The sequence below is a fragment of the Rissa tridactyla genome, chromosome 1, assembly GCF_028500815.1.
Source record: "Rissa tridactyla isolate bRisTri1 chromosome 1, bRisTri1.patW.cur.20221130, whole genome shotgun sequence".
In the NCBI taxonomy this organism is placed as follows: Eukaryota; Metazoa; Chordata; class Aves; order Charadriiformes; family Laridae; genus Rissa; species Rissa tridactyla.
In genome coordinates, this window is record NC_071466.1 from 87,689,991 (window position 1) to 87,929,993 (window position 240,003).

A 240,003-nucleotide genomic window follows, 5' to 3' on the forward strand; every position below is an offset into this window, starting at 1 on the left:
TTTAGACTTCAGATGGGATAAAAATAAAGCAGGCCCCCATCCAGAAAGACCTCCCTCAGACCCTGAAATTTCTGACCCCCCACTAATACGACTGATGCTTGAGAAAACCTCAAGAAAACCTGGGGAAAGAGAAAACTTTCAACTTAGGAGGATGGAATCCTCAGCGGACTGTCTCTATTGTTCTCATTTTTAGTATTCAAGTACTAGATATTAATACTTTAACAATATCAGCCCTATATTTCTGCACTCGTACGGCATCTTGACATGAGGAATATTTTCTCTTTTGCAGTCCTAAACCTAACAGGCTGCTCCTTGCGTTAGGTCTCTCTCCAATTCATCAGGTCCTGGGGGTGAGAAATAGACATTTCCTTGAGGAATCAGAAGCAACTTCAAGAGATCTGGTTTAAAATGTTTGCATGGGCAGAAGATTAAATATTCTTACTGGGCCTGATTTCAGCTTGATCAAAGTATCTTTGACTTCCTTATGTGTCATGGCTCTGTGCTTTCATCACAGTTGTTCTTACACACTGTTTTAAGGCAAGACAAGATTCTCACTTTTAGCCTTTCTCAAGTTATTTCTCACTGAAGAAATATTCATGATAAAGGCCACCTGAGTATTCACTTTTATTCCAGTTAAACAGGCTTGTTCTGTCTACTGATTGACAAAAGCCCAGCAAAATTGTGACTGTGGCAGGGAACACAACGTGGTTATGCACACATACTGTATAAACAGTGGAGAGGACTAGAATATGTGGTTCATTTTTATTCAATTTAGGCAATTTTTATATTGCTGTAGATGCCAGATGCATGAGGCTACATGGCGTTTAGTAGCATTTTAAATATCTGTAATCACAACGGGTTTGGTATTATCAGTTGGGACTGTGAAAAGTAAAGGAATCCTGAAGAGGCAAGAATTGCTTTGAAGTGACAAAAAAAAAAAAATCTCAACTGTTATGTCGACACTTGTTTTTATAATAGGTACTAATGAAAACTTTATATATTAAAGCAAATACGGAAGTCTAGTACAACTTCAGTAAGAATCCTTAAATTGCACCCACATATTCTTCTTGTTAAGGCAGCCAAGAAGTTGCAACATTTATTGAATACAAGCTCGATACATGAAGAAAGAAATCTACTAATGCCCAAAGTAAGGGCTTTTTTTTTTTTTTTTTTTAAATCAATAAGTAATTCACATTCATGAATTAGCAGTGTGAAAACTCATGGGAGAAGCAGGCACTAATTGGTAGGGGCACAGCTAAGGCTCCTAGTAAGGCGGAGCAACATTAGCCTTTCTCAGCTCTGTCAACTATTTTCTCTTCTTGCAGATGCCCTTGCTTTGTTAGTGTGAGCTTATTAGCGTCAGGTCTGATTTGAATATTTGGGCTTGGCTAGGTGCAGTTCTCAGTACTTTTAGTGATGGGACCTGAATGTACATAATATTTGCCGTGCACCAGTCTACAACTGGTCCTGAAGCTCTCCTGGTTACACAGTGGGACAAGGTGCGATGCCAGATGCTTCATCTTCTCTGCTTTGTCAACTTCTATTACATTTATTCTTTGCTACAGCAGTGTCACATGCTTGAGGCTATTAAAGCCACTGCCAAGTAACACATCATTCTTGTACAGCTAGAAAATTTCATGGCCAGATACATTGTCACTCAAATGCGGTCCCTTTTCAGACATCTATCTGCCAGTATGATAGGAATCATTCCAGGAAAGTTTTATAATGCTATAAGTGAGACCTTCAGCCCATCACTGTGTCAAACCACATTTCTGTCAAAGTACCGAAGAGTTTCTCCCTGTACTTTGCAGTGAAAAACAAGTTAAATAATAACTCACTTCCTGTTGTAATCCAAGACAGCTAGAAAGCACAGAGCATTCCTGACCTTTTCACAGGAACCGGTACATGCTTTGCTAATAGCCTTGTAATAGAAACATCTATCTCTTCTTTTGACCTGGTGAATTCCAAATAACAGCTATCTGAAAAAAAAGTTGGGCTGATGATAGCAGTAAGATTTCCAGAAGCACTAGTAAAAGGCAATCCTTTTTTTTTAACTTACAGCCTTGTTTACTCCAGAAGTTTAAAACCAGTTGTAAAACCGTGAATGATTTCAGCATTGCTCTGGAGTGTTCTTAGTTATTCACACAGAGTAAAGTGTGAAGTAAAGAATAAAGAAGTAAAATATAAGGTTATTACTTTGGCACACACAGACATGTAGGACAAACATCAGATACTCTTTCTTACATCCTCGAATAAGAAGATCAACAAGATGCAGATTTCCGTATGACATGCACGCACCACTGCAGCATGACACCAGCTTGTGGAGCATCCCATTTGCTTCGTGCTTAAGAGAGTCACAGCAACATCTCAAGTCCAGCCTGCAAAGACACACCAGCCAGAGCCTGCAGAAGGCAACTAGCTTACCTGAGCTGCAGCATCAGCACCTTCACATGGGCAGAGGTGGTGGGCTGCATCCTTGGGTGGGCAGCTCCCCCCCCGTGTGCCACCGGGGCGCTAGGACATATGTCTCTAGAGCAGGGAGCTGTCAGATTCAAGACAAGAGGATGTTTAGAGTCTGAAATTGCTGCCATTTATAATTATACAGGAGAAGGCTGAGGAAGCATGAGACCTGTGTCAGGGGACCTGGAAGGTGAGTGAAAATGTGAGCGGAAGAACTCGGGCTAACGCCAGACTTGCACCCAGCTGGAGAGAGAGAGAGAGGTGCTGCTCCAGCTAGTGCATTGGTGACAGGCACCTGCTGCACTAGTGACATTTGGGAGCTATGAATTCAACACTTTGACTGAATCAGCCTCATTAACTTATCTCCCTTAGCCCAAGTCCAATACTGGAGCTCATAGCCATTGCAGTGACGCGGCATCCTTCTTGTGTTAGAGCTCCCCAAGCACAGGTTACTGAGCTGCGTTTCCGAGGTGAGCAGGCGCTTCAGGTCAGAGCATCAGAAATTTTCCACTCCCCTGAGATCAGTGACACACGCCAGGCACAACTGCGTAATCCCAGCACAAACATCCTGAACCTCCGGTGAGAGACTTGCCATCCATTAATGAATTAGCTTCCTCCAGCCAATGCTGCTTTTGCTGGAGTCTCAACACGTATGTCATGTTTCCCACTGCTTTGTGCTTTTATTTGCCAAATGGCTGCATCTGTGCTTCCAGCAGGGCTCAGTAAATTTGGCTCTTTGAATCCAGAGTAGCCAAATTGTCTAGCAGCAGCAATTTCCATGCAGGTGCACCTACTTTTCTACTTATCCTTTCTTAGCTGTCATTCTGCTTTTTGGTGCTTTGTGTGAGGAGAAAGAGCACAGTGTGAATCGTGCCATCTCCTGCGCTTGTTGTGCCCTTTGCCACAAAAACCATCCCCAGAAGGGGGTAAGCCCAGGTGACGGGTCATCCTGTAGCAGGGACAGCTGCCCAGCTTAATTTTCACTATATCTAAGAAGAGCTCCAAAAGTGCTCTCACAAAATCCCAGCCTCTTCATTGCTGTTACCCAAGGAGGAGAACAGCAGCCTGATGCTTCCCTCTTTCCTTTGGGGAAGCACATTTGCCGTTCACTAGCTGCGATGAAGCACGCAGGGAAGAGCCTGTCATATTGAGGAAAATGATCTCCCACAACAAATGAAAATGCCAGGCCTGGGTGCAGTGAAGTGAAGGGGTTTTACCAGAGAAAGTTTTGAAATCAGATACTTCTTTAATGTTCTGATATTCAAAATTGCTTGTGAAGCCTGGTCATTCTTATCTAATTTGCTTTGTCCTTGTAATTTTCAAGTTTTCTCCTCCAAGAGAAATTAATATTACAACTTTTACGATCGTACTAATAAAAGCCAATTATGTTTTCCTCTGACTATCATAATCTACATTCTCCAGTTGCTTTTCCTACATAAAAAAGAAAGATAAGAGAGTCTGAAACCTACTTATCTGAGGGGCTGAGAGAGATTGGTAGGCCCTGCCTCCCTATTGCAACTTTTACTATGTGCAAGAACAATTATTCTCATGGTTCTAGAGATTTGTCTGGAATTATAGTTAATTAACTTGCTAAAATACAGTGAGATAGTGCTCCAGTTTGTAGGGAGTTTAATTCAACAAAATTAATTTAAATCTTAAATTTTTTCAGCCTATAGTCTAACACATTTAAAAATAGGATTAAATTTCTGATACTTAAAAAAAATAACGCACTAGAGCATTAAGCCATTTTGTTAGTTTAGCTGTTTGCATTCCAGATCCCCACACTGTCTAATAGTGGAACTGTGAGCACTGAAAGGGGAAACTCAGATGCGTTGCTGGGTCAAGAAAAGCCTGACTGTGGCAGCACAAAGAAAGTCTCTCAAGTATCTGTTCCTGAGGCGGCCAGTGGTTTACACTCGCTACCTGTAAAAGTTTGTGCCTGCACGGGATTGGCAATCATCTCGATTAAAAGAGCTAACACCAAACAATGGTGTGTTGAGTGGGATCAGATAACCTTCATTACCTGAGTAGAAAGGGGAGGGGAGGGCGGCCCAGAGCTCCAGGCTGGTGGGTGCCGAGACCCCTGGTCCCCCAGCAGCGCACACACACAGCACCACAGCTTCCTGTGGACGTTTAAAACGTTTCTTTTCTTTCCTCAGCTGCTCTCTTGCAGGCTGGGAAGTCCCGGCACCCCCTCAGCTTCAGGGCTGATGATGACCTAAGGAAGTTGGTTATTTTCCAAAGGCAGAGAAGAGCGGGAGCAGAGGGGCAGGAGGAGGGAAACAGCTGCAGGAAGCAGGGAGTGAATGGGCCAGGGCGCAGGCAACCAGCTGCTGCTGCCTAGGCCAGCTTGAGAGTCAGCTGAGGCCAAAAGTGCCAAGTGAAATCTAATTTTTGGCTGAAGGGTATTAATAACCATGGACCCGATGTTTAGTGTGGGGAGTTCAGCTCCACACCCTCTGGCTCTGTTTACCCTAAGGATTGCCCTGAACAGAAGTCAATGCTTGGAGGACTCTCCTCACTGCAGCCTATGGGAACCGCAGTTGCCCAGCAGCGCTGCCACCCGCGATGGTCAAAAACCACCTCAATGCACACATAGCAGAGTGGCTAGTTGTTCCTACTTTTAAACACTATTCTTGCCTGCCTTTCCAATGACAGCCCGCCTGCTTGAGAGGCATCTTCTCTCTAACCAGCCTTCATGTTTTCCTCATCAATGTGCCTCTGTCCTGCCTCCAGCCCCAGGCTCCTTTCAGCAGAGGAGAAGCAGACACCAGAGACCTCACACCTCTTCCCGGCCTCGCACTGCAGCAGAGGCTGCTGAGAGGCCGTTGCTGCAGGCGGGAGCGCTGCACGTCACCCACCCCGGCCGCACTCTCTCTGTGCCGTCTGGCGCTTGGCTATTTGTGGGACCCATGAACTGCAGCCCCCTGACCACAGCCAGCTCCCGAGGCAGGCCCACAGGAGCAAAGCAGTCCCAAACCGAGGTGAAAAGTATGGAGCTGCCAGCATAGTTATGACTGCAATGTGACGTGGACAAGGAATTCATAGGAACACTGGATTTGTGCCGGCACAGCCCTCACACACCAAGGAGCTGGTAACGCTGGGGACCAGGGCAAGCTGGTGTGGAGGGTGGGCAGGGGGAGTGCGGGGCCAACTGTGAGTCAACTCCACAAGAAGATGAGTGAAACGACTTTGTAGCTTCGGCAGAACACGAATTTCTGAGGGTGTTTTATGGTGCGCTCTCACCTTGCTTGCACAGGTGCAAATTTCAGCCCTGGCTGTCTGTCACAGAGTATGGCACTCCCATGGACATCTCATCCAGAGCAGCTCACAGAATTCACTGGGCGGCTGGCTATCATACACCTAGAAACAAAAATTTACTGCCTATAGTTGTGTTCAATCCTTTGGCCTGTTAGCATAACAACAGATTCAACGGATTCATCTAACCCTTTTGGCTCGTTTACAAATGGATTATTAATAAGAAAAACACAGAAGATGAAATTTAAGTGACAGAACTTAATAAACACACTGAGTATTTACCATCTTATTTCCAGGTAGAACTGTTTTAAGTGCTAAGTAAGTGCCATGATCTCACATTAAGAAATACTTGCTCCTTTTAGAGTTGAAAAAAGAACAGAAAGAGAACTTAAAACTGTTTTCTTAATAACCTAAAAATTTTCCAAATCAAAAATTTGAAAATTGTCATCCAAAGGCATGAGCCTGATGTTTCACACCTGACTTTACTACATGTAAACAGAAGTCTGCCACAAGACTGGTGTGTGCATATTAATGAAAAGTCATTTTACACCACTCTTCAAACAACAATATTTAATCATTTTCACATCAAAATCACTTGTAGCTCACCAGCATTTTTCTGTTTTACTTTAAATATAAACCCAAACATTTTTAAAAGCAGCAGTTTATATCTACAGGTTTAATGCATAATTGATCCTCTTTAAAAAGAGGAAAATCCATGTGTTATGTGAAATACTTTCTGTTATTATAATGAAATGCAGTAAGAAGAGCTTATATTTCTACAAACTCTCTTCTCCCAGAATAATCAACTTTCGAAACAAAGCGTTTTCACAAAACCTTCTTTAACCTTCTTTTACGAGGCATGGTATGTTGGACTTCTAACTTGGATTTAGAAAATGACAAGTTATCATCTCAACAGGAGAAAAAAAAAGAATGCAATCCGATATAAGGAAACTGTGCCAAATTTAGACTTTCATTTCCAAAAAACGGAACATTTCTGTGATGTCTCATATTTCTGAGGTACAACTCGGGAATCAATACTTTATTTCCCACAGATACAATAGTTAATCTGTTTCCAGGGATGCAATTGGGAGGACAGAGCTGTTCATTTCTGGATACATGTTGCAAAGGTATGACTACAAACCTAAAGAGATTCTTATTCCTTATCCCTCATTTCCTCCTGTTCTCCTAACTCTTCCACTAACTTCACAAAAAACATGGAAGTAATCTAGAAATCTTTATTGCTGGCAAGCTATGGTGGTACTATCATTCTTTGTACAAAAATATTTCAATGCAGTTACTTAGAAATGTTAAATAAGAGCATTTCAGTGATAAAATATTTTATTAGTGCTTCTGTTTGAGTACATTGAGCAGTGTATCGGGACTTTTAAAAAAATTCTCAAGTTTCACTATCCGATCTTTCAATCTCAGACACGGCTGTTACAATAGAAGCAGATGCTTTGGTAGAGGAAACCATCCCAACAGTGAGGTTCTGTATTGCCAGTTGAGACCCATAAAGCAAGACTCGGGTATGGTGGAGTGTGTATTTTATATATCTGTGCATATCAAAAAAGATTATGTGAACTCTGCCAACCATGTGTGAACGTGACAAGCCAAGTGAACGCTACGTCTCATCCAGCTCCTGGCAGGCAGGGTGGTTAGCTGTGATACGGGATATGCTGGCTGGAGCCAGCTCTAGCATTTGATGAGATGACAAATAGATCCTTTGTGTGGGTTTTTTTTGACACTCTGAAGCAACACCAATATCACGCACCCACTCACTCCACGCTGTGCAAATATCCATCATTTAAATGCTTTAACAGAGATTGCTGACAAGGTATGAGATACTCTGCGGCTAGTAAAGAACACACTAAACTACAACCAGAAAAACGAGAGACCTTATTTTGAAAGGATGAAAGAAAACAGAGAAACCAGAGAAAATGAAGTAAGCATCAGTTCAATAAAATTATGAAAAGAAAGTCCTGCTGCAAAAACAGGACTATAAGGTGTATCAGTCTATGAGCATACAAGATAATGTAGCAAACAATACCACAGAAACAGCAAACGAAACAACGTCACACGATAGAAAACCTTGTGCATGAAATAATACAACTTTTTATTCACGTTTTATAGATTACTTTTATTTATTTTTGCTTTAATAATGCATATTCTGTTCACTCTGTGCAAAATCGGGGACAGAGGCGGGCGTTTAAATCATCTAATGAAAATCAAGCGGAGATGAACATTCAAGTTGAGGGAGAGGCCTATCAAAACCAGGAAAGCTAAAAAGCCACAGCTGCTCAAGACAAAGCTGCTCTCAGCTGCGCCCTTTTGTCCTGCCACCCCGCACAAACCTGGCTCTAATGACTGAGCAGCTGGACACTGAGAAGGTGACCTCCGCCGGACACCGGGGACAGGAGTCGTCGTGGTAGCTACATTAGGGAGACCTGGCTTGCAACCGGCTCCAGTCAGTGTGTGGCAAAGAAAGGCACAAATCATTGCAAGGACCAGATTTCTGTCTGTTGGTTTGTTTCCTTCTTGTAAATATGTTACTGTACACAAAGTAAGTTTAAATTGTAAGGGGTTTGGGGACATAAAATTGCATATTTAACAAAACTTGAAACCATAACAAAAAGTAGGCTGTTCTATCTTGAAGCAAAAATAATCCCTCCAGCCCCAACGTTAACATTCATTCCTGGCTATATGCAGTACAAACATTTTAAAATCTGTGACAAAAGACAATTAAAAACCAAAAGTCAAAATCATAAAGCTTGTAAACAGATAATCTGAAATACACTTTATTTATGGAAAAATATCATCAAAATAGTACCACTATGGACTAAACTGCCTGAGTTTTCATTTCACCTAGGATCTTGAAGTAGAGAGCCTTTAGCACAAGAAGATCAATTTCAGTCACAACTAGTGCCGCACAGCACTGCTTCAGGTGGAAATTTTGTCCTCGTTGGTATTTCGTTGTGCTATCAGAAACTGTTGTGCTAATCCTTCAAATAAAGGGATGTTGAGGCAATTCTTAAATCATTTGGCACAAAGTTGTTTTGGCTGGGGCGTAAATTTGAGTCTCAGTCATGAAGAATAATGCGACATTCCACCTATCAAGTATTCACTTTGATTGAAGAGCTTTCTTTATGTCATTAACTTCCATCTGAAAAGAAAAGAAAAACATTTGTGATAAAATTAGATGCTTTAACAAACTGAGGTACAGTTGGTGCTGCTTGAAAAGCACATGTTCCATCCTGTCCACAGGTGTCAAGTATGGGCTTTATACTACTCTTATTTCCACAGATTTCACAAATTGAGGTGACCTTCTCAGCTGCATAAGATGACCACTCACTGCTTCCTCCCCTCAGAGCTTGACAAGTATAGTCATTGAATGTACCTCAAGACCTTTCAAACTCTTTAAATTACAACTTTTACAAGCCGCGCAGCTTGCTGCCGGAAATTACTTGCAGAATGAGCTCTGTGTCCATGCACCAGCTGCTGCACTTACACCCGGCACAAGTAAACTGAATGGCTGACCATGCCCACAGGTAGCTGAGAAGCAAAACCTATTGTCTTTTCTGTAGGGATGGCTCTTGCTATAGGGATGGCGATTGCCTTCTGCACCCATCAAGCCTCTGTCCAGGCACCTTAAGGGCACTGATGGATGTACAGCCGTACGGTAAAAGGATGTGGCTGAAACAGTCATCAGCCCTAGTTGTACACTTGGCCCCATGACAGATGCTGGAAACCTTGAGGCAGGGATATTAGATTTATTCAAACCACACCCGCAGTGCTCAACTGTGCCGTATCATCAAGGCAGTCGCCTCTAATACATGGACTGAGAGCTGTGCTACTTTGCAGGTGCTCTGATAGTCATAAACTTATGCAACTTTTGTGTGTTGAACTCTCATCTTCACATGAAGCTAATAATGCCACCTCGGTTAGCATCTGAACATTAACCAGTATAAGCAACATTTGAACTGGAGTAAAAGAATTCAGCTATAAGATCATAACTTTAAAATCATCCATGCAGGTCTCTGTATAAAGACGTAAAGCCATCCTTGAATAGTCTGGCTTGTTAGACTAAATCAATAACCACTATTAAAAATGTTCATTGATTTTATCCAAATAAATTTAAATTCTAGCTGAACATTAGTTGTGTGTTCCTAGAAGCCATACTCCTACGTGGCTGCATGCATAAAGTCCTTTAGGCAGCCCCGGACCGCAGATTGATGGTCCCCAGTTCTGCCACCCTTTGCCATGTTCCCAAGTGCTTTACCGAGCAGGAACAGCCCGGTAATACTACAGTTCGATTTTCTATCCCTAGTACAAAGAAAAAGTATACAGTTGATCTATTCCATGCAAATAGAAAATATAATCAATACTAAACCACTTTTGAAGTACATAGAACAGAACAGACTAGACTAGACTATTTGAGTTGGAAGGGACGTACAACAATCATCTAGCTCAACTGCCTGACCAATCCAGACCTGACCAAGTTAAAGCATGTTATTAAAGGCACTGTCCGAATAGCTCTCCAAAACCCAGAGACTCAGTTTCAACATTATTCCATATCAAAGCAGCCCAGTCAACGATCCCAGCAAAGGCCCAGCTCCATGACTCTCCCACAAGCAGGGCAGTGTGCTACCTGGCAAGTGACTAAGCCAGCACCACGACATCTAGAGCTAAGGTACTACACAAACTATGGAAGCAGTAACTGGGCTCTTAGTCAGAGCACCCTCTTTTATATTGTTTAGGATGCTTTGGTAAAAGACAACCTGAGTCCAGTCTGTAAAGGAGACATAAAAATCTTGCTATATGAAATCATATTCCAAGCATATCAACACTATGACAAGTCTACTGCAAAATATAGAGCTTTGGGAGAGAGCAAGTAATTTAAAAAGACATGGTTTCATTTGTGACAATATCAAACCATTAAAACTGAGACTAAAAAATATCACAGTTTGAATCCTATATTGTGTGGTTTTGTTTTCTTTTTAATTAGTCTACTTGTGCTGATAAATTTGTAGACAATGATCAGGCTTTTCAGTAAGAACCCAGTATATATGACCCAGAGTGGCAGCACTATGAAGGGAACAGGTACATCCCTTTCAGAAATGTTGGTAGTTTTTGATTCGCTGGAATCCAAGTATCTTGGCGGAGTTTTATGTCCCGTACCTGAGGCTAAATCAAACCTGCTAATACTTCCATAACATTATAAATAATTTAAATACCTGCAATCGTAGACGGATCTTCTTTTCTTCATCCAACTCAGACAGCAACTGTTTAATCTCTTTTCTGTTAAAAGAATGCAAAAAAAAGCTTGTGACGGAAACGATTAAACTAGTAAAATACAAAAGATCGCCTCCTGGAGACACATTTTCCCTGCTTCCCTAGTTACCTTTCTTCCTCTGAACCAGTGATTGAAGTCAGTACACTCTTGAATGCTATATGCTGTACTACAGAGAAGTAAGATTCTCTCTAAAAGCACAGTGCCCACGCACACCCCATATTAGTGGTTAATACATTTCCTCCTAACAGCCCCGCATCCACAGACTTTGCTCTGGACTAGCTGTATCAACACTGTATCAGCACCCAGCTGCCTTTTTTTTTTTCCATTCAAAATGTAGACGGATTGGCTGTTGGTGGGTTATAGGAACTGGTAACAGAAATCCTGCCCAAGCTATCCACATACTCCAGCCACTTAAAAGCTGGTTATGCCAGCAACAAAATGTAACCTTCAACTTCATTTATAAGACTTAATGATCCCAAATATGGATTTGCTACCTTCCTTATTTGTTGGGAAGGGGAACATAGCTATAAGGAGCACACACCTTCTCATGTTCCCACTGAGTGATCTCACCTTAAGACAGAAACCAGTAGGTGGAAGCAGCCCCTGCAAGAAGGGCCAAGGAGAGCAGAGGAGGGGGGGTCAGCCTAAGAGGCAAAGCCATGGGGCTCACTGGCTAGATCCAGCTTGAACCATGCCCATCTTTTCCCAAATTCCCTGCACACCTCCGTTCTGACACAGTCTCTGCACGCTGCTTTCCCTTTTATTTTTCCTGCACGGGCTACATACAACTGACAATGTAAGTGAAGGTTTAGCTTTCAAAACATTAAATATTCTCAGGAATAGCAAAATCTACACGCCAGCCCCAGTTTCTCCTAAGAAATGGGCAGCTTAAAAAAAATGAAGATGCTCAACACCAAAATAGGAAGATTCAGGGTCATAAACACAAAAGTCTCCAAATGTCCTAATCACAATTCCATTACTTCTTCTGTGATGTGACTTCCTGGGAAGATGTGCTAACAGTCAAACAACAAATTGATTTAATAATTTTAGGAATTTGTAGTAATTTGTACTACAACTAGAACAAATGCACCCCTTATTACGATCAATGCATGCAAGTTCCCAAATTGTTATTGGCAAACAAGACGACATAAGAACCTTATTCACTAGTTACAGCTCAGTTACTTGACTTTTTCAACACCTTATAAACTTCCGCTTATGTCATAACACAGCAAAAAAAAGCTGTTACAGGTGGATAGTGAGAGTCTTTTTTACTCAGCTTCTCACCCCTGATTGTGTTCTGTCAGGAAAGCAGACAAAAATCACTCACAAAGGCAAACTGTGCAGAGTAACATGCGTCAAGGCAAGCTTAAGAAGAAACTGCCACCACCATGTATGAACAGATGCATCCCACCTACAGTTGTGATCTGCAGTACTTACTTTTGCTGGTCTTTCATGGTTTCAATTATGGTTCTTAGCTCCTTAATTTGTGTTCTCAGCTCTTCCAGGGCAGTCTGACCTTGGCTCAAGTGCTCAGTCTTTGGCTTTCCTTCAGTACCAAACAGGGATGGGGAATTTGACCTGTGGCCTGTTGTTCCCATAGCAATTGAGTGAAATCCAGGTGATGGTGAAGGGGATAGTGATGGTTGTACATTGCTGCCACTAGCCAAACCTCCTGGTTTTGGAGGCAAGGAAGTTTTATTATCAGACACCTGCAACAGAAAGAACAACATTTAATGTCTGGAGAAAGCTTTATGAAAATCAGACGTCTAACAAATATTAAGTATTTTGCTGCTCTTCAGTCATGTTGAAAGTCCATGGCAACATGGACAGTTTTGGCCAAAGCATGATAAAAATAACAATTAGTCGTTATCTTTGGACATGTACATCAGAAGGGCTCTAGTTGGGACACAGAAGTTCAGACAGCTTCAATAAGACTTTCCACAGTTGCTACAACCAGTCAGCAACAAGCGTTTCCAAGCTCTCAGACCTAGCTGTGAAATGAACCGGGGAAAGATGCTCAGTGTTTCTCTCAGAAGTTTGTGAGAACAAACCTACATTCATGGACATCTCCTGCAGGGAACAAAACTGCATGGCCAAGAATCCAAGTTGTATTTTTTTGCAGATTAAATTTACAATTGTCAACTAACCATTGAAGGAATCTTCAACACCCCATTTTTTTTTTTCTAAATAAAAGAATGTGTTACATGTTACCCTTAGCATTATGAAAACAGCAAAATATTTCTTAAGTTGGCTTGTTGGTATGATATAAGAACAAAATCCCATGACTTCAAAATGATAATATATTAATTAGAAACTGTCCTCTGTTAACTGAAGCTTCTGTGAATCCCCCACAACTACCGATAGCTCTTTATTCCGCCAGGAACTTAGAAAACCACAGCATTAACCTAGTTACCCTGGAACCATGGGGCTAGCTCAGAAGCATGCCATGCTTCTTCAACTGCAATCCAGTGCTCTGCTTATCAGACAAGGTATAGAAAAACTGAAGTCCACCATACATGTCCATACATGACCAGCTACTTCACTGCATACACAGAGCAGTGTACAAGTACAGTTATCACAATGGCATGTGGAGTGAGCCTTAATTATTTATCATATTGTTATTTGGCAATGCTAATGTGTACATTATATGACAGCTACCGTGAGTATCTGAAAATCTGATTTGGCCAAGAGTAAGAAAAAGCACTAGGCAGCTCTCCAACTCTATCTTTGGAAAAGAGATAATGAAGTTGAATGGCAAATACGGTAAGATATTGAGAAAAAATGGTAAGCGAGGACGTGAGGACTGGTGCGGTGGCATTAGCTGGACAAAGTTATTACAGAAAAGTTAATGTTCAGATGAAAATTAGGAGAAAGTGTGATGGGGATGGAAGAGAGCAGGATCCACCGAGTGCTGCAAAAAACAGTCTTCCCCACCACATGAGCATGATTGAACGCAGAACCTGTCCTGAGCAAGCACCACATTAAAAAAGTTCTGCAGGAAAACAGTGTGAAGGTAGAAATAAAAATGGTGTTATAGTCACAAGAAAGCTAGATCACTCCAGTGGCTTGAATGCTTGACTTCATGACCTTAACAATATTCTTTTAACATTTTATATACATATGTGTGCATGCGTGAGTAATGTGTGCCTATAATCTTTCATGGGTAACAATCCTTATATCAGTAGATGCTAGTTTCCTTTGGACTGATAAGAGACATCAGGCTGAGTTCAAACCTGGAGACACTGAGCAAGGCATAACTGGAGTCATCCACACTGAACACCTTATTCCAGATCTTAACTGGATATCAACATTAAAGCCTCAAGCAGCTACTTTCTCATAGTGGTCATCTTGTTTTACAGGAACAATATCTACATCCTTGGCATATCAGCATATAATTTACAAATGTTGGCCCAAGAGCATTCCTTAATGCAAACTCTCCCAGAAGAGGGAGCTATATATCAAAATATTGTCCTTATAACTTGATCACAGAAGTGCACGACTTCATCTTTCAAATACTTTTGTTAGACTATTAGAATGTAATATTTGTATTACTAAACATAACCTTATGTATACACTAAAGCATAGCTCCAACCTCTAAAGCCAACCTACATACTCCTTCTGTAACATCTGATTATCCTATAGTTTTCTACCTATATACAGTAAGAATAGCACAAGCCTCTAAAATGAATGCAATTATACCACTATAAAAAGTGATTATACTTGCAAATTCGAATTCACATACTATTACAGTGGGTCAAAGAGTTGTATTTTCTCTGCTCACAGACTCTTCTAACACCAACTCAATTCACAGCTGCAAGAAAGGGCGCCTTTGTTTCTAAAATGTATTTCCCTAGCTTCTCCGATTCTGTGAAATGTATTTACACTAAAGGGATTTTTTTCACAGTATGGTTATGGAGACATTTTAACTGTGCAATTCACTTCAGACTTGTACTTCAAACACAGAACAATCTTTAGTAACTCTTACCATTTTAAGCTTCTTTAAATGGCCAGTTACCAGGTGACTGCTGTATTAAAATTTTAAAATAAATATTTGAATACTGATTTAAAAAACAAAAATGCATGTGATAAGGTTAGGCAGAGATATTTCAGTTAACTTACTTGTGATATTGTAACAGTTCTCGATTTCCTTGACACGTCAATAGTTTTGTGGGTAATGGAAACATGTTCTTCCTTCTCTTCTTCAGGACTTGGTGAGTCAAAGAAATCAGGGCTTGAAAGGGACGACTATGTAGACAAACACACACACCCCAAGAGAGGAAAAAAAAGCAGGTGTTTTCATTGTACAAGAATTTAACAAAGGAAGAAGAAAAGCATTTATGTGATGACTTTTTTATTTTTAGTTATCATTTACAAAATAACAATACTTAAAATCAGGACTCTCCCTCCTCTCCTCCATTTTTATTTTTTTTTACGTCTTATTTTCAAGGCTAGAATGCTTTCAAAGCATTCCTGAAATGGGATATACTTAAGAGTCGGATTCAACATAAATTTATGTCTTTGCATTGCATTATATTATAAGGTGACAGCACCCTCCTGTTTGCAAGAAGAGCTGTACCTTACTTGGCTAGGATGCTGAGCACTGTGCTGTGGGGATGCCAGCTCTGCCACCTGGGCAGCTCTGCCATGGCTCTGCTCAGCACGGGGCTCATTTTGCTGCTCCTTAGCAGACTCGTGCTGCTGCCCGTGCACACTGCTGGCATTGCAGGGCTGCCTTGTGCACGGCCTCTTTGTAAAGCTGCAAACAGGGAAGGTTCTTTCCACCCCTGTTCCTTTCGCCATAGATCTGACAGGGGAAGAAAGAACTTTGAACTTGCCTTTTATGTTTCTATATTTATGTATGTAGTCAATTTCGAAAACTTTCTTTTTTGTATTCTATTAGTTTCACAATAATCCCTTTTGTTTCCCTCCACTTTGTTTTTTTCTTCAGCAACGTGAACATGGGTAACCATCAGTAGTTGCTCTCATTCTGATATTCCAGAATGCAAAAAGCATAGAAATGAACAAAGGCCAAACCTCAAAGGAAAGGACACTAAAAAACTAAGCAGTGGTTTCCAAAGTATGGTTTATGAGACCAACTTGTCTAAAGATAAAGGATGACATTTAAATCACCCTTATATTTACAATTGTGAGCTTAATGAGAAGAAGCACGTGGTAGCTCAAGGAGAGCTGTTGAAAGCTGACAATGGTCTGTTTGCCCTAAAAATCTGGTAGGATGTCCTAGAGAAACCAAGGGAAATGCTTCTTTTGGGAAAGATTTTGAAAATCCTTAACACTTAGCACAAACAGGCTTATTCCAAAGATTTTTATAAAGAATTCTTCTGGCCTCAGTCATGGTTGGCAAGAAATATCTGGCAGCACCCAAACAAGGGGGTACAAATCTTGCAAGGGAGGGAATGTTTTTAACATCAGTATACAAAACACTGGCAGCCTTTTGACACTAATTTTCCTGAGCTGCATCTCTCTACCTCACTGTACGTGTGAAGGAATGGCTGTGTAAATGTAGTAAGAACATGAGGGAACAAAAATAGCAGGAGGTAAAAAAAAAATCAGAAAAAAATAATTAAAATAAAAGGAAAATGAACTTACAGACGTGAGAGACTGGGAGGGTGGTCGCCTGCCAGTAGCTTTTGGTCTGGTTGTAGTTGGATGATTAAGCTTCTCAGCAATTGGTATTACAGAGTCAAAACCTTCCAAGTCTTAAAAATAAAACAGAGTTGATTTGGTTTTCTGGCAATTGTCCTCAAAGGGAAAGAATCACAATTTTTTTCTCATTTCAAAGAAATCAAATCCCATTTTCCCCATTGTGTCATAGTGTTCTCCACACGTTTAGCCACCATGATGGCACTAAAAAAACCTGTAAGTCAAAGGCAGCTGTAATCCAGTCACCCTTGCCAAGCACAATTACTCTTCCATCTCAAACACAATAAAGCAGAGGAGGAACACGTAAAGGAGCTTTTGGCTTTGTTTTCAGCATAGTGAAAGCTAAATAACAACATGGCTCCTATGGCATGGAACAAACAGCTTCAAAATTTCCATCTTGTTATTAAAGGGGTCGGTAATTTTTCTTCATGAATAATTGGAGACATAAGACAGCGTATGCGTTGTCTCAAGAACCGCACTCACAGCGCTGCACCTGCAGTAATTGCTTAGGGGAGCACAGAATGAGAATGATCGAGCTGGAAGTGGTTTGCAGGTTCCTGGACACCTGCAGCTGGAGGCAGCACAGCTTCCAGCTGCAGGTGAAAGGAATATCTCCAGTAGTCCAGAGGTTATGGTAAGTAAAAACTCCAACAGGCTCCTGAAGCTGTACAGAGCCCAGGAAAAAGAGGTCTGCTAGAATGCAGTATCGACTGCCTTCATGGCTACTGGAATGCACTGGGGAAGTGTTTACTGAACCCAGCCACGTGGGAGCATGTTCACGTGAAAGAACGATGTGAAGGCTGAAGGAATACTGCAGCTTGTGATTACGTGCCTGAACCAAATAGCTTAACACCATTAATCTATTTTTATGGGTTATATCAGTTTCACTCACCTCCATTTCAAAATGCCCTACTGCATATGTTAAGCAGAAATGAGTCAGAAAACATACAAGAGGTACTTCAGACAAGATAAATCAAAATTCTGTAAAATTACTTTCAGACATGAATCAAATACTGGAATGATATTCATTATTCAGAGACTATTTTTCATCACACATATGTAGGAAGGAATAGCTTTTAAGTTAATAGTTATATATACCGGGCACTTAATTTTTGTAACTGTTACAGAACAATGAATCTCTAAAGATCCAGCTTTGTTGCTGTATTACAACCATTGTACAAAATTACACAACGGAAAAACAAATGAATTAATGGGCTTGTGCAATAAACTATATGCACTGAACGACACTTAAGCTGATTCCAAGTATTCACGATTTGGCAGCTAGGAAGTAAATGGGATCAGACATTCTTTATTCAGCAATATTCTTCCATATCCGGGAGATAAAAAAAGAAGAAAAAAAGAGACCTCTTTCAATAGCCCTGAAATAGTCTAAGGTTATTCTCCTCCAAATACTACTCTATTTCTGGAGCAATGCTTCCTATATATAACCAGTGACCTCACTGTCCTCTACCAGGTATTTATCTCATTGCTTTTTTATTGACTGTTGCAACCTACATCCAAAGGTAGATCACCCAGTCCATCAATGGGAATTTGGCAATCCAAAGCCTCAACTGTACCCAACATATCAGATGAGGCTACAGCACTTTTAAAGTAAAAATGAGCTAACATTAGCAGACTGCACAAAACCTATCTGGAGTCCTGCAGAGCTTCAGGGTTTCAGGAGAGGAAAAATGGAAGTAAAAATTTATTTACCAGGGAAAAAAAAACAACAAATGTAAGAGCTGGTTTCCAGTAATATCCAGTTTGAAGCTGACACATGAGATAGCTAAATAACTTGCTTAAGATCACACAGCAAATCAGTGCTGTATTTTAGTACATTGTCTTTGTTTTCACCACTGTGCTACTTTGTTAAGTTGCACAGCAAGAATATATTGCCATCAGAAATACACACTCCTCTAAAAACCTGTGACGCTCACACACAACGGAGGCTGAAGCAATGCTTCCATTTGTCCCAGCCACTCCTTCCCGACTAAGTAACTAACCCCCACCATGCCAGGGAGGTTAGAACTAGACGATCTTTAAGGTCCCTTCTAACCCGAACCATTCTATGATTCTATAACTGTTTTTCCTAATTATTTTCCTGAGCTAGTTTTAATTCAGCTAATTTTCCAACATCATGTGCCCAGACACACAAATTCCCATGCTGAAAGAAGGATCAGTATCAGTATCAGAGGACTGATACAAGCTGCTAAAACTGGGAGGAAGAGGGAACTACTGCTTTGGGGGGTAGTTGGCAGGTAGCAAAGTGGCTGAAGTTATCTCAAAGCCCAGGAAGGCTCCAGTGCATCACATTCCTCTCTCTTGTGTTGCCACTTCTATGGTAAGCACCACTGTCCCTTCCTCCGTTCTTTCAAAAGATATCTACACTAATATGGAAAACAATCAATGAAGAAAATACTGAAGGCATTAATTCAATGTGTTTCTTTGGCTTAAATAAACTAATAATTACCTAGTTTTATGTTGGATCAGAATACAATACTCACGTTTAAATTGTAAAATGTATTGATATACTAAGAACGTATGACTTTGTGTCCTTGAGACTCATGAGCACTTGCAGATAAAATCTGCTATGCACATTTTATGAATACCATGCAAGATGAAGATTTCTGTGCAAAGCTTCTATTATCAAGAAATACCAGGAATCTTCAATTTTTTCCACTTCTGAATACATTTCTGATACGTAAAAAAATAAATTAAAGCAGCCTATACCTGCACCGAATTTTTAAAAAAGAGCAGAGCAGAGCAGAGGCTGGAAAGTCTCCACAGGTAGAATCTGATGCCAAACTAGTGAAATCACAACCATTCAGCTGATACTATAAATGAAATTCTATTTAAGTGTAAGGGACAACACTTGGTACAATGCTAAAATAGTAAATCCATTTCCAGTACTTTCATGTGCCCTTTATTCCCTCCCTGCCTGTTCTGCTTATTTAGATGTGGTTCTCGCTTCCAAATCTGTTCTTCATCTAAGGTTATCACCACCTTCCACAGTCATCACATACGAGATACTCATTCAGGAAAATTCCCATATAGTAAACTGGTAAAGAAAATGAGAAACACAACCACTCAAGAGACCTCTGCCTTGCCTCTATACTGTAGATTCAGTAATGAATTCACTTATACTTCTTTTTTAATTATATTTTGCTAATGGAAAGCAAGGTTATATGGGTGTGACTGTATTATACTCACGGAGATCATTAAATGCAGAGAGATTTGATTTTAGTTTGTATTTCTGTAGCTATCAGAATTTGGGAACTTAAATTTACTTAATAAGCAAAATGTAAAACCTTCCTAAGCTGGACCAAATGGGGCATCATTAAAAATAAAGTATTCGCAGCCATAAGGCGTAATTGCCCATAAGGCAGCGTCAGTATCCAACAGACCTGAACTCTGCACTGGTCTAGCTTTCTCTATGTCTGTTGTAATAACAAACAGCAAGGAAGGTTCTATTGAACACACAGAACATCAAGGGCACCCTTCAATTAACAGTGGCACGCCCTAACTAAAAAAAAAATAGTTGATACTTGTTCTACAACTAAACAGACACATTCATCATTCTTACTGTCTTGCTGATCAAGCTGGTAATTCATGAAGTAATTCATGAGATGGGGAGAAAGACATCAGAGTAATTCTAGTACACTAGTGTAGTACACACCATCAAATGCCCGGCTTACTTAGCAAACATATTTAATGAATATAAAAAATGTCAGCCGTGCAAGAATTATCCCCTGGTATCCTTCCGAGCCATTTAAGAATAGGATATTTTTCCCCATTGCTATGTTCATTTGGAGACATGGTTATTTTTAAAACATGCTGATAGTCTTTTTTTAAAAAAGTTGAGATCCAGGAAAACAATTATTTAAGGAAAAAGTTCTCAGCTCATTAGACTTGTACATTCCTGGAAAACAACCTTCAATGCCTCAAAAAAAAAATCGCAGGAGGAAAAAGTTAAATGGTTATGCGTCCTTCCTTACCCCTTTTCCCCCTTACATTTACTATTCTGGCATAAAATGTGCCTAGGCCTCAACTTTATCTTAAGGTTAGGTTTTTTAGACTTTGGGCAAAACAATTTATACATAATGAAGACAGAAAGCTCTTTGAATTACCAAAGAGATTTCACCTTGAGAAAACTGAAATAGAAAGTGATGGGTAATAGCAGAATCAGCACATTCAGAATGCTAACGGTGAGGTTTCATAGAACAGAAATACAAGCAGGGCTGGAGGAAATGAGGCAAAGGTGGCTTTCAATTCATTTGAAGAAGATGTCATAAAAGCCACAGAAGTAGATTTCATTCCATAATCATTTTCAATACATTTAAAATATTGACAACAGGCTTGTGAAATGGTATATACACTGTCTTCAAATACAATAATCCTGAAAGCTATCAAATGAGACAGAGACACTGCAGACAAAATCTTCTACATTAATGTCCATTCAATATATAGCACTAATTTAAAAACAACTCAAACAATAATCCAAATATTACTGGGGATTTTCAGAAGACCACAATTATTTTAAATACTTAAGTGCCCAGATTCTGCTACTCCCTCCATGCTGAACAGCACTGTACCCTTCAAGGAACGCAACTGTGCTCCCAGCCAGGTTGAGGGCAGCAGAATCTCACCCATAGTGAACTGCAGACTCTTTTTTAAGATTTGGGTAAGGCACTTTTAGCAGGAGGGCTCCCTGGCTGCAGGGTGTTCAGGAGTATCACAGCGATGTGCTGGGGAGGCCTGCCCGCATGGTTCTTTGCTTTGGAGGGAAACAGCTTAGCTCACTGGGCTTCCCAGGACAGTCACTGGCCAGCTACCTTTCCTAAAATACACAATTATCTTTTCCCATTTCAATCCTGACTTCTATCACTTTAATAGCTGAATGTAGAAAGCTGCCATAATGAGCTTTGCTAACCACTTGCCAGTGCCCTCATAAGGATTTTATTTTTAACGATTCAGAAGATGCCAAGAAAGAACTGAAAGGTCAAGAAAACTGAGCTAGAAGAAATGGATATGCTGTTTTCAGGCACCTCAACTTGACACACATGGAGAACGATTTAAATTTCTGGTTTACTGCCTTTTTCTGGACCCTCCAGGGCAAGAGGCCTAATTTACGTAATGAACCATTAACATATCCCTGATTACAATATTTAAAATTCACAACTATGTTTACGGGTGATTTTGATTCACTGACATAAATATTACAACTTAACCCAGTTGGGTAATTCTGCTCCTTTGCTTCGCTCTATTAAAATGAGCACGAACAGCAGGATAAAAAGAAATAACCGGTTTAGGCAGATTTCAGTCTTCGTTATATGAGTCACATTTTGTCCTCCAACCCTTATATTTACCAGTATTTTCTTTTTTCCAACTTTTACTCTGTGTCTTCAGGCAAAATAATTATAATGTCTCACAGTATAACAGCCTGTGATTTAAAGACAAACTCACTCCATTCTACAGCCTTTCACTGGAAAGATTCTCTGTCTTTTTCCCTAGTGTGGGCCAAATCTTATTAGGTCACTTTTTCTTCCAGTCAGAGGCACGGCAATCGCCTCTCCTAACAAATATGAGCACAGAACAGCTCTAGAACAACTGCAAATGCAACTCAAGGAAGCACGACATACTGAAGATTTTTGTTTGTTTGTTTGTTTATTCGATATTTTCAAGTAGGGTATTTTTAACTACCTTTCCAGGCAAGTTAGCAGCAGGCTTGGGGGGAGAGAGAGAAAAACAGTATGGCTAATAATGTGAGTTCAGCCAGTACTTCATGATCCTCCACAGCAAATGCTCTGAAGATTAAAGTCTGAGGAAATGCTGAAAAATGGACTCACATTAACCAGCTTTCAGGGAATCTCCTAAGAAAATTCACACCAACGCTATATGTTTAAGCAGGAATCAATAGAAGACATATGTGCTTTACATTAGTGCTGATGAAGATTATTAACTGCTTTCATAAATACTATGCAAAATGTGTAAAGAGCCAGGAAAAACATGGGAAAGATGCATCCGCTTGGCTCTGTGTGCGAAGCGCCTGTGCAGCGCAGTCTTTTTGCAAAGCACAGAAACTGCTTCTTGTGTGGATTAACTGAGCATTTCCACAGTAGATATATTATTTTTATTTCTTTGTGGCTTATTCTTCAAATCGCTTAAATCTGTATGATTTTAAGTGCTAAATGATTTCAAAGTGAGTTTATTTTGCATAGACAAGTCTTGTTTCAGGATTGCAGGATTCCAAAGTCTGTGTGTATATATTGTTAAAAGGTTTAGGATTAATCCTGACTTGCAGAAATAACTCAATACCAATAATTAATTGGAATAATTCAGTAATTTCTGTAAGCATTAGTTTTTGATCGAGTAAGCTATTATATGTGCTAGATGTTTCTATCATTGCATTGGCCCTCAGATATAACAATTCTTTATGAAATTAAAAAGAAACACATAACCTAAAAAAAAGTCAAGTTATGCAATAAGGCATTAATTTAAGCTGTTGAAATCAATGTAATTCTACATAAGGACTACTCTTCTGTTGGTAGAACAGGGCTTACTTTCAGGGTGGCTTATGTTGCTTTAGAAGCATTTTAAGCTAAGCTCAAGACCCATTCTCAATCCAGAACAGTTATTGGTATGTGAGACTTTATAAAAGATGTAACTACTTTGATTTAACCACAGCAATATTGGAGACAAAGTCTTGGGTGATGTAACCGTGACGTAAACTGCTCCACTGAGAGCCAGTGAGCTCTTCTCAAATTTCTGTCTTTTGTTCTGTTGGGATTTTTTTCCTCTTTCAGACTAGAGAACCACCCTAGCATGCTGCTAAATATTTTCATTTTCTAACATGTAAGGACATCACAATGAAATACATGCATTAAACTCTGCGATGACGCCATCTGTCTGTAAGAACCACAGCATGGACAAACTGCACATGCAAACTCTATATGTCACTTGTGTCACTAAAATTTCTTACAGTACAATAAAATAAACTATAGTGATTTCTTTTTTCAGTGCTATTGTGCAAGATTTTCTGTCACAGTACACTCAATTTCAACTTCTAATTAAAAAAAAAAATCTGTAATAGCCATTTATACATTAGGTGTTCTACAAAATACTTCTTTTTGTATTTGTTATGCATTGTCAACTAAAGCAAAGACAGGACAGAGAAGAAATGGAAAAAACCAAAAGCCTTACCCTCATGAAATGAAGAAGAGTTACCCATGGCAAAGAGATGTAAATGGGAAAAGCTGGATGAAAGATGTGTGGAAAGGAAAGTAAAGGCATCACTGAAAACAGGGAAAAAGAAAACAAAAGAAGAAGTGAGGAGGAATGGGGAATGGTTCCTCTTAAATATTATATTCTGAAGGCTAGTTTTCCAATGGTTTTTGTAAGGATTGTGGAAAGAAGCAAAGGCATGAACAACAGTAGTAATAGCTGCCATTGTATCTACAGTCAGCAGTGATGTTGCTGAACAGGACTTGCTCTTGTCAGTACAGATTGCAAAATTGTAATCAGTGCTGTATTATCATCAAGTAATTTAAGTGCCAAGTCACAACTCTGCAGAACATGCTAGTGAAATCAAGCCATGCGCTAACATCTACATAAAAATAACTTTTTTATATATGCAACTGACAGAATGTTATGCACTGTACTACACATCACTTCAGCCTTGCTCAAGCATTTGTGAATTCCTGATCGGGAAAGCCGACTGAACGTTTTTAAAGGTGTTTTTAAAGTTATGAGGTTTTCTGGCTAGACAACACTGATCCACGGGTGGAATATTACTTTAGAAAATAAACAGAAAAATGCCATTTCTGAAACAAGCGATGTTTAACACACTGTTCTAGAATAGGGGACCTGGACAGAATACAAGTTTTGAACATGGATGTCCCAATTCCCCTCTGCATATTGCTTCTCAACTGTTGATGGAATTACTGATTTTGTTTTGCTGATAATTTGTTTGGGTTTTTTGTGAGATGGCATATGGAAGGACCCTGTACCTTCTCCTCCCTCGTTGTAAAGATTTTGGTCTTATCATGACAAAGAAAAGCAACCAGTTTAGAAATCCTTAAAAAGGTTTCACAGAATGGAAAACTGCTCTCCATCCAGCTTTAGTATGCTTTGCTTTTATAACCAAAACTGTCTCTCCAGTGCTTTTCTACATCTCTCTGCTTTGAAAGAAAGACCGAGAGCTTTAGATTGGCTATAGGGCTGAGAACGCAACAGCCACTATCCAGGTTAACGCGGCTAGTGCAGAAAAAGCCAGAAGAGTGCTGTATTATTCATTTTCAGTCCATGATTGATCATCAGTACTTCACATAAGCAAGAAGAGGGTGAGGCAACTTGCAACTGACTGCTGCTCTTCCCTCTGTCCTCTCCGAGAGCTTGAATGGCACTGGGGCTAATGGAAGAGTAAAGAGGAGCCCAGTAACCAATAACCAGAATGATCATAAACCCGAGCTTCTGCGATTTAACTTCCATTTTCTTTCAAAGGCTACTGCTAAGCCCCACCTTGTCTGTCACATAGGTCCACTCTAATTTATTGTGTAAATCTGGATTACTGAAAAGACATCAAATGGTAGATCTAATCAGATCCATTTTGACTGGAAGGATGAACCTCAGAGAAGCTGAGGCTGTCCTCCCCACAGAGTACATGACACCGGGGTAACATTGGGAACACACATCACAGCTAAATATTAGCTGGATTCACACTGCCTGATCCATCATTGTTTTGGAATACACTGGACAACTCCACTCACTCATACATCATCTTTACTAACAACTCATTTAGCCACAAGATTTCTCCAACCCATTGTTCTCCTTGTAAATAAATAAAAAAATCTAACACATTTATCATAAATCTTTCCAATTACACTGCTCATAAACTGTCCTGAACTCCAAACCTCTCCTCATAGTGAAAGACGTTAATCCACAGTGAATTGTTTTGGCTTATTAAGTTGTAATTTATTACTCTAACCTCTCTTAAAAGGCTGTTTATTTCTTTAACAATATTTTACATGAGCCGTCAGAAGTCCCCTGAAAATTTGTAACAGTTATGATCTTTGGGTCCACTTTCATTCCAAAATCATAATTTATTTCTTTTTTTTTTTTTCATGAGTTGTCTAACAGGCTAGAATGACATGATTTGCCCTTGTAAATGCCATCCTGGTTTGACCCTATCAAGTTATACTTATCTAAGTATTCACACTATTTTATCCTTGGGCTCAATAGGTTCCCCTTGTTAATGGTAACAGGAGGGCATTAGCTAAACCCTTTGCAACATGTGTGTGGTTTAGTTTATGGACTCTTGTTGGCTCCTATTATACATTAAAAAAAACCAAAACAACAACACAAAAAAACCAACATCTAAGTTCCGGAAATGAATAAAAATTACTAGAAATCATATTTCCTACCTAACCTTTTACAGGTTGTTAAAAAACAAAACAAAACAAAAAACAGAAAACAAACCCAGAAAAAAATACAAAACACTGTAAGCTTTTATCCTGATAATGATTCCAAGGAAATTAGCACAAGGATTAAAAAATGTTTACTTCCATCACACCACTACATGTTATTTGCACTCACAGCTTTCTCTTTTAAGTGAGCAAAGGCTTACATATTTTGAAGCAAATTTGTAAACATGGGTAACAGCACTAAATGGTAAAATTTGACTGCATTCCCATACCATCCCTTATTATTAATCTCTACAATAAAAATATTCATGCAACTTATCACAAGCTTCAATTTTTCCATGTTTATCCCAAATGAAAATCTGTGAAAAACATACTACTTGCTTCTCCATAAGAATGTTACTATCATAAACCATAGCAACAGCAGAAGGTTAAAAAAAAGCAGACATATGGATGCTGAAAAGCTCATAAACCTACGTGAAATTGATTTAGCATTTTATTGTTACACTGCAATTAAAATCCATCTATAACTTAGGGCTCTGCTTCCAAGTCCAAAGAAAAGGCAGGTTTGGCTGTTGAAAGTATATATTTCACAGAAATGTTTTACTAATAAAGCAGTCTGGGTAGAAACCACCTCACCAAAATAACATTTAATGCCGCCAGCAAAAGGTAGTTTTTACACATTCAGGGTACCCTGGTTCTGCCTTTTATAAAAACAGGTCTCTCGCGGCACAGCTGCGACTGGGGAGGAGAGCGACGGCAGCAGCTGTCGCTGGCGTATTTCTAAGTAGAGGTAGAAGATGGCTGTCGCGGCTTTTGCTTACAGCCCTGGGACAAGAGTCAGGGCACCTTGCTTTCCAACGCCACTTACTGCAGCAGTCACCCCAGCAAACATCTCTCCTGCACTGCCAACTTGAGAAGGAAGGAGGGCGAGAGAAGACAGAAAAATAACCTACTGTTACTCCTTTCCAGGTGATTTCCCGATTAAACTGTTTGGAACACAAATTTATTACTTTCAAGAGAAATGTAGACTACTTTTAATTGGTGTTTGCAGTAAAATTTATTCAGATTGACCTCAATTGGGTCTCTATCCCTTTGTATTGGAAAGTGTAAAGATTACTAACTGCACCAAAACCACAATCTTTTGCAGCATTAAAAATATGGCAGCACTAATATTACATCTGTTAAACAAGCATGACTTATTATTGTTGGCCTTCTCACTTGTTTCAAACTTTTAAACAGAAATAACAAAAGCCCTTCTATTCAAAATAGATCACCATTCCATATTTCCTTTTAAAATTCTTTTTAAACAGAAAACCCCAACAAACCTTTTTTAAGTAAAGCAGAAATGATCCTTTAATCCTGCAGTTAAAATCTGATATAAATGCACACACATTCATTGCCAAATCCTCAATCTGCCTTTTGGATCATAACAAAGTCACTAAAAAGCAGAGTTTTACACTATACGTTTCTTAGGCAAACTATAAAAAGCACTATAACTTACCGATGTCATTGCTTCTTTCAGAGGAGTCTTTCTCTAGAGTGCCGGACACTGTACTGCCCACTAATTCCACTTTTGGACTATCACTCCTACATTTGGATCAAGAAGAGGAGATATTTTATTGGAGTTTTTGTGTGGGTTACAGTAAATTGATAGACAAGTTGCAATTAATAATGAGAGAGGGAAATATTCTTCCTTTGTAGCACCAGAGTAATAGCAATGTGTCAGAGAGAGCAATCACCAGTAAGAAGACATGCTGTATGGATTAACCTTATCTCATTTCTCCTTAACACCTGTCAAAAAAGCCTATTTTAGACACCGTAGCGTCCTGAGTAATTCTTCAGATGTTCACAGCATCTCAACATGAAGGAAATCTAAGGGCAAAGGGACATCTTTATTCATAACTGTTTCTAATTAATTGGCTTGCATAAACTATAGCAATGGGAGATCTAGAATGCTGCAGAAAGGGAGAGAACCTCAAGCTAGCATTGTGCATTTCAGCAAAGGGACATCCTTATTCATAATTGTTTCTAATTAATTGGCTTGCATAAACTATAGCAATGGGAGATCTAGAATGCTGCAGAAAGGGAGAGAACCTCAAGCCAGCATTGTGCATTTCAGCGGTTCCTAGTATTTACTCATAAACGCAGCTCTTCCACCAAAAGAACATCTTTATTTAGAGGATTTATTTATGCATGCTGCTTATGAGATTAGACTATGAATATTGTTTCCACAGGTCTAAAGAAACAAGATCACCTAGTCTGTCTGAAAATGTCTTTGGAATAGGCAAGTGTCAAGAGTTGTGATACTTTATACAGAGGAACTATTTTTAAATCAAACAGGAGCTCAAACATAAGCAACATGATTATTCTCTCTTTGTAGAACTTTATATCCCACAACTACTCAAGTTTACTAAAATAATCTGGCTATTGAAACAATTAATTAAAAAAGATCCAGTGGTAGGCAAATAGCTTGGCATTGCATAGGTCACACAGACAAATCCCTGTGACATTTACTGTGATAACAACTGTCCAATTAATGCAATAATTACCATCATTATCAGGTCAACTAATGAATATCATAGTTTTTCCACAATGACTATTCCCAGCGTAGCGCTGTAACATTTATGATATACCTCAGGTACCCAAATTATGGGTAAAAATATAGATCTTGTCCCTGATACAACCCAGGCAGATGTGCATTTCTACAAACAGCAGTAATTAGCCATTGACAGTAAAATACATTGCAAGCTCCTGAATCTCGTTGATTTTTTTCATTTGTCTCTGCTTTTGATGCCATAAGCTGACGACAGATGGCCTGAACCTCAACTCATGGCAGCAGTTTATGAGTAATACACAAAGTGGTTGGAAACCCTGTTTCAGACTTCAGGAAGACTGTGATAAAGAGCCTGAAAATTTGTGTTAAAAACCAGAGGAAGTCACAGATTAAGTGAACATACATCCCGTTAAACACTGTGGTAGGGTGACAAGTATTCTATGAACTAAGAAAGACAGGCAACCAGTTTACGACCTGAAAAACAAACCAGTCCTACACAGCTATCAATAGGGCAGGCAGTCTGCGCCATGAAGAAAAGAAAAGAAATTTAACACATTCCTAGAAAAAATGTAGTAATTGGCAAGATGATTAATAAGGATATTCTCCAAGTGATCTACCTGATCAATTAGTTTTCTTATCTTTTGGCCTTTAACTTTCTTTAAAAAATTGCTTATATATTTGTAAATCTATAAGTTTCTTGGCTGACGGGGCAATGAGCATCTGACTGCATACTCTGTTTTGCACACATATATTTCCCAGCAAACTGAGAGCACCATGTGAGTTGGAAGTGCTCTAGGAAATGTGTGAGTATGGTTTTGGAGAAGATTCTTAGGATGGTGTGATTCAGGGCTGAAAGTCACAACATTTACCATTTGACTATAAAAGATACCAAGATGTGTGACATCAACCCCACAAAAAACCCAGTTCCGCTGTAAACCTGGCTCCGCCATCAAAAGAATCAGTGGGCTTATTATGCAAATCTACATCCATACTGTCGCGAAAGGAGCGGAGCCATGCCTTCTTGGTCACAGCATCTCCCTCCCTCTGCTCGTGCCCATGCAGATAGGCTGACAGCTTGACCAGACAAATTATCAGCCTGAAAGAAAGCCCACACTAATAGAAATCCCCCTGCAAACTGATTAATTGCCATCTGGAGCAGCTCCCTGACCCATATGGCTGGATGGCTGCACAATGCTGGTGCTAACATAAGGGAGGCTGCGGGAACGGGCTGCCAGGAGAGGGAACCTGCTCCTGTTAGCAGCAGCATGGACACAGATTGGTTTAGACTGATTGTAAAAATGCCCTTTCTGTAGGTCTTTATGGCTTGCCTACTCCAGAGAATTGACTCATCAGTAAATGGTATAATCACAGGTATGTCTAAATAAGCTGTGAAGCCTTTGGAGCAAATTGACAGCTATTCTCTGTCCCGCATGGTTTTTTGTCTCTCCTATTACCCTTGAAGCCCTAACCTGCCTCCAAGGAAGGAGGATTATATTTAAATGGAAAAACATTCATTGCCACAAGAAGTCAGTGAGATGCATAAGATGCAGGCCACTTATTCAGAACAGAAAAATACCCTCTTCTGCTCAGCAGCTGCCATGGAAATCTCATGAGGCTCACGTTGTAACTACAGCAATTTTTTCCTCAGGATGAGGTACTAGTTTTGTCTGGGATAGAGTTAATTTTCTTTATAGCAGCCTGCATGGTGCTATGTTTTGGATTTGTGATGAAAACAGTGTTGATTACAAAGGGGTGTTTTGGTTATTGCTGACCAGTGCTTACACAGTGTCAAGGTATTCTCTGTTTCTCACGCTGCCCCAGCAGTGAGCAGGCTGGGGGGGCACAAGAAGCTGGGAAGGGACACAGGCAGGACAGCTGACCCCAACTGACCAAAGCGATATCCCATGTCATACAAGGCCATGTTCAGCAATAAAAGCTGGGGGAAGAAGGAGGAAGAAGGGGAAGTTCAGAGTTACGGCATTTGTCTTCCCAAGTCACCACTACCTGTGATGAAGCCCTGCCTTCCTTGGGATGGCGGAACACCTGCCAACAGATAAAGCGTTTGCTTTATCTGTTTAACTGTCTTTAACTCAACCCACGAGTTTTCTCACTTTTGCCCTTCCGATTCTCACCTCCGTCCCACTGTGGGGGAGTGAGTGAGCGGCTGGGTGGGGCTGAGCTGCCCATCGGGGTTAAACCACGACAGGTCAGCAAAAATTCTGCTGGTTCAATTTTTATTCAAATTGCTTTAGGTTTTTCAGATTCTGGAAATGGACACCAGCAGGTCTTAAAAAATATTTACTATCTTATTAAACTGAACCAATTGAAAAACAAACCACCTTTATTGAAGTGACTGCTTCCATTTCAAGTTTCACATTTCTTAATTATTCAAGTAATTAAAAGTCTATTCCATGGATTATTTCATTATGTGAACTTTCCGCCCTCTTCCTACAAGACACCCTTACAAGTTAGACCTTACCAGGCAGAACAGCTATATGAAATAACTCCATTAATTTGAATTAGCTGATAAAGAAATTCATAGGGAAACTGCTAGCACTGTGATCATCAATGTGCATCATCATCTTAAAAAAACATCTTTCTAATTTGTAACCTAACTACTGTTACAAGTAAAATTCTTTCAAATATAATGGTATTAGATAAAAAGAAAGAACCATTTTTTCTCTGTGCTAGACATAGCAGAGTTTGGACAATTAAAAACATAACAGGGTTACTGTTTAGATCTGCTTTTTCACTTTGTTAACATGAAAACTGAAGTACTTTAAAAATGCATGGTTCATTTATGCAATTTTTTACTTAGAAAAAAGGAAAACAGAAGAGAAATAAAACATCCCTCCACAATTCTAAATGTTTAAAATATTTATAATATGTTTAAAATATTCCAGGCAAAGGATGGAACAAAAGAATAGCTACCCCGTTGCATGCCTAGCCAGTGAACAGAACACTGGGGTATGTATTGCCAAGACGACATCACTTAGCTAAATCTAAAGGTCGTAGCAAATGCTTGCTTTTCCAAGCACGCCCAAGTGACCAGCAGGTGTGGACTATATTTTGGAACAACAGGGCAAGCGTGTTTAAAGCCAAGAAGTCCACAAGAAGTTGTGGCAATAGCACCTGGATAGACGACTAAGTTCTCAGAGATGCACAGCCAAAGCACTTCAGTAAGATGAAACTGTCAGCACAAGGCAGGCACCGTTTTTTTATTTTATGTGTCTCAGACTTCACACTGAGAGCATTTAATGAAACATATGTGGAGGAATGAGGGGAATCAATGTCTAGGATTTCTATTTTATTCCACTCTACCCTATACACCAATTCTGGTATTTAATTCACCATTAGCATACTTGAACTCCAGTAGTTCAATGGCAGATAATTTTTCTATCAGTACAATAGTAAAATTATTTCTATGCCTGTATTCTAGCTGCAAGATGTGCAGCCTGCCCATTTTAGGTAACTGCTTCTTTCTGGTTTTCACCTATTTCTATCCACTATGCGTAAAGGAAGCCTACAGTGCACAACCCAGATGCCGATGACTAATACAACCATCTAGACTTGATGAAGACTACAGGCTTTAATTTCTGCAACCTCTGCTTTTCCAAGCTCTGGCAGAGATTAAATGGAGTTGTGTTGTCATGTCCAATTCCGCAGTGCTCCTCAAAGGCTGTAACCACCTCTGATAAAGAGCATCATCTAACTATAGAATAACAACCAACATTAGAGCATGAACACTTGACAGCAGTATTCTGCAGTGGCACCAGCTTAAAGAACATTCTGTGAAGACACATACACATGTATTTTGCTAAAAATTGATGTAAAATGATCAAAGAAAACAGACCGAAACCAAGATGACAGTACTTGAAACATGCATTGTCTAATGCTGTTCCTCAGTACAATCCAAGCTTTTGCTAAGCTAGAGTAATTAGAGTTAAACTCAGAAAGTCAATATCAGCGCAACATTCTGATGCAGATATTTCCCACGTATTCTGCACTGGAAACTATGATGTTGCAGTTAATGGTGTGTTCATCAGTAGAAATTAATTAGTAACGAACAGTCTCAGACTATTAATCTCGAGAAGATAGTTATGACCCAGCCAGATGACTAGAAGGCTTTTCTTTTTTCTTTTTTTTTTTTGTTCTTTAAATACAGTTTACCGTGAAATAAATTGTGACATTAACTGTTAAATCTAAGTTCTTTAAATGTGTGTTTTTTCCACTAATCCCAAAAGCACTGGACAGAGGAAAAACAATACCTTGTATGAGTCACAGGCACAACTGGTCTTTCTGGTCGTCTCGGGGGCAAGGTACCAGGTCTATTCACAGAATTTGCTTTGGGTGGCCGAGGTTTCTTCGGAGGTATAGCAGGAACTGAAGGCTTCTGCAAGTCTAACTGTTTTTGCTCTCTCTCTGATCTTTCTTTAAATCAATTATTTCCCGAAAAAAAGAACACGGATATTATTAAGTGGAATTCATTTGCACTCACAAGTCTACAATTAAACAAGAAATCTTCAACTGTAGATACACTGTGTACAAAGAAAAAGCTTATCTCCTTTCCACTTTGGTCCTATATCATTCTTTATTTGAAATAACATGCTTACCACAAATCAGTTGTTTGCTCTGCCTGACTGCTCTGCCTGTAATTCCTCATGGCTGAAATGTGCGTGCAGTGTCTGAATGGGAATGCTATTTCTAATTTTAGTAACTCGCCAATTTCTGAGTGTAAAAAATAAGAATGGCAAAAAATTACCTATCACATGGAACAATTTCCCATGAGCACAACTTATATCAAATTCTAATATAAAACAATATTAAGTTAGAAGGTCACAAAAATAATTATGCTGGATATTCTTAACATCTCTTGAACAAACAGAGAATTATCGATTCTGGGGGAAAAAAAAAGTGTATTTCAAGTGAACTACAATTAAATGAAAATACAAGCATTAAAATTTAGTGGTTTGGCAGGATGTAAACCCCTTGGAAAAATCAGACCTTTCATTCAGGTTTTTAAGCACAGACTTATATACTGAATTTTTCAGCTTGACAATGAAAAACTGGATCATTTGCAGAACTGATTATGCATAGTTAGGAAGTGTCACCATACCAATATTCAATGCCAAATATGCAGTGCTTGTGAGTATGTAAAGTACAATACACATGAATAACTCTTGTAAATAATATGCTCTAAATTCATACTACAAAACAAACCTGTAAGCACTTGCCACACCATAGGAAATCTGATTCTTCTTAAAGAAAGGACAAAACTCTCAAAGGAATCAAAGTTTTGCTCTCTGTATCCTACTATGTCAACACTCCCCTTGACAACAGTGTCTATGATACATCATGAATATAACACCTCTGTATATGCATAAGAGGTATTGGGAATGTTACAGGGTATTGCTTAACGGGTTCTAGGTTTCAGTCTGAGAGGATCATGGAATAAATCACCAGAAACACAACCCACATTATATTCGGAATAGTCTAGTATGCAACCGTTGTTCACAGGCATATACCCTTTTTCAGTAAACTTTCAGTTGATGCAATCATTGGGTCCTCTGTAGGATTGACTCTTTTCCAGCATATTCTGTAGATTTTTCACGCTTACTCCTATGACAATTTATACTGCATCAGTGTCCAAGAATCTAAACTATGTATGAGGGACGGGCCAGGCAGTACCAACACACAGGATAAAGAACGTTCCTGTGCCACCCCTGCTGCCACACCACACTGAACAATTCCTGCCACTCCCCAGTACTCCAGAAATGTAGGCATGGCTCCTATGGCCTCTTTTCAACATTTAGAAAAGTTGCAGATATTTATACGATGGGACAGTAACACATTTAAACTTCCTCCACCGTTTTAACAGTTGGCTTTGTAAATCCAAAATTGTAAAGGAAAGGGTTTTATTGCTAAGATAAGCATGAGAAGTAGCGCACATAACCAGAAGTAAACTTATGTAGATGAACGTGCTAAAACACCTGGCAGATTGCTAAGATGTATATCCAGAAACAGATCTTGGTGCAAAGTCTGAATGATCTGGCACTAAACTATAACTACATATTATACATTTAGTCACGTGCACACACATGCCTTTTAAAAGATTGCAAGTTCGGATACTTAAAAGTTAAGAAATCCCATAAACAAACTTGTCTCTATAACCTAATGGTCCACTTAAACATATGAAACTCGACCCCATCTTCAATTATAGAATCAATGTAACTATTTTCCCCCAACTGTTCAGAATGCACAATGAAACCATTAAAGGTTTAATTTGCTTGTCACTGCTCTGTGTAGTACTGTGCCCCATTTCTTGCAATGTTCAAACCTGGCTTTGAAGACAGAATTTTTTCATTTCTTCACAGGCTTGCCTATGACTTTTGTGACTATAATAATGGGGTGATTCATAAGCATTAATGACTATATCTTCACAAACCCCCTCTGTGATGCAGGAAAACCACCAACCCTGCTTTTAACTAGAGAACCAAGGCATAGAGATGTTAAGAAAAAAGTACGTGCTAACCTGTAGTATCTTACTTGATCAAGGACCTGGGTTTTACTGAGCACAGAGCTTCAGACAGCATTTTATGTATTGAGAGCATATCTCCCCTTGACTTCGGTTGAGGCTGCGGGTACTTAACAGCTCTGCATTGGTACAATTGAATACCCTGAATTTAGCCCAAAAGCAACAATGAGATCCTTTCCAAAATCCATATCATCACAGATCAATCAGAGGGGGAAATACACATCTAAACAATATACTTAATGAAAACAGGGACTGGGAAATGAGGATGTGCATCGGTTCCATTTCCCCTATCTCTCTGCAAAGAGCAGGCAGGAAAGCACATTTCATACCTTTTTCTTCTGTTCGATTAGGAAGACATTCTGGCCTTTCAGGAGGCACCTTTTTGATTTCAAGCTTTCGATCTGTGGTACCTGTCAAAAAAAGGAAAATTTGGAATTTTGAACAAGTCAACAAATCAGCACATATGGCCACCTAAGATTTAATTCTGCACTTTCTTAGGCTTTTTACATTCTCCAATTTGAAAATGTCTTGCTAAAACTGAACATAAATCTAGTTTCAAGGAAGTTGTGGAAGGCCCATCGCTAGAAGAGTTCAAGGCCAGGCTGGATGGGGCTTTGAGCAGCCTGGTCTAGTGGAAGGTGTCCCTGCCCATGGCAGGGGGGTTGGAATTAAGTGGTCTTTAAGGTTCCTTCCAACCCTAACCATTCTATGATTCTATGATTTGCTTATACCATAATGACAAAAAAGCAATTGAATGTTTATGTTTTCACAGCCAAGTTCACAGCTTCCAAAGCGTGCACCTCAAAAGAATAGGCACTTTCAGACCATTCTGTGAAAAAAAAATAATTCAGTAACTACAGATTCTTAAATGGGGACACACCCTTTACCATTGTAGACATACTTAAGTGAAGACCAATTTAACAGCGTGGAGAATCATTAGGAATAAATCAATTAATTGGGCATTTCTGCCAACAGAAATATAGATGAATATACAGGGCTTATTTTACGTTAAGATACTCCCCGCTCTTTTTCACCTCTAGTACTAGCTGTTCACTTCCACAAATTAGAAGGATAAGAACAGTAGTACTGACAGTATTCTGCACGACTATTTTAATTGACAGCTTTTGGCCTGGAGGTGTAAGCCTCTGCCACCTTCTGCCTCTGTACCAGAGACCCTGACATACTGACTTCTGTTGCTACAAGGGATATGGGAACTCGTGGCACCAACAACGGGAAGATTTTGCAAAAATTTCCTGGCACACGCACAATGCAATCCCCGTATTATAAGAAATGCTTTACTGGATGTTGGCTTCACTGCATTGGCTAACTACTAGGTGCTAATGCCATTTCAACGTAGTCGTGTTGAAAACCGCTTTAGGTAACACTATTAGTATTTCAATAAAAATTATAGTAGATGACATCCAAGAAAAGCAGAGGAGGCAGGGCAGGGAACACAAGGCAATTTTTTGCTCCAATCTGTTCTATTATATGCAGTTCTCAAGTACATTTACATTTTCTAAATATGCTGTTGCAACTCTCTACTGCAGCTGGTTCCTAGAAATCAGTATTCATCAGTGCAAATTGCTCATCGGTAGTGATCACTGGCCATTGTTTCTTTATATAACTGTGCTGTTGGACAGGCAACACTTGTATCACTTATCATGTCAATAAATAATACTGAATTGCCATTTTACAGTTGGATTCGATGATCTTAAGGGTCTTTTCCACCCTAATTGATTCTATGAAAAATACTTCACCCCTGAGAGGAGAAACTGTTGCTAGAAACAGCCTTTCTAAACACAAGTTATGTAAAGCACAAGTCAACATATTGATAATCTTGCACATACCAGTGTGTTCAAAAAAAGAGAGACACAAGTCTATATACTAATTACAGTAAGATTAACAGTCATCATTAACACACAGAAGGACACTCTCAGGCCATGTCTCAAACAACGAGCCTACAAACACTTAGGAGCTCTCGGGCTCAGGTGTGCTCCCTACTTGGGTTGTGACCCCCAAACTAACCATGATCCTGCCTTAGCTGCCAACAGAAGGTCACCTGCATGTAAGCTCTGGTGAACTCCATACTAGCTCCCAGAGGGACTCAACAGAGCATTCCCACCCACCAGTGTGGGCACAGTTGGATTACCTATCCCAGCTACCCAGTGAAATGCCTACTGCTTTTCAATGACTATGTAAGGGACTTGTGCTCCTAACTTTGGTTCTCCAGTTTTCACCTTAATTTGTGAAGTTGCCCAGCACAGATGGCCCTGGCAGTCTACTGCTGTGCATAATTTGGAAATACAGCCAAACTTCTGGCTATACTGTAATACAAACTAGCCATCTCCTTTACATATGCACTGCTTGTACTACAAAGACCAATTCTAATTCTCTGCTATGATTTTACACTCTGCATCAGAACAGAAGATACTGGTATTTAATTATTTAGGCTGCAACTGACAGTTCTCAATTTATTCATCACGCTATGACTGGTTAAATATGCAGAAACATTACTGGAAATTGTTACCTACTATCGACACTAAGGCCTGGCATAGGGATGTGGTAAAATACAGTGTTATCTCGGTAAAGTGATAATTGGACAAAGTAGAGGATGTCAGGATGAAAACAAACATAGGATGATTTTCACCTCTAAATAGATATCAGAAGAAACTCTTGTGCATAATCACCCAGGACTTGTCAAAGACCAGGTATGAAGACAAAGAACAGCAATAGCCTTGGCTTTGCCACAGACTTAGATGGCCTTTATCAAATTGTCCGCATACTTTATGCATCCATTCTCCCTCTGAAAATGGGCACGTTATCCTGCTGTGGTGACACGGCTAATGCGTTGGATGCAAACAGGTACAAACATATTAAAAGTATTATTCTCTAACTAGTAAAAATTGAAAGAAACATTTTATAGAGTTTTTCCAAAAAACGTGTCAGGCAGTCATTAAGACATCTTTACTGTGTAACCACCACTAGATGGCAAAGTTATACTGTTCTCTCTGGACACTTAGTCACTGATCTTAAAATCAAATCTATGTTTTTAGGAGTCTCAAGACAGAGTGAAGAATAAACCATGGGTGTCAATAAGCAAACCAAATATTTATAGTCATGATTCTGCAGTCAAAGAACTGCTTAACAAATTCAAACTAGTTAAATTATAGCCTATTGATTCACAGTAAATTGTACACTGGTGTAACTTGTTCTTCTATTAATAGATCAAGACTGTTGGAGAGGGAAATTTACTTTTTAAAGCACTGAAAGCTGGAACAGACCACAGCAACAAGAAAAATAATCTGGCTAGATTGGACGTGTTCATTTTGTTTTTTTAAAGCAGTGGGGGAAGTGGCAGTGCTGCTGCAGAATTTTAACAAACCAAGTGGAGTTAAGCGATTAAAGAATTCCTGCCATAGTTATGTTTCCACCACAACTGCAATACAAATGAAAACTGAGAGAATCCCATGCCTCGTGATTTGTGATTTTACATGAATAGAACAGGAATTTGGTTTCTGAGGTCAGAACTGTCAAGTGCATGGACACCTTAACTGCTTCTAAGTAAGTTTAATGGAAAAAATAAATCATGCAGGCACTTCTGAAAATTTTGAGAGTTCATTTTAAAACTACAAATAAAAGTGGTTTCAGCTCTCAGTATTTATATACAATTCAGTCTAACATATTCCAAAATCAGCTTTGCTAGTACTCGCCTGTTTGGAAAACATAATCAGCCACTTCATATGCTTGCAATACTATTATCTACATAACCAGATGCAGGATAGCTCCTTTTAGTTTTATACTTATAGCTATGAAGTATTGAAAACCAAGAAACCTAACTACGGCATAGAACCTGGAGACAGCCAGCCAGCTCCAGCATTCATGCAGATCTGTAAGATCTAGATTGCAACCCAGATGGGGCCACTGTATTACAGCCAATTTAGCTGATGCTACCTTACAGATAAGCAAAAAAGCTCTTTATCTCTACAATAAATCAGATCTGCAGGTGTAAAGTGACTGCAGTTTCATCCTGCAGGTATTATTAGACTCCAACATATTGGTTCTAATCTGCAAAGACATGTGCACGATTAACTTCAGTGAAGGAATGGAACAGGAGAACTTTTAAAAACTGAAGTATTACACTAATTCCAAATTGACATGTTTAAGGGGCAAAATATATTATTTTAAAATGGTGCAGATGGTTGCCTGCAATACATTTAAAGAGCACACCACAGTCTTTCAGGGTTATCATCTTTTTGCAATTTGATTCTGATTTATTAGTTGTTGTCTAGACATCTCCTGCTTATCAATTTTGATAGAGATGAGTTCTACGTAAATTTGAACACACTTAATTTAGACTGACACGTGTTGTACAAAATCAGCTGAACCTTACCTGATCCTTGTTTGATGACAGGAGCTGATGGAGGTGGTGGTTTCTTGGGTCTCTAAAATTTAATAACAGAAGAAAACAAATTGCTTCAAAATGCCTGTAAATCTCATTCATACAAAGGCTGGAGTTAATTATACATTGCTTAACATTAATAATTACAAGACTTAAGATACAGATCTGTCATGTATTTCCCCTGAAATAACTTCATTAAAATGAATTTGAAGAGAGAAAATAGCATTGACAAATAAAATGACATTTTTCTGCTTTTGAAATGAAATGTCCTGCTGGGGAAAATAAAAGACCAGTTTATGTGTCTCGAGATTAGAGACATACATAATCCTTGGTTTACTGAAGAAACCTATTTATTTAAAATTTAATCTTGTAAATTTTCCAACCCATTTTGGAAAAAACAAACACAAAAAGCTAGATAGATGTGGAAAAACCTGAAGTGTTTGGGTTTTTTTAGACTCATAAGTGGGGTAAAAATGCAGAACACAGGAAATACTGCAAAGGTTACATTTTATTCACTCATTTCATTTACAGCTCCAATTGTGAAAGACAGTTATCAGAGTTTTAGATGTTTGGTGAAATGAGAAAAATTATTCCCACCAATCTGTACTTTTTACTTTTACCTTTTCTGTTATGACCATTTTTCTAATAGATCTGTAATGGTATGGCTGAGAAACATGACTACCAAATCAGTGACAGAACCATTTCTCTTCTATGGCTACGGGAGAAGTGGCTGTTCTTCTGTGTTGGCATTCTGCCATTCACCATATACAGCTTGGAATGAATACAAAAATAAATGGAGCACCATGCCAGATCAAATGACATGCCTTAACTCTCACTCTTAAAAAAAAAAATAAAAAAATCAAAATTATTGAGAATAAAGCCAAAGTAAAAATTAATAATTGTTTTCTTCATATGTCCACCCTTTTTTCTGAGAAAGATCTTAACTGATCACAATAAGTCACTACATTGCTGGCTGTGCAACACTATATATTGTCATGTGGAACTACCTACAAGATGATGTTTCCAGATATGCATAACTTTGCCAAACTTCAGTCAACCATTTAAGTTGATATTTTCTATCAAACTCATATTGATTTTCCCCCCTATTATTTTCTATGTATCTGCCAAATGGCTCACCTACTTTCAAGAAAGAGCGTTTTGGTCACTCGCAGTAATTAGTTCAGCCTCTGCCCTAGAACTCTCAAGTCTTAGTCTGAATGTTGACAAGGGAGCAGGTTTTCCATGAAGGCTGAGCCCTTGCCACTCACCCTTCCTGGGGATCTCTCTCAAATCTAGCAAATGTATTCATCTCTGGAAAAAAAAAATAAATACCAGTTTTGCACAAACTGGGTAAGCCTAACAGCTTAAAACTTTGAAGTTGCCATCTTGCAAGCCTCAGGTTTCTCCTACCACCTTATCCTAACCAGTTCACCTCTTGTCATCAACCTGAGACAGCTGTTGCCAAGAAGTCAGGAGCTCAGAATGATCTTCTCTAGCCTGACTGCAGCCGGCCATTGACCAAAACAGTGGGTCCCTTATACCCTCAGAGACACTTCTGCAAGGATTTAGGCAACATGGTTCAAAGTCTAAATACAGAAAAGTGCAGAAAATGTAGAAAGGAAAGAAGACAGGGACAATGAATGTCTTGTGATAGCAATTGGGGGTGTGGTTGATAATGGCCGCAGAGTGAAATAGTTGGTGCTGAGGATCCAACAGCACGATATAAACATTTTGGGTTTTATTCTGGAGTGGTGTAAGCCTGATCCCATTGACTGTCCAGCAGCTGGAATATATGAGGTGCACCCCTTTAGCACATCTTTTGGCTTAGTTCTCATCTGGAAGGAGTCTAGTTCATGTCCCCTGAGACTTAACTTTGAGGCAAACCAAAGGACACTAAGAGCAGATGGACAAGTGAGAGATTCACTACAAATTCAACTTTTAAAATTAAAACTAAAACACTAATGTAGGTAAACACAAAGGAGAAACAATCCTATGGTTCATTAGATAAAGTGGCTTTAACTGGAAGCTGATGAAGGAAATATATTGTTTCAAAAAGGCAGACAAAGATCAGAAAGGAGGTAGAGTGAAAGAGCCTTAATATTGCTGAGGGAAACATGGAAAAGCAAGGAGGAATTAAAAGGGTCTGTGGCTGGATGAGATAACCGAGAAGGTGATGGAGACAGAGTAGAAGTGAAGTCAACAGAAAGCAAAACAGGATTGGCTGGACAAGAAGAGAATAAAACTACAGAGCAGGGACAAAGAGTGAGGGGGGAGAGGAAAACAAGCTGGATAAAGAAATTGGGTGTAGTGATAGAAAATAAATCCAGATGGTGATTTAGACTCAGGTAGTGAGCTCAGGGCAAAATCCTGTAATTGAGATCACTTGAGAGGTAGAGACTGGGACAAGGTAGTGAATAGAAAAGTCCTGGGACAAATAGCCGTGTGTGGAGAAGAATCAGGACTGGAAAAATTGGGGACTGAAAAAGAAGACAGGAAAAGATCCCAAGCTTTTGTTCAACAAGCAGAAGAACTACTGCAACAAATACTTTCAGACCATGGGATGGAATCCAAGGCTTCTGGATCACATTAGAAAATACCTGACAGAACCACTGAAAAAGTATCCATTTCCTTCCCTTTTAGCACTAATTCAAGCAAAGAGAGACAGTGCATAGTCCTAACAGTTACTTACTCATGTGGCCAGATCTGTGCCATTTTAAAAATTAATAAAATTTTATTCTCCACATTCACGGCAAGCTAGCTGCAATTTCTAAATGTCTGAATATTTAATTTATTCTACAAGTTATATTCATCATACTCTAAAGAAAAAAAACACCTAAAGATATATAATTTATAAGTTCAAAAAGAATGAATAAATTTCACCACAAAAAAGTGGATAAGAGTAAAGATTTTTTTTCTTCTATAATAGGCTCTCTATGTCTTAAGGTTTATGATTTCTGCCTCTTCTGGAAATTACCTTCTTTTATTACTAGGCCTAAAGCCAGGATATCCAGTCTGCTATGGAATTGCATTTTCATCTCCCACAGTTTTTGCTGTTCTTCCACCTTCATTTTCAATAATTATCATGTTAGTTTCTGTCAGTGGTTTAATAGTTCTTTTATTAAGCTTTCCAAGTTATTTAATTTTTGCCTCCGGCATCCAATTTTATTACCAAAGATTGAAGCTCAGTGTCAGTAAGTCTCGGTTTTATCACAGAAGGCTTACACTGTCACTGTGAAATACTCATCAAAAGCCTGATTGCAAGCTCGTAATATCCCACTGATGACTGAAAAGGTTACTAAAAATGGAATGGACTTTTGGGGGAAGTAATCCATTACTTTCTTCCAGGAAGCTGCAGGATTTCTAAATACTGTTTGGCAAGTCACAATGTCATCTCTTTCAAATAAACAGAAGCTGAAAAAGCTTCTGCATAGATTTTATACCTTCTCTTTTAATAATTCTGAGAGCAGTAAAGAAATATGTCTCTGAGATACCAAAAGCTCACTATTGTCTTTCAAATCTCACGGTTAAAATTTCAACCTTTTCATTCTGGAAGAGTGCTTGACTGCTGGCAATCAGTATGCAGGTGGTACACTAACTTTTTTATAATTTCACCACAAAAACGATGGAGAAAAGCTAACAATTCTGGTCATCATTGCATCACCTGACTCAGTAAATAACTCTGGGACCTCCAGTTCCTCCCTCTAACTCAGGATGCAGGACAGAGGGCTTTCAGGGCAACATAGTGGAGGTGGACTGACCGGATAGGCCAATCAAACCCTTCAGAGAAACTCCATAATATGGCTTTGAGTGCCACGTGTTCTCTTTGTAGATGCTTTGTAACCCAGAAATTTGTTTTCTTTAATTGTTTTTTTGTTTGTTATTAAGTTAGAAGTAAAACCTTGTCAAAATAACATATCTGAAAGAAGATTTCTTTCAACTCCGCTTTCATTCTGTATTCTAAAGTGAAAATGAAAGAATACATTACTTACCTCTTTTTCAAAATCAGAAGGAAGAAGCTTGACAAAATTATCAGGAAACACACCTCGTCTGCCATTGAGTTCTCCTTCCCACCAACCCACATCAATGCAATCCTACAAAATAGTAAAATAAAATGAAAACCACAACGTGCTTGTGTGCTGAACAGATAGGTGTGCTGAAGTGCTCTTTTCATAATGTCCTGCCTTTTTGCTAGGACATTACAATTTATTGGAGTGCCAGGTTAACAGGATAATCTACCAGATAAAAACTTCAGTAATCACCCCGCATTACATTATTACATGGAGCAGCTAGGAAAGAACACTAAACATGCTGTAAGAGCTCAAGAGCTTGTCTGCAGCTAAAGCAAAACACTATTTCACCATTTGATCTATTAAACCCGTAAGCATTTTGAGCACTTATGATATTACTTCTTTCTGACTTCATTTTCCAGAAAGACAATAACTTAATTAAAGATCATATATCCCAGGAGGTAAAAAAGCTCCTTTATTTCCCATACTTTCAAGAAAATCTTGACACATTAGAATTACTTCTGAGATTATTAAATTTCATCACAGTCGAATTAAGAAGGCATTATACATCTGAACAATATCAAGCATCACCTTTTTCTGCAGTATTTTTGAGCAGCATAATGCAGTGTGCATAGCAAAACAATGTACAGCTAAATGCTTGCAATAAGTGAACTACTGTATCAGTGAGTCTAAATAATGAAAAAATTAGTACAGCTATTTCAGTAATGAGTAATACTAGTAACTGAAGCCACAACCATTTTAGACAAGGTTAAATTTGTTCCTTGAGTCCTGGATGGTAAGCTCCACATTTACTTATTTTTGTGTTTGCTAAGGAAAACACTTCCAGTTGAGATTTTCCACATTCTTCTTCTCTGAAATCTGCAGCTGAACCAATTCAGCTGTTTTCCAAAGCACAACTGTAGGAAAGTCACCCATCACACGCTCAATCTTAACACCATTTCAGCCAATTTTATCAGTTGGCTTAGCACCAGGCTGGCCAACCTTTCTATGCTCTTGAGCAGTAGCCCAAAATCTTCACGTGGCTCAGAGCCATGCAATAAATATGATACACCTGAGACATGAGGAAAGGGGGAATCCCACAAACAGTGCATGGGCTGGACATGAGAAAAAACTCACCAAGGATCCCCCCCATTCTATGAGACCCATGGCTAAACAGAGTTGGATTTACAGCTGGGATCCCACATCATCTGGCAACATCAGCCTTAAGCAATCAGTGTGGCATCACAGCTTCCACAGCTACAGATCTGGACTGGCCAAACCATCTGCATCTGCCAGGTATATCCAGCTGTCCAGGTAGCAGAGCTGCACTGGAAATGATCAAGAGTTCAACTGAGTGGTTCTTTCCCTGCAATGACTTTATCTGGGCTGTGGGAAAAAGCATGATCATGTACAAAGCTCACTCATTACAATCACCCCTCTCTTCTTGCTTTTCAGTAAAGTGAGAGAGAAAAAACTGTGCATCTGGAACACTAGAACACAGTGACAAGCAGAAACCAAGGGGTATGGATTTAATAAAAGTAGGCAAGAACAGGCAGGCAGTTTAGGAAAAAGTAAGAGGCAACAACACACACCAAATAATTATATAGGTTTTCACAGAGAACAAAGCTAAAAATATTGGACAGAAGCAAATGAAACAGGCCAAATTCTACAAGCCTAATACATGCTATGAGGCAACATCCCTCCAGAAACAGCACTGGATCAAGGGATCTAGAATCTTAACGTCCCTGTGGTGTGAGAAAATAGCTTGAAAAACACCAAGTGGAAGTGCGTGTCTTAACATTGTTCATCTACACAATTTGGTTGTGAAGTCATACCTGTTGTGCAGTGTATCTAAAAGCTCTAGGGTTAAAAATGTCACATGCTCAAATCAGTCACTGTTGTGGCCATGTGTATAGGGGAACAGAATGCTAAATACTCATTAAAGGACAGATCTGATTTTTTTTCAAGGTGATCATACAACATGAGCAAAGACTTTAAAATATAGCCACTCTGATCATCGGTTCATCACCTGCCTAGGAACAATCATGGCATGCCCTCACAATTTAGAAAAGTTTTGAAGATAAATGTTTACAAATCATGCACACATTACAAAAGCACACAGGGGAAAAAGTAAGAGAAAATGAGTATTTCTTTGTCTAGACGAAGTAAACAGCAGTTTAAATAGGGAAGAGGACACAATGAAAAAAATCTGAATGTGAATGGGCAATAAAAGATTACATGATAATACATGTATGCAAAATGGCCTTGTTAGATTTCCACAAAATCATTTGTTTCAGCTGCTACAGGGATGACAGAAGAAGGCAAGTTAACTTAATGTGGTGTACTTAATATGAAGAGAAGTCTTAAAAATATCATTCACAATGACTATGCTTGCTGGTATTTTTCTGTAAGTTATAATGCAAAAACATTGCATGATATTTGAGAGAAAACAGACTAGCATTAAAGAACATCATTGCTTTTATGGTATTTTGGGGGGGGGGGGGGGGGGGAGATAATTATTTTGCTGTGCTAGGCTTTTTATTTAGCTTATTTAGTCCACCTCATCTCCTGAGACAGCATATGTGCTAACTAAATATGCAAGCTAAATAGTCTGATTTCTTGCATCATGTCTGTTTCGGGTACGTATTCCTTCATATCTCAATACTCTGATGTAATGTGTTCCTGAGCTACAAATTCAGGCAGTGAACAATCCTTTCATTCTTTTTCTGGTCATTTTCTCTCATGATCATTCTGTATTTTTCTCCGACATTCTCCCTTCCCTTTAGCAGGGCGGCCTTCACCAAGGACATTTACCTTTTCTAGACCTTCCTTGGAGTTATTTAGGAGATATTTTCCAGCTCTGTTAGACTGTCAAGCCTTTGTTAGTGAGCAGGGCTGATCCTTGACTAGTTTCAAAATATCTGCTGAGGGAATACAGGGCTCCATGAAGGACTGAGATAATCAGCTAGTCATGCATGGCACGAGCAGGCACTGTGCAGGATTTTGCATTTACCGCAGAGCCAGAACCCCTCATTCCTGATGTGAAGGCGCCCTCCCACTTGGCTCTATCTACTTGTGCAGCCTAGTAATCAGTGCACTCAACTGTTCTATCACATGGCGTGTTTTATAATGCCCTCCACCCCCTACGCAGCTAATCTGAAATTGCCAAAACATTTATGACCCAATTTAGATTTTGAAGAATATTAAGAATAATTCAAGCTTCCAGAGATGAAAAGCTTGTGCTTCAACTGACAGCACAGCTTATTGCTAGCTAATAATCCTGACTAAACAACACACAACATGACATATACTCTTTTTAGGTTGAATGCTTTTTTATGCTCTTAGGAAACACAAATCTTACCCCTGCTTCTTCATTTTACTAACACGTATGAATTTTGTATTCAATGCTTTTTTAAAAGCTCATTTGTTTTCATGGAGACACTGTTTGTGTTACATGTTCATTAATCACAAACAGCTGCAGGTTTGCTTTTTTCTCCTCTCCAGCTTATCGCTCAGGCTTACGCAGCCAATCACCAGACAGGATTTTCATACAGTAAATAAAGCTTTAGGCAGTTTCTCTTTAATATTCTCATTTACTTTTTTTGCCAGAGGAGGCTTCTGTCTCACTGAGCAAAAGGATAGAAAGAGATCTCAAAAATTAAAAGCTACAGATGAGATCTGGTGAAGAATGTCGATGGTGGTGCCCTCCTGCTGCCCCCCACTGCAGGCTTGCTGTGTCTCATCAGCCTCCGGAGCCCATGTACGATGGTGGCAGCAGGTACGTCTTCATCACAAGACAGACCACTGTACAAGGATACCTGAGTTACAGCTGCACAAGCTGCCTCAAGTACTAACAAATGACATAACTACAAAGTGCAATCAGAGCAATATGATTAAAACCTTGTGGCTGCCTGGCAACACTGAGCAAAAGCTACTGCAATACCTCTAGATCCCCATCAACCACAAAATCCTAACTACATTACTTTTTCAATATATCTTCACGAGTTCAAGGTTGGCAGATTTCATACAAAAGCTCCGTGTTATCCTGCCAGACTCATAACAATGTAAACAGACAAAAATAATAAGCCGAAATATCCCAAAAGTCCTGAAAAAAATAAATTATTTACATTACTAAAAACGCATCTTAGTTTAAATTAAGAAAAAAAAGAAAAACAAAAGATTTAAAAAACTGAAAAGCAAGACATGGCAAAAAAGTGGAAACTCTGTTTGACAGATACTAGGCTTCATGCAAGTTAGGTGGTAGCTGGGCCAACATTTAGCTGCTGTAAAAATCAGCTCCTACCAAAGCTTGACTCAGAGACTATACTCATGTACTCATTGCAGTGACAGTGCAATCAAATACCTTAGAGAAATCCACTGCTGGTTCACATTGCCAGGCCTCTTTTCATTGTTCAGGCAGAGGCAGATTCATGAAATAAAACAAAAATCTAGAGGGAAATTTTAGCATTTTCTCATTGAAACACAAATCTTGGTTTTATCCTCATTTCTAGTGAAGTAGTTTTGTTCCAAAATCTTGTCTCTGATGAATTTTAATTCCAATGACTTTTTAGAGAATGAAGTAAAGGGAGGGAGGAGAGGCAAAATGTAAAAAGGATTGAAAAGCTCTTCTAAGGCAGAATCAGCATCCATTCTAATTCCAAGCTCAACAGATCCCAAAATAAGTGATAATAAACTTAATACATTGGATTTATTAGCAACATTCATTGATAAGTATTAAGGTAAAGAATTGGATCAAATATAGCAATGAGAAAGCCAGAGGTGTTGAGGAATTTTTAAGGAGGAATTTAAACTTTATAGGAAATAAATATTACACAAAATATAAGGTAGTAAAACATCAAGCTCAGCTGGAATTCTTATGAATATTGTAAGAGGAAAGGGTAAACATGGGAGAAATGGCAACTACCAGAAAACCAGAATACAACTAGCTTTTGTTAATATGTTGCCAACAATTTTAAAGATATACACGGATTAACTAAAAACCACTAGTCCTCTTCTTGACATGAAGAGTAAGAGGGGAAAATATCCTTCACGTAATTAGAAGTGAGACATGCAAGCTGTGAAGAAAGTTGTAAGAAGGAATCATCTGGAGAAAAGAGACTTTCTTTTGCAGAAGGGAATCTTAAAACAACAGAAAAGAAGAAAACAAAATACAAACCCAAACCCAATGATAAGATAAGGAAGACAAGAACACAGCTCCACTCTGAAAAGTATGTCTGTGGTGACTAGAAGAGTAGGGGCGGAGGAGGGGGAAGAGAGATATGCATGACTAGAGAGACTAGACAAAAGCCGTGCAAAGATATTTTAATATACAGGCAAAGAAAGTTTCCATTTGGAGCAACAGATTTTTCATACTGTTACTGAATGCAAGTGAAATACAGTGAAATACCTAAGTAGGGTTGAAAGCATAAGATCATGGCCTAGTCTCCTTTTAGCAACTGCAGTGATCCTGCCTGCAGCAACTCTCATATTGTCTCTGAAAAGCCATAAAACACTAGAGTCGTGCTTCCTCCTCTTTTGGGTTCAAGAATTGTGACATTGCCTGGTCTCTTACACACACGGTATCCTATATTAACAGTTTTGCTTAGCAGCAAAACTACTGCTCTTGTATTAGAACAAACACTGTGCTGTTCCTTCCCTCGGTCCTCTCAATCCAACCGTAAAAAAGCAGAAGCCAGTGGAGATTGAACAAAAACCCCCAGCATAAGGTGCCTTATATTACGTAGTCTTACAAATACTCCACTCGCTGCACAGAAGCAGCTGTACCCAGACACTACTGACAAGACACTAGCCCTAGTCATCTGCCCAACCGAGGAGTACAGCTGGTTGCAAGACAAAAACACAAACTTCCCTTCAGTCAAAACACCAGTGTTGGTTTTCTTTGGTGGTAAAAGAGATGACAACGGAGGTTGATAAGGCAGAGCTGTCAGTCCCCCACTAACACAATCTTTGCTTTACTAGCTGATACTACACTCAAGACCATGAAATTAAAAGACCTAAGTTCATACCTGGCAGGTTACACAACTCTCTCACACCGAGCTGTGTCCCAGCTATGAGCCTGACAGTGACAGATTGTCCTGTCACGCAAACATGACTGAACTCTCCCTCCTGGAATCGCTCACAGCTTCACAGCCTCTGCCTCTGCTCCAAGTGGGCAGGAGTTTCACATATCCTAAAGACAGAGGGTGTTTTATTTTAGACAAAGCCCTCTTCTCCTAAAAACCAGGCTTGGTGTATTGCATTTACATGTCAAGATTTTGGTACTGGGGGAGGGTACTTCCCCAAGTTGAGTCTGTTTTGCCTGTGACAGTAGTTGTTGAATGACCTCTCCCTGTCCTTATCTCAACCCGTGAGCCTTTCATTATATTTTCTCTCCCCTGTCCAGCTGAGGAGGAGAGGAGTAACAGAGTGGCCTGGTGGGCACCTGGTGTCCAGCCAAGGTCAACCCACCACACTTGGTTATTACAGAGTGGCTTATTCCTAGCCCATGCTGCTACTACCCTTGAACTACAGGCCCAAGCTGGATGAAAAGATCATGAAGGCAACCAGCACTTTCTCTCAAAATGGGAAGCAGCAGTTCTGGTTGTGAATATGTTCATAATAAAAACTCATGATGTGGATTTTTTTCATTATTTTTCTAGGGGTCAACAAAACATACACGGTTACTATAATTTAAATGTCAGGCATATGCCAAACTATGTTTTCTTCCAACTACTATGCTTTATTTTACTGTTTTTTTTTCTTTAAGCCACTTACAGGAGAGTTAGCATGTGCTAAAAAACTGTTCTTAACCACTTAAATAAAAAACAGTAGCTACATGGCTCTCTGTTCAGTTATAACTGTAATTTTCTCTTGCCTTTGTTCAGAAACCCCCTGGACTTGTATCCAGGTCATCGCTGAAGCCGGCTGCAAATGCTTGGAGATTGCTCTCTCTAGCATGAACAGCTGTCTCATACTCACTGGGAACCTACCCACAGCTGAGCAACTTCTACAGCTTTACCAACATACATGGAAACCTGACAGAGTCAGAGCAAGGCTGGTAAGGGCTGCCCAAATAATCTGGGCTGCCACTCCACGAAGTCCAGCACTGCCACAGCTGGCAGCGCACAAGGGGCATAATAAAATGGTGCAAGAGATGCAGAAGCAATTTTACTGCCATGCAGGTATCCCCAGCTTCAGCCACATTTTCCATTTATTTTAGGGGCAAGGATGTTTCCTGCCTTTTCCTCCAAAGCAACCAGGCCTTGAAGGCAGCACCCGCTCCCTCATCTCTTGCTACCTTCGGAAGGACTGACCATTTCAGGGAGTGCCACGGCCCCAGGTTCATCTCCTCCCTTCCCCGACTTATCTTCCAAGCCGCCCCTAGCAAAGCAGGAAGATTTTGTAGGTAAAAGCAAATGTGAGGTCTTTCCTATTACCCAAGCTCCCAAAACAAAGTAACAAGCTATATATTCATTTTCTCTCCAATGCACGACTGTAACTGCAGCTGTGTAAACCCTTGAAGAAATAAATCTGAAAAAAGATGATCTTTTCATCTGTAAATAGGACTTCTGTTTTTCTGAGGGAGCAGATCACTGCACAGGCTGGGTCTCTGAATGGGCTGCTACTTTGCAATACTACTAAAATATGAAGCCATAGCTTCATTTTTCAGCTTTTCTGATTGAAATTTTTGATAAAGAAACATTTAATCATAGCTAGAAACATATCGTTATAGCTAGGATAAAAAGCAATGCCAAAAACAAGAACAAGCAGGTCCTCAGAAAAGGTAGCTGCAAAGCATATACTGTGGTATGCGTACTCTTGGAATGCTCAAATAAATTTTCTACTTGGGCAAGTAGATGTACAGAGACCTTCTAAAAAATGGCCTATGAAAATTATCTTTTTAATTCAGGATTTATAGACTACTAAGCTTAAGATATACAATTGTCAAGCTAAATATACAAAGTAAAAGTTCAGACTATTCAGAGTATTGAGAGACACTATAACAGTGCAGGGTTTGAAAAAATGAAATTTTTGTGGTAGGATACCACAGTTTCACAGAAATTTCCACTAGAATACATAGTTCTTTGCATAATTGGAAAAAAACAAAAAGGCCAGCAGTTGGCAGTTGTATTCATCAAATGTCTGTTTTCCTTCTGCCCTTGTAAAGTTGGTTCTCATCAAGAAGAATGTTGAGCTGGTAAACTCGCATATTCAGAAAGCCATGAATACCTCTTACACTTGGCCTGAGAGCTTTCATGTGTCAGCTCTCCTATGCTGGCAGCTGCACATTACGTTATTGCTACCCTCATTGTAAGCATCTCTCTAGCAGTCTTTCCACAACTGATAACCAACCTTGTAATATAAAGAAAAACAAACCATCTTTAACGTGAACAAATATGTCTATAGCACTTACCAAGACATCATCCATACACACAGAGATACATGTAATATATAAGGGCTACTGAATTTGAGGATTAAAGGCCTCAAAAAAACAAATCTGAAGGACAAGCCATTCAGCCCACCCGCGCAGGGGACCTGTGGGGCAGCACCGCTGCCTGACTTCAGGCCCAACTGCAGCGCTGGGGCCAAGGGGCCCCAACTCTCACAAATGCTGGAGAAGGCCACAGGCCGGGCCCTGTGTTTTTTAAAGCTGGGGTGTGACATCACTGGGAAAACCCAATAATGCATGGGGAAACGTCTACTTTTTTTTTTTTTTACCCTGTTAATGAATATATATAATATATAAATATATAAGGAAAAGTTTCAGTGAAACCAAGTGTCAAAGATCAGCATTATTTTGGTAATTTTGAAATTAACAAAATAAATAAATAAATAAATTGAAATAAACAAAACCTGACCTCACATCACATCAGATCTTCATTAATACAAACTTGTTATTGAGGCGAAATGGCAAAATCATGTTAAAACTGGGTGAAAAAAGCAATGTAATAATATTCAAGAATGTTTCTTTAAAATTTCTTACTACATTCAATATCACGATGCTGAAACCAAGACATATCATTCTCAAAATCCAACTTTATTTTAAAAGTTAGCAAAGAATTTATTTTAGAGTCTTCATAAATTCTCACAAAACTTGGTAAAATACAGAATCACAGAATGGTTGGGGTTGGAAGGGACCTTAAAGATCACCTAGTTCCAACCCCCCTGCCATGGGCAGGGACACCTCCCACTAGACCAGGCTGCTCAAAGCCCCATCCAGCCTGGCCTTGAACCCTTCCAGGGATGGGGCATCCACAACTTCCCTGGGCAACATGTTCCAGTGTCTCACCACCCCCACAGTAAAGAATTTCTTCCTGAAATCCAATCTAAATCTACCGTCTCTCAAACTGAGGCCGTTACCCCGTGTCCTATCATAACAATCCCTGATGACGAGTCGCTCCCCATCCTTCCTGTAGGCCCCCTTTAGGTACTGGAAGGCCGCTATGAGGTCTCCCTGGAGCCTCCTCTTCTCCAGGCTGAACAACCCCAACTCTCTCAGTCTGTCCTCATAGCAGAGGTACTCCAGCCCTCTCATCATCTTCGTGGCCCTCCGCTGGACCTGTTCCAACAGGTCCATGTCCTTCTTGTGCTGAGGACTCCAGAGCTGGACGCAGTACTCCAGGTGGGGTCTCACCAGAGCAGAGGGGCAGAATCACCTCCCTCAACCTGTTGGTCACATTTCTTTTAATGCAGCCCAGGATGCGGTTGGCTTTCTGGGCTGCAAGTGGGCATTGCCAGCTCATGTTGAGCTTCTCATCCACCAGGTTCTTCAGATGGTCCCAAACCTGATCTTCTCTTACAGTGGGCAGTTCCTTCATTCTCATAGACTCTGCCTTTACATCCTGCAACTTGGGTGGTGAGGTTGGAGCCCAAAGGATCTTGAATTCAACCATTTCATGATCACTGCAGCCAAGGCTACCCTTGAGCTTGACACTCACCTATGACTGAAGGAAAGCATCTCACCAGAGGCTTACACTTCACCCACCTTGTGCTACGTAAGACTGTATTCAAAATGATCAAGGTTTATTAAGCTCAGTTATTGGGATTGAGACCTTAAAGTATAGTGCAAAATTCGTTAAACACTTTTGAAGAAACTTAATTTTAAAATCTGGCAAAAAGGCAGAATGAATCTCTCAACAACTACCTAATCCAAGATCATTTAGATAAAAGAGAAGTCCAATAGATAATTAGTCTTCTGAGGCAGTCCCAGAGAACACCCATTTTATGAAAAAAATACTGGAAGAAAAGCATGAGAGGAAACCTCCCAGTCTGGGTCTCTGTTTGGCCCCTAACCTGGGGATTGATCCTGCTCAGGTCCTCAGCCTGTGTCCCAAAAGCCCCAAATCCTGCACGGATCCCTGCCCAGCTCCTGGCAGCTCTCATGCCCAAGCCATAGGGAACCCTACATCTGATAACACCAGTAGCATCTTTTAAAGCTTAGAAAGTCAAACAGATAAATTTTTCTTTATCCATAAACTCCAATGCTCTACTAAGAATTGCTATCATTGTATGGAAGGAAATGGGAGAGACCATCAGAAATTAGACATTATTTCAGCTGTCGTTACACTACTCTTCCCAGAAAATGTTTTTTACTGGAAGGCACAAGAAGGTACCTCTCCAGAAGACACAGTGTTCAAGAATTGGCCCAAATTACTGGGCCCTGCAAAAAAAGAAACTGGCTGAGAATAATGAATAACCTGCAATGCCCAGGACATGAGATTAGAGCAGACCAATATCCTTTGTTTGTTAAATCTGTTTCAGGCTAAATCTAAGCTTTTGACTTTAAACTCTGTGAGTAAATAGTTTAATCAGTAATGAAGCTGAAATGCTTTCATGAAATATTTGTATAAACAGGAGAAATTACATTGCTCATAGAACAAAACAATCTCTTCTGGGGATTCACTTCACTTGCAGTGTTCAGTCAGCAGAATATCATGGAGAAATAAATATGTTCCATGTCATAAAACCCTAGTACTCCAATACTTAAATTAAAACTAAATTAGCCAACACAAACATGAAAGGTGGTGCTAGTAACAGATATAATTTATGCCTCTGATAAGCCAAGATATAATATTTACATAATTACTTTTTTTGTACTTAGAAAGATTATAAAAACATAAACCAAAACATTTGAAGGATTATTTAATGCTATTGCTACTTACATGACAGACATCTTAGGACCGGGGTCCTAATTACAATTATTAATTACTTGGCAGTATATGTGCATTTTTACTTTCCCTTTAAATAGCTCTCCCTAGTCTGAAAAGGTTGGACTTCAGATAATACCATCAAACCAGCAGGTGAACCAGCATTCAGGATAAAAGAAAGGATGAAGCTAAGCAGTGAGTCTGAAGCCCACATTGTGAGCAATAATCACAGTTTTCCAGATGCCTCAGCATTTCAGTGATATCTTTTGTAAGCACAGGGCAGAGAAAAATTTCTTTCCTTCTTTATCTTAAAATATGTCACCTTTTTAGATTAGCTTGGCTGTATTGAACATACTTACAAATAAACCTAACTCTTTTCAAATGATGCAAATCTTCAAGCATTGCATGCATGGGGGATCCTGCCACTTTACCTACATAGCTTGGCATGAACTTCCATTCATCAAAATTCAAATTTGTGACTTCCCAGGAACAACAGAATCCTTTCCTCTGAAGGCACTGCTGTAGCACTGCAATCAGTGGTAACAAGAACAGGAAAAGAGAACGTCAGTTCTCTTACTTAAAAAAAAAATTAAAAATAATAATTTTTATAAATGTACTAACAAGAAGAAAATCCAAGTGCTGGCTGCTGCCCTCTCCCTTGTACTAATCTCAGGCTTCACCGTTTATTTAAGTGCTCAGCTCAAACATTAGTGTCCCAGTAATGTTCCTAAAGATACCAGTGAAATGTAAGATGCACCTAGTACCTTATTAAACATATTGTCGGGCTTTATCTCTACATGGACCTTACTTAATGCCACATTGCTAACCACAGCAGCCAAGAAATGCTGCAAGATACAAATAAGTGTTAAAGAATTATTTATAAACATTTAAAAGGCTTGGCCAAGGACAAGCTTCAGGCAAGACAAAAAATAGGAGGACAACTGCTCACAGTCTGTTTTCTCTGTAACTTACTAAGTATATAAAATCATTTTAGAAAATGCACATATTTATTTGATCATCAGTGTCCTCACAAGTTTTGTATAAGTGCTTTATATAACTCATATGAGGAAATACTCACGCTTCTACGCAATGACACAAGTTTTACCCCATGCACTTGCCACAGACATTAGCAGCATGTCAAAAGGGTCTCCTTCTGCAGGACCTCTCGTTCTCCAGTTGACATCCTGCAGCACCATGGCTCGAAACACAGCAAAAATCCAAACCTTCTATTCCCATTAGGTCAAAACCTTCAGAGGGAAGTTTCAGGTCAGGGAAAAGACACTGCTAAGTGAGTCCCTCAGCAGGTTGCTGACCGCCGGGGCAATCCTGCTCCTCCTAGCACCCTTTCCTACTCGCATGTCCCTGCATGTCCTGTGGCTAAGGCTGCCAGATCAAGGCAAGAGGGAAGGAGCAGAACCATTCCTTTCAGCAGCCACTTACCATCAATCATGTAAAAGTGCACCCCCAGCATGAACCCTTTGCAAAATAATTTCTTGTATAAAATCAGCAGCTTCGGTACGAGCAGGTTTCTTAATCAGCTAAGGAGGCAGGAGGTCTTGGGGGAAAAACTGGTGCTGAGCACAGTGTAGGGGGCAAGGAACACAGAAAGCAAATTAAGTACGGCTATTAGGTACAGCGAAAGATGTGCTGAATAATTCATGGTTATCTCAGGAGAGAAAAGGGCATGCACTGAGACACTTTATGGTATTGTTGTCTCTGAGGGAAATACCTGTTTGTTTCCGAAGGCAAGCAGTTAGCGCCTTTATTGCTTATGTGCTATTCTTTAAACACAAAACATGATAAAAGATTTCTTAAAGCTATCATAAAAGCTTTTTAAAGCTGGACATTCTTTGATGTTTACTTACTGTATTCCTTTCAGTTTCTGTATGCACAATTGTTGCAGAAGTTAGTTACAAATGATCAAAATATCATGTATTAAAACCCCAAATAGGGGCATCTGTGCGACCAAATATTTAGTATCAACAAAAATTCACTGTGTTGCTCTGACAGAAAACCATTTTTTATGTTTTATTAAAATAGATTGTATTTTCCCCTGCATAACCTAATTTTCTTTGTATTGTTATATTAATAGACTCATTTCTGAAAACGTGATAAAAGCTTTTATCTGTCAATCAAGGAAAACCAAAATTACTTGAATGACTAACGTGAAACATGACTAACTTCTTCCATTCTTTCAAAAGAGACAACCTTAAGCCACCATACTTCTGCTTTAAAAATTTCTGTTTTCTTGGCCAATAAGCTTTATTTTTAATGACCTCAAATCCTCACATATTATGATGCTTTTTTTTTTTCACCTATAGAGTGGAAAATACCAAAAATTTCATCTTAATATAGAAAAATGAGTGATATTATCTGCCTACTTGCTCATACTGAAAGAGAAACTGAAAGTCTTCTAATTCCCCCACATATTTCTATAACCAAGGGTTGTAAAGTATGTGTGTGTTGTTTGTAATTAAAAGCGTACAGAAAAACTCAGCAATGAACCCCCCTCCATAGAAATAAATGCAGAAACAGACAGGTTTCTACTCTAGAGACACCACAAGCTAGCAAAATGGTCAATTAAGCATCAGCTAGCGTCCTCCTCTATCACACCGCCCAGTTCCTACTCCTTCCCCTTCTCATGGCCTCAACTCACTGGCAAGACTCTTGTACATAGCACTTACTAATTTCATCCCTTTAGGAGCCTCCTGCGTCCGTTAGAGCAGCTGTTTTCCTTCACAGCCCTACCCAGCCGAGTTCTCCTTGGCAATCGCTCAGCTAAAGAAAGTGCTCTGGACAATTACCTCCTGCACCAGGATGAGCATTTAAAGATGCTGTAAGAGAGAAAACTGGGCGAATTGTTTTGGCAAAAGGTCCACACTTGGGTAACTGTCTATAAATAGAGTGAGGATGAAATTAAGCACCTAATGACTACCCTAAAAATTGGAAAATATTAAGCGCTCCGCATATGGACAGATTCCATACTCTTAACACGGACAAACACACAGAGTAGTCACTGCAACAGTGAAAATGTGACATTATGAAAGAGAGTATCCAGACCGAACCTCATTTCATTGTTTCCTTATACCCTTCTATTCACTTGTACTTACTTTTCTGTCTTACCGCTTGATTGCATGTGCTTCAGGGCAGGGACTTACTAAATATACCGCATGCATTTTGAAAACGACAAATCTCAACAAATCTCACAGTAAAGTAAATTATTAACAATAACAGCAAAAGCAAATACTATCTTTGCAAAAACTCATTGCCATTATGCTTATTTTTAGGAACTAAATTTATGGCTCTTTTTTCCCCCAATACAGAATTAAGCACTACAAATTGGATTGCCACTAAATATCTGGATTGTCATTAAATATCTAGAGCAGATAATTTGTCAAGTAAGTTCTTCCACTAGTGACTGGCATTAGTCTGTGGTGTCTTTCATGATATCAATGCCTCAACTTGCCCAGCACTATTTGAAAAGCATCAGCGAGATTTTGGGAGGCTGTACGCCGCTGTTGCTTTCTTTTTCACCTCATTAATCCTTCAGACAGTTTTGATGAATCCCCAAGGAGGCTGGACGCCCTCTGTTAAACTCGCCTCCTCACGAAAGCTCCTTTGCAAAATCAGAAAGGACCCCCTATTATGTTCATCCATCACATCAGTGCAATGCATTCCTACCACTAATGCCACGTATTCAGCTATTAGCCTCCAGCGGGAGAAGAAAAGCTCTGCAATCCAGGTAGATGGAGGGTGAGGGACAGCTGGGTTGGACATGCAGAGTAAGGCACAAGATTATTACTCCAGCTAATACATTGACATCTATTAACTTCAACATCTTATAAACTCAGAATTAGCAGAATTGCCGCTGATATTGCCCTCCACAACTCCTACTCTGATAATAAGGGTTCAGGTGAGGATACCCTTCTATTACTGTCAGCTTTTCAAATTTGCAATGATTTGTGAAGTATTTAATTTTATTTATCCAGACCATTTTCATTCCTGGCAACAAAGTGGTCTTTACTGCCTAGAGCTCACGTATATTGATGCAGTGCAATGAAATCTTTCACAGTCTTGCATTTGCTTTCAAACGAGTGCACAGTTGCCAGTGTGTGCTTGATGTATTTGCTTTGAAATTATTTAGCTATTACTATCGACTCCTCTCACAGGTCATTTTCTGTATGCCAGTGAAATCTCAAGAATCCTTTACATTTTGTCAGAATTTATTAAAGCTGCTAAGAAATTTGTAGTGTTTGCATAAAGAATCTTTATTAGCACTGGAAAGTAGCCTACACTAGCTATGTCTAAAATGAAAAATCCTAAAAGATTTCCAAGATGACAGTTGAAAACGTCACATGAATCTTCTGTTGCTTAAAAGTGACTCTATTTATTACAAATACAATCTCCAAGATCAATATTTGAGCATGATAAAACCCTGTTTGCCACTCTCCTTCAGATGCACAGTGCAGTCACTACCAGTGTTCTTGTCCTTATCCAAATGCTGTCAGGAACATTTTGAAGACACTAAAAAAATTACCTAAGGAACACAAATGTCTGATGTTACAAAGAACAACCTATAGGGTCAATCTCATGGCTCTTGTAATTCATATCTTTTCTGTTTATGAATGTATCTTATCATCAAATTGCCCAACAATCACCTTAACTGTACAAGTAAAATTACTGTATTTTGGCTTTTGGTCTCTTTCTTCCAAAGATGTATTTTTCTTAGACCCCTTTTTGCAAAGCAAAGGTACCAGGTCTACTCTTTTATTGCCTGGAAGATGACGTTTTTACCTTCCTTTACAATTCTGAGCAATATTTTCTGGTCTTTTATCTTTAAATATTTTGCATGAAGGAATTACAGGACTACCATTTCTCCACTTTAATTTCCAGTAATTAATAAATAAATTCTTTTCTATGTATCTGCAAGATATCTATCTACCTATTGCTTCACCAGGGAAAAGGAGGAGAGAAAAAAATCTTTTCCAGAAATTTTTGTAATACATTTCTGTGAAGTTAGTTTCTGCTTTTCTTGTAGTCTTTTAGGTAAATTTTAACCAATGAGAAAACAACTCTTATTACCATATGTTTGGACTCTATCTCATTGTGTACCTTTCCCATGATTTAGGCCTATGCAGTTCATCAAAAAAATTATTCAATATGCTGTTTAAGCAGCAATTATTTTTGGCTATCATTCTTGCCTAATGCCATCCTTCCCTATATATTTCCCAAAATACATACTGTACATACATTCTGACCAGTAAACGACCAGCCTCTACTGAATCACTTCAGTTTTTAAACAAAACTTATCAGCACGCTCTACAATGACTAGCAAATTCACTTGTGATTCAGCAAATCCCTTCAAAGTACTTTTTAGCTATTTCATAAAAAAACTCAGATATTCAAATTCCCTTATCATACATAGAGGCCCACAGGAAAGGTCTGATCAGTTTTTGATTCAAGATCTCAACATCCATCAAAACAGAGTGAGAACTTGAAACAGATTCCGCAAAAAATATTGGTTTGTTCTTTGTATTAGGTAGATATTTCATGATCTTGACAAAGGGACTTTTACAACTAATTTAGCTGAAGAAGAGAGAGAAATCTGATATAATCTTATCTCTTTTATCTGCAGGGGAATTGTTAGAATGGTGATTTCGAATTCTGCATTTACTGATACCACTCCTTCGCAATTCTTTCCACAAAATAAAGTTTTAGCATTTTAAGATGAATACCAGACTAACAGCTTCCTCACGCACATATTCTCAGATGTGCGTGCAGGCTCTCCTAGTAATTTACCATTTTGCTCATTTAAATCACTCCCCTTCCTCTTCGCACCCATCAGGTGCTATCTCATCTTCACACTTCTAAGATTCTTGTAATGCATTTTGCGTTATTTTCATGAGCTTTCTCTCCCATTCTTGTGTCACTCACTCCTTATTACTTCAGCCACTTCCACACATTCTCGTGAATGTCACTGTTTTCAATTAAATGCAAATTCAGTATGCGTTAAAATGGTGAGTCTTCAACATTCTTATAGATCTGACAGTGAAAACAGATTAGCCTAGTGAGGGATTTTTTATACTGAGAATTTGTATAACTTTCTGGTTTTAGTGATTTCAACAAAATACATTATTTTATAATAATGCATCTGTGATTGTACAAAGTACTATGACACCTATCTCTTTCTTTAAAAGTAACAATCTTCTCTCCTTGGTCTAGGCAATTGGGAAGAATAAATTTTGTCTAATGCTATACAGCACAGAAAGCAAACCCTGCAAAGCAATGTCTTGCAAATAGATTAAAAGAAACTCTGTAATCTGATAGGCAAAGCAAAACCATTGTAACAGTTTCTGAAGTACTTAATATATTTCTATTTAATTCCTCTTAGTCAGTATGGATCACTAACTGGTTATGGAAAGGACTCTCTAAGCACGGTGATTTGAATTCCAGGTAAAAGGCAACTCTCTAGCAGAAATCATTAGTGCGCAGAAAGGTGAGGCTGACTTTGTCATTCCTGACTAAAAGAAAAATTACAACAGACACATGCTTCAGAAGATTTGGACTAAAATAAAGTTACTATATTGCATGGTAGAGCATGGAGGAGACCCCACTGTTTTCAGAACTCTACAGCAAGGGCCCTGACTGCATATCACTTGAATTTTATTTTTTAAACTATGTGTTAAAAACAGATGAAAAACCCCCATAAGCCCGACTGCAATGAGGTCTGCAACCCAGAAAAGGATCGACAAAGTGACTGCTTGTTAAGCACTGTTTCTTCAGTATCTTAGATTAGTTCAGACACAGCATAAAAAAGCACCCATGGAGAAATGCCAAGTCTTTTTGCATTGAGATCCCCCGCTCTCTAGAGGCATGGTTTTATGTAGCTGTTCATAGACATATGACATACCACAGAAAAAAGAAGAAAACTGAATAAAATGTCTGCAGTGGCTTGATACCATCAGGCTGGAGAGCAGAAGGACAGGGGCATATACTAGAGAACACACTGACAAACTTCTCACTGCATGGTTGGGAAATCTGACCAATTCAGTCAAATCATCAGCTCGGTTATTATAGAAGACAAATATCCTTCCATTGTGGGGGCAGAGGCAGCAGGAAGAAGAAAACAGGAAAAAGCAAGCAAATGAAATCTCATATTGAAACCTCAGTAAAGTAACTGTCTCTTTATCTATGTATACTGAAGAACACAGCTGCACCTGAGACCAGCCCTCCCAGAGAATTAAGTCAACCTGGTCAATAAAGCGTAAAGTGGACAGGAACAACATCTTAAAAGCCATTTCCATGATCAGAGACGCTGTTAAATACTCACACAATAACATTCCAAATCAGGCAAAGCCAAAGAGCTTCCAAGACAAGCTAAACAAAACAGTCACCGAGGGCAAGTCATTTAAAGGATATTCAATGTACACAACTTATTTTTTAAATTTGAAGTTTCTCTTCCTACCAAACCTCAGATTATTTTTCTTCAGTTACATCTATATTCTTCAGGACAAAGAACGTCCTCTAGGATTGCAAATGGCTTAGTATGTTGCAAACACTGCCCCAGATGTATTTCTCAAGGTTCTTGGGGTTTTCCCCAAGGTGCCAAATTGCTCAGTCAAGTAACAATTTCTGATTAAACTTATCAATTATAAAATTCAATCTTTTACTTTCATATAAGCAAAACCAACAGCACTATTGTGCACATCATTACAATTATTCTTCATCATGCAAAATCCACAGCCTTTTCTAGTTTGCAGCTTTCTTTTCCCAAATACTTATGGTCCATCAGTCAAAAACATTTAAACAAACTGTAAAATCTTTAGACAAGAGCAGGAAATTTAAGTGCACCTAAACTATAATCTGTTCTTTGTAACACGGTGCACAGCTCTTTTAAAAGAAAACCAACTGTTTACTCACCATCTTATGGTATAGTTTTTTGGAGATTTAGTATAAACCCTGGCAATGGTTTTTCTTTCCTAATCTTGAATAATTTCAAAGAAAAGAACACAGATCTAAAATTATTTAATTTAATTTTTGTTTTATAATTTTTTTACACTTTACCATAGTTTTAAGGGTTTCTACATTTTAAATAAGTGTTTAGTTCATTAATCTCATTTAGGCACATTATCTCCATCTAACTCAAAAAATCTAATTCACAATTCCTACAAGAAAGATAACTCACATGCCTAATAGAGATGTTCAAAGGTGCTGCTTTCTTGAGTCTTCCAGTTTATTTTCTAGGCTTTTATTTCTGTTACAGGGATCAATTTACAATTTAGGTAGATCTGCCAGCACATCCAAATTAAAATTAATTGTTGAAACTTGTGAACTCAAGAGTGCACATCTGCTGTTCTTCACTTAGCATTATCAAGGTAAGGGTCTGAAGCTCCAGAGGAAGAGAGGTGAAGAGTGCTCTGAAGTCTATGTAATGTTTCATTGTCAAACTAGCGTTGTTTTAGGAAGGACACTGCCAAAGGCACAAATAGGGGTTTTACTGCAATTGAAAGATTTTAAAAACTGGATCCCTAGTTATAGGAGAAAAATATTGCTTTTACCTTACTGATAAGTGTGACGACATCACCTTCTCGGATTGTGAGTTCATCATCATTCTGTGCTTCATACGGGAAGATCACTTTGCAGTACTCCTTGGCTGAAAGGAAGAACATTCAATGTGATAAATTATCACTTTATAACAACTGCTTGTCCAAGGGTGAAAATCTTCATAAAATGTTCCACAAGCATCTCTTTGTGCTGCTTTATTTTCTTGCCATCTTTCTCTTTTAGACCTTCATAAACAGTATGAAATATTTTAAAAACTGCACACTGATGAGCATTCCTGCACACGTCATCCAGGGAGTCAGTGCTGAAGCCCCTAGAACCCTTATCTCAAATGAAATTGCTCCAGACAGCAATCTGCCACAAATCATTTTCCTTAGAGTAAGCCTGTATCTGACACATGCTTCGATAGTTCCACTGGTATGGCCTTCCACCAGATCACATAAATTGGAAGCATAAAGAATGCAGTAAGTCGACATAGCTTATCTATCTCCTGGTGTGCAAGAAAACAGGTATTTCTGAATCTATAAAGATGATAAAATAATAAATAATACATTAATAAATGTAAAGGCATTCATAAGTAAACCTTCTGTACACCCAGCATAAAAGAAGAGTTTTGAATGTTAGTCTAAGTTTCCTCTCCCCTTTTCCCTCTACCATCTATAATAAGGGCATCATCTCAACTTTCATCTGGAAAATACAGCAGCCAGCACTCCTACTCAGAAATCATAAAAGGCAGTTGTCATGAAAAGCAGTTACTTACAACATGTTGCTGTGCAACAGACAAGTATGTCAATGTGTCTTACAAATAAAAAGGGAATATGTATTCCAGCTGTTAAATAATGTATAAAAATATGTGATACTCTAAGACAGCAGGCTTAAAAAGACCCAAGAAACACACACAGAAATTACCAGACCCATTGTAGAAAGGCAGGTAACTTTGTAAAAGTATTCACCTCACTTTAAATGTCTCAATTTTGATGACCTCTACCTCTAGTCAACTGTCATGCTTGACGCAGAGAAACAGGTACTTGCAGGCCACGGAAATCTAAATTAATTTGAGAAAAGAGGACTTATTTCTTTATATTTACTGTTAAGAGAAACAGCATTATCACACTTGTGGGGATTTGAGGCTCCACCGGGGTGGTCAGTTCAGCTGCCCAGACACTAGGTGCCATTTCAGGCACTGGTAAGTAAGTAAGGCACCTGCGTGGTTGGCAGATACGATGCATAACCTATGAAAGAGCGAGGTCCCTCTGGCCTGGCAGCTGGAAGCAAGCCAAAATATCCTGGGATATCTCAAACAACTCCAGATGCAAGCTACTGATTTCAGCCCCGGGGCTGAGCCTACTATCTGGATTTAGATTCGGGCACCTGATGTTAGAAACTGACAATATCAGTGCCTACACTTGCGCTACAGTCGATGGAGAGCAAGTCACTAAAGGGAGCAAAGCCTTGAGAGCTGCTCTTCACCCCAAGAGCAGACACCTACATTCCATTTGCTGAATCATGCTCTGAACTGCCTGGACAGCAGTGACAGATCTCCACTGGGATCTACTGGAGCCCAGGCACCAAACTCACATGGCTATACCAAAATTTAGGCCTCTGACTCAGAAGCTGCATCCCAACTGCTAAAGCTTAGTGACAGGAACACCAACCTTAAGTAGGCAGTCAACACATGTGCATGTGAAGGGTTGCTGGCTGTAAGCACAATCAGCCTGAGAAATGAAACAGGAAAGGTCTTCTCCAGCTCTCACACTGCCACTCAGAAATGGCATGAGTTTTATGTGGCGCTACTTCAATGAACTTTCTTAGGCCTTACAGATTTATTTTCCTGAACACAAAAATTTAAACTTATCCACGATCATTAGCAGTTGGTTTTCTGGACCCACCCTGTACTGGGTCTGGCTGGGATGGAGTTAATTTTGTTCACAGCAGCCCACACGGTACTGTATTTTCGATTTGTGACTAAACCAGCCTTGATAACACACCAGTGTTTTGGCTATCGCTGAGAAGTACCTGCACAGAGCCAAGGTTTTCTCTTTTTTTTCCCCACTCTGCCCCTCAGCAGGTAGCCCAGGGGTAGGCAAGAAGCGGGGAGGGGACACAGCTGGGACAGCTGACCCAAGCTGAGCAAAGGTGATATTCTGTGCCAAATAACCTCCTGCTCAGCAATAAAAAAAGGGTGGGCTTTGGGGGATGTTTGTCTGGAAGGTAGCCCTTGCTTAAGAGACTGGCTGGGCGCTCATCTACTTCTGGTAGATGGTGAATGATTGCCTTTGCATCACCTCTTTTTTTCCTCTTTCATTCACCTATTAAACTGTCTTTATCCATGAGTTTTTACTTTTGCTCCCCCTGTTCTCTCCTGTATGGGGGAGAAAGTGGCTGATAAGTGGAACTTAGCTGCTGGCTAGGGTCAACCCACCATACCCCCCCTCTGATGTCTCTGAAGAAACAAGAGTCAGATGAAGACAATGAACATGACCTTTGAAAAAAATATCAGCAAGGGAAAAATAAGCCTCTTTTGCTGTTTCTGAGAGCAGGGAACACTGTCAAATAAATATTTGGTAACATTGACAAATGACTGGACATGTGAGAACCACCACGTCACAACTCAGGTTTCAGGCAGTGAAAGGCATGTCAAACTGCTAGTTTGCTGCATTCTGGAGAAAGGGTTTGGATTTCTCTTCATGGACCAGCTAGGATGTTTTACCTACTCACTATCTTGTCTTCAAGACAGTATAATAACATTTTATGTAAAAGCTGGTAGAAAGTTGACACTTAAGTCAGGTAGATGTAGAGCAGCATGTAAGAGAAACATGAGATTCAGCACATTTTAACACTTCAGTGTGTATGCTCCCTTAAATAATCATGGTTGGTCTTTTTCCTATTCTAAGAGCATTCACATCCTGAAAAACAGCTCTGTTAAATAACAGGTTCAGTGAATTAGTACAAAGGTGATGTAGATAGAATACTGTACTAAAAAAGCTAAGTGCTGCACACTCAGGGAAGTCTCTGGTTACTGGAAACAAGCTTAGCACCTCTTCTTTTGGGATACAGAACAGAAGTCAGGCTGGGTTCCTAGAGGCAAACACCACCTGAGCACAAGGAATATCCTGAGTATCCATTCTCCAGTACATAAAATTGTTCCTCCATTCACGATATAATCTATACACTGTATAATCTCAAGATTAGATGGGAAGCTAAGCTCAACGCACAGCTAATCAACAGAGAACAGCCACTATACCACAGTAACGGTACTATTCTGAAAGGGTGCCAGTGGTGCAGCTCTTGCCCAAGGCGTGGATGAATCCCATCTGTTTCAGGTTAAAGAATGCTTTGAACAGCAAGTGTCTCCAGGGGTCTTGTGTCTCCCAGGTCCTATAACGCAATCCTCCCTCAGCTCCCCCTTGCTGTTTGAAGACTGTAAATTTGAATCATCCTTCAAGATGAAGACCTTGACAGACAAGAGTAAAGAGAAGGTTGTGGTTTCAGCATCTGAAAAAGTCAGTTGAAAATCACTGAAGTGCTCTTTTTTTTCTGTTTTTTTTTAAGCTTTTCCTCTAAAAGTATGCGTCAGTGTGGATCTCGCAGTAAGTGGCTGTCAAAAGCAGCATGACTTCAACCAAAGAACTCCTAGTCTTTCACACATAACAAATGGCTACACATTTTTGCCTTATAGTTTTGATGTCAAGAATTCTGTCCTCCCATGACCTATCTGCCCTCCCCACCAAGATCTTAGCTTTTTTTTTTTAATATACAGATAGCAGAGAAACAAGGAATTAAAGAAGAGAAAAATATCAAAACCCAGATCTTAAGCTCAGGCAAATGCTGATGCAGTTCATGAAGAGCCACGTGTGAGAGATACAAGAGAGAGCTGCGGGAGGCTCACAGCCTCCCTGTACTCTGAAAGCTGGCACAAGAACACAGGGTAAAGGTACAGCCATAGAAAAAATTCATGGTTTATGTACAGTATAAGACTGGACTCCCCGAGTGCAATTTACACTGACATACACTAAATCAGTGTATTCCTCTGCCTAACAAGGGCCCTGTGGATCATGCGGCAACAGAGTAGGTCTCAACAGTACGGATGAGTTTGGAACAATGTAAGTGACCAAAGTCAGCTTTCAAACTTCTCCTAAGGGAATGGTAGACTAACAAGATTTAAGTAAGTAAAAACAAAGCCAACAGGACTCAAAATAATATGAATCTTTAAAATCAGACTAACAGAAGCAGAGAAGAATCTAATAGGTTATGTCACTTTGGTACTAAATTTGTCCTTACTCAGCAGAGCACAATACCGCAAGAGGATGTAGAAACACTTAATTTCAATAGTTATGTTTAGATAGGAAGGAAGAAAAGATAAAAGGAAATACTAATTTCAGACACGGCACTGTAGAGACCAACTGGAACTTGCTGAATTTGGGTGTTTTCCAAGTGAAAAAAACCCACCAAAAACCTAAAGGTCAAAATAATATATCCTATTACAGGCCTGGTAAACAGACTTAAGCCAAATTAAAGCTTCAAACTAAGATACCAATATTAAGCATCCCTCAACTGTAGATGATAAATTTCATTTTTACATTTGACATCCAAGGCTGGGTTTATACACCACAGATGGTTCTTCCAGAAGCCTCTCTTTCTTCCACTGACCTGAAGACATTTTAAAAACATATCTGCTAATAAACCCCCAATAGCAGAAATCTTGGCAACGGCAAGGGAGTAGAAAAGATGATATTCATGAGCTTTTCAGTCCTCATTTATTAATTCAACAATAATTTACTCTGTCAGACCACAGAGTGTCTACCTGCAAACTCACAGCTCCTCCCAAGCAAAGGAGAACAACCTGCTGTAGGCATTGCACAGGGAACCGAGTGAGCAGATAAATCTTACAGCATATCCTACATCTCAAACAGGCTGGATCTAACCCAGGATGTTCAGCTTCTGGCCTGACATATTCTGAACTGAAGAGGGTTTGGGCCAGGTACAATCCTATTTGGAAATATGTACCCTTGGCTACCTCCTGTGATTTTTGAATTGTACTGTTCCAAGTAGACTAGGTACAATGATGACACAACAATAAGTACTTCTCTGCCCACATTCATCCTAGTCCTGTCCTTCGTAAGGAAGGACAAAGCTGTTGCTAGCTTCTCTGACAGACTCCAGGGGCCCAGGGTGACATGCAATTCCCCTTCCCAGCATTGTCCTCGTAGCTCAGAAGTTGGAAGAAAAAGCAGCAGCAAAGAACTAGATATTTGTCACAAGTAGTCTGTCACTGCCCACACTTCATTGAGAAAAATGTCTCGGGACCATCCTAACTACTATAAAGGGGCCATCCTCTAAAAAGAACTGGGTATTTTATGGGGGTACTTGACATGCATCTCTGTTCAGCACCTTATGTGCCACAGTCTGTCCTGAGTTCAAAATGCAGCCTATTTGATACAGTCTCAGGCCCTGCAAAAAATCATTGCCACAAAGAAGGAGAACAATAGCAAGAGACAGCATTCCTGCAAAATACAGCTGCTTCATTACCTAGGCTGTTGCAAGCACTGTATTTGGCCCACAGAATTCAGTGGCTCAATATGTATTTACAATTGCAGTGTAAAGCACTGATATAAATGTATAGACCTTCTATAGGGCTTGGGGTCCAGCAGTACTGTATCAGGTAAATTAATTTGTTTGTATTTTGAGAGAATGGTTAAATACTATACTGTTCAAACCAGAACTGAGCAAACTCCCATTTACTGTATCAGTGGACCCTGTTCACTTTAGAAGCATGTCTCTTCTATTGGTTCTTCTGCCACACTCTTAGGTTGAGCTGTGATGTTCAAGAAAGCAGTCCACAGACAAACATACCTTCAAGCTTAAATTTCACAGGGGACGGTGACTCTTTCCTCTTAGGCCAGGATGACACAATTTCCTCCTCTTACCTCTGCTCTATGTCAGGCAAGAACAGTTCCACCCCACGGCAAAATTTCCTCCATCTCAGATAACCTAACCACTGAGCTGGATTCACCCTTCTAACTTTTCAGAAATTGGTTATTTATTTATTTTTAGTAAAACAAACAACAAACCTGTATAGTTGATTTTTGAGGCTTAAATATTTCCCCCTTGATACGGACACAAACTAAGTAAGAAAACAAGCAGCATTAAAGTAGTATTCCTTGAGCTTAAGCTTCCCCTCTTTAACTATCACTCACAGAATGTTTGTGAAATGACATAAAATGTATAAAATCTAGTGAAAAATTACATCGTTACCAAAACCAAAAACCAGATGAAAAAAATCCAAACACTACATTCAGCAGAATTTGGTTTTACAATTAATTGCTACACTCAAGATTCATAAATGGATTGCACTAATAAATATTTTCACTGAACTTCACAAACTGTCAAAACAGCACCTCATCAAACAAAAAATAGAAACAGAACTAATTAGGGCCCCATTAATCTAGATTCAGCTACTCCTTATACCTTCTACCATCATGCAAAAAGATTAGTCGCTTGATAGAATTTTGGTATTCCTATTAGGCAATAGGTTAACACAAACAGTAAATAGTCAGTGAGTGGAGCAATCAAATTAAGTGCTGTGATCAATGCATTCTGCGACTTACTGCCTTTGCTGTTGTGTTATCTGTTTATTTATACTCCATTTTTGCAATCTCAGTAATTCGCAGTAGCGCTCTCAGTCATCGTGGATGTTTTTGCTTTGCTAAATTTTAGAACCCAGAGCTACTTAAAAATGCATATGAATTTTCTACAATATAGCTTTTTCACCGCAAGCCACTTGAACTAAAAGCAAGCTAATTCATAGAAAAAAAATAAATCTCACCTCAGAGATAGAATTATGAACACACACGTATGCATGTGCCATCCCAGCTACCTAAGAGAGATGGAAATTCAACAGCAGAATAATTCCCCTGTAAGTCTAGGGCTCCCAAAAAAACTAAACCACACAGCTCTCCCCTCTTCTCTTCAAAGATGCATTCTTTCATTCCTGAAAGGTTAGCGATGTTTTCCAAGGGAACACTCAAGCTATGTAAGGATTTGTGCTTCACTGTGCTCTCCCTTCGAGCAAAAAGTCCTCTTTGGCCCTGAAGAGTCATCTGTTTATTCCCCAAAATCTTAAGCCCAATTTTGAGAGAGATTTACATAGCATATTGTTGGGAGATGCAGAACATACTGCTCTGTCTCTTGTTCTGACCAACTCATCCCATTGCAGAACTTAGGCCATCTCGCATGTACTAAGAGCAAATGGTAAGCACATCAAGTGCCTTGCTGCAAATCACTGCCCTGTTGCATCAGAAAACTATAGGAAAAAAGCAGACTCAAATCAAGATGTGAAAAGAGTCAGCAACAATCACTCCATGCTGAAGCCCCTGTGGGCACAGACGGAAGATGATATTGCTCCCCTTTTCCTCTCTCAGCGGGCTCTTTCACAGTACAACTGCATTTTTTATCCAGTTGAGACTACGGAATAACAGCATCAGTCATGGAAAGAAATATGTGAAAGATGAAAAACTGTATTATTCTTCTACGAATGTAATTTCTCTCTTGCTCGCAGCAGACATCTCCAGCAGTAATCCCAAGGGAATCTAAATCACATATCCAAAAGCCCCCTCTGCATACTGAGCTCAATCTACGGATCTTCTACTTCTTGCTACTTCTTTGGAGAAGGGCACAGTATCTGTTTTGTTCAGCAGTTACAGACTCCAAGGAAGACTGGGACCCTACCATCCGAGGCAAAAGTGAAAGTAGCTGAGGTCCAAGGTGTAATGATACTTTTATGCTGAACACTGTAATTAGGACATTCATCAGTTTTCTGAGACTGCAAACTTCCCTGCATTCAATGCTTTTTCAAGCTCGTTTTCGGTAAGTTTTTAGGAGAAAACAAAAATTAGATTTTGGAGAAATGACCAATACTAGATAGATCATAGTTCTATGCCAGACTCTGATCATACTGCTCATGTCTGGCTATCAGACATTAACTGTATTACGAAAAAATTATTCCTCTGCCTATATCAAAAACCAAACTAGAATAAAGTATGTTTAATTTTCACTGAAAGGTTTTTCAATTTAAATGAAGGACAACTTCAACTGATTGAAAAGTAGCTCCTGTGATGCCATTTGAGGCTCAGACAACTACGTGTAATTACATTATATCAGACCTTCCTATACATGTGTTTCTCTTTCCCAAGCAAGAACAGAGATGTCTAAAATTCTACTGAGGCACCCGAGATTCCAGGAAAGATAAAACATCCCAAATAATAAAGTTGAGGTAAAATTCACAGAACATGCAAATACATTGTACAAATAAGTAGCTCATCCTCCTCACTAGTTCTGGCGAAAGGGATGTTGAACGTTTGCACACAATCATGGTGAAAACAGATGGCAACAAAAGAAGGATTTTCTAACCAAAAAGGCGTATCCAAGGGAAGTGACAAATAGGTGAAAGAAGAACCAACCAGACCCTGAAAGTGTTGATGGAGAAGTGCGTCTGTGTCAACCAGAGCTCAGTGTGTCACTGTAGAATGTACAGTTCTCTAACCACTGTTCAGAAGGTTTCCACATTTGTTTATAAGTGGGAAAAGTATGAAAGGCCAGTACCCTGGGATGTGATTTAGTGAGCAGTTTTATGTCAGAAGTATAAGCTGATGTGGACAGAGGCAGCTGTTTCCCAGCCTGGCTTACCACACAAGGGTTAGTGTTGCAGGTGGGAAAGCCCATGGGATCACCCCTTTTGATGGCACCTACCCTCAGGTCAGCTTAGCCTGCTCCAGCTGCAGGTTAGGAAAGGTAATTCCAAAACACTTTCATTCAGGAGCCTGTCATTACCATTTTGCACATCTTTTGGTATTTCAAGTTCTCACTTACTCAGGGCAATTGAGTTCTTGCAGTACTTCCCATTAACAGCCTTGTGTCACAAGGGGAACAAGGTAAGAGGATGTAGCAAGTCAATTAGTGTGGTGTAGCTAATGGACAGTGACTCGCTAAAAGTTGTTTTAGGCTCTTTTGCAACTCTCAACTGAAAACGTGGTAAAGCAGGTCAAAATCACACACTTCTCTCAGACCGCCCCTATTTTGCTGCTCCAGATGCTTGCCTTCCTATGTCTGTATGTGTTTCAGTACTGAGACAAAACATTACCTGCTAACTATTTAAAAGGAAGGAGGAAGGACTGTGCAAGACTTAAAAACTCAACACTTTATATTATACTCGATTTTTTTTCTAAGGTATGGCTATGTTCTTTTTCTTTGTATTCTTTTCTACCAGAATCCATAACATTTAGTTGTAACTTTATAGAAATAAAATCAAAAGATAGGGAATATGTATGTAAGGTATTTGGTAAGGTAGCTACGTATGCCTCCCTAGCACTGAGACATGCCTAAAATATTTATTTATTGTCTTTTGTTTACAAAGTATTGAAAAAACAGAACTGAAGTTCTTGGATGCTGTTAATTCCCCATAAAACTATACCACCCACACAGATTATTTCTGCTACATAAAGAAAGAAAAAAGAGGAAAAAGTAAGGGCACTCACAACCAGGAATATTTTCCTATGACCCACCTACAAGTTACAGCCTGAAGCTGGATCTTACTCAACTCTGACTAATTCTGAAGTAACCTCAAGGCTGAAAGCTGATCATGCAATTTAATTTGATTTTTGGTGGCAGAAAACTTGAGGTAGGATTATCAGAGCAAAAACAATTCAGAGGATTCTGAGAATCAAAGCATTCTGTCTACGTACCGCCTACTTAAAAGTTTATCCTAAATATATCTGCATCATCGCTTTTCATATATACAGGACACGCTTTTAGCCAAAACCAGAGAAAAGTGTTCAGCTTGCTTTTAAGAGGCTTAATAGCACAAAGTGCAAAGAAGAAAAAACTATGAAACCTACTTTTTGTTCTGCTGTCCACTTCTATTTTTGTTGGCTCCTGAGTTGCTGTGGCTGGAGGTAATTTCTTCCCAACACTCTGAAAAAAAATAATTATTCTCCTTTAAAATTTGCAGGTTCAATTAAAATTTGAAGTTGGACAACATAAAAAACTGTAATGGAAATACAAAATATAGGAATTGAAAAAAGACAGTAAAGAAACAGAGGCAAATTAAAGTATACTTAGGTTTGTCTGTGGGGGGGTTTGTCAGTTTTTTTTTTTTTAAATTATAAAGAATTCATAAAAATGTCATCTCAAATTTTCCCTGTAAAAAATGTTTACTAACATTTTTAAACATTAACTCCTTAACACCGTTTCGGGGAATACTCACAGAAGTTTCATTGGTGGACTGAATATGTGATGAAATTACTTAAAGAACGGTGCTATTCAGTACCAAAAGTAAAACTGAAAGAAGACTGGGGGGAAAAAACCCTTGATTTCTGTCCATACAAAGAGTATTCATTTCAGTCATTATGTATCAAGTGTGATTTTTAAGTTGACAACATCTCTTTAAATGCTTCACATTTTTGTTTATTTTGAGCAAAAATAACTAATTTACAGAGGAGCACTACAATAAGCAATAATCAGCCTCAAACAGGTAAGCTGAAAGAACAGTAAACAAAAATTATCTGTCCCCAACAAAATAAAAATCCAATTGGTGATATTCACCTTTATGTATCTTCATCAGTAACTATATGTATGCTATCTCCTCTCTCGGCTTTTCTCCCTGTCAAGAAAGCTGTCAAGCTTTAAAATCCCATCCACGTGTAGTTGAGGACTTAAGTGTAATTCTTACTTGTTTATATAGATATGAGTACGCAAAAGCCCTAGCTGTAGCTCAACATTCTTTGCTGGTAAGGTATGCATAAACACCACAAAACCTCCTCCATATTCCAGTGGTCTTCTGAGTAAAAGCTAAGAGGCAAGAAAGCTACGATTTAGTCTTGAAGGCACTGAGAACCTCTTGGGGACCATGAGGAAAACACTGGTCAATATGAGAAGCAAGAGGACTACAGCACTTGAAGTGGTTGAAAAATTTCAAGGTGTATAAATACGAAGAGCTCCATATTAGCAATTCTGTACACTGAATGTGTCAAAACTTATCTATGAAAAGGAGTAAAATACACACACTAGGATCTTAGGCTGGCAAAAAGAGCACCTCTGGAAGAGAGGTGGTTTTGAGAGTTGTGCACAAGACAGTCATAGAATTTGTGTTGACAAGTAAGACAAACCATGAATTGCAATACCCCAAAGTGTCCAATTTAACTTGCAGAGGGCAGCAGAAACAACTGATCTTCTGATGACCTTAAAACTCTACTTACAATCTGCAGTTCATGCACTGCTGGGGAAGAGAGATCAACAACAAAACTCTACAGAACTTCCCAACTTCTTTGATGAGGTAGGAATGAGAGACAAGGAGCATTATCCAAAGCAGCAATTAGGCAGAAAAATAGAAGACAGATTCCCGCAAAGCAGAAGAGGGCAAAACTAAGGAAAGAGCATGACCTGGCTGTGCTGAAGAAGCTTAAAGTCAAGAAGGATGACGGTGAAGAGCTGGCCCTGAGATGTAGCTGGAAAGCAGTGAAAATTGGACTGGAAAAGATATGATGACGATTGTGAAGCTAATGTCCATTCACACAGATAAAAGCACAGAATGCCTTCAGATGAAAGCAAGACTGGGAAGACAGCTTTTGGTTCCGAGGCAAACAGAGCAGTTCAAGATAGCTGCACATCTCAGTACATGCTCATTCATGATCAAACCTTTATTCACAGTTCTGCTTCATAAATTTGTTTGGAAAATTATGAAAGCACATACTCTAGATTGCACTGCTATTTAACTCAGAAAGGAATGCTTACTAAAGGAATATCCAGAAACTTTATTTTAGGGGAGTTTTTCCTTTTTTAAAATGGAATTGTTATTCAAGAATTATTAATTAAAAGGAAAGCATTTGGTAATTGCTTTATCATACATGAATCATTGGTCTTATGCCATGGAACCAAAACCCAGATAAACCCACAAGCTAAAATTTAACAAGCTAAAAGTCACAGCAAAAGAATCATGGGCAAAGTGGAAGGAACTAGTGTATCCCAGTGGGAAGGGCATGCTGCAATGTAATTTCTTAATTTACAGAAGCAGATGCAAGTGCCATGATTGAAAACATTCATTCATCTGCTCATTCAGAAAGAATGCCTGCAGGGGCGATAAATCAGCATGGGGAAGCTTTTCTGTTCCTTAGGAATAGAAAAGAGGATACCATCCATGTACTTCTGTTGGGAGCTAGAAGACAGGTTGGGAAGCAGTGTTTGCAAGAGTTGCAATTCATTCACGAGAGAAGGTAAAAAGCACAAGGAGCAAAGCGGCTGAAGACATGACTCTTTTTGCACATATAGAAATACCCTGAGCAAAAAAACCGAGAAACTGGACTCCTGACAGGTCTACTGATAGATGAAGAACAGTGCAAAATGATGTAGCACATGGAGTGTACTGAAAGATCACCGTGACCTGCAAGATTCAAAGATCATTTATTGTGGAACGAGCAAAGTTGTCCCAGAATTCCGTGATAAGGAGAGGAAGAAATATTTATATCCCAGATCAAGTAATATTATCACAGTTACCAATTTTTCTGACAAGAAAAGAGAAATGGAAGATAAGACACATCTCCTCCCGTATGAGCCAAGAACTTTCCTTTTGACTCTCCAACAGTTTTACACCACTTGTACTCCCCTACAGGTCTAAATATCTGCCAAATTTACTAGCTAGGAGAATGAAGCGAGCCCAATTTAAATTCTTGCTGATCCAACACACATCTTTGTAGCATAGACTTTTCTTCTCAGAGACTAGTTACTATAGGGTATTTCTGTCTCTTTTCCAGTTGAAGGCCCGGCATACTTTATCAAAACCTCCTTCACTTCTAAAAAAGGAAACATGGGAGCAAAGAATACTTTAATTGGGCTGAACTGAAGATTTCCATATAATCCTTCCTCCTCCTCTGTTCTTCCTTTATATAAGAAGATGGTATATAAGAATTCTATTTCAGAGAAAATATGCTCTCCAAGCCCTTTTAGACACATTGATCTATGCTGAAAAATACTGATATACAACTCCAGCTCCCACATTATTTAGTCTTTTACCCAATTCATTCCTACGTATCAGGTTCAATGTTGCCAAGAAGCAAGGCAATCTTACCCCTTTGGGACACAGCCACAAAACAAGATTTAGAACATGAAGGACTTTTTGGGACTTTACACATTCCAAATCCAAGAGCAGGATCCTCGAGCCTGCCAGCACCCCCTGACATCTCCCAGCATGAACTTTCTCTCTCCATTTGCCTAACTCTGTCATTTTGTCAACAATGTTTGCAATAAAAAGTCACATGCAGCATGAACCAGAAGGCCTATAATGACCCCCTCTCAGCAGTATCTTAATCGCCAGGCGGCAAAGACAAGTGAAGGTCTGCGTTTTCTCTCTAGCCCAATATATCTTGACTTCTTGGCTGCAGAATGGTTTCAGCATCAGAAAAAAGGGTAGCATACTGCCCTCTGCCTTTCTATCTCTAGCCTGGTGGTTCAGAGACACTCCCGAAGAGTACCGTTTCATTTTCCCACTATCCTCCTCCAGCATGCTGATTACCATAAATCTCATTTCTAGATGGTGGCAGCCAGCCTTGTTCCACTTACATATTTCTGTAGATACCACTCTGACTTGCTTAGTCCTGTCACACAAGAAACACGTGGTGGAAACAGAGTTCAGATTTCCTGACTCCGAGCCTAGGTTGACTCCCAACACATAACAGAACATATCAACAAAGCACACAGAATCTTGAACCCACTATTTCTGCAAGGCAAATATAATTAGATTACTTAGCTGTCAGACACAAATCCCCCTAATCGCCTGACAGGTGAATCCTAAAGATGAAAGGGGATGAAGTGCCCTCTTGCTGCAGAAACAGCTGATTAAAGCATGAATAATGACCATGATTTGGTGTACAGATATTCAGAAGGATGAGACAGATTTAGCAGCAACCTGCCAGTCTTAATGCTTGGTTTTATGAAGCCAACAGAAGGACAGTCTAGCATCAAATAACAGGTTCTTTTAGCAGAAGAGGCCTTGATGGCAGTTTGGTACCCTGCAAATCCCTATCACTGCAGACCAGTTTCCTCTTATACTGAATTAACAGTGATTCCAAAAGTGGTTGAGGTGGCACATAGTCATGTGAATGAGGTCACAGTACAATCTAAACAGTCTCATTTCCTTTCATTTATGTATTTTGGCTCAACTGCAATCCCTGTTACAGCAGAGAACAACACAAGAGAAGCAGAGCACGTAGTGGGCAGCATACAAGTGAGTTTTTTCTCACTTGAGGGCACTACGGCCCTTCCCTACAGCTATTAAACACTGACCAGAGGAAGAAAAGTAAACCTGTGATCAAGTTTTCTTCTTCAGGATATTTTAAAATTGTATTTCAGGGTTAAAATACAGTTGAAAGCCAACTTGTTTGTTTACTTCTGTTATTCAGGTCTTCTGTCCCTAGAACATTTTGTCTGAAAATTCAAATTGAATTGTCACTTGTGCACCAGCTAGGTCCATACAGATTTTGTAATCTTTCTTTGCACTAAAGGACCATACTTATCCTTTGACTCTTGTTTAACAAATTTAGCCTTCTCCAAACAACAGCTTATTTACTTAGGAATAAGCAAAAAAAAACAACCAAAAAACAAAGAATTACTCAGCATCAGTATTTTTTCTGGAAAATACATTGAGATCTTCACCCTAGATAAAGTATTTTGGAACTGCTACTTGAAATGTTGAAATGTAACTCCATTAAGATATGCTTAAGGAATATATCAGGCATTAAAGAATTCATTAAAATGGGCTGTATGAGCTGGAAACACTGATGTTTTTAAGCTTAACATCATCTGTCACTTTGAATAGTGACAATACAACAATATGCACTGATACTTATACAGGGGAGGAAAAGGCAGTTAACGTTTCTTGAGAACTTTCAGAATTTCAAAAAACCTCAGTGATTATGTCACGGGAAAAAATGTGCTGTTTCTTTGACCACGATACTGCCTTTTATCTTTCAGCTACTACTTATGAATGTTGTTTATACGTATGAGAATTTTTTGATCTATAGGTTTGCAAGCAAATCCAAGGCCAGGCCACTATTAGTTACAATATAAAAGCTGTATTCTTTAATGTATTTTTGACAGTCCATTTTGTAACTGAGAACATTTTTTCACAAAGAAGCAGAAATGGTCACTAGATTCTTCCAGCTCTGGATGAACAGAAGCATAAACAATCTTCTCACTGACTATGTATAATGCTAGTGTTGTGAGGGGGGAGGCAAATTAATTTCTTTTTTCTAATATGTTCCAACTGCCTAATTAACATCATCAAGTCCTTTATCCATCCTACCTTGTCTACCTTAAATTAAAAAAAATTGAAAGAGCCCAAATATAAAAACCCCAAAGGCTTTCAGATGTCAAAATGCCCTTACTCTGTCAGAGACAAAATAAGAGAAACGCCCAGGATTTCAGTTTTTCCCATGATATCAACATTCAACTCCATATAAAGTGCTTTCTGTGACAGCATGATCCAGTATTGCTACCCTGGGGTTTCTCAAAAGGACAGAGTTAACAGTTTTCCTAAAGGGTCACCACATGGCATATCAAAGAGGGTAACGGGAATTTTAAGAAACCTTTATTGAGAAAACAAAAATTCTATAGGGAAAGTGTGATTAAGCACCTACCTCCACATTTGATAGCCTCAGTCATCTAAAATAGCTTCTTCCTCTGTACCTACTTTCTACTCAGCCGTGTTTTGTTGGAAATACCATCCATGTGCTCCTGAACTACAATTATTAGTATTTTTAAATACCAACTAGATAGGTAGATCTGTCCAATGCACACCCAAGCTGCACGCATTTCTACTGACATCACCTGTGAAGACATTCCAGCCACAACACAGGGTAATTTCCTTAAAACTAGGTTAGGTGAATGGAATGGGACAGGAAACAAGTGTTCATCAAGTCCTCAATTACAACCAGACTGTTGCAAGGACAGGCAAGCAAAATCCTTTTTATTCTCCTGCTCCTAGTTTAAGTAGGAGCAGAGAGACCGAATGTCTCATAATTGGTGTCTCACAGGTATCTCATAATTCTCTTGCTCTGAGCAAGAGAGAGGGAACAGCCCAGCCGCTGCCCAAGCCCACCCACCAAAGGCGGCCATGTCCCTGGGGAGCCACCCTTGGCTGGGGATTCCTGCTACCACTCCTCCCCTCTCCTGTGGCATTAGCATATCTGCAAAGGGAGAGGAGGAAATTGATCCACGTTAAAAAGTATTGCGGAGGGCAAGGAAGAACAAGAGAGAGTTTTAATGTTATCTGCTTCATTAAACAGCTGCACAAACATTTGGGTAGAACTGTGGCAGGAAAATTTATGGTCATAGGGATAAGGTGCAACTCTCAGTTGCAGCGCTCATTTATACCAGCTTAAACTCATTGGGAAAGCATGGTGAGCATCTCACAGTGTGTTTTAATAACTCCTGCGGCCAGCACATGACATTTTGACCATGCTCAGGGCAACCCAAGAAAAGGTTGCAGTAGTGCTGGCCTTTACATCATTCAAAAGATGAAATACAAACAACATTCAGGTACTTAGCTCTACATACCAGATGATACTTCCATGAAGAATGGGTGCCCTGACCACAGGATCAGACGTGGCACACACCCACAGAACACTTTTAGCGGGATGTTTGTCAAACATTTCATAGAATGCAAACAATGAAGCAATTAAAGTACTTTTAAATTTCATATTTTAATTTCTTTGCACATAGTCAAGCTATATTACCTTCTACTGGACAATCTTAAGCACAGTTTTTCCAACTGATACCTATACTAGATGACTTTTGGATTTGGACAAATACAGGTGTTCTGAATTACAGCATATCTTTGTAAATAAATAAATCTTTTTTTTCTTTTGAAAGAGATTTTACCTGTGAAAGGTTTTACCCTTCTATAGCAAGGTTGCAAACCCCTGTATTTAGGTGCTGCAAAAGGCACGTGAACCAGTGGCACCTTAATTCTGTCTAGACAAAATCAACAAATGTCTAAATAAAAGATGTCCCTTCAAATAAAATCCTGGTGTTATAAAGTAAGACAGCAAAGCCTTTATCCCACTGGAGCTCTCTGAAAATTAACACCATTCCAGCCAACAGCATGACTCTTACCACAGTTAAGAAGTTTGGACAAAGCAGACAAGTTGTCTGAAATCAACAGTGAAGCGGTGGAGGCCCTGTAACTGCTCGTGAACATCAGTCCTCTGGGAACTGGCTACTATGCCAGCACTGCCTTAGAGGAAAGCAACATTCAAGTAGTTAGCAAGTATATCCTGCTTGAATGTTAAGGCCTTTTGAGACTAGGATGCACATGCAGAAAAGCTAAAGATATCTGGGGCAAAAAATGTTTTCTAGCGTTCACAGAAACTAATACATTTTTACCAAATATAAAAATTACTGAGTGCAAAAGAAAAAAAGGCGGGGGACAAAAATAGCATGTCAGTCTAAGTCCTACTACAATACTCTAATTCTCATTCCAGAGAATGGTAAACAGGTTGTGATCACATTACACCACTCTCAGTTCACTCGGTGCCCTAGAAATAAGTACTGAATGTCAGAGCATCTTACAATTGCTGTACCTGTCATCCACTGTCATGGCACTGGGATCCAAGCAGACAAGCAAGTAAACAAAGCAAAGTAAACAGTACAGAGGTCCCCAAACAAGGGAAAATTTAGGACAAAACATGGTTTTGCTGGGGCTTTGTTTTCTGATTCATCACTGATGCTTATTCTTCAGATGTACTACTTTTTTATGGTTGAAAAAAAAGAAGCAAAATTACCATTTCTCACCAGTTAAACTGCTCAAACTACACCAAGCTTAAGAACACATGCTTCGAATACTTAAGGAATAGTCACATTTGTTTTGATAAAAAACTACTTTATTTTTCAAAATAACTGCAACTTCTGAAATATTTAATAAAAGAAGTTACTGGTGCTTTACTTAACTAGGTCAAAAAAGTATTTGGAAATCACATACAGAGAAGACCTATAGAATCACCAGGATAGACAAAGGATGATTTATGTGGTTCTGAATGTTCAAGGCAAAATAAAGACAAAATAGCAAGCCGTACTACCTTTGGCATATCACTGTGAAGGATTACGTACAGCAGAAAACAGAGGAAGAAAGGAAGACCAGGGTGATTTAATCAATGTATATCCACATTCCTTGATGGCTCAGAGTTTGTTACTCCTTCACATTTTATTTGATAACAACAATTAAATGTCTGGTTTTTTCAGGAAAAAATTCTTTAAAAGCAAAAGGGAGAATGAATAAGAAACAAAGATCAGAGTACTAAGTTCTTTGGGAGATCTCCCAGGTGTGTATTTTTTTAGGAGGAATCACTAGGTGCTGCAATTAAACTTATCCTGTATTATTATTTTTTATATTATTATTATCTGTTTATTATTATTATCTGTTTGTGTTATAACTACATATGAGTCTATCACATTTTACATGTAATCTGATTATACTTCTCAGTACAATGGCATTCAGCTGGTTTGTCACTGAGACGTACAACAATATGTTTTCGTTCTGAAGTAGCTATTCAAGATGGAGCTCATTTCACTTAAACATCATTTATGAACCAGATGTGTACACATAGGCGAGTCGCTGCAGGCTTCCCTTCTGCCACTGGAGGTAAACAGCCCTTTTAGCACGTAATACATCTGGACTTCTCCTTTGGGATAAGAAAGGTCATGTCCTAATAATGCCTTTTAGTCTACAGACTGTGAAGAAACCTTGAGTACTAGCAACATCACAGACATCTAAATTCAGTCAGTAGAATCCCATGATAGTTGCTATTTTTAAATATGTTGGTTGTATAGTCCATGTATATTATCTGCCAGGCCAACAGACCAGCTAATCTATCTATAGATCTATCTTTTATCTGTCTACACGTATCTATCCATATGTGTCTATCTACCTATATGTATGTATCTATCTATAGATAGATATATCTATAGATATACCAATAAATCTATAAACCCAGCTATCTAATCAATAAATACTGGTGTTACAGCAATACAGTGCCATCTTTATGCAAGTCCAGTACGATCTTTTCTACTTTGCATGGCCAAATCACAGCAATTTTCATTAAAACACACAAATACAAAAGTTGATGGTCCTGGCTCCTGCAGAAGATTAAAATTGTGACTTAAAAAGTGCACGCTAAAAACTAAAACTGAGATGCAGATTAAAAGAAGTTTACTGTTCATCCTTTTTAAAAAATATTAACTTGGATAAGTAACTAATTAAAAGACAGAAGACAAAAGGCAGGATTTCTTCATGTTGACCAGAAGAGTCCCTCAGGGATCTAGCTTAAGGCTCTCGTTTTCCACATCCACAGATGGTCCAGAAATGAGGAAAGACAGAAATTCGGTTCAGAGACAAGTAAAATTACACATTTGGAGGAAAAACTTTATCTTTAGACAGAAATTATGGGCTTCGAAACACATTGCTGTTAATACTTTGGAAAGAAATAAAGAGCAATGGACAGTGCTATCAAAATGCTGTATAAGTCCATCCAAGACCACTGTGTGTGGTTCTTACCTCCGTTCCCCCTCACACATAACCCACCTCAGTCCCTAAAGGAACTGGAAAACACAGAAAGACACCAAGAATGATCAAACCTATGGAACAGATTCCTCATCCTGAAGAAAAAAGATACACACAGGTGATTTAACTCAAGTCTATAAAAAACAGGAGGAGCACTGAGAAGGTAGTTAGGGAGGACTCACTCATTAATTAGCAGGTACCACATTCAAAACAAACAAAGGGAGGTAACTCCTCCTCACAATGTGTGATCCATTTGAGTGGAACTCTTTCACAGGAGTTACAGAGGCTAGCATGTTGTGTGCAATGGAAACGTGACTACCCAATTTGATGAGGAAAAAAATCCATCAGGGTTATTAAACACAAAGTTCAAAATTACTTAGAGGCTGTGAAGACTCACTGCAGGAATTTATCTGTATTTTTCACTCTGTTCTCACACTCTTCCCTAGGCTTCCAGAATCGGCTGTGTTTGGAGGCACAATACCAGCCCAGGCACAATTCTGATCCCAACTACACATGTCTCAGGATCTGCCAATTCCCTGGAAAACTCATTCTTTAACATATGGAAATGGAATAAAGAATGCGGTATGCTTTGGAAAGCACATCTAAATAAAGCAAGGTGACATAAAACCAAAGTGATAACACAAGGGAAACTTCAAAGGATTACTTCAACTTCTCTCTCCCCCCAAACATTATCAAACAAAGTTTTTCAGTTAAAAAGAAAAACAAACATAGGGAGAACAAAGATATATGGAGAAAATAATTTTTAAAGTTTTCAAAATTATGAAGCAGTAACTACTACAGGTTAATTTAAATCCTCTGATTTGTAAGCCACTACAGAAATTTTCAACGGAGGAAAAGATTTATGGCATATGTAAAGCTGCTTTTCTGGGCCATCTTTTCTAGTTCCCACAAAAGCAGAGAAACCCACTAAAAGACTATAAAAAGCAAACGCTGGATTGACAGTAAACTGCCATAATGAAAAGACAAATCCACAGTACAGAAACATACATTTGCACTTCCGTTTTGGCCATCGGCCTTTTTCTGACCTGTAAGATGGACTACGTCTATCAAACACTATCAGTGAAGTGCTCGTAACAACCTACCAACTTCCTGAATAATTCGACTTTGTCAAGTTGTCTGAAAAGGCTTTAAGTGTCTCAGATTTTCTCTGAGAAAATGCTACAGTGTTAAGATGTCTTCAGACACACACTATTTCCATGTTTCAGTGTATGAATACACACTGCTCCCTCAGCGATGGTATTGATGTTTATGCTGAGCTGTAACTGTTTATATCCTCCACATTCATGTAATTTATGTTTTTGCATTAAAAGGAGAGTCTCAAATTTTCACAGTGGGGAAGACATCTAATTAGACTGTTTCACAGATTCCTAACCACCCATTTAAAACTACAAAACAACTCTTCGGCTATTTCAGATCTGCTTAAACTGAAAATTACTTTAGCTCTTGTTTCCAGCTGTTGAGCTCCATTAAGAAATGACCTGAGCCAGCACCAAACGTCCCATCCAGCTATCCGTGCACTAAAAGTACCAGGTGTTTAGCAGACCACCAGCAGTCTACAAGCCACAGATGAGGAATATCTTCATTAGCGTTATGCAAGTCACCAGAGAAATATGTGCCATCTCAAATAACAGTCAAAGAAATAAGCAGGCAAAATATGCAATGCAAAATTTTTGTTGTAACTTCATGGATGGAAAAGAGGGTAGGAACAAAAACATGAATGAATATGAACAGGGAAACATAATTTTCATTAAAACTCTGGGTAGCTTGGAGAGCAGAAGAGTGCACATTTTGCTTTTTACATCACTATTCTCCACAGTTAAAGCTGTTCTACCAGCACATGAGTTCAGATTCTAAAGCTTGGCAACTTGGTATCTTGACAAGTTCTTAAAATTTCAAATTATGGGCAGGGATGGCAGTGGATAGGCTTTTTCCTACTGATATGCTTGATGTGCTGCTGTTCAGGAGAGAAAGCTATGTGTCTTAACTCGCATGCTTTATAACTGTAAAATTTTTGTATTTCTGTAAAATTTTGAATCCTTGTGTTTGATGTTGTCGGGCTGTCAGTTTCAAACCACTAATGAACTAAAAATCTGCCTTCCTAAAAGGTTAATGGTGAGAATGTAAGAGTCCGGATTAGGTAGATGCTGCTGAAACAAATGGAGCAAGACATATAAGAATCACTGATGAGTAAAACCACTTTTTTTTTTTTTTTTAAAACAGTTAAAAATTGTTTTTTTAAAATAATTTTTTTTTAAAAAGGCAAATACACAATGAAACCCACACAGCATGCTCCCAGCTGCCTCATCTCAAACCACTGAAAGCATGTGTATCAAAATACGCTGTATGAACAAAATCATTTTCTTTCTTCCTCAAGCTGCAGATTTGCAATGCTAGAAGGTGTTTTTGTAACAGAAGTATTTTTTTTTGAGCAGATATGTCTTCTTTCTTCCCTGCTTTATTTATTTTTCATTTTCCCCTTTTACTGACTGTGCCTCACACAAATGTCCCCTTGCACCCCTCGCCAGGAATTTTACCATTTGCAGGTTGCAGTTCACAATTAATTTCTATCTCCTCTAGGAAGAATCCTTTAGTCAGTTTGCACTGAGTGAATGAAATTCCTTCCTCCTCTCCCAGGAGAACTGTGCCTGTCTAGATTGCAGTTGGTAACTAGCATGATCCAGATTGTACCATCCAGCTTAAAAACCACTGTTATGAAACCTCCCTCTTTTACAAAAATTAATGAAGCTTACAAGTGCTGCACGGATCTCCACTTCCTTTTACAGCAGTAAGGAAAGCAGTGCGGCTACTTTCATCTCTCAAAAAAAAAATAGTCTAGGAAAACAATAAGCAGGGAATGGCTCTTCTTTAATATCCTCCTATTTGAAGTGGCAACAATATTACTTTGCTCTTTTGTGAAATTTGTGATGCTGACAACAAACCATCAAGTATCTGTTCCATTATATTTTTCAAATGCAATGATTTTTAAAAAAGGACTAAACCCATACCGTCATGCAGATAGTCCCAGCAGACTTAGTGCTAACAGCAAATATTTCTTCCATTTTGGCATTATATTTTTTCTTTTCTCTTCACATTATCTTTAACTTTCATTTTTTAGGGTTTTCCCCCCCAACACCTTGCATCACTGAAATCAGGACAGAAGTTACTGAGGCAAAATAGGGAGATATTTTGATTTTAAACTTTTACAGGGCAAACTCCAGAGCAACAAGTGACAAAACATAATGCTCTTTTCCTTCGAATGAAGCTCCAAAACTCAGAACAAATGGAAAACGACTTTTGTCATGTGTTTTGGCTTTTCTTTTCAGCAACTGCTTTAGGTACAGAGACTGCTGCAGAAGAAACTGTCAGCTGTACATATGGAGGTCAACTGCTCTTTGGGTGGCCAGTGTGTGGCAAGTAGCCCAGCACCCAGCAGAAAGCAGGCACCAGCAGCCCCTACTTGGCTACCAGTTGCTGTTGCATCAGGACTTCCTCCCAGGAGCCTAGTCCTCTCTCCCCCTCCTTGGTTTTTATTGGGAAGTTTTTACAAAGCGCTTAGTCAACTAACTGTAATAATATAAGCTCACGTCCATGGTATTCAAAACTATTTTAGAAACACAAAATGCCACTGACCTCCTATAGAAACACGTGCAACAAGGAGTTAAAAAGGCATCTTAGAAACTGGCCTACAGACGTTTTATCCCACTGAGTGCCTGGCTGGTCTATGATCCTTTTGCATTACTGCTTTCCTCCTTCCACTTTTCTATTTTTAAGGCAGAAAAAAAGAAAGACACATGGCACATTTTAAGAGAAAAAAGCAACTCAGAAAAATTGTAGCTTCATTTCTCCACACACTATACTGACTTCAGCTGTGAAGAGCCAAAGTTGAGAGAAATTTACATTTTTCTACTAAGAGTCCCCATAGTATCTGTAAATCATTAAACAGTTTACTTGGTATCTCTCCATTCAGCTTTCTATAAAATTTTACAAGCATCAGTTGACTCCAGTTTTCCTTGCTGTTTCTTGAAGGAAAGGATAATTTCCATTCAGATTTTATTATCCCAATATAATTTTCTCCAAAAATAATTTGTATCAGTTTTCCTCATTTGTACGAAAGACTCCAAATGTCACCTCACAGAGAAGAGGAATTAGTAAAGCTCCTCCTCTATTTTCTGCCAAAAAGAAGAAGTTTTATTAGTGCATTTGGGAAGGAAAAGAAGGGGGTGTGTGTGTGAATTTTTGTTTACTAAGCAAACATTTGAAAGAGCAACACATCCGAAAGACTGTGCAACCAGTCTTGCTTAACTGTAAAGTTACATTATTCTTTAGAGTAAAAAAATTGAAACCAAATCATATAGAAATAAAAAACATCTGTGCAAGTTTAATGGCCAAAGAGTCCGAGAGGAAAAAACCTTAAGCTAAACAGAGCCAGGACAGAATATGTTTTCACACAAAAGTAACCCCCTATTCTAATACAGTCCTCTGTAGCAGAAATGGACTTCAGGATCCCCAGCACTCTTTTTCCTTCTTTTCCTTTTACCTACCCAGCATCTACAAAGTGTGCAGAAGAAGCAAAGAACCCTGCAGTTGAATCCCATGCTCTGCAGAATATACATATTACGATACAGTTTTAAACAGCCACAGAAAAAAAAAAAAAAAACAAAACACAAAACCAACTAATTGTAAAAGAAATACCTCCTCTCCCATTGTGAAGCCAAGCCGCCTTTCAGCAGCTCGAAGTGTCCAAGAAGAACCCTGGAGTCCTGCCCCTTCCTTGCATGAGCTCAGCTCAGCGAGAGCGGGAGCCCAGCCCTGACACTGACTCACTCTCCGGGCCATCCCAGGGAAACAAAGGTTCCACTTGTTTATTTCACAGGAAATCTGGAGCTTTTCCTACCTCTGCTCACTCACAGAGAGAAATTTCCTCTCCTTTCCCAAGCCAGCCTAGTCTCTCCTGGTTTCTTGAGGCTGACAGCTAGGAAAGGCAATGTGAGCAAAGATGTACAGACTTTTTGTGAACAGCCCAGGCAGAAAGTTTTGCAAATAACTCTACAGGGAAATGAGCTTATGACAAATTCTGAGTGTATTGGTCTTTGTTAAAAAAAAAAAAAATAAATTATGAAATTTCATGTCATTTATGCGTTTGTTTCGGCCTTTGTTTTTTAAAGAAATATGAAAAATATTTCTTTTAAATCAAGAAACTGAAGCATCACTAAAGATGATCCTCTGTTCCACGAAAATCTTATAAATTCTTAATAATGCTTCTTCACAAACATTCAATTTTAAAATGACTGAAAAAGGGCAGGGGAGGGAAACACACAATGGGCTTCTCAGATAATTTGGAAGAAATTAAAGATTTATATTTAAGCAAGCCACAAGATACTATACACTCTCACTCCCATTTGACCTTATATATATTAAGGAAGCATTTACACACAAACACATCTATTATGGACATACCTAGGCACAGTCAACCCATTCCCTATACACACACAGTCCATTCTCCACAGACGCATTCTCATGGGAGTGCCAACACAATTATGAGACAAGGAGAAAGCCTCTGAACTCATGCATTAAAAAGATAAAACCAAAAAAAAAGGTTCTCTCTGGTTTTGAGAACCAACGTAAGGAAGGACATGATAGACAGAACGTAGATTTTAGAGAGGAGGACAATAAATTCTTCACATGGTTACTGCAAAAAAGAACAAGAAAAAGCTTAATTTGCAGAGCCAGGGTATTACAATATATTTTCTGCTACAACAGTGAAATATGAGAACATAGGGAGAATACACAAATTTATTACTGGATGCTTTTTTTAAAAACCAGCCATCCCCTGGGAATTATTTATATATATTTGTTCCTAATCCAGTTGAGATGTGTGTATTAGATGATCTCTGAGACCACCTTTGGCCTTATACTGAAAGCAAATCACAACTGATCTGAGTAGGACTATCTCTGCAAGTACAAATCTCCAGAAAAAATATCAGGATATTTTAAAGAACGGAAATGAGCAAGTTACGATGGCTCACAGAAAAGGCAACATCTCTTGCAGCAACAGTCCCTGTGCCTGCGCCACGTTGCAGAACAGGTTTGGGAGTGATTCAGAGCAAAGCCTGAAGACCGACTGAGCCTGCAACCCCCTTCCTGAAGATTTCTACTTTCCGATCACAAATTATTTTAACGTTATATTAGAGTACATAATAACTATCACTCCCAGAAAACACACAACTATTGGTATTTGAGAAAGAAGAATAATCTGTAAAACATTTATAATTTATACAATTTATGAGTATATAAAAATATAAGTACTACAATCAGGCATGACTTTTTAAAAAAAATCCTCAGCTAGGAAAAATTTAAAAAAGGAAACCCATTCAGAAAAATTCCACGAACTAATGAAGCTAAATAGACAGAAAAAGCTGAATTTATAAATTTTACTTTACAGGTTATATTCAGTTTGGTTTACATTCTTCAGTCTTTTTAATACCTCAGCAAGCATGACAGTCATTTATGTGATTTCCAAAGTCAGACGGGTTATTTTATTTTTTTGCATAACTGTATTTGGTTTTTTAATTTTCAAAGTTCATGTGTGCTAAGAATATCAAAATATAACTTCATTAGAATTTTTATAATCTTTTCAAAGTTTAAAAAACTTAACAACTCAGATGTAGCAATTAAAGATCAGTTAAACTATCCAACAAAATCCAAGTGGGGCAAGGAAAAAATAATTCATTTTACTTAGAAACACTACAACACAGTTTACTAAACTGTTTATTCCTAAAGCCTTGATTATACCCATTTAAATCTTCCTATATCAATTTATATCAATTAAATTTTACTTAGGTAGATTTTACTGTTATTATTAGACATGCTATGTTGTAGTAAATCCTGAATCAGTTCTCTTGAAGCTTAACAGACAGCAAAAAAAGCCAGCTTGCATGTCAGTACTGTTACTTTCTGAAGCATTTTCTCCATACCGAAGTTGAAACATGAGACAAATCTTTCCTAGAAATTCAGTTTATGTCTCCATCAAGTGTCTCTGGAACTCAGGAAATCAGCTTTATTTTCACAGAATAGTTTGGGTTGGAAGGGACCTTTGAAGGTCATCTAGTCCAACCCCTCTGCAATGGGCCAGGGCATCTTCAATTAGATCAGGCTGCCCAGAGCCCCGTCCAACCTGACCTGGAATGTTTCCAGGGATGGGGCCTCTACCACCACTCTGGGCAACCTGGGCCAGTGTTTCACCACCCTCATTGTAAAATATTTCTTCTTATCTTTAATCTAAATCTACCCTCTTTCAGTTTAAAGACATTACCCCTTGTCCTATCAAAACAGACTCTGCTAAAAAGTTTGTCCCCATCTTTCCTGTAGGCCCACTTTAAGTACTGAAAAGCTGCAGTAAGGTCTCCCTGGAGCCTTCTCTTCTCCAGGTTGAACAACCCCAACTCTCTCAGCCTGTCTTCGTAGGAGAGGTACTCCAGCCCTTTGATGATCTTCATGGCCCTCTGCTGGACCTGCTCCAACAGGCCCATGTCCTTCTTGTGCTGAGGGCTCCAGAGCTGGACACAGTACTCCAGGTGGGGTCTCACCAGAGTAGAGTAGAGGGGCAGAATCACCTTTCTTGACCTGCTGGTCACACTTCTTTGGATGAAGGATATGGGATAAATTTTAAACTATTAAAGCTTTAAACTATAAAGCTTCCATTTTAAACTATTAAAGCACAGCATTTTGAGGTTTTTAATGATTCTTCTTTTAAAACGCTTGTCGGGGGGGTATAAGACTTGGAAACAGTACAGATTCAACTGAAATTCAGAGATTTATAGTGGTTAGCAAGCTATTGACCATCAGCTGATCCAGAGCAACTTGCAACATATATACTTTTATTGTCTCCCTATTATGAAGATAAATTGCATTAGCTCAAACATACACATCCTGTTTTTCAGACTGAAGCATCCTAAGATTTCCTAATCAAAACCATGACTGAAAAAACAAGAGTATTCCCTCCCAAAGAACTCTCCTCCCAGAGAACTCATTCTGGCAGAAGACAGGTGCTGTGCCCCAGGAGAAAGACCAGATTTTCCACATTGCTTTTAGGAATAACTTCTGGTACTATCAATACTTTTTACACTACTCTGCTTCCATTTTCAGGTATTCTTCAAGTAGCTCAGCTCAGGAATGTGTTTCTTTCCTATGGACAAATCTTTTCTGAATAAAGACCAATGATGTGCATGTAAAGTCTCGTGGCATGGGCAACCAGCTTGCATTTATTTGGAGTCCAATAGCTGCTTTATTAAGAACAAGAGCCTAAAAAATGTCACAAGCAGCACAAACCATTGTGTGGGTAACCGCCTCAGCCAAAAACTGCTAGTGCAGACTGACGTGAAAGCTGAACCACATCACCAATACCTGGACAACTGTTCAGGCAGCTTCAACATTTTACAAACCAAAGTGAGAAAACACAAAACCATCGAGATCTAATGGGATAGCAGGAAGCATACAGGAGCTCAGGAGTCACTCTTCACTCATGCAGCACAGTTCAATGACTCAGAAGAGACTCACTGCCAGCCAAGGTTATCAAATTTGTTCCTCTCTTTAAACTTAATTTTCCATTTCCTGTTCTATTCCCTTGGCACCGAGTCCTGCTTTGAGTCAGGCTCCCCAAAAGGGGCATGTTGCCTTTTGACTGTCCTTTATTTTATGAGTCGACCATATTTTCCCTACCCTTCCTTATTATTGCTGTGAATTAGTTACTCCAGAAAGGGTAATAATCTCCTAAAGAATTTATTTATAATGTCCACAGTGCCTCATGAACATCATCCACCATTTGCAAATGTGTGCTATTTTTTGCATGATGAAAGAAACACATAAATCCTGTTTCCACACTGAACCGGAGGAATGGAAAGTTACAGCAGCGAAGGAGCGAGCCCCCTGCTGCAGGCAGCCTGGCTCTCATGACAAGTGCAGAAGGGGTCAGGGTCCTTCTTCCCCTGTACCTTTCCTCACAAGATGGCACTAGAATAAATGGCTAGGGCAGCAATGCCAGACTACGGCAGACAGCAACCTGAAAGCAAAACACAAATGCTGCTTGAACAGCTGAGTGCTCCCCCTTGTTCCTACACAGAGTTTGACACACTGCTGATGCTTGCCACGACCACTGCTGCCACCACCACTGATGGCTGTCTCTGAATAAACGAATGCCAGAAACCTGTGCTTTCAAGTGCAAAGTGCTACACACGCTTGATACGTCACACACTCTCTGCCTCAGCAGGCGTTTTGAAGAGCGTTCAAATTCACTACCAGGTGGCTTCGCTCACATCCATTTTTTCATTATCTCAGCATCTTCAACATTGGCTTCAACGTTTCTGTTAGGGGAGCAAGCACCTCTCCAAAGGCACCAGAGGGGAAAAGTAAGTAGCAACGAGCGGTGCCATATGGAGGCAAGCGCAGACCGATGCGTGCAGCACCCACAGCCAGTGCTGGCTACACACCATGGGTGCCACTGGGCAGCGCTGGCAGAGCTCGGGCACATCATTAGCCAGTTTAGAAACACCAGGAGGAGCCTCCAACTTGAATCGCTCAAAGACTTCTTTTTAAATGACAACTGAAAATTAAGGGGAAAAAAAATGTTTTCTGCAAGCAACCAGGCAGGAACTGACAGAACAGGTGTGGCCAAGATGTGACAGTCAGCGCAACACATTCACCCCAGGTTCTGGGTCCCTAGCTCACTGGCTCAAAATAGAAACTCAGACCTTGCAGGCACTCAGTCTCAGAGTTTACAAATTTCTGTCTTATTACAGAGGACAGGTAGACTTAATAATTGACATGAGCTCCTAGCCCTTATAGCTCTCGTGTCTACTTCCATTATTTCTTCTCCATTTCTTCTTTCCCAAGCATACTAAATATACACAGAAATAAAAATTTCTATATAAGTTCAGTGTTTTGCAGTGAGAAGGATCCCTAAACATCAGTTAACTAGAAACTAGATCTTACAAGTTGCTGGATCTAGAGCCATGACTGCCTCCCCCCTTATATTAAATCATTACAGTGGCTGCACTATCCCCCAGTTTGATAGTGGAGTATATAATTTACATTAAGTTCTGGCATACACTAACGTGACCTCATCAAAGGCTGTTAATGAAATCTAGCTCTGCTCAAATTCACCACTGCTAGCCAACTATGAAAGTCTTGCCTGAAGAAAACTACAAATATATCTCAAATGGAAAATGTAAAAAATACGCTCAGTAGTCTCTTCTGAAGTAAGGGCAGTTTTTGAAAAGATACAATAGGCTTTTCAAGAGGTTTTATTTTCTATTCACCTATTATGGCCTTTAGTATTGTCAGCTGAAGCCTCAACTCGTGGACCAACCTGACATATTTAACTCAGACTAAGGAATGTATTGGTTGAATTAATTTTCCTATACTTTCAGAGGTTTATTTTCAGATACAGGAGAAGAAAAAGTGATAGCTTGTTAGAACAATGGAAGCACATATAGATTATATTGGAAGGAAGTGCAACCTAGAAACAGCAGTTTTAGATAAGCTACTACAAAATGAAAAAGGAAAAAAAGAAATAAGTATAAACACTTGTTTAAATGTCATGAAGATGCATGAGCAGGAGGAGGACATGTGAAACAGACATTTCAATTTGACCCTAAAACTTGTGCTACTTTAATAGTGTTACACTGAATTTTCTCAGGAGATACAACATGCCTGTATGCCTACTGTATTTCTTCTAAAAATCCATCTGTCAGCAAGATATGTCTTCAGTCACATGTAGCATTGTAAATTAGTTCACGTACACCTATCACTAATGGCAATTTGACAGAGCCAAGCCTCAGGAATCTGATTCTAGTTATACATGGCCAGTGGTCAATTCATCAACGCAAACGGGCAAAGAAAAGGACCACAAAGCGTAAGTATTTGATTCTTCTATTTTTTTAAAAAAGCACAGCTCTGAAGGCACTGCTCAAATTAAACTCCCACAACGGCATCATTAATTTCCCTAGGATAATCTGCTTCTGTGATTTTTAGAACAAAGAACAGAAAAGCAATGAATTCTGCACACCAATAAAGCCAATGGGGTTTCGCACAATTCCTCAGTTTTACCTTTAGTTAGAGAGTTTAGTCTTAAAAGACAAGGGCCACTGCATCCCACATTGTAACCACTGGGCTAACACCAGCAGCACATCAAACTGCCTGGTGATTTACAGGGCGGCCTAATGACATCTGCTTCTGCTCAACTGGCAGCAATCCCTTCTGCCCTCATACTCCTGCCAACATTTGTGTAAAAGCCTTCTTAACTTAACACCTCAATAATTCATATCACCTCTGCGTGAAATATGATCTAAACTTATGATTCATAAAATTGAAAACACATTAGAACACAAAGTGATAACGCCAACAAAATGGGACACTTGATTCTTCTGTAAATGGGACTGACATTTTCCATGAGAATTTTCTTGTTCTAAATAACCTTACATTATAAAATCCTCACAGTAATTTATTGATGCTTAAAAAAAAAAATCAGTAGTTGTTAAGAAATATTTTAAATTGAAAAGGTTACAGTAGCATTACAGCGATATATAAAATGTTTCACCAATAACTGTATCAAAAAGAAGCAACAGAAAGAGTTTTAGGGTCTCCAAACTTCAGAAAGCATAAAAAAAAAAAAAAGAATTGAGGAAAGCATTGATTCTGCCTCTTCAGAAAATTACAAGTTACTGAAAAACTGAGGCTACTTGTAAATGAGCAAGGCACATACCAGGGCAAAGTTCCCTTTAAAATCTACATTGCCAGAGAAAAATTTGTACGGATTTGGCACTCTGCATCATACATTGCAACACTTTTGATCCAGTATTCAACGCTCTCAAGCTAAATACGACCTTGCTTGGAATGACAAACTTAATGCAGGATTCTCTCTCTCAGCCAGCATTAAAAGAACACAACGATGGTGAGGGAGGAATTTCTTGCAGCGAGGAGACCAGTAATGCAACCAAATGTTGCGTCAGTGAATCACGTTCTGGTGCTGTAAGTAGGTGAAGACCGCAGTGCTGAAGCCTCTGACTGGCACAGTTCAAAGTTTAACCATCCTGACCCCTGATCACAAAAAAAGCAACAGCAGCAAAGAAGCACTGCTTTTAGTTATCTACACACTTGAAACACAAATATTGGATTGTTTTTACAAAATTGAAGCCATTATTTTCCACTAATCATACCAACTTTAGGAGAAATCTGAAGACATAGGAAGGAAGGTCTGTGAGTAGGATGGAAAATTTTAGAAATTTTCTGAAAATTCTATATTTAATTTTTGGCTGGGTAACCAACCTATAGACTTATGCTGCACAAATATTTGTTCTTTGTGGGGGAAAAAAAAAAAAGTAAGACTTCTCATTATTATAAACTGGAGTAAGACCTCCCTACAGGGAATGAAGGCCATTTTACAAGCACTTTGCAAACACTTCACATTAAAACAAGGGACTCCAGAGTTCAAGAGATATGTAATTTATTTTAATCAGTTCCCATTTACAATCACTACTGTAGAGATAGCTACAATCATAGTAAACTCCAGACACAAGAAATCCTCATGGGGTGTTAAGAGGGCCTTATAATTTGTAAATTTTAATCTGCCTATATCAGACTCGGGAAAATTGAATTTTGTGCAACACTTGAATTCTGGTCAGTGCCTACATATGCATCGCCCTTACAAGTGAATGCTTATGTTACACATCAATTATAAATACTATTATAATGTAAATTATAATAGTGTGTTTATCTTAAGAGATTTTCTTCCTGCACTGCATATTTCTTTTACATGCCTAGATGCGGGAAATTAATAATTTAAAACTCACCTCTTGCACAACTGCATTATTAAAATACACACTTCCTGATGCTACAGGGCTTTTTATGCCCTGAGTCAAAAAAAAAAAAAAATTTAAGTACAGCCACACATGAGTTTAAGTCTGCATGCTACCAGGTGTTTCCTATATACAAAGTAATTTTCCTTATGTGGGACTTGTACGAAAAAGATCACAGGCAGCCATCAAATTATAAAAACCAACATCCTCTAAAATGGGGTAAAAAAAAAAAAAAAAAAAAGAAACCTTTTATTTTCATGTGCTGGTAAAATTGTTGTCAACATACTTACAAAGCCCAGCCGCACCTTAAACACTATCAGGGTCACAAATATACTACACTGTAGATAGACACCATGATGGCTCCATGCAAAGCTGACTTCACTGCTTTCTACCCTACTCCCTGAATCTGGCAGGAGGGAGGATCATTAGCTAGCGCTTGGTCCTGTCCCTATCTTGTATCCCATGGCGGCTTCTTTGATGAGGTGCCACTGGAACAGAGCTCAGCTGCTCCCAGTCTTGCAGATTAACAAAGCCCAGCACATGAGTTAATGAGCCCACCCAGAAAGAGAAGGGAAGCAGGCTACCGTGCAGGCTTTGAAGAAGTCAGCAATAGCCAAGGAGTAACACAATCTAGGTTTTTCCTTCACTTAGATTATCACAGCTCTTCACCACCCACCTTATACAGAATACAAATTGCAGTCTTCTGTAAACTATTAACCAATTCTCCCTTAGCATAACTAACTTAAGAAGTTTCCACCATGCTTCTGCAGGATCTCCCCTTCTGTTGTACCACTATAACTCAGCGCAGATGTGGGGGTAGGTGCTGTGCTATATATCAGGTCACTGAAATGATCTAGGTTAAGAAACAAAAGCTTTATGGGCCAAAAAGATGTAATTCTTGAAGTGCCTGGTTCTACAGACAACTGGACAAGCACATCTCAAAAGGTGAGAAGGTGCAGCACCAGGGAACAAGAGCAGCTGCCCAGGAGCTTCTTAAAATCACCATGGAGCCAAAGAAAATGCATCATGTAACTATGCGCATAGCAGAACTCACGGCTGTGGAAGCCTCCTAACACTTCTCAGCGTATCAGTAACTCTGCAAATCTAATTGTTCACCAAAAGGAAGGATTTAACAGATTCTTCTTTGGTTATTACTTCATTAGGAAACAATACATTTATTTGTTTGTTCCTCTAAAGAACATACCTTAGAGTAATCAATCGGTTTTTGGGTTTTTTTTAAAGTTTGCCTCCTCCAGTTTATTAGACACATCTAATTTTGCTTTCTAGTTTTTCTTTTTTTCTAATTTATGTAGTGATAGTTTTGGAGGCTTTAGAACAAAGAGTGCTCTCTAAAAAGATGGTCTGTTTCAATTTGTCAGAAAGTAAAACTTTTCCCCAAGTGTTAATCTTAGGACTTCCTTTTTATGTCATGTAAAACAATCCCACAAAAAATACGCTTTCTCTTTTACTAATACCTTTAAACAAAGCTAGGTGATTTTTGAAAGCATCCTTTAACAAATCCAGTACTAAGTTGAGGTATTCATGTTCTTGCCAAAGCTCCCTTTTTTTTTTTTAAGCAAATCGATGGCACAACGACAGTATCTCCCTCTTAGTTTACATAAGAATTAGCAATTTCTTTTTACCGTAACGTGAGCAACTGAAAACCTGAAAATCCTCTCCTGTCTTGTTCTTTTATTCCTAAGTAATATTTTCTTAGGAAAAAGAAGCTGATTAAACAGACAGAGGTACGAACAGAGCAGTAAGCCTTTAAGTAAAGTAGCAGTTCTTGCAGGCAGCTAACCTCATTGGAATTCACTTTCTGGTGTGCAGCAAAAGAAAAAAAAGCAGAATCTCATCCACAGAAAGATTAGGAAATAATGACCATAAAGCTTCAAGTTTTAGGCAGTGACAAAATTTAGAACTTTAGGATGAAAAGTTCTTTAAACCAACACTGAGAGAAATAAGAAATTACACGTACCTTATCTACTGGGAGAAAGTCATTTTCAACTTCTATTGACCTTGGTCGTAGCTTTATAGGTTTGTCTTTGAAGATATCTCCAAAGCCTACACCCTTGACCTTTTTGGGTTGGATTGTCGTGCCTCCGTTGGCTCCTTCCGATTTTGTGCTGCAAGAGTCACCACCATCACTCTCAGAGCCTGTAGCATCTTTTAGGCCTGTGAAACGAAGAGATGAAAGAAGAAATCTTAGGCGTGAAGCTCACTATTTTCAAAACAGATTGTGACTGGAAAATGATCCCTCCCACCATCCTCTAAAGGAAAACAAAACCACAAGAAACAGGTAGAGAAGATGCTCTCTGCCATGTGCTCATTTTTGAGTTTTAAAAATCACTGTATTTCATCACATTGGTGTACCAGTTAGAACTTAGACCAACCCACAAAACATGCATACTCCAGCATCAAAACTTCATGAATGAAGATAGCCATTCCTTGAGTATCAAATCCTTCTTCCCCAGACAAAAATTATTTGGACGTGAACTCAGTAAATGAAAGAGTTAAATTCAGTTGTAGGGCAGCTATTGTGTAAAGCCACTTAAAGCTAACAAGCAGTAAGACCAGGCAGGATGTACCTTAAATCTGTGTGACTCATATCAAGCCAATTTTGCAATTAGTATCTAAAGCTACATTACCTAACTGGGAAATTTAAAGCTGAAAGCTGTTTAAACAAATTTGCAATCAAATAAGCTGCATAATATGTTCCCTGCTGAAAATTAAATCTCTCTGCAGCATAGACAGCCTCATAAGAAAAGCACCCATGCACACTATCCTCTAGGAATATAATAAATCAAAACTGACATTCTGATTTGCATTACTTCTCTCAGTGAATAGGAAAATTTATCTGCGCTTATCTGAAAATATCTGCTGTTTGAATAGGAGAGGCCACAGATGCAATATGGTGATGCTTCAGCCAATTTGCAGAATGGTGCAGAATCAGGCCAAATAATCACTGGCAGCAGAAGTGACCCACTGAAGTTTCCTCCAATTGAAACTGTCCCCTGAATCGTTTAAATATTCCTTCCTACATTACAGATTGACTTAACTATGTTTCCAGGAAAACCACAGCAATTGCTGCTACTACAGCATTAATTCTACCTCATAATAACAAACTCAAATCCTTACGTTCCCCTCACAAGCACGCATGATGCTATGGATGTAGGTCTTCAAAGTCAAGGAAAGAAATACTTCAAGTAGGCTTATCTTCTTAGTTATTTTTATATCAAGATCCACAAAGTGATTGCAATGGATTTTCAACATAAGAATCTGCCAGTACAGAAGAAAGATTCTGCTTTAAAATCTAGACACCTAAAATCAGGTAGAGATTATATACAAATCTCTTTCCCTCTTCCCTTTGGCAAGCAAGCAACGTTACCAAAAAATTATCTGTATTTCTGCCAAAAGGAAAGAAATGGCAATAAGATTGGGCAAAGTCTACCGGATCCCTATAAAAGGGCTGCAAATTGTGGAGCATGTGGGAAGTTTTGTAAAATCTTCGTAATGCTTCAGTTTCCACAATTCTCTGATGTGTATAAGCAACAGAAACAAAATGAAGCCGTGCTCCTGAGCTGACAGCATCTGAATATCATTTCCAGCCTACAACAGAACAACCCTTGAAAACCAAATAGAGGAATTACCTAAAGAAAAAATATTTTTATTAAGTCAGTGAAAATCTTTACGAATAACATTAGTATTAACAATTTAATCCTTCGCTTTTGTCTCCCTGATTCAGGTGATGGCTTTGGTTTTAACAAGTAGACTCCATCCAACAACCTTCTGCCACGCTGGTGAGCAGCAATTTTTTTTGTGGGGAGACTTCTTGTCTTCCCAATAATTCACTGTTTAGGAACATAACTACCCAGTAAAACATAGCATCTTCTTCAAGGGCTACTTGAAGTTTCTCTGATGAACCACAGAAAACACTGGAAGTCCTAAGGCCTACAGTTACAACCTCACGATCAAGGACACAAGGGGGTCACCTGTTAAATTACTTTCAACACCAGAGTACTGCTAGAAAATCAAATCAGGAATTATGTGTCAGGCCATGACTTTTAGCAAAACTGTTAAGCAGAGAAGTCATCATGTGGTGCTCTGAATTTTTCTGTATCCGAAACACGAAAGGAGTATGAACACAGAATTCGAGAAAGTTCCCAATTAGAACCAAACAAAAGACTAAACACTAAGCAAAATGCTTAGGCTCTCTGGCTTCCCGAGTGGATGCTAGATCTACCTGTTGAATGTAAGTAACGTTTCTGTTTCTTCAAGTGTTCAATTTAGATAGCACTGAACAAGTTATTTGTTCCATAAACTGGGCAGGATTGTAATTTTAAGGAATTCCAAATAACATTAAAATTCTTTTCTTAAATATGATGTGTCTTGATCTCTTTACTTGGACCTTTTTATTTTCCCAAGAAGGGACTGGGGGAAAACTTCAAATCTAGTTTCAGTGGTTTATTATGGTAGTTAGAATGGCAGTATTCCTACCTTCAGTAAAGTAATTTCTATGCACTCCTTCTCTTCCAGAGCTCATGAAAGCAATAAGCTTCGTGAAAGCAGGGAATTCAAGCATTCACAGCAATCCTGCTCTGTGCTGCGGTTGGTGGGAGGGAAGTGGCTACTCATAGCAGAGCTATTCCTCAATGCAGAGGCACTCAGAGATGCAAGGGTAAATTAATTAAGCCAGAAAGGTAAAAAACTCTTCAAGCAACACGGCAAAGTCACTGCCTCTGTCTTAGTCTCACACCTTGTTGTGATTTGCACAGTAACAGAAGAAGCTGTAAGTTCTGCTAGCTGGACCTTCCCCAGCTTTGCAAAATATAGGGCCCTGTCTGAGACAGAGGCTAGAACCAACCTTATTTACTACTTCTAAATGCAAAGAGAATGGTCACCAATTGACTATACTGAGTTACAAATAATATTTCTGAGTATAAAACACCCACAACTCAAAAAAATCAAACAGATCACAGTGATCATCATCTCTTTGCTAAACAAAAGATCTTCTTAATATGGGATGGGAAAATTACCCTTTGGCAAAGGTTCCTTCTTTCATCCTTGCCAAAATCTCCTTGAACTACTCTGTGATGGAAGAAAGGAGCAGTGCAGAGACCTCCCTCCACAAGTAAGTGGATTTTGACTGATAGAATCCATGACCACTCTTAGCCACTCCCCAAAATGAACAGAAAAACTACCTTTAAAATAAATAATTAAAATAGGTTTTCTGCATCACTAATTGTGGGAGAAGAGGACCTGGATGTTGGCCAGTGGGTGGAAGTAAAATATGGAAGTAATTATGGGAATTACTCAACAGGTCTCACATGGACTTTCAGATCTTTGAAGCCTGCATGAAAGAGAGATCAGAACCTCAAGGGGCTCCAATAAGAATTATGCTTTTATTTCTGGGTCATCACTTGTTTTTCATTATGGCATCTTCACCGTTTATGACCATTCTTCTATGATGAGACATCACACCTTGTAACAGGAACCTCACCTCGGGCTTACAACAGATTTCCCTAGCATCACTTATCTCTGCTTGATGATAATCCAAGAGTCATTTCATTCTCCATGCTGCCACAGAGCTTTGCCTCAGTATACAGCCCTGAAATAACAGCTTTTTTTTTCCTTTTTTTGTTTTGGTTTTTTTTTTTTTTTTTTTTTTTTAATGAGGTCAGAATGGACTGAAGTGATGCCTATCCAAACTAAACTGCATCTGAGTGGCTGGATACAGAGGCCAGTCTTACAAAACTCCTTCAAAGGGAAAAGAATTCTTCCTGACCAACTGGAAAAATTACATCATTTATTATTTTTTGATTGATACAAACTGAGGAGCCCTCTGGACTTAAATAAATAAATAAATAGATAAATAAGCTTTTCCAAGAACTAGTCTGCTCTTGCTCTTATCAATTCAGGGCTGAGGGCAAGCAAGAGGCACAGGTAATGGAAGAGGAGGACCACATGCAGTAGAAACTGCGAGCAAATTAAGACAAAATGAAGATCCGCAGTAACATTAAGAAAAAATAATGCAGCGCTTAAGTACAAAATGGTCCTGCAGAAAATATTCTAACATGCTTTTACTCTTAAAAACATGCTAAGGACACTCTCTCTTACCTTCCTCCCAAGGTACATGAGATATACACCTCTGATTTGTACAGATAAAGAACTTGCAAGCAAGGATTTAGAACATTATGCCCACTCTTGCCTGACAAATTCTCTCCTCTCATTTATTCTTTCATTGGGTTGTTCCCTGATATCTCTCTCTCTCTCTCTATATATATATATATCAATCATCATATATATACCAGCATATATATGTCATCAATTTTCTCAGAGCAATCCTGCCAAGTGCAGCTGCACTGGGTTCCCTAGCCCTGCCTATACAAGGAAGGGATAGCTCATGGCTGAGGTGATCCCTCCTCTTAAAAATGGAAAAGTGTCCCTCTTCCAACCACCCTCCTTTTTCTTATTTTTTTCCAGCTTTTTATGGCCTTTTTCACCACTACTGCAAACAGCTTGGTAGGAGAACAGAGCTGGGTGTGACAGTAGCCCATGGACACAGCTGGGAACCAAGCAGGAACCTGAGTGACCTAGACTGTCAGATTATGAATTTTAAACCTGAAATTTTCTGCAAGAAGAGCTACAGTTAGCAGGGAGGTCAGCTTGCTAAATGGGCATTAAAAACTGGAGAGCATTTCAGCTGGCAGAGTCATCTGCTGCTGCTGACCAATACGCCCACGCACTCCCAAACAGCTGCGGCAGAGCTATGAACTTAAGCACTAAGGTAAGGCCAGCAGCTCAGCAAACTGCTGTCCTCAAAAGCACTGAGCACATCTTTTGCTTTTCTTTTAAGTCTAGCTATTAAATGCTTCAAATATAGCTAGGACAGGATAAAGGCTACAGTAGTCAGGCCTCTCAATTTCATTATTTTTTTAAATTTTTAACAGTAACTTTTCAAGAATCTGTCAGCATTTGGAGAGCTGACAAACCAAGTACGTAACACCAACAAGGTGTTCAATGTTGCCTACAATCACACCAGTCCTCATAGTATGAAAATTTTTCAGATCTTTACCATTTCTCAGGAAGGAGATAAGTCCTTTGGGGGTGTCACTGTCCATTTCTGGCTCTATAAGCAAAGACACTACTCTTTTACTTGGCTTTATTGTTGCTGAATCATCTGCACCACAAGGTAGAGCTCAAATCTGAGTGTTGGGTGCACTTTTATAGTAAGCTCCTTGAAGTCTGTCTGCACAAGGGCAGAATCGCTAGCAGCAAGATGTTAAAATTCCCAGAAGCCAACCGTTCCTAATTTTTGGCTGGGACAAGATAAGGGACTACCAACACACGGCTATTTAAAAACACTCAGAGCTCTAAGATTCTCTGTTGCTTCGTGCTCCTTACAAACGGAAGATAATTTAGTATTCATGAAGATTAAATTCTCACAACGCTGTCTGGAGGAATTTCACACTTTACGCACACTTTTTCCTTTATGGGTATATAAGAGAGATTAGTTTTCTCAAGACATTTGAAACACACCACACTCCCGCTATGCCAGTTACAGGTCTTTTGAGAGCAACATTCTGAAATGTACCAAAACAGATTAGCTCAAATAGGGATTAAAAAGAGACCACAACATCAAACTTAATTCACCCATGGCCCCAGAGCTGTGCTGGCATCAAACCAAGATTCTAAATCAGAAAGATATTTACGGATGATAAAGGGCTGTGTAAACTAAAGCTGTTAAAAAAACAATAAACAGTTGCGATAAAATTAACTCCATTCAAAGCAGGAAATGAATTGTTTCTAAATAACTTAAAATGGCAGGAAAAAAGGAGAATACATTGTGAGCTTTACAGAGCTTTCTATTTCGAGCTGTTATTTAGCAATTTAATTTCTGTTCTTTATTCTGGATTGTTCTCTCTGCAGACAATTTATGGCACTGGGCAAAAGACAGACCACTTTGGCAATGTATAAGCCAATGATGCTCTGGCCCTCTAAGCGCTTCTCAGGCTGGCTCTGTTAAGCAACGTAAAGGTCAGCTGTTCAGAGGCACACACCTGAGAGGATGCAAAGGATCTCCTGATTTGGTCTGGCAGCCAGAGAGAAACACTGTCAACTGTGTTTAATAGAACAAAGAACTGTGTAAATGGAGCTTATTGAGATTTTTGCCTTTTGCAGAAGGGAAGGAAGGCGAGGGGAAATATGTCCTTTCCTTCTATTTAGAGAATGACAGTGTGGAACGCCCGAGTGACTGATCTGAATGACAAAGAAGGTGAAGTTATACAAGGCAATTGCAGTAGATGAGACAGGAACTGCCCTTCTTCCTTTTCCTCACATACTGGCAAAGAGAGAAAAAATACCCACTGACTAAGAGGTATTTATCTTGAGCTGTATTTTATGGAAGCCATCCCCAATAACATTTCATAGAATCAGAAAAAAATCAAAACCAGAACAGGAGGTTTGATTTTAAACATTACTGTAGAACAAAGCCATGTTGATCCTTCATAGTTTAAAGGTTAATAAATTCACGCTTTCAAAAAACAAATTTATGCTTCTTTACCACTAGTGCTTACATATGTACAAACGGCTGAGGCAGACTATCTCAATATCAGCCATTATTTGTTATTCTCAGTTAAATTCCTTGAAGAAATGTAACTGTGTAATCTAAACACTTTGCCATTTCCTTTCAGCATGTTTGTTTTCCTTAGTACAACAGTTCTTGCCACGTAAGAAACAGCCCCAAGATTTTTATGTTTGCACAAGAAATCATGCAGGGAAAAGGGGAGCGGTGTCCAGCACCACGAAGCAGCATGCATTAAGGGCAGCGCAAGCATCTTCTGCAGCATGAACACAGAGCCATCAATATGGAAGTTGGTGGCTTCACCTCATCCCCAGCCATTTCCCTGAGTACTGTAAGAGCGAATAGAAACAATCATTCATTCAGGAGCTCTACAACTGTACCATCGTCGCCTTCATTTTGGAACTATTTTTTCACCATCCTTGTTCTCACCAAGTAAAGGAACATGTTATTACACGTGAAAGGACAGACAAGCAACCATAACCAAAAGGATTCTTTAACTGCCACTAACCAAAAACTGGTCTTTTGTGAGACTCATGGAAAACCACCTGGTAGTGGGAATCCGAATCAACAGAAGGATTTAATGTGTTTCACCCCAGTCAACATAATTCTTCCACCCACCACCCCCAATCGCTCGCCATCTGTACATTCCTTCTCCAGAAAAAAAAAATGCTTATTTTTAATCATAAAAATTTCCTTCACCCAGTTTTAGCATTGTTTTTTCTCAGATGTTATTTTTCATTGTAGCAGATGCATATTTAATATATGTTCTTCTTTGTAAGCAAGTTACAAGAAGTTGAGGTGAAATAAAGAATTGCAACTGTCTTCTCTTCAGAACTGATAAAATCCACATTTAGGTTTCTCATTTAACATCGTTCATATTCAGACACTCTTAAATGGGGTTAACAACGTCACAAATACATCAACCATACTGATTTCTTTGAAAACTCTGACCAGGCATAGCTCCTCAAGGATTAGAGGAAGGAAGGAAAAAAAAAAAAGAAAAAGTGATGGAGCAATAGAAAACACAATTAAGGTTACTCACGAATATTTCTGTTTCAACGATCCTGTCTCATCTTCTTCCATTATATCTAATATCTATTACTGACAGCATTGTGGATCCACATATAAAGAAAGAGAGGCAAATATTTGTCAAATCAAGCGTTGTATCTGCCCTGTTCCTCAGTTATAGCATCTTCGAAGAAAAAGAAAGTGAAGGAAGAGAAATTAAACCAGTAAAAATAAAAAAAATCCAAGAAGCATTTTTCGTGGAGGTGCAGGAAAGTTGCAGGATGAGAGAAAAGAGGGCTGTGATCAACAAAACAAGTAAGTAATTTTTTGTTGCGTGTGTCCCTCTTCACCCAGCATACGCAGTAGCAAAAATCTTCTGACAGCAGGTTAATGAGCAGAATGACAAAGGAGCTGGAATTATTGCTGAGTGGAGCCTGGCATACCTAATGACCAAAAAAGCCATGTCAGCACATGAAGGCAAGGCCGAGTGCTTATGCAGGAGATAATCTTGCATATCTCGGTGAAAGGTATCTCTAGAAGCAGCTACACACTAATTCAACAGCATTTAGCTGTTATAGGTCTTGGTTACGTAAGAAAATTTCTCTTAAACAAAGCAGTTGCGAAATGGCTTCCAAAACAAAAGTATTCTAGCACTAAGCATATGTTTGTAAAGTAAAAGCTCTAAGCTTGCTTCATAAGTTGAGCAACGCTTCATGCAATGTGATACAGGTGAATCCAAGCACCCCGTGGGCATAACTAATCTAAAGCTATGAATGGACTCGAGCTTAACTCATGGAGAAATCAGAAAGCTGAAATTAGAGCAGCTGTGTGTTTAAAACAACTTTAAAACAGACATCCCTAAACAAAAACTATTTTGTGGAATGCCTCCAAATGATTTTCACTGGAGACATAAGCACATGGGTATTTGTCTGAAAATAAAGACCACAGATCAGATATGAAATGGAGGGAGCTGGCCACACCTTCAGTAGGCCTGCTCTGGAAGAACATGAGGATGCAGGAAGCGAGCTGCCAATAGATGTAGCAGGAAGAATAATGAAACCTCCTTTTTGCACGTTAGTTTAGGAGATAACAACTCTGATAGTATCAACAATGCCAAGCCTCATTTTGTTTAAAACTTTCCCAGATGACCTGATTTTGCGTACTACCCATTTCAGTCCAGATTCCAATCCAGTAAGCAACAAGCAGGCCACGAATGGAGCTGGACATCTGGCCTTCTGAGATGCAGTTTTACAGAGAAAGCAAAATACCTCTTCAGCATGAAAAAAATGTGCAAGTCCCAACCAAATGCCAAGGAAGGTAGTATTAAACAGGACATCTTTGGTCAGCTTTAAAAACAACATTTAGATGGGTATTTGCTCAGAGCAATGTGAGACAATTTACTGTGGGTTAAGCTGTCTTCTTGCAGCTGGTTATCAAGCATACTTGTAGATACCCATCCAGTCCTGCACTCTGTGAAATCAGTCCGATGAAATTGATTTTCTGCGGTGTGGCACGACTGTGGGCCAGTATTATTAACAAGGAGAACTAAATGCTCTAGCACAACTAGAAAGGTGACTGAATTCTTCCTGACTTCACTTAGGCTCACCTTAAACGGCACGAGAAAAGAGGAAGGACCGTTTGACACTTAACGGAACATGGGCTGGGCACAGAGAGCAGGTTTCTGGAAAACTCTGAAAGGTAATGTTAAGGCAAAACTGCCCAGAAAGATTAATGTTGTGAAATTAAAGGTGCCAAAGGCAGACCTTGCATCTGATTTGAAGCTAGAAGTCAGAAATCAAGCATACTGGAGATTTACTTCATAAATCCTTATTATGCTCATCATATCGGTGGATTTGAGGACATGATGGTCTAAGAACTCTGCAAGAAGCATGCAATTTGAGTGATGCATAAGCACCTATGAAGACTATAAGGTGAGAAGCAGCAGAGAAATGTGAAGACCACCAGCCACATGGTCTGCTCCAGTCAAAACAAGAGCTTGAATGGAAGCTTGAGTAGAGCTGCAGAAGAGAGATGAATTCTGGTAGATAGGAAGATAATTCTCTATGAGGAAATACTCAGAGTTGCACACGTCCATAAAGATTTTTGTTTAAAAAAAGCAGGTGTAAGTGCAAGTTATCAGAATAGATGACTACCACTTCAACTACTTCATCCTTTGCTGTGAACATGCGTAAGACAGAAGTCCTCAGAGGTAGGAGAGCAAACACCCCCAACTCAGAAAGGAGGAAGAAGGGCAGCACAGCTTGGATCTTCTGATGAGAAAACTGTCTGGGATGAAAGCAGATGCCAGTTAGCACAACATCTTGTTCACCGGAGGACAGGACTGAACACTTTGTACTTAGTCACACTTAATGTGACTCAGTAGGATCTCTTTCTGCTAGATTTCTTGATGAGGAAGCAGGTGGAAGGACAGATTTCTGTCTTCCTTGCTTCCTCTGTCTTGCATCTGATGTCACCATCCTCTATTCTGTATTAACAGGGTAGTAAAAGCATATGAAAAGCAGTATGTTCCCTGCTTCCAAAACGCAGAAGGCAAAAACCTGAACATGAAATGAAAGTAGCTTTATATCTTTTACTTTCCTTGGCAGAAAAAAAAAAATCTATCAACCAAAATGCTGTGAGTAATAGCTGTCAAAGACAGAATGCCAAATGAAGAGCATGCATTAAATTTTAGAGGGAAAACAAAAAAAACCAAAACACAAAAAAACCCCAAACCTCACAATGTTCTTTAAGAAAAGCAAAGCATATTTTATGAATTCAGCAATCACAATAGGTACTTTATTTTTAGAGCGGAAGGACTTTTAATTCAAAGATTTGTGGTTATTATCAATAGTCTTCATGTTTCACGTGGTAAAAATTATGGGAGTAAATGGTCTTAATTTCAAACCGTAGCTGAGACCAAAACATTCAATATAATTCACAATTTATTGTGGGCTTGCACACATACATTATATGGACATATAACATACACATGCACAGAAGGAACAAGTGCATTCTCATTGCATTAAGGCTAGGCAGTTCATCAGCAGCAAACTGATTTTAGCTTACAGACAGATATATGCATGTAGAGTAGCCATAAGTGAGTAGCAGTGGCACATTTTACAAGTGTAGATAAATCAAACAAGTACTGAGGACTAAAGCTATTGCTTGTTGATTTTGAAACACACTCACTGTTATAGCGTCTGTAGCTGTCAATCTTTGCCGGTGCCACTCTGTACAGAATTGTCCCTTCAAAGGCAGATTTTCCTGACAGCAGGCAAGAGAAGGAAAGAGGAAAAAACAAGAGAAGGGGCAGGGTGGGGGTTGGAGGTGAAGAGATCAAATGATGGTAAAAAGAAGGGAGAGGAAGAAGTTTTAATCTGTATTTTCAATCACTAACATTTTTAAAGCCTCATTAGCAAAACAACGAGAATATTAACAGTATCTGATTGTACATGAAGTTAAAATATTCTTACTGCATGTATGTCAGATAAAAGAATCTCATGATTTTGCTAAAGCTGTTCTTTACAATGTCCAACAGAATGCATTTTTTCTTAGGTTTTTGTCTGTTGTCCATTAAGTTGCAAGACTTGCAAATGAAATTATTTGTCTGTCTTATTCAACCTCCTCATGGAGCACAGGGGAAGCCTGAAAAAAGTTATTACTGCAATGATGTACTCACAGTGGCTCAACACTCCTTATGCAGATGTAGTGCACTCGAACAAGCACAGCTGACATCCAAACAGGGCACTGAAATACTCACATTTCTTTAATATACCAGGATCCTGTGAGCATCAGAAATACTGCATCTTTCCAAGATGACTTACTAGAAATGTTTTGGGCATGGAAACTGGTCTCAAACAATGCTTAGTTGAAGAGATAGGACACTAATACCTGAATAAATCAGTTTTTTCAGCCAATAGCCTAATCAGGTGTTTTGAGTCGGCATACATTAACAAACGCAAAATACTAAAATTAAAAAAGAAAGCAACAAAACAAAACCAAAAAGCCCACAAACAAATCCCACTTCCCATCTTAGATCTTTAAGATAACATTTTTATTATCAAACCCATTAATTTCTTGGGTTTTTTTCCTCTGATAGCAAGATAACTCATGCTATGCTCTGACATTTATGATATGAAATTCAAGTGAAGGCAAAGGCATAAGCAGCTGAGATGTTTTGTGTTAGTATTTTTTGAAACCTGAGGTACCCAGGCAAGCCCAAGAATATACCAATGCCAGTTTGTTGCCAATCTCACCTAGGTATACCAACATAAAAATTAATGCCTTCAGTAAAATATTAACGCAAAATAGCCACTACATGTGAATTGTCTCAACATAGCATCACACCCATTTTGGTAATAAAAATGTGTATTTTTTCCCCCCGCATATCATTCTGTTGGACTTTCAGAAAATAAAAGGCTATACTCATTTATGTGTTGTAAAAAGCCCTTTCATTGTTTTCTTCTTGCAGTTTAAGTAACAACAAAAGTTTCTCCTTGCCTTATTTGTACAGAATGAGGAAGCAAAAAAGCCACAAATCCATCTTTCAACCTTGTTTTTAAAAATACCATTGACAGAATGTTATTAAATCTGTCAAACAACAATTAAGACATCGCTAAGAGAAAGGTATGTTAAACTTCATGACATTGATGAGAGCCAGAGAGACAATAATGGACATCTAAAGTTTTAAGAACTCAAAATACAGGAGGTTGCCTGCCTGAACCATCAGCTGATGAGTCTATCATCAGTTTTAACTCCAGCAGTCATGACTTCTCAGTGGCCATCACTAACAAGTTCTAAAAATATTTTATATATACCATGAGGCCAGTTCCTGAACAGACACATACAAGACACAGCAAGGTATAAAAGGCCACTTTTAAATATTGTCATGACATTGCCATGAACATACTAAAATGCTTTTGAAATCACCTCCTTAATATTAAGTTGTGATTCTCTCAGGTATGATTTATTTGACTCCATGACAGCTTTTTGCTTCTCAACAGGGTGTAATAGCAAGATGTGGTATTGAAAATACTCTTAAAATTAATACTAAATATCTGAGAAATACAGAAAATAATCTTATAATTCAGGTATCCATCTAATATGGATCCATTTAATAATTAAATTATAATGCATACTTCCTGTTCATGCTGTAATAGTCGGTCAAAGAATTTAATTCAAGAGAATGCTTTAAAGAACAAGGAACTGTTGTTTACTCTAAGGGTACCTGATGCTGTCCATAATTACATTCTGAAATGTGCCTTTGAGGGCAAAAAATGTTGTAGTCACAGTACAGCTGGGACAAATATTTTATAAACAGACAAACAAATCATCAAACCCACAATCTTTTGATCTAGTAAGTCTCACTTCCAAATCTGCTGAGCACCCACCATCTGAGGGGAAGCACAGGTCAGTATTCAGAAATATTTAGGCACTTCCAAAACTAACCCCAGACATTTTCATAAAAGGGGCTTTTTGTTCTGAAGAAACTTCTGAGGTTATGCTATGGCACAGTGTGAAAAGAAACCACGGTAATTCCTTCTGGCCGTTTACTCTGATCTGCCGTAACATTTACATGGACACAACAAAACCAATAAAATCAGACAAAACCTTTCTCCCCATTGGGCCTGCGCAGGTCATAACAGAAGGACAGAGAAATAAACATTTTTATTCACCTTATTCCTAACAAGCCAAGTTGCATAATTTTTCTTTTCTGTATTTCTTCCACTTTGAGTTCACCAAAAATTGCATTTGCTCTTCCAAAAGGTCAGTAAAATGTGATTAAAAGATCAAGTTTAACTATGTTTAACCAAAGCATTAAATTTAACTATTAACTAAAAAATACTCTTGTATTTGCACAGTGCCCCTTCTCCAAAGATCCCATGCTACCTTCCCAAGTCTCCCAGTAAACCTGACAAGTGTTATCTTATCCATTGTACAAACTGGGTTGAAGCATTCAAGGTTGTTGCTGAAAATTACAGAGCTGTACCCCAACCCTGTCTAGGCCCCTCTAGAAGCTGCGTAGAACCTCAGTGACCATCTAAGGTTCTGGTTCAACGCGCAGGTACAGCCCCTTCACACTGACTTGTCTAGAATTCATTTTCAAGGTTTCTGCCTTAAAAAGTCCTGTGATACAGACATATTCAAACAACGTCTCCAGCAAAACAAAAGGGAGTCACTGCAGAGCTGAACTGCTGTCATGTCTTGTCATTCACAAAGAAAAGAGCTGATCTAGAGGCATAAATGTACACCCTTTTGAGATGTTACCCAGAGCATTTCAACAGTAATGCTAGCCTGATGGCTAAATCTTGTTTGGGTTTTATCTTGCTGTTTTAAGACTAAGCACAGATACTTGGAATGAGATTATCACTCGTAGTCAGTTTGTATAAACTTGCTGAAATTTCTGCCGTGTCATTATGGAGATTTTCAAATCCAGATAGTCAGTGTACCTGAATAGAGCCTCATAAAGCACCATGTGTTAGAGAGCAACACTTGTAACAATTACATAAACCACATAGAAAGAACTGAGTTCATGCATATTTCCCATAACTCTGCTAGGAAATGCAGTTCTTAAATCAATAGTTTTACTTTAAGAAAAAGAAATAAAAAAAGCATTATAACCCTCATAAGAATCTCAAAATTCCTTGAGTCCCTGTCGCTCTCTGAGGAGGTTTAAAGTATTATGCTGTTTTATAGGTATTTTGCTATTTAGAAAATAACTCCTAATAGCATATCATTTCAGCTAGCCACAAAGCACCTCCAAAGAGTTAAATTACATAAAAGAAAGAAGAAAATCCATCTCTCAGCTATAGTTATCTTCAATTTAGTTAGAGACAAAACCGATATCTGTGTTACTGATATCTTCTCAATGTAAGTATCACAGCTTTTAGATTCCACTGACAGTCAGAACCAGCACACAAAACTGAACTTGAACTAAGCATGTGCCATTATGGACGTCGATGAAACAAGCCAATGCTTTGTGGCTGCTTTTACACACTCCAATGTATGTTTTTGTTAAAAGACATTTTTAGGATGCTCATTATAAAGTAAATATTACCCGATTAACCAGGGAAGGAATATTAATTCATTCATTCTGACAGATAAAATTGGGGTATTCCATCCTGAACAGTATCACTTACCTTGTCCATTTATAGAGTACCAAACACTACAGAATCCAGAGCTGAAACTACATCTACACAGTTTGTTCTTCCAAGACTCACTGTGTTTATAATGAAGGAAATTCACGATCACACATACAGGTTATAGAAAGGAGTTTGCAATCTCACTGAAATGGGCAACTTACTTCACTTAATGCCCTTTTTCCCTTTCCATCACACTAAAATTTTTAACTTCCTTAAAATATTTTAATTCCAGTCTGTAGGAATGTTACCTGGAAATACCTTTAGCAGCACTGACCACAAGAGTAGGTCACCAGTGCCAGTACACACGAATAAGTACTCCATTACAAAAACAATATAAAAAATTTTCAGCGTTGCAAAGGTCATTTTTTTTAGGACCTTATTTCTGTAGGATGGAATAAAGATGGTAAATTTGCCTTAAATGGAAAAATGAGAGGGGGAAAAAAAAGGAAGCGGTTTAACTTTCTACCTCTCACTGACAGAATGAACTACAAAGGTTTTGGTATTTTTCAGCTGAAATAAGCTTACAAAGATCTTGGAAGTCCTTTCACTTTTGCTTGTTCAGAGATCTCGGAAGAACACTACATAACAATGAATATCTGCAGGGCTGAAAATAGGAAGACCTTGGCAGGTGTTGTGGAATTAGCCTGAATACATAAATACAATTGACTTTTTTTCCTTTTCACTAAGGATTCAGAATTGACCACCAAATTAGTAAATTAACAAGAATATCTGTTTGAAGAACAGAAAAAACATGAAGACCAACAAGTGTCCATTTCATATAACAACATACTTTTGGTTCAGGTTATTCTCCAAGGGAAGTTATAAATAGGACAACCCGCTACCATGCTTATACTATTGCAAACTTAGTTACCAAACATGCTTTTCACCTGCAGCAGTACTGGCCCACTGTTAAGTGAGAGAACAAAGTCCATGTCCCAGTTCTGGCCCTTTTCCCTTTGGCTGCTGGGGCAGTGGGTGACGGAGGTGATAGTAACATGCTCAGCACCTGGAGGGAAAAAGTGCCGCATGTCCCACACCAATAATTATGAATCCTTAAATCTACTGGAGTCATTATAGAAGGCATGGCACTTTAATCCCTCGTTTAAATAAGCACAGCCACTTTGTAGATGTTTGGTTACTTTGCTCAATTTCCACATCTAAAGACACAAAAAAAAAAATAATTGTAATTCGTTTTGAAATACAAATCCAATAATGATCATTGTCTTCTCTGTTCTTGGTCTGTTGCAGCTCGGCAAGTCTTAACACAGCTCAGGAAGCAAAGCTAATATTAAAACTCAGGTAGCATGGTGTACACACTTATCATCATCATCTGACCCTTTCACAGCACAAATTAAGAACATGGCATTCAAAACCACTTCCAAGCAAGACATACAAACGCGGTACCCTAACAATGTGTTAGCGGGTAAAGACACAGACGTATATACAGAACACCAATAATATTTTTTTCCTTACTTGGCTTTACTTGCTCTTCCTGTGCTATTCCAACATCATCAGAATCAGACAATTCTTTTATGAAGTTGGAAGGAAACATGCCAGTCTTTCCATTGAGTATACCTTCCCACCAGCCCTCTTCTACCTGCACCAAGACAAAAACATAAAAAAGGGGGTTTAACATAAGCAACACTTTACAGAGTTACATTATATAAATGATTTTCAGTAACAATGATAGTAATGATTTTGAGCAGTTTGCATTAATTTCAGGTATAAGGAGCACATGGCATAGGCTCAAAACAGAACATTGTTGGTGTGGGGTTTTTTTATGAAGTAAATACAAGAAAGATGCATGCACCCATCTGTAAATGTCAGCAGTGCTGACAGCAATCAGAAGCATGGATGAGCATTAAATAAAAGGATAAAAGAACAACTAGAGAGCACACAGTGTCTTCACATTTCAATTTTTACGGATATCAATTCAATCACTACATTTTCAGTGCACACCATACTCCCATTCATTACCATTTTCTTAATGCATGTGATTTATAGATTATAAGAGTTTAAATTCCCTAATTTATCAATGGTGAAAGAGAAATGCCTGCAAAGGGCTATTCAGAGAATCTAAACTTTGTATGTTAATATAAATGATATGAATACTCCTGCCTTCCCCATCAAAATCAGAAATTCTCCATTTTAAAAATTAAGAATGTTGCTACATCATTAATGTGTTAACGTAAGAACTCTACGGAGAACAAAGAACAGTACTAATGCATATTTGACTCTAGATTTACAAAGAGCTACTGAAATACATAATAATGATACAGTCAGAAGGAGGAAAGACCTTCTTCCTAGCCCAATCCCAAGAGAAAATATCACTTAAAAATTACAAAACTGTCTCCTCTATAACCCATTGAAGATTGAATGGCAGTGTCAGGCAGTGAAATGACAGCCCTTAGAAACCAGATGCCTTCAGGTTATAATGGGACAGCAAGAAATGACTTATTATATGCATCAGCTAAACACACCCTTGACAGATAAATATTGTCTGTCAGACACTGTCCATTCACCAAAAAAATGACAAGGGAGGACAGTATCAGTCTGTGACGCATCAGTCTCCAGTAATGTTTGACCCATTTCCTTCCTGTCCCCCAACAAAAATTATGAAAATAGAAAGTTCACATTAGGTGTTCACATTACTGTTTAAAAAACAACCTCACATCTTAAATTGTACTTGTTAATTATTATAGGAAAAAAGTCTGTTTTGTATCACTTACTCAGGAAAATCTCAAGTTCTTAGAAAACAAATCTCTTAATAATACAAGCAAATACTTCCTCAAACTATAGAGGTTGAATTTTTTTCAACCTAGCTACATGTACAATTTTACTACAAAGCGAATTGTTGTTACTTCAGGAGTGTTTCCTGTGCTTTCTCTCCATCTTCAGCCTTTTTAGCACATTTCTTGTCCTCCTGGGTTGATTTTTTTCTTTTGATTTGAAAACAGTTTAGACCAGCACAGCTACTTGCATTTAATCTCAGTACTGGCCCATGACAAAACTTTTTTTATTTTTTTTTTGCCAAATGCATCAGTATTACTGAGGTCAAGCACAACTCGGGGAATAATGGCTACTATTTTGCTACTACTTCAGAGAACAGAATACAATACACTTGATCACTTCAGTGGGGTGCAGGTTTTTTGCATGATAGTACCAAAGTCTCTAAAAGGTAATATTTGCTTTTCTTCTCTCCAGACAAATTAAAAACCGTGTGGAAAACTGAAACTGCATGACACACAACACTTAGTAGACTCTACAAATTATATCTCTAAATACATATATATATATATATGATATATCTTTTTATAGAAAGTACACAACATAGCTAAGGCTCTTTGAGCTATAAAATATTTCAATTTTTCTAATGCACTGTTCCCAGATGGCTCTATTGATTAGAGCTAAACATTAAACCATAACTGCATTAGCTGATTGACCAGATCAATCACAGGTGAATTACACAGTTCCCAAGATCCCTGCTTTGCAAGATGCTGAGATTACTTGACAGAAATAAAGTGACCAATATCAGTCAGTTCCATCTTTCCCTCAAGTAATTTTCTCCTGCTTACTTCCTCTGGTGCAACACTTCACAGTTTTATTACAAGTTAACATAAACACTCTTTATGGGGTGTGTTTATGTATGGATCTCTGTGTATATATATATAGAAATACACACATACAAAGATCCTTACACAGGTAAATCTAAATTGGATGTGAATATACTCACTGCATTCATTATAGTTATTATAATCAAATTTATTATCAAAACATATATAGTAAAAACTTATTATAAGTTTTCCAACTGATACAAGAATGAGTTATCTGAAAGTACCGTGTCATATTCAATAATTTTACAAATTCAGAAAAATCTAATGCAAAACACAGATTTATTTTTTTTTCCCCACAAGAAAATGCAGAATCATGTTAGCAAGACATCAGATGTTCGGGTCAAACTGGGCCTCCCAAAGATTTATTACGTAATTTTCATCAGAAGCATCAAAAGCTTGAAGTATTTTACAACACTATAGCTACATGCTACATACTTTTATAAGCCTCAAAACACACCAGCTAGAGATTAATCCATACAATAAAGAAGACACTAAAATACCCCCATGATTTAGTTATCCCAAATTGGGGCAATCCATTGCTACATGGTTTGGAATGTCACAATAATTCCCAGCCAATAAAACCTTACAAATGAAAATACATTATTCATGGAGGTAATCCATCTGGAGGTACGAGCACTCAATAAAATTTGTTACTATAGTATTATAACAAAGTGCTTTCAAGATTTATACATTTAGGTCCTGATTTATGCCCAGCATTCATGTGCTGAACCAAACAATCTAAAGAGAGAAGGATTTCATTCAGTAGTCTGTGTCCCTACACCAGAAAAGAAGTTTTACTATTCATAATATCCTACACACTAAATGCAAGTTCAGCCTGAATATGAAGGTTTTGTTTTTAATTAGAAAAAGAATCTTTCCAATTTGCTAAATGTAAGCAGCTACAGATAGAGGTATTTTCAAGACGTGTTTTCAATGTGTTCACCGCCTTTCGGAAGACGTGGCATGTCCTCATCTTGCCAAGCCCCTGGGCTGCCAATACTGCTGTCACACCACATTTGAGAAGCAGCAACATACAGGGAAATGACTGAAGATGTTTCCTTCCTAAGTGGGGTAATGAAGTAACAAACGCACCCAACTGCAACTCAGTCAATGCCACGCGTGGGGCAGGGACAGATGCAATAGCAGACAGAAGACAGTAATATGCAGTCCAACGCCTGCATGTGACTGAATGAGATACAAACTACAGTATCATCAGAGAATGGTCCATCGCTTCTAGAGAAACATATCCCATCAAGAAGCCCTGCCTTTGGGATTTAAAGGGAAATTTAATTTACATAACAGTTATGCAACATTCAAACATTCTTTCAGCATCCTTGGGGTTTGGGGTGTTTTTACATTTTCAACGAGGAAGGAATACTTGTACCATGTTTTTAATTGATTTAATCAGTAGAGCCTTGTTTGATGTAAATTAGGTTTTTGAAAACGAAATAATTCAAAATACACTCTTTTACTTTGTTAGATAGTGAGTATTTAATCAAATTGTGATATTCCAACACACAATAACAACCCAGACCGGAAAGACAGTAAGAGGTTGTAATAGTTACTTACAAATAATAACATAAATAAGAAATAATAATGAAGTGCTCAAAATAGATACCATGGAAGTGGACAGACAGGAAAATAACACAGAGAATTATATGGGTGAGACATTTAGACACGCAAACAAGAAGTTATCAAGGACTAGGACATTAAAAGCTCTTTAGAAATCAACAAAAAAAATATTGAAACAGCCTATTTCCATGTTTAAAGTACACAAAAAATAAAAAAGAAAATAATATGACAGCACTTGAAGCCTTCAGGCAAACACAACAGTTATATTTCAGACTGGGAATGCAGTTTTATTCTGTAACTGTAAAACAACCAAAGAAAACAAAAGCACTTCAGTAGGTCACTAGGACTATAAGGAAACATTACTTTTTATTTTCTTTAGATTTTCTCTTCATGGCCAATACAATCTGCAACATCACCCTTTAAAGAGAGAAGTGTCAGAGGGAGCATCAGCCTGACCTGCAGCGCAATAAACCTTGTTGTTACAAGCCTAGAAGCAGCTTCCCTTGAGGGAACTGGGTGGCCATCCCTGTAACTCCAGGACGGGATACCCAAAAAGCAGGAAACACTGAGGGTAACTATCAGCAGTTGCTTGCCAGAAGATCTAGGACTGCCACAGTTGCTTGCTTACACCTTGCTATATAATTAACAGACTAAAGCTGTTAAATGATTAAAATGTTCAGGTCTTTGGAATGACTGACCTAAAGTGTATTTCTGATAAACTCCTGTTCCACAAGCTTTTCTACAACCTGCATGTTTGCCTCTTTGGCTGACAGACTACTTACAGCTCAGCAAGGGCAAACAAGAGAGGCTTTGAGTCAGGAAAGGTTTCAGGTGGATCACAACAGAGTCCTTCTGGAGTGTTAAAACCAAAACACAGTCCCAGGAATAAAAGCAATGCCAGAGGCAGGCAACAGGAAGGAGAAAAGCCCAAGGTCAATAAATTTTCTTTTGCTTAGAGAGAACTAGAGCACAAAAATCAAAGGAAAAAACCTTCCTTATTTTATAAATTCTGAAGGAAGATCTTGAGCTTGAAGGACAACAGCAATTGTATGTTGAAAGGAAATTAAAAACAGATTCCCAAGAGGCGAAATAAATAAATCATATTCAATGCCAATGGCAAAAGAAATTTTGGAAACAGAAGATGGTGCCTACAGTGCCACTTGATGGCTTATTCTGGAAGTGCATTCAGAGGAAGCCATACCCATGAGACGTCAACCAGCCTTTGGGCTTCTGCTACAGCACATCTGGAAGCTGATTTGATAACTCTGGTGGAGAAGGGAAGAATTAAAAACTGCAAAAGTACCTTGTATTAGGGGATCTTTTCAGCTTCAGAGTTCCTTATTTTACAATGTCAACATGCGCTTTGTTTTTCAGTTTGGGTTTTTTTTTTGGGTTTTTTTTTTTTTTGTGGTTTGGGTTTTTGTTGGGTTTTTTAAACATCATCTTCCAGGTAAGAAACTGAGAGACCAAGAAAGCAATCACATAGAATTGGAATGACCCTATAAAAAGTCAGATGTACTTGCACACTTATTTCCACAAAGAGGCCTCCTTCCACATGAACTAACCATACAAGCAGTAGTCATAGAAGTCCTTGTGAACCACCTCTTGGATCAGGAAAAACACCTATGACAGGATTTCACAGAAAAGTAACTGAGGGATGTGGAACCTCAGCATTCATTCACAGCTGTTTTCCTGCAGTATTATACAGTTCTGTACTTGTGGCACAGATCATCCCCTTGCCACTATTAAATATTCCTCTTTCAACTCTACAGCTGTTAAAATAAGTTACTGTAGGGAAAGTCCAGCTCCATCCCCAGTGTTTATCCTGTTCTTGGAAATGGGCTGAACCACTTTATCTCATAACAACAAAAAAAACCCAGCAGCCTTGCCCCAAAGAAGCAACAGATTTGTAAAAAATCAGTCTGCATTTTTATAATTTCAAATTAGTTACTTACAGGATTTGATCGTGTAATATATGGCAATGTTAACTAAAAGTCAAAGAATAAGATCAGTGGTATTACAGCATGTCTCAGTAGAAGACTTAGTTGTGAGCTTAACTCCATGCACTACACATTGCCAAAAAGCTGACTTCTCAGCAGGATGAGGCCACAAAGTATATAGCAGCACGACAACAGATTAATCCCAAATGAAAGCAGGAACTGTTGAATGACATGCCAAATGTCCTTATTCTGACGGTATAGGTTAATCATCTGGCATCCCATGAAAGTCTAAGAATGACATAATTGGAATTCAGGTATCTGCATTTAATACGACAATTAGTTACAGCTGTATTTTGGGGACAAGTGTAATTAGAGTTATAGCTAATGAGCTAAGAAAGTGACAAGCAAGAAGCTATCAATCACATATTAAACGTGAACGTAAACAATGATGAAAATGCTTCTCTTGTTAGTTTCAAATGCACTTTTAATTTAAGTCTGTTAATTAATGTCTCATGGGTATCCGTGTCTGTGTAGTTACGGAAACCTCTAGTTTAACAACAAGCATTTTTATCTATTGTGATGAATGTTTGATCTTATTATAATTAATTTCTAACTATTTAGAACAAATAGGAAGGAACTGTGAGTTCAGAACATATACAGCCTCCAAGGATATCTGTCTGGTGACAAACCTAGCATCTCAAAACTCACACTTCTGTTGTTTCAATCCACTTAGCCCCAAACCCCTTTGTCACAGCAGGAATTTCCAATAGTACCTACCACTACCACAGACATAAAAAATCCTTTCAAAAAGTATCTTATCCAATCTGTTGGCACCAGGAAGAAGGATCTAGGGCAGCTTTAGATGCTACTACACCTCAGGTGTTAGTCAGCACCCTGAAGCAGAGGTGGGAGAAGGGAAGACATCCTCATCCTCAGCACATCACCATGTGATATCAGCGTAACCCATTTTCACTGGGGGTCTGGGGAAACACACTTGGGCACTGATGGAGGCAGCTGAGGAGAAGACTTGCGTTCCCCCTTCTGCCAACCCTTTGCTGGAGGCAGTGACCTTCAAGGGGTTCAAGGAGGAGCAGAACCCGTTTCATTAAGGATGAAGTCAAATTAGCACAGTACAACAGGAACCAGCTTTTCTTTGCAAGAGGAACAGTTTAATGAGTTGTCAACCATAAGTGACATTTTAAACACGTTTTTTGCTAAATACCCACATAAAGACATATGGACAGTATTTTGATCTAAACAATACCCGTTTTAGTTTGCTGTAAGTCAGTTAGGAATCAATTTATTTCCAACTAAACAGAAATCCACAGAGATTTGAACATATTAATCTAAGCCAATTTAAAACCAATTAATTCAACTGATGCAACTTTCTTAGTAGCATACAATAAAATACTACCTATGGGAATCTGAGACCTTCTACTCATGGTAAAAAGATGGGGTAAGAGAAAGGAGCAACTGGAAATGGAAAGTGAGTGACCGTTAATGTTTCAGTTACCCACTGAGCCACTGTAAATAATGATGAAGACGCAATCATCCAGTTTTTCATCTGGAGTAATGACAAACAAACTTGCAAAATTTATATTTTGCAAGAATTGCCTCCAATTGTCACCTAAGTGGGAATGGTTTTTTTTGATGTTGTTTTGGGGTTTTTTGTACAATAACACAGCATGATTTTGGCCCTTGCAAAAAAAAAAAATCTCCTTTTTCGCAAGTGTGGAAGCTGTATTTTTTAAATAATATATCCCTCTCATCGAACATTTATCATTTGACATAAGGAACATCATATAAGGACATAAATACTGTGAATCCTATTTCAATGCAATGACTCTTTATGCAGCATTACCTAAAAGCAGAAACGTAAAGAATGAAATCAGTACATTGGTTGCTGCAGCTTTCTACATCAAATAAAAGTTCCTGTTTCAGAAGAAAATTTCTGCCCTACTTTTTCGCGGAATTAACGCTACTATGATAAGGGCAGAAGAGGAAGTAATAACAGGAAGTATTCAACATCAACTGCTTGGTATCAACTGTGATGGAAAGTAACACAACAACTCCTGAGGTGCTGAGAATTTTTTCTCAAAATTCCTTTATTTTTCTTCTTCCACCAGCTGATCTAGTTCCACCCAGAAGAGCCAGACAATGTCCTGGATTGCATGAATGCACCAGATGATGCCTGAGGCAGAGCTTATGTTTCAGTAGCTGACAGAACAGGGCATTTCATAAGGTCAAAGTGGGCACAGCCTCACCTGTGTCAGCTGTCCTTCTTTGCCGTTAACTTATGGCCAGCAGTTCAAGTCAGCCCTGAGCAATCCTCTTCCACAGTACAGTAAAACTAACTCCAGCATGACATTCTTTAGGAGTGCCAATCAAAAAAGCAGCCCAGGACAATATATTTTCTTAAATATTAAAACCAGCAAGTTGTCAATGCTTTCTTCAACGGTAGTCACTCAAGGTACAATTATGAGTTTAAGACGACCAAGTGGGTTTCAAAAAACATGCCCTTAACTACAATCACACACATGCAAGTACAGGAATGTTTCGCTTTCATAGTTCTACATCTTTCAATTTTAATGAGAACGTTTTTGGTGTCATTTGGATTCAAATAAATCTGTTATTTAAAATAAAGTTGTCTGAATTTATAAGACGACAAGAAATGCATTTCTTAAGAGAAGTCTAGTGTCTCATCTAAATTATTTAATCATACAATTCATTCAGTAGAGTTAATTTGTTGGCTGGATACTAGGAAGGGGTTTTATTCCATCACTTTACTCTTGAAAGACAGACACTTAGAAGTTTTAAGTAGGGCAACTGACGGAAGATATTTGTATGGCCATGTGAGGTCAAGTATGCTTCAAACTGCACAATGAAAACAGCTCATGTGCTGCCATGAAACTCATTATAATATTGGGTTTACATTGTCTTCAAAATATGCTCTTAAATATCTTAAAACCTTGACATCCCCCATTACAATTCTGCTTACGGACAGAATAAGGTTAGTTAAGTGACACATCATGTCTGATTCCAGGAACTATGTGCAGAGATGGTGTGCGCAGCTAGGTTAAAGGAAAACCTGTGATCACTAAGCTTCTTACATTCAGATGTGAGAATTTAATCTCTCATAAGAAAATGCTGGATGTCATGCAGATTGCAGCAGAATTTATCCTCTTTTAGAACTGATTTCTTAAGTAACAGATGCAGGAAAAAGAAAACCAACCATACTTCCTTGATAAGAAAAAAAAAAAAGTTGACTTATTAGCTGCTGAGTCACAGGGAAAAAAAATCCTGCAAATAAATGATACAAGCTGAAATACACCTTTTATTGGCTGCTCAAGCAGACTAAGCTCTTACATCTTTTTAAAGTTAAGTAAATAAAGACTAAACGAGTTTGAATGCATTCTACTTAAAGGTTTCAATGTTAGCATTTTGACTTTTAATGCTCATGCTATTAAGCTCAAGAAGATATTTCTAAAATATCCAATGGAACAAACCTGAAGATATTGGGAGTGAACAGCATTCCTTGGTCCTGCAACCAGATTCACCCATGCAAAGTAAATGTCCGTATCTCTGTTCAAGCTTTCATAATTTGTTCCCAGTCCTAAGAGATGTGCATTCATTTTCCACATCCTTTTCCACCCAAAATAAGTGCATCTTGAGTCTCTAAAGAATGTGTTGGGCTTTTTTTTCATTTGCTTCATTTGTTTTTTTGACTTTTTTTTTTTTTAAACAGATTAGACTAAAATGAAATTGTTAAAATTTGTAGGCAAAGATGACAAAAGGTGAATGCCATGGCTGAACTCCAGAGGGTTTCAAGTGAATTTCTTAAATGTGTTTAACTCCACAAAGATAATTCTTCCCTGTGGCTGGCTTAATAAAATTGGGAAGAACTTTTTCTGCTATAATCGTGGTTCATCAGAGATTTAAACTCAACAGCCCTGTAGCACAAACTTCGAGCTTTTTCCCTGAACGGAACTCAGAAGCGTCAACTGATCAAGTAAAACCAGCAGAAGTGCTACAGGGGAAAAAACCCACATGAAATCCATAAGCAAACAACCACATCCTCTCACCCCCAACAGTAACCCAAACCAGACATGTCAGTATACCAGAGAAGAAAAATGTCTGGTTTAAATTTTGTCTTAAAACACACTGTATCTAAGAGCTCAGCATGCACAAAATATGTCAGAACTGCATGTGTCTATGTTCCATTAAAGATCTGCTCACCTCTCCCACAACTTCAATGATGTCACCAACTTTTAATTCCAGTTCATCTTCATTTTGAGGCATATAACTGAAAGCCACCTGACATCTTCTTCTTCTGTTTCTCTCTCCTGGTGGAAATGAAGAAAATAGGAAAATTGTAAAATGAAAAACAAATTCCATGCCAAACACAGGTCAGGGGAAATCACAGAATCATAGAATCATTTAGGTTGGAAAAGACCTTTGGGATCATTGAGTTCAACCATCAACTCCACTCTACAAAGTTCTCCCTTACACCATATTCCTTAACACCACATCTAAACGAGTCTTAAACACGTTCAGGGATGGTGACTCCACCACCTCCCTGGGCAGCCTATTCCAGTGTCTGACCACTCTTTCTGTGAAGATTTTTTTCCTAATGTCCAGCCTAAACCTGCCCTGCTGCAGCTTGAGGCCATTCCCTCTTGTTCTATCGCTAATTACCTGTGAGAAGAGACCAGCACCAACCTCTCTACAGTGTCCTTTCAAGTAGTTGTAGAGAGTGAGGAGGTCTCCCCTCAGCCTCCTCTTCCTCAAACTAAACAGTCCCAGCTCCTTCAATATTATTCTTTGAGCACTATTAAAAGAATCTGAATGTGTGCAATGCTTAGTATATCTGCCTAAAATTAATTTAAAAGAAGAAGGTGAGGAAAAGATTTCTGGTGCATATTATTCCTTTCAACAATTTTTATAATTCAATGTAATTAAAAAATGAAAATAGATTGTGGAGATTTTTTCCTTTCTGTAATATTATTCAAGCGCCAAAATTTAACTAATACATTGTGCTTCCTAGTGACAGGATGGACAAACTTTACCCAGAGGATCTTTCCAGGTCTATTTGCTATTTCTTACGCTGTTTCTCTTAACTGTTAAACATGCTCAAGACACACCAAAATCAGTTGTGTAAACACTGTCCAAGAAATGCCTTAATCTGACATTAAATTAAAAATATTCATCTTATGGTCAGTCTATTATTTTCCCTGAAACAATTCTTGATAATCCTGCTCTAGGGCAAACAGTAATAAAAAGTTACAGAACTTTTTTTTCCAAATCTATTAATTGAAACTAGAGAAAGAAGGGAGAAGGGAAGCCATTGAATTCGGCTTTCTGACAGTATTTTTCACAGCCACTGCAATCCTGCGTGTGGCAGCTTTTTGAATGTTAAAATTAATACCTTAATGCAATGTAACCAAACTCACTCTAATGGGTTCTTTTTTCCACCTACAGATGACTGTTTGTTCTTCACCATCTAAACTAAAATGGTCCTAAATTGACAATTTTACACAGCTGCATTCAAAATAACTTAAATATAATGAATACCTTCCCTATTGAGTGCTTCTTTGATTGTGCAAAAGAGCTGGCTATTTTCCTGAAAGGTAACATTCCCACTCTTATTTCTAACACCAAGTAGCAACTGATGTGCTGATGTTGCCTGATATGACAGATGTCAGATGCCACCCTATTTAGTAATCAATATTGTGTGACTCTTGGAGAATATTTTTGAGATTGCTAAAAGAGAAAGAAATAAATACAATTATGATGTTACTAACAGGACTGTGTGAATCCTTCCCCCTCCCACGCCATAAAGTTTTTTTTATTACTGTATAGAAAATCTAGCGGAAGTCTGCATTTATCTCCATTAGTCTCATGGTTGTCTCACTGCTCTCCCTCTCCTCCTAGATCTTTCTCTAGAGAAATACCTAAGTTGAGAGTAGCAAGCCAACAAGAGGCATGTACCAACTAGTTCCTCTCTGTGGTCTAATGCAAAACAACTGATCCAGCAGTGAATCCCTTTGGTTTTAAGGGGAAGGTGCTGCTGGACCCCATGTGCATGCTAATGTTTGGAGCACTTGAGCAGAGCATGAGTTGCATGAAGAGCTCTACAGCCAAGGGGTATCTGATTTTTCTTACACTACAGCAACCTGGGTAATACAGCAGTATGAGTTGACAGCAAAAGAAGTCAGAGTAACCAAGCTGTATGTATATAAAAAATGTTAGCAAAGAAAAAACTCTGGTTTTGCAAACACAGTATTCCCACTCCAAGTCTCCAAAGGCAGCGTGGTCAGGAACCAGAAACACCAACTAGGACAACTAACAAGCAGTTTAGACAGATGGCAGAGAGACAGAAGTCTTGTCTTCTCTCGCCATTTCCCTTTTTGCTAATATTGCCACCTATTGCAGAGTATTACTACAGTCTATGCTTTAACTGTGAGCCATCTGAGATCTAAATGGCACACTGTGACTTTAAAATGTAAGTAATTTCACCAATTGACGTAAATTTAATTTTAAACCATACAGGGCAGCAATTCCGCAATGAAGACTGCAGATACTTTCTAATCTGATCCATTTTTTTCTTACTTGTAAATTGATGAAGGAAATATTTTCTAGGAGGTTTTTTGTGCATTTTTCTTCACACTTGAGCATAAACTGAGTTACTTTCAAGTGAAAAGTTCCTGAGTGGTGAAAAGGCAGGTAATAAACCCAGCATTTTAAAATCAGAAAAGGTGTGCTGCAAAGTCCTCACTGTGTTTTGAAAGGCTTAAAAGAAGAAAAAAAAGGGATCAGTGAACTTTTACTGGCCCACGTGTAATAATTTGTAGCAAGTAACCTGCTGCAGGCAGCACCACCGCACTCTGCCTGCTGGTTGCAGTTCTAGGCTTTTTCATTTCCCATAGCTGTGGCGCAACATCAGAAGTGTTTTGAAGGCAAAACACCTATGAGCTGCAGGTTGGGAACTAACCGAGCTACATTTTATTTGGAACAAGCTATCATACAGAAATAACATCACTCACCTTGTAAAAAACACTGGCTCCCATTTACATAGTTATAATAAACCTCAAAGGAAAGAAAATCACATGCCTAGTTTGTGCATTCTGTTCTTAAAACAAATGAGGCAGCTACAGAGAATTTGCTGCACATGTACAAGGGAGCTAACAAACCAGTGACCGCAAAGCATATTGCATCTGAAGCGATGGCACCAAGACCTCAACAACGGTGCCGCAGAGCATGCCTGCCTGCTCCGCTCCCTGTAAGGGCTGTGTTGAAGGCACTGAATCCTTACAAAGTGTCTGCAGATCTGGCAAGGGAGGAAAGAAAATGGACCTTGCGTGCACTGTGAAAGGTGTCACATCGCAATGCACCTTAAGAGCAATGCTGGCTGCCTCCTCGTTTGCAGCTGTGGATTGCCAACTCCCACTCACCCCACCTGAGGCCACCGTTCCCTCTGCCCTGAGAGGAGAACTGCTTTTCCAATCATTCCCCAAACACTTTTGCTCAGAGCAAAGCTTGGTAGCTTAGCAGTGTAAACAACAGGCTTTGCTAAATCAGATCCTTTTTGTCTTTATCCATAGAGTCACCTATCTCATTGTAGGTGTCCCCGAGTTGAATGTCTACATCTGAGCCTATCACTCAAGAGCAGAGAGAACCTAATACCTCCTGAGGGTATTTAGTGTCACTGTAAAATAGACAGCTAAAATACATCAGATGAATGACTCTCTGGAGGTGCTTTTTTTTACTGGTGTGGCTCTATCGGACCTCAACATCTAATTTTAAAAGGTCTAAAGTTAGGTCAAATGGAAAAAGGTATGGACATATATTTAGAAATTTGAAACAAACAACTCTTTGGGAGCACAAATCTAATTCGTTTCAAAGTGGTGTCTGATCAGATTTTAAAAGTGGTGTGGTTGTCTGTAACAGCAGGAGACCATAAAGGGGCTTCCTCCAGCTGTACACGTGCAAGAGAGAGAACGATTTCTAGACATTTAAACACCCCTCTGGCATTAGCAGTGAAGATAAAAAGCGGCAAAAACACCACATCATCATTCAATGCTTACCTTTGTAAGGAGCACCAAAAGCTGAGGCAATGCTACACAAGAAGTCACACTGGTCCTTACATGCTGCCATCGGACCCAGGAAAGGTCACAAACTGACAACATGAGATTCAATGAAAAGTACATCAGCAGCAGAGCAGATGGGAATTAAACTATTTCAAAATGGACTGGATTTTTCAAATCCAAACTACTTTTTTTAAGCTTAAAACCTCTGTCATGAAACAGATGTTTATATAAACATGTGCTTGTGTGAATATGGTGGTTTCTATAAACCTAGAGCCTACTTTTCACTGATGACAATGTATTTGTAGCCTGTCCTATCAGTGAAAACCACACGGTTAACTTCACTAACAGAAGGTCCATCAAATCTACATACTAATCCACTTTTTTTCCCCACCGCAAGAGAACAAGTACAGCAATCCATTTCATAACACGGTACAACTATTTTACAGAGTCAAAAAACTATATTCAATACAAACCTTCAGAGTCTCCCTGCTGACAAAAGGTATACCTAAATGGCTGACAATCTCTTCAAAACTAGGCCCTGTAGTTTTGTAATTGGATCCATTTTAAAGAGAGATGTATATGTATCATTGCAGCTCAAACAATTCTACCCAATTGTTCCTGAATTTCTTTTATTGTTGTTTTTTGGTAAGGGAGTGTTGCTATGGAAATTGCATGGGTTAGGCTGGGGACTAAGTCAAGGTTTGCAGCGTGAGGAGCCTAAAGACATTTCTCCCACATCTAAAAAATTTCAAACACACTAAAGCAGACAGCAGCTCCTCAAGACCCACGGACTTCCCTTCCCTCTACTGTGGGCTTGCTGGGCAGGCTCCGGTGAACCATGGAAGGAAACTGAGATCCACTGGGCCACCCTTCAGGTAGATTCAAAGTGACTGAACTCAGTAAAACTGTTTGGCAAAGAAGCCCCTGTCAGGCAAGCCTATTAGAAGGAAAATGACAAGTTGGAGGAAAAGTTTCCTTTCTTCTATTTCAGACTTCCCTGCATGCAGCATCATCTGCCCATCAGCCTCAGTTGCACTTCCCATTCTTCCAGCTTTCAAAGCTATATCTGCAGCTGGGGGGAACTGGTTCAGTGCACAGTGTCTCCTGGTTAGACAAGCTGGGCTGTGATATGACTCAGCTAGAAACCAGTTCTAAATTTAATGTGCAAAAAGACAAAAGGCAACTATTGTACAACTAAGAGATGACATATATGCTTTAAGTTGCGTGCTACTTATTTTAATGGTACTGATGGAGTTCTGGTACAGCTGATTTGGAGCGCTAGCCTAGATAGTTACTGTATCACCTTTTTTTGGTTACAAATCACTGAATTCTGTATACTAAAATGCAAATGTTAAGAAAAAGGTTGAGTTACAAGCTTACTTCTGAGAAAAATTCTTCTTAACGCTACTACCCTCGGTAGATGCTTTTGAGAAACGGAAGTTACCTAATTAAGAACAAACAGATAGCATTAAAAATTTTAACTGTTTAAATTGCTTTTGCTAGAAGTATATTGAAGATAGTATCAGGAGACTTCAGATAAAGTCTTGGTCATACTCAGTTCTAATGTGGATTCTGTCACTACCTTTCACAACACAAGGACTCCACCTTCTTATGTCTACCCACAAGTAGAAATACAATTCTTATTTTAAAAGGCACCAGAATTGTCAAGTTACAACTTCCTCCTTCTCCTGGAGAATTTTGGCAGTTCTTTTCTGACCTGGGATGTGACGTGTCAATTCCAACTCTCTCATCACCCACATGCTGTTAGAAGGGTGAATGCTTTTGGATAGATGACAAAAAAGCCCTGCTGAGGTCTGTTTGTTCCCTGCCTAGCAGAAAACAGAATTAAGCTAGGTGTGAATATTTGGGGGGGGTGGTGGTGGTTTAGTTTGATTTTTTGTTTGTTTGGTTGGGTTTTTTAATTGTGACATTAATATACCAGAGAAGAGAAAGATAAACTGCAAGGAGGGGTGAGGGGAGAGGGAATATCTGAGGTGCTTCCAGTACTCTACCAAATGGGTTATGTAAAGCTGCTGTGTTTTTCTACAAGCAGATGAACTGGGATGTGCCCTGCTTTGACGTGTGTAGCTGAATCATGGAGACTGCAGGACTCCATTAAGCACAATTAAGCCACAATGCATTATGCCATCACTGCGAGTAATATATTACTCCGAGCGTGTTAATGTTCTACTGTTACTGAGGAGTAGGTTTTCTCTTGCTAGACTCCACAGCAACACTTCCAGGTTTCAGCCATCTGGCTGCTGCTCTGAATTTTATGACCAAGATTTGTCTGTGAGGAACCTGAAAGCCTGGAAGACATATTTTTCTTACACCCTCACGTTTTAACACATATGCACCGTCAGAATAACAGCAAACCTCATATTGTTCAATGAATTCATTCTTTTGTTAAAACCATGCAGCAATATTAAGGCCTTTTATCGTGTATGAGTCTTTTGCATAACAGCAGTAATTACTGGAAGCAACTTACAGCAACAACGTAGTACCAGTGATCACATGCTTTTAGGAAAAAAACATTAATTAACTGAGAAGTGGAGCACTTCTGTATGCCACAGCAGGATGTTTGTGCATCCGACAGAAAGAACTGAAATACTAGCGAAGCTGAGATCATTAGTTAAGCCTAACCCAAAGCAGAAGGAAATGCTAGAAAAGTAACTGTAAACAAACTCAAAAGACACTTGCACAGTTTAACCATACACCACCAAAATGATTTTCTTTCTGAGTCTGAAAGTTTTAAAATGCATATAGAAGGGGTAGAAAATTCTGCAAGTGCAACATCAAGAATGCAGTCAAATCATCACCAGCAAATTAGACATAGCAAGTCCAAACTCCAACAGGAACACTTGGCCTTGCCATACAGGCTACATATTTTATTCTCTGTTTTTTAGGAGGAATGTATAAAACACAGTATTAAGCTACACAGTAACTCAATCACATGCAGAGCTGAAAATGTGTATGTTCACCAAAGCTACTAGTTCTAGTACCTGTATCTTTTTTAAACTTCATAGTGTAAATGATTATTAGTTGATAAGTGAGAAATAGGTGAAACTCCATCACAAATTGGAAAAATGGAACTCGGTGACAGGGTTTCAAATAGGCTTTTTAAACTGTACTTTAAAAGCAGTTACACAGACCTGGTAAAGACTGGACAAGCTCACTCGGCTTCTCACTTGCTTCTACAGATTCAAAACTATTCCTCAGCAGCAAGTGGTGCCTTTACACCAGCTTTTGACAAATGCCCATTCTCAACAATAACCATTTGTTGCTCTCATCTAGTGCCTTTCACAAGCAGTACATTCCAAGGAGCAGCAAATGCTTCTGTCCTTGTTGTAATGCTGGGTAAGCCAAGGCATATTTCAACAGGGTGGCTTGCCCTGGTCATCTGTAACTTTGGGACTTAGTTTGCTGCCACATGCACTAGGTCCCACTGTTTGGCACTGGAGTTCCCCACCACCCCTTATGCAATTAGCACCTGTTGACACGAAGGGGCCCATTACCCAACACAAGATCTTGCACTTGCCTGTATATTTGGTTTCTCATACTTGGAAGATGACTTGCAAGGATACATTACAAGAAGACTTTGTTATACTGGCTAGCATACAATTCATACAAAATGACTGTACAAAGAGCTTTAGCAGGCAATAGATATCTGTGGGAATAAATCTGCTTTTCTAAAGAACAAGAAGAGATACACAAACTTGAAATACTCCTTGGACAGCAGATGAAGTTTCAAAATGCAAGAACAGAAACACAACAAGATTTGCAAATGGCCCATAAAAGGCCTTTGCTCTTTCTATTCTCATTGCATACATCTCATGTTGTCATAGGATAATCCCAAAATATTATCCCGTTAGCCAGGTTTTGACATAGTGGTTGACTACTTTGCTGCTTTTTTGTATTAATCTCTAAAGAAAGCATTTGAATAAACCAAAAGCAAACATGAATTGCTGTTGCATCTTTCCCACTTCTCGCATGTTCCATCACATAATTCACACCACTTAAATTACCTATGCACAGTAGCACTTCACAACATACAGTAAATGAAAGCTAATAGCTCTGATTTATGGAACCACTGTGCAGATTCAGGTTACTTTGTGTTCTCCCCTCTATAAATAAAGGCATTTAGATCAAACCACATGGACACCTACACAGTAATCTCCAAAAATATTAGCTTTGTACTAACAGTTTGCTGTCTTGAAGCTTACTTCTGTCCAACTTAACTAAAAAACCTCCAATATTCTAGAACATCATTAAAAAGTGTGCCTTTTTCTTAAAGAATGCCAACAACCGTGGTACTTCATTTTTAGCTACCAGAGTATCAGTGCTTTTTGACAGGTTCTCAATCTCTGTAATTAAATTGCAGGTCTTACTCTGACCTCTGCTACATCAGTTTCAAGTAAGATTCTCTTATCAGGGGAAAAAAAAAAACAACAAAAAAAACCATTGTCAAGATTTTATTTTCACTCCAACAGGTAACAACATATATTAAACAAATGCCTCAAGAAATGCTGGAAAGATGCAAAAAAATACAGCAACCAATTTTCTGGTTGCTGCACTCATGAGAGCTATTACACAATGAATGCATGCAATAAATCAACAACACTTAACAAAATCCAAAACTCTCTTTCATACTGAGTACTTAGAACATCAGTCAGATTTTTAACCTAGAATCCTGTTTTCCTCTAGAATACCTATACAATTTAAATATTCAATTTGAAGCCATTAAAGGCAAAAAGTTAAATAAAAAATATTAACACATCCACATATAGAGCAGACGCTTCACTCTTCTGTCCAGCAGTGTTCCTAAAATCTAGGAAACTACATTAAATTTGCCTTGGAACAGAACCCCAGACAAATCCTAAATTATAGGAAGCTAATGCATGAAGCCAGGAGATGCTCTGGTAAACTGGGAAAACGACTCACCCAGTCTGGTGTAATGGGTCTGATTCTGCAACACTTACACCAAGATGAGTAGTCACTTGGGCAGAAACACTCAGACATGTGTCTCCCATGGCAATTAAGCCATGACATTTTCAAAACCTTGCAGACAACAGAGCTGTGGCAGGGCTGCTCACCGGGCTGCTGACACGCACCAGCTCAGCGTGCGAGGTTATACAACTTACCTGCCCTTCAGATCTGCTAAAAGGAAAACACACCAGGAGGGGGCCCTCAATTGCACTCTTTGTGTTAAGATTTGTTATTATTTCTCAGCTACCATCGTGAAAACGCTATAATCCAAAATAACCTGCCATTTTAAAGGGCATGTTATGCTATACTTTGTTATTTGAGGGTTGCAGAAGTGCCCAGGAATTCATGTTCAGAAGAGCAATAAATAAATATGATAAATTGAAATAAATCAATTATTCTTGCTGCTGCTGGCCCTCTGAAGCCCCAGGCACCGTTAGCTCTATGACAGCTGAGCAGAAGGTAGGTTTCCCAAAAGGTATCTCAGTACTGGAAGTGAAAATTAACATTCACTGTTCCACAACATCCTCAAAAATGGACAGTGCCACAGTACCCACAGGGGACAGTTCATTCCACGAGCACAGGACGAGTATTTCTGTATCAGGCAGATCAGATATGTATCACCATCCTCCAAAACTGAGGAACAAATGGCAAAAAAAGAAATAAAACAAAAGACTATCTGTTTTGGCGAGTCCCCAGCCTACACATACAGTGCAGAGGCAGAATGAGTTACCCCAAGCAATGCTGGAGAAGAAGGGGAGGCAAACCCCTATGCAGTAGCTGCATCTAGCCAGCTCTGTAGCATCTTTAGCTTTTGGTGGTGAGAATCTCTGAATGTCACAGAAATTTTCGCATATTTTCTTGATTTTTCTAATCAGTCAAAAAAGTCTCTGTGGTATTTATAAGTATTTATTTTTACTAACCTAAACTGACGAATGAACCATTAAGAGTGACGGCTCATAGTAAGAAGGCTGCCACCAATTTCGTTCTTTAATATAGTGTCACTTTCAAAAGATGCCACACACAGATCATGTTCATTTGGTCTTCTTCCTTTTACCTTTTTCACAATATTCTAACATATTCAAAAAGCTGTAATTTACCAAGAGGGTGTTTAATCAAAAGAGTCAAAAGGTATAATGTTCAATTCCCTCATTACTGCCTTGTGTATTTAGTTCTCATGGAAAGCAGGCCTTATACCTCAAAATCCTTTGCTACTAAGCATATCCAGAGATTTACAGCCCTGAGCGTAAGGGATTTGCTTGACTGCAAACATTGATGCCAAACCAAGAACACACACCGACAGTAACAAATCAAAGAGCCCTTGGTGAGCAACGCATTTTCTTCAGTGCTGGAGAAAGAGGAGCATGGCACTTGGCTTTGCAAACCACAGAACAAGATTCCACTTCCTAAAGTTAGTTTCAGCACTGAACATTATATTGGTGATATTATGCTGCATCCCAGTTACTTCATGTCAAACTCAAGAGCCTTAAGATTTTCTTTCTTGCTTCCAAGGCATACCCAGCTTAATTGCCCCACCCTGACTTTCAGAGCTTGTATTTGGTACATCACCTCTTACAAGAAATACTTCTTCAGGACAATTTAGCTCCTTAGTTGCACCTCCACAACTCCTCTACGTTTCAGTGACTCCAATAAGAGTTCCTACACAGGTCTGTAGATAGGTCCCAAGCAGAAGCTGAGAAGCAAATTAGAGAAGTCTTACCACATCTCAGTCTCTCAAAGTATTGTTTACTCTTGTGCAAGTCCATCTGTTAACTACTGTTTTGCCTTGCTGAAGAGCATTTATCCAAACACAAATATATTCCTAAAGGTCTGTAGAACTCTCCAGATAAGACTTTTATCAAAAAAAATTAACTATCGTTGAATAATTACTATGCCACTCCACAATAGGACATTACCAATAAAGCAAGTGGTGAGGAAATTCAAAAAAGTTGTGTCATTAGCATATCTGATTGCACTTTCTAGCTCTCAGGCAATCTCCGGCATCTAAACTTCATCACACAGTCCAGGCGGACAGAAGCCATACTGCCATTTCATTTAAAGTATAAGTTTTATTACAAGAAACTTATTAGGCACTACAGGCAGAACTTCTAAATTACACCATGTCCATTGACTTACGTTCCAGATGCTGGCATGTAGGTAGTGTTTTTCTCCCTTATGACTATGCCTTCAGTTCATTCAACTTTTATATGCATTTGCATGTCATTTCACTGCTGAAGAACACCTGGAATTGGGCATGATTGTTGGCAGAATAATTAAGATGATCAAAAAGCTTGTTGCAAAAAGATAAGTGTATTTTTATACACAGAACACCCAGAGCACTTAAATAATAGTTATGATCTCTTCCAACAGCTTGTCAGCCACTACTCGATCTCCCTTGCTGCATTTATCACAAATGACTAACCTCTGGTTCCATCACTGAGGTTCCCATTTGTCTGACCCAGAAGCCTAATTTTGTCATAACGACCAACGTAATTAAATGGTAGTAACATGGGAAAGTTCTGCAAGTATACTTAGATATTTAGGCCTAAAAGGTTAAGTTAGCTCTAAAAGACCCCTGCTTCTACGTTTTTCAAGCACTTTGTAAAATCTCTTCCGCAGTTATTTTAACACAGCACTGGTTGTTACTGCAAATAAGTATCCAAGGCTTACAGCAACAAACTACATGATGGAATATGTTCTAATCCTGAGCCTCATTAAAAAAAAAGAAAAGACAGAAAAAAAAGAGATTGCTCAACATTAAGAAAGAGATGAAAAGGGCCTCTAAACACTTGCCTTCTGAGAAGAAAGAAGGGGAAGTCCCCCAAAGTTAAAGCAGATTCAGTCAGGAAAGCAGGGTGCAGCAGCTGTTCCAGCATAAATGGAAAACTGTAAACATGGAGCATCTTACAACCTCAAGAAAAGATACCAGTACAAAGTGATACAATAATTTGCCTCTATGTGCTCAATCCAAACATCATTGCTCACAATTATCCAATACTCTACTTCTACAGCTTTTTCTCGCTGCTCCCTTATTATTCGGTTTCCCTGCATGATCAAAAAAACCCACTCTGAAATCCTGCAGGGATGCATTTTTCACTTTACAGTGATGAAATAAAGAAATAAAAAAAACCTAAGGACACTTGGATATGTTTTGCAGATATGGTCTATGTTTATGAGGGCAGAAAAATTATGGAAGTGAGCCTGTGTGATTTAATGTATCAATCATGCTGCTTAAAAACGTCAATACAATAAAACATTCTTCTGTAACTTCTTCCCCATAACTAAAGGCAACCACTATTAAAGCATGAAAACATGAATACACACAACTTTTTGTAATATACTCCTGGCACTTCACTACCCACAAGATTTACAGTTACTAAATAATTTTCCAGCAACATATTCCCTGTTCTGTATTCCTTGATATTATTCAATATACAGATTAAGAGAGTAGGATTACATAGTCATAGGTTTAAGCTTATATTCCAGCTCTGTATATGGTCACAGGTATGCATAACTGGTCTACAATTCTATCAGTTTGGAAGAACCTGTATAAAAATGCTTCTCATTTAAGTCCTGTGCACACGTAAGCCTCTGAAAACCTTGCTGCCATCTCAACACACTGATTATTCATGACTTCACTTTTACTTTCACATATACTACACAAAATGCAATAGTCAAATGTTTTAATTGCTTCACCAGCCACTGGAAGCACTGCTATGTCTCAATCTGGCACTCACATTGTTTAGAGAGGCCCAAGTACATAGTCCAGTGCCATCACACACCTCTTCAAATGTTGAAGGTATGATTTTGGAAGTCAGTCTTACCCAAGGGAGCATCTTGACACAGAGTAGAAAGGAACACAGGAAAACTCATGACCACAAAAGCAGTTGAAAAAAAGACATGCTCACGGCGAAGACAGGTATCAACGACTCCCTCTGTACTAAGAGTTCAACATTTTTGAAAGCCCTTGTATTATGTGCTGTACTTGACTACCTCAGGTAAAAACATCTGCTAACATCTTGCTTTAAAAGCAGCTTTTTCTGGTTAATCTCTGATGCTGCTTGGAGAAGAGGAACGGGAGGAGTACGCAGCTTCCATAGGCAGCCCTTGCATGACCGAGGAATTTCAACCCACTTCCCCTGGCCGTCTTGTGTTCACACGTATCCCCACAGCACAGCTGCAGCCACAGACAACTTCCACTTCCAGGCTAATGCTCATATTTGTCCTCAGGGCTAAAATTATTTTGTATGTTATGAACAGCAGCAGCATGTTTGCTTGCAGAGCGACTACGAGCTACACTATATCCTGATACAGTCATCTGTAAATATTAAATCATCTACTAATATCAGCCTAAATATCTTCACAAAAAGCAGCACCTGGGAACTAATAAGAACCCTGGCTGTTCTTATAAAGTGTGTGCTGCTTGCTTTATTGAAAATCAGAGAGTAAGGAAATTCAGTAATATAGAAAGCTTTATTTACGCATAGAAGAAATCTCTACCAATACCTAAGATGAAAAAATAATAAAAGCAAATCTAGCACTCCATATTCCAGACAAAATTTTAAATCAAGCACTACACAAAAGATACTTGATATCTTTGTGCTGCAAGGAAAGATTAATATAAATATATGTAAAGCTTTGCGTAATTCACTATCTTTTGCCTTTGAAGACAGATGCTGAAGCATGCAAAACATCTGATAACTTACTTGCCTATGAAGTAATTCACACTTTTTTTATTTACAGAAATATCCCTGTAAGTAACTTATTATTTAAGTCAGCCTTTTTTTTTTTTTTTGAGTAAATTACATTTTTTGTCTGCTCTTAGATCACTTATCTTGCTGTTTTATTATTTTGCGGTGTTCACAGATGTTCACTATCTTAAAACCCACTAAGAGAGCTGAAGCATGAAACTCCAATTTAAACAATCTTTCGTAAAGACAAAGAGTATTTATACTTAGAAAAGAGTGTGCTAAGGTGGGATGATGACTCAGTAGTAACAGGCAAAAGCAAACAAAGTACTGTTTCAGCTCTTTTTTCCAACAGATCAAGTTTAACCTGGAGCTGGGATGACAACAAATCTGATGACCATTTGGCCTTCACTGTGAGACCAAACACACTCTTGCAAATCAATTTGCAACGGATATGTATGCATGTAAAAGACCTCTGAACTCCAAATAGCTTGGTGAACAAAGCCAAATTTGTGTGTGGAAATAGAGGAAGACAGAGCCACAGAGTCTGCCTAATTGAAGACCACCTCTCCAGTACAGAACATAGCACTTCATGGCAACATGTTTGCTTGCAGACAAACCCAGAGTGACTACGCAAACATGATCCCTTCTTTTACTGTTACATAGTATTGGCAGCTGCTGCAGAACTGTCAGTCCTTCCGTTTTCACTTCAGTTAGCACAAAGATCCACATGAATGATAAAACATTTACCAATATATCTAAGCCTTTTTCTTAAAGTGGGAGTATAAAAATACCCCTTTTTCTGAGTCAGAATAATTACTTCCCATCTTATTCTGTTTCCAGTATTTTAAGTGCAGCGTGCTGTCAGCGTAGAAACCCACAAAGAATACACTGTCATGTTTGTTTTGGATTGCCAAAGTTTTACTGTAACAAGTCTCAGGTTAAAGTATTCTTTGGCATCTTCAGTACAGACCTGGGTGGTAGGAGTTAGCAATCCGTGAAGAGATTACTATATCAAGGCAAGAACCTCACCTAGTGAACAGTGACTGCAGAGAAATGACCTCCTACGGAAGCTGAAAATACAGGTTCTTCTGAATTAACTTTGAAAGACCTCATACAGTTAAAAAAGACAAATGTCCTTTGCAACTTGTTCTCACCAATGATCACAAAGTTCTGCAGAAATCACTATATTTGATGTACATAGCACAACAGACAATCAGTCTTCACATTTCTCATACCCAGCTGACTTGCCCATAACCAACGGCTGAGTCACAACAAACAAAACAGATTATAGTCCAAATACAGAAGAACCCCTTCTCCTCACTGAAAGCCTCACTGAACCAAAATGTTTGTGAGCAAAGTCATTCATTGATATAAGAACTTTTCTAGATTTTGAGATCCAACAGGCGATAAAATATAAGAAACAAAATATTTAGACGATCAGAATACTGACTTGGCTGCCCATTGTCTTGCATTATTTTCCTGTGAATTCATAATCTTTAAGACATCTGTTATCTCAAGCTGGCAAAGAAAAGAATCTCAAGGAGGAGGCAAGCACATGAATCATTTATCATCTGCCCTCTCTCCTCCTGACTGATTCTCTGTTGATTTCAAATGATATAGGAACAGTTTATTTATAAAAGGCACCATTGATATCCTCTAATTTTGAACACACATTAACTGATTGTTTTCTTCTACTCGTGCCACCTGCCCTGATTTCCAGGGCTGTATTTACCTCTTACTTACCTTGCACATATTCACATTTCTCACTGTTTTAATCTTTGGTCTACAGACGTATATCCTTTGTTTTAAATGACTACTGTGGGAATGATGTGAGAAATGAAGGTGATCATCCAAAGAAATTTTTCAAGACAGGCAACTGAAAATGAAATCGTTCCAGTGCTGTTCAGTGCGTAGTGTTGTATGTAGTGTTGAAAGAAATACATATAAGCCTCCAAAAGCTTCTCTGTTTAAAGCTACCAGTTAAAGGATGCAATGCATTACTAAGGACCAGATGACCACGTGACAGTTAACATCTATGCTAGAGATGCTGCTTTAATAGGTGAGCACTGGTAAGAGAGGCAGACACACTTGAGCAATGCTTGACACTGCATTATAACAGTACCTCTTTGACCTTCCAGTCTTTCAGCATCAGCTAATGGACTCTATGGCCAACATTTACTTGTGTTTGCTTTTTCAGCTGTGCTCTGACCCCATCCACAATACATGTATCGTATAGATCCCCTCAGCCTTTCCTGACATCCTCTTATCCTGCCCACACCTTTTTCTTCCACGTACAATGACACGTTCTAGAGCACTCCCTTCCAAAAAGTCTTCCAAAAATATAGAGTAGTAAGTTTGCATTTTAAGAAACTAGCCTGAGACATGGTGTGGCTTCATTCTGCAATAGTTTACAACTTGTGCCTTGAGCATTCAAGAAAGACTACAAGCTCCTGTGTGCACAGCATCTTGCTATTTGGCCAGCAACCAGAAAAGTAGGAAAGCAGGGATATCATTGGACCAGGAGTGGACCAGGATCTCTAGTTGTTAATGGAACATAGCTAATGTTTTTCTTTTTTTTTTTTTTTATTCCTTTAACTGGATGGGTAGTCACACACTGGCACAAGTTGCCCAGAGAGGTTATGGAGTCTCCATCCTTGGAGATATTCAAAACCAAATTTCACATGGTCCTGGGCAACTGACTGTAGGCAGCTCTGCTTGAGGAGGGGATTGAACTAGACCACCTTCAGAGGTGCCTTCCAACCTGAGCTATGTTGCCACTCTATTTTAAGTCTACACTTTAAACACTCTATGCCTCGTGATTCTGTATTATTTCTCTGTTATTAATCTTCCTTGTCTATAGCTCGATTGCTAAAATCCAAGAAAGCTGCTCTGAGGCACTCTCCTTCCTGTGAGTCAGTCTCTGACAGGCGAAGATGCTGAGAGCAAAGTATATTATTGCAACTAGGTGTGAGCTGTCAGCAAACCCACAAAAATTTGATTTCATATATTTGATGCTTTTCCTTGTTTACAAACTTCACGTTAGTACAACCCATCCTCCAGCTCACGAGGCTGAATTGAACTCCCTTAGGATCTCATCTGCCACTTGGAATCAGACAGCAAATACTAGAACTGCAGACTATGAGGATTGGCATTTCACTAGGGAGCTGCAGACAGCCTCTCTTTAGCACTCTTCATTCCTCTCTTGCTTTTTAACTGGTAAGAATTCCATTTAGGTAACTGAAATACAAGGGGAAACGAAGCCTTCATCATTATACCAAAAATCCTCCAGACCTACTGTTTGTTTATTCTTATTCTTAACCTCAAAGAGAAATCAGGAAAATAAAACTTCAGCATTTTCTCTCCTCTTTGCATTTTGACATGGGTGGCATAAGATGAGTGAAAAAAAGAATTGTTTTACATGCTTAGAAATATGCAAAACTTTCATGCATATCTGCATATTATTAAATTATTTAAGCTTTTTATGAGGAACAGGGCAGCCAAAAGTATCTAAAAGTTGTTTCATAAGCAGCATAATTAACGAAGCTTGGAGAACCATGGATTTGCACCCAGTGTCTTCTAATCAGCTCAACCTCTACTCACCCTCACCAGCCCTTGCCCCAGCTTCCACTTGTATCCTATACCTGCACAGCTGGGAAAGTGATAGTAGATGCTGGAGCTGCTTCGGAGCAACACAGGTACTGACCTACCGGCCAGCACACCTATGTGTCTTGGCTACGGGCTGCTGACTCTCAAAATGGAGGTTTTCATTCAGTTAGGAGCACTAATTTGCATCATATTCCTCCATTCAGCTTTCAATTTAAAAGAACTATTATGTTCCTTATAAATGCATTAAAGACTTCTAATCTTCTGTCATCTCTAGCTCGTACTGTCCAGAGGTTCAAAAAAATCAAGGGGAAAAGGCCAAATGAACAGATGCTCTCAAACAAGATTTGTTCCATTAGGAAATTAGAATAAAACTGCTAGTAGCAAAGGCATCCAGATTGTCACAGGATGACACTCTCTTTGCTATATGATTACAATATGACTTTCTTACCTCATATGCAAACCAGTGTTTGACCCCAGCTCCTTTGCACTAAACTAAGCAAGGGGGTTGGGGAATATTGCTGCACGGTCACTCGCTGCAGATGGTTCCCTGGAGTGGCACCTGGAATAGCAACATGGGGGGTACGTTCCCTGTCTCCCTGAATGCTGTTTGCCCCCTGGGAGCTGCAGTTACCCCCCTTCATCACGGGTGGATAGCCTGAAGGGGGAAGTAAACTTCTTGCCTCTTTCTTCCTCTACGTGGGCCTGTAGGGCAAATAGCAATCTTCTCAGAACACAGGGATGTTAGCAGAACCAATTTTACACTTTAAATAAATTTGATTCAGAAAATGACATCAGAGCCTTCACATTCTGAAATGAGTTTTATAATAGGTTTCCTATAGGATCTGAAAAAGGAAGTTTTCGTGAAGATGTACAGCATCTATGAAGAATCTCTTTATGATAAATTTGTCTTTTTCTCTCCAAGGACTCAGTTAAATTTTTATTTCAAAAGCAGTTATATCTACCCCACTACATTTTGGGTTTTAAGAACTAAACAAGAAGAGTAAAGAAGAAAATAAAATCCTCATAGCTTTCTGTATTCTGTGCAAATCAGTTGTCTGCTTTCCCTGAATTTATTTAAAAAAAATAGTCTCTAGTGCAGTAGTAGTTTCTCTGTGTTAGGTCCAGCATTTATACTGAAAAGCTTAGTTGGAAATCTAATGTAATGTTTAATACTTTATGTAATGAGATAGCTACTAAAGAGCTGTCTTCTTGACTGCAAAGGCCAGAAAGTGTCCGCTCACACATTAAATATCTTTTGGTCCCAAAGATGCTGTAGCTTTCATTATGTTTCTAAATAAACTTCAAATAACCACTTGAGCAGTGTGCCACATTAAGCAATGAATTTCACAATGCAAATGGTGGGGAAGCCCCAGAACACAGCAAAGGCAGATAGTTCAGACAAACTTAGGCACTGGATTTTAATCCCTCTGCCCCCTTCCAGCCATGGTCAGTTCACACTTGGATCCCCAGTTTTCTGGCACAGAACTTCCTACAACCTGACTGCAGAACATGTGCTTGTTGGGTTTTGTGCCTTTATACTAAAACCTTGTCTGCCTTTTAATTTCTGTAATTCTGTTTTCTACATGTGACATGGTAACTTTCCATAAAAAATTCAAAATAGTAAATGATTAACAAATTAATCATTCTGTCTCCTAGTCAAGGAATCTATTGCCAGCCATCTTTCTTCACTGACCTCATATTTTCAGGTTTTTGCTAGATTTCAGTGGGTTTTAAATTAGACACTGAAAGATTTCTATACAGAAATAACTCAGTCTTACTACATCGTACCAGATGCCAACTTCTAAGCTGTACATAACTTCCCATCAAAAACCTCTGGTGCTTTGCTTGCTGCAAGTCCCTCATTCAATAGCTAAACCAGATTTCCCCCCTCCATGATACATCTGGGCATGTCATACTTGCATCTCTCTTCACCCTTTGGGTCTGCCTCGAGGGTCACAACCATTTTGGCTTCTGACAAAGTGCTGTGAGTAGTGATGACTTCATGTCAGTTCAGATCTGTGCAAGGATGAAACTTCCTATCAAATTAACCAATTCCTGGAATCCAGTTGCATCCAAGCTGATGCACCTGCACCCAAGATGCCCTACTACACCTGCCAACAAACCTTTCCATAATATTTATCTTTTTCCCCCACTGCAACATTTACATGAACTACTTCTATCCCTGTGTCTTAGCACTGGGCCCCCTCCACAAACTTTCACCAGGATGCTGCCTAGGACTCCTTAATGTCATGGTAATCAACAATTCTTCTAGCAATTTCTTCTAGTTTACTGTCCCTCTCTTTTTTTGTCCTTTTTTCCTCAAACAAGATTTTTCCAGATTTCTGATGCCAGGCAAGGCGAGCAGCCTGGTTTCATACCTTGCTTTCTTGGTAGCCTTTTTGATGGCATCTGTACATCCATCATGACTTGTCTGCTCACCCTCTCCTTCTGAATCATACGGTCTATTACAAAACTATTGTGTCAGCTGTTATGCTGATGCATTTGTGCAATAATATTACTTTATTTGTGAAAATATTACTTTTATTCGTGAAAATAGCAGTAATTAACAAGTGTTAAAATGCACTTTGTGCATTTGAAAGCACTTTATCAGGTTTTCTACTGTCCTGGCAGTATCAGTTTCCTTTTTTTTTTAGTTGGTTTTTCATAAAATGCATAGGAGAATATAAATTTGCATAGAAATAAACATGTAAGTGGAGGACTACTAATGCTGAGAGGGCGATTAAGGTACACATTAAAAGAAACTCCACCTTAAAATTTATTTTTTTTTAAATTGTCTAGGTTTAAAGTTTGTAATGTCTCAACACCTTTTTTAGTTTTGCTGGGATAAACACTATCTTTTCCTAATAATAGCCATCAAGTTCCTCTTGTCTTTTCCATTACACTTGCTACATGAATGAGAAGTTACTTCTTCAAAGTTAAAAGCTGTGAAGAAATAGGCCTCTGGCTCAAGTCAGTTGCGTCTGTAATGAAATCCATCTCCAAAACAGTTCTGTGGTTAGAAGATGAAAAGCAGGGAGGGGAGAAGAGTTCTATATACGAAGGGTTCTCTCCAAAACTGCAATGCCATTTTTTTGGGACACTGACCAAGCCATATACCTCACCACCACAACAGAAAAGTGAAGAGCAACACTGACCATTCAAACTGACAAGACAGCATGTCTGTTTTCTTTAGTAGTTGATCTAACTGAATGACCATGAACCATCTTAGAAAAAGTCTAGCAAACCATCCCTCTCTCATAGCACTTTTAGAATGATTTTCAACTGCAACCAAATAAAAGGCAGTACTGCTGCTCACTGCTTCTCCTGCAACACGCCTTGCTGTCCTGTCAGATCAAGAGTGCTCATGCAGCAGTGTGAGGAGGTAGACAGTGAACTGACCCACTAATAAAAACAACCTCTGTATCTTTCTTGCTAGTTTAATGTTAAGCTCAATCATTCTCCTTGTCTGGGTCACCATGCAGCCAAACATCTGTACCAGAACACAGGAAGAAGAAAAACAGGAAAGATGGCTTTTTTTTTGGTGGCAGCGCTAGCTTAACATCTTTCTGACACTAAAGCCTCAGGCTAACCTTTCAACATTTATTACTTTTATTTTCCGCTACTCTATTTGCTCAATAGCTGCCAGGCATGTGAGTAAATCTTTTGGTTTTCCTTAGGTCACTGGAGCTTTTTTTATTTAAATAATTTCCTGGACACTTCCTGATCTCTTATGAATTCCCAGAAGTAACCACGACCCATGTAATTTAGGATAACACTATGCTGAGTCAGTATTCTAACAGAGAATTCCTAGGCCTGAAAAAATACCAAATCTTATGATTGTTGTTGCACAAATGAAGCTATAATGGCTGACATTGCATCTTGCAGCTTTTGCAGAGCTAGATACCAGACTATATGGAATCCTGCAGGATTCTAACAGAAGTCTACACAAGGTACACGTGGCACGAAATGAAGTAGGAAACACAAAAATACAGCATTTAAAGTTATTTAAAAGAAATGGAATATCTGGCGCTTGTGTGAGGGTACTTCAATTATTTTTTTTTACCACTGAAATATCCCCAGTGAATGCATGACAGAGGATGATAACCCACAGGAAAATACATGACCTAGTGTGAAAAAGAGTTGCTTAAACGTATATGATGGTTTAAATTCAAGCTACTGGACAGATGGGACACTACTGTACCCTGTCATCTACTGTAGTGCACTACTCAAGAACTCTGAACAATACGTACAGTGTCAGGCTGAGCACTGTACATGTATAAAGCTGACAAATTCTGGTCCCAGGAGAAAACAGTATAGGAAACAGATTCTGGAGTAGCCAAGTGTTTCTGGGGGGAATCAGATATATCCTGGGCTGCCACTGGTGGCCTGGGATTCTTGAAGGTGCTAATGCTCTCTGGAACAGTCTGTGGAGTAGAGTGGCAGATTTTTGAAGATGCAGCCACAGCAGATGCTATAGTAACAGCTGACACCATGAGGAGCTTCACTGGGGCGATGCAGCCCAGGCAGAGAATGATGCTAGTGGCACTATAACCCCACTGACTTCAAAACTCATTCCCAGCTAATTTGGGCATTTGCAGGGAGCTACTTCTCTCCATTAGAACCTCTGCCCAGCCTCCGTTTCAGTTTCTAAATAAAGTCAGCACTGAAGTTAGGAAATAACGGCTCTTGCTGTGTGACAGATAATAATACTCTTTCCTATCGCAATCTTGCGCTTGGGGCCAAGAATCAGCAAACAGCCACTTGTCAGCAGTTCCACGTTTCACTCCCTTGTCAAGCACAACCATCCAACCAATGAGCTTGGAAACAAACCATCATCAGCAACGTGCTTTGAATTTTTAAAGAGGATTATATTGCAAATTAACATGAAGCTGGAAACAGGCACAATTGAAAATTGAAATAATTGAAAAGAGAATGCAGAAAGATATAGAATAGGAGCTCCTGCAAACTACTGGTGCATCTTAACTGTGAAATAAGATTAGAAAGCAGTGAGATAACCATAAAAATATGGTAAACAGTATAATACATCGCAATGCACCACTAATAACAGCACAACTTTCCATGCTGTGAGCACCTTGATAATAGTGGAGTAGACTGTAAGAGAGGAAATTCTGAGATAAGATAAAACATGCATGAAGTATTCACTGAATAAAATTTATGAAACTTCATTTCAGTGGAAACAAGAAATATACTTTTGCAGGCATAGTATCTTGTTACTCGAGTCACTGCACCTACGTAATATAGGAATCTGAAGATTGAAAGCTTACATAGCTAATAATGCCATCCTACTCAGAATAATCCAAGCCATGCATCATCAACACTGTCTGATACCTCTATCTGTTTTTCAAATCTAGTTATAGTAAAGCAAGCTTCCCTAACTTCAGGGGCTTTTAACCAGATGAATCTAAGTATTTCCCACTGCATGTGAAAAATAATTAAAATGAACGCAGTGACAAGTTCATTCCAGGCATGTCACTTTATCAGAAGAAATTTTTTAAAGCCTGTATCAATTCCTGGAAGTAAAGTGTATCACGGAATCTATCACAGATCTTAAAACAGTATAAACAATGTGCCTTATGGGCAATACTTTCATATAGTTTCTTGTTACTTGCAACCAACAGCAAAGCTTTGTTTAAAGCACTCTAGGTGTTGCATACGTGCATACAGGAAAGGGAGTAGGGCAAGAGAACAGGTGAAAAATTCCTGTGCAAAGCACATTCAGAGTTAAATCCCCTCCACAGACACACACTCCTAACTAAACCTCAGACTGGCAGCTGGTTCACAGAGGTCCTCCCCCGCAGCATACTTCTAAGCAGAACCCTCTGCTCAGCTGTCCTAAACCACCAAGGTGGTGACAACCCTTCCTACCAGCAGTGATGGTTCATTTTCACAGTGTACGTTCTTGCCACTTTGCAGACATTTATCCCTACTTGGGCTTATAAATATCATTCCATCAGAAGAGGAAGCTCTTGAATAATGACTGTAGTTTCCTTCTGGTCTAAGTAGGCACAAGTCAAAAAGTTTCCTTCACTGAAGGGATTCAACAGCAGCAGAACAAGTCACTCGATCCCAATGCAGAGGGAACAAGTATGGAGCTAGTGTACAAAGGCATATGTTTACATTAAACTTTCACATACATCCAAAAATCTTCTTTACAGAGGGGTGCCTACTGGCTTAAGAACAAATTCTCAGACTAATCATTTATACAAATTATTTAGGTCTTCAGTTCATGTCACATGACACTGCAAATTGAAGGAGACCCATGGGAGCTATTGACAGGCCCTGCTCCTCACCTACAATGCCAGAAATCAGTCAAAGTTTTTTATGGTTGTCACAGGAGCCAGAAACCTCCAACTGCCTCAGTAAGCTGATTAGTTCCGCAATTTACCATAGCATGGCTGGCTCTTATCCCTACCTACATGTGACGGGGGAAAGATGTCAACAGCCACACAGCCCTGATTCCAGCCCAGTAGGGAGGGCTAAAGCCAGCTCCCTGTCCCCATAAAAGAAACACAGCACCATCCCAGCTACCATCCAAGCAAGCAAAGGTAAAGCAGTACCGAACTAAGGATCAGTGTCAGTGTGAGAGCACACACAGATGGGCATATTTAACTTAGCAGTTAGAAATTCATCAAGATAACTCCGGGAAAGACAAGACAAGGATTCTTGACCCAGTTCAAAGTACACTGGCAAAGTTTCAGAGCTCATGGAAAAGATATTAGCTTGCACAGTCAAAGTATACTCTCTTGACCCCAAATTTTCATTCCAGATAGAGTTATGTTTTATATTTTACAACAGTATCCCTGCATTGTTCCTTTGCTTTCATTGTCTCTACCACAGAATAGGAAGTCTTACTCTCTCCTATCACAGCTGCCAGATACGAGGCGCAGATACCCCAAGCTAGGCACTGGGAAATGTTCAGTGACCCCAACGACTTGCTCCAAGGCTCAGTTTCAGGTGACCCATCCTGCCCATCTTCTGCCATTCCTTAATCACAGAAAGTTGCGAGGGGGAACATGGGAGAAAGGTTGGTCTGCTAATTTCCAAATCAAGTTAGGCATGCTATTCTTGAAAATCCCACACCACCTCGATGAAAGGCTAAAGGAGACAGCCAGCCAGCTACAGTCAGCAAGCAGGAGGGTCAGGGACAGACCTCACAGGCAGCTGGGCCTTGCTGGGTGCCAAGTGACTTACCCTACAGCAGCGAACAGGAGGGAATTGCTGGCAGCAGGGCGACACTTCTCTGCAGAAGCTTGTGAAAAAATAAACAGTCTCTTTTGTGATGGGGAAACTTAGTTTTAAGATAAGAGGAAGTTTCAGTCTCATTGCTGTTATTTTAACAAGAATGGCTCTAGCATTAAGTATTATTTTATTGATTTTGGCTTGTGTTAAAGCCAAATATAACTGTTCAATATAACTGCTAATAGAAAAACATTTTGCACCTGAGTTTGACAACACATTTGCTCTTGACTAGTTCCTTTTGGACAGTTATCAGATACTGTGATAACAGTGATCAAGCAAACTCTAGTACAACTGTTAGAAAATATTTCTGACTTAATTTTGTACTCAGACGTGTAAAACATATTGCAAAGCTTTTAGAAAGGAAAAAAATCCTTTAACTGATTAAACAAAACTTTGTAAGTGTTCACAAAAGAGAAGATGCAACTCTGTCGACTATTCCTTCAAGTGTAGCATTTTTAGATATTTACATAAATTACTTGCAAAAAGACCTTCTTCTGCTTGTTTTTTCAACTGTCCCTGTAGCCCTATTCCACCACTTCACCTGTTGCCTGTCACACTCTTCCTTAAAAATTCAATTACCTCTGTTTTCCCATTGATACAAATACCTTTTAAAAAAAAAAAAAACCACCCAAAAAACTTGACTCATGTCCTCACTTGCCTCCATAACTACCTCCCTCTGTTTTTCTCTGTAAGCTGCTCAGAATGCTCATCAGTAACTGCTCTCCTGCCTCTCTTCAGACTCTATATGGAAAGGTCATCTTCTGCCTCTTCTCTGTCCTGGGTGTCAGCATCCAACAGGGCCTGTTAAATTTTAAACCCAACATTGTCACAGTTTTCTCCATACTGCCCTCCCAATTTCCAAGTGCAGATCCAAATTTAAATCTTTCATCAAAACAAGTGTTCTCTGTCTCTAGGAAACCTGAAAACAGTTAGCCTGCTAGCAATCATCCAAATAATGCATCTTTCCTTGTATTCTTCTTAGTTACCTGTTACCTTGTTTTATTCATATATATACATGTAGATGTATATACACCCACCGGTATATATATATAGTTAGCTCCTCAATGCAGTGGCTGTATTTTTGTTCAGTGTTTTTACAGCATGGTCCATAAATGGGATTCCTAGAGCTAAACATATGACACACAAGAAGATGGCCACCTAAGCACACAGAAGATGTCCAGAGGACAGAATTAACTTGAAATTACAACTCAAACCAAGAGGGATTTCTACAACTGGCTTCTACAGGCTGCTCCTGCACTGAGCCTCACGACGCTCCCTAGGATCCTAGTTGGATCCAAGTATGCAAAATTGCAGAAGGTACATTGGGGCTCAGCATTTGTGCATTTTGCAGAGTACCAGGAAGGAGCAATTGAAAAGAAAGGGGAGGCACTTAGGATAAAAAGAAGATGGGGGGCACTGCACAGTAAGCAACAGGACAAGAAATTATCTCACTGGAACAAGCTATTGGAATCTGGATAGATAATGAAACCTTAACTAAAAACCAGGGCAGCAAATGACCATAACATAGAAAAAAAGTTTAGATTTGAAATATATTAAGTCATTATTCAATAGGACTTGTAAACAAGATCTGACTGAAAAGAATGAGTGAGTACCCATTCCAGTGTTGCCAGAAGACAGCCCTGAGATCCTTCTTGGCAGATAAAAACAAAATCATGTCAATGGTCAACAGACTAATCTCAAATTTAGAACAATGGTAACACCTATCTCTGCATTTCTGTTCTACAGAATAAGCCTATTTTAGGCAGATTGCACACTATAGTTACAATTACAAGAGAAACCCCAAAAGAACTAAACTAATTTTATGGCATCAGACGGATAATGCAGTAATTTTAAATTGCATTGTTTTATGACTTCCCTTGCTATATAAGTGTATATTTATATAAATACAAAATATTTATAAAAGGATATTGAATCGAAAAGCATGGCCCCATGATGCGAGGAAGGATGTTCACTCATTAGACAATGACCTCTCACCTGAATGCACCTTATTCATCAGTTGCAAAATTAGCTACATTCCATGCACATTAAGTGTCCCCTCACTTTCAATATTGAGAATTATTTTTCATCAAAAGAAAAGAATCATGAAACTAAAATGCTAGAGAGAATCATCATTTTTCCATGTATCCTCTACAGGTTGCATGTATAAAATTATATACCGTTTTGAATAATCAAAAGGGAACTTTACCAAGTAGAAATCTTTCTTCTAGCATGGGACAGAGTCCTTCCCACCTGCCTCCAGAAAAAATTTGTTAAACCACTACAGATCACACACACCACACACACACACCAAGTTTCTTTCTGGCTGCCACCCACACATTCAGCACAGACCAGCGTCTTTTCCTGCCTCTCTGAACTAAAAGCAGTGCCTTTCAGTGCAGAGTAGCTTACCTGAAGGTAAAAATTATCCAAGTATTTATTTTCAAGAAACAGTACTTTTAAAGGAAACGTGTATTATCCGAGACACTACTTATGCATATGCAGATATGGTATTTAAACTCAAAGAATAAATATTTTGCTGGATTTGAGTTTCCTGTGCCATTAATTTTTTTATGTCTTATTTTGGGTTTGTGTCATATGTTGTGTGCGTATTTTAACCTTAATAGGCTGAGAAGTATGTTCTTGTGTATATTTGTGTAAACTCTGTACTGAGTATATACCAATTAGCTGATCCTAAAAATGAAAAGGATTTTTTTTTTCATGCTAGCTATAATTTCTCTGAAGTTGGCAGTATTTGCAAGGGAACACCAAAGCCTGTCTGTGGAGAAGGCCTGAACGTATAAACAGCAGAAAGATAATCCAACCAAAAGACAGATTAATGCCTTCAAACTTCCTGTGTTTGAAAGGAAAACCAAAGCTGAGCGTACTGAGGGTCAGACACCTCATCAAACACATGACTGGCACATGACAAAGGCAGTCATTTGCAGTAGGTTTAGTAATAAAAGATTTTGTGAAGGAAATTTTGAGGTTTGCCGTTCTGTTGAAAAATATGACCAGAATCATAGCTTACACACATTACTTAATATAAAATTCAGAGTTGACACACTCACACGCTGAGTCGTCAGCTTGTCTTTTTAATAAGTGAGGTGTCTTTTTGTATCCAAATAATCATAAAAGTATCGAACCAAATGATGAAGCATTTTTCTTGTAAAATACTTTTCTTATTTCTCTAATTTACAAAAATAGACTTAAGTCTCAGTTTTGCATACAACAGACTTGTTATTTATTCTTAACATAAACATATTATATCATCAAACCTACTTTCAGAGAACTCTCCCTTTTAGGAAGGATGCAAATCTTTTTATTATTTACATGTAGGCTGGAAGGTAAAATAAATAATTCTCAAGATAACTAGAAAAAACATTTCCTTGCTTTCAGTGTTTGGCTCTGATTAAGAACATGTAACACACGATGAGCTGTTCCAGATTTGCTGGCTTGAATAACCTCAATGTAGACTGCATTTACAGTTTATATAAAACAAACACATCTGGCAAGGCAATATATCTTTTCTTCAAATATTTTTACTCATATAACAACTGTTGTTAGTTTATTTACAAAATACAGCCTATCAAATCCAGTTTTGGAACTTGGCCTACGCAAGTGGGCTCCTATTTCCAGATACACAAAATACTGCAATTAATAGGATACTTAAAAATAGGATACTCAAAAATCAGAACAAAAGTATCCTAAAATAAGCCATAGCCATTTAATCGTTAAGACCATCATACACAAGTTTCCATTATGTCCCTTTATACCTGGATGAAGATTGTAATGAATTTGTGACAAATCTAAAACAGTTGCACAACTTCGGCTCTGTTCTTAGATTTTGAAAGAAAACTTTTAGAAAAGATAAATTTCAACATGTTGGAAAAGCATTAAAAAAAAAAAAAGAAAAAAGATATCTTTCAGTGTTTTCCTGTTCCAAGACCTGACTGTAAATTTCTTATGTTATTAAATAGTAACAATAGCAATAATTTTGCTTTTCTAAAACAATCTGAAAATGTTCTCAGAGAAGAAAAGGCTTTACCAAGGTGCAATAATGCCAATTATAAATAGAAAACAGGATTTTATTTTTTTAAGTCAGCTTTACAGAAGTTTTAGAACAATAGTTCTGTATGCCAACCAAAAATTCTGGGGCAGTGAAAAGATATATTAAAAGACCCACACCTGGCAAGAAAACGATTTTCTTGGCATATGAACTGTATGAAGAAGCAAAAGAATGATCCCTCCCAGGTTCTAGCAAAGAATATGCAAGCCAACCACAGCCGACACGCACAGAGCTTCAGACAGGTCGTTCAGGGCCACAGCCTTTTTCCCTAGACAGGAGCTGATAACGCAGCACCTGAAGCACCCATCAAAACCAGCCTACAGCTGCTGCAACTTTATGTTTCCCTAACCTCATCTCTACACTCGAGCAAATGGTCCTTTTTTAAGCCTTTTGGAGGTGAAGCATGAAGTCACTGGAATGCTACACTAAAATGCTCAGCTTCCTAGATGTTAATTGTTATCATTATCATGCTGTAACGGATCTCAACATCTTTATGAGGCAGATATAAACCTAGGTTTTGCCAATAGGCAGCCTGAGGCACAACACCTGAAATACCGGGAAGTTATGAATGTATTTGGATATGCCACTGCAATAAATCATAAAAAATCCCTCTGCCTATCTGAAAAATCAATACATATTAAGACATCTGACCTTGGAAATTAAAGCGTGGTAATTTGGCCAACAGAGTTTAAGTGATTTAGCAAAATTTACACAGCAACTCTGTGGCAGACCTAGAAAATAAATCCATTATTTCTTAGGTGTAGCCCAAACTTCTAGATTATGCTTACAACCTCTGTAAAGAGAAGAAATACCTAACAAATATTAACTCTCACAAATACATTCAGGCCAAGTTTAACGGAGTTTCCTAAATTATGTCCACCACAGCAGTCATGCCTACCATTTGTTTCTGTTAGGTCACTAGTGTTTGTGGTCAGCAAGAAACATTAAAGGATGAGAAATGTTCCATTTTTACTGCCCCCAGTGAAATGCAGAGAAAATAAAATCCTTCCAACTTCTCCTGGTCTTTATAACAAAAACTTGAATGATTCACAGATGGTGACCTACAACTATTAATACCACACAATCAGTTGTCACCCTCACTATGTAATGGAAGTACTAACCCAGGCAGGCTACTATCGGTGGTATTACACCAAGTTTAAATTGTTCCTAGATTACATCTGTAATCCAAATGTCCATTACTTATTTGATGAAATAAGCCTTTACAAGAGGCATTTGAATTTACACTGATTTTATTATCAGAAACCCTAATTTCAATAAAGTGCTTAGAAAAAATTAGCATGAACAAACAAGATATAAAGTTGGATCCTACATATCTTTTTTGTTCAGGAATCCATTCTTTTCCTCTTAGCTACTTAGATGTTCTTACAAATAATTTAGGTATTTTCCTTGAATACCACTGTTGGACACTCGTCAATATTCCTCAAGGAAAAACTCTCTACGAGCCAGAAGCCCAAGAGGCCAAGATTCTTCTGCTCAAAATGTAAATGCCTGCTAAATTGCTGCCACTTAAATTAGGCCATCCAAGTTAAGTAGTAAAACTACACAATGTAACAACACAGCACTAGAAAAGCACTTATCATCATCTTGGTAATTGAAACAATGCACCAGCACAGAATGCTTAACTGCCACATCACTGGATCTGCTCTGAAGTTCCAAGCAGCAAGATTATGTTGACCAAGCAAATAAATAATATTGCCTACTATTTTCGCTGCTGAACCGTGGCTAAAGACTTTCAGATGCATCTTTCTCCTCCTCACTTCCTAAGAACAAGGAGAAAAAAAAAAAAAAAAGTACCCTCTTTCAGATCAGGTCACATTGTGTGATCAGTAAACATATTGCAGTAGGGTTTAATAAAAATCACAACAAAAGAACACTTGAAGAAAATAATCCCTGTGGCATTTAGGGCTCCCTCTTCAGTAGAATATTGCAGCACTTTCCACAAGGAGATTTGCCACATAGATCTTAGAAGACTCTTTATTACTGAACACAACAGTAATTACTCGTTTAGCTATCCTCACTCAAACAAGGCTTCTTTGGCACCATGCTCAAACCGACCCTAGAAAATAAAAAAAAAGAAGAGGGGAAGCTCTCTTGGCCTTGTTATGCTCTGTGCATCCTTAGCTGTACTGCTGAAGTACAGCATGCTGCAACTGCTTGCTCTGCAGTAATTGAAACAGCTGTGGGGAAGCAGCCAAAATTAAAAATTTACTAACCCTGACATTATGTAGCGGTAGCCATGAGAAATGCAATCCCCACCAATGAAATCCAATGCAATTACATCCTTATATGAAATTTGCTATTTCCAAACCTAACACCTTCCTCATGGTACAGATTTTCATGTCAGTCTTTGCTTCTCTCCTTTCAGTAAATGTGAAGTTTTGTATTCTCCTGCTACAGACAAAGAGAACTTTATCTCATGAATCCTTTAAAGCTCCAAGCCAGAGAGAAGAAAGAGGAGGAGAAAGCCTGTGCTCTAAGTATCATATTTGGAGTGTTATTCCCTTGTGACTGAACTGAATCTCTGCATCTGCCACAGCTATTAGCCTTCGCCAAATAGCAACTGAAGCAACATGGAACAGACTTGGTCCCTAGATAATTTCCCAACTACTCATATGGTTCTGTATAGCAACCATGAAAAAGAATGATTCTTGGCAATTTAATTCTGCTGTTGCTTCAGAAACCTATGACCCAAACCAGAAATGTTGGATGTGTCTCCAGATTCAAGATGACACTGCAAACTCAAAGCTTTCTGAGATTTATTTCCATTTTTTCTTTCAGAGGACACCACTCCTTGCAAAAGAGGTGGAAATTACTCGCACTCACCTTTTTAAGTCATACATTTTGCAGAAATTAAGTCTTCCTCACTTGCATTTGCAAACCTTAAGACCTCTGGTCAAACTGCAAGCTCAAATACAATATTTGCTGATAATACAGAAATTTCCATATGCATAGTCCTAACAGTATAGAAGACTATATAACAAAATGGAAATTACTTTACAGAGTGATTAATGACAGCAGATTATTTCGTATACGACAGCAAGCAAGAAACTGTCCAGAGTATTCTTCAGGAAAAAATACAGCCCATCTCTTGCACATAGCTGATTGTCCTCCCACAAACAAGCAGCAGCATAAACATAGCCTAAAGAAAAATCCAGCTTCTACATTGCCAATTTTGGGTTTTGGTTTTTTTTTGTTCTGATATTTCTGAGAGCAGGACTGAGAGCTAGGGAAAGAAACAGAAGATTTGGAGGCTTTCATTTTAGCAACTCAAACCCATACGTAGGAATCTGCATTGGGAGTCAAGCCAGACATGTAGAGCACACATTCCAGTCTGAAACAGAAGATAGTGATAGACACTTCCCAGGAAACTAACGTATCGAGCTTTGTGTTTTCCACTTTCTTTTTTTTTTTTTTTTACTTTTTTTTTTTTTCCCTCAAGTTCTTTGTCAGTAACCAGTCTCTGTCCCAGATAGATAGAACATGAATATGTGAATGTGGACTGACATCACTGTGCAAAAACCTCCATATAGGCAAGCTGTCAGTTCCTTACTTTATTAAGCTTTAGTAATCTCTTCATACAGCTTTCCTTAATTAAATGTATCTAGAAAGGATTTCTTTAAGAAGAAAGGGATGTCTGTGCAAATTAATGTTGAAATATTAGACATAATACATGCATCCATAAGCCAGTCTAAGAGAACAATGAGATTTATTTTTCTGTGTTATTCCTGCTATGCCTTTACAGTTAAATAGACTCTAGCTTTATTCCTAGAAACAAGGAAGGTTTATATTTTGTTCTTTTGTTTTGAATTTAAGCTACATTTAAGCTTCCATATACTATACCTTTTTTGTTCGTTCTAATAATTGTCTCAGACAACAGTAAAGGGCTTCCATTGGAAACTTCATTTATAGGCTTCTCTGGTGGTTTGTTGGCAGTATTTTCTTTCTTCATGTCCTTCTTTATTTCCTGCAGAAGAAAACGTGGGTGGAGAGGGAGAAGAAAAAGAAGAAACAGTTACAAAAAAAGGTATTGCAGAATATGCTAAATCTCCAGCTCCTAAGATTTCTTAAAATTTCTATGTATACACCCCTACCTATTCTAATGCTACCTCAAAGACTCTTTATAAGTTGGGATCCCACAAAATGGAAGTAATTTTCAGTAACTCTTCCTACCAATACTAATTTTCTTTCTTTCTAAAAGAGGTCAATTCCTTATTTATGTGTGAAAACTGTAGGACAGCTATGCGAATCTCTTACTAAAGATCATCAAAGCTGAGAGGTGCGTGTGGAGGAAAAACAAAAAGAAAAGAGACCTCTTAATTTATCCCTCGGTTAGCTGTATATTTGAAGCACAGGACAGAACCAGGTTCAGTGCTCCTGATGTAAAGGCAGCTAAGTCTGCTTCCCCTCTGTCGAGAAGCCCACAGAAACAACCACCACAGCAGGAAGAAAATATTAACTAGGAAAATATGACAAATGTTACCATAATTGGCAGAAGCATATAGAGAGCCTGCTGTCAGAGCCGTTGCTAACACTAACATATTTTGCAGCTGACTTACCTTTTAAGGTGATCAACGTCTTTGGCAGCACACAGAGGAAAAAAAATATATGGTGGAGTTTCATGAAAGTAAACCCATAGAAAACAGCTTCCCAAGACTACACAGTTAACACTTGATAAGATACACAATACCTCTCTATTGGCTTCTTAGGCAGATTTTAAAGGCCTACCTGCCTAGTTGTCTATACCTACTTTGCCAAAGCATCCAAAATATCACAACCTTTCAAACATCTTATCTTGAAATGCCACCGAGGTAGATGTGTAGCGTTACCTCCACTTTATAGACAGGTAACTTACGCACTAAAGCTGAACAAATTGCTTATAATCATGTATCAAAAAATAAGGAAAAAATAAGTTAAGTTTTGGCTCCAAACTTTGGCCTAGGTCAGAATTGCAGAGGTGCTCAGGCTGGGATGGACCTCAGCAGGGCCACCTCTGGGGACAGACCAGGCTGTTCAAGGCTTTGACCATTTGGGTCTTGAAAACCTCCAGGGACAAAGACTGCACAACCTCATGAGCAACCTGCTCCATGGCTTGACTGCCCTTATAGTGACAAAAATCTTCCTATACCCAGCCTGAAACTTTCTTTTCAACTCCTGTCTCCTCTCTCCTGTCCTCCCCACCAGGCACCACTGTGAAGGGCCTGGCTCTGTCTTCTGGATAACCTCCTTGTGTGTGTTGGAAGGTCCCCCCAAAGCTGTCTCTTCTGCAGGCTGAACAAGCCCACCTCTCTCAGCATCAACTCACAGGGCGCATGTTCCAGCTCCCACAGCCACAGGACTTTCTCTAGTTTATCAATGTCTGTCTTTTACTAGTGGACTCAAAATGGGATGCTGTATTCTGCATGTGGACTAATGAGTGCCAGATAAAGGAGGATTATCGCTTCTCTCAATGTGCAAGCTGATAACACAGACCAGGATGCTGTTGGCTGTGACTGATGTACACAGTACACAACTGTACTGTTCAGCTTGCTTCCCATCAGGTCCTTTTCAGCATAATGCTCCCAAATCCATCAGGCCCCAGCCTGTATGTATCCCAGCAATTCCTCCTTCCCAGGGACAGGAATTGGCATTTGACCTTGCTGGATTTCATAGGGTTCCTGTCTGGGTCCTTCTGAAAAACAGCCCTGCTTTCGAACATGTCAACTGCCGCCCTCCTTCCCTTCCCCCCTTGCCCTGATTTGGTGTCATCTGCAAATTTGATGAGATCTTCCACATTGAGGAGGCATCGGGGACAGGTGATGGCTTCAAACCCTTCCCCTAGCAAAACAACTCTGCCTCTCCTCCCCGCTTTCAACTCTCATACATTCACTGCCCTCTTCTACATCCCAGTGCAGTAGCAACCTCCACCATCCCACAGCACTGTACCATACACAGGAAATACTGTAGATCTTATTTAGGTTTCCAGCAGATCAGACATGAGCACTAAACCATAGAAAACAAATTTCTATTTGAAGTTTCTAAAGCTGTTATCTGAGAACAGCATCAACCAAAACAAGAATTTCCAAGTCACTCTCTGTAAGATGCACTCTAAACCTGAATTTCAGAACTGTTTTTTTTTTAACCTTTAAAGCTGAACTATTAGCTACACAACATTAATACAGTCTTCCGTATCTGCACAAGGCATTTACAGTGTATCAGTATTCCATTAGCAGAGATGAAGGTTTTATAAACCACTGCCCACCGAGGGTACAATGAATCATTTATCTACTGCCATCACACAGGTAAAATAGTATCTAAAACCCAACTCATCACAGTAACCATCACAGCCGAAATAAAAAATGTGAATGAATACATGTATGAAAGGTGAATGGATCTGTGTGATAGATGCTGCTGCTGTTTGAAGAAGAAATATTGCACACAGTTCTTGTATAAAAGCGAACCACAAGATAATTTAAGATCACTGCATGCATTTATAAGAAAATGTTATATCACTTTCTAAAAAAAAATGGAACAGACTAATACATACATTATTTCAGGAGCTTTTTTTCACAGCCTTAGAAATTAAAATATATAATAAATGAGTCCAAAAGCTTGTTGTATTGAAGCTTTAAATTTATTTTGCAGCTAGGTGGCAAACTCACAGTATATTAGAAAATTCTCTACAGCTTGAACAGAATTTTTGAGTCAACACTCTCAGGTGAACAGAACCACAAGACAACAGCCTACAGAAGACCCTATCTTGCCAGAACTTGTTTCCTGTGTGTTATTTTCCATTCTTTATGTCATAATGTAATTAAATCCTCAACTCACAAATTTTGAAACAACAGTACAACATCTTTCATTTTTAAAGTCCTATCTGCAACTTCAAAAGTGACAGAGAAAATTGCCTGTTATAAGAGAAAGCAGTGTTGCACCTTCAGGTCTGCAGATGAATGACTCTGGTGCCTATACCACTGTTGACAGCTTTTTGAGGTAGCCCTGTTTACCTCCTGAAAAAATCAACACAAATACAACAAGCCAACTCCCAAACACTGGCATTTGTTTGTAGGGTGGGAACTCTTACATTTCCTTTCTTATCCACTATTCATGGAAAAAAGACAGACACACATGCTGACTGCCCACCAAGCCGAAATTCATATAGAAAGTACAGCACCTTGCAGCCACCAAAATCCTCTAAGGATTGTCTTTTTTCTGCCTTTCCAGTACTGGTTTGGGCCACTTTTCATTACTGTTTCCTTTGATGCTCACGAGAAGGGCCATAACTTTTCATAGCTACTGCCCACAGTAACATGACGTGATCAACCCCAGCAGCATGAAATTACAGATCCAGGAGAGAATTGAAAGGAAAAGTGGAGAGTTCTCTAAATAGTTAAATAAATCAAGCAAAAGCCAAGCCAGTCCTACTAAGCCAAAATCTTATCAGAAACATACTTAACAATACCCTATGGGAAGCCCATATTTAAGTGGCTCAGCACACATTCTGCAGTAGAGAAATTATGCCAGCTTTAAGCCACTTGCACACCTTTTCAATTCCTGGTCTTAGTCTACGGCACAAGATGTAAAAGCATATAACCAAAGCCAAACAAAAGCCCCAGATCTTAAGCAGCTTCACTGCTGCAGCCTGCAGCAACCATTACTGCCAATATTACATCCTTTGTCCTCAACCCTCTCTCCAATATTTTTTCTGCCTCTGTGCTGTCTTCTCTCCTATACTGCGTGCCCTTGGGGACCTTTGGATCTTAGGACTTTTCTTCAGCTGTGGCCCAAACAGAGCCAGGCCACTGGCCCTGTCTGTGACTGTCTGTTTCATTGCTAACACACCTCCTGGTCCATATGGCCTAGCCCTTGCCCATGCAGTGCCTTGGTATGGCTCAGCAAACAACCCAGCACACAGGCTGGTCCCAATAGGCAACGGGGAAGAGGCAAGACTGCAGAAGAAGGGAAGGACAGAAGTTTTTGCCATATGAGTAGAGGTATGCCTCTTATTCTCAGGACAAAGAAAGGGACCCTAGTGCTGTTAAATTCAGAAATATTGACATAGTCCTTTCTACCTATCCCCACTCTTACCTGCTGTAAAAAAATATGTTATTACTCTAAAACATTACAGTGCCCTACTGAAAACTGCATTTCTGCATGAAAAATGGAGTGAAAATGAACACAAACGACTCTGGCCACAGAGGTATACCAATCAGCTCACTTGATTTCACCACAAAAAATACACTGAACTTGACTGTCTCACACGTTTGGTAAACAATGCAACTATAATGGCCCTAAAAGCTTGGTGCTCCACCAGTAACAGTTATAGAAATATCTCTATATAACCCCCTCATTCTAGATTTGCATGGAGTAGAAGCCTACCGCGTGAGGAAAGAGTAGGCAAATAAGCTTCCAAACCTATGTGTACCAAAGGTGGCTTTTGGGAACTTTCCCCAGTGTATTACAAAAATCCATTTCTGATTCTGGTTTCAAGTTGAAGTTTGTATATATTATTTCTTTTAAAGAAGAAATTCCACATACGTGAAGAAGTAGAAAGCAAACTTTCATTTAGGATGGGTGGGAGTTAGGAAGTCCCCAGTCTGCCATGGGTAGTTCAAGAACAGCTGAATTTAAATACTAACGGAGGGTGAACAGAAACTAATAATCCAGTTGTGATCTCAGGGACTACTGTCTCTTGAAGAAGGAACTTGTGTATGAAAAGAGAGGAGAAACAAGAAAGGTAAGAGATTTTACTGTATTATACTGCCCTAAAATACTGGAAAAAAAAATCAACATAGAATTAGCTGTCTGCCCAGCAAGGACTTCAGTGTACCTCCTGACTAGGATTCTTGCACTGGTTTCTGGTGGTATTTCAACTACAGCAAATATACTCACACCCTGATTAGATTCAATCACCACTCAGTGTGTGCCAATCTGCCCTTGAGTAGGACAAGGAGGACTGGACAGGTACTGTGGGACATCTGTGGCATGCTAAGTCTCCTCAAAAGGACACAGTGCGAGCACCTTCACTAGAAATCCCTGTGGTGACACTACATGGACCAGACTCAATGACCTGAGAGCCCTTTCCAGAACCAAGTTCACAAGACAAATGCCCATGGCAAACTCTACACAGAGCCTCAGCAGAAGGGGCTCGAAGGGATCCTGAGCACAGTGCTTGGCTCTTCACCCCATCACAAGCATCTCGTCCACTCCTCAGATACTGAGATGTTTCTGCAGAATGAGCAGCTGTCTCACTCACATGGCCTACCTGCAAACAGCTTCAAAAATATCTCTAATCCTCATCCCTGGTACTATTTGATAGTTGATTTTGGGACAGTGCCCGGTATAAATTTCATGTGTCAAAATGCTGCATTTTTTCCTAGCCCACACCAAGATAACTGCAAGTTATTAGCAGATCATTTTCAAGGGGCTATGCCTCAGGAACCCAGCCCTTAAGTAAATGACCTCACATTTCATCCACTAAACCTAACCCAGACCCTCTTGACACCACAAATTTTAAGACAGCTTCCGCCTCCTGTGTCTGTAGATTTTGGAGTGATTCCAATGTGATAAGCAGTTCTTACTGGGAAGAGGCATCCTCCATCTGAGAAATTCTGCAAAAAAGTCACTGTGAACCTTAAAAATAAACTTTAAGCCTAATTTGATGAAATATTACATTTTCAAAGATATTATGGGAATATAAACATATTTTAGAGTACTCTGAGGGCCCTTACACTTTTTACACCCTTTTACTATCTAAAAAAAAAATTTTTCTTTTGTAACTAGGCTTCAAGCATACTGCATAGACGCCAACAGCCAAATCACCATGAAAAGATTATTTTCTCCTAGCAAACTTTGATATATGGTTTCTCCAAAGAAACACAAAATCCTAGACAATACTTGAGCTGTTTTTATTTGGATCTTCCCTAATCCAATCCTACATCAGTATGAGCCACAGAAAATTTGTAAGACATTTTCTGTAAGCTTGTGAGCTTCACAACATGACAAAATAGTACCTAACAACAAATTATATAGTGTGATGAAACTCCATCACATAGCAAAATACAACATATACAAGTGTACCTGTACCCTATTAAATGGCTATTTCAACCTATAAAATCTAGAAATTTAGTATCTCCTCTTTTTTATGTCTAAAACTGTTACTTATTGACATGACACATGGATAGTCAATCTGGAGAGAGACAAAAAGAGCAGCTGGTGGTTTTCAAAGAGAAAAGTCTTTGGCTCACCTGCCATTTTTCTAACGTTGTCTGCCAAACCTAGCTTTGTTTTCAGAATTTCATCATTCATTACCTTTCAAGGAAAAATTCTATTCTATCTGTGTAACATGCTGAAGTTTCTGCTTCACTCTCAAAAAGCTTCCTTTAATTTATAGCAAATGCTTGAATTTAGTCAGCCACAAAAGTTACAGTTAGTATCTGTTACCAAGTCTGAACAAAAGTACAGGAACTTTGTCATTTTCACTACACCAAAGTTTCAAGATTTTTTTACTCTAGCAGTTCTGACCTTTACAGGAAACTCAGCTGAAAACATTTGAGGAAATTGCTGCAACCCTTTCCATGACTGTAAATGCAATGAAACACTATTGTGTGTGCTGCAGGTATGAAATGCTCCAGCCAATCACAGAATCTTCATGGTTGGAAAGGACCCTTAAGATCATCGAGTCTAACCAAACACCCTACAATCTCTGCCACTAGAGCATGCCCTGAAGTGCCACATCTAGACATTTCTTAAATACCTCTAGGGATGGTGACTCAGCCACCTCCCTGGGCAGGCTGTTCCAGTGCCTGACCACTCTTTCAGGAAAGTCATTCCTCCTAATATCTAATCTAAACCTCCCCTGCCGCAACTTCAGACCATTTCCTCTGGTCCTGTCATTATTGACCTGGGAGAAGAGGCCAACACCCACCTCTCTCCAACCTCCTTTCAGGTAGCTGTAGAGGGCAATGAGGTCTCCCCTCAGCCTCCTCTTCTCCAAGCTAAACATGCCCAGCTCCCTCAGCCTCTCCTCATATGACCTGGTCTCCAGACCCCTCACCAGCCTGGTAGCTCTCCTCTGGACACGCTCCAGCACTTCAATGTCCCTCTTGTCCAGAGGGGCCCAGAACTGAACACAGTACTCGAGGTGAGGCCTCACCAGTGCCAAGTACAGAGGCACGATCACTTCCCTGCTCCTGCTGGCCACGCTGTTCCTGATACAAGCCAGAATGCTGTTGGCCTTCTTGGCCGCCTGGGCACACTGCTGGCTCATGTTCAGCTGGCCGTCCACCAGCACCCCCAGGTCCTTTTCTGCCGGGCAGCTTTCCAGCCACTCTTCCCCAAGCCTGTAGCATTGGTTGGGGTTGTTGTGACCGAAATGCAGGACTCGGCACTTGGCCTTATTAAACCTCATACAGGTGACCTTGGCCCATCGATCCAGCCTGTCCAGGTCCCTCTGTAGAGCCTTCCTACCCTCAAGCTGATCAACTCTCCCACCTAGTTTGGTGTCGTCTGCAAACTTACTGAGGGTGCACTCAATCCCCTCATCCAGATCATTGATAAAGATATTAAACAAAACTGGCCCCAAAACTGAGCCCTGAGGGACACCACTGGTGACGGGCCGCCAAGAGGATTTCACCCCATTAATCACAACTCTCTGGGCACGGCCATCCAGCCAGTTTTTAACCCAGCGAAGAGTACACTTGTCTATGCCATGATTCGCCATCTTCTCCAGGAGAGTGCTGTGGGGGACGGTGTCAAAGGCCTTACCAAAGTCCAGACAGACAACATCCACAGCCTTCCCTGCATCCAGAAGGTGGGTCTCATGGTCATAGAAAGAGATCAGGTTGGTTAAGCAGGACTTCCCCTTCCTAAACCCACGCTGGCTGGCCCTGATCCCTTGGCTGCCCTGCACTTGCCGTGAGAGCTCACTCAAGATGATCCTCTCCATGATCTTTCCTGGTACCGAGGTCAGGCTGACAGGCCTGTAGCTCCCCGGATCCTCCTTCCGACCCTTCTTGTAGATGGGCGTCACACTAGCCACCCTCCAGTCATCTGGCACCTGCCCTGTTGACCAGGATTGTTGATAAATGATGGAGAGAGGCTTGGTGAGCTCTCCCGCCAGCTCCCTGAGTACTCTTGGGTGAATCCCATCCGGCCCCATAGACTTATGTACGTCTAGGTGCAGAAGCAGATCATTGACTGCTTCCTCCTGGATTATGGGTGCGTTTTCTGCTCTCCATCCTTATCTTCCAGCTCAGGAGGCTGAGCACCCTGGGGATAGCTGGTCTGACTATTGAAGATGGAGGCAAAGAAGGCATTAAGTATCTCAGCCTTCTCCTCGTCCTTGGTTGCAACCTTCCCCCCCGCACCCAGTAAGGGATGGAGATTCTCCCTGGCTTCCTTTTTGTTGATGTATTTATAAAAGCCTTTTTTGTTGTCCTTAATGTTAGTGGCCAAGTTGAGCTGCAGCTGGGCTTTTGCCTTCCCAATTTTCTCTCTGTATAACCTAACGAGATCTCTGTACTCCTCCTGAGTTGCCTGTCCCTTCCTCATAGTTGTTGGAAGCCATGAAAAATTATGAGAAAAATCACTATCAGACTATAAGGTTATCTATTTATGTCTTCCATGTGCAAAGGGAAAAACATACTGGAAGCAAGAGGTTTAATCAAAATCAAAGCTTTTTGAAAAAAAGACTCATGCATACTGAAAGAGTTAAAAGCTGAGAAATAATGAGGCTTTCACAATTCAAAGATCTACAGCCCATACATTGCTTGAAGCCAAATATGGGAACAGGAGTACGAACCTAGAATCATATGCAGCTGGGGGGAAACCACGCAACACATTTGAATTATCAAAAGATGACAATGGAAATGTCAGGAGCGCTTTCAACCGTCTGAGATACAGAATGCTTTTCCTTTAACCTCTTTTCTCAAAAAACATACTTTACATTTCAAGAGACAACTGCCACCACCATTTCCTGCAAAAAAAATGTGTGCAACTTCAAACAATATATGAATTCAATTACTCATTTATATTAAAACCTCAAAATATAACTCTGCTGCAGAGTACATCAATGCAATATTTAGTACTCCTGAGTCATTTCCTGTGACATTTTCACTAGAACTAGTTAAGAGTTATTGAATAATTATAAGCGTGCTTAGATATAAATGCAACTCTGATATTGTCAAGCCTCTTGTAGTTCTACTATGAAATAAACAATGTATCCAGCAGCAAGGCTGGAACAAACCTTCCCAGCAACTGAACTAGCATCAATGTGAAAATTATTTTCAACCAGAAAGATGGTGGCAGCACTAAAATCCAGTATGCCTTCATAGCACTAGCCTGTAACTCCATAAAAAGCAAAATGACAAAGTTTCAGACACAATAAAGAAACCACCTAGGTTTTATTTTCCTGGCTTTTGCGTCACTTGAGATTCACTAGTCTTTGGCTTCTCCTTTCTAGGGCCTCCAAGACAGAGAAGTAGAACATGGGACCTTCAAGCACCACAATCGAGACTAAGAACTCTCCATTAACTGGTCATGACAGGAGATGCTTATCAGTGGCTGGGTCAGCGAGTAAAGTGCGAAGGACAGCTTAGAGAGCGCACTTACCCAGCGGTGACCTCCAGCTCCTAACCGCTGCATCAATCCGCTACTGCTATTGCACACATCATCTGAGATCATGACAAAAGTTATGGTCTTCTTTCACTACAGCAGGATTCCACATCCTCTCTCCTCTTTCATTACCAGCTTAATCCAAGTTTATAGGAAATGTGTTCCCAACTGCCTGTCAGGCACATGATGTAATCTTTGAGAAGATAAAAAAAAAAAGGGGTTACAGTTCATGAGCCTCCTGGTTTGTGCTAGTACTGCCTAGTTCTGGGGTTATTTCTAAACCACAGCCTTCAAGCCTCTCTCAAAGAGTTCTTTGGTTGCTGTACGTAGCCTTCAAAATCAAGTCTATTTTGTGGCTCACATGACTTCTATCTGATTTACAGCTTGATAGAGAAAAGCATTATTTGTTCACCAAGTTTTACATGCCGAACAGTATATCTATTCCAGCAGTAACAGTAGCAGTAGGCAGAACAAAGCACGTTAAGGACAAAGGCTCTGATGTGCCTTACCCTCCTGTTTTTTCTTGTGTTACTTAAAAAAGATGCAATCTTCTCGTTTGCTCTCTCCCAGTGCAAATAAACTTTTGAACACCATCCACATACAGTCAGAAGCGCTGCTTGCATGGCTGCTCAGGTAAGCCCACGGTGCCACCCTTGCTTCTCAGATGGAAGGCCTTATACGCACTGCAAAGCTTCCTGTCAGGACACTGCTCAACTATTTATTGTACACATCTAGAACCTAACCTGCACAATCATAAATTCATTACATAGCTGTAAGTAAAGGCTTCAACAGCCCATCTGCCGTGTGCATTGTTCTTCCAGCATTTAAATATTAGTTTTACTATTAATTTTATTTATAAACTTTACTTAATATAGAGATGTTACCTCAAACATTTGGGACAATATATTGGGTCACCTGAAAACATCCACATAAAAAATGAATAGTTTGGATTTAGTGCAAACAACTCGCAACAAACCAAATTACAATGAAATGACAAAGCAACAGTTGTTATGGAGGAAAATTAACTCCTGCATCCAGCCTATTCTACATTAACTGCAAAAATACTGTGCCACTGGAGGCACAGCGCAACCAGCTCCTGCTTAAACTGCTGGTAACTTCTCTGTGATATCCATGTCTGAGCATTACCTGTTTATCCCAGCCTGAGATGCCCGTGCTATGATGCTCTCCCTGCCACAGTTCTAAGGAGGCCACACTCTGCCACACCTGAATTTCTCTGTTCCTCAGCAAACTGAAGCTCCTCTTTTAAAGAATCTCCACATTTTTCTTTTTTTGATACAGCTTTGTTATGTCTTTTTTACATCCTTCTGATAATAAAAGGTTTTCTGGATGGAATATGGACTCTTGCACATGTAGAAAGACTTGTGCTTTTACAAAGCTAAGTGCGTGTTTTACATCAAAATTAACAAAACTCTCAGATTTGTTAAGTCTTACGTAATCTTTCAGCTCTGTGTTTATGTGAACATAAGTGTGTATTCCTGCGTCCATTCAGGTCAAGAAAGTCTTCTTGATCCATGCCATTAGCCTCAGACTTGGTTCTTCAGTTCAAAAGGAGACAGCTCATATTCACCTATACCATTTAGTTGGTTTTTTTAAATTACCAAAAAAGAAAAGAATAAAAGAAAGAGGAAAGAAAAAAAAGGCACTATGAGAAACAGTAAGGAATACATCAGTAAGAAAAGTGGGGAGCACATTTTAAAAAATGCGTACCAAATATGCAACACCAATTGTCTCAGAGAAAGTCATGAGGGAAAAAGAATACATCTCTGCTCATTGCAGTTTGGATTTTGGAGACGTGATTAGCTTCGCTACCACCAGGACAAGCAATTAATTACATCTTACTGCACTTAATGGACCAAGGCTGAAAATTATAATTAGAGCGATAAAAAAAGTCAAATAGGAAAAAGATGCTATGCAGGGTGCTGGATGCCATTCCAAGCCACAAAATTCATCCTGATCCCGACATTGGCATGTTGAGGAGGGGAGAGTGGTCCAGGCCTGACACTCTGTTCCTGACCTCCTCTCTAGCAGGTACTCTAACAGCACCAATGGATCTCACACCACAGTGGCAGAAAAATTGTATCATCTCTCTCTGAGATGATATAATCTAGGTGTAAGAAAAAGTATAACTGATTAACAGAAACAGCAGATGGCAGGAAGCATGAAGAAGCAGAAGTGATCAGCATGGGCCAGGTGCATAAGCACTTATCAGCACTTGGTAAGCGCTGTGACAAGACACCTTTCAAGGAAGTCTTTGAAAGACAACCAGTCAGTTCTTTATGTGCAGGTCTTTATGTGCAGGTTCCCCACGTAGGTGAGAAGTACAATAGCAGAAGCTTGTTATAAATTTATTAAAGACGTGAGGAAAACAGAACTTGTCACCCTGTTGCCAGAACAGGGGCACACAGTCCCACCACCCAAATACGAGTCACTTGGGAGATGGTGACCCAAAGACTCTAAAAATTAAAGTGGACAAGTTGCAGAGCTGATAAGGGCTTTGCATTTCTGAAACCTCACAGACAATCACAAGACACAGAAGAAATTGCACGGGTGCAGCAGGTTTCGTAACCCACAGGAAAACTGGAAGTGACCTCCTTATTTCACACTGACATTAAGTTGTCTGCTAGCACCCGCCAGTGAACCCCTGCAGCACACACTCTTCCCCAGTTTTAATCCGGGGATGGGAATTTGTTCTGCTTTACATATTTAGCAATGTATGCAAGCAGTGGGGTTTGGGGCATGAGGCACTGCTGCCCTCCTCCTCCTCTCTCATCTCCATAACCAGGATGGCCAGCCGGGCTTTCATTAGTTGGATCTCCTGCCTTTCACCTGCGTTTGACAACAGCACAGTACAGTCTGTACGTGTTTCAGCTGCCCAATAGTCTCAACACACATACACACACACCTGAGCAGGTGCTCAGAAACACATGCATGCTGCCTGTACCTGAAAGTACTGTGGTGAGGTACTGTGGGGAGACAGAAAAGGTGCTTCTTGGCCAACTTCCCCTCAGTCCAGCTCCAGCAGAGTGAAATTATTCAATTAATTTGACTTTTTAATAGAATTCAGATTCTTCTCACAAAAGTTCCATTTTCATCCAACTATTAGAAGCGTTATTACTTTGCTTGAAAGTGCAATGTCATTCCTCATTTGTTCGAGCTGAGTGGGATATGCCAGAATTTAGCATGTTAATAGCTTCCCCCCACCTGGGCATATGAAAAAAGTCTGCTGTAACAGACTACAGTTTTAGAGGGTGATAAATGGATATTTTGTGTAGTAGAAATATTTGCGCTGTCAGTATAGAAAGCCCTGTGTGTATTACATGAAGCAAGGTTGATAAGATACACAAGAAACTACCTGAATCCATGAATTTCCAGGGTTGCATCTCTGTTCCTTCTCACTACTGTACAATTTGAAGTAGATGACCAATCCAGAAAAAGAGACAACATACATTCTTAGAAAAAAGCAGTAAGAGACATTATCACAAATTGTAATGCGTTAGAGATAACCAGATAAACTATCTCTGTGACACAGACAAGTTCAGAGAGAGACTAAGTAGCATAAATCCTTTATGCAGAATCCTATCACATACCAGATGATCCTTAACAGCAGGATTTTCTAATGAGAACATTAACCGACTCAGTGTCTTGCATTCTCTGTTTAAAATCATGTGGAAGAATTTTTTTTATGAACAATTTATCATCTCTAAATGAGATGTTGTACAGAGAAAAAGAAACAAAATAAAAAAAAAAAACCAAACCTGAATGAAAGCCACTGTGCTACCCAAAACATACAGAATACAAAAAGTACAGCTGCATAGAATTTCAAAATTTTCATTTCAACCACACTTAAAAAAACCCTGTTGATGGTCCAAAAAGCCATCTGTCTTTCCAATTAACAAGTCAGGAAAAATTATACAAATTCCTATAGAAGTCTTTAATTATACAAATTCCTACAGAAGTCTACATTACAGAATGAAGAACTGTGCCATAAAAAGGTTTGGGCAAATTACGTCGATTGCTATTGTTCTTTGATGGACCTGTCTTCAAATACATGCCACTCTATTAAATCAACCCAGTTACTCAACCCTCTACAGCATACAGCTACAAAGGTTATGCAGAGAAGTCCACCGCACCTACATAGACAGGGCAAACATTGTGTAATTACACTAGATGTAAAATTAAAATTGAGATTCCTGAAGATGCATTGGTGTTTTAAAAGAGTCTCCTCAGACAAGCCAAGGCTTTTTTCAAGAAGAAAAAAGGGCTCATGAAAATATTTATCTGGAAAGATAGCTACAGTGTTACAGGATTTTTAGGGCTTTGTTTGTTTGCATAACCAGTTGTATGAAAGCTAGCAGGCATTAATGAAATAAGATCCTGGATTAAATCAGGGTTAATGAGATCAGGAGTAGACACATCATTATTCAAATCACGCACCATGTGAATAGTATGTGTTGCCAGACTTGTAAATCAGAGATTATAATTTAACACTCTTCCTTCTGCAGTCTGACAGTTTAGGGCTAGAGGTCCCTTCATAAATATTGCTGGGATCCACCTGCTACAGCTTCACAAGAAAATGTATTACGGTTCCAGTTTTCCTGGTGCTAAGCACCAACAATTTCAAGAGGGAACTGATGGCAGAGGCAGTTCCTCAGCACTTCTGACAGCCACGTTCCTCAAGTCTTACAAACCTTGCAGCTGTCAAGCAAAATTTGTTATTTAATTGTTTTCTTTCTTAATCTGACCTTGCTTCCTGCAAACATTACAGCAGGCACAGGTTAATTAATGTAAGTTTGGAATGGGATCATACACCTTGTGGATCCCTTTTTGTCTAATACAGACTTTTGAGTTCCAGCATGCTGCTGACATGCTCATCTCCAGTGGTGCTTCTCTTTACAGTATGCCTGGTATGCAAAAGTTTACAGCAAAAAAAGAGGTCCATTTTTAGAAAAGAGAAAAAAAAAAAAAGATAGGAAACTGAAAAGATTCAGAGCAAGATTTTTAATAATCCCCATTAAAAGATGTCCTGGAACCATGGAAATCCCTTTATAAAAAGTAGGTCACATGTTTCTTTGGAGGTATTAGACTTAATCCTCGAGACTTGATATTTAGAAAAGATCGTCCTATTCATAAAATCTCAAGAGCTGGGAAAACTGACCCAAACCTTAAACAACAGGTCTCAAAAATTCCCTGGCTGCCATGGAGAAATGCAGTGGCTGTCTTCTATACTTCAGACTACTTTCTCTCAGTAGAGTGGAGGTCTCTGAACAAAGCTTTTTGTGGTAGAACCTCTTGGCCCTTCCTATGTTCTATCTGTTCTTTTACAGCTGTGAAATAGGAACAAGCAGGCAAAAGGATATCGATGGGTCAATTTATTCAAGCAGATATTTTGATCTTATCTAAGAGGTATAAAGAATGCAAACAGTAGAAACAACCATACTCAACACCGATCCAGAACAGCGAAGAGTGTTGCTCAAGACTGGAAAAGACGCGTGATGAGTGCTACAACTGCCTGAGAGAGTTTGATACGCCACTGGTATTTATAGGAGAGGTGCAGCCTAGCATCTCAGATGGGAGATTTGGTGTTCACAATCCTTACCTCAAATTACTCAATCCCATAATTACTCAATGTTTGCAAAAGAGATTGGCATGTTACCTTTGAAGTAATGCATCATACTGAAACTACCCTTGCAGTTTCTCAACCTACTGTTTATTCAGCCAGCATGAAACTTTAAAACAAACTTTCATGGATATCAGAGCCACACAGACTCATTGGCTTGTATTACAAGAAAAAAAAACCAACAGAAAACTAGAGGACATATTATGGTCAAGTCCACATGAGAAAAACTGATATGTATCTGCCTAGCACACTCAGCAGGATTTCTGTCTGCAGATAAGTTGCATGAGAAAGTATGATCTTTGTTTGGATAAGGCTCCTTCCAAGGAGACACAGCCATTTTATGGTGTTCCCCAATGTGACACGGTACCAGTATGCATGAGGCTCACTGCTGTTAAAACCCCAGCTTTATAAATAAGACAGAGGTGAAAGAAAAGTACTAATTATAGTTTTGCTGAGGGGAAAGGGAAGTTTGAACACAAGAGTTAAAAAAAGCAAGCAGGCAGCAAATGCATAGGAGTCATCAAGGATGAAGAAATGGTGCAGTCTGGCCATATATAAAGACATACTGGAACTCCAGGACTGACTCAATCTACTCGCCTTGTTGTGCATCACCGAATGATGATATAGACTGCCTCAGCAAGCAGAAACAAGATTTCAGCAGCCACAAACTCCTATGGAAATAGCCTTTAAGTACTTTTTCATTTAAAAAATTTAATATGTAAGTTTTCCATTTTTATACTTAAACAAGAATCAAGAGGAAAAAGTTGCATATGCTATACGTGGAAAGGAGACCTATCCATTCATCTAAGCATTAGCAATTATTTTGAATCGGGCTTTTTGCTGACCAACTTATCAAGAAAAGCACAATTCATTTTAGAACAGTTGACACACTCCTAGTGCACGAGTCTTGCAGGCTGAGGGAAGACATTGAGTGTTATTTCTATGTGTTGAAGAGAGCTCACCCACATTTCAAGTAAAGACTGTAGTGCAACCTTAACTATGAAACTGCTATATCTCCAACTATATAGAGGGAGAAATATGCTTTGAAATTCTGCTAAATACTGACTTACACGACTCTCAGGAAGACAGGAAAAATGACAATACGTGACTTAGCTTTTGTTCCTCTACAGCAGCTTACCTTGAAAGTAGCTCTCTGTTCTAAAAGATAAACGTTTGTGTATGCAGAACATAAACCAGAGAAAATTAAGCCCTCAGAAAAAAATCACTGCGTAATTAATATAAATACAAATACCTCTTGAAAAAAATAGGGACGAATCTAATTTAGCAGAAGGGAGTATCCTTTCATTTGTGACAAACATTGAACTCAAGAAGTTGCAGGCAAAGCTGAGTAGTTTTCTTCCAGGCAATTCACGAGAGGATTCTCTATCCATGCGGTCCCTGAACTGTATTTCTTATTGAAAGGCAAAAAACAACACTCCTTCTCCCAGCTACTCTGACAACTTCTAGAAATTACAGGATATCCCAGATGTATTAAGATTTAAACTCCTTCACCACAAACAGCTTCAAGTTCAGGTGTAGGGGTTTTTTAATCTTTTTTTACCTTTACAATATTAACTTTGACACATCAGAGCAGAAAACACTTGGTTCCTTTGTTTTCATTAGGAGCCCTTCTTGACATGTGTACTCCAGGTCAAGAAGTATACAGGTACTGATTTTAACAGGCAACGTCATGCAGTAAAATTTTTAGGCATTTTAAGAGAGGATAACTTCCTCTGCCCCTTGGAAATAACACAAACCTAGTAATACTCAGTCTTCTGAGTAACAACTAATGAGGAAAAAGTGGCTGGCTATTGACAAGCAATAGCAAAAATCACCCAATAACGCAATATAAAGATTAATGAAAATACAGAATCACTGGCATTTGAAGAGATAACCATTACATGCCATGAAACCATCTCCCTCTCCATCCCCCACTGCTAGCTGTATCTGGAGATAATGGGGCAGATACTACATGCTTATCTGTAAATACTCTCCATCGGCTGTATTAAAATTTACTGAACATTCAAGCATTTGAAACACACACACACACAAAAGCAACATAATGTTGATGGCCTATTAAAACTTGTCTGATTAGATAAAAATTAGGAAGGAGCAAATATTTATGCTACTTGTACTGTAATAGCCACTTCAAATTACAATTCATATTCAATGTAATACTTAAAACTTTGAGTTGTATGATTCCAATTCTTCTTATATGGGAAACTAAAAAGAGAAGAAAAAAAATCTCATTTATTTGTAGAAGAGCGTCCTGAAAGAACATCATCAGTCAAAGAAACTGAACATGCGGTTTTAGAACAAACTGAATAAGCTGTATCTAAAAGCCCATTCCTCAGGAAAAACAAGACTCGAAACCTGCCAGAACTTCTTACACTGTGAATGCATTGCTCCACTCCCTCTGTGATCCAAGCTAGATGGGGGAATTTTAAAAAATAGGAAAGTTATCTATAAGAACCTGCACAGCAGTAGTTAAAACACAAAGAACACAACACAAAAAAACCTGCAAACCCATAGGTGTGCTCTACTTTGTTAACAGTATACTTATAATCACAAGTCAACTAACAGACTACTTCAGGAAAGTCATTAACCACTCTAGGCAAGGCCTGTGATGGCCACTTCCCAGAATCTATGGGAGTGGTGGACTTCATACAGAGATCTCTGAAGAGGAAACAGGGATAAATACACTTCATACTACACTGAAAAACATAAAAGGAGAAGCAATCCCTTTCAATCCCAATATAAGACTGGGAAGAAACAAGGCCTGGTGAGGATGTTCTACTAGAAAAAGAGGAACATGAATGCAGAGCAAGCAAGCAGCAACCATTAGATCCAAGGGCCTGTCAAGCAGCTTGAAGTCCACAGCTGAAAGGAAACCCCAATACAGAGCTGAGGAGGTGGACAGGCAGTCATAAGCTGGTGCACACATAGTAGTTTGGATGTGTTTGCACTGTACCATACATCATCAAAGTTGCTTGGGTGCAAAGGTGACATTCACTAACGTATAAGTGGTGGTAAATGTAAAGGTGTGAAAGGCGGGCAATGTCTCAGTACACCTGCTAGTGATGAAAACAAACAGGCATGCTGTAGCCAGTACCCACCTAAGGAGGTGAAACTCATACGTGCTTATATCAGTATCTCTGTTTAGCCTTCAGTCCTTTAAAGAGAATTGGCTGATCCTACATTTTGTTACTTGCCACTTTTCACATGTCTTCTGTTCCTCCACCACGTTAAGTTTTGCACGCTCAATGACTACTTCATTGAATTTGTGAATATTTACAGGTATTTTCAGACTGAGGCATTTTCAACACTTATTTCATTATCTACCATTTATGCTATCACTAAATTTAAGTTGGTACAGACTACAGAGTATGATGAAAGAGTTTGTTTGCTTTGGACTTCATTTTTTCTGGAGTACAGAATGGGATGTGAACAGTGACAAGAATCACATGTGCCCATTGAACATCTGAAGTGCTGGGGTAAGGACCTTCACCTATTAAAAGCGGGGAGGGAAGTAACTGGTATGATCAAACATGTTTGGTAATTACTAGTCAATCTGCTAAGGACTGCAATTCTACCAGCTACAAGAAGCTCCTAAACAAACAATTTTAAAGGACATTAAATCCTTAAAAATCATGTTTATCATTATTACTTAGTATTCTTTAAAAAATAATAATTAAAAAAAAAAAAATCAATCACTTCCTCAGCGAGATAAGCTTTATCTCACATTCACTGTGGCCAGACCCACTCAAATAAATGTACAATAACTGGAAGAAGCCATAAAAGAGCAAAACAGGAGCTTGAGTATAATAAGGGCTGTACTGGCCAAGTTCTGGTCAATTCCATGTTTCCTGGATTCGTAAATATTTGTTAAGTACAGATACAAGTCAAAACGAATCCTCTGGTCTCCATTTATTCACACAGCTATATAAATCCTTAAACAGAACCAAGTACCCCTTAACGTTAACATCATTGACAATTTAATGGGAAATCATTCGCCATTTGGAAAACAAACGCTGGAGACACAGGTAATCAAAACCAGTATTTCAGCTTCTCCCTCCTCCCTCTGTATCATATGGCACAGTATTTTGTTCTTCTCTCAGGTTCTCCTGTACCTCATAACACTTTCTCCAGTATGACAGTTTCACCGATCAGTGATGAAAAGTAAAGCCATTCCATTTCCAATAACATGAAATTCCCTGTCATACTTCTGATTTTCTTCTTATTCAAATCTATTTCCAAGATACATATACGCAATTCTCAAGGAAGTCCTATATATCTACTTCTTAGCCTTGTTTATCTCTGACATTCTTCCTATTCAGAATTTAGATTTCAAAAATCATTTTCTACACAAAGATGTTTCTAAGGCCAGAAAATAAGACTGTCTTTCATTTAGTTACTCAGGTTTCCTGGTAGATCAGCAGCACCTCGAAATATCTACCCAGATTTCTGAAGTGTGCCACAAACTAGAAAAGCATACTATTCCTTTTTCATAAAATCCTAACTCTGTCCTTGGATATTTATTTTCATTCACTAAAAATTTGTGGCAGTTGGCCACAAATTACACTTTTCAAGTATATATTATAAGAACATTGCTAAACCTGGTCTCAGTAAGAATCTTTGGTCAAATACTTTTACCAGCTCTTCAAAATTGATTGAACTTTTTTTTAAAAAAAAAAAGTGAGAAAATTCTATTAAATCACAATAATTATCATACTATATTTATGTTGCATTTTTAATTGACACACACACATATGTATCTCACACGCAACAAGGTTCACTGAATAAAATCAGAGAAAATTAAAATCAATCTGCTGAACATCAGCAATTTTTAAAGTGTCTTCTGGAAAGCACATCTAAATTTTACCTCCAAACTCTTCTCACACCACATTTTTTAATCTACTTTCCCTATCTTAACAACATGAGATGTCCAAAAGTAAAGATGTCCCAAAGACTATTTTGATCCAAAATATTTTCCAGACTCCGCTGTTCCACAGTGAATAGTGTCTTCAGAAATTATTTTGTATAAATGAATACCAAAATTGCATAACTGTTCAGTGTATTAAATAACAAAAAAAATTTAAATTGCCATAATAAGTGCAAAATTCTTTTGAGAAAGTATAAGGCAAGACAGTAGCCAATTGACACTCGTTTACACTCCATTTCATTTTGTAAGCTTTATTTCATAAATCTCATCTTTCCCAATTAAGTCGATGCTTTAATTCAATTATTTAAACAAAGAACACACTGCTTCTTTCAATTCATCCCTCAGTCACTGCTTCAACGGGTGTCTGTTGGATACATTAGAAAATGAACATCTTCTAAAAGTGACCCACAGAAATTCTCTCCAAATGGATAGTGAAACAAAGCTGGGAAATCTAGCCAAGTCGTGAAATTTGTGAAAGTTGACCAGATTTTCTCACATCTTTTTCTTGAAAAAGCTATCTCATTTCAATGCTATAAAATATGGAAGCAGTTACTTAGATTTTAACATGTTGAACTCAATTCCATGCTTGCGTGATCCAGTCTGAAGCAGAAGCAGCAACACTGATGTCACGAGCATCACCTGTAATGCCAACTAGGCAGTAACAACAGTCAGTGCCCAGCTGAAAGAGTTAGAAGTCCTCTATTTTTTGGGAAAAGAGCAACGATACTGTTTTAACAGTAGCAAGAAAAACTGTGTGGTAGTTCTCATCCTGTCACTTCACATAGTTACCTTTTCAAGTTAGCTTTATATATTTGTAAGGACTTTCATAGCAGAAAAAGCATATTAGACCTGTCTTTTTGTTTTTCAAAGGAAGTAAACTCAGAGTTGCACCATTCAAATGTCAGAGAAAACAACAAAACAAAACCCAAGAGCCAGATACCACTTTTGCCTGTTGCAGTTATGTTACATTTACTAGCGTAATATCAAGTCGTCATCTTTATAACCTTTTATGATGAAAGCATACCCTGCTGAAACACTGAATCTCAGGAAGACAAGCACAAAAATCACCATGAGACCCTTTTTTACTATTAGCATTTTGTACAGACTGCCAACAAAAAAATAAGCCTCCAAAACTGAGATTCAGGTTTGAAGATGAAGGTTTGATTCGCAATATATCCACATCAAGCTGATGATCATTTCTAAAGCAGGTATTTGTTATGACAACTTGAAATTAAGAGCTCAAAGTTATTAGATCCAGCTCCAAAGCCTGTATATGCATAATGAAATTGTATTTTTTATCCATCCCGTTTGCTTGGGGGCAGAAGAAAAGCCCATTGTGCAACATTCCTTTTAGTGGTAGATGACCTAAAGAGAAGGAAGTCATCTCTGCTAGGCTAACTGGACCGCCATCAAAACCCGGAAGGTTTTGGTTAAGATGCAAAAAAGCAGTGGAATCCTTAAAATGGTGGTGGGGTAGGGCATAGGAATGGAGAGAAATGAGGGGAAAAAGAAAACTTAGCAACAAGCAGTGCAGGTAAAGAACACTTCAACATAAATGTATTGTCTTCCCCCCACAGCACTCTGCCTTCCACCCTCTGAAACTATAGGGGCCACTTGGCAGGAAAATAAAAGCCATCCTGTTTGTTTTTAAAAGGAAATACATATGCTGAATTAGATCAAAACCTGATGAAAACGCCTGAGATTCAAGTCTAGCAGACTGGGAAGAAAGCCTCCAGACACCATAACATTTGTACAAGGTAGTATCTGCCTTGTATCCAATGGAGCCCACTCAGGTTTTTTCCCTGGTGTGTTCAGGTACCCTTTTGTAAATTCACAGCTAGAACAACTATGCAAGAAAGCTGCCAGAGAGGCTGGTGATTGGGACAGGCTGCAAACCAGGCTTTCTGAATTTCCTTAGACTACTGCAGAGTCCTGTAAACAACCTTATAATAGCCCCTTTCCAGCCAGCAAGTACGCTTTACAACACTAAGAGGCTGTGCTGATGAGAGAGAAAGAAATACAAATCCTGCAATAACAGGCATGTTGAAAATGGTCCCGCTAACAAGTTTCACCTAATTATATGTGGCATTTGAGAAGAATAAGCAAAAGAGTTTGTCACTGAAACTCACTATTCTTGTAACAATGAAGACCTAAGAGGAGGAAAGCAAGGAAAAGAACTCGAGTAACGATGAACAAACTGGACACTTAGAAAGGGATTAACAATCCAGCAAATTAGGCATCAGCTCCAGCCAAAGACCCGACTATGGAAAGGGAAACTCCTTCCCTCTCTCCCTTGAAAATCAAGTCACTTCATAGATTAGGCTGCTAAATACAAAACACGTCCTAACAGAAGTCAAGCAAACCAAGCACTGAGTCTAGAAGAGCAGGAACACATAAATCAGGAGGCACTGGTAGACTAAAACCCAACATTTTGTTTACAACTGTTTGATGAACTCAAGAGTTTTGAGGGAGTAGGGAGTGAATTTACAAGTTACTTATTTATTTTCATAGGTAGGTAGGTAAAAAGATAGACAGATATAAAAAAAAAAAAAAAGACATATAAGATTCCAATTGCTCAGTAAGGACAAATTATAAACTGTTCCACCTGTACCTCTGCCCAGTCACTTTCCTGAGACACTGAGCCCCTGCCACTGAAGGACAGAGCACTGTGTGACAGCAGCAAGTTAAAGTTAGCACCTGTATTTCCTTGTGAAAAATAACTAGCATCTGCAACTTTGTATGTATGAATTCTGAGTGGTAAATACAGGAAAGCTCAACTCCATTACAGCACAGTACTGCAATCAGCAGGAGAGGCGTATTCACAGCATTTCTCTCCTAGGAATACATATAGATTATTCTCAACCTGAGGTATAATTTCTGTAAGTGATTACTTGTGATAACTAAGGTACAGGGAGTTCATAAGTACAGGGAGCAGCATAGATTACTTTTTAGCAGGCCAGGTAGTGTTAAAGATCTCATCAGCATTACCAATTCAGTAAGCTCACTCTTTGAGAACTATTTTTTCAACAGGCATCCATTTTTTTTACGTTTTTATCTGTACATTTCTTCTACCAGCATATATTGCACACTTAGTCACAAATAGTTAAACTGTGTTGGGAAAACTAATGTTAACATATTATTACGTTTCAAAACGGCATCACTAATGTAATTTGTTCCTTTCGATAGTACATTTCCCCTTCAATAACAGAAATGCAGCTCTTCTGAACAGACTTGTAAAATAGTACCTACAAACTGTAATATGCATCTAAATTTTTTTTCCCCTCCTTATGGCTCAGGAAAACAAATGATTATCCAAATTACAGTATTTTAGAAGTTTATGTTACTAAGCAGGTAGGTTGTGGGAAATATCAACTCAGTGATTCCCACATGATGTAATCAAAAAGGTAGACATTACATTACCCTGTCCTCCTGCACCCTATAGATTGTAACAACCAACCATCGCTATAATTTTGGTTTCTCCTAGAGTTTCTCAAGGTAATAAAACTAAACGCAATTCAGCGGTCAACAAATCCACCTCCACACACTTAAATTATAAGTGACAGTCATCTTACCCGGAAGACCTAATATAACAAAAAAACAGGCAATTTGAATTAAGGCAAAGGAGCATGGATTTTCTTTTCTTAAATTTTCACACAGATTTTTCCTGAGCAAAACAGATCAAGCAAGCAGTCAGTGAGATTAAATCTCAACCCAATTTTCTTACAAATAAATGGAAGAGATGACATGTATCTACTCAACCAATGCAATTACAGCTTATAACAAAGAGCAACAAAGAACACTGGGAGTAGATATTCAAAGTATTTCTTCAATATTCAAAGCATCAGACTCAGAACTGGCAGGTTATACAGTATCGTGTATAAAATGATAAAAAAAACCAACTGTTTAAAGGCAGTTTTACACTCCCATTTTGAGAGGTTAACAGGAAACAAACCACAGTGACGGGTTAATTCAGAAAAGTCTACTGCCTGTTCTTCTCAACTATCTATTACTACTGAGTGCTGGAAACAAGGCACCGGACAAGACAGGCCACCGCTACAGCTGCTGGAAACAGAGCACTGGACGAGACAGACCACCGCTACAGTAGCTCCTTCATTTTGAAGTGTTACATCTCTCTCCATACAGGGATGATGGTACTTACCACCTACATGCACTGATTTGAAACAAGTAACCTGTACTTTCTTTGGTTACCTACAAAAGACCAAGTCCGTGGCATTGGCAGCCCTATTACACTACCTCGCTAACACAAGCTTTATGCAAAAATACAGTTGTTATCTGAGGATTTTCAGTCCTTTTGCCACAGCCTTTTAAAAGCCAGGGCAACCCTTTACTTTTCAAAATGAGCTTGAAAGAAGCAAGAGCTAAGATCACTGTGCTAAATGGAAGAGACATAATCCCTTCTGTTACACAAAGAAAGGAACTTCGATTGGCATAAGAAAGGAAAACAAATATGTATTATTAACCAGAGATTTTGCATTTTGATTTAATAGCTGTTTCCTTCTCCAGCTGCTTAAGCAACACAATCAGAAGAAATGTAAGCCATAAACCAGGACAGACATTTTTAAGCTTCCTTCAAAATCTGCCGAGTAATTTCTTATTCCATTGTGACAAAGCTCTTCATGCATATATGTGTAGCAGACAAAAGGAGAGCCCTGCCCTGCCCTTCTCTCTTCCATGAGGTACTACGTGGGTTCCTCTAGGCTCAAACTTAGCCATGTCTGTGAAGTAGGAGTTTCCAGACCTTACGAGAAAGGCTGTAATACAGAGGAAGCAATGCTCTGAAGATTCTTCTGCTGGTCTTCAAGGTATCCCTTCAAGGTATCCCCCCCATAACCCACAACTAGTCACGCAACAAGTTTTGGATAGGCTTTGTCCACTCAGCAGTTTTTGGGTGTGGTTTTTTTTAACCGTTATTACTAGATATGAAGGTTCAGACTCCACAAACAAAAAAAAAAACCCACTTCCAAATCCACTAGGAAATGCACTCTAAGCTGTCCTACTGCACCAGGAATGGAGCTGCGGGGACAATTAAACTGCTAACACAGACCCAGGAACCCAATCCTACAGTTTAAAAAATGTGCTGAATTGGTGAAAGGCTGCCAGACACCCGGGATCATTGTTAGCTGCCATGGTTACTAACTGAGTTTTAACTCTGCAGGCTGTAAACACCACCATGTATAGAACCAGCTATAGAGTTAATTAGTTACAGAGAAAGGAAAAACTTGTAGCGTGGGCAGAAGACAAATCTCACATGGACAATCAACTACAGTTTAACTATACAGAGTTTCCAGAACCCTTCCAAAATAAACACAGAAGATAACAAAGTTATGGCCCATCCTTTCAGGCAGTTCTTAAGATATATTCCGGGATATTATCTCCTGTTTCTTCCCCCTTCAATTACTCTACTTTGAATAATCTCTGAGACACGACGGGGGACATCTAACTGCTTCTGCTTCATAATCCTGTCAGCACTTAGCCATCTGACAAATGCTTTAAACAAAAAACAAACAAACAAAAAAAGGCAAAAAAGACGGGGAGAGGCGAGAGGGGCTAAAACTAAAAATGGGTGAAGGTGGAGTGAAACAAAATGAAGTAAGATACTGGCATATTTTCAAGGAAGGCTCATTTAAAAATAAAACTAGAAGAAATATCAAATAATTTAAAAGGTCAACCAACCGAAAATTCATTTCATCACTCATGTTCTTCACTATTAACTCATCACAGCTTTGACAGATCCTGCTCAGCTCCATCACTTCTGAGACCTTTGCAGTTAACACCAGGCTGCTTCAGGTAGGCCTCCTCCTCCTTTTAAATTATTTTCAGAAATATCATGCAGTATGCCTAATAGGTGAATCATGGATTCTTTCTATACTGTCCCAAAGACGGGCAAATTAGTTTTCTTCAGAGTAATGAATCTTAGTTAAGTAAACAGACAACTCTGAGTTTTTAGAAATGCATCATTTTTGTAAAAATTATGAAAATACTTTTCTTAATACTGGATAAGCTATCCATATGAATATTTTATTACTACAAGCTTTTCTTTATTCAGGAATAGAGCAACCTTTTCTCCAAAATTTCAAACAAATTTCCTTTTTCAAACAAATTTTCCTAGTGATGAGAACGTAGTATATTGTGCTAGACTACAAAAAAAATAAGGAAAAATTATGCAGCTTAAATAGTGTATCTCCCCATCTTCATCCCCCACTACATGTTCTGCACTGTCACAGCTTCCATACCACCACAGCCACAAATACTACCATTCAAAATCTCACAGAACAAAAACATACCACGTGCTAGTGTGCCTCAACCACTTTATTATGCCTAGCCCATAAAGCTAGGCAAGTGACAATGCAGTTTTCACATGTGCTATCAGCGTACCCAGTACGCACCCAGGATCTTTGCAGAAGAAAGTTTCCTGTGCCATCTCAGCCCTGTGGCTGCTACCTGGGTGAGCTACGGCAGTGGGAATGGGAATGCAAGCACAGGGCAGAAATCATTTTGTGAAACACCGACTCCAAAGAGACACCAGCCTCCCAGTGAGCCTGCTAGCAAACTGCTTTCTGGCCAAACACACTATTGCTGACTTTTACACAGCAACCCCTTCCCAAATAAGCAGAAATCAAGTTTTAAGAAAGGTGACTAGTGTGCATGCAACTAACATATTAGTCACTTCTTTCTTCATATTAGCTTTGGCTTTGCCACATGAATCCGAAAATATTCAGACGAGAAAAGCCTCATCTGTCCCTCCAGCGCCATCAGAGAGTCCATAGGATGAGAAATAATTGTTTCTTTTTTTCTTACTGAATTTTTTCTTACTCTGGGCACAGAATACATTGTAATTCTTTTAGTTACATGTATGTAATATAATAACATTTTATATCGGTATTTTGCAGCTTACATAGGTTATAGGTTGTTTCATTTTTAAATACACTGTAAATGTCCCTGTAAATAGTAACATACAATAGAATTAACCTACTGGGTCATAACAGCCTATGCTACTTAAAAAAAGTAGTGCTGACACAGTGATCTTGGATTTTTTTCCAATTAAACTAGCAAGTTAAGATTCCATATGGAAAGGATTTCTGCTATCGGTGTCCCTCATTACTAAGATGCTTCATTAGATAACACCTCACCTCTCAGCTGGGCTACGATGAGAATAACTCCTCTCCCCCCCAGACCCAGATTCTCCATTCGCTATCTTGAGCACTCTGTGAAGGATTTTACATACCCTGCATTAAATGGCAAAGATGGTGGCAGAGGCCACTGCAGAAGGCCTAAAGAAACGTGGGGGTTTTAGTACCTCTCATGACTCAGAACTAAAAAGATGAGAAGAAAACAGTGCAGGAGATGACAAATGCATTCCCAGGTTCCTGAGAAACTGTAAGAACATGGAAACAACAATAATGTCTATTTTCATATGCCATGAGAGAGCAACCACAGATTGTGAAACAACCCTGAAGCACTTTCTTATGGTGATTCAGACCCATTCACCATCTCAAGGGAAAACAAGCCTCCTAAAACCACCACCAAAAAGCCAGTCAATTCCCACCTCCTTACCCCAAATAGTTTGCACCATTTTGTTCTAATAAACATGCACAGGCTTTCATTGGGAGCTCCTTCCGAGTCCAACTGAAGGATCCAGCAGTAACAATGCTGGCTGAATGAAGACACAGCTGAAGACCTTGCTATTGACAGGTCAGATGGCACCCACCAGATGGAGTGGAAAAGAAAATTAAAAATAAAAATAAGCCTTCATTTCCCCAAGGGGAAGCCCCTCATAAGGAAAAGGCTTAGAGTGATCCCTAAGTCCCCTTTCCACAGCACTCCTTGTGATGACCAAGCAAATAGGTGAATCCCTACATTAGGCTCCATGCTGATGAGAAACAAAAACACAATACTGCCAGAAGCGGAAAGAAAGATTTCACCTGTGCAAGCAAGTATGTTTACTTTTTTTGTTTGTTTACCTTTAACACCAACACATTTATATGAAATGAAAAAGGTTCAGTTTCATAATACAGAAGAATTTCCAAAGCACATAAAAAAATCCTAATTTTAGCTTTCATCACTTTTTCTGCTGTTCATAACATCTTTAAACTGCTTGTGCCAAGGAGTAAATTGAAGCAGGATCTTTGTAATGTAATTACTTTCCTCATAATAGTTATGTGCTTCTAAATCTATTTAGTGGGCCCTGGAACAGTACAAATTTTGTAAGGGTGGCTCAGTACTATCTCTGCCTAGCAATGAGCAGATACTAGATATTTTTAGTCAATACTATATCTATTTGTTGCCTCAGGAGATTAATTATATTTTTTTTTGTGGCACATAAGGAAATATATTTTGCTGTTTCATTATTCTTTTTCCTTCCAGAAAAAAATATAACCCAGCATTAACATTATTTGCATTTCTAGCTGGATCCCTAGTCCTGAAGAGCTAGTGGTTTAATATACACCTGATGCTGTACAAACTGGGAAAAGTACAATATTTTTGCTGAGATTTTATGTAACTCGCGGGAGCCAACAGTGTAAGACACAAAGAATCAAAATATAGAGCAAATAATTATTAACCAAATACACAGTACTCTTTGGCATGCAGACACAGATCATACCCAGAGGTAATTATGCTTGTCACTGGTTATAAGTTTTATACCAGATAAATAAAATCTCCAGCTGAAAATCTAATTTATCTTTAATTGTTTGTTGGTGGTTTGTATTTGGAACTTACTCTTTTTTCTTTAATTTATTCCATTTTATGCATCATGGATTAAAACAAAGCTATACAATTTGGCTGTTGTAGCAGTGAAAAAAATCACGTGGGGGTTTTTTTGTTGTTTTTTTTTTAAAAGCTTGCTAGAATTAAAACCAGGGAAACATTTATTTTCTACAAGTACTTATTTTCTTTGGTTCTCATTTGTCTAGTTATGTTTTAAATTAAAAGACAAGTTCAATAACAAAACTGATCTGCTTTTGTCCCTTTCAAAATGTAACATATCCTTGCACAAAACACACAGGATCTCAGCAGTAATCCCCATTACTGCAAATTATTTTCTATTGCAAAACCTGTTTTTATGCAGTTATTACCTTGAAAAAAGTTCTTAAAAAATCTATATAATAAAATGTTTAAGATTTTAAAAGAGAAACGTCAAAATCTCCCTTTTTTAAATTTCTAGCAAAAATCTGTTTCTAGAAAACAAGCTTAGGACAAAGTAGCTTTAAGCATCCTAAAATCCTAAACCTTTGAAAAACACACACTTGGAGGTATGTTTTAACATACCAAGCCTCTAAATATTGCCACACATAATATTTATCCACGTAATATGCTTTTTGGTATCCAGAAAAAAATCTGACAAATATGGTAAAAAATAACAACTTGAAAATAAGAAAGCACACAACTGACAGATTTAGGAATAGTTGCTAAGATCTCCAGAGATTTCATCCTCACTGACAGAGCTGGAGCCTCTATCCAACCCTAAAGCACACTACACATGCTGGGATGCTTGAGTGCATTTGCTGCAAGGCTGGAAGGAGGAGGGCAGAACTTCCCTCTCCTGACAGCCCTTGGTTCTACCAGGCGGGGCTGAAGTCCAGCACAGAAACTTGCACCAAGACTAAGCCTTGTGCTTCCAGTGGCCCCGTGCTCGTACTGCAGCAGAAGGAAATCATCAAAGAGCAAGTTGGAAAAACAAAAGTACTGAGGGAGGGAAAGCATATACATTGAAATAAGGATCTGGTTCAAAAACTTGCTGGGGAAGGAAACAAGGGGAAGAGTGGAGGGTGAAGCAGATGCAGGGTGATGACCTGGGATGCAAGGAGGAGCAAGGGGGAAAGAAAAGAAACACAGAGCCAGGGAAAAGAGGAGGAGGCCTGGCTCAGCTGAAAAAAGGATGACAAGCTTAAGAAGCCCTAGAGATGGGAGCAGGGAGGGAAGGGGAAATCTTACCTGACAAGGAAGGGAACATCAGGAACGGGACGAATCTTAATAGTAAAAAGAGCCAGGAAGGAAAATAAAGCAACTGAAACAAGATAAGGAGCCTGAATAAAAAATAAAAAGGCTTGAGTAAGGCAGGAGCCTCGCACAAAAATAGTCTGTTATCATGTAACCAAAGGCTAAAGAAATATTAGTCCTTGGTAAATCGGCCTTTCCTGAAGTGCTGCCTACAATTCTACAGTAAAAAAAGGACTAATCACACTTATGGAGGTAAACGAAAGGGCTGGGAAGATCAGTGGAAAAAAAGGACACTTGAAAGGGGAAATCAAAAGAGCTTGCTACGTTGAAAACATTTATGATTGCTCTCTAAAAATACATCAGAGGGGAAGGAATATTAAAATAACAGGAAGGGAAGGAACTATTTAATCAGAAATATAAATCATGAGAATAAGTGAGCCAAGATCTGGCAGGAATAATTTTATGCTAAACAAGGGAGGAAGTTTTTTGTTGCTGGGGGGTTTTGTTGGTTGTTTTTTCGTTTGTTTTTGTGCGGGTGTTTTTTTCTTTTTTAGATCATGAGAGTAATATCTTGAATAACACCTAAAAAGATGCAAAGAGAACTTTTTTTTAAAAAAACGCGCAAAACCAAAGCCCTATCAAGCCAAAACGCTTCCTCTAAAAAACCCCTCAACCACCAACTTTAAATCTTTTAGAGCAGAACTTGCTGACGTGATAAGAAGAGCTCTCAGAGGTGTGCAGAAGCACCAGACCCCTCACCTCGAGGCCCTGCCCAACAGGACCTTACGCCAAGGCTGCCTTTCTTCTCCCCCTCCTAAAAGCAACAGAGCCAGTAACGTGCTCCAGACAAAAAACCACACGTGGTTCTTCTCTCTGCCAGCTTTGCTTTTAGCCTCTTAATTTCCAATGGCTACAGCCAAAAGCAGGGAGCCAGCAAACCATGGTTTACTGTGAGACCAGCACACAAAGACAGAGTTTTGTTTCTTTGGGTTGTTTTTAAGCTCTGTGCTCTGTCTGACTTTAAAACATCTGTAATGCTCTTTTGACATCTCTGTGTACAACTCCACAGTTGAAGGAAAACAGCATTAGCTGGATGATTTTTGTAATATAGAAATATATTTTATTGAGACCTATAAACTGAAATAACGAGTTCTGGATCTATTCTAGGACACTGTGTAAGTCAAAAATAACACACATGCACATTATCTACTTTGACAAGAGGCTTTGTTCTGATTTTAACTGCTGTTAAATCACCATCCTACTCGCATTTAGAGTAGATCTACTCATATTAAAGCGTGAAGTCCTGTTTCCATTGAATTAAATAGGAATTATAGCATTATTTTGAGTGGAGACCAGGATTTTACTCCAGAAAAGATTTACCTCGGAACTACAGAATGCGGTAGTTACAATAGGTTAATCTTTCAATTCAGGAGAAAAGCTGGTACAATATACCACAACTGAAAATATTTCATTTTTATTTAACCAAAGTGGTTCCAAAACAACCAGACTTCCCTTTAAGCAAAATGATCTAGAAATTAACCACAAGTAATTCATCATTTGTTTGCTATGAGGAAAAAGGCACACCAGTCCCCACAACAGAGAACTCACCAAAACAACTGGTTAATTGTATGTTTCATTCAGTAGTTACTGGGCATATTTCTGGTGAAAAAAGGCACAAAGCCATTCCACTGTTAAGCATGTATGTCATTTTGTGGGTAGTACCATAATTAATACTTTTAGTTTACATAATTATTTTCAAAAGGTCTTCTTTATAGGACCTCTAATAAATATTTAAACCGGAGTAAAAACTCCACCTAATCCACCTTCCAACACAGGCAGACTCCAGCCCACCCACATACCTATCATCCTCTTTGCCCTAACTCTCGACTTCCAGACACCCAGGATATTTTTTTTGTGTTATTTATGTGTAAAATCAAAACTTAAGTTAAAGTCCAATTGTTTACAGATGTCTTGCAACTCCAAATAACGGGCTTCAGCTCTGAGCTGCACTGCTTTTTAAGAAAAATATGAAAATGTTATCAAGTAGGTTAATTAATAATAAGAAAATCGTAAATTACAATACATTAGATTCCTGCTCTGTGGTAACCTGTTCTCTCTTGTACAGCTATCTGAAATAACACAAAGCAGAAATCAAATGTTCCACCTCTTCTGTAATAAACATAAGGTTCTATTTTCATTTTATCACTATGAGTTTGATTCAAGCTGCTCCGCATTTACAGCTAACTGACAGCCCACACTGTGCACAAGCTAGATGGAGGTAACCACTCTGAGCAGGTTTCAGACAATTGCCCAAGGGAGCGGTTTCTCTAGAGCAGAAGAGGAGGAGGAGGAGGAAGCGAGAAGGGGAAGAAGCGAAGAAAAGGAACTCTCATGGGTGGCAGGTCTAGAGATGATGCGCTCAGGGAGTTTCTACAAACTTCCGAGCCAACCTTTAGAAACTTCAGCATATCCAAAAGTACCATGCTGAAAGGTCAAGTAAACACAGCAGTCAATGCTCACCACCACCCCACAACGGTCACCATAAAGCAGGCCCAAGAAGTCATCAGACCTGGGTCACAACTTCAAATAAGGCAACAGGAGGACAAGAGTGGTTCACATACACCTGTTCTCTGTCCACCACCACTCTTGCAGCGCTGACTCTTCGGGAACGCTGCCTTGGACACATAGATGTAGGCACGCAGCATCTAAGGCTGTTAGGACTCAAGTCCAAGTTAGATTTCCTGTGGCAACACCCAGACATGCTGCCTGAGCTTCCTGGAACCCCTCAGACCCTCAAATCTTCCCATAGCAACTAGATCCCTATCCCATTGATCTAAAATGTACATTATTTCCCTCAATGCAAGGGAGAAAACGCATTCCTCTTGCAGGAACTGCATTCATTAGCTGTAAATTACAGTGGTTACAAAAGGCTAGCCAAGAAGAGTCATTCATACCAACCATATATGGCACATGTGACATTTTACAAAGATGCTTGTACAGCTTAAATTTTTATGTTTAGTTTTAGTATGTGAAGTGGTTAGTCTACAACAGTAATAAAACCAGGCAAAGACATTTCTTCTAGTAAATTCTACTCCAAAGACCAGCTGTCACAAGTATGGCTGTATAATAGTTATGGATGTCAGATTCTTTGAGGATTTCTTGAGACATCTTTACTCTTCTCTTTTGCTTCCCACCATGGCAGACATTAGACAGAACTGACATTCAAAGCTAGCCAACAGGCAAGACCATGTTTATTTCTACTTTTATCTTCCATGTGTTCTTCATCCACCTTAATCTTTACCATCTCTTTATTCACCTACACGTTGAAATATTTGCGATTTGTTTGATTTGCATTTAGAGAAAAACAGTGAATAATAATAAAAAAATCTTTTGGCTTCTTTCACACTAAAGAATGAGGTCACAGGGCTGTTGACAATTATTTTAAAACAATCAACCTTTCATTGAGTGATGCTATTGTGCACATTCTCACAGCTTGATGAAATACAGGCTTGCTCCTACCTAGAGCCTCAGGATTGTAGCCATGATACCGTATAGTAGTTCTCCAAGCCTGGAAGCACTTTTATAACAATTTCACAGTCTGAAGAGAGATCCTATCTTCCTTAGTACTTAATCCTCAAACTTGAATTATTTCCTAGCCCTTCAGTGCTCTAAAAATGTGGCTTTTAACAGCAGATGTATTAAAAATATAATTTTTCCCAAATTATTTTCAGTGATGGTAAACTTAAGTACTCTGATCAGTTCTAGAAGACAGCCTCTCCAGCTGCCTCCTATTGCTTCCCCTTATTCTCACAAGCTCAGCCATCAGCCACAAGTAACTTTCTGCAGCACTGCAGAGGGAGGGAGGAGAATGATTCATCTGTGTCTCTTCCCGATCTCTGAAGAGCAGCTTCAGCTTGAACATGAACAAGAGAACAGTCATCTTAAAAACAAACGTACAACTCTGACTCTTTCAGCTGCTACTCCAAAAAAGAGTGGCAGATGAACAAACAACTGCCTGAGCTCCTTGAACATAGACTAAAGCAGCCAGATTGGGGAAGAAATTGCGCCAAAGTTGTTTGAGATGTCCAAGACCCTGAAAGGCCTATGTCTACCTAGGTGTAGTTAATAACACACCTTATGTCTAGATTTTGTCATAGACTCTGGCACACCCTGTGAAAGGAAGGGTTATCAGTAGCCAAGCACTTTGCAGATGTTGCAGTTCTGTGCAACCCAAACAGTTAGTTCAAAAGGGGGGTGCTGGTGGATGAAAAGCTCAACATGAGCCAACAATGTGTGCTTGCAGCCCAGAAGGCCAATCGCATCCTGGGCTGCATCAAAAGAACTGTGGCCAGCAGATCCAGAGAGGTGATTCTCCCCCTCTACTCTGCTCTGGTGAGACCCCACCTGGAGTACTGTGTCCAGCTCTGCAACCCTCAGCACAAGGACATGGACCTGTTGGAGCGGGTCCAGAGGAGGTCCACAAAGATGATCAGAGGGCTGGAGCACCTCTCCTATGAAGACAGGCTGGGAGAGCTGGGATTGTTCATCCTGGAGAAGAGGAAGCTCCAGGGAGACCTTATAGCAGCCTTCCAGTACCTGAAGGGGGCCTACAAGAAAGCTGGGGAGGGGCTGTTTGCAAGGGCACGCAGCAATAGGACGAGGCACAATGGTTTTAAACTAGAGCAGGGTAGGTTTAGATTAGAAATTAGGAAGAAGTTCTTTACAATGATGGTGGTGAGACACTGGCACAGGTTGCCCAGAGAGGTGGTGGAGGCCCCATCCCTGGAGACATTCAAGGCCAGGCTGGATGAGGCTCTGAGCAGCCTGATCTAGTTGAAGATGTCCCTGCTTACTGCAGGGGGGTTGGACTAGCTGACCTTTAAAGGTCCCTTCCAACCCAACACATTCTATGATTCTAAGATTCTATGAAAAGAAGGAAGAGGCAAACAGGTGGCTTCCAGGGTTCATGACATTTCTTAGTTAGTCAAAGGCAAATTCATAAACCATATAAGTAACACAAAGCCTCCAAAACTATGCGTTTCAAGATGTTTTCTTCACTGTTGGCTGTAACGATTTTCAAAACAAGGAAAAGTAAATCCACGTTGCTGCATGCTAACTATTCGTAGTTTTCCATGTTCTAGCAAATCAGAAGGGAGATGATACTTTACTTCATTGACCCCTTCTAACTAATGCGATCAGATCCACAGGCTTCTCTATCGTTATCTCATCTTCCCCTTTGTCCCAGGGATAGGAAACCTTATACCTGGTTTCTTATATGTTCAAGTTGGCATTACAGGCATGACCTGAAACTAGAGCTTTCAGTTTTAGGACCATAACATTGTGCACTAGCACACAAAACTTTCTTTATAATTAAGTTCAAATTTTTGGGCTGGAAAGGTAATCTTTTGGGAAGAGTGAATGCCAGCGACCACTTCCTTGTCCTGATAAAGGAGTACCCATCAGAAAGTCCATTCCTCCAGTCTCAGTAGTGGTTATTTTCCTTAGGGTGCAAACGCAGAACACAACCTGAGGCTCCACAGACAAAGGACCCCTGTGCAGGGCTTAGACAGGCTCCCAGACAGTCACACAGACTCCCTGTGGTCTGCACCTACCAGGGTGCTCAGGAACTGGACTGTGCGTGAGGTCACTACACCTGCTTTTGGAGCATATTTCCAGCCATCCTCTGAAGACCGAAACACATTCAGACCGAAGACAGTGCAAGGGTAACTGCTGCATTCTTAGGTGGGGATAAATTTCAGAAAAGCTAACATTTTTCAGAGTTACTAAAATACTCAGGTTCATTCTGTTAAAAACAGCACAAAAAACAGATTCCTGCTTTATACTCATGCTATGTTCCTGTAATACAAACACAGATACTTCTTCTGAAAAATAAATAATTGCTCTGGTACCTGAGAAGGATTTTGTTCAAGAAGAGTAATAAATCCTTAATGTGTCTGCAAAGATTCAAAAGTCCTTTCTAAAAAGTACAAAACCAAAAAAGTACGGTTTTTGCTTAGAAATTCCAACATCATTTCAGGAATTAAGGAAAAAAGTTTCCCTAATGCTTCCTCTCATTTCTTTAACATTGGTAAGACAAATGCATGCAGCATAAGACATAAATCCACGGAGACAAACATTCCCTGTGGTATGTACTGTATAATAGCTGTAGTGGAAGCTATGCCAGTAACTAATTAAACTTATGCCTCAGGCTTTAGCCATGTCAATTCATTTATTCCATATTTATTATGTTTTTTAAAAAGCAAGCGGATAATTTTCTTCATGAACTCTGTCATTTAAAAAAAAAATTGATTACCCAACTAATGGTCTTTTAAAGTAGAAATACACTGTTGAGCAAATGTATTTGATATGACAGGCTATGATATTTGAATAAACATGGTAAAGTAAAGTTTCATGCTCTTGTGAGTCAGCTGGTCACCCCATCTGTGTAGGCAGAAATTCCTTTTTTCCTTACAAAAAATGAAGGAGTACAGAAAAAAGCTTTGCTCCTGGCAAAAGGTAGATTCTACAAATTCCTACAGAAAATAAGATACTTATCCAAGATGATTATTGTCACACTATATGATGAATCTTATCACCTCAAAAGTTACCTCAAGAGTTACCATTGCATTATGCTGCATTCTTTGAGCTGTAAAAGTCCTCCAGGTTAGGTTACCTATGACAGTAAACTACAGCAATAGTTACTCTTCTCATTTTGGCAGAATGGCTATAAAACTGATGTAGAAATAGCTTCTGCAATAAACTGCTGCAGCCTTTACCTCACCCTTGCTGCTTTTGTCAGCATCTTCTCAAGAAAAGAGAGCAGTCACATTTCCTTCCACAGTTCTCGTTACAAGGTTTGCAACTATTGGTCATTCCAACTGTTGCAATTCCACTTTAAAGTGTAAAATAATTTCCATATTAAGTAGCATTTTCTTCTTTACCAAAAGCTCTAGTTCATCCGCAAGCTCCATAAAGCTAACAGAGTAGATCCTACGATCACACTACTTACCTGATCATTTTAGGGACACTACATTTATACAAACAAGTTGTTGTTTGAATCATTCATGTTTTACCAAAAAGAAAAAACAATCTGAAACTCAAATCAGAAACATATTGTCATTACTGGCTTTGCTTTTGGCATGCTACTCTGAAAACAGACAACTAGATGTTATTTTTCCTTGCATCAGATCGTGCTTGAATTTATGCAAACACTGTGCAAACGGTCCAAGTTCACAAAGAATGAAACTGCTGTTTGCCATCTGCACTGGTAGTGTTGTACTGCAGAATGTTAAGCTTTATTTAGCATCTTTTATGCTCAAAGTGTCACCAAACAGTATTAACCAGACTGGTTAAATGCTGGTGTCAAAGAAGCCACTACAGCAGCCATTAAACAGCTAGCAAAAGCTCAGAGTGAATGTCCTTCTTGAATGTTCAGATCTATTTTACTGTATCACTAAACAGTTTAGAGGCAAAGTCACATAAATGCATGAACCATTTTAAAAAATGCAGTCATTAATTAGGTATTAACCAGGTAGTCAGGAGAAAGAAGGTTAGATTAATGCAGGTGTTCAGTTCTTAACATGCAGAATACTTGCAGCCCTAAGGCCTGGAGTATTTATAATTAGCTGTGGAACAAAGGCATGCTGTGTTGTTCTAGCACGGAGATTCATCAGCTTGAACAAGAAATGTTTCCAGTAGGTTCCAAGGGTACCACTTGCAGAGATGCCTATCCAAAACAGCAGTCATAACTAATTCTCATCTTTAGAGGCAACCAAGGAAGATGATATAAATACCGCTCTTGCTGCAAAGAAGGAAAGAGAATTCACAATGACACTCAGTGTCTGCGGAAGTGATAGATTGAAAGGCTATCTTCTGCTACCCCACCTTAATACAACAAAACATATTTTAATGATTCAACTTTAAAAGTTTTGTCCTTATACAATTAGAATAAATTCTTATAAATATAATTTAAGAGAGTGAGGTTTCAAGAAAGAAAAAGACAATAAACAAAACCCATAGATTTGTCATTTTAAGTAACAACATTGGTCCACAGAGTTTGCAGTATTTTCTGCTCCTGTTCAGAGACTGCAAGAAAACTCAAAGTACGATCTGGAATTAGATAAGAGACACATACACATACAGAGCCATACATTAAAATTTTCAAGCAAAAAATAAGACACATGGAAGAAAATGTATCTTATTATTGGCAATAGGCAGTGCAATCCAAAGGGAGCCATATAATTGACTACATGAGCTTTGGATCAAATCCACAAAGCTAATACTACAAACCACTAATAATAAAAGATTCCATATAAAAAAAGCTACGCAAAGTAACTGTTGTGAGAAGCTGCGAGAATCTTTCAAAAGTCAAACAACAAACGCCAAAACAAAAATCAGAGGAACTAATTTTGATTACACCCCTGACTGCAGTTTTAAAGGAGGCTAATTCAGGGAAATCAATATAAAGTCACTATGGCACATTTAAAAAATACTACAGGACAAAAAATCTTACAAATACGGCTGTCTGTCTGTGCCAGTAGACATCGTCACAGAATATGATTTTTTTTTTAATCCAAGATCTCTTCACTGCTTGTATTAAACCTTAGTATCGTCTGTACAAATAGCCAGCAGGCCTTACTGAGTGGCTCCTAAGAGCCATTCTGCTTAACCTCAGTGCTCCAGTTCTTAACTTCCTGTGCATTCCCTCAACTCTCACTCGCCTTGCCACTCTGCCTTACTACAAAACCTCTGTGAAACAAGTGCAGTAGAGATGGTTTACAGACACTGTTTATGGTCTGCTGAGAAAGCCACAGGGGCATGCTTATTAAGACAGGTGATAACTGAGGAAGAGGATGCAAGAAAAACCACCCCCAAAAAACCCAAAAGAAATTAAAAGGAAGCACAGTAGAGGTTATGTTGGGTTTGAGCATTACTCGGCACTTCCTCCAGTCCACTTTCATCTTACTGTTCGCTGGTCGGGTTTTTTACATTTTTCAGCATGTTAGCCTGGGGTATGGTGCCCTATCGAAACCTTTTAAACCCAACCCATATTTTCACTCCCTTTCAAACACCCTTCTCAAATTCAGACCTTACTAGTAATTCAACAGAAATCTTAAAACTGCATGCTGTTCTTTTCCTTCCTTTTATTTTTTTTTATTTCTACCTAGTTTAACAGTGGTCAGCAGTTTTAACTGTTCAGAGCAGCATGCATGTCCCAGTCATTACACTATTCTCCCTCAACTTCTCCACCATAATTTCACTGTTCCTCTATTTTCCTTACGTAAATCCAATACCAACCTAATACCAGTTCCTCACAAGTTTGTCCTAGGTGTACAAATCCAAGAGGCAAATACTCGATTTCCAAATGTAATCTAGATAACTTTCTATCTTGGCCTGGCCTCTGCCTAGTGCCACTGAACTCAGGGATAAAATCCGATTGCAAGATTTCTTGCTTTCTCTATCTCCCTCACATGGATACAACATATTAGAATATGGCTGCTGAAAATAAATTTTACTTCAAGACAGAACAGGCTGCTCAAATGCTCTAATCTGGAAAAAGATCTTGTTCACATAAAGGCTGCATCCTAGCAAAGCCCTCCATGAATGATAAAAGAGAAGTATGATTCATTTGGCAGCCAAATTATTCTAATCGTTCCACAAAGGCATATAAAGCCGCATACACATCGCAACTTTTGTCTTCCGCAATTGTTTTTCTCTTCCCTTTCACTCAATCATTTTTCTCTAAATTATTAAATCCTTGTCTCCTCTTGTTACAGTTTGGGAATTCTCTGACTGTAAGAACTCATAAGAGAAGGTTATAATCAGAAGTAAAAGAACGAGGGTTGTATTGAAAAGATGGCTCTATGGGAACTGTGAAATGAAGGCTGTTTCAGGTAACCAAAAAACCTGGTGCTCACTTCAGTATATGACTTCTTCAACAAAACTCATCCTAGCTTGCATCCTGCGTACCAGGCAGCATGCAGGTGCTTCACTGGCTGACAGATAAAGTCCACAAATTAACACACACAGGCACACAATCAAGCTAGCAAAAAGCAATTTTGGAGAAAAGAGCAAACTACACTAATGAGACAAGAGCCATCTTGATGGCATGAACAAGTCCAAAATAATCAATGTACAGCTCTAAAAAAAGCAACCTTATTATAATGGGACAAGTTTCAGAGAAAGGTATATCAACTCAGACTAAATAGAAAAAGGTATTAAAAATGACTATCTGTTTTTCAAAACAAAATGCAGATTAATCTTCTCAGATTGTTTTGAGTCCATTTGACAAATACAGGTCCGTGAACTGATTTACAGGTTACTGAAAATGAGAGGAAATGATTAAATGGGTAACACATGAGTCAAAGTCAACATACAATGCAACAGTGAGGCTTAATCTGGAATACTATGTATCATCCTTTATCATGTCTGTCTGTCCAGCATGTGAACATGTGCTGTGAACAAAATAGAGAGAAGCACTGCTAGTATTTCTCAAGAGAATGACAACCTACCTCACATCAGTATCTCAAGCAAAGAGAAGACCTTTAATGGCCATTTAGGAACAAACAGAATTGACGAAACACCACGGGGAAAACCAAAAAGCCATCTTAACTCACAAGAAGAGTGCCTGCACAGAAGCAAGTGATAAAAACTGGCCATTAAAATAGCTAGGATAAAGCGTAAAGGAATGTTTCTAACCACAAGAGCAAAGAGATTCTCAAGCAGCATTAGCTGGGCACAGTAATAACCCAATGAAGCTTCATAAATGTGAAATACCAGGCTTGCAAGAGTAAGGGGATTGGAACTATGAATCAAGAGATGTTTTCCAGACTCACTTCATGCTCTTGCTCTGTCATTCGTAAATAAATCCATCCATACACACACACACACGTTAAGCAGACACTTCTTCTTTGCCAAGTAATTTGAAGCTACTCAGAGTAACATTTCTACCTCTTGTGGTTGATTAATATTCTGATATTTGTACTTTCTTGTATGCAAGTTTTTCCATCAGTTCCCTCCAAGCACTCTCCTCCATTGATTCTTTTACATCAGATGCCTTGAATTCATATTGCTGCCTTTCACAGAATGCAGATACTCTTCTCTCTCTAGCTGCCTCCTTTCACAAAGGGCTACTTATGACTCATAATAAATTAACATCTCACCTCTTCACAGTTAAAGGTCACTTCAGAAGTTGTGGGATATGAGGAAAAAAAAGAAGGGATGGAAAGGGATATGCATAAAAGCATGGCCCACAGAAAGCTAGGGTTAAAAAAAAACATGCTTGAAGAATCACAATTTCACAATGTTGCTAAAACCTCCCTCTTTATTCTTGGCATAAGCGCATGTGTGTGTAAGCAGTGGGAAAGGCATCATATTTTTAATTGGAGTGTGAAAAATGCTGCTCATTGAAAGAAAAAATAGGTAGTTATAATTAGAAGTGGAAACTAAAACCAACACTTCACTTGAGTTTACAAAAAAAGCATCATTTGTTCACAAGATACAGCCTCTAGGTGGGCCCAGAGTCTTAATATCCATACTTCAACTAACACTCCTATTTACTACTCAATAGTTTAGTGATCCCTATAGAGACAAAGTATTGTGATCAAACTAATTATTTTTTTTTTACAGACTCACAGAATGGCCGAGGCAGGAAGGCACATCTGGAGATCACACCTAGTCCAACCCCCTGGCTCAGAGCAGGATCAATGATACTCAAGGCTGTGGCTAATTGTCTTTTAATTACATCCAAGGATGAAGGCTCCACAACATCTCTGGACAACTTGTTCCACTGTGTGACCTACCTCCCAACAAAACATTTTTTCTTATGCTGAAATGGAATTTCCTTGATTTCAATTTATGCCCATTGCTTCTTATCCTTTCACTGTCGACTGAGTCTGTCTCCACTTTCTTTACTCCACCACATCACATATTCAGACACATTGATAACATCACACTGGACCTTCTCCAGGCTAAATAAACAGTCCCACCTCTCTCACACTCTCCTCGGACGTCAGATGTTCCAATCCCTCAACCATCTTCATAGCCCTTAGCCAGACTTGCTCCAGTATCTCCATCTCTCTCTTGTACAGGAGAACCCAGAACTGGACAACGCACTCCAGGTGGGCCTCACCAGAAAGGAGAAGAGGAGAAGGATCACCTCTCTCCTCCTGCCAATCCTCTGCTAGGAAGTCAGAAGCTGCCTTTGCCACAAGCACACCTTGATGCCTTGCCACCTACTTGGTGTCTACCAGGATCCCTGGGGTCCTTCTCGACAAAACTGCTTTCCAGCCACTCAGCCTGGGGTTATTCCTCTCCAGGTGCAGGACTTGACATTTCCCTTTGTTCACGAGGATCCTCTCGACCCATTTCTCCAGCCTGTTGAGGCCTCTCTGAATGGCAGCACAACCCTCTGGCAAGTCAAACACTCTTCCCAGGTTTGCATCATCTGCAAACTTGCTGAGACTACACTCTACCCTATCATCCAGGTCATCAGTGAAGATGCTGAGCAGCACTGGCCCTATTATCCATCCCTGTCACACGTTACCACTGACAGGCCTTCAGCTGGACCTTGTGCTGCTCATCACAACCCTTTCAGCCTGGCACTACAGACACTTTTCAGCCCATTGACCTAGTCTGCACTTCATCAGTTTGACAGTGAGGATGGCACTGGAGATGATAGTGTCAAAAGCTTTGCAGAAGTCAATGTAATCAACATCCACTGCCCTCCCATCCTCCACCAATCAGTGATCTCATCATGGAAGGTTAACGGATTGCTCAGACATGACTGCCCCTTCATAAATCCATGCTGACTACTCCCAACCAGCTTCTTGTCCTTCATATGCTTAGAAATGGCTTCCAGAAGGCCGATGTGAGGCTTGAGTACCCCAGTTTCTCCTTATTTTCTTTCTTGAAGATATAAATTACTTTTGTTTTCTGATGGTACCCAGGAGCCTTCCTGGAGGTTCCTTCTGGGAAAATCAATTTTCCTTCCGGAAATAATCTCCCCTGAGATTTTCTTCTGGGTTAGGCATTAGAGCAGATATGTTTACTCTGTCTTTATGATGTATGAATGAAAATAACAACCCTAGTTTTTTAGGTATCAGGCCAGGCTGTAGCAATGTCAGAGAGAGCCGAATGCTTTGTACTGTGGAAGCAAAGAGGACCTGGTGTTACTGAATGACATTTACAGAATAAAACAGGCCTCCCTAAACCAAAACAGTGCAAAGTTATCTTTATTTTTGTAATCAATCATAACACAGACCAAGTATCCATGTGAGGGCAAGGAGAAGAAAGGAAACCATGTAAGACATAACTACTCAAGCAATTCCAATACTCATTCTTAGACAGCTATGATTAACTAAAATGCCACCTTACAGATTAAAAGGTATTCTTTAGAGCACACACATCCCAAGACTAAAAATAGTGACCGTATGTTACATATATCTAAGAGCATCCAACTTTCCTGTGGGGAATTATGTTATTACAGAGCTTTTGGCAAGAGTCATAATCTGTCCACACTAACCTTTAACACAAGGCAGCGTGGCAGAATTCATATATGAGAAGTTACCTTTCCTAAACTCAAGTATAGACATTATGCTGAACAACTTTTGAGAACAATTTCTAACAGGTTAAGTTGGAAACAGCAAAAGGAAGGAAATGGTACAGGCTAGGAGTAGGATGTGAACCAGGTTCTAGAGAAGACCCCATATAATCCATGACATAGCCAGCAGAAAATACAGCACTGTTTTTCTCAACACTGTCAGAGATGCCTGAATTTAGGTGGTCTGTCCTGTGCCCATTTCTGCCATGTGTTTTCTTCTGTAAATCTTTCCTGTCACTGATCAAACTTGTGCTTCCTCAAACTTTGCTTAGTGACATCTTCATCCTTCCTTACTACCTGCGCGAAAGCAATCTAACACAGTACAAGCTGCACAGCTTTTCTCTCTGCACATAAGTGCAGCCAGCAGAGAGGAGCTGCGAGGCAACACACCACTGAACACAACTTCGGTTTTGTGCTCATATAGCTATGGTTTCTGCAGTGCACGGAAACGCTTCATTAGCATTTTAAACAATGTCATTTGATGCCCTAGCTGCATTTCCTGTGATGGCCTGTACGGTGGAGTTAGCTTACTATGGGTTCATCTTAAAGAAGCTTTTCCAGGTACTCTGTACTCCCTTTCACTTAAAAACACTAAGAAACTGTTCAATCACTTCTTTCTAGTTGTCTCATCTGCTAACAGCTGAATACAAAAACAGAGTTCTTGCTAGTGTTTTATGATAAAGCAACAGTTATTCGGATCTTAAATACTGTCCTAGTATCTTACACAACTTACACATCTACCACTCTCATAGCATTTCTAGTCCTTTCATTTGAAAATAATAACAGCATACTAACTACTCTGTAATTCCACTCACAGAATTCAAATCTTAAACTTCTCTTCTGTCTTCCAAGAATACAGAAAATGTATCAAGTAAGGAGGCAGGTGGCTAATAACTATATCCTAGCTTAACTACAGCTAACTAAGAGGCATAGCAGTAAATTCCTTGGAGACAAGGGAAAAAAAAAGATACAAAAGGATAAGGGAAAAAAGAGAGCACATTGCAACAATGTGCTACATATGTTAGAAACAATCAAAGTGGAATTTCCTGAAGTGGTACCTACTTGCAGACTTCTACTACCAGCATAGCTAGAACAGGAAGAGTGGCAGGTGTGATTTGTAACTGAACCAGCAGAAGACCCTACCACTGACTAAACTGGTTTAACTGATTGAGCTTTTACTGGTACAGCCTGTTTGCTTGCTGTACAGGGGTTTACTAGACATCCATGAAGCAAAGCTTAGCTGTATAGCCGCTTCACAGCGGAAGCGCTCTGACAATACATTATACTAACACTCCTATAACCATGAAACAACAACGCTGCAGACGGAACAAGACAGATGCAAGCACCTATCACAAGTGAGGCTGCTCATCCATGTTTACAAAGAACAATTTGGTTTTGTATTATCTTATGCTATGGATTTTTGCACCAGATAATATTTATACTATTATATGTCCTCATTGAAAGGCACACACATTCAGAGAAAAAGAAAAAATATTTTAAGTTGCCACTGCTAACATCACAAAAAAAAAAATCAAGGAGGTCTGTTGGTGACACCAAATGATCTTTACGGGACAATTAACTAAAATGCCGATTTATTTTTTGTACACCTAGAAATGCACTTGTAATTAATCACTCTACATTTTTACTGAATCTTTACCTGTGACACCTTTTCACAAGTCCTGTTTATGTGCATTTCCCTGAGAGTAACAGGAATGCAAAACTTACTACTTTGAGGTGAAGTTCAATAAAATGATGGTATCACTGTAACAGCAGCACAGCAGTAACAATCTATTTCAAGTTCAGGTCTCCTCCTGTTAATATGTATCATGCTCCAATGATGCAAACTTCCCTTTTCTCCAAAGTAGTCTAACCAGCTAATATTAATTGGCCTTAACTAAAAATAATTGCCTGTAGCCAGTATTTATCTTTAATTTTGTTGCTTGTTGTCAGATCTGATGAGGGGATACTGACTCTGGGAGCCTAGTCAATTTTTCCAACAACGCAGTCTAGTAAGAGATAGTAATTAGCCTCTCCCTGCAAATCCTGTTTTTGCTTTATGAGTGCCTGAAAACATCAGTAGGAAACAAATACATCTGTTAGCACTCATTAGCAAATGCTGGTGGTGTTGGTTGTTAAAACTCAAATCCCATCTTCTCGTCTGTCCCTCCACATACATTCTTCACTGGCAGTAGCTCATTTTACTACAGACAGGCTCAAAGGCATGAACCAGAAAGTCTCCACTAATATAACCAGTCTTCAGATAAAAACCACTCTCTAACAAAACTTAATAAATATTTTCTCTCATTCTTTATAGTGCTCAGTTTCATGGAGCTGCAAACTGACAGCAGGAGAACATGGTCCAGAGACTGGAGAGGCAGGTTACCAACACATTACAAGTAACTCCAGGCATGAGCAAGGAAGCCCTGAAGGAGTTGTTCAACCCTGTAACTTGTACACCCAGTTTCAGCTTCATGAGAAAACAAAACCCACACAGAACTTGCCGGGTGGCCGAGTGGGAAGAGAAGGGCAGCTTCTAATGGAAATATGCACACCTTAAAGAACAAACTACTGGGGAGTACAGTATACTCACCTTAAAAGAGACCAAAAAAAAAAAAAAAAAGTTCTCTAAATATCTGAATCCTCACTAAGGAAACAATGAAAAGGTAAAAATCCCAGCACAAAGAAATTGGGTCAATATTACAGAGCATCACTGCAAGGGTCACCAAGGTTCAGAGGACCAGCAACACACATTCTACTTCTTTGTAAAAACTCTGTTTCAGATACAGAAGATTAGCATTATATAATTGCTTAATGAGGAAAAAAAAAGGTTGAATTAATAAAGGATACCAGATAATATATTTCCTTTCTTTCTCTCTATTTTGTAAAATAAAAGTCCCTTTAAAAACAATTTCTGATACCTTAACTTGTATGTTCTGGTTTTAGACCTAGTGTCTGTTTCTGCATACCACACACATACATTACACATTCTACAACATGCATGTATATGTATTGCTGAAAACATTTTGAAAGATATTATATTTTTTAAAAAGAGCTTTTATTTTACAGTTTAATGAGGCATTCCTCTCCCTCCAGTTACTCAAAATTTTCCTCTGATGTCCACCAGAGAGTTTGCCCAGATTCTTTAAAAATTTTTCACATCGTCTGAAAGGCTGCAGAAGTTCAAATGACCCACTGAAAACATGGTCTGACAATACAGAAATTGGGAAGTTTTCTACACAGAACCACAGAGCCATTAAGGCCTATGAAATGCTCAGTCCTAGAAGAATCGGTGCATGTAAGCAGTTGCATCCTCCTAGTCATTCCATCAACTTCAGTGAACTACTTGTACAGGGAAGTTCTTTCTATAGAATAGTTTTTAAAGGCTCTGCCCTTAGTTGTTCTTTTAAGGATGTTTCGAAGTACACATAATCTTTCCTTCTACAGGGAAAAAATACCAGCAATATCTTACAGCAAGCTATCACAAATCCCAACTCCTTCCAGTACTTTAGTTTAGCATTCTGTACATTCACAAAGCATCAGTAACAAACCAGTTTAGGGTTTTGAATTAACCATCATTATTTGTGACTATCTGTTCATGAGAACTGATCAACTTAAAATTCACAACCATAAGCCTTCGGGTGCTTTCAGTTTGAAACTACAGATCCCACAGAGTCAAAGAAAGGCAAACAGACAAAAGTACACCACAGAGCATTATGAATAGACTGAAGGTCACCAAATGAAGAACCTGTGTGGGGACAGAAGAAAACAACTGAGCATATGCCCTTTTGCACATGCACAACAGTACGTTTCAGGTAGTTCCACTTTTAAGTACTTTTTTCCATGAAACAAATTGTATAGAAAAAATGAAAGCAAAGCATTAAAAAAATTACTGAAAGATACATGGAGACATCTATGCAGTTTTTGGGTGGGTGAATTTTAGATTTTTTTTTTATTCAAGATAGTTAACATGGTAGTTCTGAATTACAGGAATTTTTACATCTATATTTCTCTAATTCAACCCCGGAAGGAGAATAACTCAGGTCATCTTACAAGGACTTTTAAATGAGGAATACATTATATTTTGTCTTTGTGCTTGATACTACAATAAAATTGAGATATAGGACATTAGTGAAGGATGAAGAAAACACTAAGATTTACATCTTACCATCTTCTATTTATAGTTATTAGGTGTTCATCGGGCCACTGATTTGGCAATGGCTGACGACAGTGTATGAACCATGTCTCTACAGTGCCACAGACATGTAACGCAGTCCACATTACAGCAACACACAGTAAGATGGGCAGTCTGCTCACATCCTGGCAGGGTCCTGGAGCAGCGTGATAAGGAAGCTTGGGGCGAGGGGAAAATAAAACCACAAAACCCCTTAAAGCAACCAAAAAGCTAATAAACACAGGTGGCAAAAGGAAATCCGTGTGGCATGATGCTCTTGGCTCTAAGTAGGAAGAGAATCCTTTTCAGCCAAAAGGATAAAAAGGAGTTTAATTTGCTTTGTGCTATCAATTAATAAGTAAATACTGACAAATAATCAGACTGCCTAAACTGACCTAAGCGTATCTAAAAGGGAAACTAAGGCTTAGCTAAACCGGTTATCATGAACCAGCTAAAATAACAGCACTAACTTGTAACCATAAGAAATCATGGAAGTTATGAAACAAGTTTCTGTTTTAGAGACTGTTTCTGTTGGAAGGGTGTTTTTAATCAGGGTTTTTGATAATATAGGCCTTTAGCCTCTGGGAAGGCAAATGCAAGTTCTCTGGAAGAACGAGTACTAAATTAATCTTTCAAAGCGTCCCATGAGTCCCCATGCAGTGGGAAACGGAGAAATCAAAGTCTTGTGAAGCAGCACATACGTACGCTCAACACCTTGCACTGTCTTGAATGACCTGTGATACACTTATTGTTCTCAATATTCCCAGTCAAAAAAAAAAAAAAAAAAGGCAAAAAAGGCAATAAAAGCAGAAATCATTACCACCTTCTGTAAAGATGACAGGCTTGCCTTGTTCCTTCTCCCTGGGTGGGAGGTACCAATGTTATTTTTAAAAATGTATGCTCTACTTGTTTCTTCCCTTCATCCCTCACTACCTCCCATCGCAAACATTGGCACTAAGTATCTATCACTGAAGAAGAGTCTGAAGTCAGAGTGAGTAAATAACTCATCCTATTACATGATGGTAGTTTACTTGCACCTTTGTCTTTTCCAAGGGTAACTGCATGACTACAGTGTCTATATATAAATAATAGTATATTTCATATGTCTGTAACAGAGCCAAAAAATGAGGATTAACAGACTCACATATACTCGTCTCTTTCCAACTCTGTAGAGAACAACATGTGCTGATCATAAACCTAAATGCTCTAATATACTCTGTCATGTTGTATTTTTACTAAAAGTTCCAGTGAAATTCTAGTACAGTAAATAATTAGATGATAGCAGGAGGTGGGGGACCCTTTAAGGACTCTGTCTCCACCCTCAGCTTCCCAAATACTTCCCAAGAGATTCTAGCAGGGAATTGCAGCACTTACTGAATACAAAGATATCTAATTAGTCAAATACTACTTTCAATAGCAAATAATGCAAATAAGTTTACCATTCCAGTTGATATGCATTTTATAAAAGCATGAAAGCTGTTATATGAAAGGTGTTAAATGGTCTACACATGATCCTTTAGAAAAACACACCTCTGTACAAAGAAGTAAAACCCAAGAACAACAAAGAAAACCCAAACAAATAAAAAAAATCAACACCACTAAACAACCTTCCCCTCCCCCCCCATATATAATTACTGTTAATAAATCACTGTGATCAGGACAGGAACATTCAGAAGCAAACAGTATCACTAAATCATGAAAGCAGCAGTTAGAACAGCTAGTCTTAAAATCCTTGATATCTTTCTTTTTCCCACACGTCCCTCTTGGTCCCATCTTCATTCTTACTTAACGTTACTTAACATTTAAGTAATACAAACTGGTAGATGTAGTCAGGATACAGGCTGGATCATTCTAATGGAGTACATGGAACATTTGTCAGACTAAGCTTGAATGCAAGCACAACGCTTCACAATTACTAAATTATTAAATGCTATAGTTACACCACAGGCATCCAGAATACTGTTTCTCTTATACCATTTTTTGCAGACAAACATAAAAAACATCAAAATCAGATAATTTTCCCTAAAATTGAGGGAATCCATCTCAGGGCTATGTAATTAAATTGCAAGAAATGTGGAAATATCAACAAGTATTCTCAGGCTAGCTTCAAACAGCAGTGAGACTGAACTGCAATTCAGTTTCTAGTAGCTTGTGGTTTCTGTTACTGTGTTTTAAGAATTCTAGCAAGGTTATTGCTCCTGTGGGGAAAAATCAGATACAGAGCTGTACTCTCCGTAAATCCAAAACTGTAACAAATGTATTTTTTCAAGACATTTGTATGCAAATACTGCTAAGCACCTCTACCGATGGTAGAGAGAACCTACAGAGAACAGTTTCTCACAGCAGCCAGTTCCAACAGTAAAACAATTGCAAGAACAAGTGTAAAAACGAAATCAGACCAAAATACATGGATTACTAACATACCCACCCACGTATAAACAAGCTACAGAGAAAATAAAAACATCCGGAGCTTGGAAAGTTGCCAGGAAAAAAAAAAAAAAGAAAAAAAGAAACTGACTTCAGGGAAGAGAAAGTGTAAGGTCAGGACAGCTTCTCTTTGCCTCCCAACCTTTTAGGACTAGGTTAGAGAAACACCGTCAACCATCTAATCCTGCCAGTTCTATAAATCCTTACAAAAACTACTTTAAGAGGCTACTGCCAAAACCACATTGACTTCCCTGTGTAACACACAGTTCCAAATAATAATATATAAGTTCTGAAGAAACTGAAGCTGCTTTAAAGAATTATGATATTGCAGCTCCAAAGAAGTTATATCTTTGAAAAATATAACTTCTAGATAGCACATTAGGTCCTTGTTTCAATCTCTGATTTGGTCCTCTTCCTCCTCACGGCTTGGAGCCTCAGGAAGGGGAAAAAAAAAAAAAAAGAAGTGTTTACTTTCCTTTTTAGCAAAAAATTATTATTTTTTTATTTATAAGTTAAACAGCAGCATATTTTAAACAGAAATGCTCTTAAGAGTATTTTCTTACGAATACAAAAACCAAACTTGAACAAAAAGAGGAAATAACTGAATCTCCTTAGTATATCAGTTTATACTACCTACAGTGAACTCTATCAGTGAAGCAATATTAAGTATATTTAAATAAGAATATTTCTTTTTATGTTTTTGTTTAAACATCAGCAACTACAATGCATATTAAAGAATAAAAGCCAATACATTTTGTTTTCAAGTTCTTAAATTTTCACCAGTTCTATCAAAATATAACGACCATTAAGCCACTGCCTTTTCACAAGGTTAGTTTTTACTAATAACTTGTTGCAATGTAAAGTACTAGTCACTAAAAGCTAATAGAAACCTTAACACCGAAGCTTAACATTACCATGTGTATACTGCATGACTGCCGCATGCATTTAAAACCCTATCCCTTTTGCATAGTTCATAAAACATTCACACGCTGGTTCCCACAAAACATCCAACAGCTGACAGCCCCAAACAGCAATCCTTCTTTCCTCTCTGTTTCCCTGTCCCACAGTAATCCCCCTCTCAAAGCCTGGCATCAAAACATATCCAACAAATCGATCACCACAAGACAGCCAACACCATGCTTGCCCCCATGACAAACATACGGGATCCATTCTCCTGACTGCAACGAGCACGACACCCTTTCCATTCAGCCGAGAGTATCACCAGTTCCCTGTGACTGGGAACGGGAAGGAGCCTCTGTCACTGCCGGGGAGGCTCACATCACTTCCAGGCCAAACACCCAGGGCAGCTACCTCACTGGGAGCTCCCCCACCTCCTCTGAAGCCAGATGAACAGGTTCAGGCATGACGTTATTTGTAATCATGCCCTGGGCATCCAGGACGGCCCAGATTGCTGCTGCTGTTATACCCACAACTTGGAATAAGAAAATAATACTCATGGCTCTCATTCCCAAGAGGACATAACAGTTAGGATGCCACAATCTAAAACATTTCCTAAGAAAAAATACATAGACAATAGTCTAGTAAGATTTCCAACAAAGAAGCTTAGTAATTGATTTGCAAATGCCTGACAAATACGTAAAAAAAACCTGTAATAATTCACTGACCCATGAAGCAAGTTATCTTTTCAGGTACAGACAGAAATAACACTGCTTTCCCTAGTCTGCATGTATCTTCAGTGCCTCAGCAGACACCACAACTTTCAGAAGTGGCTATTTAGTCACTTAATAGTATTCAGAGTACTTAGGATAACAGTGAAGGCGATAAGACCCTACAAGCAAAGGCAGACACAGCGGTATCAGAGAGTGTGGCAGCAAAGCAGGAGGGAAGGACAACAGAAGTTGGTCAGTTCTCCGACCTGATAGGTACCACGCAGCAGCCAGAGGGCCGGGGAAGCAGAAAGCACTGCAGGAACCAAAGTGTTCTGGGGAGACAGAGAATATTCTCTTTCCCCTCCCAGGAGCCAAGCTACGGCTGTAAAGGGCCCCTGCATGTGCACAAGCAGTCTCATGGAAGATTTCAGGAAAGCACTGATAGGGATGGGTAAGGGGGCTGTAGGGTGTGTAACAAGCACAAGGGTCTCAGCAAGGAATCACCCTGCATTTCACTCACAACCCCCTGCAACCTCTGGCTGGTTGTGAAGATGAAAAACAAACAAACAAAACATGTAGAGAAGAAAATTACATGACAAGCAATAGATAAGGATCTCCACCATGTACCTATGATTCAGCATGAACATCCGTGACGTCCTACAACTAATTTGCACTATTTAAAGACTGTATTCCGCTTGTACAACAAGAAATCCAGGTTGCTGTTCTGCTGTTCTGACCTGAGGCAGCAGTACAGTTACACAGAGCCCCTGTTCTGTTTCACTGATTCTAAAACCCAAGCTACACACCACAATTTCAAAAATAACTACCGCCACACTTCTTGCTAATTTTAAAATGTTTACCTTCCCAATCCTGCTAGCAACATTGGCAAGTCCTCTAGAGTACAAACAAGTCTGAAGGTTGCCACATGCAGCACGTTCAGCTTACCAGTAAAACACCACCCAATCCCACATAGAATTGGGTTTGTAAATTAAAACCGGCAAGGATGGCTCTGCACCACAGTTTCCTGCTTTCTGCATCTTCCTCTGCTATCAGCAAAATCTGTCTCAGATGCTGTCACACTTAAAAACACAGTTTTACACTGCAGAGCATGGTTAGACAAGGAATTTGTTAAAATAAGACCCAGAAGAAAAAAATAAAATCAAAAGTCTCCTGTCTGTCTCCTAATAGCATTTAAAAAAAAACCCTAATACACTACATATCATCCACATTTACTTTATTTTCTGGTTATAAAAGTAAGGATTTTGGATTTCAAGTTGAAGTTTTCAAGCTAGAAAGATACTGAAGATCAACTTTATACCATGCAAACAGACTGCACTGCAATCACACCTACTACCTCCTCTTTTTCAACTGCATAACTGAGGAGTAAAACAGATAACCAGGAATTCTCCACTCATACTTCTATTTCTACGCTGAAAAATTGAAAGAAAACAGAAAAGATGACAACCAGATAAATATTTCTTACAATAAATTCAGCATCGCTATCTCTAAAAAAAGTAGATATCTACAAAGGCTGACACTAGTTAAGTCAGGTCTTAACGAAGGACCAAAGAATGTTCTTATATTTAGACAAACTTCTCCCGCAAAATCTTCCAAGTGACTATAGCTGCAGACTAATAGGCAGTGAAAACGGAAAGAGAAATTTCAAATACCTTTTCTGTTACACCTTGCATATTGAACTGCAGAGCATAAGAAGGGTATGATTCCGTGGGGTTTTGTGTCTGTATGTATAAAATATATAAAATCCAGAGCGGTTGTTTTGCAGATTCAAGAACAGGAAGTACCTCTGATATAACTTCACAGTGAAAGTCCCCTGAAAAAAATAACTGCACATGTACTGCATACGTATCATTGCTACCTCCCCTTTCCTCTTTCCTGCTCACATCTGTCTTCAGACAATTCCTCTTCAATGGTCTCCTGATTTGCATTTATTCCATGAAATTTAAAACCACTTTTGCTACAGGCAACTCCAAATGTCTTTTCCACATCACAACCTAGTACTCCCTTGAAAAATATTTTTCTTATTTTCTTCAGTAACAATTTGTATTAATGTCTTTTCATAAACACTCCAATATATTGCATTTCCCTAATTTTTTCCATTTCTGATTTGTACATCTTTCCTTCCAAACTCTTTTCTCTTCAAACTGCACTTTCAGAATCTATGCACACATTTTAACCAAGACCACTCAAGGCACTTTACTGTGTTAATTCAATGGTTTCAATTCAGCTCAAACATTCAATTTTTGCAAAATCCAACAGTTTCTTTGGAATGTTGTCATTAATTTATTCAAAAGAAAATCAAATAACAGGAAGGAAAAGCTATTTTCCATAAGAAATTATTCCCTCCACTTGCAGGCAGAATGCAAAGTACCTCAAGAATTTCATTAGTGATTTTTAGCTCTGAATAACTTTCTTGAGTAACTACTTTTACAACTAATTATGATAAGCAATGGGAATCTGGAGTTGCATTCAGCTCCTCCACTCATCTGTAGCATCCCTTTTTGCCTGCCTCTCAATTACCTTGCTGACACAACAGAATTGCAATGGGGCATGAAGTGATTGTCATATAAGTTGTTCTAGAGTAATCACTTTGTTCCCAGACCACATAGTCAAACACAATCACTGAACGGCAGAGAAACGTAGGGGTAGCTTTTATTTTCAGGATATCAAAAGTACATTGTCTTCACAAAGAAAGTAAAGTTTTCTTTGTAACATAGCCACAGTAGAACACTGTATTGCAATATATTATGGTTTTGGATATAAGAAACATAAAGGCTCATGTTTAGCATGAGCAGCACAGTACATAAAACGTAAACACACAACACAAGAACAGTTCCACTTTGTACTCACTCTTACAAAGTTGTCAGGGAACAAACCTCTTCTGCCTTTGAGCTGTCCTTCCCACCAGCCTCCATCATCTTTCTTGATATTGGTGATTATGTCACCTACAGCGATTGTCAGCTCATCATCATGTTGAGCTTTGTAGTCAAACTCCACTATCGCCTCCACTAAAAGAGAAACACAGATATACATAATTATTGACATTTAAGTTTCCATGCCTTTGAAAGGAATAAGAAAACACCAATCCAATTATATATTCTCAGTGAAAGTAATATATCCAGTTTAACCAACAGAGCACATAAAATGGGCAATATGTCATGCTAACATTTTGTGGGTAACTGCTACAGAAAGGACAAAGGTAAAAAAAAAAACCCATCAAACACTAAAAAAAACCAGGAATGTCCATCATGGTTAAGGCAACAACTGGTGTGCGTTTTTTTTTTTTACTGTTTAAAGGAAATTAATTTAAGATACTTCAGCAGTATCTACTCTGGCAGCATTACAAAGTTTATTTTTATTTCTTGGACAACATTTTAGCTTTTGTTCATGGCACTTCTAAAGCATTTTATTTTCTGGAAGGTTCTCAGTGGTTTGGGATGCTTAATACATCACTATTAACCTAAAGAGTATTTAACAAGAATTTTTTGCATCATGCTGAGTTTCACTGTTGTTTATACAAAAATGAAAAGCTTTGCTGCGTGAACATGCTCTCGCAGGGTTTCACCAAAGGGAGAAAAATTTACTTTCACTTGCGATTATGTATCAAAGGATCTGAAAAAGAAATACTCCTACTGCTCTAATTGTCTGTTATCAGGCAGAGGTGTATTATACGCTTGATGCCATTATATGGTGCATCTTTGTCTTTTCCTGGGAGGACTCTCCATCTCTTGAAACCATACACACAACAAAGTCCCTGTAGAGAATTAAGTCATGAAGACAGAAAAATTCCTCTGGAGGTTCAAAAATAATAGACTTGGGGTATTCAAATATGGAAGCCACAGTTACATTTAATGGTTCATCAAATATCTACTAGAAGGAGCCCAATTGGCAAGGTCAAGAGTAGCCATATTTGTAAAGCCTTACTCCTGTTTTCTTCATCGGAAAACCATACCCCAGGATGTTCCACCAAACGTTTAGCACTTCAGCCATTGAAATGGCAAAATAAGAACAGTAATAGGCATCTGCTTTCTGCACAAATGAATGTGCTATGTAAACCCTGCAAGATGTGGCCAGCAAACAGGCCATACAGCTCACAGAGCAAAGCTAACCATTATACCACAGACAGTAAAAAGGTTCTGCCTAAATAACAGAAGCCTTGAGGACTAAATTGAATTAAGTTGACAGGAAAGCACAGTTACTCCTTTCCACCCCCAAAATGTCACACTGACACAATGCTGAATATCTCCCTCCCTCCCCCAGTGCCTGCAAGTCATCACTGAAAGAATGTTATGACTTTCGGATACATCCCAGGCACAAGGCTACAGTTGATAATATTCATCTATCGCTTCTTCCATGAAGCCCCAAAACATTATAAAACCAGTTCAGAAGAGGCCTGCTAAATTACATAATGAACAGCAAAAGAGAAACAGTGGCACCACACATCACAAGCTGACATGCAAACAGAACTTGAAAAATTTATCACTGAAACTTAAATGAAAAATCAGAATAATTCAGGCTCAGGACTTTGTCCACGTGGGTCTTGAAAATCTCCAAGATCAGAGGTAGGGCACGTAAAGCAATCTGCTCCACTGCTTGACTGGAGAAACATTTTCTCTCTACAGTCCATTGGAACCTTTCCTTTTTCAACTTAGATCTTGTCTTGTCTTGTCTTAGGTCTTGTCCCACCAGGCACTACTGTGAAGAGCTGTCTCAGCCTTCTTGATAACCTCCCTGTAGGTATTGTAAGGCTGCCATTAGTACCTCCTGTTTTCTCCAAGCTTGACAATCAGAGTTCCTCTAGCCTCAGGTCCCTCCACTCTTTAGCATGTCAACTGTTACACAAATTTCATATCAGCCACAGACTAGAGGAGAGAGCACTCCACTGCCTTCTCCAGTAACTGACAAAAATGTTAAACACAACAGGTCTCAGGACAGCCCCTGGTGGTACTCCATTTATTATCAGCTTGCAAGTAGAGTACAATCCATTAGCCGCTACTCAAATCACACAACATTTGAGGTTGGAAGGCACCTCTGTAGACCACCTAGTCCAAACCTCCTTGATCAAAGCAGAGACAGCTAAAGCACAGGTTGCTCAGGGCCTTACACAGACAGGTTTTGCATATCTCTAAGGATGGAAATTCCAATGTTTGATCACCCTTAAAGTTCAAAAGGTTTTCCTATGTTTAAATGGATTTTCCTGTATTACAATCTGTGCCCATTGCCTCTCATCCTTTCACTATCAACTGCCAAATGGACTCTGGCTCCCCTTTCCTTACTCCACCACATCACATATTCAGACACATTGATAACATCACACTGACACTTCTCTTCTCCAGGATAAACAGTCTCCCATCTCTCTCAGACTCTCCACAGATGCTCCAGTCCCTCAGTCATCTTTATGGCCAATCATCTTTACACCCCTTAGCCAGACTTGCTCCAGTATCTCCATCTCTCTCTTGTACAGGAGAACCCAGAACTGGACAACGCACTCCAGGTGGGCCTCACCAGAAAGGAGAAGAGGAGAAGGATCACCTCTCTCCTCCTGCCAATCCTCTGCTAGGAAGTCAGAAGCTGCCTTTGCCACAAGCACACCTTGATGCCTTGACACCTACTTGGTGTCTACCAGGATCCCTGGGGTCCTTCTCGACAAAACTGCTTTCCAGCCACTCAGCCTGGGGTTATTCCTCTCCAGGTGCAGGACTTGACATTTCCCTTTGTTCACGAGGATCCTCTCAACCCATTTCTCCAGCCTGTTGAGGCCTTTCTGAATGGCAGCACAACCCTCTGGCAAGTCAAACACTCTTCCCAGGTTTGCATCACCTGCAAACTTGCTGAGACTACACTCTACCCTATCATCCAGGTCATCAGTGAAGATGCTGAGCAGCACTGGCCCTATTATCCATCCCTGTCACACATTACCACTGACAGGCCTTCAGCTGGACCTTGTGCTGCTCATCACAACCCTTTCAGCCTGGCACTACAGACACTTTTCAGCCCATTGACCTAGTCTGCACTTCATCAGTTTGACAGTGAGGATGACACTGGAGATAGTGTCAAAAGCTTTGCAGAAGTCAATGTAATCAACATCCACTGCCCTCCCATCCTCCACCAATCAGTGATCTCATCATAGAAGGTTAACGGATTGCTCAGACATGACTGCCCCTTCATAAATCCATGCTGACTACTCCCAACCAGCTTCTTGTCCTTCATATGTTTGGAAATGGTTTCTAGGATTATTTGCTCCATCACCTTCCAAGGCATCAACATGAGGCTGGCCAGCCTGTCATTCTCAGCAAAAAGTATTCTTACTCTTCTTGATGACAGGAGTTACATTTGCTTTCTTCTAATTTTAAGGAACCTCTCCCTATCAGGATGATCTTTCAAAGACTACCAGGAGTGGTCTCCCAATATCAGTTAGCTCCCTCAGCACATACCCCATCAGGCCCATGGCTTTGCACAAGTCCGGTTTCTTTAAATATTCTCTAACCTGATTCTCCTCCGCACAGGAGTCTCCCTTGCCCTGCACTTTCCCACTGGTTTCAGGGGCCTGGGATTGCTGAAGGCCAGTATTACTATTAAAGACAGAGGTGAGTAAGGTGTTAAGTACCTCTGTGACAAGGCCCTCATTCCCATTCAGCAGCAGGCCCACACTTTTCCCAGTCGTCTTCTTGCTGCTCATGTGCCCCTAGAAACCTATCTTGTTGTTTTTCACATCTTTGCTGGTTTCGTCTGGGATAAAGTTAATTTTTTTCATAGCAGCCCACATGGTGCTATGTTTTGGATTTGTGACCAAAACCGTGTTGATAACACAGGGATGTTTTAGCTATTGCTGAAGGGTGCTTACACAGCCTCAAGGCCTTTTCTGTTTCTCACACTGCCCTAACAGTGAGTAGGCTGGGGGGGCAAAAGAAGTTAGGAGGGGACACAGGCAGGACAGCTGACCCCAACTGATCAAAAGGATATTCCATACTATATGATGTTGTGCTCATCAATAAAAGCTGAGGGGAAGGAGGAGGAATGAGGGTATATTTGTAGTTACAGCATTTGTCTTCCCAAGTCACAGTCATGTTTGACGAAGCCCTACTTTCCAGAAGATGGCTAAACATCTGCCTGCCAATGGAAAATAGTGAATGAATTCCTTATTTTGTTTTGCTTGCACACTGACCATTTGCTTTACCTATTAAACTACCTTTATCTCAACCCACGAGTTTTCTGACTTCTATCCTTTCAACTCACTTCCCCGTCCCACTGTGGGGGAGTGAGCGAGCAGCTGTGTGGGGCTGAGATGCCCACTGAGGTTAACCCACAAGAACATCCCTCACCACATTCAACTCCAGGTGGGTCTTGGCTTTCCTAACCCCATCCTTGCACACACAGACATTCTCTCTACCTTCATCCCAGGTCACTTCTCTCCACTTTCACCTCCTGTACTCTTTCTTGTTATGTTTGATTTTTGTCAGGAGCTCCTTGTTCATCCATGAAGGCATCCTACCACATCTGCTTGTTTTCCTGCTTATCAGGATGGACCACTATTGAGCTTGGAGGAGGTGATCACTGAAAACCAACCAGACACAACTGTCTCCAGTGGGATTCTTCCAAGCAGATCCCTGAACAGGCCAAAGTCAGACTTCTTCAAGCTGGCGGTGGTGGATGTCTCTATAAACCCCCTTCTCACAGATCCTGAATTTTACCATCTCATGGTCAGTGCAGCCAAGGTTGCCCTCAGCCTTCAGATCCCCAGACAGTTCTGCCTTGTTTGCAAGTATGAGAACCAGCAGTCAATACACTACAGAAACCTCCTGGACTGCTCATACCAGGGCATATGCAAATTACCTTACCCCTCCGGTAGATATCAGGGTGGCTGAAATTTTTAAATTCCCCATGAGAGCCAGGACCTGCCGATGTGAGCCTTATTCCAGCTGTCTGAAGAAGGCCCCATCAACTACTTCTTCCTGGTTAGGTGGTTTTTAGAGACATCCACCACCACAGTATCCACATTGGTCTCCCCTCTAACTCTAACCCATAGACTGTCAGGTGGTTCATCATCTGGCCCACAGCAGAGCTCCATGCTTTTCAGCTTCTCTGCTGCTTAAAGAGTAACTTCCCCTTCCTTGCTTTCCTAGCCTGTCCTTCCCAAAGAACCCGTATCCATCTATTGCAGCACTCCAGTCATGTGGGCTATCCCATCATATCTTCATGATCCCAACAAAATCATAACTCTGCATCTGCATACAGACACATAATTCCTCTTCTTTGCACGCCACGCTGTATGCATGAGAGCACAGACATTATCACAGAGGCAACCAGCAATGCTGATTTCCCAGAAAGAGTACAAGAGTTTTCCCTGTAATTCTGAAAGGCATTTCCTTGTTTATATGGATATGCTTGGGAAGGGTCCCCTTCAGTCCTGTTTTGTTGATTACAAGGTCCCTACTGTTTGCATCACCCCTCACATTTTGTTTGCCAGACTGGTCTACCACTTCCTCGTAAGACTGTTGGTCATCCTCTTCCTCCCCCATCATTACTGGTTTAAAGCTCTCCTCACCTGGTTGCCCAGCCTGTTAGCAAAGACGCCTTTGCCCCATTTAGTCAGGTGGATCCCATCTTTTCCAAGCAATCCTCAAAGAGGGTCCCATGATCATAAAACTAAAACTCTGCTGCTGACACCAGTTATGCAACCAATTCTTACCCATAGGATCTATCCACTTCCCTCTCACGGAAAGGATCAAGGAGAAAACCACACAGGCTCCCATGCCCTTGACCATCACACGAGAGCCATAGAGTAACAACTGATACTTTCCAGACCACTCCTGGCAATATCATTGAAGCTACACGGAAGAGCAGCAGGAAGTAGTAGTCTGAGGGCCAGACAAGCCTTCGCAGTCTTTCCACAGTGTTCCAGATCCAAGTCCCTGGCAAGCAACAAGCCTCCCTAGATGACAGGTCAGGTCAGCAGATGGGAGTCTCCATGTCCCACAGCAGGGAATTTCCCTACTATTATCACTTGCTACTTTGTCCTGGTGCTCCTGCATGGCTCAGATTTAGCAAGCTGGGGTGCTTCACTGGATGGAGTACACAGACCCTTATCACCTGCAGGAGCACTGAATCTGTTCTGTAATTGCAGATCTTGAAGTGGAGCAGGAGCTTCGCTCCTGGTGTCAGAAGTTAGAAAACTTCAGGCTTCCAGACTTGCCATTCTGGGAGTCTCCAATCCCACCCCAAGAGGCACAAACTCTGCCTGCCCTTCATTCAGGAAAGTTAGGGGTTTGGGCTTTTGAAGCCTCAGGGGCTTGGAGAAGATCTGGAAGGCTCAACCCTTTGAGCTCAACCATCCAACCAATTTTTAAACTCACCTAGTTGCCCTGCAGCTTATCACCACAACTAGGAAGCCATTCCACACCACCTTTGGCGGAGTTTCTGGACCCCTTCTGTAGCAACTGCTACATAAACTAGAGAATCTGTTGAACTATCCATTCCAGTTCAGAAAAAATAATTATTTTTTTTAAAAAAGAAGATATATTTATAAAATATGAACTAAAATTACAAAAAATAGGATCGACATTATCCACATATGTATACTTTATGCCAGAGCAACCAATAAATTTGGTTCAGAAGTTGTATTTACACAATAGCTCTCCAAAGACTACTGGATTCAGGCAGCAGCACCAAGGTACACATACTACTTTAAGTCTGGTACCAACGAAAATTTTTATCTCCACAGAACACACCAGCACTCAGGCTCAAAAAAGGCAAAATTCAGACTATTTAGCAGGCTATTTCAAATTTGGTTGAGCCCCAGGAAAGACCTTTTGAGAGCAAGGCCCCGTATCCTTAATTTTTAAGCAGCCTACTAGGATGCGCTTGCTCACAGGACTCACAGCTTATACACTGCTTTTTGTATGTGCCAAGTCATTTCTCCTCCCTACTTCGGAAGCTTTTAAATCCTATTGTCATTTTGCTGTGGATGCAATTACACACTGCTTTGCTCTGAGTTGTCCCTAAGCAGACAGGAGGTGGTTAGAGAGCTGGAAGATGGCAACGGAGCAGGGATTCGGGTTGGCTCCAACTACCGATTCTTCAAACACTCCTCAACATTCAGACTGCAGCAAGACATACCGAAGGAAGGCAAATAGCTCTCCCACTCTCTAGTCTCATGTTTTAAGAAAGTTGTAGTATCTGTTGCTCTGCTTGCAGTTTTCCCCTAAGAAGGCTGTAAAGCTGACAGGATTCTTGATCATTTCGTTCTCTTATTAATTACGTTCTCTCTCTTATAAGGAGAGACCAGAAGGTAAGACAGGGCTGTTGATTTGACTCTACAGCTGCTTGGGTAGGCTGGCGGCACTGGAGTTATCTTCCTGAAGTTTGTCCGCCTTGCACTAATTCATATACAGACAGCTGCAGCTGTTCAACCACTTTTGTTTTACTGGAAGTTTAATTAAACAAACAAAAAACCCCTTTACTGTGCAGGCTCTTCTCTGTCTATAAAAGTTTCTACTTATTAAAAACCACATATAAATATTTTTAAAAGCTGTCTCCTCTCAGAGAATTTGATTACTGTAACATAAGTGTGTGTAAGCTGTCAGAGACATATGAATCACCAAAAATGGACCACACAATCAAGATGTTTATAACCTCTTCAAGAGAAACCAAGAGCACAGTTTAGAAAGAGGAATAAGAGCACACCTAACAAACGTGCAGATTGTGACAAACTGATGGGAAGGTACTTCTGAGGTCTCTCAAAATTCTCATTTATCACACTACTGAAGCTTGCAGAGCATATGACAGCCTAAAAGTGCTTTATAATTTATAGGTCCATGCAGTTGCAGTTTTTAAATCAAGCTCATTTTCTAAAGCATGCTAAACCATGCCACATTTTCAAACTGTGTTTTGAAAAATTCATTCTGCCAGTCAAACTTAATTTTTTTTGTTTCTTTTCGAGGTGAAATTTTGTCTTCATGGGAGCTGGATTGATACTGGAGACAACACTGATCCAGATATCCTAAGAAAAAAGCAGATCTGAGTTTTGCTCCATATCTACAAGTACAACATATCTCATTCCTGAAGTGCTGTGCTAGATTTCTCCTCAGGAACTGGACTGAAACAGTGTCCCAGTTTGCACAATGATTCATGATGTAAGAAAACACACCGTGGACAGTGAGCTCAAACTAATTTTATTTGTTAAGCAACAAAGGCTGGTCTTAGGCCCAGCTCTGCCAAGGTAAACAGCTTGTTACATTAATAGCCAAAACCCAAATCCCTTTTAAGCCAAAAGCAAAATAAAATGGTAAAACTGGAGCAGACAGATCTGGCTTATCTTTTTGGTGCATTTTTCTTTGAAATATTGTACCCCATGATGCCTGAAAGTCAAACCTGCGCTATTAGAATCTTTCTGTTGAAAGAAGGCATTTTTCACGTTAGGAATGAAATCCAATATCAAAAGCTATTCAAGTTATTTTGATCTAAACGGGGAATGTGCATTCCCATGCCAACACAATCAGCTATTCCTAGCCTTATATTACCATCAATCCAAATTGTAACATAAAAACTCATGAAACAGAATCAAAGCTAGTTACCAACCCTGCTGGAGACTGGCACAGTACAACTCATTACTGCAATGTCAGGGACAAACATTTTTTTAATTTAATGCTTATTGGTTCGGCTTAAAATACAAAATTTGAAATGTTAATGCTATGAATCAGGAATTTAAATGTAACCTCTCAGCTATATTTAAAATAAGCATATCTGGATAAAAACCCGTTGATTAAAAGTTTAACTATTCCCACCTTTCGTTTCTCAAATTAGTCCTACATACACACATAAAATGATTTTATTGACAATTACAAACATTTTTCCTATTGATTAGTTTGTTTCCTTGCCACATTTTAAATTAGAAGTAAAATCTGATCTCTTAAAACTGACCTGTTCAGAATAAGCATTTCTTTAATAATGCCACCAATATTTGAAGACAGAAGTGCCTCAGTTTATGCTGCTTTCAATTACTGTACAGTGTCTTTTCAAGCAAGAAATTAATCAAGAAAAGAAACAGAAATTTGCTACTGTGCAACAAAAACTACATTATTAAATCAGCTTCTGGTGACATCTGAAGTGTGTAGGCACAATGGAAATGTTATTAACATCTTTGGCACTATTCCACCCAAATAAGAGCATCCATATGGCAACACCACCTTCTGCAGCAGTATGATTTTACACCCAAATGCAGACCTTAAAACCAGTGTATACAGTTAGACATGGCACAATCAAAGAGTTAAGGGCTTCTCTACTGTAAGTTTTATGTTTTCACTTTTGTTAGTCACTCAGCTTCACGTGAATGATAAACACTCACGGTGCATTGGCTTACCCAAAAAAACAGAACTGAAACTAGACAAGCTACCTTCAAATATTCTACACTAAATCTTTAAATTAAAGTTCAAATTACATTTCTTCAGAAAAGAGTGCAACAGAGCTTTTCTCTTTTGCATAAAGATAACTGTTCAGAAGTAACAAAGACTAACAGCATGAACAGGCATCACACAACAATCCTACTCTTATGTCGCACCCTGCATAAGCCTCTACAGGAAGGTCTCAGTGACTACAGTAGGCTTCATGTTCTCTACCACCTACAGTAAATTGATCAATTATCAAAACCTAATAATCAAGAAATTGGAATGTGTTGCCCTTCTGTTACACCATATTTCTCTTATAAAACGGTTACAAGGCTTCATTTGGTAGCAAGTGTGCTGTTCTGTTTGAGAGACCTATGTACAAACTCATGAACGTAGTACACTTCTAGTGCTTATGGGCATACCCTAAAAAAAATAAATTAATCAGTATTTTTGCTATACAACAGGTTGCCATAAAACTCTTAGAAAAACATTAGGAGCCAATAGGAGGGAAAAAAACAGGACGTTTTATTAGACCAAGTGACAAAGCATGACTTACATTCTGAACTCAAATTAAAAATACAAAACCAAAACCCAAACTACACTACATTCAATAGTGCTGGTTTCCTAACCTAGGAAGGCTAGGAGGGTTAGGTCTGGATGGCCAGAAGGCCTGAAGATCAAACATGACCTACAAGGCCATTGTTTTCCGGACTCTAGTAACACTGAGCAGCTGGCAGGCCAATAATATGTGGGATGCCGTGGGACAAATATGGTTGAGGGAAGAGAAGGAAGACAGATTCATATAAGGTCTGGCAGGATTTACTACAGATGGCACAGCACTGATGAAAGAGAAATGCAGCGGTGTAACCACTGAACGCCCATCTGGAACTCCAGAAGACCATCCTATCCAAAACCATCACAGCTATTGCAGGCATCATGTTGTAACTTCTCTATGATTATGATAATTAAATGCTTGTTAGCATCTGGGAAGGAAGAAGAGTTCAGATGGAGCTCTTCTACCAGAGAACAAAATAATCTGTAGTTTCTAAAGACTCAACTCTCTCAATGTCATTACATTTTGTGATTCTAGATGAAGGAGCTACTGAATAGCCCTTTGAGGCATCACTACCAAAATGGAAATGCCCGTTGCCAAGTGCTACATCTGAAATGGACAGAAAAATCAATTTAATAATAATAAACAACTACTAACTTTACAGGTTAAATGTAGATTGCAACTGGGATTTTTAAGAAAGCTTGAGCACTTAGTTTTGTAGCACATCTGTAGCAGAAAATATTAACTTAGACATTTTATATCTCCTTGATTGCAAGCAATTATCGAAGAACTGTAATTTTCATGAAAAATAAAAATTCCAAATTTTGTTCATTTTTTAACATTTTTTCTTGTGCAACACTTACTATCAGGAATAATACTGTCTGCTAAAAGTATTTGCAAGGATTCAGCTTCATGAAAAAGAAAAGGTCAAGGGGGAAGAAAAACCAGTATCAGACAGAAAACCTGTACTATTCAGTCTTCAGCAGGTTAAATCCATGCTGCATAATAAACAGCAACTCCTCTGCTAAAACAACAGCTTTCAGTTTACATTATATTTTCCTATTTCCCCTTTGAAAACAATGGGGGGGGGAGACAAAGGTCACAGCCCTAGAATAGTATCTTCACTGAATCACTCCGTCAAAGAGCAGCGCAGTCACAGAAAGGGCCACCTAAATCATACTGCACATGGACCTTTTTATGTTACAGTCCCAGTCCCCTCCCACAGGCCACAAACACTCTGCACCCAGCCTGTACCCTCATTGGAAACATAGTAGGCAGCGACAGAGCACAGAGGACCTGTGCAGAGGACCCCAACCAAAACCTAATTTGCAGGACAGAGTGAACACTTGGCCTAGGGCTGTCCTGATGTGACTCTTCTCTGGGCGGCAGCAGAGCTGAAGACACTCCAGCTGACATAACGCCTGAACTGTCCTCCAGGAAAAGAGGAGAGCTAGTTTTCTTTTTTTTCAACGAGGGATCGGTATGCTTGATTCCAGCTTTTAAAAAACACAAACACCAAGTTATTCTAGTGGAATTTACCCAGCAGGACAAGAAATACCTTATATTCCAGCTAAGGCATTTGGTAGGACCACAATTCATTGCAAAATTCTCACATTTACAGTTAGGTAAATAAAGAACAACAGTAAGTTAGTGTGTTTGTATTTCTGTATATATATGAGGCGCTTCCAAAAAACATATGCGTCTCATAGCAATTCTGTGGTAAACAACTTCAGGCCGGTACTTCTAATAAACATTATGAATTTGTTCAGCTTTTCTTAGGCCTGTCACTGAATTTATTATGTCACACTCATATCTCTGATACAAACCTTTTAAGCAATATGCCAAAGCACATCTGATCATCAGAGATGATCACGCACACACAATTACTGAGTAAGCAAGGAAAGAGAAGATCATGGTATTTCTAAACGGCAGCAGTTAAATCTGTATTCTTAAAGGCTCCCTTATATACCACTTTGTATTCAACAATACATGTTAGATTTTATTGGGCCAGGTCTCCTTAACCCTTTTGAAAGAGCAAGATTGCATAGATAACCTTCATCACTCATGTGGCTGGCAACCTAGGAAGCACTTGTATTCCACGAATTAATTCATCTTTTCCTGCAAGGCAAAGTGGTCCTTCTGCCTTGGACAACAAACTGCTTGTAATTCAGAGATTACTGTAATTCACTGGTTCTATCAACCAAAGGACCTCTCAAATACAGCAGATGCTCCCAGTATACAGTGTTCACAAACAAACTTACTTTTGATTCACATTGTCATCAAGTTCATAGAAGACGTGCATTGTGTTAACCTGTAACTGAAGTAATACAGTGCCTCTTTCTTAGAAGCAAAATTATCTAGAGTTGGTTCACTTGTTTTAACATTGTTCTTCCCCTCAGATACTAACGTACACAAGAAGCCATCCAGAAGAAATGGAAGACATTAGATTCAGAGGGAAACATTTAATGTTATCGTCTTAACATGAGTTCCTGCTTCCTCCAGCATCCATAAAAATAATTCAAAGTTCTGAAAAGTATAAAGGATTATACCCATTTGTGGGATAAATAGGAAAGGAGAAGAGGACTGTTAACTTACGCTAAGCGAACAAAGACAAATAGTTCCCATTTGACAAACTATATATTCATAAAAACTTGTTAGTAATGCTACTCCTGCAGTTTCTAAATCACATTCTCCGACAACTGAGAAGCTAGGAAGGATATTAGTTACTTCTTCAGAACAAAAAGGAGAAATATTACTTACAGATAAATATAGCTAGAACTATATATAAAATTACCATTTGGCTAAACTCATGAGAATTGCTACCAAATGAATGTATCAACATAAAAAGGAAGCAGGATAAAAGAGCTGACACCATGAAAATAACTGCTATTTAAGATTACTCATAAGTACTAGTCTAGTACAATGACACATGATTCTAGTCCCAAAGTTGTCTGGACAGTATTCGTAGATACTGATGGATACACACTCAACTAGAAGGTCAAATAAGAAAAAAAAAAAAAAAAAAAAAAAAAAAAAAAAAAAAAAGGAAAGCCAGGGAACAATTACCTTTTCAGTTATATGATGTAGCATCATTTAACTCTCAGAAACATGAGAAGAGGTTGTGGTCAACAATTTGTTCACAATCTTCATATTGTGTACTGCATAGGATTTAATCTTTAAAACTTCAGAGCTTCTAGAACAGTAACATTCACCTAGTCTCACTAAAATCAGGCTTGAAGCATGTGTGTAATTATGAATATGGTCTCAGATGAGCTTGGAGGATTTCACTATAGATGCCTAAGCTGTTACTATCACCACTCATCTTTGCCAAAAGTAGCAACCCCTTTGTACAGGAGGAGGATGGAGAGAATACGACACACTCCTCTGCATCTTAGCCACATTTGCTTGCGGTATTGATGAAGATGGGTTTACATTAACTGCAAAATAGTGCCCAGATACATCCTGTTGTGGTATTCCTGCTGTTGGAAGTGGCAATTTCTGCAAGAAGAGATTGCTGGCAGCAACAGTTTGATGCAGCCAAAATCCTCGGACTGCGTTACAGCCCTTTGCTATGTAATGCCAATTGCAGATAAACATGGTGTCTTAAAGTGATTTTAAAGCTATGTTGTTTTCCCTCAGTTTCATGGAATTCTGTTATTTTTAAGACAGCAGTTGCAAAATATTTACACCGGCAGCAGCTCTTGTGATTGGACCTGTCAAATGTTAAGACTACAAACCAGTGCCAGGTTTTAACTGATGCATTACTAACTGTCACAAAAAGATGTGTTGTACAACAGTGAGAACCTGGACTTAATGTGGAAGAGAAATAAACAGCTTTTTTTCTTTTTTTTCCTCTAACCCTCTTTTACATAAACCCAAGCATTTCAATCTACAAAACCTTGCATTCAGAGGAAGGTCAGGCCTAGTATGGAACTCCTCAGCAGTTTCATAATTTATAAATCAAATGAAAGGACACTTACTATCGTGCTTCCCCATACAACAGAATGTCAGGCATTACAGAACCTATAAAAACTGCGTGTGTGCTGGGGCTCATAGCTCTAAGTACAAGAAATCAGACCATAGGTAATTCGCGTTTCACCACTACGGTCCAACACAAGACTTACATGCCAACATTAAACCTTCTTCACTAACCTTTACATCATACTGAGAAACAGCCAAAACCGACCTGAGATGTTAAAAAAAACCCTTAACTTGCTCAATTATGTGAGCAACAATGGAAGGCTGGGTAGGAGTGTTTGGAGAAAGGACACATTTGTTTAAAATAACACCTTTACCACCCACCAATATCATATTTTTGCTTGATTAATAATGAAGTCTCATAAGATTGCTGTTTATAATTCTTAGCAACTTGTCTTTTTACTTCGGGTTCCTTTATTCTCCTTCAACTGTGGTAAGAGCAATAGCGCTAAAAAAACCCTTCTGTTTTAGAAACAGAAATTACTGCATATGAAGATTCACAAGTTCCAGACAACCTTTGGGCAAATAAAATTAACTATCATATCAGATAACATGTGTTGACCCTGTGCACTAAAAAGCTTTCAAATTTCAATTTTAGAATTCAGGATGCAATTTTGGAGAAATAAGTTTTAGATGGTATCTTTAATGCCTCTGTTTTCTCAGCTAAAATCAGTTTCTGCGGATAATTTCTTCTGAATGTCACAATAAATGGAATTCATAAAACAGCACACCTTTTTTTGCTCTTATGAACAAAAATGTTCAACAGCTTCTCTGTTTTGCTTTCATGATGGTTTTCAAAATCCCATGTGTCAATTAGGCCTAAGCAAGGAGGCACTTCCATTAACATTTATTTTCATTTCCTCTTAGAGAAATTCCCTGGATTTTGAACAAGGCAAAGCCTTTCAGAAAGCAGAGGTTATGCTGTGAGTAGAAGACACAGCTCTTCTAACAAGTATCTCTGGTAGCAGGTTAAAGAACTCCAGAAGTCTCCTCCACCAGAGCAAGCACACTTCCAAGAGATCTTCTTTAACACTTATGACTAGAATAAACCTCCAAAAAGGAGATACTACACAGAACTCCTCCTTAGAAGAACAATCCTGAAAGCATAAACTGATGCAAGCCAAAGTACATCTGAAAGCTTGTTACTGACTTTCATTGCAAGCAAGAACAGCTTGTGACCTGATGACAGCTTTGCTCCAATAGAGAATTTGAGCCGCTATGTGCTGGTTGAATGCAAATGTTCAGCAGAGCTGCGTATGGAGTGAAAGCACAAACAATAGCCAGCATTTAGACAGAAAAGCCCATCGTTGCATGGAGGATGTGAGAAGAAAGGGGAGGAAGTGGCAGGATGGAGTGCTGTGGAACCCAAGTAAACATAAACAGAGGCAATGAACCCTATTGTTTTATAAAAAATTATTCTTTTGACAACCTCCTCCTCCCATCCACCCCCAGTTACCAACACTGGTACTGTCTGGAACAGAACAAAGCGTGTGGACAAGAAAGCAACAATAAGACAGATTCTACTCGAGACAAGCAAAAGCTCCTCAGATTCTGGCACAGAATCTTTCTATGGCATCCAGGAGGCAGCGTGCAGGCTAAAACCATATAACCAATAGAACTAGAGAGGAGAGAGATACAACTGTCACTGAATGTTATTTACTTTGACCATTTCTTTCAAGGCCAAACAGAAAGTTCTACTGATCCCTCATCTAAGAAAAAGGTTCTTGGTCTCATCCATTTGAAAAATCTTCTAGTGACCTTCCCTGGTTTCCAATGATCCAAGTTCTTGGACCTAAGGAAATCGGAAGCCAAAACTTATCCTAAATGTCAGAGGGTCAAGAGAGGCAAAGAACATTTCTTGTATTTAAGATCTCTGCCTTGTAAGGCTGCATTTACATCAGCTCCTTGGTTTTGGTTCTTGAGAGAGACACTGACAGGCTTAAACAGACAGGAACTGAAATTCTACTTAAAATAGCAACATCCTGCTTTTAAGTTCTCCAAATTAAAAAAACATTGGAACTTCAGCATTTGGCTTTGCCGACTTCCATAACCTGTCTTTCTCCACGCACCAAAGGCACCACTCTTTCATCAGATAATATCAAAAAGGTAGCTGGCAAAACACAATGTGCAACACGCACCTCAGCATTTACTTCCAGGATACCAATCCCGACTCTGAAAAAACTCAGCAGACTAAAGCAATAGTCTCTAAAAGACAGCCAATCCCTCTCCTTCCCGAAATGGTATTTATGGGAAACCAGCTGAAGGTTTCTTGTTTGTCTAATTCTGAACCAAAATTCATAAAGGATCACCCACAATTCTGCTGTATTTCACACCAGATTGTCTTCAGATTTCTGACAATCTTTGCATCTTAATATAGGGAGTTTTGAGACCGTGTAAGTGAAGTAAATAGGAAAGTTTTCTAAAAAGAGAAGTAGTGTACTTGAAAGGTAGATGAAAGAGAAGGAAAGATGAATCTGAAGGAAATGTGTATGAAAAGAAGAGATGGCAGAGCATCGGGTATCTGAACAGAAAAAAAAGAAAAATAGGTGAAGAGCGTCTTTTCTGAGAAACAGGTGAGAAACAGTGACGTAGATTAAAACAAAACTAAACCAAAAAAACCCAAAACCCAAACAACCCAAACCAACAACAACACACAACTTACAAGGGGAAAGAAGCATACGTGCACTTCTCTAAGTGATAGGAAGAGGAGCAACTGCTTTCTGACAGAATGAGGCGAAGGAACAAGAAAAACACAGGAACAAACACAACTGTTTTCTGCACATCTGTGAACAAACTATCAAATATATTGCAGAGGAATACATATTAGTAGATCTCTCAGAACCAGTGCAGAAGACTTTGAATTGTCAGATCGTAGTTCATCATGAACTAGATGGCATCTTATCTCAATCTTCCATGAACCACAGTCAGATAATTGAGATGTCAGCTAATCAAAAGTACTATTTACAGGTGCTTCACACACAAAAAATGTAGTCTTTAAAATAAGTAGCATGCTTAATACAAATCAAAGTGAGCAATTCTGAAAGGCAGTACGAGGTGACAGAACAAATACCACTCAAGTTGACCTCAGTGGTCAAAGTAAAACTGACAAGTGTATTTCAACTATTTTTAAATTCAGCTAAATAAAGGTATTTGATGAATTAAATGATCAGCAGATACAAAGGACTTCAAAAGTTTCAAAGAAAATAAAGATCTTTCCTGTTTTGTAAGAGATTATTGGATGGAGGAGGAACTAGCAGCTGTCCAGATAAATGAACATTAAAAACAATTGTAACAAAAATCAACAGCAACAGTAGCAGTATGATTTCTCTCCCAGTTGAAAGGCTGTTTCTTGCAACAGAAAGAGCTGCTCTTGCTTCTACATATTAGTTGGCTGTTCAAAGGTACGTTTCTTTTCATCATACAGAACACTCAATTCAAGCCTTCAGCAGCCTTCAGTCAAGCAAGGAAGAAGTCATAAAAGGTATTTCTTTCTGCTGTATTAAAACCTTCCATCAATAACAGTAGTTAACTAAATTGGATTAACTATACTCAGAAATCCCTCTATTAAATACATGCTACCTCTACAAAGTTGGACCAGTTCTGTACAGATAGCTAAACTTGGCTCACTATGACCAGTAAGACTCACAGACTGATACATAAAGAAAGCAACTGAGAAGCTAGTCAAATGTATAAGCCAACTAGCTAAAATCCAACAAAATCCACAAAAAAGCTTCAGTTCTGTGTCACCTGAAAAATTAACTACGTTGTTAAAGTTACTAACAAAAATAGCTACAAAGAACACATTTCCGACATTACGAATATAGCAATTAACAATGAAATCAAGATAAAAAAATAATCTAATGTCAGACTGAGATTAATGACTGAACTAGTCAAATAATTAGCTCAATGCAGCAAATCTTAAAATGAGATGAAAGTTAAATGTTACCCATTTCATTAAATTAAAACACAACAAAAGCACAAAAGTGTGTCACAATCATTCCAATTACTAGTTGGAGACAGTTTAAACCATTTGACCTCAATATCAAAATATTTAAGTCTGAACCAACTCTAGACTTCAAGATTGCATAGTGATTAACCTTTTCTTTCCACAAGCAATCTAAAAATACAGGTATAAAAAAGGCTTGTAAGCTACCACACCAGTGCTCTCAACAACTGTTGATAGCTTGATGTTTCTTTGAACAAAAATTAAAATTTAAGAATAAAGTGTGGCACATGCCATTAAGGAAAAAATCTTTAATATCATGAGGGCTCACAAATTTGCAAACATGTTTTGTACTCTTCTGGAACCGGAATTTAAATTTCCATTGTATCAGCAAGTGAAGTCCCACACATTGCTTGTTACCTGGCCAGTCATCGCATGGTGCAATTTTCTTTTCCCAGTTAATAGGACCATACCCTGTCTGGAAGTACTGGTGCTCACTCTCAGATGTTCAGAAATACCCATTGTCACAAACTGCTTGATCGTACACTCAAGGCAAGGCTTCTCAAGCTTAACCTTGACTAGAGGGCTTCCCTCTCTGCACCCATTTCTCCTTCTCTTCCCTTTGCCCAGTCGTTTAAAAGTTGATGGGAACAGTCAGGTTCTTCTAGGGTTTGGTTTTTTTGGTAGGAGTTGTTTGAAGGGGGGTTGGCTTGTTTGTGTGGTTTGGGTTTTTTAAATCTGATCATTTAAGCAGAAAAGGTGGATACTGAACAAATACTGCAATTCTGCAGACTCACTGAAATACAGTACCCACACTATTTCATAGGCAATTAAGATGGTCCTGCCCAGAGTGAAGAGTCTTGATATGACATTTTCCCATAAAGCTGTCAATAAGGACACATTCGTAAGAAACGGCCAATGAAAAAGAAAAATATCTAGGTAATCAATCTTCATGCACAAAGCATTCAAATATTGCTTATAAATAAGCATCGCCAGTCTTCCAAAGCAAGTCATTAATCCTTACATTTGGAAACATAAGACCAAAGCTAAATCACTTTTTTATAAATGTTCTGAATTTGACAGCAAAAAGTTTTTTAAACCTTGTCATAATGAAACACCAAAATAAAGGCATCTTTTTTCTGAATGCGCTTTGGAACTTCTGGTGTGCCCTTTTACAGTGTGAGACAGAGAGAAGAGCATTAACAGTTCAATAAGTGCTCAGTGAGACCTCAAAGAAAGAACAGCAGGAATGAGCAAAACACTGAAAAATTAAGCTGAGGTCTTGAGGCTTGCCAGTTTTATATCTGCCACAAGGATAGCAAATTTTCAGTGCTACACAAGCCTGTCACAGGAAAAAAAAAAATCCACTCTGCTAAGTTACCACAGTATTAAAAATGTTTCTTGCCAGTGGTGAGGATGAATCAGCAACTACAGACAAAGGAAATATTTGATTTAAACCTGAGTTGAGAGTTCTCGAAAAATGGTTTTACATTTGGCTGAAAAATGAGAAGTCCTGTACGTGTAATACTTCTGCTACGTTTAACTAAAACCTTTATAAATCCAACTATGTTGGACTTATACTACATCAAAAGACAGTCAGGCTGACGCTGGCAGTGGATACAGCATGGAATAGCACCAGCAGTTGCACTGACCCCCAAGAACTTTTTCCCACAAAACCAAACCAAAACAAGCAGGAAAATACCCTGAAGTGATTTTTGTGTGTGTTTGTTCTGAGACCTCATTATCAATAAAAAGCAGCAACGTGTTGCTTTGTAAATTAACAAGCAAGTTCCTTGAAACTGCAAGCAGAGGACACAACGTGTCAGGGGAATTTCTATTTTGCTGGGGTTTTTTTGTTGGTTTTGGTTGGTTTTTTTTAAAGGCAGGTCACATAAATTCACTTATTACAAATTACTCGTGGGACACAAAACACTTCATTTTCAAATATGAGCAGCGTGACCATTGAAAGCTAATTAAATATTGATAGATCATTGAATGGTTTGGGTTGGAAAGGACCTTTAAAGATCACCTAGTCCAACCCCTCTGCCATGGGATCAAGTTGGGCCTTGACTTGCAACACATGCAACGAATCTATATTGACATTTTTGAAAAAGCCGTAGTTCCCTAGGGAGTTGCGCACCAATGCTGACTTTGGTCTTCAAGTAAATGAATAGACTTACACTGCTTTTGGTATGAGATGGTTTCAATCATCAGAAGTGATTTAGCTGCACAGTATGAAAGAGTGAGAAGGAGATAAGAAGAAACTTTTCCCATCTGTACAATTATTCTAACGAAATTCAAAGGCAGAGTTCAAAAGGCACCTCTTTACACTGACACTATCAATTCATTAGAAGCTAGAGATATTTTCCACTTATAACTCTTCAGCTTTCTATACTGCATTATCCTTGTTGCTAAAGAGAATTGTTTCAGCACAGACATAAAATTTCTGATCCACAACTCTTCATCCTAAAACAGAAGCACAAATTCTCAGTGACACCCCCATTGGAACACAAATTGCTATAAGAGTGAGAACAAAGATATCCCTTCCCCCTCCACCCTTCATCATCCAGGATGCTTCTTTCTCTAAGGCAAAGTTATGTTAGGAACAAAGGACAGCTGAGACATCGCAACAGTCATCTCGCCATACAGCTTTTAAGCGGACATTAGCACTGCATTCTCAAGAGTTGGTTTCTACTGATGCTTCTCAATTATCAATAATAAAAAGGGGGGAAAAAGTCAACTCAATTTGCTAATACAATCCATGACTACTGAACTGCAGTACTGCATGTTCTCTCACACATAGAGACTTAAAGCTTTTATTGTGTTGCCTCTCTGTGTGAGGCAGACTGTCAGCAATTACTTTTACATTAGCTGAATTACTGAATCTTGATATTCACCTCCTCTCTTGTTCCCCTCCCCCTAATATATTCTTTCATCATTCCTTAGCATACAGAACACAGATATGCCCCACAGCTACTTCCTGCTCTTGCATCCAGGGAAAACATCCACTCCCTGGTCCAGGATTTTTTATTCTGTGCTTTTAAAAAAAAAACAAAACAAAACACATGGATAGTAACCATACAAAATCCATCATCATTTTGATGAGCTTGCTCTATTACAGCAGTATCAGAACAAAACAACAGATACCATCTCTTTGGCTGTTTTCTCTCCTTTGATCTCATCAGGGTAACCTGCTTTCAGCACATCAGTGACCTCTAACATTTCAGACCTGAAATTTCAGCTGCTCATTTCACATGACCAAGCTCTCCTTTTTCTCCTCCTAACACATGCGTCCCTTCGCCTTCAAGTGGGAAAGGAGTCAACACATTATCTACAAGGTCGATGCTGATCTGCTGTATGAATTCTGATACACTGCTGGTAGAATGATTACCAGCAGTATTCTCAGAACAAAAAACTCTCTAACATCCAGTGAATAGCAATTACAGAAGAAGCAATCTGAATAACATTACAGATAAATTGTATATATTGCATTAGTAGCAGTTTAAACAGAAATATGTATGCGCTCAGCATTAATATCAAAATAACACTGCTTCCTAATAAAGTGTTTTAATTACTACATATACTTCCTTAAACCCAAGCAGAAAAAAATACCTTTTCTAGAAGCTCTACCATAATTTTCTACATATGAATCTTTGATTAGCACAAAAAGGAGCAAGAACTCTGCTGTTTTAAGAAACCATCTATTTTAAGTATTTTCTTCTTTATCACACTTTCTGATCTAAAAGCAACGGTTAATATAAAAAGCCAAATATAATGGAGACACTGAGAAGAGCTGCTTGAAAGGGGCAAGCAGAAGAGACACCAACATACAAAAAAGACTGCGCAATCAGAAAATTTTTACATGATCTTTTGTATATACACAAATATTTATATATTTTACATTTCTTGACTTCAGACCCCTATCTTGATCCATTTAGAAGGCAGATCTGACAACTTTTTATGACAGAAACATCATTATCTCTTGATTTCTAGGAAAAAGAGCTTTGTGCCTGCTATTTTTGTATGAAATTTTATATAGGTTACTGAAAATATTTTATCACAGTTTATGAAAACTCCACCTGAATTCAGACCATGAAGACATTCACAGGCTGTATAAATATTGTCACCAAACAACCGGAAATCTGATCCTGAACAGCTCCAAAGCAACTGCCTTGTTGAGAGAAACAAACTTACCAATGACAACAAAAGAATTAACGTGAGTAACACCCCATATAAGGAGGAGAATAAAGACTTTTTACAGGTTGGGGAGGATTTTACACAACATTTCCTATATAAAGACACTTTACAGGTGCTTAAAACCTTATTTAAAAAAAAAAAATCAGTGGAAAAAATCATGCTAATCATCTTTCTTGTGATTTTTCCTTATTCAGCTGAAACCATTCAACTGTTTTCAAGTATGACAAGAATGACACATGCTATTCCCATTTAAAAAGGTCTCACAGCTATTTTGCTGAAAGGCTCCAAAAACTACACCATTTTGGAGAGAGAACTTAAAATTTGTCAGAGTAGTCAAGAACCGCAAGCACACGTACACCACCTTTCATGTGTGATTTATACAACTTCTGCTAAGCTCAGGCCTCAACACTGCTTTCTTTTACATAGGAGTGTAGAGTTGTTAAGAGTTTACCAGCGAAACTCCCCAAGCCTCCCGTTGCAGTGACCACTCCCCAAGTCACACCACGAGTTTTGATGCAAGTGCAGGTCTCGCTTGCTGGAGGTCAGTGTGGCCCCACAGGCAGGAAACGTGCTGAGTGCTCCCTCTGTTGATGCTTCGATAAGAGAGAGGAAGAAAGAGGAAGTGGCACGTCTGAAACGCGTAAAGAGAAGCAGAGAGGGTAAAAAAGATATATAGGTAGGGGTTTACAAGGGAAGCGGGGCAGAAGTTGAGGACAGGGGATAGAGGAGAATTTGTAAAGGGAAAAAGAGAGAATTAAGAAAGGGGAAAAACAGGAAAAGGGGTTGCAACTGGTACAGAACAATCAGACTCTCACGTAGATTCAATTTTTTTGATTACGTATTACTTCTTGGTGTAACATTCCTTTCGTGTGTACAAACTAGCTGTGGTATTTCACAGCAAAGCATCTTTCTCAACCACTAATGTAAAACCATGCAGACAACTATTGTCTGCCAGCATTAGTAATCGGACTGGTTCAAAGGGCACAAGACTTGTTTCTGGATCCAAACTCTTAACTATGGCAACAGCAGAGATGATCAGTGTGATTTCACATAAACAAAACCAATGTAGCCTCTCTTCCCCTTTCCCAACAGAAAAGCTTTAACAATACCTTGAAAAATATTAAAATGAAAAAATACTGATCGTGAAGGCTTCAACTGCTTAGCTTCATAGCAGCATTATTATATAGGACCCACACCTCATTTAATGGACTAAACTATCTGCACTCCGAAGAGGAGCAAAGACTACATAGCAGAAAAAAAAGGATCTTCCTTCACCTACTGCAGAAGTTGGAAGGTCTGTCTTGACTGACAGAAGGAGCTGCACAACATCAGTTGTTTGTGATGATGGCTGTTAAACACTGCTCTCTAGAATTAGACTTGTACTCTGGCAAAGACCATTTTTTTCTTCAAGTAGCTACCATACCTTCTTCTTACTTCATTTTCTGGACCTCCAACTTCAGGAGGACAGTCTGATGTGTGGGCGTGCAAAGCTCTTGCAAATGAGACTGAGGAGTTGTCTAGCCATATGCAATTCTAAGTAGTCTTAAAACAAACAAACAAACACACACACACACAAAAGCAACAACAAAGAAACAACACCCCTACACGCACGCAAGTCACCACAAAACACCACCTCTTCATTTCTCAGACATCTAGTGATGGGGATCCAAGCTTGTTCCACTGTATTCACAACTACCTTTAAGGTCTTTGCCTTAACCCCCTTTCATGTTTAGAGGACTAACACCATTATTTCACTCAGCTCTCCTGACAAGTTCACTCCAAGTGTAAATTAATTCGTTTTAGTGTACTCTACCTACAAGGTCACAGAAGATTGCATAAAACATCAATAAAGCTGTATTGTTTATCAGGTTTGGGGTACATGCTGTAAAAAAGCTTGATGCCATACACTAAACTTTAATATAGACATATGTGTAACATACACATATATGTGCACAGGGTTGGACTAATAACAACATGCAGTGCCATACAGAAAATATAAGTAGTTAAAATGGAAGACATACAAGTAATTTAAAAATGAAACATTAGGAATCTTCAGTGTAGTACGCATAAAGAACTAACCTATTCTTTTCCACATCTAAAATATCTTTCAAAAATGCTAACAATGTTAAAAATGTTTTTAATAAAACTCTGTTTCCATTTGATATCTCCTAGCGAGATTTTGTTTTCATACTACTCATATCTTTACTTCCTTGCACAATTTTTCTATTTGTTTTTAAACTCCAAGAATCACTTACCATTTAAAGATATGAACAACAATGAAACCACATCTACCTTCCCTCCACTCCCGTTTTGCAAAGAAAAGTCTGACTGAATCACAGTGATTTGGGAAAGTCATTATCCAAATGAGTTCTAAAGAAGCCAGATGTGTAGGATCATGGCCAGCCCAGGGGAGGGAAGGTAGGTAAAAGGAAAAAAGATGGCTTTCACTGCTAAGCTACAGGATTCAAAAACCTTTTTAGAGCTCTATCAATGCAAGTTACTTCACTGGTCCTTTACTGCTTTCCTTAATCTTTTCTATTGTGAAGCTAAAAAAAGGCTAATATTTGTACTACAGATTAAGCAAAAATCAGAGAAGTCTTATTGTATCGCAATACAAAGTTAATAAGAAGTAAGTGTGCCGAGAGAGGATAAGAAAACTAAAATAATATTAAAAAAAAAATTATTTCCAGTGCCATGCCCTACTGAAGACTGATTTTGCTCCATTCAGCAGTTACAAACCCTATATCTCATTACAACACTATGTTTAAAGTCTTATCTATTGCTACAGAAGACAGAAGTTGAGAACTTGTGCTAGCTAGCAGGCAAACCAACCCTAACAGAGTCTTCCACAATGCACCAGATTAAATGTGGCGGTCTGGGATGCTGGCCTACTGTCAGCAGCATCAGAATTCACCAAGATCAATACAGCTGAATGAGGTGCATAGAGGTGAGCACATTTCAGCCTGAACTGGAGGACTAACTGAAAGTCAATAGCGAAAAGCTAGTGTTTAATCTTGTAACATACAGGAACAGCATCTGTGCATCACTCTGATAGTATCCCGTAAACTAATCTCTCAAAGAACAAAGGGAAGATTTTTTTTCCTACTCTATTCCCATCGTCTCCGTATTACAACAGGTAAAATTGTGTAAAATGTCTGCCCGCATAATGCGTTATATTCAGTCGTTTTAGTGATGCTGCTCTCAGGTTCCCCCAGAGTCCAACAGCATTTTCGCTACCGTGAGCAAAGCGGGCAGCTGGGGGCCTGAGAGGATGTAAACCCCGGTATTCTGCAGCACCCTTCGCCGGTCGGTGGGTACACCCAGGGCTGCCTACCAACAGCAGGCGGTTTCTTTTGTTCCCTCCAATCCGTCATTTTCCGCCGGGCACCGTGCTGGGCAGAGCGACCCGCGGGCCAGCGCCGCTCCAGCGACGCCCCGGGGCGCAGCCAGCCCGCGCCTGGCACCGCCGCTGCCGCCTCGCCCCGCATAATGGGACAATTCATCGCCCCCCATCCTCCCGCTGCCCACGCCTCCCTCGCCGCACAGGTAGCGGGCGATGCCCACCCCGGGCCCGGGCAAGCAGGCGCAGCCTCTTGCCGAAGTCCGCGGGAGCCACCTCACGGGCAGCGGCTGCCGAGCACAACCGCCCCCCCACCCCACTCCACCCCGCGCAACGCTTACAACGACCCCCGCGCAACGGCTTCAACGGCCGCCCCCTTGCGGCGGGGCTGGGCGTCCCCGCAGGCCGCCCCGCGCCCTCCCCTCCGACCTTCGGCCGAAGGAACGCAACCTGCGCGCCCGGGGCGGAGGTGTACCGTGCCCCCACACCTCCGCCCGGACCAGCGCCACCGCACCCCAGACTGCCCGGGGATGGCTGTGCCCGGCGCGGGGAGGCGGCGAGGCCGGCTAGCCGGTGCACGGGAGGGCTTGTGACCCTGTCAGTCCCGCTGGGGATCGCCCACCGCGGAAGCCCACAGGGGCGTCCGACCCTCGCCCCGCCGCCGCAAACCCCGACCTCTCCGCCTGTCACATGAAAACAATTATTGACTCGGCCGGGGGAGGGGAGGAGAAGTTAAAAGCTGTAAGGCGGAGAAGCGGAGGTTGGGGAGGGAGCCGGCCGCCCCTGGCCCTCCCTTCGCGGTGGCAGGCACCCCACCCGCCGGGCGGGAGCCCCGGCCGTTCCCTCGCCGGCCCCCAGCACCGCCAACTCGGAGCCGGCGGCTTGAACTCACCCATTTATGTCGAGCTGGGCTTTGCCTGGCGGCGGAAACAGGCTGAAAGTTTGAGGCGGCTGGCCACGGCAGAGGGGGCGAGAGACAGCCCGAGCCGCCGCCACGGGAAGGAGAAGAGGCTGCTGACAGAGCCGCTCCCTCCTCCGGCGGCCGCCGCTCTCAGCACCCGCTGCAGCCGGGCTGCATTCCGCGTCCTGCTGGCAGCACCTCGCCTTCCCTCAGCATATGTAGTCGTATGTATTTAAAAAAATAAAAATAAAAAATAAAAAAAAAAAAAAAAAAGAAGAAATCAGGCGAGAGAAGGGGCTCAAGCCTTCAGCCCCTACCAGCCACCTGGGTCTCCGCTGCCGCCGGGCAGAGCAGCCCTGGAGAAAGCGCGGGGCCGAGTCCGAGCGCCCGGAGGCGCGCCTGCTGCCGAGCCGCGGAGGGCGGACGTCTTCCCCCTCCGCCGGCCGGTCGGGGCGAGGGTGCGGGGAGCAGCTGAGTCTCCCCCTCGGCGGGCGACTGCTGCTGCTGCTGCTGCCGGGGCGAGCGGCGCGGCGCGGCTCGGCGCTGCGGGAAGTGTCGCGAGACTGCGCCAGAGCCGCTGCGCCGCCTCGGGCCGCCGGGAGCGGCGGCGGCGGGGGAAGGAGGGCGGGGAGGAAGGAAGGGGAGCGGAGCGGCGGGTCCCCTGCGGGGTTAGGGTCGGAGGAGAAAGGGTGCCGCAGCGCCCCGGGCCCGCCTCGCCCGGCCTGGGGCGGAGGGTGGGTGGCTCCTTCCCTCTCAGGCCAGGAAGCGTCAGCCGGGCACGGGAGGGGCAGCGGGAGGGGAAGGGTCTCGCCTTATTTCGGTGCTGGGCGAGTAGGGAGGGCACGTCACGCTCCGGGCACCGTCTGTGGGAGCGGGCGGCCGCTCCCCGCGGCGGGACAGACGCGCACCTCATATTCCCGCCAGCCACCTTCTCCGTCCTCGCGCGGCCCCGGCTGCAGTCCTGCCCCCGGGGCTCTGCCTTCGGGGAGACGGGGAAAGGCAGCGGCAGCTCCGCGGGTGCCCTTCGTCTCGCCCCGGCCCTAGCCGTGAGGGAAGAGGGGGGGCCGGGGGGCAGCCCGGGCCGCACCGGCGGGAGCCGCCACGCTGCCCCCCAAGCCTTTACGGGGAAGGAAGGAAAGGTAAAAAGACAAAAAGAGCAGATGAAGGGTGGCTTCTTTGGTGATGGTGTTTCGGGAAAAAAAAAAAAGAGCAGAGTCGCACATGAGCAGCTGATTGTTCTTCTCAGGTAGTGCAGGAAGATGTGAAATGCATGCTACAATAAAACTGAGCAAAAAGGAGAGCAGTTCACACAGATGAGTAATATTTCTGGATAGAAAGGCACCTACTGAGGCCTTCTTCACAGGCAACTCTTCACACAGGTAAAGACCATCGGAAAAAGCTACATTAGTAGTCAAGGGGCAAGTACTTCTCACCCTGCTTCCACGCAAATACAACAGAGCTTATTTTGAAAAAAGGGGTTTTTTTGAGGCATCTGGCTTCTTGGCTATGAAGATCTGTATTTTTGAAACTGTGACAGGGGTAAGCTGTCAGAGAAAGTTACAGGAGTTTAACCAATGAGAGGCTTAAGTATTTAGACAGCGATGAAACCTTGCTTTTAAATTATTCACATGCTACAGCAGCAATGGAACATTAAGACTAGTGCAGTTTGTCTTTTCATTCTAATCTTTTGCAAAAAAATTAGTTATTGTAATAAACCAAAACCTTCACAGAGATAATACAAATTTTTCAAAAAAGTTCTTAAGCATAATTAAAAAAGGAAATTAAGTTCAACTATGAAAAGGAGTGCAATGGAAATAGGCTGGATGTAGGTGCAGACAGCCTCCAGTTCAGTGTTTCACTGAAAGGTTCAAAGACTTGAACCATCTCAGTATTGTTTTCAGGAACACTGGGACAATAAGTCACAAACCACTGATGGACTTTCCACGACTGGAGGCAGAGGAGAAAACCAGAAAAAACACATTTTATCTTCATACATACAAAGAGCATCTTTTAGCCAGTCACAAGCTACCAGAAAGCCAACATTCAGTCATTCATACACACCTTAAAACAATACTGGTTTCTGTTATCAACAATTCTTCATTGCATAAGGGTATTTGACCTCTATTACCCAAAAAATCTACAGGATTAATTCTGGCAAATTACCAGAATGAGAAGTAGCAGCTTTTACTTGAACATTATGATAAACTATCTGAAACTGTCAAGTCACTCAGAACAAAATTATATCAAATTAAGTAGAATTGATGCAACCACATCCGAGAAGAAGGAAGATATTTCTGTTGTTAGCATAGTAATTTCATACGAAATTTGGCTTTTCAGTGCTCTAGCCGTGTCGTTCAAGGTGTAGAAAATGGTATAACCAAATAATTTAGCTTGGTACATACCAATAGCAC

At 39.4% G+C, this 240,003-nt stretch overlaps 1 protein-coding gene across 6 annotated transcripts; it reads right to left on the bottom strand.

The window, feature by feature from the left end:
* Positions 1 to 8,486: 8,486 nt before the first annotated feature.
* SH3KBP1 (SH3 domain containing kinase binding protein 1) lies at positions 8,487 to 238,129 on the bottom strand. 6 transcript variants are annotated; one of them, XM_054189028.1, is made up of 19 exons: positions 237,584 to 238,129; positions 211,174 to 211,305; positions 156,182 to 156,305; positions 123,864 to 123,970; positions 113,975 to 114,098; positions 108,549 to 108,623; positions 97,746 to 97,942; positions 73,186 to 73,261; positions 63,289 to 63,383; positions 43,566 to 43,667; positions 39,568 to 39,619; positions 35,507 to 35,587; positions 32,911 to 33,073; positions 27,590 to 27,675; positions 16,616 to 16,725; positions 15,128 to 15,253; positions 12,446 to 12,717; positions 10,950 to 11,013; positions 8,487 to 8,878 (listed from the first exon to the last, which is right to left on the bottom strand). In XM_054189028.1, the coding sequence occupies exons 2-19, from the start codon at positions 211,213 to 211,215 to the stop codon at positions 8,837 to 8,839; spliced, it is 1,938 nt and encodes a 645-aa protein (XP_054045003.1). In that variant the 5' UTR covers positions 211,216 to 211,305; positions 237,584 to 238,129; the 3' UTR covers positions 8,487 to 8,836. The 6 variants fall into 6 exon arrangements, 5 of the variants coding, with proteins under 5 accessions (XP_054045003.1, XP_054044986.1, XP_054044995.1 ...); XM_054189011.1 differs by having other exon boundaries at positions 211,148 to 211,305; XM_054189020.1 differs by lacking the exon at positions 108,549 to 108,623 and having other exon boundaries at positions 211,148 to 211,305.
* Between the last annotated feature and the right edge of the window lie 1,874 nt (positions 238,130 to 240,003).

What these genes read in the sequence shown, in the direction of transcription:
- SH3KBP1 (XM_054188993.1), bottom strand. Translation starts at nt 210,225, where the DNA reads ATGCAAATCAGGAGACCATTGAAGAGGAATTGTCTGAAGACAGATGTG. An exon ending in TATTAGAACGAACAAAAAAG is followed by an intron (nt 123,971 to 156,181) that starts GTATAGTATATG and finishes CATTTCCACCAG; the next exon opens with GAGAGAGAAACAGAAGAAGA. An exon ending in GGAAGAGCAAGTAAAGCCAA is followed by an intron (nt 108,624 to 113,974) that starts GTAAGGAAAAAA and finishes GCCTGCTGTCAG; the next exon opens with GAAAATCTGCCTTTGAAGGG.